General features: G+C 40.8%; 5 protein-coding genes across 7 annotated transcripts; 2 read left to right on the top strand and 3 right to left on the bottom strand.

Moving 5' to 3' along the window:
* The first annotated feature begins 63925 nt into the window (after positions 1-63925).
* On the top strand, positions 63926-106167 carry neurl1aa (neuralized E3 ubiquitin protein ligase 1Aa). The gene is made up of 6 exons (XM_063882754.1): positions 63926-64155; positions 76450-76700; positions 77214-77535; positions 92862-93590; positions 102668-102817; positions 103170-106167. The coding sequence occupies exons 1-6, from the start codon at positions 64122-64124 to the stop codon at positions 103409-103411; spliced, it is 1728 nt and encodes a 575-aa protein (XP_063738824.1). The 5' UTR covers positions 63926-64121; the 3' UTR covers positions 103412-106167.
* A 4785-nt stretch (positions 106168-110952) lies between these two features.
* On the bottom strand, positions 110953-214781 carry sh3pxd2aa (SH3 and PX domains 2Aa). The gene is made up of 14 exons (XM_063884133.1): positions 214125-214781; positions 202460-202540; positions 184495-184570; positions 181842-181918; positions 179392-179483; positions 164615-164640; positions 150209-150337; positions 135939-136052; positions 131417-131500; positions 125242-125359; positions 122554-122957; positions 121133-121182; positions 120367-120486; positions 110953-119933 (listed from the first exon to the last, which is right to left on the bottom strand). The coding sequence occupies exons 1-14, from the start codon at positions 214218-214220 to the stop codon at positions 117801-117803; spliced, it is 3600 nt and encodes a 1199-aa protein (XP_063740203.1). The 5' UTR covers positions 214221-214781; the 3' UTR covers positions 110953-117800.
* A 1214-nt stretch (positions 214782-215995) lies between these two features.
* Positions 215996-224432, bottom strand: stn1 (STN1 subunit of CST complex). Of its 2 annotated transcripts, XM_063883286.1 has the most exons (10): positions 224338-224432; positions 223751-223877; positions 223296-223391; positions 222915-222992; positions 221281-221454; positions 219985-220096; positions 218444-218594; positions 218103-218225; positions 217924-217996; positions 215996-216537 (listed from the first exon to the last, which is right to left on the bottom strand). In XM_063883286.1, exons 2-10 carry the CDS (start codon positions 223866-223868, stop codon positions 216380-216382), a joined length of 1083 nt encoding a protein of 360 aa, XP_063739356.1. In that variant the 5' UTR covers positions 223869-223877; positions 224338-224432; the 3' UTR covers positions 215996-216379. The 2 variants fall into 2 exon arrangements, with proteins under 2 accessions (XP_063739356.1, XP_063739355.1); XM_063883285.1 differs by lacking the exon at positions 224338-224432 and having other exon boundaries at positions 223751-223982.
* LOC134864365 (serine/threonine-protein kinase 10-like) lies at positions 224412-252760 on the top strand. Its single transcript, XM_063883284.1, is given in 19 exon segments — positions 224412-225195; positions 227034-227198; positions 229957-230005; positions 232136-232285; positions 234403-234475; positions 235337-235531; positions 236377-236458; positions 238309-238440; positions 239421-240128; positions 240595-240725; positions 240872-240995; positions 244841-245020; positions 247638-247767; positions 248399-248523; positions 249371-249562; positions 249652-249777; positions 249910-250023; positions 250855-250936; positions 250939-252760. Coding segments are annotated over 19 exon segments (2970 nt in total). The 5' UTR covers positions 224412-225045; the 3' UTR covers positions 251001-252760.
* On the bottom strand, positions 252586-272723 carry col17a1a (collagen, type XVII, alpha 1a). Of its 2 annotated transcripts, XM_063883282.1 has the most exons (52): positions 272606-272723; positions 269161-269249; positions 268827-268868; positions 266885-267733; positions 266713-266760; positions 266576-266629; positions 266388-266435; positions 266080-266244; positions 265690-265788; positions 265387-265452; positions 265219-265299; positions 264887-264937; positions 264497-264649; positions 264310-264390; positions 264162-264206; positions 263184-263306; positions 262797-263099; positions 262626-262676; positions 262517-262543; positions 262398-262424; positions 262246-262308; positions 262045-262149; positions 261905-261967; positions 261760-261795; positions 261612-261665; positions 261324-261395; positions 260716-260778; positions 260438-260509; positions 259899-259934; positions 259675-259791; positions 259433-259540; positions 259244-259333; positions 258892-258942; positions 258710-258772; positions 258536-258586; positions 258332-258358; positions 258192-258242; positions 257884-257964; positions 257736-257783; positions 257260-257397; positions 256939-257055; positions 256717-256848; positions 256533-256628; positions 255953-256078; positions 255794-255859; positions 255579-255701; positions 255347-255487; positions 255031-255192; positions 254754-254900; positions 253876-254025; positions 253710-253790; positions 252586-253161 (listed from the first exon to the last, which is right to left on the bottom strand). In XM_063883282.1, the coding sequence occupies exons 2-52, from the start codon at positions 269237-269239 to the stop codon at positions 253112-253114; spliced, it is 5172 nt and encodes a 1723-aa protein (XP_063739352.1). In that variant the 5' UTR covers positions 269240-269249; positions 272606-272723; the 3' UTR covers positions 252586-253111. The 2 variants fall into 2 exon arrangements, with proteins under 2 accessions (XP_063739352.1, XP_063739353.1); XM_063883283.1 differs by lacking the exon at positions 268827-268868.
* Between the last annotated feature and the right edge of the window lie 15635 nt (positions 272724-288358).

Below are 288358 nucleotides of genomic sequence, written 5' to 3'. Positions count from 1 at the left end.
AACAACAAATAAGAGACTTGGTATGGACCCCTTATTATCCATCTGCCCTACCATCATCTCATAAACATCAGATTTGAAAAAGAAAACAAGTTTACAAAAACAAAACAATTATTGTTGCAAGTTTTGCCATAACTATTCTCATTTTATTTTGTCCAACAGTTTCTGATTTTAAACTTTGTTTAAGAAAATTACGACAACACTCTCAGATGAAGGAGGCTCCTTCTGTGAGAGTGTGATTACAGACAGAGATTACTCTGTCACAGAATGGGAGCGTGTAGGGGTTGGTTTGGTGCTGGGCCATTGTCAGTCCTGACCTTATTAGTTCTACCTTTTCCCCATTAGCCCTGCAACTCTGACCTTCTGTGCACCTGCAGTTTATCCCCTTATTAGTTCTGCTTGTATTTAAGTAACTATAATGTAGTTTTTATTTAGTCGGGTTGTTTGTAATGTAAAGCTTGGTTTGCCTTGATACGTATGCACATCAATCTAAAGTGTTTATGTTAAATGTTAAATCCTGTTGCCTGTACACTCAATGACAATTGAGTCTTAATATGGACAGGGGAACGCTTATGACTGAGATTATGAATGTCTGAAAGTAGTTTAGATTTATATTTGTTGTTTATTTCTATTCAAAAACTGCCATCTCTGCAAAAGTAGGGGGAAATCAAGCAGCAATGGCAACTGTGTTACACCAGTGTAAACTTAACCACTTCTATAACTGTTGATGACTACTGTAGAGATATGTGTCAAAGGCCCTTTTTACCAGCCTTGGTCCAATTCAATTTGAATGAGATCAATACAGCTTTCACATAGGCTATCCTGTTGTGTGTGTTTTTTTCCACCTCTACTCTGTTCGGCACTAAGCAAGATAAGAAACTTCAAATTACATTCCTCGATTCTGTCCAAACCAAATTAGATTTCTGGGCTGTATTATACCGCTCATACCATGGGTCCCCTAATCCAATCACTGGAGTGCCAAGGCTCACTTCAGCCCCAGTCCAAGATAAAGTGCATACGATCAATTTATGTTTTACAAGAGGGAATTATGTATGAAACAATTGTGTAACGGTGTCTTTTTCTTGTTAGTGAGAAACACTCCAAAGTAACCCTGACCCAGGATGGGACTAAGTGTGCTCCCTATAATCTGTGACTCACGTCCAAACTGTTCTCTTATATCCAATAACACTCCTTTTAAAAGCAGCTGCTGCTCTGGATACTAGACGAGATGAAAAATCAATTTTTAATATTTTTTCGGGTTCGGCTCAAGCACACAGCTTGTCTACGAACTAAATAAGGTTAGTAGTGCGTATTTTTCTCCTCATTGGAAGAAGATCAATCTTCCTTTATAAAATGCATGTTCTTGTTCGGCTGCTTTGGCAAAACAAAAAGGGTTTCAACAGCTATTTCCTCTCATCAGGTGACCACACCAAGGATATGAGTGAACAGGAATTATCGCTGCTGAAAGTTGATTGAATTAATGTTGGAACACTGGATTAAAATCAATGACTGCACTGCAATGATCAGGTAGAATTTAATTCTATAAATTCCACCATAGCTAATGTTTCCAATTGATTAATCAAGCAGTGTTTGTGCTCTGGTGGTAGTTTTTTAAGCAGGAAAGATAAAAACTGTGGTGGAAACTTCTGATGCAATGAAGACAAAACTCAGAGAGACGCTGGAGAGCAGAAACTTGATGTCAAAACACTGTTGGGTGTATTCGAAGTTACGGCCGGAGAATTGACAAGACATTTACTATAGACACGAGTTGCCACAGCAGTTACCAAACCAATTCTGAAGGTCTCAGGGATAGGAAGAGGTTTTAACTAGTTCCGAATGGGTAATCAACATTCTTAGAGCAGCGGACTAAACAATGTAGGGCAATACGTCAAAACTTAACCTGACGTCCCAGTCACACACAAGGTGTCTAACGAAGCATCTTGCCAACCATATCTAAGAACAGGCGTGAGAGTGTACCCACTGTGGGAAAAAGACTCCGGAAGCTCGGGCTGCCGCTCCTTAATGAGGATAACAGCACCTGCAAGGCCGTTAGCCTATGCCAGAGGAGGACAGAGAGGAAGGACACAACTGGCTAATTTGAAAACAAGCAGTACACAAGGAGCTGTGAGGAGACCACTGGTCATTTGTGTGAAGAGGTCACAGGCCTGAGCAAAAGGTTACAAGCTTACACAAAATATTCCCTAACAGTAACTATGAATGTGGTTCAGTGATTCTGGGGACTGGTCAGAGGTAAAAGCAAATTGAAAAAAACAATACCAGAAGCTATTTTTTTTTTAAATGCCCTTGAACACAGCATTCATTGTTGAAGCGTAAAGTTTTACAATATTTTGCTTTAATGGCCAACATGGGACTATTGTCAATGGATTTAAGAGCTGAAATTGAAATGCAGAGGTTTATCAAGACAAGTGATAGCCGAAAACCAAGCAGAAGTTTGCACTGTCAGCGTAGAAAGCTGAATATGAAGACAGTGAGCAAAATCAAAGGGAAAGTTTGGCAGGAAGTTTGGGGCAAACGCAGACTTTTGAGAACTGGAGCGAAAGAAAAAAAATTACAAGACTGAAATGAAATTCCATACAAAGGAAATGGAAATGATAACTCTGTGTTACACTGGATTCAAAATAGAAAGTAAAGAAAGAACGCTTGGAGTTTTTTTTTCTTCACTTGAAAGCCACGAAGACGAGCACCAGCTCCGCTTTAGAGAGAGTAACCGGTGTTGTTTCTCTTCTGCTATTGTGCTTTAGTGTAACACGAGGACAGGAAGAGTATAATTCAATAATAATGGGCAATAAGAGTTGTCTTTTTGTTATATTAAGTCAGTGGCCTTTGACAATTGCACAGTACATTTCCCATTAGAGCCTGCAGGACGTAGTGCGTCATGAGAGATCAAGGTCCAGAATATCAGCTAGAATATCAACACAGACCTCTCCAACAACATTCTCAATCCTCAGCTGTTCCAATGCACTTGGAGTCTCATCAGGCTCACAAAATGCACTGCATACAATCAGAATTTGATGCATAGAGTTTGATTCCTAAAAGAATGATAACCCTGGGCAGTCTCCAGATGCCTGTACCAAAGATGTTAACGTGCCTTCTCCTTTTTAAAGTGCAACAGTCCTAATCACTGCTGTCTCTTCTTAAAACCATCATCGCAATGTGTATCTTGAAACTTTCTCCTCCTATGTTGGCTTGGTTTTCTACGGACCTTGGTATTTTCTTATGCGGGCCGAATGACCTCAAGCTACTCCTACCCCTCTGTTGTTGTTTTTTTTTATTTCGGGACCCCTTTTCCATCCAACTATCAGCCTTCAACCATTGGCTTTCTGTCCTTGAACCCTCCTACAAACACACACACACACAACTCCCTATACAGGACTTGGCAGCTGGACCCACAAGTGTCTTATACATGAAGTTACACTTATACAGTGGGGCAAAAAAGTATTTAGTCAGCCACCAATTGTGCAAGTTCTCCCATTTAAAAAGAGGAGAGATGCCTGTAATTTTTATCATAGGTATACATCAACTATGAGAGACAAAATGAGAAAATAAATCCAGGAAATCACATTGTAGGATTTTTAAAGAATTTATTTTCAAATGATTGTGGAAAATAAGTATTTGGTCAATAACAAAAGTTCATCTCAATACTTTGTTATATACCCTTTGTTGGCAATGACAGAGGTCAAACGTTTTCTGTAAGTCTTCACAAGGTTTTCACACACTGTTGCTGGTATTTTGGCCCATTCCTCCATGCAGATCTCCTCTAAAGCAGTGATGTTTTGGGGCTGTCGCTGGGCAACACGGACTTTCAACTCCCTCCAAAGATTTTCTATGGGGTTGAGATCTGGAGACTGGCTAGGCCACTCCAGGACCTTGAAATGCTTCTTACGAAGCCACTCCTTCGTTGCCCTGGCGGTGTGTTTGGGATCATTGTCATGCTGAAAGACCCAGCCACGCTTCATCTTCAGTGCCCTTGCTGATGGAAGGAGGTTTTCACTCAAAATCTCACGATACATGGCTCCATTCATTCTTTCCTTTACACGGATCAGTCGTCCTGGTCCCTTTGCAGAAAAACAGCCCCAAAGCATGATGTTTCCACCCCCATGCTTCACAGTAGGTATGGTGTTCTTTGGATGCAACTCTGCATTCTTTCTCCTCCAAACACGACGAGTTGAGTTTTTACCAAAAAGTTCTATTTTGGTTTCATCTGACCATATGACATTCTCCCAATCCTCTTCTGGATCATCCAAATGCCCTCTAGCAAACTTCAGACAGGCCTGGACATGTACTGGCTTAAGCAGGGGGACACGTCTGGAACTGCAGGATTTAAGTCCCTGGCGGCGTAGTGTGTTACTGATGGTAGCCTCTGTTACTTTGGTCCCAGCTCTCTGCAGGTCATTCACTAGTTCCCCCCGTGTGGTTCTGGGATTTTTGCTCACCGTTCTTGTGATCATTTTGACCCCACGGGGTGAGATCTTGCGTGGAGCCCCAGATCGAGGGAGATTAGCAGTGGTCTTGTATGTCTTCCATTTTCTAATAATTGCTCCCACAGTTGATTTCTTCACACCAAGCTGCTTACCTATTGCAGATTCAGTTTTCCCAGCCTGGTGCAGGTCTACAATTTTGTCTCTGGTCTCCTTTGACAGCTCTTTGGTCTTGGCCATAGTGGAGTTTGGAGTATGACTGTTTGAGGTTGTGGACAGGTGTATTTTATACTGATAACGAGTTCAAAAAGGTCCCATGCCATGCCATGCCGTTGTTGGAGGAGCACGCGACATAAGATTTTAATTGCCAATATATACGTTGTATATGCTGTGCATATGACCAATAAAGCCTTGAAACCTTGAAACCTTGAAACCTTGAATTAATACAGGTAACGAGTGGAGGACAGAGGAGCCTCTTAAAGAAGAAGTTACAGGTCTGTGAGAGCCAGAAATCTTGCTTGTTAGGTGACCAAATACTTATTTTACTGAGGAATTTACCAATTAATTCATTAAAAATCCTACAATGTGATTTCCTGGATTTTTTTTTCTCATTTTGTCTCTCATAGTTGAGGTATACCTATGATAAAAAATGACAGGCCTCTCTCATCTTTTTAAATGGGAGAACTTGCACAATTGGTGGCTGACTAAATACTTTTTTGCCCCACTGTACCTGATGCAGTCACTTGGCTGGCACTGTACACACCTTAACATTATACTTGTTTTACTGAATATTAACGATGCTCTAACATTTGCTTAGGCTAGTAAACCTGCATGCTACTATAGCCCACTTTACAAAATATTTCTGTTGCTTTGAACACTGCCTTTTTCAAATGGTTTCCACTCTTTTAGAGACATTGAGACGTCTTCCAGTGGAAAGGGAAGTAAATGGATGCACCGGCTGCTGTCATTACCACCTGGATTGCTGTTTTTCTTCCTCTCTGTGACATCAGTGTGTGTTTGCAGAAGCAATGTATCCAGCTGACAAAAACATGTTGAAATTGTGAGGAAAAATAAGCGAACTGAGGATAACCCGTCTGTGTTACAAACCAATAACAGCATATAGCCAGTAGTCATCCATGATAAATTGCCGTATTTAAATGAAGTTGCTTTCTCGCTCATTTTTTCTGCCTCATCAACAACACATGTATAAATGCTTTAAGTTCAGCAGCCTACATGTTACAATTTATGGAGCATGTCATTAGAGCATATGTCGGAAAGTGTCTTGAATTCTAATGGAATCTGTGTATGTGTGTGTGTGTGTGTGTGTGTGTGTGTGTGTGTGTGTGTGTGTGTGTGTGTGTGTGTGTGTGTGTGTGTGTGTGTGTGTGTGTGTGTGTGTGTGTGTGTGTGTGTAAAAATCATAAGAGCAGTTATAAATATTAATTCTCACTCGAGAGAAAAACATAAAATTAGAATAACAGTGACCAACAAGCTGAAAGACATTCTGAAAAGTATAATTCCTTTCTGCCAAACCTACCCAAGTTTCTTTTTATACTGACATACGTTTTGTCTGTCTGCATCCTTTATTACAAAGTTTCAGGACAATATATTTTTATTTTGACAGCCTTTTCTTAAGTTATACTGCTAATGCCAGATGGAGTTTCAGTCATGTGGGTGCACCATAAGATGTAAACAAAACCAGAAAGTACGTCTGCTTTCCTCATGTGATATGTCACATGGTTTCATTTTGAAATTGTCTCTATTTGTATGATGTATTTTTTTACTTTCGGTATTTTCACGCTATTTCAATATAAAATAAGGGTTCATCTTCTATCTTCTTCTTCTTGTTCTTCTTGTTCTTCTTGTTCTTCTTCTTCTTCTTCTTCTTCTTCTTCTTCTTCTTCTTCTTCTTCTTCTTCTTCCGGTGCATGCTGGGAGATTTCGGAGTGTGAGCGAAGGAAAAGAGCGACGCTATATAGCAAATTTTTTTCCGTTTTTACTTGTTTATGGGTGTTAGTTTAATATAGTTTATCGGTGATAGTTTACTTTGCTTAATTTTTGGGTCTTTTGGTGCTGTTTTTGGGGTGTTTTGCGGGCTTCTCCTGCCGGTGTCTCGCCGGCCGGCGTCTGACGCCATGGTGAATGGAGACTTTGCCAGACTCACTCGGAAGCACGGCATCAAAATATCGGCCGGCTTCCCATGCACTGTGGAGGATATCGGGCTGGCTGTGGGGGAGAAGGTCGGACACAGCAGCATTAAGTCCCTGGCGCGGATGAACAGTGCGGTCGTGATCTTTCTGGACCAGGTGGAGAAAGTGAACCGCGTTATCGAGACAGGCATCACGGTGAGTGAAATGTTTGTGCGGGTGCAGCCGCTGACGCTCCCTGCAACCAAAGTGGTTCTGTCCAACGTCCCTCCCTTCATAACTGATGAGTTCCTCAGTAGAGAGCTATCCAGACACGGGAAACTTGTTTCTCCGGTGAAGAAGATGCTGTCTGGGTGTAAGTCTCAGTTACTGAAGCACGTGGTGTCTCATCGCAGGCAAGTCTATATGATACTTAACAATCGGAACGCGGAGCTCAACCTCCGTTTTCACGTTAAAGTAGATGATTATGACTACGTGATTTTTGCAACCTCATCGGTTATGAAGTGTTTTGGTTGCGGGGAAGAGGGGCACACCGTGAGTGCCTGTCCGGGGCGCGGGGACTCGGCTCCGCCTGGTCCGGATGTCACTTCTGCCTCCGCGCCGGGGCCGGCTGCGGCCGGGCCGGTTGTAGTGGAGCAGCGGGCGGCTGCGGTTGCTGAAGGTGGGGTGTCTCCAGCGGCGGTGTCCGCTGGTGCGGCCGCCGTGGTGGTTGAGGGCTCCCCTCCGGAGGTGGCGGCTGCTGCTGAGGGAGGGGTGTCTCCAGCGACGGTGGCCGTTAACGCGGCTGCTGTGGTGGTGGGGGGCTCCCCTCCGGAGGCGGCGGCGGCTGCTGAGGGAGGGGTGTCTCCAGCGACGGTGGCCGTTGATGTGGCGGCTGTGGCGGTGGGGGGCTCCCCTCCGGAGGCGGCTGCTGACAGCGCCGCTGCGCCGGAGCAGCCGGCTGTTGCTGTGTCTGGCGGGGCATGCGGGGGTGTTGCACAGGGTGTGGGTGATGGTAAGGATGTTCACGAAAGGGAGGTTGTGGTTTTGTGTAGAGGTGAAGAAAATCAGGTGGTGGGAGAAAAAGAAAAAAAAATGGTGAAAAAAACACAAGAAAAAACTGAGGTAATCGAAAAAATGGTAGAGACGGGTGAAGTCTGCCAAACACAGGAGGAAAATATGGTGAAAACAGGAGAGGAGAGGAAAACATGGGGTGAGCAGGTGGAGATTGCTGAGATGGAGGATGAAGAGGTGGCAACAGCAATAGCAACAACAAAAAAGACTGCCAATAAACGCAGAAGCACGAGGAACAACGCACCTACTCTTAGAAAGAGCAGCAAAGTGGTGAGCGAGGGAAAGAAAGGAAGAGAGCAAGGGCAGACAGATGAGAGTGGGGATGAGTGTGTGTCAGACGGCAGTGACGTGATAGGGTTCAGTGACAGTCAAAAGGGAAAAATGTACACAGCGGAAATGATAAAAAACTATCTACTGCAGACAAAGAACCAGCATGGGGTAGTTGTGGAAGACTATTTCCCAGATTTGGTTGTTTTTTGTTCTTCGGCCAAGTTCCATCTTAGTCGAAAAGAGGAGTCTGCCTTCACAGAACAGGAAGCTTGGAGACTAAAGAAACTGGTGCATAAAGTACGAAGACAGATAAGCAGCAATGAAGTTAAAACCCCTTATGTGTGTGTTATTTAACTTATTTGTTTTTATTGTTGTATGCACTACCTCACTCACAATGGACACTTTTAGAGTGGGAAGCCTGAACGTCAATGGAGCCAGAGAGCTAAGAAAGAGGGCGTTAGTTTATCAAACAGCAAGTATAAAACATGTCGACGTGCTTTTTTTACAGGAGACGCACAGCGACGGTGGTAATGAGAATGAGTGGAAAAAAGAGTGGGAGGGGGAAGTCATTTTAAGCCACAGCACCTCTCTCAGTGGAGGGGTGGGCTTCCTTCTCTCCAAGTCTTTTAATCCTGTCTCACTGGAGGTCGAGCAGTTTATCAAGGGGAGGTTGCTTTTAATAAAAGCAAGGTTTGACCTTTTTACGGCTGTTTTTATAAATGTGTATGCTCCAACAAACGGTGCAGAGAGGAAGCTGTTTTTACAAAAAGTTAATGATGTTTTAAACGGCTGTGCCACGGAGGACTTTTTATTCTTGGGTGGGGATTTTAATTGTACGGAAAATGCATCTTTAGATCGCAACCATGCAGAGCCGCATCCAGCATCCCAGCATGCTCTGAGGCAGCTGGTCCACTCCCACGGCCTGGTGGATGTATGGAGAAGGATGCACACAGACGATAGGCAGTACACCTGGTCCCACATCCGAGAGAATAGGATTTCATCAGCCAGACTAGATCGCATTTATTGCTTTAAGCATCATTTTAACACTTTTAAAATGTGCAGTATACTCCCTGCTGGTTTTACAGATCACTCTTTGCTTCTATGTAATGTTTTTATTAGAAATGTTTTACCGAGAAGTGCTTATTGGCATTTTAATTCGGTTTTAACATTTGATAAACATTTTAAAGAGGCCCTCACTTATTTCTGGAGTGTTTTTAGACAGAGGAAGGGAGAGTTTAGCAGTCTTAGGCAGTGGTGGGACCATGGTAAGACTGAGATAAGAATGCTCTGTCAACAGCACACCCTCAATGTCACACAGGACAACATCAGATCTATGAAAGACCTGGAGAGTGATATAGTGGAACTAGAAACAATAAGCGAGTCCACAGGAGATCGAGGATATATTGAAATCCTCAAAGAGAAAAAGATGGCTCTAGCCAGCCTGCTGGACGTTAAAGTTCAGGGTGCACTGGTCAGGTCCCGGTTTTTAAACATAAACGAGATGGATGCCCCCACTAGTTTCTTCTTTGGCCTGGAGAAAAAGAATGGACAGAGGCGGGTAATCCACTCACTGCTGTCAGACACAGGGCAGGAATTAACAGAGCCAAGCCAGATCAGGAGGCGAGCTGTGAGTTTTTATTCCACCCTCTACACGAGTGAGTACAACGAGGACGAAACGCTGTCAGAGGAGTTTTGTGCAGAACTACCTCAGGTCTCTGAGGAGGCCAACTCACAGCTCGCAGGGCCGTTGACAACGCAGGAGTTGCAGGCCGCACTGCAAGGCATGCAGGGACGGCGGGCTCCTGGTATCGACGGCCTCTCGGTTGAGTTTTTTAAAGCCTATTGGGACATCTTGTCTCATGACCTGTTAGATGTGTTTAACGAGAGTCTGGCCTCTGGCTCTATGCCAATGTCCTGCAGCAGAGCGGTGATCACGCTGCTGCCAAAAAAAGGGAACTTGCAGGACATCAAAAACTGGCGCCCTGTGTCTTTGCTGTGTGTGGATTACAAGCTTCTGTCCAAGGCTTTGGCCACCAGGTTGGGGAGAGCTATTGAGCAGGTCATCCATCGGGACCAGACCTACTGTGTGCCCGGCAGGTCCATGGTGGACAATGTTCACCTGATTCGAGATGTTTTGGAGGTCTCCAGCTCATTGGGCATTGATACTGGTCTGATTTCTCTAGATCAGGAAAAGGCTTTTGACCGCGTTGAGCACAGCTTCCTCTGGAAAGTAATGGAGAAGTTTGGGTTCAGCGCTGGTTTCATAGCTAAGATCAAAGTCTTGTACAATAAGATTGAGAGTGTGCTGAAGTTCAACGGTGGGCTGTGTGCTCCTTTTAGAGTGTGTAGAGGGGTCCGGCAGGGCTGTGCTCTGTCTGGGATGCTCTATGCACTCTCCCTAGAACCCCTCCTCTGCAAAATACGCTCTAAATTACAAGGGCTGTTTTTACCTGGTTTTAATGGAAGCACGGTTTTATCTGCGTATGCGGACGACATTGTTGTTTTTATTAGTGACCAGAGGGATGCAGACATTTTAACCAATATTGTGACAGATTTTGGTTCAGCATCGGCAGCGAGGGTCAATTGGAAGAAGAGCGAGGCCCTCGCTGTCGGCGAGTGGCGTGGCGGTCTCCCAGTTCTCCCCCAGGGAATGACATGGAAAAGAGATGGCATAAAGTACCTGGGGGTGTTTGTAGGGAACACAAATATAGTCCAGAAGAACTGGGAGAACGTCACAGAAAAAATTGAGGAAAAACTGTCCAAATGGAAGTGGCTGCTACCGCAGATGTCTTTTAAAGGTAGAGTGTTGGTTTTAAACAACCTTGTGGCATCCCAACTGTGGCACCGCCTTACCTGTGTAGACCCTCCCTCAGGCCTACTGGCCCAAATACAAAAGAGATTGGTAGATTTCTTTTGGGATGGGCTACACTGGGTGCCACAGGGGGTGCTGTTTTTACCTAGAGAGGAGGGGGGACAGGGCCTTGTCCACCTGGCCAGCCGAACAGCCACCTTTAGAGTGCAGTTTCTGCAAAGGTATCTTACCGGCCCGGCTGATTTGGTGTGGAGAGATGCGAGCAGCTGTATTCTAAGACGCGTGAGTAACCTGGGGCTGGATGCTGCTCTGTTTTTAACTGATTTAACCATTTTAAAGTTAAGTGGGTTACCTCCCTTTTATCAAGGTGTTTTTAAGTCTTGGGCCCTTTTTAACCATAGAAGGTGTCCAAAGACTGACTCTCTGCACTGGTTGTTAAAAGAGCCTCTGATTCATGGAGCCAGGCTGGACGTTAGCTGCAGCGAGACACCAGGACTGGCGGTGGTGCTGCGCAGATCTGGGACCCTGAGCCTTCAGCAGGTGGTGGAAGCAGCGGGGCCGGAGCTGAGCGACGCCCGGGCCTTGGGCTCTCTGCTGGGTCTACACTCTGTCCGGGTGGCCCAGAGGATCCTGCAACTCTGGAGCCGGAGCCTCTGCGCTGAGGAGCAGAGAATGTTAAGGAGCTACGGACAGGGCAGAGCCAAACCAGACCCAACAGACCCTTTCCCGGAGATATACCTGAGCCCAGGGCTCGGAGAGCTGACGGGCCCCCTGCTCAAGGTTGCAAACCCAGAGAAAATGAGCATACACAAAGCTGACAAAAAGACTATATACACGAACATTGTAAAAACTATCAACAAAAATGGACTGAAGGACAGGGCCTCCACTGTGTGGAGCACTAGACTGGGTGCCGGAAACGGACCAGGCCCACAGTGGAGGATTCTGTACAAACCCCCCTTAAAGAAACGTACTGCCGACCTCCAGTGGAGAATTTTACACGGCGCTATCGCCTCCAACTCTTTTATCTCTGTCATCAATCCTGCTGTCAGTAACAACTGTCCATTTTGTGGTTTTAGAGAGACTGTTTTCCATGTTTTTACAGAGTGCCAGAGACTCACGGGTTTCTTCTCTCTTTTAACATTGGTTTTTAGTCTTTTTAGTATAGCTTTTACAGAGAGCGTGTTTATCATGGGAGCGCCATACAAAAAGACAAACAAAGAAAAGTGGCAGCTCCTAAACTACCTCTCTGGTGAGGCTAAAATGGCTATATACTTAAGTAGGAAGAACAGAGTGGAAAACAAAAAGGGACAAGAAGCAAAAGCGATCTGGCTGTGCAACATCAGAGCCAGACTCTGGCTAGAGCATCGTTTTTATAAAAACATCGGGGACTTGGAAGCTTTTAAACAACGGTGGTGTTATAAAGATATTGTATGTTCTGTGGTTAACGACGATTTGCACTTTACACAAGTTTTTAAGGCTTAGCTTTTTTATTTACCTATTCTAGGTAAATAGATTGTTGTTGTACTTGATGTAAACATGTAATAAAGTGTTTTTGTAAAAGTCAAAAAGTCTTCTTCTTCTTCTTCTTCTTCTTCTTCTTCTTCTTCTTCTTCTTCTTCTTCTTCTTCTTCTTCTTCTTCTTCTTCTTCTTCTTCTTCTTCTTCTTCTTCTTCTTCTTCTTCTTCTTCTTCTTCTTCTTCTTCTGTAAAATTCATGTTTTTGTTAAGTCTTTGCTGGATTCTTGTTTTTTGTTTTTTTTGTTAACGGAAAGTTCTGTAGTGTTTTGCCTTCTGTTAAGTTTCCCTACCTCCTGAGTTTGGGTCCGCCCTGCTTCACTAACCCTGACATGGTTGACAGCACAGTTGGCCAGTCCCATTGCCTTGAAGCGGGTTTGCGCAGACACTGGTAACTGCTGTCAATGTATTGATTGTCTCTTTTTTCTTTTTAAGAAAATACATTACACACAAATGAAAATGATTCTAGTCAATGGTTTACTTTACAAATATTTGGTTGCTGCTGTTATTGATCATTGTCCGACAACAAAGAAAGACTTACTATAAAAAATGCTGTTCTAACTGCCTTAGGCTTTAGAAGCCGCTGTGTGATTATAGCCCTACGCTCACCATGTCAAGTGACCTGAGTGTGTGAAAACAATAATACCCAGAACATTTGGTAATGAAAGCGGCTGGCAGGAATTTGATGCCAAGTGTGGATGATTGCTTGTTGCCCTGCTGAAATTTAAGTTGGCTATTTGCCCAGTAATGTTGTCATCCATTGATCATAGCTGTTAGGGCTTGTATTTCTTTTAAAGAAGACAGATATGTGGCGCAATGATGCCCTAAACCAATAAAATATGAATGGCGCTCATCTCCTTATACACAACAGAGATACAATATTTAGCACATGGTGATCTGTATCACAAGTATTCCTTTTTCTCTTGCATCTCTCATATCGAGATACTTGAAGAGCAATTAAGGCCCTTTTTCTCAAGAAGAGGAGAGACGGCTGGGACTGTGTTTAAGAAGCAGCAATACTCCAGATCAAAGCATGCCTGTCAGAGCCTCTTATAAACCATTTGTGCGCTCCAGCTAGTGTTGTGGTAATAAAAAGTAGGCCATTGGCAGAAATTCTACAGTAGCTGTGTACTTTTCTATGTGTTTCTACATAAGGGAAAATCAAGGAGCAGCACAGTTTCCCCTGCAGGATTTAAGGTACACACAAAATAAAGAAATGCTGGGCTTTGAAATTAAGAAAGTTAAACATGTCAAGGGTTGATTTACCGGATTACAAGAATACATCAACACATAAAAAGTCTGGATTGCTCAGAAGTCCAAACAAGTGTAAGGAAGGTGAACTTTGGCAAGGCAGGAGCAGGGTTAAAACACAATTGTGCACAAACTGTACTTAAAATACATGTTTGGGTTGGATTTGTTCTGCCTCCACCTCACAATAGAGGTCAATTGCAATGCACTGCGTTCGCACATTTAAAAAAAAAAAAAAGCTAACAATGTATCCTCATTACTCTTGATCATCTACAGAACATGCTGTCAGCAGTTTTATTAGGGACTCTTATTGTGGTGGAATGAAGTTCTTTTATACACAATCAGTAGACTGCCTTTTCCTTTTTCACTTTAATTTTCAGTATGACATTGTATTCAAGTTAACTGTGTTTGAGCAGTTGTTATTTTGGTCGAACGAATCCTTATGTCATAGTTTCCTTTGCAAAGCTATATTGGCACCTGACTGAAATAGTTAACACCACAAACAGTTTTCCTCAAAGCACCAAGTCCCAATGTTCTTAGCCTAATCAAAAACCTAAGCGTTGTTAGCAGTTAGCAGTTAGTGGTTTCTAGCTACACTTAGCCTGACAATTATCGTGACTTTTGGAGAAATAGGTTGAATTAGGAGTTTCATTTCTGTTCTTTCACAATTTTTTGGGCAGTTTCCTATCGCTACTTTGCTAGCTTTGGCTCCGAAAGATGACTACTGTTTTTAATCATTTTTCCAAAGCTATGTGTGTGCATTGATGCAACATTTTTAAACCAGGCTAGAAATATTGGAAAAAGATTCTGCTGTTCTATTGTTTTTAATGTAATTTGTTCACTGCTGTGAGCTCCACAAACAAAATTCCTTTCGCCTCAGAAATGTAAGTGACAAATGTTAAAAAATCAAGGCAAACAAAGCAACACTGCCTGCATTGCCACAAAAGAGTACTATGTGTGTACTTTTGTTTGCTTGTTGTTTTCATATCAGCCACACTGCTAAATGCATAGACTTAAGCAAGACCAAACACACAGGACAAACAAGCCTTTACGGCATGTAAATTATATATGTGTTCCCTGGAAACACATTTATTGCCAAGCAGATGGATAATATGAAATTGGACACGTGATTTTGTGCGAGAAATAACATACCAGGTAGGTGTTATTATAGTGCCGCAGATACATCATGTAACTGCAGCATGTGTGACCTTTACAATATACCATGAAGTGTCATATATGGGCTCAAACAGGAAGAGATAAACAGAAGCGACAGCCTTATATACAGCGCACCACTTACTCCAGAGCTTGTGGTTTATTCAACATGTCTCTCGGGTCTGCTTTTCTGTCAGCCTCGGCTTTCCTTTTGCAAGTTTTCGAGTTGTGCCCGGGGAGGGTGACAAAGAGAATGTATTGTAGTCAGAACTATTTGCGTGTGACATTTTGATAACTCTTTTTTGTCTTGCATGAAGAGGATTGTGCCATTTAATTTTGTTGCAAGATGCGGGCTATGAACTCTGTAAAAAAAGCTTTCCATGTTTTAAAAAAGCCCATTCTTTTTCATTTCCGACAGACAGAAACAATACCAAAGGAGAGAGATGATGGAGGTAGGGAGGAGGTTAAAAAAGCTCAAAGGCGAGTTAAACAAAAATCAGCAAAAGTCATCCATGATAAAACAAATACAAAAAGCTTTCCAAGGAAAGACAGATCAATTGATTAACATGAAGGTATGATGGGAAAAAAGAAACAGCAAGGGGTTGTGTCTTAAAAAGCAACAGAGAAAAAACTGTAAACATTGCTAAGTGCATACAGTGTCATAACGCATGAGCATCTGGGTTGTCATGAGAAATGGGCATTTCATGTTCTTCCTTTGGTCGCTGTGCGGTGGATCGTGGCTGTTGACCTCCCTTTCGGATCCTGTGTTCCCATCCATCACCTCCGAGAGACATATTAATGTGGCAGCGTGTTTTAGCTCATCCGTCTCTACATCAGATGGGGCCCACACAGACCTCAGGTATGGACGCGGTCTAGTCACTCAAACAATTGATGAATCGGACCTTGTCTGACTCTTAAAGGGAAAAAGGCTGAGTGGTATTTAAATGGTTAAATGAGGTAAAGTGTGCTTATTGGTTATTTGTTAGTAGTTGCTCCAAAATATTGATTTGAAAATGTGAATAAATGGAAAACCAATACATCCAGACAGTGTGTGAAGTTACTGTCATTTTGCCAGTGGTTAAATATAATTATATAATTATAATGGTGGTACTATTTCACATTGTGCTACTTTACACATTTACTTTATTACATTTTGAAGGCAAAGTTGTACTTTTTACTCCACAACATTTATTTTACAGATGAATAGTTACTTTAATACAAACTATAAATCAACTAAAACATTGACCTTTATTATTATCGGTTAAGCTAACCTGTAAAGAAAATACCCCCCAAATTTACCAAGTGAAAAATTGAAGTGATGAACACATAACTGCATCAACAATTATAATACACTAAATGTAAAATATTTAGGCCCATTCTCTATAATGAGTACTTTTACCTTTGGTACTAAAAGTATATTTTGATGCTCATAATGTTGTGCTTTTAATTAAGTAACATTTTGAATGCAAGACTTTTACTTTTAACTGAGTTTTTTCACACCTTAGAAATACGGTTGCTACTTTTAGGTAAAAAAAACCTGACTACTTCTTCCACCTCTGCTTTTTCCAGGGATTGAGTGAGTGTTTCTGATGTATTATAAACTTTTGCTCTGTAAGGCTTTAACTCTCATTCTGGACTGAGTTGTTGAGTCTGCAGGTACATGAACTTGAGTCGGGACTACAACACTTAGCAGTTATTGCGTCCACATTTTGAATTGTCCTTAATGCACTGAAATCGGGTGTTAGATTGGACGATCCAATTGTCCTTCTCTGCTAACATCGCTGCTACAACCCGCTCCCCATCAGATACTCTCTCTACAACATCAGAAGGATACGTCCAGTACTGACTCAGAAGGTGGCGCAGGTTCTGGTTCAGACTCTTGTCATCTTACGTCTTGACTGCTGCAACTCCTTCGTGGCTGGTCTACTTTCAAGGCCCATCCAACCTCTGCAGTTCTTCCAGAATGCAGCATCTCAACTGGTCTTCTATCTAGCAAGTACTGCCACACTACACAGCTCATTCGCCACCTTCATTGGTTCTGTTCAAACCCACTTCCAGACACTGGTACTGGCCTACCGTGCTGTCAATGTATTAAGCCTGTCCCACATACAGTTAAGCAGTAAACTCCAACCCCTGCTCTTCGCTCTGCATCGGCCAATCAGCTAGCTACTGTATCACTGCGAGTGGAACCAGGTACCCCTCAACAAAAACACACTTGTTTGCTAACCTGAAACGCGCCCCCCATTTATATCAGAACAGCAGAAAGTGTAAACATCTTCCATCATACTGAAAACCTACCTTTTTTGCCAGCACAAAAACATTTCACCATCACTTATTTGAAGCAAATGTACATGTATGTTTCATAGTGTTCTGAGTCTGGGTCTTCATGGTTTATGTATTTATTTTGTATGCTTTGGATAAATGTGTCAGCTAAATTAAATGGCTACATGAACCTATAGAGTAATCATTCTCGTTATGCATTCTCATTTTATGTTATGTGGCTAATCCTTTTGGTGGACTTTCAAATAGAAGTAACACACCATTCAAGAAGCCCAGTGTCAATGCATTTTACATAAAATCACCATATCAGACATACTAGTTCTGCGGTCACTTGTTCACAGTTATCAAATCTCTTTAACAAATCTTACAGTAGGACTTTGATGAGCAAAGTGCAGTTTCAAGGGACTCTGTCGGGTTGCTAGTATGATGAAAAACTTGGTTAGTGCACTGTCTGGCCTTTTCTCAATTTATAAAATATTTGGAGTGCCAGAAAGTATGTGCAGTCACAGGCAAAATAGGGATATAGTGACTCTTGACTTGTGTCTGTGTCTGGGTCAGAAGATGTGGATCAGAAAGTTTCTTCTTTTCATGCTTCACATATCAGTTGATTTTCTGAAGATGTGAGGATACTCTGAGCACAAGCACTGGCAAAGTGTCTCTAATGTGCAAATACAAATTAATGACAGCATTCGCCTGGTTAAATAATTTTGTTTTTGTTTGGGTTGTTTTCAAAATTTGAAATACCTGTATGGGCATCTGAACTGAATCTTGCTAAACCTCCTTGGTGTAATGTGTGACAGTTTCTGTACCATGCATCTTGCAGAGATTTTTTTTTTTTTTTTTAATGAATGTGTTTTAGCAGTATTTGTATCTGCGCATACAAACATTAATTGCTGGTTCCCAAACCCATTCTCAAAAACCCATATCTTAAAAAACATTCATAAATTGGAATACATGCATGGAAAAAAAAATAGATAAGTATTAAAAACATTTTAAAAGTGTGTATGTAAACAGACTCACTTTTGTATGCTGCCTTTGTCATCAAATTAATAGAAATGAATCTCTCTCTATTTCTTCACATATTACAATCATCTTTATTGCCAAAAACTAATCAGGAATGGAAATCAGGTCACAAACAGCATACTTGTTTTTTTTCTTCAAATCTGCCAAGCTATTTTTACAGCAATTTGTCAAACTATAAAATCTGCGTTATACACTCTGAGACAACATTTGTATCTTAATTACTCACTGCTAAGAAGTACAAAACACAATGAAAACAAGATAATGAAACCTAATTTATAACAAATAGTGCAATAAAAACTAAGCTTTATAGTAAGAATGCAGATTTAATGCTCAAGATTGAAGGCTCTATATTGCAGAAAATGGCACTTTCAGGTTTTAATTAAATGAACATGTTCCTGCCATACTATGTGCCTGTCACTATTTTTACCTTGATAACCCCCGTAACACATAGTAATATAATCTCAATGCACACTCTCTCACCTCCTTTAGTTTTCACCTTTACAGAATCATTACATTTGCAGTGATTCAACAATTACCGGCACAGAGCTGATTTAAAGAGTAAACTATTTATTTGCTTTTAGCCTAACATTGTTAAGTTTTTATTATTTGAAATCATTATTTCCATTATCATTATCACTATAATTATCATTCGGTCTCTTCCCAGCTGGAAGAGACCGAGGGGTAGACCTAGGACCAGGTGGAGGGATTATATCTCTTCGCTGGCTTGGGAGCACCTTGGAATCCCCCAGTCAGAGCTGGTTGATGTGGCCAGGAAAGAGAAGTTTTGCGGCTCTCTGGATGAATGGATGGATGGATGGATGGATGGATGGATGGATGGATGGATGGATGGATGGATGGATGGATGGATGGATGGATGGATGGATGGATGGATGGATGGATGGATGGATGGATGGATGGATGGATGGATGGATGGATGGATGGATGGATGGATGGATGGATGGATGGATGGATGGATGGATGGATGGATGGATGGATGGATGGATGGATGGATGGATGGATGGATGGATGGATGGATGGATGGATGGATGGATGGATGGATGGATGGATGGATGGATGGATGGATGGATGGATGGATGGATGGATGGATGGATGGATGGATGGATGGATGGATGGATGGATGGATGGATGGATGGATGGATGGATGGATGGATGGATGGATGGATGGATGGATGGATGGATGGATGGATGGATGGATGGATGGATGGATGGATGGATGGATGGATGGATGGATGGATGGATGGATGGATGGATGGATGGATGGATGGATGGATGGATGGATGGATGGATGGATGGATGGATGGATGGATGGATGGATGGATGGATGGATGGATGGATGGATGGATGGATGGATGGATGGATGGATGGATGGATGGATGGATGGATGGATGGATGGATGGATGGATGGATGGATGGATGGATGGATGGATGGATGGATGGATGGATGGATGGATGGATGGATGGATGGATGGATGGATGGATGGATGGATGGATGGATGGATGGATGGATGGATGGATGGATGGATGGATGGATGGATGGATGGATGGATGGATGGATGGATGGATGGATGGATGGATGGATGGATGGATGGATGGATGGATGGATGGATGGATGGATGGATGGATGGATGGATGGATGGATGGATGGATGGATGGATGGATGGATGGATGGATGGATGGATGGATGGATGGATGGATGGATGGATGGATGGATGGATGGATGGATGGATGGATGGATGGATGGATGGATGGATGGATGGATGGATGGATGGATGGATGGATGGATGGATGGATGGATGGATGGATGGATGGATGGATGGATGGATGGATGGATGGATGGATGGATGGATGGATGGATGGATGGATGGATGGATGGATGGATGGATGGATGGATGGATGGATGGATGGATGGATGGATGGATGGATGGATGGATGGATGGATGGATGGATGGATGGATGGATGGATGGATGGATGGATGGATGGATGGATGGATGGATGGATGGATGGATGGATGGATGGATGGATGGATGGATGGATGGATGGATGGATGGATGGATGGATGGATGGATGGATGGATGGATGGATGGATGGATGGATGGATGGATGGATGGATGGATGGATGGATGGATGGATGGATGGATGGATGGATGGATGGATGGATGGATGGATGGATGGATGGATGGATGGATGGATGGATGGATGGATGGATGGATGGATGGATGGATGGATGGATGGATGGATGGATGGATGGATGGATGGATGGATGGATGGATGGATGGATGGATGGATGGATGGATGGATGGATGGATGGATGGATGGATGGATGGATGGATGGATGGATGGATGGATGGATGGATGGATGGATGGATGGATGGATGGATGGATGGATGGATGGATGGATGGATGGATGGATGGATGGATGGATGGATGGATGGATGGATGGATGGATGGATGGATGGATGGATGGATGGATGGATGGATGGATGGATGGATGGATGGATGGATGGATGGATGGATGGATGGATGGATGGATGGATGGATGGATGGATGGATGGATGGATGGATGGATGGATGGATGGATGGATGGATGGATGGATGGATGGATGGATGGATGGATGGATGGATGGATGGATGGATGGATGGATGGATGGATGGATGGATGGATGGATGGATGGATGGATGGATGGATGGATGGATGGATGGATGGATGGATGGATGGATGGATGGATGGATGGATGGATGGATGGATGGATGGATGGATGGATGGATGGATGGATGGATGGATGGATGGATGGATGGATGGATGGATGGATGGATGGATGGATGGATGGATGGATGGATGGATGGATGGATGGATGGATGGATGGATGGATGGATGGATGGATGGATGGATGGATGGATGGATGGATGGATGGATGGATGGATGGATGGATGGATGGATGGATGGATGGATGGATGGATGGATGGATGGATGGATGGATGGATGGATGGATGGATGGATGGATGGATGGATGGATGGATGGATGGATGGATGGATGGATGGATGGATGGATGGATGGATGGATGGATGGATGGATGGATGGATGGATGGATGGATGGATGGATGGATGGATGGATGGATGGATGGATGGATGGATGGATGGATGGATGGATGGATGGATGGATGGATGGATGGATGGATGGATGGATGGATGGATGGATGGATGGATGGATGGATGGATGGATGGATGGATGGATGGATGGATGGATGGATGGATGGATGGATGGATGGATGGATGGATGGATGGATGGATGGATGGATGGATGGATGGATGGATGGATGGATGGATGGATGGATGGATGGATGGATGGATGGATGGATGGATGGATGGATGGATGGATGGATGGATGGATGGATGGATGGATGGATGGATGGATGGATGGATGGATGGATGGATGGATGGATGGATGGATGGATGGATGGATGGATGGATGGATGGATGGATGGATGGATGGATGGATGGATGGATGGATGGATGGATGGATGGATGGATGGATGGATGGATGGATGGATGGATGGATGGATGGATGGATGGATGGATGGATGGATGGATGGATGGATGGATGGATGGATGGATGGATGGATGGATGGATGGATGGATGGATGGATGGATGGATGGATGGATGGATGGATGGATGGATGGATGGATGGATGGATGGATGGATGGATGGATGGATGGATGGATGGATGGATGGATGGATGGATGGATGGATGGATGGATGGATGGATGGATGGATGGATGGATGGATGGATGGATGGATGGATGGATGGATGGATGGATGGATGGATGGATGGATGGATGGATGGATGGATGGATGGATGGATGGATGGATGGATGGATGGATGGATGGATGGATGGATGGATGGATGGATGGATGGATGGATGGATGGATGGATGGATGGATGGATGGATGGATGGATGGATGGATGGATGGATGGATGGATGGATGGATGGATGGATGGATGGATGGATGGATGGATGGATGGATGGATGGATGGATGGATGGATGGATGGATGGATGGATGGATGGATGGATGGATGGATGGATGGATGGATGGATGGATGGATGGATGGATGGATGGATGGATGGATGGATGGATGGATGGATGGATGGAAATCATTATTTCTTGGTCTTTGAGCTACTGTGGTAGTTGGGAGAGGTCCCTACCAGGTTGAGCAAGGGTTAGGGTTACGGTTGGGAAAACAAAATCCTTGAAGCTCATTGGGCCAACCCATGCATTGCCGAGGGGGAGACCTAGGACCAGGTGGAGGGATTATATCTCTTCGCTGGCTTGGGAGCACCTTGGAATCCCCCAGAGCTGGTTGATGTGGCCAGGGAAAGAGAAGTTTGGGGCTCTCTGCTGGAGCTGTTACCTCTGCGACCCTGACAGAAAAGCGGGAGAAGATGGATGGATGGATGGATGGATGGATGGATGGATGGATGGATGGATGGATGGATGGATGGATGCATGGATGGATGGATGCATGGATGGATGGATGGATGGATGGATGGATGGATGGATGGATGGATGGATGGATGGATGGATGGATGGATGGATGGATGGATGGATGGATGGATGGATGGATGGATGGATGGATGGATGGATGGATGGATGGATGGATGGATGGATGGATGGATGGATGGAAATCATTATTTCTTGGTCTTTGAGCTACTGTGGTAGTTGGGAGAGGTCCCTACCAGGTTGAGCAAGGGTTAGGGTTACGGTTGGGAAAACAAAATCCTGGAAGCTCATTGGGCCAACCCATGCATTGCCAAGTAAATGGGGGGTGTGGGTTTAGTCAGTTTGCATTTTAGTTGCTACGTGGTTGTGGTAGAATTGTCCAAAAGTCAGCTCCTATCATCTTTTGCTAACCACTATTCCTTGACCTCTGCATGAAGGTTACGGGGTTAAGGAATATTGGTTAGGAGAATTCGAAAGGGCTTAGGAAAAGACGACTCTACTTAAACTTAACCTTACAGTAACATGAAAAAATATGTAATCACATTACTGTTTCATTTCTCAAATGTTGGAATATCTAGCAGGATTATAATGAAACAATACATGTTAGAATATAGATTTTTTTAAAGGTGCAGATTTTTTTCTGTTCTTTGTAAGCTGTACTGTTCTGTAGACTAATACTTATGTGTGAATGTATGTACAATTTTGAGAGTCTTGTACTTTACTTGAGTATTTAAATGTTTTGCATCTTTTTACCTCTACTCCACTATGGTATACTTTTACTCCATTACATTTATTTAATATCTTTAGTTTTTTTGCAGGTTTGGATTAATGATGTCAAATATAATCAACACTAAATCAGACTTTATTTTTACCTGAAGTAATTTCACAAGCTACCCTGCAGTATACAAAGGAATTAAAACTAGCTGCACCTTTACCAGCTTTGATAACACTTTAATATATCAATAATAATAATAACAATAATAATCAAAACATACAATATATTATTAATCTGAAATGGGCTAATTTGCATAAGGAGATCTTTTACTTTTGGTACTTTAACTTTAGTTTGATGCTAATACTTTTGTACTTTCACTTGAGTAACCTTTGATTGCAGGACTTTTACTTGTAACTCAGTATTCCTACACTCTTTTATGTACTTGTACATTTAGTTAAGTAAAATGATTGCATCAGAGGCATTTTGGTTATTGCCCAATTTTCCTTTTTCTTTGTCTCTCTGGGTGACCGCTACATTTTCAAGAGGAGCCGCTCGACAGGTGTTCCGGTAGTTTGAAAAAAAATGTATCAACTTCCTTTCCCGTGTTTCACCACCCTCCCTTGCTTCCCCCTTTTCTCTGCTTCAGTGTCTATCTCTCTTATATTTCACTGCCTCCCTTTTATAAATGACTACCTCCACTTCACAGGAAATGACAACAATCCTGCAGCAGCATGAAGAGAGCTTCTCATGTGAAATCAGAATGCACGTCATGTACCAGCACATCAAAAGCACGCTGTGTTGGCATGCGCCACTCCGCCTCGCAGGACACATTAGGGTGCTTGTTTGTAAAGCTGTCCAGTGGTTGATTCATTTAAATGAAATGTAAAGTTAAACAGCAACATTTCCAAGCTCAAGATTAGAAATTATGTTGGTAATGGAATACAACAGTTTGAGCACATGTGGTTGTTTTGTCTGGGTCCATTACATAATAAACTGTGTCCATGCAGTGCCCCCTTGTGGTCACATGTGACAAAGTTTCCTTGTGACAAACATCAATTGAAGCCATGAGACATGTTTCGGTTTTAAGGGGGGGATCAAATCAGATCTTGCCTTGTAGACAGACATTCAATCCTGAGAATCCATTGCCTCCTTTATTGTATTTGAAATTAAGATGACATGATTTAAAGATTTATGCTTCTGAAAGTATAAAATGAAAAATACAAATCCCTGCACCAAGTCATAATTTTTAAATGAGTACCATAAAGTAAAGATGGCAGCAATATTGGACAAATTTAGCAGGGTATAAAAGTAAATCAATGCAGGTGGGGAAGTTGGGTGGGGAGGGCTAAGGACAGTCAAGCTCCAGCTAAGCATGAATCATACTGTAGGAAATGTTCTTTTATTCGAAGCCCAGGAGTCGATTTAAAAGAAACGAAGTGAAGCTCCTCTTATAAGTTTTAAGGAGTATTTAATAAAAGGATGCAGCAAAAGTTTCACAGCTGTGGCTCAATAGTCCGGTACACGCGTCCACAGGCCGCTGACTGAGTGGAGTTCATCAGTAGTTACTGTCTGGCGGTCCGGAACAACGGAGCTCGATTTCACAATACCAACATGTTTTATAGAACCACCCCTTTCCGGCCATCAAATAAACAACCTCAAAATAAGACGTGCTCCGGTCTCGTGCTGTCATTGGTTGGTAGCGGGGGCTGGATCCTGTTGGTCGCTTGTCATCACATGGGGTTCTCCGGATTATTCTATAGGCTGACGTCGTCGGGGGCGGGTCCTCTTATGACGTCACCGTCGCCATCTTGTTAGTGATGTCCTGAAGCTCTCACCTACGATATTCTATTATGCAATCCTTCTGAAGTTTATCAGTTATTAAACAGGCAATAGTATTATTGCAGCATCAGTGAGTGAGAGGTAGAGGTGGTGTGTTTAGTATGTAACTCCACGCGTCATTCTCCCTCTACTCTTATATACAATACAATATTAGCTACATGCTATCTGAGGCTAAAAACAACATCCGGTAATACTACTGGAATTGCACAAATATGATCCGTCCAGAAACAGTGAATTATCTTTTAATGTTCCGTTTCAATATATTGATTATTTATAACAATACCCTACAGGGCAGTTATTTTAAAGTTCTATGTGATACTGTAGTGCACAGTTTAGCAGTTGGATGCATTCAATGCCAAATCAAAAGCTTTCTTTCAACCACCGCCTCAGGCTCGAGGAAGTTAATTTTTTTTCCGATGCAGGTGAGATTTTCCCGAAGAGGCATAACATCAGAAGCCTCTCCACCTTTCCAAAAAGGTCAAATATCATCCGGTTTCTGCCTCGCTCAGGGCTAAAGGAGAGAAAACACCTGAATAAAGCATTGCAGGACTCCCAGGACTGCTTTAGTTCTTTCTTCAGTGCCACTGTCCACGCTTTGAGGAGAGAGTACGGTGTGTCTTTCATCTGCACAGCATGAACCTTCTGTCAGATCTGGTACTGCTGCTCCTCTATCTCACTCAGGCTCCCACATTCAAAAACACAGAAACACACAGAGAACTTCAGAGCCGAGGTGTCCCTTTGCTGCTCAGGTGTGTGAGTGTGTTGGCGGTGGAGAGTTTACCTTAAGCTGAAATTCCGATGAGAGTTGCTCATTTGGCCGATGGGAGAAGCTTGCTACTGCACTTTTCCTTTTGCAGTAACTGCTCGCTTTCTGGGTGATTCGAGATCTGTCAGATGCGGAGGAGGGGTCAATGCGGGGGAGGAATAACACAGGATAAGATGAGGTGTCTGGATGGCACCTTGTATAGTATTCGAGGGCAGGGGCAAAGCAACAAAGAAAAAAAACGTTTGCAACAGGGACCTCAGCAGAGACCATTTGCAAAATGTCACCAAACACAAGCCATGGCAAACCACAAATGTCAACAGAAAATTAACTATGGCAGGGTGACTCAGACTGAGTGCGGCCAAACGATAGAAGCAACAGCCGAGCATTTATCACTCTCCATGCCAGCAACACGTCCGATTAGCACTGTGGGTAAACTTGGCTAAGGTACACGTTCCCACAGCCACGGGAAGTGGCAGAAAGCACCGATTGTTGGTGAAAAAGAATGAAGAGGAACGGGAAAGACTGGGAAAGGAGATTGTGTGAGTGATTGCATGAGTTGGATTTATATCGGAAGATTAATTTCCTGTTGTTACAATGTCAATGTGTTAGGGCCTGTGTCCATCAGCAGAAAAGCGCGGGCTGAATATATACGACAACGTACCTCCACTGTTGTATGACAACGAGCATCACCCCCTTGAATTTTACCATCTGTTTATCCTACTATGTATTTGTGTGACATTGTTTTTTCCTAATTACAACCAAACTGAAGGTGCTTCATGCTCTCACACTTGGCATGAATGAGCTTTTCACAGCCCAGTCCGACAGCATTATAGTGACATGGGAGCACAATAAAAGTCCAAAACTCACCCACAGCAACAATCAGTGTCTATCTGGCCAATCCTCTCCAACAAACGGGCTTTTCACTCTTTGTTTTGATAATTTCTGCATTTTCATCCAGTTGCTAAAATGACGTCATTGGTTTTCTGAAAAGTTTAAATATTTCTAATCGGTGTTTTCACACTTGGTCCCTTTCAGCCCTCTCAAAGAACTCAGATCGATGACTCAGCATTTTTTGTCTATATGTGAACACTCCAACCGTACTCAGACCCCTTTAAAACGAACCGTACTGACTCAATGTGACCGCATTTGACAGGATGCGCTTTGCTTTTATTTGAAGCAATTGAAAAATAGGGCTGGTGCTCAGAGCAGTGCACTATGTGCACATGGGCCCTTAGGAAACATACACCACTGAATGTACTTTATTTATTTATTTATTTTTGGGTATTTGTCAACCTGGGTCTCATCTGGCAAAGGTAACAGCTATTAGAGCAAAACATGTTTCTCTTTGAGTTTGATCAAAAGTAACCCCTGAAAATCCTTATAGATGTGGTTTCAAGCATTTCCTTACTTATATTAGATACTTAACATTTATTAAAATACCCTGAAGTTTAAAATCTTTTCATGACAAAACAGATGTGCATAAAACAAATCCATTTTTGGGACAGCAATTGCAATCTTTGATATTTTGTTTTGTTTTGTTTTTTTGCTGAAACTACAACAAAGACCTTAAAGAGCTAAAAACGCTCTGTTGAACTAAGGGACATATAACCTTTCACTACAAGCAACCCCTTTTGCATTATAAATAAGAAAATGACATCCATTGGTAACAACCAAAATAATGATAGACACGGATGCAGGCTGGGTTAGTGAAGCAGCAACAAATGTGACACAATGGTTTGAGTCTTCAAAACAAAAAAGTAAAAGTACAAAGCATGTAGTTTTCAACAATCAAAGGAAAATTGCTAGACTATACAGTTCACAACAACAGCTAAAAGGATTTCCAGGGGCACACATTTCTGCATTAATTTTTTCAGCTTTCAGAAAAGATTATTTCTGTCCACCAATTTGACGCATCAAAGTCTGTTTACAGCGGTTAGGAGAATGGCATATCTGGTAAGTGTGTGAGCTTGTTGTGGCTCTGAACCTGAGCTGTGTAACGTCTGATATCCTCAGGTAATGTCCCTTATGGAAGAATACAAGTTTGAAAAAGAAAAACAATCTTGTTGTGTGTTAGAAAAAAATGACCTTACCAGACTTTCATAGTGCGTTCCTGATTAAGGCTAGTGGTTCAAGGCTGCATTAGCAGCTAAAATAATACACAAGAATCTCAAACTGTCATTTCTAGAGTTGCACTGTGGGAAATGTGAGAGGGAGGTTTGACAAGGAGGAATACAGTGGTATGCAAAAGTTTGGGCACCCCTTAGGAAAACCACTGCATCAGTTTGTCACTTGCTGAGCTTTTGAAGCAGCAACTTCATTTTAACATATGTTATACCTTATGGCAACAGAAACATCTCAGTAGTGAAATAACTTTTATTGGTCAAACAGAAACATGTTTATGTGCATTCAAACAAAAATAGGCATGTGCATAAATTTGGGCACCCCTAAGAAATAATTCCATTAATATTTAGTATTGCCTCCTTTTGCTGCAATAACGGCCTGTAGACGCCTCCTGTAGCCACAGACAAGTCCCTTAAGCCTGGCAGGTGGTATTTTGGCCCATTCTTCCACACAAAACGTCTCCAGTTCAGTCAGGTTTCTTGGCCTCCGTGCATGGACAGCCTTCTTCAAATAAATCCATACATTTTCAATGATGTTAAGGTCTGGGGACTGGGATGGCCATTCCAGAACATTGTACCTGTGCTTCTGCATGAATTCCTTGGTGGATTTTGATTGGTGCTTAGGATCATTGTCCTGCTGAAAAATCCAACCCCGGCGTAGCTTCAACTTTGTGACTGACTCTAGAACATTCTTGTCAAGAATCTCCTGGTACTGTAAGGAATTCATGTGGCCCTCAACTTTAACAAGTTTTCCAGTACCTGTGCTAGCCACACAGCCCCATAACATGATAGATCCTCCACCAAATTTTACAGTGGGCAACAAGTTCTTTTCATTGAATGCAGTGTGTTTTTTTCGCCATGCATACCTGTTCATGTTATGACCAAATAACTCAATCTTGGTCTCATCTGACCACAGTATTTTGTTCCAAAATGCTTCTGGCTTGTCCAGATGTGCTTTTGCATACCTCATGCGACTCTTCTTGTGATTAACACTCAGGAAAGGCTTTTTGCACATCACCCTTCCAATGAGCTCTTCCTGGTGCAAAGTACGCTGGATTGTGGAACGGTGAACAACTACACCATCAGCAGCCAGATGTTGTTGTAGTTCTCTGGAGGTGGTCTGTGGCTTCTCTGTGACCATTTTCACCATCCTTCGCCTGTGCCTTTCCCCTATTTTTGTCGGCCTACCACATCTTTCCTTCACACGGACTGTTCCTGTGGCCTTCCATTTCACAACTACGTTTCTGACTGTGGAGACAGACAGTTTAAACCTGTCAGATAATTTTTTGTACCCTTCTCCTAATTTATAATGTTGGATTATCTTAGCTTTCAGGTCAGTGGAGAGTTGTTTTGAGGTCCCCATCTTGCCACTCCCTAAGAAAGAACCTAGGCCAGGCACAGCCAGCTATTACCTATGTTAAATAGCCTTTTTCATGATTGGTTCCACCTGTCTTTGTAATTGAAGGTCTAATGAGCTAATCAAAGCAATTTTGTGCAGCAACCTGTCAGCTATAAATCCATACAGGTGTTGAAATGAATGCTATTTATAAGGGTGCCCAAACTTTTGCACATCCCATTTTTTGCATTTTATTTTATTATAATAAAACTATGTAATGCTACCCTAAGAATTTTGGTCTGGAAAACACTAAAACGTCTACATCTTTGTAGGAAAACAAATGTTGTTGCTGTGATCTTCTATTATAAAGGAAAAGCAAATTGTCATGAAATCTCAGAGGGGTGCCCAAACTTTTGCATACCACTGTATATTGTATCCTGTTATGCTGCATCAGTTTGAAACCTTTACTTAAAAGTGTCGATGGCAAGTGTTATAGTAGTGCAATGCTTAATTGGTGATGTAGTCTTTGAAAAATGTGGAAGACTTCATAATTCGTTCCACATCCTTCTGTAGTCCATGTTATACAAACTCAAAACAACACACATGGTGAATAAAGATAGGGGGTCTTAGAATAAAGGTTGTTGTACAAACTGAAAAGCCTTTGAGGGAAATGTGCAATTGTGAGCTGTATTTGCATAAGTGACTCAACCAGAAGTCATATTGGACTAGAAATATATGATAATAAAAACAGTGTCTAAACTTTGGACAGGCAAATTAAAGTTAATGTGGTCGAGCCTTGCCCATACATGGTCCCTAATAACCAACAAGGGGGTATTACACTGACGGCAAAAAGAGGTTGGATTGCATGGATGTCTATTCAAAAATTAACTTATTTCACACTTGATTTATTACCTTAGTAAGTATTCTCCTAATGAGTTTATGGTTTAAATCACTACTTTCAAGTCGTTTCCAATACAGCATTATGTTCATTCACTACAGGGACTCATTAAGTTAGAAAATAAATAATGATAAAGCAGCTTATGCTTTCGGGGAGGCTATCTTGTTCATTGATATCTGCTCCAGGTGTTCTAAATTTTTTTTCGTATCGTACCGTGAAAATTTAACCTTTTCCCAGTTGGTTTTCAGTTAATGAAAATTAATTTTGGTCCCCTTGTCTTTTCACCTCTTGCTGCAAAGAAACAAGATGTCCGTGGCCGAAAAACAAGTGAAGGCTCACTATTTGGCCAGATGACTAAGCCTTATATTTGCTACCTAGCTTATTTCGTCTTCTTCATCAGCCAGCATCCTTGGTGTCTGTTCACTGAGTTAAATCACCCCCATCCATCTTGATGTGTTGTTTATCTCTTGTCTTTTAAAATCGTATTAATGATTTATAAAGTGTTCACAACCTAATTAATAAAGGAATTACAAACTATTCGTAAACCTTTTATAAGGGTAGTCTTTTTGTAAAGTGGTTCCCCTCTTAGTATCAGTTCATTTGTGGGTTGCATTAACTTCTGCCCTCCTGTCTCTCTCCTGTCTCACCTTTAGCTCCATCACTGGCTGTTCTCATGGACTTCTTTTTGTCCCCCTTGGCACTGCACTCCCAAGACTTAATGTTTGCCGGTGTGCAGCTTCTGATGTCTTCCTGAAAGACTCGATGTGCTACTGGAGCTGAATTTGGAAACGCCAAAGAGCAAAGAGATGAAAAGATGCCCGGAGTTGATGTGCTTCACTTTTTGAGTTCTATGGCGTGCTTGAATGTATCCTGCTGGGGCTTTCTACCTTTCTGACTGCCCTCTCTCAAAGCAAAGTACCCTTTTTCTGTTCCAGTGTTCAGAAGTTCTTCATGTACAAAGTAACATTTCCCTTATTGATTTCAGGGTTTTTGTTTAGCAGAAAGCCCAGTGGTTCTTTCTTTTTATCTGGTACCGTTTAAGAGATTGTAAAAGCCAGGTAAAAGCATGCAGTTATATGAGTCTGTATGTATGCGCATATTATGTATGCCAATATACTGATGATGATTATAGTCGTACAGCCAAGATCTTTGAAATGTCTCTACTTTTAGCCACTTACTTGCAGAATAATATACAAAAAAAGCAGAACTCTGTTGGGAAGAACCACTGTGTATAGAGTAGTACAAAGTATTTTCGTGTATCCAGAGAAGGCTGTGTGAAGTGTGATGTGTCTTTAGTGTTGTCATGTCACCTGAGTCAGCATCAGTTGGGGCTGAACACTACAGGTTTGAGTAATAAAAATAATCTGGAGTTGGGGAGTTATAAAGAATTGCAGACCTCTGTAGCCCGCTGCTCATCTCTGCTGTAGGGTAGTGGCTTACTAGAATAGTAAACCTCTGTCTCCCAAAATGACTGTCGGGGGTTGGATACATGTACTTTGTGTAATCGCCAACTTTGGAAAAGAAGGGTAAAAAAATATATATTTCTTGTTCTCCTGCGTTTTTGATCTTCCTCTTTAAAACTGTGAGTCTTAAATCGGCTGATTAAGTTTGAATCTCTCTGAAGATGGCAATGGGTCTTCCTTCCTCTTTTGTCAACACTTTAAGCATCTTTAATGGGTTGTCAAAGATAAAAGAGTACAGTAATGCAAAACAGTGACCTGTGATATGAATACGGGGCCCTGTTTTGCATAACTGTACTAAGGGAATAGAGAATAATCAGTCAGTATTTTGTATCTCAAACCCCAATGGAACTAATGTGAGTTTTTTCGATTTTTCAGCCTCCTGGGAGTTAAGTAATGGAGTTCAAGATACAAACTGTCACTGTCAGAATGTTTAAATGTTAATTTAGCAGGAGGCATGAGCTAAATCACAGGCTTTTAGAGTCTGTTAGTACCCTCATGGAAAAAATAAAATCTCACACTCCTCTAATGCAGTCTATTGACTAGTCATGTGAAGACCTGCATTCCCTTTTCTCTTTCCCTGATGTCATAATAATAATGATTCCACAACAGTTTTGTCATTGATCTGACACTCCTTCTGCATTATATTTGTGGTCACACTCACCTTGCCATCACTCTCAGTTGGTATGTTAGGTGTTCTATATGTGATGGGATAGGACAGTAATTTAAAAACATACATTTAATTCAACCTCACTGATGTAAGTGGCATTTGTTTAAACAGGTTATATAGAGGAGCCTTAACTTTCAAAGCATTATAGGCCCAAATGAATCAGTGTGTACCTAAATGAATCAAAAACGGATGTGGGCTACATTTCAATCAGGTGGAAAAGAAACTCACATCATTTACGAATATATAAAAAAACATTTAAATTAAACCCATCCATTAAAAAGACTAACCAAAATACCACCAACATAGATTTACAGTACAATACCAGAGGTAAATATTTTTTTTGTAGAAAAATGTCCACGGCATTGTTAATAATAATGCATCAATTTAAATAATTTTCGCTCCCGGAGCTGGTTGGTAGTAGTTAGTTAATTCAAGTGGTTACTAATCAACGGGTCGGGCCCCTTCAAGTCTCAAAAAATAGGTAGAGAAGAAGAAAAGAAACAACACAAATTTTGACTTTTCAAAAACTTTTCCCAAATGTTTGATAATGTGTGAAATGTTAAATACTTTTACTCCTTTGGACATCAAAGGGTTGTTTAGAGAAAACCTTTGAGAAGATTGATGAGGGAAACATGTTTTTTGAAACAATCAAATTATGTTGCATTTAAAGAATGTGACTATAACTATATTACTATATGAAAGAATAACTTGCAGGATTTACAAAGTTGTGTTTATTGCAAAAGAAGTAGATTGTATTTACTTAGTTAACCTTCCAACCCTGATAAAAACAACACTCAAACAAAAATGTAAACAACATTGTATTCCTCATGCTACTCAGTGTGTTTTCCTAAATCAGATGAAAGCACACAGTTTTTTTTCTGTTATGTGTATTGTTGCTTTACACTAGGTGGCAGCTTTACACAATTCATGAACTACAACACAGATCTAATTTAACATGTTTGTTTAGGACATGTTTGATATATTTTTTGATATACTTGTTGCACATTACACAAATTGCCAAGCATAGCTCTCAGTTATGCCTAATATATTTTATTTTGTCCATCTCAAACTTATTAACCAGAGCATTCACGCTATATGTAATAAACCTTAATTGGATTAACAAAATAGGCTACACAACGCTATATCAAAATGCTGCAGGCTATGTTGAACTACTGACAGTGGTGTAAAGTAACTCAGTACATTTGCTCAAGCACTGTACCTAAGTACAACTTTGAGGTACTTGTACTTTATTTGTGTATTTCCAGTTTAGGTATGTTTACCCCACTAAAATGACGTAGTTCCTTTAATTACTTTGCAGATATTGATTGATGAAACAAAAAATATGATCAACACTTAAATAAGTCTTGAGTTACACCTGGATTGAATTCACAAATGACCCAGCAGTAAATGAAATAATTAAAATGTATTCCAGCTTTGCCAGATGTGATAAACACATTTCACTCAAACTGTACAACTTACATGTTTTTATTTTATATGTTTATTAGAAGCAGCATATAGTGTGAGTTTGGCATCCAGGTTCGGGCCTCATTACTTCACAAATGTGAGTGATCATTAAATAACTATCCCCCTAAACTGTGGACTGAGAGCCTGACACTGGTGATGTTATTCTGATAAGTAGAGGAGCTGGCGAAGCTGCCACGTGACCATTTCCCCTAAGCAAATTTCACATAACTGTATTAGGTTATTTGAAAGCATTAATATTTAGTTTAAATAAAACATATTAGGGCTCAACTTAATAGTATTGACTTCAACTGACCCAATACAGTTACGGTATATGAAATCTGTTGACATAATACATTTAATTAAAGTCAACATTTCAGTTTTTTCAGTGTACTTTCCCCCCCCCTGATTGCAAACCCTGTTTTTAATAAAGCAAAGTAACACACCAATCTCAGTTGTTTTCCGGGAACGCTTGCTGTAGAGGATTAATTGACAAAATGCAATGATGAAATGCCAAAAGCTCAATCCAGATTAATGACATCACTTTTACACACAAGTTGTAGTTCGTACTTAACCTAACCCTAACCCTCAACATCATATGATGACTGCACCATGAATCCACACCTGTGCAACTCTTCTGCTGCAGAACGTCATAAAAAAGACAGTTTAACATTCACCCCTGTCTACGGCTGCGGGAAAGTGTATATACAGTATGTCTGCTTCGGAGGAAACTGTCTCACCGGGATACAGGCAGCAATCATCATCATCATTATACATAGACTTCCATCAGAGCCGCTGGGAGCCGACAGCATCCTGTCATGGGCGGTAATGTGTCGTGAATACCAACGTTGCAGAGAAGACCAAAGCAAGGCTTTCACAGACTACCCAACTCCCAGAAAGGTCAGTTACCATAACAGCATTATTGCCACCTCAACGCACCATTTAGCTCCAATCTATGAATGAGGGTGTTTGAAAATTAGATGTAGAAGTAGATGTCCTGCTTAAGTATAAGTAGCAAAACTATGTTACAAGTTAAAATTTTAATTCTGCTAGTGACTCCCATTTTAAAAATGTAACAGTAATCTGATGATGCATATTTGAATGTACATTTAAGAGAATACAGTTACTTGTTTTGTTTCCTGATTATGTTATCCCATTATGTAATCCGTTACTCCCCAAGCCTGATTGTACAGATTGGCTTGGTTCTAGAATGATTCTCTCTCTCAACTCCCCCGCTCTCTGCATCAAAAGAATTGTAAGAGGACTATTAGGTCAAAGACACATTGTAACCAAGTGATGACTCATGGGACATTTTCCTGCACTGATCTAATTTTGCCTTGGATGTGGGTTTTTGGGGGGGGAGAATTTGCAGCTTATTACTAATGAGTTAGTTGATTGTGCTTGCAAGTTGTGAGATGCTGTCCAACTTTGTTAGCTAGATTACGTGAACATTTTAAATAATTATGACCCCCCCCCCCCCTTTTCTTTAGGTGTTGTTTATTATATTGTTTATTAACACATTTGTTTTCACAGAATTTTCTTTGCAGGTGAGCATTTCTTAATTTGTCTTCTTCATTGTGCATCCCGTGGGTCGGTGAGCTACTTCCGCTACTTTAGGAATGAGGCGTCGGTTCGATTTTATTAGACTTTCAGGGAGCACAAATTAAGCTGCCATCTAGAGCATGACTCGAAAAGCACGTTGTTTCTTTTTTCTTGCGTATCTCCCTTTCTGTGGGCTGAAACTGCTAAAAGAAATGGTTTACTTTAAATGTCATCTTGTTAATGAGCAAATTAATTAGCCACAATCTGACAATGTTATTTCCAATGCATATGTTGACCTAGGATTAAGTGGGATGAATGCTGAAAATACATTTATGCACGGAAAAGAAACAATAAACAATAAAGGCGGGTGTTTATGACTACCATGCCAAGTAACACCATCATGCAAGGGCTCTAATCAAAAGTTGAACGATAAAGTGTGCTTTGTACAGCCAAACTTATTCTCTCCCACTCAACAGCTCAAACCAGGACCTTCTGGGATCAGTTCCATGTGTAATAAGTATAGAAAAAAAATACCTTTAAACAACCCCCCCAACCACTGTTACATCTGGATTACAGAAGGGCGAATTAGATTGGGGGGAAAGTTTAGAAAGGAGCTGTCATTGGGATAATCACAATAAGCACACAGTTTGCCCTTTCACATCCTCTTCCTCTATCTCTACTGAGAGGCTATTTTCACATCACAGGAACAAAGCGAAGAACAAGTGAGTCAGACAAACGAGAGGCAAGGAGGTGCATGAGAAAAAAGAGGGACCGCAATTCAAGCCGGGTTTCCTTGACAACCACCCATAACATGTGCAACAGTTCCCATGGTGATGGTTTCTTGAGTGCGTTATCAGCGGGAGATGATGGCTGATTGGAATGAGGACCAGACGGCGTCACTGGCAGTAATGAAAGCATCGGGATATGTTGGTGCTGCTCTGCATCCACTTTATTAGGCCCAGAGCTTGGACAGTGGGCTGCGATTGTCTGGATATAGAACAGAGATCAACAGATCAATGCTTAAACCAGGAGATGATGAATGCACTCAGTCACATATGCAGTTTATGAACCCATACACACACGTCTCAAAGACACAGTATACAGACATCAATTTGCTCCCAGCTGGATAAATGCCCCTCTGTTAGCTCTACTGACTCAGCGTTGTGTCAATTTTCATTTCATTCTACGGTGCCCGAAAGGTGCGCTACGACAACGCTTCAGTGGGCCAAAACTTCCGTTTGGGGTCCATTTGGCAGAGTTAGTCAGTTTCCTAAGTAAGTGCTTGGTAAGTATATTTGAAATAACTAGGTCAGCTACGTTAGCTAGCTAGCTTACAGCAGATCCGCAATAGTATTGGAAGGAACTAGGTGATCACATACTTGAAATAAGCTAATAAAAACTACTTATTAGGTACATTTCCAGTGACAGTGACAGTCGCCAAATGTATTATCTCCGAAACAACAAGCGCTCCAGTCCCAGCTGTGTATGTCACTTTTTTGTATCCCCATTGTGTTTTGAGCCTCTAAATGCTAAGCCTGTGATGGCTAAGATGCTCTTAATTTGTTCATTTGTTTTGGAACATTTGTGTTTATATATTTGCACTGTCTTTTAAAGTGCAGCGCATCTCTTCTAATAGAAGTGTTTTGAGCTGTTGTAGTGTTTGTATCTGTCGGCCACTGTACTTTTCTAACATTTAAAAAGTATATTGAAGTACTGTGTGATATCTGAACTATAGTTATTCTTAATATACTCTTGTATGTATGCTGTAGTAAGATATGTGGGGGGGCTGATATTGTAAGAGAAAGTATGTACCAGAGATATTTCCAGGGTTTTAGTCCCTCTTGTGCACCTTAGGCCACAAAAACTGATGAAATACACAATATGGTGTGCTTTATTATCTGTAATAATTGCGAGATAATGGTTTCTTCTTGTGGAATATTTGTCCATTGTGATTGAGAATAGCAGAAAATCAAAACCTTAACAGAGATGATGGAAAGTGTCCAATAGGCTTTCTAAAAATATGAGTTCCCTCTCAAAGCTGCTTCAAAGGATAACACTTGGAAGTGTTCAGACCTCAGGAAAGCCGTATCTATTAGCGGAAAAATCATGCATGTAGTACACCAAAGCCACCAGGTAGGTTCAGAATCATCAAGAACAGAGACACGCTGGCCCTGCAGCTCATTGTGTTCTGTAAGGATAAAACTATTGATTTTGTCAATGGAGTATGATTGCTCTGTCGAGGGGATGGATTGAATATAACAGCTTCTGGTCCCTCACAGTATCTCACAGCAAGGCGAAGAAGAAAATTCTAAATATATCGTACTTTTAAGCTGATATTTATTTGCTTAAGGGGCTAAACTTATTAGCTTTATTCACCCCTACAACAGCAGTACATTTCTTATGCTGTGTCACAATTTGGATACTTTTCCAGTACACTGCATTTTATATACATGTTGCAGTGTGTGGATTTCAATCGTGTAGTGTTGTCTGAAATCACACACGGCTGCTGTGCTCTCACACGAAGTGCTGATGGCTGCTCTTAGCTAGCTAGCTACTGTATTGTTTGTGGTTGCAACTAATAAATGACAGCTCAATTAATCCTATAAAATTAACGATAGCACTAGTATATTTGTTATTGTTTTATACATTTAGAATCAAACAGACTTATTTGAAGTTGTAAAATGCTACAGTATTTTGACTGTTACATAGCAAAGATAACAGTTTTGAGGGTGAGAAGTGGTGGTGATGCGCAAGCATGCGATTGTGATGTAGTTGGTTTAAAACTACAAAATAAAATGGAAATACTAGATTGCTTATTGTTGAAGCAGCCCTTACAATGTTAATTTGCTTGTTAGCCAACAAAAATCCATCAGCACTGCACCACTCTATACACTGACTTGGAACAGTTCTAGAACACCACTGGAAAACATCCCAACTATGCTTTTTATGTATGAGCCAGTGTAATACTCTCTGATGCTTTAAATGCCACACTAAGCACAGCTGGTTATGTGACAGGGAGGTAGTAGGGCAGCATTTGAACAAGTGTATTCCTTAGGGATGCTGCAGCACCAAATGCACTCGAACATGGTGTTCAGTCACAACTGCCGACACAAATTCGGGAGCACAAGCAGCCGTATGTGCAAACACACAGACAAAGAAAACTGAGACACAAACAGATGTAGCTGAAAAACACATGTAGTGAGATTCTGTGTGCATTCACGCGTGTCTCCCTGGAAATACAGAGAGTGTGCTAGACAAAGACGGAGGCAGACAGGGGAAATGCAAATATACCTCCAAACAAGATGTAGAGCTATTCCTCATGGGTAAACAACAGTTTAGTTCCAGTCCATTTCTTCACATTTTTAGAGATAAATCCAAACTTGCTCAGAAAGCTCTGCCTGAGTGAAGTAATAAATGTGTAATATCTGCAGAAAGGAAATTCATTTAACCCTGGTACACTACAGGCTATAACATTGTTTATTTATGCACTGGTCATTTTGAAGAATTTGAGCTATTTTGCTTCCTTCTCTCCAACAATTGGAAAGAAAACATCAAAAATACATATTTCGGTGAAGATAATTTTGCTAAATGTTTGTATTTTTGTCCGTGGATTTCTCATCAATCCACCAGTAGATAATGCATTTTTAGCATTTCTAAACTTTAATACACAATTGCAACTGTCTTCAAACCCAATTTGCCTCGGATAATATAAGTATTATAATATCAAATATTAATATTAATAATATAACTGTAGCATAAAGTGATTCTGATTGATTCTGATTCAAACATAACTTCAATCATAAAAGTTGTATCATCAAAGAAAGATCTTGGTGTGAGTGAGCAGATGCATATGTTTCATGCTGATATCTATCAATTAAAATCTTTACCCTATTGAAACACTCCTCTCCTTTTAAGTTAATAGTATGATATTAGATATCCTCTAACAATTTATACTTCCAGGATAATTACTTCATTAAAATTGTTTCTCAAGGAACTTTAACAGCATGAGGGAGAAAACACATCCACTTTTAAAGCTTTGGAATGGCAGTTGTAATCCTCTCACAGCACCTACAGTATGACTGGACAGAGATTGTGTGTATGGAAAGTGTTTTATAAGATGGCATAGCTTGCTTCATTGAGTTGTGACACAGCCCATTTACACGGGGTAGGAGCGCAGTGTTAAAGAGTCGTACATCATCGCTTTTTCATCAGAGCAAACTGACCCCGGCTCAGGTCTTTCTGCTTAATGATACTACTGCGGGGTCACCACAAGGGCATGCTGTTACCTCACACACACTTTCAGACACACTCTTACACAAACATGTGACTCATTCACAAACTGTAGAGTACAAAACAACGAAAGTTATTGTCCAATCAAACCACAGTTCAATTCCAGTATGTTTTTTATTAATAAAGCCCAACACAACAAATTAAAAGGGCTGTAAAATGTGTGCTGCACACAACACCCTCAATCTTATAACTAGTGATATCAGATGTATCAGAGAGTAGTGAAAAAAGCCCGTACTTCCATTCAGCAAAGTTCAAATAAAGTATTTTATTGCCTTACCATGACTCCCAGTTTCAACATTAACCCCTTTCCAGAGCCTGTTTTGTTTTGTGCAAAAGGTCAAATAACATTGCCAACTAGTGGTTAACTCAGGTAGTCTCAGGTTGAAGATAAAAGACTACAATTCCCACAAGTCCAAGAATATTTATCAGTTTTGATTTACTATGCTATTTGCTGACCATTAAAGAGTCTCTCCACATATTTTAGAATGCCCATTTCCTTTAAAACTTTATGAAAAAAAAAAGTTTTCTTTCCAGGACATCTGGAATGTTCTTTCTTTTTTTTCAGCTCAGAGCTTTTTAGCCTCTTTTGTGTCAATGTTTTAAGAAATAAATGTCTAATAGAAAGCACCCAAGAACCTCCCATTATTCTGACCTGTGTGTGTTCAAACAGTCACCCAGTATGTATACTGCTCTGCTGGCCTTGTAGAGACTCCATAAAGTAGCCTATAATAGCAGCCCGTTTCCCAAAAAGGGAACCTAGTAAATTAAAACAGTTCAGTTGTCTAAACATATCCATTGCTTTACATTTTTAACTTCTATGATAATCCGGGACAAACAAGGTGCCTTGATATTTGAGAATGCACTTTAGCACTACTGACTTGTCGGACAGCACCATTCTCTGTTTGGAAACCTAACGGCAGCTTCAGAACAGAGCCGTTTTACAGCCTATCATGGGATTGCAGCTTCAGTCTGTGTTGTATGTTCAGTTAGTTCTGAAGCATCAAAGAGGAACCAGCTGAAATCTAGGCTTTCTTATATGTACAACTATAGAAGCTGTATTAGAGCTTTATTTGAGCACAATGTGTTCGACAGTCTGTCAGTATTTAGCAGGATGGTAGGATAAATGATGAGTTTAGTCTCTTAGTCATATGAACTTCAGACAAAGCGTAATCAAAACTCAATGTACTTATTTCTTTGCCGAGTGGTCATTAAATGTAATTATACCGTATTTTTTTGTAATTAGAGAACGTTGGACCATTTTTGATGCACTGCACAATGGAGTGGAGTCATAACTACAAAATGCATTTGTGATTAAACTATATATTACTGTATTCAGGAAATGTTCAGAAATCATTTACACACTAATTGCTGTAGCAGTGACCTCTCAGCTTTCTTTATGTGACAGTTGACCTCGCTTATGCAATGCGGAACAGCTCCCTGACAGCAGTATTCTCCAACATCTTTAATACTTGCTATTAAAAATAAGAAACACAAATACAGAGGGGTGATACGGGTCACTCCTTTTCATAACCAGACAGTTGCTTGTGCTCGATGAGATCACTAGGTTGGACAATGTGTCATGCTTATATAAGACAACGCAATGGCAAGGACCTATCCCAGGATTGTTATTAATGCATTCTGAAATTGCTCAAGACTGACTTTGTGACAATGATGTATTGTTCCGCTCTTATAAATAAAAAAACATGTAAAATCCGAGCATATGTTTTTTATAAAATGTTGCATTTTTACTCGTAGAGGTGTAAAACTGTGACAAATGTATATGTCCCCACTTTATAGTTTCTTGCTTCCACAATATTTGCTTTCCTGCCCTAACACTATGGTAACCAAGACAGATATATGGCACCTGGTTATACACAAGCCTTGTAAATGTTATTCATGCGAACAAATCTATTGACTTTTCCCCTATAAACATGCGAATATTGCCTGCTTGTACGCACAAGAACAAATGTGGGTTTTGAAGGTACTTTGTGTTCTCAGCAGCTTCACAGATTTTATAAGGGATAAGGAGGAATAATTAATTTCAGCTTGAATCAGGATCATGTGCCTTTTAAAAATGCACAGTGAGTTCTGTTATTTCTTGGTGAATCATGGAAACCTCAGAATAGAAGCAGGAAATGTTATGTTAAATACAAGTCAAGCATTAATAATATTCTTGAGAATGGTGTAAAACAACTGTCAGTTTTATCACAAATCCCCTCTCCTCAAATGATAAATGTTTGTGTCCCCTATATTGTCTTACCTTGGCAATATAATGACTTGTAGCTTCGCAAAGTGGTCACTAAAAATGTGTTTTCAAATTCTGTGCACTTCCCTTAAATCTATTATTCAATCATACCCCAAAATTTAGATCTTGACAAAATATCTCATAAAATTGAAAATATCTGTCTAATAGGCTGATTGGGATCTTTAGGGACATATTTTCAAAACTCTGGGCTTCTGGTGCAGTGGTAAGTTTTTGGGGGAATCGAGCCACAAATCTCTTGGTTTTCTTGTGAACAAGGTAGACCTGGGTAAATGATGACCCTTGACATTTTTTCCGTTAATAACCCTCTATGGGACTAATTAAGGAAATTAACTAAAAAAATTTAATGACCTTTGATTTTAAGTGTATTAAGGCCTAAAATAAATTTCCTATGCTCACTTTCCCAAATTGACCTTTGACCTTTATTTTGGGGTATCGTCATTTATAAATGACTTTGTCCCATTCGGGTATATATTTTTCCATGATTTCTTAATGTAAAAAACAATTGATTAAATAACAATGGCTTCATTATCCATGAACACATTTTATTGATAAAACACTTAAAAAATTTCATTTCAGAATGATTCTTGAACCATAATAATTAAAAAGATATATGCAAATTTGTCCCATTAGTTATGAAACTGAACCAGGCAGTTCTTTTTTGGTGTGAAGCACAGGTGAACGTCACATTTGCTGCACTTCACTCTTGTTTGCCCTGAGCAGTTGCCGTACTTGCACCTGCCTTGTTTTTCCGTATAGTATGGCCAGTGGGCAAGGCCATCTTTCCTGACCTCCTCTTGAGGGCATGATTCCCTCCTCTTAGCCATCTTTCGGGGAGTCTCCACTTGACTTGGCCGCCCCCGTTTGGCCCTTTCTGTGCCCTCTGAGCAGAGAACATCAGCAACGATTGACTTGAACTCCCTTAGACTGAGTTCCCCTCTTTGTGGCTGACCACTTGTCTCACGGTCTCGACGGTAGAGTAGCCATGAATTGACACAAATCATGTCCATGACATGAAAAAAGATTCGAAGGTACCACTTGCGTGACCTGATCTTCGTTCGATACAGTGCTATCAGCGAATCCATCAAATCAACGCCTCCCATATGTTTGTTGTAGAATGCAACAGAAGTGGGGCATGTCACGTTGATTGTTTCTTTATTCTTTTTGTCCCATCTTTCGACCTGAGAAACTGGGTGTGCACCTGTGAAAGTGCTGAGTAGAGTAACACTGCGGTTGTCCTGCCACCTGTTAGCAATTACCTGCACCCCTTCACACATAGCAACCTTCTCCTCAAAATAGCCCCTTCCCATTTTTTTCATTTCCTTGTCTGTTTTCAAGGGACATCCTTTCAACCGGTTTGTTCTGACTGTGCCAAGGCAGTGTATACCTCTCTTTGCCATTTCTACTTCAAGACCTATGCTAGTAAACCAGTTGTCGTGGTATAGCTTGAAGTTCTGGTATGGAGGTACTATGGATGCTACCCGCAGGACTATGTTGCTGCTTGCACCCAGGTCAGGCATTCCACTGACTGGTTGAATTTTTCCAACATGGAATTCAAAGTTGTATGCCATACCCTTGGAGTCACAAAGCACATACACCTTGTAACCCCATTTGTGGGGCTTTTTGGGGTTATAGTTTTTCAAATAACTCTTCCCTTTGAATGGGATTATTTGCTCATCAACACAGAGATGCTCTGTCAAAGGGATGCTTTTCATAGTCTCAACTGTAAAGTCAAGAAATGGTCTGACCTTGAAGAGCCGATCTTGGCCTAGATTATGAGGGCCCTCCATAGTGTTGTCATTGAAATGGAGGTTGGCTTTGATCTGTTCCCATCTTCTCATTGGCATCACCTCAGCAATTTTGTCAATGCGAGTGTGTGTCTGCCAGCACATGCGTTGTGCAGGTACACCATAAATGCCCATATGAAAGGCACAGCCAATGAACTGCTCCATCTCTTTCTCTGAACAATTCAGGGGTGCGTTCACATTGCTCTGTACAGAGTAGAGATTGGTCTGCTCTACAATGTGTTTGAAACACTCAGGGGAGAACATCTGCCTAAAATAATAGGTTGGGGAATGCACCCTTTCTGCTGTGGCCAGACGTATCTTCCAGGCAGGGACTGGGTAATGGGCACGGATCGCTGACTTCCACAACAACCTACGGCCTATCCCTGGTTGAAGATCCTCCTCACTGCCTGGCTCCTCATTCTCATCCTGTCCTTCATCACTACCATCTCTCTCATTGTCGCTGTCTTCCTGTTGCTCATTTCTGGGCTCCACTCTCACAACTACCTCGTCCTCATCACTGCTGGCACTGTCCTCACTGCCCTCAGGAATAGGCATAGCTGTCCCTCTCACTTTACCATAAAACTTGGAAACGTCCTAAGAAAGACGTATGAATAAATAGTTTGACCCTGCATCACAACAGTCGAATCTCCATCACAACAATAGAAACCATTAGGAACATTTCTTTCCCTTAATGGGACTTTGTCATTTATACATGACATGCACTTTTTTAACTGTTTTGAAGAAGGATTTGTAGATTTCCTTACATGAAATGACTAAAATAGTAAAACAACTGTTAGGCTATTTAGTAATATTTTTTTATTGGTGATTTATGTGTGTTTTATAGCTTAAAAATGGACTTACCATGATGCTACTTGTGCATGTGACCTAACATGTGCTCTTGTCTCCTGTACTTCCTTGTAACTTCCTTGTTGTCATGACATTATATAATCTTTGATTTTATTGGTTAGAAGGGATGTTAGGTGACACATTAAAGGTGCAATATGATTGGTTAGAGGCTTGTGTTATTTTTTAAAGCTGTTTTTTGAAGCGTCATTTATAAATGACGAAGTCCCATAGGTTAAGATATAATAAAAGATTGGTCAACAGCACAACGTCAATACTATATTAACACGTATCCAAAAACCACCCTTTAAAGGAAATCTATTTAGATCATTTCCAAGTTCAAAATTTCCTTGGGGGTTTTCTACTAGAACATGTTAACATGTTCCAGTTTGCAAAAAAGTCAGCCTTACGGAAGTCCTAATAGCTTGTGTATGAGTGCTGATTCAACGTTTTTATAAAAGTAAAGTTTTTTTTGTAGCACATTTACCAACCTTATAATCACAAAGCATCTACAAATCTTACTTTTTACAATATTGACGTGTACATTTCAACCAGCAATAACTTATTTTTGGCCATTTCAGTACAGCTGAAACAAGCTGTAAACACAACACCGACATACTATCACCTTTTAAATGAATAAGGAAATCAGTCCATTACGACAACCATCAGACATGGAGCAACCAAAGCATTCATTCTGTCAGGTTTCCTGCCTCCTCATTAAAGTCCAATATTTACTCTCTGTTTAGCTTTGTTTGGCTTTCCACAAGTCTTGGGGTAAATAGCTGGTTCTTATGGTCTGCCAAATGTTCCACTATGTTCAACAGCTAGTTGCTAATACCTTCAATCTGCTGCTGGGAAGTTAGTTTGCATTTAGTTTTACAAACTTATTTAGTTTTAGCCGCCTCTTACGAGAGTGATGTTTTGGGCCAGATGACCAAAACAAGTTTATTAGGTGTAGATGATCTTTGTCATTACAAACAACTTATACCACATAAAAGTAGTCATGTGATACATATTTAATTCAATTAAAAGGAAACATTTTTACTTTATTAACCAATATAAAAAGTGTTCATAATAGCCTTGTCATGATCCTTGTTTCGTATCTGTCATGTCCTCGTGTTGTGTTTTATTTTGAAATGTTTTCCCCTCTTGTGTCACTCGTTAAGCTTCACTTCCTGTCTGCGTTTCCCTCCTGTGCCTGATTGTGTCATTGTGTTCACCTGTTGCCCCTGTGTTTCTCCTCCCCCTTCCAGCTGTCTCTCGTCTTGTGATTACCCATGTGTATTTAGTCCCTGTTTCCCTTTTGTCTGTTGTTCGGTCTTCATCATTTCTTCCCTGATCTTCTCCATGATACCTGCCTGTTCCTGTCGCCCTTCATGTCTGGAGCTAAGTGTTTTTCATGTCCTGTGTTCCCCTTGCTTTGTGTTTTCATCAACAGCTTTTGAATAAAGCTCGCTTTTTGTTTTTGACCCTTACCTGCTTCCCCTGGATTTACTGCACTTGGGTCCTGTTTCCCCAACCCTGACAAGCCTCTTTACATCCAGAGTGATTTTGTTGCCTTCAAATCAACCTCAAACGAGACAAGACATTATTAATCGCAAATGCAGTAAAAGCTGAAGTAATAAAAGTTATATCAATATCCGTCTTCTGTCAAAATCTTTATTTTTTATTTAGTTTTAGATATTTGTGTTCCACCAGTGCCTTTATTGAAGTGACAAGGGGAAGAGCAGATAACACGCGGCAAATATTCCCAAGCTGGATATATCATGAATACATATATTACATTTATATCTTGTAGCATGTGTTCCTTAATTCATTTGTTGTAACTAAAAAAAAACTATGGGATGTGTTGCACAATCTATGACTTTTGTTAAGCGCTTTTACATTAGGATTTTTGGTTTTAGAAATATATTAATGTTAGAAGAGCAGTCCATTCAGGTTAAACAATGTTGACAAATGGTCATTTTCCCACTGATGCATCAAATGACGAGCAATAAAAAACGTTTTATGCATGCTGTTTTCAAGTCCATACCTCAAATCCAATCTTGGTACTCAGCTGAGATCAAATGAGTTAATCGGAAAGGCATTTTGTGGTACGCTGCTCTGCAGAGTGAATTGTGGTTGGAAAATGAGGTGACATGGAAAGGCCTGAACCTTGTCCTAACGTGACCTGATGTTAAAAAATTAAAGTGTTGTTTTTCTTTCCAACCAGACTACCAGACAAATAACTTTCTATATGGCATCCGATCAAAAGAAGCAAATCAACTGCACAAAATGTTTTGATTGCACAATTAAAAACGACAAGAAGTTGGACAGAATTGTGCAATTAAATTCTGGCAAAATGACAAGTTTTTCAGGATGTGATGCTCTGCTATGCTTTATGTTCATGAGAACATTGAGAACATTGTTACACAAATGTGATTATTTTGAGATTAAAAAGGGTGAATAGCACCTCTTTTATAATTCATTTTAATGTTTTTGCATGCTGGAGAACAGATTAAACGTGACTGTGCTGGAATAATTTAAAAAAGCAACAACGCAAGTGTAAAGGCAAGGTGATACATGCACAAATTTAAGCTAGTAACCATTGCCCAAGTAGAAATAAACTGGAATTATTGAATTAACATATTTGGGTGGTTAAGGAGGCTGTTATTCTGTTTCCATCTCTTCTATAAACTTCTATGGAGCTGCTGACTACACACAGTAGGGCTGTTTCATCTCATATCACACTATGGCAGCAGTAAAACACATCTGTCAATGTTCATAAAAGCATGTAATGTTCATATCTTTATGGGGGGGAAGTCGGCATATGGACAACAGTTAGAGCACTTGTGATTATAAAAGTGGCGTATTCATATCCTGGTTGACATACAAGTAGGAAAACCCTGAAGAGAAGTACAATTAAGGATGTAAAGCGACTATAGATCACTTGAAATGAATTAATTTTAAGTTTTAATGGTGTGTGAATCTGTTTTTGCTTGATGAGATATGGGAGTTCTATGTTCCGCTGATGACGACATAAAAAAATTAAGTACTCGTATGATCAGAGATTGACTTTACTCTTATGGCCGCCGTCACTCAAATACACTGCTTTCCAATCATTTTATATAGATGCAAAGAAAGGGACTCCCCCCGGCCTGCTGCGGCAGTGTTTATGATAGGATAATCCCTGTGTTGTGCTACGGCCCATGTGAGGAAGGGATTACATATTATTTGGGGAGTTTTTTATCCAGCCTTTGCCATCTGTCACCAGTAGAGAGGCCGAGGGACAGTTGCATGAGATTTATAGCGGAGTGGTAGGATGACAGTGGGTGTGAGTGAGGAAGAGGAAGTGAAGAGCTTGCATAGGCCCCAGCTGTCATCCGTTAGAGCAGAAAATCACCTGCTGGAATATTCAGAAAAGAGAAAAGTTGTGGCTTTGCGGTTACATCCAGCGATATGTAGAACTTTTCCCATGCCTGTGTTGGAAGAGGGTCTCTTGGTATGTAGATCTGTGTTAAGAGCTAATTCAGCACTGATGTCATAATCCAAAACCCTGTCCCTTACAATATGCTTTCAAATCGATGGATTGTGTGTCCCTTGGCCGGCCCTGCCCTGCCCTTTACTGCCTTTTATAGTCCAAATGTGTTCAGTTATATCCCTTTATTGTATTTGTGTTGTATTTTATAACCTAAAGTTAAAGATGCAGGACTGAGTCCTAAAAGGCTCAAAGTAATTGTCATTTTATCACTTCAGGTCTTGACGTCTTGCCTGAATAGAGATATGGTCAACACAAGATTAAGACATGTTTGCCTTTTGTTCTATGACATAAAATACATAAATACATACCGCTCTGGTGAATGTCTGAAGCTTCTTTGTGTATTAGAACTAGCACTTGCGACTAAGTGGTTAAACGATCGAGACTGATACAGTAAACTTTATCAAGCAGTAATACATTAGAAGCCTTAGCTTAATGTTGCTTTTCACTTCTTGCGACTGATTACGCATCAAAAGTCATAAAAAAGGATTTAATATGTGGACGTTGTAACAATAGTATTGTTATGTAGTGTTTGTTTCAACACGGACTTTTAGAGTGTGACACCTATGAACGGTAGCTGGACAGAGTTTGTTATAATATGCTTTAATCGTCCTTCTGTGTGGGTAGCGACAGGCAGAATGAAACAGACGTCTAGTTCCAAAACTTCCAAGTGCTCTACGAAGTTCACCACACCTTTAAGTTTGTTGGTGTGTAGTTTGATGCTACCCAGGTAGAAATACAGGAGTGTTTCCTCTCTTAGAACAGCTGTGCTGAGCTGTTGCACAACAACACTGGCTGATTGTCACGCTGTCCCTCAGCACTGGCACCACACACAGAGAGGAACCCTCAATGATTCAGGCACTTGACAGAAGCTCCGGGTGTAAGGCATCCCAGAATTTCAAAGAGTGCCCCTGCATTGCAGTATGACTAGTGGTAACAGTGGCCTTGCAGCTCTCACAGCATCTCTTCTGTAGACTTTAGTTCTGTTCTGGTAGCACACAACTAAGGTCGTGCCAGAACAGACCACACAACTAAGGTGTTTCAGAACAGACCAAAGCAATCTCATGATGTTAGCAAATGTGTTTCATATAGCTCACACAAGTAGACACATTTGACCAGTTTTCTCTTTTTCTACGTGATCACTTAACTCCAACAAATGAACCTTTCATTCGCTTTTATCTCATTCCCTTTATTTAACTGCCCCGTTAGCCCCAAGCCCCCAGGAAGTGCACCAGGGTGTTGAGTAGTGGCCAAACGTTGTTACTACACCTCCCGTCAGTCTGTGATCTTTTTGGTCTTTTTCCTCTTTTTCTTTGTCTACATTGTGAAAGAGTGATTTGTTTTAAATGTAAATCCAGAGTTATTTTCCATCTCCGTTTATTTGACTGAGCCGAGACTGGACTTGACGGAGCGGATAAATGCGGGGCTAAAGGAAAACACAAGCGTGCATGCTATAAAAGCACAATTGTCAGGAGATCCTTGGAAGTTCTCGGCATTTTTACATTCAATTGCAACCAAGCAATTTGTATAAGAATAAACGATGCACCGCCTCCAAAGCTGTATCCAGTTCTCTTAACACAACCATGAATTGAAAATAAAAATGATTTACTTTCAATAACTTTTTTTTATAATCTCTTTAGTTCGATTTTCTGTAGTTACAGAGTTTAAACACATTAAACCCACTGTTGAGTGTGTCTGCCAGCCCTTGACTTCTTCAGCCCCTCTAGCACCGCTGGCACAAGGATAAGCTCAAATTCTCAGAAATTGTTTGAAATGCTGCCATTTGCTCCTTGATTCAACTGTTTTGAAGGTGTAGCTGTGGTTGTGCAGTCCAGAGACTTACTAAGTTTAACAAGGAGTTAATAAAGAGCACTCGAGCTTGCCTTTCATATTCATATTTATCTGCCTTACTGGTTGTTTGACAGAAATGTAACATCAACTGTCAACTGTTAAACCTGTTATCCTTTTTGTGTTCTGCATTATATTTCCAATAATAAAATTGCTTCAACACACTAATTTTCCACTTTTAGTGGGCAGATAATATTAGAGCCAATCAGTTTCCAAAACCCTTTCCCTGACGCCAATGTCTAAAAAGCACTCTAATCTGATTTTGGCACTGTATAATTATTGTTATAATTTCAAAATGTTCCCTTTAAAAAAAATGAATAACGACACTCTATAAAACACTTTCTTAATAACTTATAATTTTAGAAATCCAAATAATAATGGCTGAATTTTCTTTCTTTTTTTGCAAGGATGCATGTATTTTATTTCTCAACTAAACTGAAAAAAAGTGATCATTAAATCTGCAAGAACAACACAAAAACGGAAAAGAAAATATTCTGCTGCAAAAAACACTTAGTCACTTCAAATCACATTATAATGCTTTAAAACTTGATTGATTTGCATTGTATAACTTTTTGATGTATTAGAACTCTGGCTTTATAAACACTGAAGAACAAAATAGTGATAGAGTGATATTTAAACTTAAAGTGATTACAGTGATCCAACTTGATTTATTTTGGAAAGATCTCCATGTAGCATCAGGGAAATAGAAAAAAGATATTCTCATGTGTCTTATAACTGTCTTCAAAACAGTCTGATAAATAGCGCGAGGCTGTTGGAGCTGAACAAACAGCATTTCCCTGGGATTTGGTTGTATTTTTATCTTTAAATAATCCAATGAAAAATAATTATAAACGTCACGGCCTCCTTCTGATCGGAATAAGAATTTATTGTATTACCCGATGGGTTGACACATTCAAGAAATATGCTTTGGTGTACAGCAGTGTATAATGCATCATGAAATTACACAGTAAGAGGAAGTATGTTGTAAATTAACAACAAATATAGAACTATTGTAAAATGTAAATGTAAAATCTAGGGTAAAAAGTGAAATAAAAATTGTTTTTTAAACAGTTGAAACTCTAGGTTCTGATACTCTGCAAGAATTATACATTTGCAAAAAGTGACATTCAATATGGATATGACAAAATACTTTGAAAAAAATCTGTGCAGTATACTTGAATTTTAAATTGTGAGAATGTCTAAAAGTTGCAGCATTGTGCATTTTTCCTTTTTTTCCTACCTCATTTGAACGCTGCCCTTTCCTTAGATATAAAAGTGTTCTGGATCAAAACTGTAAAATGTATTATCGTCTGGGTTTGGTGGTCTTAACATGACTTAATTTGCTTTTTAAGAAGTAACAATTGATTATGTGCTAATCTCTCTGTCAATCTGCAACACTCAACACTTGGAAACACTTATTAATTTGTGCTTCTGAGTGAAACACTGTGAGAGGAACACATAACATTGACATTATATGAGATTTATACAAGAATAGCACAATCTCTCCTTCATTGCCACACCGATGACAAAATGCAATGACATTGGTTCTCTGAAAATAACATGATAATACACTCTGGATAGCAGCATTGTCTTTTAGATGAATAAAGCTTGTTTGATTTGTGGTTGAAACGGCCATTTTTCAACTCTGCCCTGTAAAATCGTTCACTTACACCTTTTCTTTGCTGACTTAAAGTTAATGTTAAGCCTTCTTTATAAAACTTGAAACTTTTTTGTGTTACTATGTATCTTTGGTAACTAGTTATGGTTTTGGGTTAGGTTAAAATTAGCAGTTTCTGAGAGCAGTAGACCAGCAACCCCTGTGTTCTGGGAGACAAAATTACTCTTTTCATCAAAGCAGTCCGGTGGTCTGACAGCAAGCTTAAGATATGTTAAGAAGGATACACTTAAACAGATGTTCAGGTAGCCAAAATATTCAAAGATATAAAGGCAATCAATAAAATGTTTTTTTTCATTCATGCCTGTATTTTGATCAACCATGCTTAAGCATATCTTGCTCTCTGCTCCTCATGACTTCCTGATTCTGTACCCTGAAGCTACCAGATGTCAGCTGACTCCTCTTTCCTTTTAGTTTTTTGTTCGTTTTCTCAGGCTCAAAGCAAAGGATGAGACAGCTTTATTTGTTGTCTTGCTGGAAGAGAAACTGATACTCGTGTCCAAGCTGTTGGAACAAGAGGGAAAGATGCCCTCAAAACAAACTACTCATCTCAGTGATAGTCCCAAATGAGATGATGAACAGATGAGCCCCAGGTTATATTGTTTGGTGGCCTCTCCTGTGTCCAATTAAATAGGCCAACATTTCAGTGAGTACATTATAAAGCAGTGATCAGGTGATTTTTATTCTGAGGTGTGCTAGCTCTATGGGTCAATCACAACCCTTACCAGAGCTCTGTTTCTTTTGATTATTCTCGCTCAGCTCAGCAGTTCTTCAAGGATCTAAACACACCATAACAACCTGGAGAAGCTTCACCCAGGTTGTAAATGTGATAAAAGATAGGAAAGATAAAGTGAGGGCCGCAAAAATAGATAAAAGAAATCTATGGAAATTTGTTTCAGCGTCTCGAAGTATCCTTTTTGTCAAATGTGACATTAGCCAGTGGGTGTCAAGAAGGAAACAATGTGCTGATTTACAGAGGGCACAATTTGGAAACCACTAAACCAGCAGGCCCACTGATTGATGGCGCCAAAAAGCCATTCAAACGCATTCATATGTTTCCCCAAGCAGCAGCTGTCCCATATTTATCTAATGTAATGAACAATAAACACCCCATCAGGTTCTGAATTGATATTTAAAAGTCGCAGTGATCTGTTCTGAGGGGAATTACAACCACATGTACTTCTGGCTACAGGGAAATGCTTGACGGCAATGCTGACGAGTTGATTAGCCGCTCAGTTGCTGTATTTTGGTCCAGACTAAAATATCGAGTCCTGTTTTGACACTATTTAGACAAACATGGTCCCGGAAAGTCGAATCCCGCTAAAATGTCCATAAACATGCTCCCAAGAAGCCTCCATTTTTTGTTTTTTAAGGGAATTTTGATAACTGTGTAAGATCAGAAACTACTACATATGTATGGTAAATCAGTAACCACCAGGCAAGTCAACACCAGTGTCAAAAGTCACCAATAAAACTCACTCATTATCACACCTAATTTCGTTGACTGAATCTGTACAGGGCAGCTAATTGAATCATGTTGATATTTAGAAAAGTAAGGCTTACTATTAGCCTAAGCTAAGCTAACTGACAACTGGTAGCATAGCTATTTCTAAGCTAGGCTATCAGACCGCTGGCACTATTTCTTATTTAATGTGCAGACATGACAATGGTCTCCTCTCAACCTCAGGGTATATTTTACAAAATATGAAACTATTTATCTTACTTTAAGGAATGACATTGTGTCAGTCAGAGCTTTGTGTTGCTGCTATTTACAGCTAAAAAGTTAAGTGCTAAATGCTAAGATCTTAAACTAAGGCGGGTTAACATTATGCTTGCTAGATATGAAAGAAAAACGTCAAAAACATCTTCATTCTGAGCATGTTCAACCTTCTGAAAAATGATGGATCCAACAACATTCTCTATTTAACTGAGTTTCCCTCACTTATAAGCTTAGGGCTTTTAAGCGATCTTTTTTTAAAGTAGGAGGTCTTGGTTCAGACTAGAGAGCCTCAGCATTATTGTTTTATAATCCTTAAGGATATATATAGACAGAGGTCATAACTTTAATCTGTTACGCACAACATGATTAGTTGTCTAACTCTATACAATGATGTAATACTTATGACAATAGCAACAGTTTTGAAATCAATTTCACAAGAATAACACCACAGGTATGTTAAGGTCTTTAGACCTGTTTGATATGTAATACAGAGAATATAAAGTATAGACAGCAGGCAAGCCACCATGCAGACCTTATTAAATTACCAGCTCAATTGATAATCCAAATTCTTTCATATCCAGTGTTATCCCTGACTGAAGTCCATCACTCCTCACCAGCAAATATTGTGGGAGCGTGTCAGAAATAAAACTCTACTTGCAATTCCTGAGCAGTGAGGACAATGAGGTATTTCTTCGCAACAATCTAGCCCAGGGCCGAGCGGGTCTGGGAGATATTAAAGCGGAGTGACAGATCTAATTATCACCTCTCCACCTCTTCTGCTCCAACCCTGATAAAAAGTACGACATTACACCAGACTTCCTATGCCCTCAAACTAACTTTACCCTTTGCTAATAACTAAGAGTGTAGTTATTTTGAATACCTGCTGAGGGCATGTCTCAGAATAGACAGAAAAGGATTTGCAATGAGGCTGGATTAATAAGAGGAGCACCTTTCCCCCCATATTTCTTCCAATGTTCTAATTTTCTCTTCTTTTGATTACATAATGATACATTATTTTCCCATCTTGTCCTGTTTCTGGATGGTATGAGGTTTCACCGTTACTGATATTTGATATGGCTCTGTGATAAGCAAAAAGCTGTGCTGAATAGGAGGGTCTGTTTGCACACACGCGGCGAGCAGCACACTCAGACAATACCAACTGCAGAAGACCCACGATGCTGACCTTGCCGCCACTTGGCATCTGCTGCCAGATTCCCTTTCACTTCTATACAAATCACTTAGAAAGAGACAGCAGGCCCTATTCTACTGGCAGGGTGTTATGTTGCCCCTGTGGATCGTATAGAGCGGTGCAGTGATGTAATCTTATTGCAGGCCAACCCGGAAGTTAGCATCTCAAGGGGTCCCTGAACAATCTGTGGCAATCACGTTTTGTTTAACAGGATAAACTGCATGTTTTAACACCACTTTCATTGCAAGAAGTAAAAAGCAAAACTACCGTGAACTACCACACTGGCATGACTGTGGAACGCTTCACCACCGCTAAGCTAAAGGCTGCTAAGCTAAATGCGGCTAATCTTTACCCTGAAGACGTTTAGTAGTCTCATTGAGTCATTAAATTGTTAGCAACAGCTAAGTGGGGTATTTACTTACGTACAGTATTTTAGATTGTACAACAAAACTTAAAAGTCTCTTAAGCTTGTGTTTACCACAGATCTTATAGCTGCTACGCAAAAACACGTTCATAAAGAAAAAAGAGAACAGGAAATGCTAACTAAATGCAAACTAATTTCCAGGTTTTAGGACTCACTCTTGCACCCGTCTATACTTGTGCACATATCACACCTTGCTGTGCTGCTTCCCCACTAAAATTCTTTCTGTTAGGCTATCCCTCTGTATGATTTGTGAATGGACACTGTTTTTTATTGGAAAGTGGACTCTAATTGTGTTTGTGTGTGTCCTGGTGTGATTACATATGCACCCCAGTTACCTGTACATAATTCCTTTCAATCACTGGATGTCTTGGAAACCTTGGTCAGGTCTGGTGTACAGCTGCTGTCAAAGACTGGAGCATGTTGGGAAATGGGGTGATGAGGGTTGGTTAATCATCAACCACCACACAGATCTGAAGCCACACTAAATCTGATGGCTGTACTCCATTTTAAAACCATTAATAGTTGAATTTATTTGCAGACAGCCAATATGTCAAAGATGAGGTCACAGTTGTGGTGACAAACATTTTCCCCCTCTTTGCTGTGTCTATAAACGGAATAATGAGGCCTGTGGGTTTGTGGGGGCCATTTACTAATCCCAAAGATGCTGTATGCATTATTCAACTAATTTGGGCCGAAGCGTTAACAGAAATCTATTTGTACATACAACCATGAATGTAATAGTAGATGTTTTGTTCTTGATTGCTTGTATTGCATTTTAATCAATATTTAATAATAATAAAATTCAATTTTGGAGGTATAATCATAATGCTCATTCATAATGTCTTCCATTGTTTTATTCCTATCCTGGTATGATGTAATAAGATACACATGAAACAATCAACAACACAATGTATACTAATAAATAAACACTGTTGAGGTGCTTGAGTTACAACAACCGCTAACTGAGGCAAGAATCCAATCACGCCCCTAACCCCGCCTTGTCCTTGACAGAGGGTCTAAATACAGCTTCCCTCTCTCCGGTCGAATAAGAAACTTCCTGTACTGTCCCTGTAGTTGGTTGGGAATAGCACCAATTATCGGGTAAACGAAGTTGGAAGTGGTTGGGGACGGTTGTAGAAGATAGATTTGAATTAAGCCTTGAAGTCCGTCTCCAACCAACTCTCCTCCTGGTGAAGTAGTCTCTAACAAAGATGGAGGAAATTGCAATAAATGTCACCATTCAACAAGAAAATAATATTTGTTGTTTTCTGGCCGGGCTCTGTTCTAGACAACAACATTGCTTTCCAAAGCCATTACGATTTTATAAGAGTTCATTTCTGACCAGCCACCTATGGATTAAGGTTTGGTTACCGGGTAATTTTAAGCAAAGATTTTGTTGTTGAAACTTTAAAGAGGTTTATACTTAGGGTACATCTTGGCTTCCTTTGAAGCACCACAACCATTTGCAACCCTCTCTCCCACAAAAAATGTTTCTAATACGACAAACCTGCATTTCAAAATATGTTTCTAGCGTAACAAACAATATTTACTTCAGGATTTAAGTCGCAGCATTAACACTTGGTAAATAAAATGCAACAAATCTACTCTACTAATGTTTGTATTTAAAAAGATCATGGTTAGGACTAAAAAAAAGTAATTTAGTTACATAATAGAACTGATGGACGTCTTCCAGTAGAAAGACCTCAGCGCCCTCTGTGACTGGATCATGAGCTTCCTAACGGGCAGATCCCAGGCAGTGCGGATGGGGAACATCACATCCTCCACCTTGACCCTCAACACCGGAGCCCCTCAGGGTTGTGTGCTCAGCCCTCTCCTCTACTCCCTGTTCACGCACGACTGCGTGGCCACACACAGCTCCAACACCATCATCAAGTTTGCTGACGACACGACCGTCATCGGCCTGATCACAGACGGCGACGAGACGGCGTACAGAGAGGAGGTCAGAGCCCTGACATCTTGGTGCCAGGACAACAACCTCCATCTCAACGTCAGCAAAACAAAGGAGCTGATTGTGGACTACAGGAAGAGGCAGAGAGAGGCACACACACCCATCACCATCGACGGGACTCCTGTGGAGAGAGTCAGCAGCTTCAGGTTCCTCGGGGTAAACATCAGTGAGGACCTGACATGGACACATCACACCAGGGTCATATCCAAGACGGCTCGACAGCGGCTCTTCTTCCTCCGCAGGCTGCGGAAGTTCAACATGGACTCCAGGATACTCTGCAACTTCTACAGGTGCACCATCGACAGTATCCTGACTGGCTGCATCACCGCCTGGTATGGCAGTTGCACCGCCCTCAACCGTAAGACTCTACAGAGGGTGGTGAAAACTGCTCAGCACATCACCAGGACGGAGCTGCCATCCATGGAGGACCTCTACACCCAGCGGTGTAGGAAGAAGGCCGGTAGGATATTAAAGGACCCCAATCACCCCAGCAACAATCTGTTCTGTCTGCCGCCGTCTGGCAGACGGTACCGCAGCATCCGGACCAAGACTACCAGACTCAGAGACAGTTTTATACCACAGGCTATAAGACTGCTGAACTCCTGAGCTGTGTGAATGTCTACTCACATCTTTTTATAGTACACACATACATATATATATATATTATACACATCTGCCATACATATCTGTTCATAGTACACATATCTATATATTATACATATCTGCCATATACATCTGTTATACATAATATATGCATCTGCCCATACCTCCTCATTCAACAGTGTAAAGTGTTTAAATACTTTCAATGTATTCCACATATGTATATATTTCACATCCTCAAATCTTTATTGTTAATATTGTAAATATTCTTCTCTCTTTTTGCACTATTTTATTTATCTTATTTGCACCATGTATGTGGAGTTGTTGGAGGAGCACGCGACATAAGATGTTCATTGCCAACATATACGTTGTATCTGCTGTGCATATGACAAATAAAACCTTGAAACCTTGAAACCTTGAAACCTGTGTTTGTTTGACCGATCAATCAACCGCAACCCTATACATACAGTAAATGGACGTTGGATATGTTCTAGGTATAAAAGTATATGTGCTGTCATTAGCATATACATTATCATATCAACAACCTTTATTTTACATTTGCTTTTTATTATTATGGTTCAGCAGGACTAACCTAAACAGAGCTGTGCAGAATTGCATCTGTTGTATGCACAGTCCCCCCTGATAACAGCTGACCTGCAGCTGACTGTGAGCCTCACTGTATTATCTTGGTAAGTTATGTAATGAAATTTCATGTAGAGACACTAAGAGATGCACCTCAATCATGTTGCAGAGGGGACTTCGGGCCAAAAGAGGCTTTCTTATTGGAAGGTTAAGGTCAACAGTCTGCATTATAAAACAGGAAATAAAAGGTACTGTACAAAGAAAGGATTTTCAAGTGATGCATTCATGTGCAGCACCAACATCAAAACAGGCGAGGAAGTGCGCTTCACTTCCGGCCTTTCCTCTGCTGTGTGTCTTCAAGGTTACATGACATGCCTATGCTAACAACCCGGTCTGATGTTTCTTCCTGGAACGTGTCTGGCCCGTGTCCATTCACCGTTCTTCTCTTGTCCGTTGCGTGACAAAAAACTGTTATATCCCTGTGCTTTGATGTCATACCAAGGGGAGACCTGTAAGACTCAATTGAATGGTTGGTGTTACTCTAATCAGAGGTTTTTGTAAAATAAAAATCAGGAACAAAACATATTTCCTTGACTTATACCTTCTATGAGGAAAACTGATAATTCTTTCTCTACTTTATCAAAACGAAACGGAATTGTTATTTTACCATCAGGAAATAGTTTTCAACCTATTTAACCTTTATAAAGGGGTATATGCAATCCGGATGATCATTTCAATTTAAGTTTTTTGTGACGTTGTTGGTGTCTGGTCAAGACCAGAGTTGGGAGGGTTGATTTAAAAATGAATTCTGTTACATTTACTAATTACATGCTCACACACACTATTTTATGAAGCTTTACTATAGATTCACACTTAAAGTATCAACATACAGAACAGTACAGCTTACAATGAAAAATAAAATCTGATCCTTTCACAACAAACACAAAATAGTAACATTGTAATCCTGCTAGTAATTCCCCTTTGTTTGTTTTTAAATGTAACAATAATCAGATTTTAAAAAATGATGTAACAGTAAGGGAATATAGTAACCTTTTTTTGCATCCTGATTATGTAATCTTGTTACATGTTATCTGTTACTCCTCAATACTGGTCAGAACCAAAACATTGTGTAAATACATATGTACTGTATATATATTGATGAATGCAATCAGGATGTTGATTTCAGTGTGAGTTCTTTGTGATGTCTTGAAAGAGATCAGGCATCGGATTAAGTTGACTGGGCTTCTTCAAAACCCTGAATCCAGATTTTTTTTTTTTAATTGTCTGCAGAGGTGATACATGAAACCAAAATGTGGTTAGCCTTTTATTGTGCTACGAGCCCTTTCCACCGAATGTCTTCACCTCAAATGTGTGCACCATGTGTGTGTCTACACTGTTTCATTCAGCAAACCAAACCTTGAGGTTGTGGTCCTGATTTTATTTTGATCAACTTCCCGGGCGGGCAAAAGTGTTTGTTATGGTTCCATGGTCGTAATCATTGAAAGTGATGTGGAAATGTGGACATGTAAATATAATTACCTGCAGGATTTACTTGGTAATGCTCTAAACATAAACAAGAATGTACAGGATTATGCAGCCCTTGGTTTTTACTCATTACGCCTCTGTCTTGTTCACAAAATAATTTGTGATGAGTAAATGAATCATATCACTTAAATGTTTGTAAGGATGATTTAACAATTTGTCGTATTTACTCAAAAAAAGAATTGATGTGTAAATGCTGCCATATTTAATTTGTTATACATGCAATGGTGTTAAAGTGATAATAAAGGCTCTTTTTCCCCCAAGATTTCTTCTAAAATACACCTTTTAAGTACTAATATACATCACAGAAGGACGTGTTATCTCTGCACTACATTTATCTGACTTTTGAAGCGACTGCTTTTTAGATTAGGCTTGTATGTATAATATTGTCTAATGACTTTGGAAATGTGATGAATTACAATATCTTAGGTTGAAAAAGTACATAAAGAAGTTAAAATGAAAGTTAGCAAATCTTAAATTTTTTGTTTTTCACAAGCTAAAAATATAACAGGCCAGCTCTCACCTCAGTTGTTCACTGCAGAGAACAGGCCCATCAAATCCTCGAAGTGAGCGCTTACAGCTGACACGTGGTACTCATGAGTACACCGCATGCAGAGGGATGGGAGAATGTATTACTGGGAATATCAAATAACTAAATCAAAATGCCACAAAAAGAGGGATGTGCTGGTGACTCGCTACAGTCATTGCAGCGAGACGCAAAGAAAAAGTGCTTCAAGTATGTCTGTAAACCAAGAATAACAGGGAGATACAGAATATTCTTGGCACACACATTAAAGTATCCTCCATAAGATACTGTATACGAAGAGTTGGAAATACATATTATATAGGCAGCAAAAGATCAGTGTGTAGGGACTTGGCATTGGAACAGGTCACCAGTTCAATTCGCAGAAAGGACAAAGTACAGAGAGTAGACTGGTATTTTGAGAGCTACAAATTTGCCCCCTGGGCACTGACAAGTAAGGTATAGTACCAGACTCCCACACCACTCCTAGTACTAGGACGGATGCAAAGAATAGAAAAAGGGGGGCCTAGTATGCCCATTTTCCGGTTCATTGTGTATTTGGAGCCGTTACTGTGTAAGGTTTTTATTTTTATATTGTCTACAGCAACTCATCAACCTCTAGGCTTTAGTTTCCAGACTGGGCTCTGAAATCAGAGTCAAGTCTGCTCTGATTGGTTAGCTGGCCGGCTTTGCTGTGATTGGTCACCGGCTTAGAGATGTCCTGCCCATCACGTACAATGTGTTGGAGCACTGTCCAATAGAAGTGCATGGGTTACATAGTGATGTCATTATTTTAAACAAAGAGTCTACAGTAATTTAAGCATTTCAGGCAGGGGGGGAGTGTGTGGGAGAAAAACACCCTCTGGAAGGAACACAGGGATTTTAGCCTTTGCAGACCATTTACATGCACAAAACCTATATAACACACTACAGGAAATGGAAATCCCTGAAAAACATAAAATGGCCTTTTTAGAGATAACACAATTTATTATATAATAATAGCTAATAAATAAAAGTGATAATTTCTGATCTAGCAATGGAAAATTGTGAATTCTAAACATATTGCTTGTTATTGAGATTAAGTAAGTGGTGGTTGAATAGATTGATATCAAAAGATAAATGTTAAGAATTGTTCAACACTATAAGATTTCACCCACATGGATATGTATTGTAGAACATTTAAAAATATAGTACAGAAATGTTATTTGCTTGAAACTAGTCTCCATGTTGTAACTAGAGGGGAAAGTTGACAGAGACAATAGCAGTGTAGTGTTTATTATGGCTTTTTGGTGTTCAAATCCCAATAATGTTGTGGATCTACCACTCACTTAAAGGAGCCATAGAATGGAAAACTGTATTTCCCTTGGCATAGTTGAATAAGGAGAGCTCGTTACATTGAACTGACATACCGTGAACCTCAAACACCATTGTTTCCTCTTTCATGTGCAAATCATGAATATGCACATCACAGCAGTAAAACGGGTGAATTACAACAATCCCTGTGTGTGATGTCACACACGGTAGTCCAGCCCCAACATTTGCATACACCAGCTGCTGGAAACACTAACGCTAACACTTACCACTCCGTAACATTGCTCTCCAATCTCAGACCAACTGGCTGTTCTTCAAATTCATGGGTTTCCTCCTCCGATAAAGGCTCAAACATGTAAGGTTGGATGCCAATAGCCTCCATGGTTCATGTCTCACAGTTTCGCGAACTTCACTTACTTCTGTGGGCTCTGTGGCAGCCATGGATTGCTCCTTGTAAACTCAATCAGAGCAGAACTCGTCATAGTTCTTTAAATGAGCCCCTATAAGGCAACTCAGCTTGTTCCATTCTTGGACCAAATCATAGGGCTGCAAATGGGCCTCTAAAACCGCATCTGGACATTTGTTGGATCAACCAAAGTAATATACCTTCTTTGTAAACATCAGAGAACAATTTAAAATACCAGATAGATGCCTTCTGTGGCACATTTAAAAATTGGGTGAATAACACAAATATTTCAAAAGGATCTTGATACTACTTTAACCAAGTATACTTTTGTCCATTTCCAATAATTCTTATAGCTGCTCTTCACTATGACATGAGCCTGAAGCCTCAGGCCACAGTAAACACAGTGGTGTCTGAGATTGAGGGCTGTGAGGTCACCATGGATACGTGATGACAGCTCAAGTCAGAGGCCTGACTCCTGAGGGGTCACCCAGTCTGTCTGCCATGGGCCTGAGGCACATCAGGAAGTACGAGAGGTGAAAGAGTGAGTGCTGAGAGCAAAGAATGTGACCACTCGCTCTCCAATGCTTCTGGAGCCACGCTTAGCTTGTAGCTCCGTTATTTTTCAAACAACACATCCGCAGACTATTCACTACATGAAATTCAAATTAAGCTCATGGTAATATCTAAAGTGACCTACAATAACTGTATTTAACTATGAAGAAGCAAACTCAAACCAGCAAGTATCCTACAATTAGCATTCAATAGGCCAAACCATTGGAAGTGCTACTGCAATAATTTAAATATGTTTGACTTATGGAACTTTCTGCTGAGTCTATTTCCAGTTGGGAAGAGGCCTTCCTGTTTTAGATAAATTTGGGTTGTTTAATTTGAAAATGTGGGTTTCTTGACTGCTAGGTTTTTATCTACAAGACCACTAATTTCCCTGATTATGGTCTGAATGTGCCAGTTTTGATTACTGGTTATCACCATCAGTTTCAGAGTGATCCAGTTTCTATGCTCATTCATTCAGCGTGCATTTTTGAGTTGCGGACAAACTTACTGGCTCTACCGTTTCATATATTCATGTAATTGCTTGTTATGGCCTAAAAGGATTACATTTAATAAAGGCAGGCTTTGGGAGTAACAGAGTATGTGATTGCCTTGTCAGGAGACAAACAACAACAAAAGTAACTGTATCCCCTTACGGCTACAAAACAAAAGCACAGATTCCGATTACTGTTTTATTTATTTAAATTGGGATCATTAGCAGCATTGCTATTCTGTAATAATAATTTCATCTGGAATCCTAAAGCCTGTATAATGGCCATGTTTTTTTAAGTTGTTAAGTAGTTTGACAACTGATTGTTTTTACATAGTGTGGATTCATATAGGTACTGTATTGGACACATATTTTGTTTCTATGATTCATTTGTAAAATATTGTGTGTGAATGTATTAAACTGACATTGAGCTTTTTCTGTTTGTTCCAATTTTCTAGTGAAGTAAGCTTAATAAAAAGCAGGTTTTTCTTTTAAAAAAAAAATACTGAGCACTAGACACACTATTTATGCAAACGGTAGATTGTTGTCTTGTTTAATATTAAAACAAATATTTTAACCCACCATGCTATTTCTCTTCACTCGTAATTATTTGTCACGCATCAAATATTTAAGCAATCAATAAGCAACAGAAAGTACAAATTGGGTATCATATCAGTCGTATCATTTTTGAATGAAATTAAACTAAAGATAAATTAAATGTAATTATTAACATAAAAAGCAAGAATGTGCAATAAGATAATTAAATAAAATACAAATTTAAAAAATATCTTGTAATAAGAAGAAATGTCAGTAAAAATGTCCACCCCAAAAAATTAAATAATAAAATATTAAAACTATATTAATCCTTCAGACCCTGAATACAGGACGACACATCTTTGCTGTAGATTAATATGTTCTGCCTGGTCACCCCCACACCTCCATAAATAGCCCAGCAGTGGCAGCTTGTTGCGGCAGTGACAGCGTTAAACCCGCTCCGTCAGTCTCCACCTTCTATGTAAATGACAGTGTGAATGAGTGGGACCCGAGACGGAGAAAGCGCTCAGTGAATGGGGGGTGGGGGTGGGGGGGGGGGGGGGGGGGGGAGTTGCCTGCTGCCTGCTGCCTTCACGGATGTGGCCCTGCGCTCACAACAAGGAGGAGGTGCGGGTCTCTGTCTCCGGCGTTTGCATCTGTGTGGAGGAAAGGAGCGCAAGGAGACTGCTTTTGGACGCGAAAGTGCAATCATGTTACGAGCGCACAGAGAGCGTGCAACGCGAGCATCTCAATAATCCATATAGGCGATAAACCGACTCTACAGGAATAAAGCAATGGGTGGCCAGATAACGCGAAATGCCTTTTACGGTAAGAAATTAATATGTGTGTATATATTTTGAGTCTGTATTAAATTTGAACCTGTGTTGTTTCGTCCAGGTTTGGTCATTCGCTTGTAAAGAGTGTTTTATTCACGCTATCCTCACAGCACTGGCTGTTATCAGGTACCACAGAGCTGCTACAGCCTTTTCTTCGCTCACAGTTACGTCACTCCGGTAGCCTAATTAGAATAGAGGGCTCCAGACGCGCAGCTTTATGTCTTTATGTCTTTTATTAAGGATTAGAAGCACTACCATGATATTTTGCTATCTTTTTAATGGTCCACACTGAACACATTTAAACACTTTAGCCACATGAACACAACACACATAAACAAACAAAACCGATCATAACCCTAACCCTGACCTTCATTTAATTAATACATGGAAGCGAAAATCTACATTCACACAGACAAAGTTCAATTCCCATTGTTTTTAACGAAGTAACAAAAGTTAGACAAATGTTTTAGTATTCTGTTGAAAAATAATGTACATGACTCTTCTGTATCATATTTGTTTTCACTTTAGGTAACACAAATCTTCTTTCTGTTACATATCCAGTTCTATAATTGTACTGAGGGAAAACCCTTTCCCATAATATCTGGCTATGTTCACTTTTGATTAATGTCATCACCTCCCAGGTCTTTTACAAGGACATGCTATGTACGTCCCATATTAAACTGTTGTAAACTGTTTACATTGTATGGGCTCAGTAGCATGTCAGTTTCCGTGAGGGATGGAAAGAGTTCAGGGTTTACCTCTTCTGTGCGGTGCTGTGGTTTCCCCTCATTAATAAAAAGACACAGCTGGGATTTAGGGAATCAATATACTGATTTTCTTTTTGGATTATCCTATACCATGATATAAAGGTTGTGGCAGCATGATGAATTGTAGCTATTGGAAAACATAGTATTTGGTAGTTTGATTCAGTTTGGAAGTGGGGTAGTGTTTGATTTGTTCAATAATGACAAATGGTCTTCAGGGTTTTTTGTGGAACACATAACTTTTAATTTAGCTTATGATTTTAGCCAATGTGACTTACAATAAACCATAAAGATTAGAAACAGCAAGAAACAGGTACATTGATTCAAACCATCTAGCTTAAAATAGACTTAACCTTGTGCTATATCTTTTTATTGGCTAGGTGAAACAGGTGGGAAACAACATTCTCTAAATCTTTACATGTATTGGGGAGCTTCCAGGGACCTGGTGGCTTTAGTAAATAAACAGTAGAAGTAAAAAATAAAGCTTCTGTCGAGGTTCTTGGGCAAAATATAGACTAGCTTCAAAACTTGTGTGTATTGTTTGATGTTCCCTGTGGTGTAAAATAGCATTATCCGACATGATGTTTTATACACCGAAAGCAGAGGGGGCGGGTTAGGCTCAGGATAGGCCAAGCTACTATTATACTTGTTTAAAACACTATGAAATAAGTTTTATGCAACAATAGTGAAGAACAATAACGTATAGCACATGATCTTCAGGGGGGTGAATGTTGTGCTAATGAAATTTGATGCAACAAACAATAAATTACAGAAAAACGAGATACAACAAGTCGGTCTAATATACTAACGTAACATCTTTGCAACTAAGGTAACTTATCGATTATCGTTATATATCCACGCAAACAAAACCACTGAATTTGTGAATGTACACATGACCCTTAGGAATGGTAATGCAGGGCCAGCAACCAAAACTGTGCAAACATACATATATCATGCTAGCATTAGCCCAAGGAACACAGCACCTGACAGCAGTTCAGAAGTTAAGCATGCTTTGACAGATAGCCTTATATACTGTAGGCTTACTTTAGAGCTGCTGGACAACATTGGTGCAGCAATACTATAGGGACAGACAATTCAGGGAAAGCTCAACCTTCTGTATTCTTCTTTACCCACAGCTTTGCAGTAGATAAGCAATGCTAATACTTCTGAATTCATTGCTATTTTTATTTAACATGTGTTGATATGTATTGGTTGTCTCAATATAAATAAGTGAACCTGTGGGAATTAAGTACCTGTTCCTACAGCCTCTTCTGGTGTTGACCACCTGATCATTCTAATTAAAGCCCCAAGATTAATCCAATTAGTTAAAGAGGGTCAGACTAAGACAGCAGGAAGAGGAAGTTAGAGCCCCTTCTCCTTAGGAACAAGGTTTAACACATAATGGAAATTCAAACAATAATACCTAAAGAATTACTTGTTGGCTTAATATGCAAATATTGAGTTCCTGGATCTCTAAGAGCTAAATATTGATTTCAGCACAATAGTGGCATGATTTGTTATGCAGTGTAACTGCATTTTAGTGGTTTTCTTTTGCATAAAACCACTGAACTACAGATACTGTAACTACTACCATTTTGTCAATTTTCAGATACAAAATTGTATCTCAACGATATCTGGTACACCTATTTCTGAGACCGCAATCTGAGCTAGTTCTGTACCAGCGTACATGTGGTAGGTAATCCACTTTTCCAGAGCATCAACCTTTAAAATGGTTTCTCCCCTGCCTGTTTCAGTGTATACATAAACTTAAACTTTGAGCTGTTTCCTTGCCACCCAGTTCTGATGGTATGGGTTGTATCACAATCACCTTGTAAAACGAGAACGCCTCTACCATCACGTTTTATAGTTTGCCTTTGCAACTGATTGCCATTATCTAAATTTGGCGATGTTGTTATTCTGTGATTCCTCCCTTTTTTTACGTGCCAGACATCCATGACATAGCTGTTGCATTCCAATTCCTTTTATGTCCCAATGGTCTGGTTAATTAACGTTTTGAATAAGACCTTCTTCTTCCCCTGGTATGGCAAACCAAAAATGGCTGCTTTGAAAACAATCACTTACTTGCCCTATTTTCAGCTTAGCCTGTGTAGCGTATTCTTGTAAACATTTTCTGGACCATCTGTTGTCCCCGGTTTCACATGATAATGATATTGCCATGAACATAATCTGTACCTTTATTTTCCTTGAATATTTGGCTAGCAAGTTAATAGTATAAGTTATTATTGCAACATATTTTTAATCAAACCTCTGTGCTTAGTCTCGATTATGACAACATTTATTGGAAAAGTTATTTGACGCAGTTTAGGGATTAGGAAATTCATTATTAGCCTAAAGCAGTATGGTATTAGAATATATAGTTATACTTACTACATTCATAGTTGAATAAAACATAGCATGCCTGCTAAATATTTATGAGCGCATTTGTTTAAAGAGAGATTAGTTTCTTAGTGTTTTTAGTAATATACCGAGTCAAGTTATTATGAAACGGACAAAACTGACCTGATTTGTTCTTCCAGAGTGATATAACTGGTTATGAAGCAACCGTTTCAACAGTCAGCCATTCACAACTATGGCTAGTTATAAATAAACATAGAGCTGCTGCTCGCCCTTAAACCACCAAATAGAATGATCTGTTGGATAATCACTGCGGAATCACATTCAGTTGTGTTCACAAATGAATTGAACTGATTTTGATATTTAAGTACAATCGCTGCTGCTTCACAGAAACCACTGAATTGTTCTGATTCTTCTTTCTGGAACAGTGAAGAAAGCTAATTTAAGAAACTTATCATATTTAAACCGCTCAACTGATGTTTAACTTCAAAATTGTGCATTAATAAAATGCATCTGCGGAACCAAAGCTACTTAAAGTGAAATCTATTATCCAGAAAACTGTTATTATATACACAGTGTTTATATGTAGAAAGTTGTGACTTATTGAGGAATAGATATTTCTTCAAAGTCGCACCTCCACAGGTTGTTTTGTGTACGTGAGAAGCAGTATAGCGCATCCAAACACTGTTTTTCGAGTTGGTTGCATAATAGAGTCTGCCGAGTATGTGGGAGCTCCACTTCTCTACTCAAGATTGACTGAAAGTGGGCCAGTGTCTGAGGCTGCACAGGCTGATTGGATTGAGCGTCTGGCTCGCTTGATGTGAATTGGATTCACTATCCAAATGCAAAGCTCGACTAAGCTGAAGAGGTGCCACATAACAAAGTATCATTTCTTAAATTCCTAGAATCAGACACAACTGCAGTGTAGTCATGGGATATGGCCTCTGGTTAATGAATGCTATTCAACATTAAAAATACTTCCTTTTTTTAAATCCTCTATCTTTCACCTCAGTTATCACTGCTAGATTGGAGAGTCCTGAAACCCATAAATGACTTCCAATTTTACCAATCCAACATATTTTTTAACGTGTTTATTGTCAGAAGCCTGAAAATGGTCTGTGGTTAAAACAAGCATCATAACTGCTTGCTCTGCATCATAAAATACGTCAGTAAATACCCCACTCGTGTCTGAAGCTTCTATTTGTGACTAAATAAACTACTAAACGTCATCACGCTGAAACGAGTCCACCTTAACCTTAGCAGTGGTGATGCGCAGCCATGCGACCTTAATGTAGTTTGTTTATAGCCTAACATTAGATCTTAACTTAACAGTCGATTGCATTGCACATGTAATATGTGGAGATGATCCTGCTGAGCAAAACATGTTAAGTATCAGAAATGTTCATTAGCAACAGAACTTGTTTTCTGTAATATTCTAAAATCCAATGGGAAAATCCCCTAACTTTTTGCCGATTGACCCATTTGTGATGCTAACTTCCGGGGTCAGCCTTCAAAAAAATATCTCTGCAGCACTTTATCAAGCGGCACAGCCTAGCAGGGGAGGGACAGGCAAGCAAAGGAAGAACTAGTTGTTTTACCTGCTAGTCTCTGCAACCAATTTCACTGTGAGCAAAGCGCACCCTAACCCTAACCCTGCAAACTATTTAAAAGCAGCTTACTAGCGCAAAATGCTGCGCTTCCAGTTGAAATTATTTCAGCTTTGACATTGACTGCTGCTGACTAAATCAGATTAGAGATGTATGAGGCGGTTTAAGCTAGCGGGGGAGGTAACCAAAGAAAATGACTAGCGGTTTTCCCTGCAAGTCTCTGCACCCAACCTCTATGTGAGCCAACCCTAACCCTAAACCTTGCACCACGGACATTGTAAATGCAGCTTGTGAGTCCAAGAGCCAGGAAGACAGAGCATTACTCCAGCCAGAATAGTTGCTACAAACAAATGTCTCAGGGTCTCATACATGCATCCCTAACCTTCCTTTGACCAGCCAACCGTGCAACCACCCGTGTTTGTGTGTGTGCGTGTGTGTGTGTGTGTGTGTGTGTGTGTGTGTATGTCTGTAACAAGCCTTTTCATCCTCATCCTCATGACAGGTCACCTTCAAGGCAGCGCCCACATAATGACTTGCAGCCAGTACTGAATAGCATCCTGCCTGCTGTCAGTCAATACACACTGCATATCATTACGCCTCTCCACCATCCTGCTCTCTTTCACTGCCAAGGAAGCATCATTGGATTACATTGTGCTCCACTGTATGTGGCCTCGCCGTGTTATTCATTATTGATCACGGTTGTGTAATCCTGCTCGTGAAGAGAATGCGCTAACAGCCGGGAAACTAATGGTCCGTAGTGGGTGACGTCAGCCAGAATTCATCATCTGCGCTGTCTCACCTTACACTGCCGTTTCATTGCAATGTGAAATATTGATAGCACAGGGTATGAAACAAGAGACAGATGTGGATTTAACGTTGAAAAGACTTGATGCTTTTCACTGTTCATAACACTATATCAATCTAACGTAATGTAAGACCTGGAAGGACTTTCATTGAGAACCATCAAAAATATTTGTATATGAACGTTTAATGGAACATAGTGTATTAACCTTACTAAAGTTTTTGAAGTATAGTACAACCAAGACTTGAATCTTGGTGTTTCAGCCCAATTCCGGTCCCACCCAGACTTTATGTGTGAGAAGGTTTTTTGCAACCAGTCTCATCTTTAGCTCTTTACTCTGCCCTCTCCTCTCCTGCTCCCTTCTCTTCTCACTTATTCACTTTCCTCTTCCTGTCTCCACTTTTCTTTCTCCTTACTTCTCCCTCCCTAAGGGTATATGGATGGCTCAAATAGACATAGGACGTAGGACTTTCACCTATATTAGTGTGTTGTCTGACACCAAAACTCCACAAGTTAATATATGTTAAGTTATGTCACATAATCAACAGATAAAGATGTACATAAGATAAATACCCAAAAACATATAAGTTGTGTTGCCTAAACCTAAAAAGTTATATTGTGTTTCAATTCCCAATGGTAAACACTTTTAAAAAACTGTGACCATTAGGTTCCACATTTACTTTTGCAATGAAAGTGCAGTTTCCCCATTTTTCTCTGTCTGAAGCAATAGAATATGTAGTTTAAACAACTCATTACAGCCACTCAATGTGCTGTTAACCTTGAGAATGGGTGCATTTGACCATTTTAGGCAGAATGTCATCTGTGAGATTTTCAAAATTCGTCTCTAAACCCACTCCACTGCTAGACAACACCATTTCCATCATAAAGACAATATATAACATTTTAATGACTCCTCCAACTTAAGCAATAATAAGGAAATAGTCACAAAATAGCAGCAAATCTAGAGTAAATGTTTTTGAATTACAGGATCACCTGATGCTGCTTTTACCAGTGTCAAAACCCCCCACTATGAAACATCACCATGGGCACAAAATATCTACAGTACCCTTAACAAATAGATGTGCCATGAGGTTGCCTAGCAGCATGTCAAGCCCTTTGGTTACCACCAACATATAAACCTAATGAGTTCCAGGTACCGGTCACCAGGTAGAATAGAGGCTTCAGTTACTATCATTGCCACACTAGTAGTGTCCCTGTCATTGAGCCACACACTGCCTATAGGGTTTCACACACTTGGCCTGTGTCTGTATAGCATCTGTCACACATGTATAAATGCACATGCAAGGACCTCTGGAGACTATAAAGATAGGAAATGTAATCCCCTGTCAACTACAATGTAAAATGCTCCATATAGAAGCTTTGAGTAGATTAAGCCATCTTGCCCTAAGCTGCATTTTAATGTAGCTAAGCCTTAATGATAATGCAGGTGATGAATCGTCACTATAATTGTGTGATTCATTTCACAGTTGGTGTTGCATCAGGCTGGAATGCCATTTTGCTATGAGTCATTGGGACTGAATACATCATCCAGACACTGCTATGTAAACATCATTAAGATGTTGTTTCTCACCGCCCTCCAGGCTTGTTGGCGGCGTTGTAAATGAAACTGAGAGCTAAATAAAATAAAGAACTTAAGAGTAACATTTATTGAAATACATGCTTTTATCCTCATGAGATAGTAATGATTGCAATTATTCCAAGAGAACAAAATGAGGGTACTTACAAGTAATTAGTGTAATCAGCACAAGAGTCAACATGAAGATAATGCTGAATATGTTTTCGTAATGTGGTTTATTTTTTTGTTGATGGATGATACAGTTGATAAAGTACAGCAGTACATTCAAAATAATAAATAATGGCTACATATGTACACAGGGACAATAATTCAAATATTTAAGAAATGATTATTCATGTTTCACCCAACACTAGCCTGCAGGCTTGCTAATCCCAACATTGGTTTATATATTTCTCTGTGTGTGTGCGTGTGTGTGTGTGTGTGTGTGTGTGTGTGTGTGTGTGTGTGTGTGTGTGTGTGTGTGTGTGTGTGTGTGTGTGTGTGTGTGTGTTTGTGTGTGTGTGTGTGTGTGTGCACATGTGTGTGAGTTTTAGGCTGGGTTTTACCAAGCAAAAAGTATCAGGAGTGACAGTAACAATTAATGGTTATAAATGGTTGCAATCTGGGTTAAAGGGACCATATTATGCTAAGTTTAAGAGTTTATATTTGTATTTTGTACCTCCAGCGTGACATGTTTTCATGATTGGTAAACCGCTTAAAGATGTCCTGCTCCTTAGCCTATCACGTACAATGTGTTGAAGCGCTAGCCAATAGAAGTGCAAGCGGTAGGTAGTGATGACACCATTTACATGCACACAAACCTATAACACTATAATACATTCACGAAAGGTAAACCAGAAGCAGAATAGGGCCCCCTTTAGTGTTGTGCAAATGATGTCAATAAAGTTTACATTAGAGAAAATGATTATTTACACAGTGTGAATTCACTATAAGTTACCTGTATTTGAAAATACCTTTAAGTTCTCTTAAGTATCCTTGTCAAACTCACCAAACCCTGCAAATGTTAGACTGCCTCCAATCCCAAACCTCTTGGCACACATTTAAAAAATACCAAGAATGTAATATTTACAAATAATATTCAACCTAATTCCATATAATACAGCTTAACTCATGTGACTATTTCATTTGGATTTTACACTTGTTCCCCAGGACTAGGAAGTAATTTGCCAAGCAAATACTGAGCAAATATTTCAACAGTTTTTTTCCAGACAATAAAATCCTATTTGCATGATAAACCACTTAGGTTAGTGAGTGATGGCTTAACAACTGTAGATAGATGAAGTGCACACACACACACACACACACACACACACACACACACACACACACACACACACACACACACACACACACACACACACACACACACACACACTCACACACACACACACACACACACACACACACACACACACACACACACACACACACATACACGCACACACACACAGGTCACCTCTGACTAGTCAGCTATTTGAAATGGTAAGAGATTAGTGTTGCTGCTCCATAGTGATGTTCTAAGACACATGACAGGTATAAGCCGCACACAAGCCTGTATTGTTATAAGTTGGATAAAGAACTCTTGCTGAGACAGGTGTACGCAGCTTTTCACACTGTTTGTTAATAATAAGACGTCCTTGACCTTTGGCGAAATGGCTCCTGTGAGGCTGTTAAAATGGCTTTTTCTCCAGATAACACACGCATAAAGCTGGATGCACAAACACAAAGAGGTTTTTAAGAGGCAGCTGTCAGATTGATGTTAACAGGAGCCATTTTCAAGCTGTTTACATCAAGAGGAAGCATCTCGGGCTCCATGGACATGATGGTGTTCTAGGATGTGTATTTCTGAGGTAATTGAAGGACTAAGTGCAGGCAGCAGGCCTTGAAGCTGCTTTGGTGAATCCAATACCTTAAAACTACCACATGGGAAGAGTAAATACTGAATCTAAAACTGTTTAACTGCCGCTTGGCACAATTGTTCTTTTTCTACAAAATAAACATAAAGCAATTTTTCTTTCACAATCATCTAAGCGATGTTTAGACAGACAATAGCCCTTGGGTAAAACAATATGTGGGCTGTTATGGAAAAAATACTGCATGGTTTTTATCGCGGCCAATCAACACACAACTCCAAGATTTAATGTGACATGTGATTGGCCCGCTAGATCACCAGCTTCGACCCATACAGTCAGTGGTATGGTAATATCAAGCGCAGTGTAGCTGTTCAGTTAGCTGAGATGCCACTTTAACCTGAAAAGTATAATATATATGGGATAAAGCACTCTATCATTAATACATTGAAGAGTTTGAACATGTTGACTAAAGAAGCCAGAGATGATATGATAATATGACAACCAGTTTACCTCCTTTTTAAAGTTGTGTTGGTAAATGTGTTAGAATTTTTTTTTTTTATGCTTTTGGAAAAATGTCAACTTTGAAACTTTGATTTTAATCACTCAAGTTTATTTTCCTCCGCTTAGTAATATGCTTAAATTCAGAACGTCTGTACTGCAGTAAATCAGGTTGAAAGTGCAAAGAGTTAAAGGTTATTTTATATATTAATGTAAGTGTAATTTTGCCTCAAACAAATAAAACACTATATTCCTCAACCTGTTTATTTGGACAGCAGGAAGGTACAACTGTAGAGTTATTAAGGTGTTGTTGGTCAAGATATTTGGTGAAAGGGTGGAGGAAAAAAGAGAGCTATCAAAATGATACAAATATAGAAGGACGTTATCTATGCTGTGTAGATGGCTACCCTTGTTTTTGAATGGACTCCCAAAAAAGCTTAGTAACAAAAAATCCACAATCTAGGACTATAAATATCTTGTTGTGTCTGAGTAAACAAAAGGCATCTGTCGTTTCCTAGCTGATAGCCGCAGAGTGAAAGAGTGTGCTGATCAGGACCTTTAGATACGAGGGGTTGCTAAGAAACATGAATTCACACATAGCCTGTTTTCCTCTACAGCAGCTGCGCCTCTTTAGAGCCCAGTAATGCATTCAGCTCAATCTGCCCAGGACCATGTGCGAACACATTCAACAACCGCTCTCCTGTGGCTCTGCCTAAGACAAAAGGGCCTCAACGGTGCTCTTAGATCTGGGCCATAATAAACGGCACACGCGTACAGCAGGGTGAAAAACTGCCAGGGTCATTACTAGATAAACACAGATGAGAGGGAAAGGACAGAGACAAAGAAAGAAAGCGAATACAAAGCGTGCAGATTTTTAGAAAAAGGCTGCTGGGTCTTATCAGGACTACACAGGACATCTGCTGCTGTCGCTGTGTTGGCTTTCATCGGTTTGTTTGTCAAACAGTCCTCTGTGATTATGGCAATCCAAAGCGCCATAAACTGAGTAATAACTCTAATTTTACTTTGACATTTTCAATTATAGCCTCCATATTTTTTTTGAAGTGGTCACCTGATATTAGCCGAAATGCAATTTAAAAACGTACTTTCTAAAACAAAGGTTGTTTTTTTTAAAGTGTGGCTGAGTCAGTCTGGGAACTGGAGGGTAGCTGGTTCAAGTACGAGAACTATAGTAGCCCATTCAGTTTGGTAAGCGGAGGTTCGCCATTTCCAGTCCCAGAGGGGACCAGGTATGGATAGTGAACTCGTACTTTGAGAGGTGCCAGTTCGCCTTCTGGGATTTGCCAAGGTGCCCTTGATAAAGGCACCAGACCCCCACACTGCTCCAAAGGCATGTAATAAATAGAATATCTGCCCACTGCTTGCTTCGAGTTTGAGAAAGGATGGAATTAGTTAGAAGTAGAAATGCATCTTACATATTGATGGTCTATTTAGAGACAGTCTGTGGCCAAACATTTCGTGTTGAAATGTTTGGCCAACATAACTGGCCGAAGTTTGAGCGAAAAAAAGTAACAGATACATCAGGATAAACATCGGGTTTTGCTGATGTTTATGCTGATGTAAAAGTTCCTCTGATTTGAAGAGCTAGGGTTTATTTCTAGCCAGTAAATCGCAGGGAGGAATCAATCAAGGAAGAGACGGACATCCCAAGTTCTCCACTGACAGCAGATTGAATAGTCCATAATGCAACACAGCTGAGAAAAAATAAATGATTTGAGTTCGGAATTGGATTCTGTTTCTCAACCTGTATTCACAGTGGCTATCACTTGGTTGGAACACCCTGCTGGAAAAAAAAAACAGGTAAGAAATGTGGATCCTTTAAAGCCAGAGTAGACCATGAAAGTTGAGGGAAAGTGGGCAAAGCAAAAACATAAATTAAACTGCCTCACCACAAAATACTGGAATGCTCTCAAACAAATACTAAAACTTCTGGAAATCATTAAACATCCCAGAATGATGATTTATTGTATAAGAAATCAAAGGAGTGTCAGATGGTGGATGTTTTAGAGTTCTCTGTCACAGTCTCCAGCTCACTTATAGAATACTAATTCAGCAATTTTAATCTGGCAGTTACCAGCTTTCGGGAAAATCTGTGAAATTGCTCCAATGGATGTTATTTCCAGTAACCATTCAAGTGTTGTGGTCATATCCCTAAGTCACTCTGACCCAGACCCAGACACTTTGTACTCGATGCATCTAATTATAAAGTCAGTCGAGCTGTACCAAGCAGGATTCAATTATTTTGCTGTCTAGTATTGGTATCTTTAACTTAATTTCAATGTAGCTGAATATTCAATGATTTTGTTAATATGTATGAAAGGTTTAGGGTCAGGGTTAGTGTGTTTAATATGTGGAAATGTTATTATATCTAGCAGCCAGTGCATGCCTTCTTCTAAGATTTGAGTTTACTGGTGCTGAACCAAAACCGCTTCCAATCCACATGGACCATCACATCACATCCATTGGCTTTCTGAAGGGCTGTTGGTCTGAAAACAGTTCTTTATGTGATTGAAGAGCATAAGTTCATTTTTTTTTTTCGACTTGTGTTGCAATCTAAACCTGCATGGAGCTTTGGATTTCACCCTCCAGGTCCAAATGTGATAATGGCTGAGGTTAATCAGCCCATTGCTCACAAATAATCAGCAAAAATGTGAAATGCCATTTTCTGTGATATTGAGTTGTTTATCAAAACTTGACACACTATTATAGTGACTTCACTTAACCTTACTGCTCTTAATTAGGACATGTTTGTTCCACACTAGAGCTCAACTCTCTTTATTCCCCCACTTCAGACTCCCTCGGAGGCCCATTCCCATCCACGTCACACCGATGCCACCACAAACCCAAGAGGTGCCTGCCTATTCAGTATGGCAGCGCTGGTGGCCCCCTTCCCATCAGCCCTCTACTCTTTCATCCTAACGCCAAGGGATCCCAAATTGTCATGGACCTCGCCCAGAAGACAGTCAAGAGGCAGGCCAGTTTCTGCAATGCCATCACCTTCACCAACAGGCCCATAGTGCTGTATGAGCAAGTCCGCCTCAAGGTATTTACTGTCAGAATGGAGAACTTAAGCTCCTTAATGTCTGAGAGCATTTAAACTGTCAAACTAACGTGCTGCTTATTATTTTAGTTTAAGTTAAATATAATGTAGAAGTTGAATGTTGTAGTTGATTTACAGCCTCATTTTTTACGTTTCCTGTTTTATTTGAAAAGCTCCCCTGTGTCATGTCTGTTTTATTTCTTTTTCTAGTTTTCCTGCCTGTTTTTATTGTGTCTCCTGGCGTTATTACTTTCACCTGTTCCCAATTAGCCCTAGATTCATCTGACCACCTGCCCTTTATCCTGTCATTAGTTCTGCTTGCATTCCTGGTTTTCTGATTAGTCTTTGTCAGATTTTTTTTTTTGTGAAGTTCTGTTGCCTTGCCTGGATGTACGTATTTAATGTCAAACGTTTCCGTTGCCTGTTACCTTACTATTTGTATCATATTTCTAAGGAAATAACCTAATATTAGAAAAATTCAACCAATAAAACTGCATTTGGTTCTCTTCTTCCTAGATTACTAAAAAGCAATGTTGCTGGAGTGGGGCTCTACGTCTGGGTTTCACAGCCAAAGACCCCTCAAGGATAAATCCAGATAACCTGCCCAAATACGCCTGCCCTGACCTGGTGGCCCAGAGTGGCTTCTGGGCCAAGGCACTGCCTGAAGAATTTGCCAATGAGGGCAGTGTTATCGCCTTCTGGGTTGACAAGAAGGGAAGAGTTTTCTACCGCATTAATGAGTCCAGTCCCATGCTGTTCTTCAGTGGAGTCCGCACAGCTGAGCCTCTCTGGGCCGTCATTGATGTTTACGGCCTGACCCGCGGAGTGCAGTTGCTAGGTAAGATTGTTAAAAAAGCATAATGTGCAAAGCTGAATTACCAACCAGCCAAAGCAGGCAACTACCTTGGGGACCTATACCCCTTGGGTTCCCTTTCCCCGATTAGTATAAGACAATTTGATTGATGGATTAAAATACATTGAAATAAAATGGGTTTATATTAGTATAGGGGAAAGGGATAGGATAGGGCTGAGATCCTGATTAATTCTTAATCCTTGGCAGTCATCATAGATAACTTAGGCATCAACATGCAGGGCACCTAACGCTTTGTTGATGTTTCTGAGGCTGTGGTTGGATTACCATTCAGTGTGTGTTAAATAGAGTAGTAGCCAACAAGAAAGTATCTGGAAGTTTCATGAAGAAAATTGACCATAACACTTTTCATTTTCAAACAAATTTGTATCTTTTTTACTTATACTGTTCGTATTTCTGATCCAACTGGATCCAGGAATATGCATAACTAGATGATGTTAGGGTAACACATACCTTGCATCTTACTTGTTTTAAGAGCTTGTGAGTTTCCATAGAAGACAAGATAACCAAAGTCAGAGTTAGCATCCAATATGTAAACAATTTGCAAGGATGATGATGACGAGTGATATTCCCCTGGATGAATGCCCGGGCAGCGGGTCTTTCGGTCAGACTCAGAGACAAATGTTTGAAATTATTCATTTAAAAACATGTTTATTCGGAAAGTTTTAGGGAGGCTTGCCAAGCTTGCTTTGATATTTTTAGATTCGATTAACATTCACATTATTGTTGGGGTATTTCCGAAAATGTCTCTTGTGTTCCAATACATACACTGTTTCTAGAGTGCAGTCAACTCAACAGTACTTTGGGGCCTACTTAGAACCCAATCTCTGAAAGATTGAGAAACACAAGACTTCTTTAACAAGTACATTCAAGCCTGTGGGACTATACTTCTGTGTGATAGCAAAAGCTGCTATTCTTCTAATAAAATGTGAGAGGGGTCTGATGTAAAACGACCTGCCAGAGATTCTTGTGTGTACACAATTTCAATCATTTATCCTGCAATCTTTGAGACAATCGGTAGCAGTGGGGTCAGTCTATTATTTAACCTGAACAGAAGGGAAAAAGAGAACATGCACTTATTCTATACTTCACTACACCCTGCGTTATAGATTGGAAAAATATCAGCCAACTTCTGTTGGGTGTTATTGTTTGCTCTCAATGATCTCATCCTCCTGAGAAAGTAAATGTGTTGCTGCCGATATAAACTATACTATATGTGCACTCCAAGCTAAAGCAGTATACTCATAAATGCCTAGATGTGTTTGTATGGACAGAAACAGGTGGAGGATAAGAGTTCAGTGGACAATAAAAAAATGTATTGTGTAATAAGTGCACCACTCCACTAGTCCATATGGACAACACTGTGATAATCTTCAGTGCCTAATAATCTTCAGTGGTATCATCTGAAATCATCGTCTTTTTGTCCCCCCAACCGCTGCAACCAACAGTGCACTGCGCCTCAAATGCCTGCTTTGCAAATGATGAGTAAATGGTGGCCTAGAAAAGTACCTTTCTGTAAGTGTTCTGCTTACAACAACTTCACAATCAAACATTTTTTAAAGCCTTGTGTTTAACTTTACCAAATAATTGACATAACAAAAGGACATAGGGTGACGACTGCACGGTATTTTAATCATTTGTGCCGCATTCCACACATTTAGATGAGGTCCTGCATTTGATTGACAGTCGCCCTTCTAAGACTTGGCTTTTATCCAATGGCTGTTTAGAAAGCAAGATAGGGCTATCAAAATTATCTATGTCAGATGTCAATCAATCAAACAAATTCTGGAAATGTATTGACACAAGGGGTTAGCCGGTGGAGAGCGATTCCCAGGGTTTTTGATGCCATTTCAGTAATAGAGTTGATGAAAATCCAAAGTGACACTACATGTGAGACAGAAATTCGTGGCTTGCGAAGAAAAATGTCCATCTATGGATACATTCCTCCTGAAACCAAAAGATATTTACCAACATATAAGGTAACAGCAGCTGAAATGACGACGTTTACCACACTGTAAAGCACTCCCAATCATACAGGTCAGCAGTCGGTGGTAGTAAGCTAGCTCCGGTAATTTTTCCAGACTCAGAGATGGCAAAAAAATATCATGTGGACGATTGTTTGTTAGAAAAAAAATGAAACATAATTTAGTCCTTTACTTGCAAAGTGGATGAAAACTAATCAAACGATGGTAAAGCGCTGTTAGTCATATTTTAAATCTAGTGATTTCAATAGTAATATTTATTTTCAAGGATTTGAAGGACATTATAACAAAGTCCTACCTTTTAGCAGCTCAGTAACATGTCCCAAATTGTCCCACACAACTTTGTCCCACATGTGGCTTGTTGGCACCTGGTCACCCTAAAAAAACATTATGTGAGTTTTATTTCTTTGGGACAATCTTATACCAAACAGCAATTGTGATATTTCTTTTTTGTTTTGTTTTATGTCATCGTCACTTTTCTCCTTTAAGGCAGTTTTTGCTGGGGGTTTTTTCTGCAGATGACAAAACTGTTTTTTCTGTTTACTGTAAATAAGTCCTTTCTAGGTTACCCCCCTCCCCCTGTTTTTTGTGTACACTAAAGCCTTCCATGAAGCAATGGAAGAACAACAGCTATCTATATCTGACCAAAATTTGGCCCCTATGTTTACCCAAAAGCAGCATGGCATGGGGGGGGTGGCTTCTGTGCATTATCAAGGTATGCTGTGTGTAGCTTAACAAGCATACCACAAAGGCATAGCCTCAGGATAGTATTGCCCAGGCTTTGATGTGAAAGAATGTATACACATATTCCTTTTCCAGAGAGGTCCAATGCTGTCATCCCCTCTGCTGGTGTAAAAATAGACCAGGGGTCACATGTTCTAGAGATTTGATTGTAATGTGTACTGCATTGATTGATTTTTTCAGGAGGGTAGGGGTTGATGTTTAGTGTCTTAAATATGCGGGATATTCTATGTTTCTGTTTTTGCCTTTCCCTTGATGAGTGGGCGTCTATAACTTAAAGTCCTGTTGCCAAATTCAACAGTCCTTAAAAATGATTGATGGCAGATGTGAAAAGAATATATCAAATAATGGGATGTGCAGAAAATGGTTTGGATATCAAATAGCAGAAGTACAGCTTTCTTCCCTAAGGTTAGCTCTGATTGAAGCCATGTTTTAAAAGTCTGACCCCTTTGAAACTCTGCTTCAAGCACCATTTACATCAAAACAGTGGCTTTTCCTACTTAAGTCATTTCCACTGTCTTTTTACAGTCGTGCCATATACAGGGCTGCTTACAGAGGAGTGTTCATGTTCCTCAGGGGGCCAACTGACTGACATCTGCCCTCCGCAAACAGGGCCCTGTTCAGAGGGGTGGAACGCCTCCGAAGGTCAAGATAGAAATACATCATCCAGACCATAGACACGGCCCTTTGTGATGCTGAATGGCCAATTGTGTCTGCTCTGTGCATCACGTTTCTGTGCGCAACGCTCCATGAACCTTTCCCTATCCTTGGTTAATCCCTTGGGCTTACACATCTGAGGCCTTTTTCTTCGCTTTCTTTCCTTATTTCATCTGACACTTGAGAAGCTGTTGTTTTTCATCCAGTCTTAGATTATCAATTTATCTTGGGGGGCAACATATAGAGCATTAGAAGAGGGAAAACTGCAGCCTTTTCTTTATAACTTTCTTTTTCTTTTAAAACTAAATAGCCATCTTAAAATAAATCAGGCTTAAATCCTTTGTGACATTCTTTCTCGATTCTTTTATTTTCTTGTGCTTTCACCGCTATATTTTTGCCAAAGTGATGATCAAATTTCACCTGTAGGATCAATAGCATATATATTCTCCCTGTTTCAGCATTTGTCAGCAGTGAGAGAGATTAGTCCTTGTGCATCCTCGGCCAAACTATAATCCTCGCTACATAAAGATTGAATTACAATTCTAAGGCGGATTAAGTTTCTCAATCAAAGGCATTTTGTACAGCCTGTGTATGAAGGCTTTTCCTAAGGTACATTTGGGGGCCTCTGGCTGTATCTCTAGTGTCTTCGTTCATCAGGGATAGTACTGCAAACAACACTCACACAAAGACACATGCAAAGCTTCCATGTGTCATTCTATTGTCTTTATATCTCTTAAAATGTTCCTTCTTCCAGCTCATTTCATGTCATACATTTAAGTAATAACTCCTATGTATTTTCAGCTCACAGACAATATTTATTTGGGATATGTTTTTATTTTAGTTCTTATAACAACTGGGTGTTACTTGAATATGGTTTGACAAGTAGAAGGCAAGTCGTGTCACAGGAGCTCACAGCATGGTATTCTAAAGTTCAGTGTTTTCTTCCTGCTATTAAAGCCCACAGGAATTTAATTTTATTCTTCTTTGTCCTTCACCAAACACAAATTAATATTAAGCTTTCTAGTACCCATCCATTAAAAAGAAACAAGGATTTGAGAATGACTTAATTTAAAGGTGCCACAGAATGCATCTTTCTGGTATTTTAAATTGTTCTCTGATGTTGAAGAAGGTAAACAACTTTAGTTGATCCAAAAAATGTCCAGATGCGGTTTTACAGGCCCATTTGCAGCCCTATGATTTGGTCCTAGAATGAAACAAACTGAATTGCCTTATTTGGGGGCTGATTTAAATAATTATGACGAGCTCTGCTCTGATTGGCTGGTTTACAAGGAGCAATCCATGGCTGCCTCAGAGCCCACAGAAGTAAGTGAAGTTCGGGAAACTGCGAGAGATGAACCATGGAGGCTATTGGCATCCAACCTCACATGTTTGAGCCTTTATGGAGGAGGAAACCCATGAATTTGAAGAACAGCCAGCTGGTAAGAGATTGAAGAGCAACGTTACGGAGTGGTAAGTGTTAGGGTTAGTGTTTCCAGCAGCTGGTGTATGCAAATGTTGGGGCTGGACTACCGTGTGTGACGTCACACACAGGGATTGTTGTAATTCCCCGTTAACCGCTGTGATATGCATATTCATGAATTGCAGGTGAAGGAGGAAACAATGGTGTTTGAGGTTCGCGGTATGTCAGTTCAATGTACCGAGCTCTCCTTATTCAACTATGCCAAGGGAAATACAGTCTTCCATTCTGTGGCACCTTTAAGCCACTAAAATCAAGAGGCTGGATTTGATCCCTTTAATCCTCACAGTATAAAGACTTAGTCGTGCTGTACAACATGGTAGCAGGCTGCCAATCACAAGGAAGCCATATCCTGCTGTATTGTCTAGTGAGGTAATAAATCAATGGAGTAATAGGGTACTTTCCTAATATAACTCTACAAGCAGTCATGATCCATTGTTAATATGAAAATATAATATAAATCTTGTTATTCACGTGTTCAGTGCAACGTCTTGCATGTGGCATGTGCCTTTGTATCTTTAGATTTATCATCTGTTCAGCATCCTGAGGCTCTTCTGAGGTCAGCAAGAGTTAGAGAGCGAAGGATCTCCCGCGGGCGACATTTGAAAAGGCTTTGATGTAGAAAGATTGGAATAGTAGCTATATCATGTGATAATCCACCCCCAAAGGATGCCACAGGGACACATCATACATGACAGGAACAAGAAATGCAAGGATCATTTAGTGGTTTCACACCCCCATGAGCATGATGACAGCAATTTAAGAATTTCCCCTCCTACATTCCAACCTGCTAATGAAGCCGAACAGAAAGGTTATGTGGCATTGGCAGCGACTGCATAAATGACTGAAAATAGGCAAGTATACCTGAAGACATTCATGTTTAATGCCTCTACCATAAAAAAACAACTCTGCTCTGCTGAAGTGCCTGAGGTAGCAGGTGATTGACTGCACCAGGCCTTCAACGGGTAAATACAATATGGTGTCGGTTTGGCAGGATAATCTTTGGGGCAGACTGAAGCGGTCCCCATAGGCTTGAAATCCAACAAGCCAGAAAAGCTAGCTTAATATATACCGATGTCCTGGCCCCTAAGGTTATCTGTCACTCTCATATGTATACACACACACACACAGGCATGCAGCAAAACTTTACTTGACATCGGGAGAGAGGCTGAGTTACTGAGTAATTCCAGCTGTTGTGAAGCCAGCAGGACTCAGATTGTATGAGTCAGTCAGAGTAGAGCTTTAATCAAGAGGGGCCCTGTGTGGGACTTCCCTGAAGGACAAGAGAATAAAGTCTGATTGCAAAGCCTTGAGGCTACTAACACCTTTCAACCGGGCCGATTCAGAGAAACGCTTTGCCAATCTAGCTGTCAACCCAGCAGCAAAGCAGTTCATTTAGTGCATACAAAACATAGTGTCCTGGAAGGGAGGCTATCTCTTTAGTCCATAAGGAAAACTGTGTGTTGGAAACACGGGAGAGTTTCTTACATCTGCACTGTTATGAGTGATCCTCCTCAGGTGAGGGATTGAATTATACATTAGATCTTGACAGAGGAAAGAGGTCCCATTGCATTATTAGGAAGCACATTTTTTTGGCTGTCATTATACATGATTGGCGGGGCAGATTGTATGGGAGAACTTTTGTGAATTACAAATTTTATCAAATAAATAAATCTGAAAATATGGTGCATTTTTCTGGCAAGCATTACCTTACACTAAAAACTTTAAATATATCTCCATCCGTATTTATGACACCCCAATCTCCTCCTCCTCTCTTTTTATCTAACTGTTCACTGTTTGCAGGATGATTCGCCATTGATTGTATCAATGTGCCTTTGTTTATAGATGACTGATGTGGGCTAGGTGAAAAGAAAACTAATCCTGGAATCTGAAGGGCATCAGTGAGAGTAAAACAATGTGTGAAGGCTTGATGGATGAAGGCACAGCCATCCCCGACTGTTTGTTTACGTCTTTCACAAGACGTGTGAGAAGAGCTAGCTTATCTCTGACAGTGCGTCGGCCTCGCGAGGCGGGGTCGTCCTGTTTGAACCTTTCACAATGTGTCAGTGTTGGCGAGGCTAAAGTGAAAGATGCCATCTCTGATAGAAATGACATCAATCCCGTGTTCTCACGACAGCCGGTTGGTCAAAAGCAGCTTCTACTTGTGCTTTGTTGTTTCCCTTTACGGATTCTGCAGGTGCAGGAATAGCGATCAATCACTAATCTAATGCAGGACTTGTCAAGTAGCATTTAGTACTGAATGTGTTAAAGCCTGGAGCCAACAAATACAGTTAAAACATAGAAGAAAAACAAGTTTAAATTTGGTTATATACATGGAACTTCTTGCTGTGAGTGATTACAGTCATTTTATTAACCCTCTCAGACACTATTATGCATGACTAACTGATCAATCACAATCGGTAATAGAGCATTGTTGTATTAACGTATGATTGACATAAAGTTTGCACTAAGCCGGTTAATAAGGGTTAGCTTGTTGGTGTGAGGTTGGACTACAATGGGGTGAGAGCACAGTGGAGTGTGTGAGTAGATAGGCACAGCCTTCTTCAGTGGCATGATTTGTTTTGCTTTTCTCTTCCCACGTCAGTTGAAACTGTTTTCTTTAGCCCACAGCTACAGACTAATTAGCATGAAAAACGTACTGAATATCTAATGACAATTAGAAGAACTTAGCAAGGGACGGAAGATGAGAGACATTTTAAACTCAAACCTAATTAGGAAAGTCCCCAAGTGTTCAGAGAAACAAACACTTTTTAAATGTCACTAAATTCTACACTGGTAAAAAAATATAGTGGGTTTTCTAAGGACACAAAAGAAGATCACAAAGAATATTTGCAAGAAAACAACATTAATAACTTCTGAAATACTTTTTTTTTTGCACTTTCGCTCACTGGCTGTGCTTTGGCCCTCTCTCAGTACTATGCTCTGGCTCCACTCCGAGGACTCCACTAACATGAAGTCATCTGGAATGTCAGAAGCTTATTAGGAACGTTTGTTGTGTTATCTAGCTCCGAGAGGGAGAGGCAGTCCAGGGTTCCCATACTTTTGGGAGAAACCGATTACTTTCAGCGAAATGATGATTTGATTATTGTGCACACTTGACGGGCACTCATGTTTAACTTGGCACGACTCAGCCTCCCAGTTAATAGCAGTACTTGCAAATCCTGACACTTCACATAGACTCTCCAACAAAAACACACAAAGCAAGAAAGATGGTGTAAATCTTTCTTTTTTGAGGAAATGTGGCTCAGTGTTGTGAAGACCTCTAGGCATCAAGCAAAGCAGGATTGGTAACGTTGTGTTTCTTGGCTTATGTTTGTCTACATATAATTTATGATGGCTGTTGATCCGGGAACTGAAAAGGCCAAGAAGAATAAACTGCATTTGTATTGTTTGGCATTAAGAATTTTACTTCACTGTGTCTTGGCTGGATATTCAGTGAAGAATCATATCAGAAACTATAATTGTAATGATTCTATTTTGAACTGTACGAGTAGTGAGAAATTTAACAGATTTTCATTGGGGTAAACTAGAGATAACTTTAGGATTTGTGTTGAGTTTGCTGTTTTTTCCCTCTCCCAGGCTCAACTTGTTTTTAACTAACACAAGTGTGATGTTCAGTGAAGATCCTATGAAACATCCAGCCATTGAATAGTTGTTGCCCTTATTCAGGGACATGAATTCCATATGCACTGTTTCTGCTTTTACACATTTAGACTGAGACTAAATAAGTCACATGGTGTAAGTCTTTTCCTTTATGACTCAGTTCAGACAAGTGAGTTAATCGTCAGCAGGCCTGGTCACAAATATGATTCAAAGATAAGATAGACATTTCAGTCATGTGCTTCTATTTAAGAAGCACATTTCTATTCCTTTATTTTAACTTGGTTCATTTATTTGTTTCAGACAGAATTTCCATCCTATTGGCAAATATAATATTGTTCTCACTGAGTTAAGTACTAAATTCTAATAACATTACAACATCAAGTCAGATGGGGCACGAAACTTCGGCCAGCAGATGATAATAAAGGCTCAAAATGAACCCTGATTCTAGTCAAACTTGTACATTAGAACACTTTTGACTAGAGTCAACCAGTAACAGCTACTAGCTAAGCCACGCTCAGCTAGCCATCCACGTATGTGTTGTAAAATTGTAAGAACAAAATGTTGGCATGTCTGAGATTACATTTCAATTAATATTAAATGGGTTATAAAACTAAAACATTGAGCAAAATGACTCCATTAGTTGAGGGGAAATGTGAAGTAGGGTGATGGTCACTAGATCCACAGTAATTGTTGTTGAACCAGTTTCTATAATTATGAATAACAGCAAAGCTGTGGACATTGTTCTGTTGACAGTGTCAGCCTTCTTGATGCTTGTGCACAGGAATAAAACAGGGTGGCTTTAATGTAAGAACCTTATGATGGAGGTTATTAACATAGAGGTCCTGGCATGCTGATTGGCAGAGGAGGGGCAGCACATGCTGTGTTCTGCTGATGACCTAAGGGACAGGGCTTCTGTGACTTGACGGGCATTCAGCCTGGCTCTTTGTTAAGGGCCATGTGTCACCTTGGGGGACTGCTGCTCTTTCCTAAAGCCCCGGGTTCAAAGCTGCCGGGCCGGATCAGGGACTGGGGATTGGGCCAACGCCAGGGAATACAGAACATCCCAAACATCTAGCACAAAGACTCCTCTGACTATATCTCTCCTTTCCATTAATGCCCATTTCTCTGTCTTAGTAGTGTTCTGTCTCGGCCCTTCACTCACTTGGTTGGTCAGTTTGCATTTCATAATCCCTGGGTCAGTCACTGAGCAATACAGTAACTGTTTCTCTCTCCTGGTGCTGTCTCCCTGATTCCTTGCTCTATCTGTTTATAGCGGCATCCTTGTCAAGCTCTACCCTGTTGATCCACACAATTCCCTTTTCACCTTCTGTCCTCTTTTCCTCGTTTTTTGTGCCTACTTTTCCTTTCCTCTCCCTTTTTTATTTTCTCTTCCTAGTTCCAGCTCTCTCTTCACCTTTGCCGACAGATAAAACCCTCCAGAGACTATGGATAAAGATAAGCCCTGTGAGATAGATTGTGTGCGTGAGACAGAGTAAATCCTGCCCCCAACCCCCCTCTCCGACACTGGCTCAAACCCCTTGCACGTTCTGTCTGCTCGGGCTAGAAAAGCCACTAAGCCAGCCTCTGCCTCTATCCAGCTCCCCATGCACAGCATTAGCTAACCTGCTTTTCTGCTATTCCCTAATCAAAAACACTTACAGTGTGAGCCAATGCCTGTGTGGGCCAGAACAGTCCCTCCCCCCACCCCCACCTTGTCCATATATTTGCAATGGATTAGCCCAACAGGTGCTTAATTATTCTAATCAAAAGTGCTCCGAGGAGAGAAAAGGCTTTCCAAATGGGTTTCAATTTTTAAAACGTCCGTTAAAATAGCTGACCCATAAGTCTCACGCTCCCCTGCATGAATTAATTAATGGTTCAGCCCAACAGGTGCTACATTTAGTTTGAAATTCAATCAGTGAAGGAGTGAAGAATCAGGTGATGAATGCCCCCCCCCTCCCCTTCCTCAGCCTGCCCAAAGGCTCACAGTGTCAGCAGCTGCATCTTCCATGGCCCCATTACAATGTCCTCCTACATGAGAGAAGTACACACACACACACACACACACACACACACACACACACACACACACACACACACACACACACACACAGTGTAATGCAAAAATTCTGGCATGGGCCAATGGGAGTGAGCATCTGTTAGAGGTGGCTTGAAAGGGACCAATAGGACAAAGGGATTGTATCAGCTAAAAACGCAGGTGCACCACGATTAGCGGGCAGCAGCTGGTGAGGTCACAAACAGATCTGGACACACACACGAGTACACACACTCACAAGCTTTTTCAAATGCATGATAATGTCTGTCCTCCAGGCTGACAATAAGCATTAGGACCTCATAGTGCCTCCATCCCACAAGCCTTTGATGAATAAAGAAGCAAAAAGCACAAGCCAATATGGGTTTGAAATGACTACTCTTTGAAATGCGAGCAAAGAAAAGGGAAAGGGACAGGATGTAAAAAGGAACATAAACCCTCTGAGAGGCTTTTTCAAAATAGCTGATAAAAGACAGACACTTTTTAAAAAGGAATCAATTTACTGTGCGTTTCAGTTTGTGTTCGCACTTCCTGTATTTGAGTTAGAGTTGTGGTGACACACACACACACACACACACACACACACACACACACACACACACACACACACACACACACACACACACACACACACACACACACACACACACACACACACACACACACACACACACACACACACAGATGATTTGAGCTTGTTTGGAAGCCTCTCTCCAAATCCTTTCAACATAAATCCAGCGTTGTCACAGGCTGCCATCCCTCCCCTCTTGGCTTTACCTCTCCTCTCTGTTCTCCATCCCATCCCCTGTTATCCCCCCCCCGAGACATGTCATCATCCTCTGAGCAGCTCCGGTCCTCGCGCATTTTCCGGAGGTCTTGCAATTGTGTCTGTCCTATCGTAATCCAATTTAGGATGGAGCGATGGGCAGCAGAGAAATGGCTGGCTCTTGAAAACACTCCCACACACACCAATGTTATAATTTTATAACTCGGAGCGAGTTGGCCAGGCTCGGGTATCAAAATCGGTTTGTGCTTGAGCAGTTAGCATGCCTGCTCCTCTGTCTATGGCCAAAGGAAAAGCCTTCCCTCATCATCAAATAGCCCAAGCCAGATTGAGGTGTCTCTACTTCATTAAAGACCTCCCTTCAGCAAATGGCTTTCTGATCACAGAACTGGCATTAAATCAAGAAATGGACTACATGGAAGATTGAGCCGTTCTATTATAACTTTACAACCATAAGTTGAATGCTCTCATTTCCTCTTAGTTCTGGCATGGGTTTTCATGCAGTCCATCAGGGAATTGATAGCAGAGGAAATAGTAGATGAAATCCAAGCCGTCCCGCCATCTTCGGCTAGCCTCTGGGATGCACGGTTAACTGCTGCACACTTCTGAGCAGAGAGGTGGTTGATTAGCAGTCTTTGTGAGCTTCCCTCTGCACCAAAGGCACTGTCCTCTCCATTTGATGCCTCTCTAAAAAATCAATTAGCACAATTACAAGGCCTTAGTTCCATTAAACATTAATCACAAAGCGCCGTGCTCCGGGCGAGCAGCTAACATTAATTGACGGCTGACATGACTTTGAGGCAGTAGCAATACCATCTCTGATATTTCTCTGAGTGTACAAGGGCTCATCAGACAGCAGTCAGTGATGATGCAAAAAAGCAGACACTTCACTGCCATGGGATCAAACACTTAGGAGGTCGCTGTCATCTTCAGTTAAGTTGAACACATTTGCAGCTTGATGCTTGATGTCAGCCAATGTCTTTTTGTATTTAGATACCTATACTCATTGGGTACTGTAGAGTTTTGGTTTTAAGGTGTGGAGTTGGATCTTTGATTCTGGAATGATTCCTTTAGAGCTATATGGTACCATTGAAATGTGTATTTCATCCAAAATTGACCAAAAATGTATATGTTACAGAATGTTAGGCTCCTTGAATGGATGGTGAAATCCACCTGTAGTGTATATACTTTTCTCACTTTATGATTTGATGACTTTTCAAAGAAACATATTTATTGTGCAGTTGCTCATCCTTTATCTTACTTTGATATGAGTTAGTCATATATGCATTAAACATACTAATTTCTGTAAAAAATTAGCAACAACATCAAGTTAGAACTATATTAAGTAACAAACTACACCTCTCAAACTGTTACCATTTCTGCCATTATAATGTACTATCTTTTAGTTTGTGTCCCTTTCAGCTGGGAGTGTTTAACCAGTTTAACTTTGTTTCCATGTGTATCTTTAGGAAGAAAAAAAACAAAATCCTATGAATGTCAAATCAATCCATGTAGAACAATGGACTATAACGTTTTGGATGACCCCGAAAAACACATTAGACCGGGGGAAGTGTACTGTGAACTACGACAGGCCGGCTGCCTACACAACTACCTTTACTCACTGACAGCTAACATTCCCTGGGCTCCTGTGACTACAAGCACAATTCTTAAACAGAGGGCACTGCAATATACAAAAAGGGTCCTCACTAATTCTGTCAGAGACATGGGAGTGATTGCTGCTCATTACAGCTGCTCTATTGTAGCCTTACCCCCAACAGATGGTTTCTGTATTATAGGCCATACCTTCCAAGGCTGGAGATGGTCTTAAGTGTTTGAAGTCTTCATGAACAGCCCCATCATGGTGATACCTTACAATGAAAAATATATGTTCCTTCTATTTCAGGTAAAATGAAGATTTGACCCTCTTTCACTTCCTTGATTATGTCATTGTGTACTTCAGCATAGTTTATTTAACAGGTACCATGCACACCACAGCCATTGAGTTAGTTGAATATATAGCTCATTTACATCAGCGCAAGAGAATACAAATAGTACAATACATAGTCTACATTAGGTAAAACAAAAGTAAGAGAACTGTGAGTTAATCAGTCTGATACTGCATTGAGTTTGGATATTACATGTTCTCGTGTTGGCATAAAATCAAATTACTATATGATCTGCAAACATTTATGTGGACCTCTAAAATCAAGGTCAAATCATTTATTTATAAACTGAATAGGATTGGAATTTCCGAACAATTGTTTGGTGACTGATGAGCACTGTGAGTCTGAGTCTTGCTCTGTGTATGACCTTTGTCCTCATTTGACATAATTGGTATGACCTGACCTTTCGGCTGTGAGAGGGATAAATTAGTTTTTGGATGTCTATTGGGGGAAATAAATGACCTGCCTCTTATCTAAGCTGTCGTTAAACAAAAAGATACACTATGTCAATCTAAAGAGAAAATAACTTGAAAAGTTGTACAGATGCCTTTCCCTAAAATCAATGCTAAATGTATCCAATCACATGGGATATAGCATGAACCATACAGGCGCTGTTTCAACATTACGGACGAGAAGGGAGAGTTTTAATGTTTTAATAAAATATAACGTACTGTCTGAGTCAAAAACAGGCAGGCAACTGAATTTTATCCAACTTTGATACTGATCACAGAAAATAAGGGTCATTATGCACAAAATTTCTCAATTCAGCAACAGCACAACAATCACTAAAGAACAAAGGAACTAGGCTAATATAAATAGTGACTGACTAATGGGGGAGTGGGAGCAGGTGTGCATGAGGTCTGATGACTGCAGGGCTAACGAGGGACAGGTGAAACCAATCAGGGTGGGAAGACATACAAGACAGGGAGTAAAGGGTCTGAAACACCGCCGAGGTGAGTGCCAAAATGAAACAGGAAGCATTATTGCATGAAATGAAACAAACAGATCCTAGTTAAGTCACCCCCATACTCAGCCACCCCTTTAATACCATGCATACCAACCAGCCTGGTCATTGAAACTAAGAGATTTATCTTGATTCAGGTTCTCAAGTCCTGGTCAGATAGAGGGGCCTAAAGTTGACCAGGACTCCAGAGACTCTCCAGAGACACTGAGCGGCTGGTCGCTGTCTTTCATCCTTCCCCCAGCCCCCCTTTTTCGGTCTCAATTGCTCTCCTCCATCTCCTGCTTTGACTGAGGAGGGTCTCTTAGTATCTCCATGACCTCCTGTGTGTGTGTGTGGGGCGGGGGAGAGGTCATCATCTCTTTTTTCCCTCCCTCTTCATTCCTCTCGCTGTCAGTCCTTGTGTGCATTCATCACACAACTCACATTTAGAGGTGTTATTTTGAGCAACCGTGTCGAGGCGTAGGATGAGACTTTAGGCAACCTGGGGGTAGCTTTATCAGTCATTTGTGTGTGTTTATTTGTGTGCATGGGACTTCTCTCATGCTATTACAGGCTGATATTAATGGCTAGCTGTAGAATGAATAGCCGTACTATGGATTGCCAATAATGCAACCCACACCTTAACACCCTAGCACATCAATGCATGTGTTAATGTATTTTTTGCTAATTGACACCATGCAGCTTTTTCTGTCTCAAACTACTGTCGATGATTCAGCCCTCTGCAGATTTAGGAGCGACCAACATTTTTTATCTCTAAACACACATTCTGACAGTCTCATTTGCAGCAGCACTGGGTAATTACAAGTACCCTACATTGCAGACAACTCGTGCAACTGCAGTTAAATTGCTCTCTTTTTTATCATTATCTTGTTGTCAGACTAGCAGCACATTCAGCTCTTCTCAGAACTGTACGCTCACTATTGGGATTCAGCTGACTGCTAACTTCATCATTAGCCACAAGGCTCGGGCAAATTGCTAATCAAAGCTTTACACGGTAAGCAATATTAACTGCTGTTCTTGCTCAATCTCATTGCCATTGCCATTTCCTCTTCTCTTCTCTCTCTCCAGACAGTGAGATTGTTCCTCCTGACTGCCTACGCCCGCGCTCCTTCACCACGGTGCGCTCGTCCTCTCTCCGCCGTGAAGCAGACGACTCCCGTCTGTCCGTCAGCCTGTGTGACCTCAACCTGCAGCAGGAAGACGGACGCAACGCCCACAATCACTCCCATAGCCACACCCTCCACCTGGCTTCAGCCTCCACATCCTCCACCTGCCCCATACCACAGAACTCCCTCAACTCCCAGCAGTCCTCTCTGCTTCCATCGGCCCTGGAGAGCGACCTCCACTTTCACCAGCTGCGTGGCGCCCACATTAAGACACTGGACGAGCAGACGGTGGCGCGATCCGAGCACGCACGAGACGAACGCACACTCGTCTTCACCAACCGGCCCCTGCGCACCGGAGAAACTGTCTTCATCAAAGTCACCAAGTCCAGCCCAGCGCGTTCGGGGTCTTTGTCCTACGGCGTGACTTCCTGCGACCCGGCGGTGCTGCGGCCCAGCGACTTACCCTACAACCCAGAGGCTCTGGTTGACAGGAAGGAGTTCTGGGCGGTGTGTCGGGTGCCCACGCCTCTCCAAAGCAGTGACATCCTGGGCTTCTTGGTCAACCAGGAAGGGGAGGTCATCCTCAGCCACAATGGCACCAATGTGGGCATGCAGGTGTGTGTGGACAACTCCCGCCCACTCTGGATGTTCTTTGGTCTCCATGGGGCTGTGACTCAGCTGAGGATTCTGGGTAAGTAAGCACCACATGAAATCAAATTAGATACCAACAGGTCTTCCAAAGTACTTAAAACATTATATAGTTTTGGATTGTGAGGGACAGAAAGGAATGGTCAATATCGATACAGAAGTAGCTTAAATATCCAGACATTCAGTCCCTTATATAAATAAAGGACTGAATTACACACTTCCCACAATGCAACCAAAAGCTTGTGTTCACTAGACCCTCTCTGCCCGTTAAATGCCATGCATCAGTTAAACTCCCCTGGTGGCTTTCTAACTGTTAGTTTATTCTGTTTTTAAAGCCTTTCAGAAAAATGTGCCAAATATTGGATTTCAAACACACAAATATTGATCATGAGCTTTTACAAATCCAGCATCAGTCAGGCCATCTGTTGTTACCAAGCCCGAGGCTAACATAACCCTAAAGACATCATCATGGGTTATTCTCAGACTTTAGAAAGCTCCTCCAGAGTCACAGAGAACATTATACAATCCCCTTACAGGCTAGGTGGTATTTTTTCAGAAGAGAAAAGTGATCTTCTGATGTTAACATTTATAGATTGCCCATTTAAACCTTAACACACTAAGGCTGGTTAAAACGAACCTGACAGCCCATCTATTGCACAATGTTGTATACATCCATTATCAGGCTACTGCATTGCCCAACATAATACTCATTAGTTTACTTGAACCATAACATTCTTGTTATTTTTTGTTTTTTCTTATGCAGCATTGCATTTTGTTGGCAATGCTTTGTCCAACTATGAAAATACTTTAACCTTGAACATTCCTGCCTTTAATAGAACAACTTAATTCTGTTGTTGACTTTGAGACAGAGGTAAATCAAACTCAGCTCACCTCCCTAAATTAGAGGCAGGTGTATAAACAGACGAATAAATGACCTAAAAGTAGTAGAAGTAGTATTCATAGTAGCATTAAAGAGATGTTTACATTCTACTTATAATGCTCAATAGGGAATAAAGTTTACTTGAATGTTGCAAAGCAGCATACAAAGCTAACAGAGATAAAGTCAGTTGGAGCAGTCTTGTGATGACAAATGTCCGACACAAATTAAGTACAGTGAAACACTTGTAGCGTTAACGTCATTTGACATACTTCTGTCCTTAAATGAATAATGAGCCCCTTTTAATGTCTTCACCACATGTTTTATGGTGTGATTAATTCCTCTTCAAAGAGTGATTTATTGTGAATATAACCATCCATTCAGCCAAGAGATGTGTCCCAGGTCAGTAACTAACAGATAAGGGTATTGATCTTTATTTGGCTGGTGAACTGTGCTTAATTTGCTTCAATTAAATGTTTTTTTACTAAGTGCTGATTGTTTGAAAAGAAAGCAAATGAGGCCAACCATGTCTTCCTGTTTGGAAAATACAGCCACGGTCATGGACAGGACAAAGGGGTCAAGAGGTTGTTACTTTGTTTGTCTCAGTATTTACTGCAGGTGTCTTGAGACAGGAAGCATCTACGCACATTCAAAGAGAGAAGTAGATGCTCATGAGATGAAAAACAGGAAACAGAGGTGGAGAGGCTGCGGGAGGGAGGGCTGTGACCAGCACACAGCAGGGATAACAAGATGTATCTGCGGGGGGACACTTTGCCTGTCAGTGGTGGGCCGTGATGCTTCATTCACGCCCCGCCAAGCATATTGCCTTCCAACCAGGTGCAGACAGCTGTTGGTGATCTTGCTATGTTCTTGTGTGCCTTTCTAAATGTCAATTGTTGCGTTACATTACTGTCGTTAAGCTTGAATCCAAAACGATTTACATAATCTTCAATACTTTAGAAATGCCTACGGGAGCAATATGGGGTTAAGGACAATTTGACATGTTGATTACAAGGGCTGGTGATTGAACCACTGATTGGTAGATGCCCATTTACCCTTGAGCCACAGCCTCCCATTATTCCTGCATCTGCCTGAGAAAGTCTGAAGAATCCTTTTTTATTGGCTGTTTTGTATGCACTGTTTAATACATGCAAAATATTCTTGAAATCATTTTTCTTAACATTTTTCTTATATTCTGTGACAGTAAAAAAAAGGGTTGACAGTAACAAGGCAGCATCTTTGTCAGCTCTATAATGCAAACTGGCGTGCAACAGTGAATGCTGGCTTCTATTAATGCAGCTCTTAAGGCACACAACAGTTTCGGCCTTTTAAAGATGTCACAAGTGTTTGTCTGTGGAGGAAGAGGCATCTATAAATACATCCTGTGATTCTTCAGTGACAGCAGCGGAAAAGGAAGCGGAGGTTAAAATATGTTAGAGAGGAACAACCTAAGCTTTAACTAGACATGCCAGAGAGAGAGAAACACTCAAGAGAATGTAATACAACTTTTCTGTTCTTATAGGGCAACATTATGTGAAAGGATTTTTCTGCGTTCATTTTGGGCTAATGCTACGTTATGTTAGCTTGTCCCATTTAGCATCACCTGAGAGTAAAGTGACCATGCAGCCATGTCGTGGAAAATACATCAATCAAAACGTTTTTCAAAATAAAGTGAAAGGATTTTAAACCTGGCTCTTTGTATGTTAAACAAGTTCATTCACTACGGTCATTTTTGGCTAATGCTACGCTATGTTAGCTTGACCCATTTAGCATAAACTGAGAGTAAAGTGACCATGCAGCCACGCCTATAAACATGACAGTTAGCTTTAATGTACGCCTTAAATGTGCAACTCAGCAATTCAGCTGTTAATTGTTCCTATCTCTTTTTAAACCTAACCTTTTTTTCATTTGCAAAGCTAATGTCTCAATGACAACGTTATCACACAGAGAGATCGCCTAACTTACTGTTAAATTACATTTTGGCTTGGCAACCGTGCATAACAGACCACCTGGTTTTTCTCTGTACATTTCTAACAATCATTACTGAAACCAAAGAGCCTTGGCAGCACACCAACACCGGAATAGCAGAACAATGAAAGTGATCAGAGGCACATCTTCCTTATCAGAGCAACATCTTGGAATTCCCACTGAGGTGTGAATCATCTTTACTTTCCGGCTGCTTTGAATTAGGAAGCATCTCTTATCTTGCCTTTGCAGCTCTTGATCTATTGCTTTGTGTTGACTGAAGAGCAATTTAGCATTCAGTTGAGCTGAATTGGAGCCATGCCTCAGACTTGGAGTGAGGGATGTTAAACTTAAAGGCTCGCCTCTCCCAGTGGCTTCTGCTTTCAGGATGGCAAGATAAAGGGCTCATCACAGAGGCTTCTCACTTCAAACAAAGCATGAAGTGATGGAGCTTTGTAATAGGAACAGGCAAAGTGAACATCAGGTCAGCCAAGACTGCTGGGACAGGGTAATGATATCGATACTTCATTATTAATACCCACTTCATCATTGTGAATTAAAATGTCTGGCCTATTGCTTGAATCTATTTGAGGAAAAATATTCTGTAGGAATTGCAGACTGAGGAGGACAGGGCGGATAAACAACCTGTGTTACCCATAATGCCACTGTTGACAGGCTGGATATATTGTGTTTATGACTTAGGGGTAACATGACATACCATCTTTGAAGATAACTCTGAAGTATTCTTTTTAGCTGAATCAAAAATGTCAAACTCATTTTAGTTTTTATTTTGACAGGATTTAAGATTAGTCCAAATCTTTCTAAAAGGTCATTCCTCAGCCTCAGCTGTGGTGTGAGCAGAATGCTAACATTAGCAGACCTTAAGCTAGTGATGAAGGATGCCAAACACACAATATCATTGTTATAATCTGACAATCATACAAACAGGCAGATTCTGTGCTTTCGAAGCTCTCCATGCATGTGACCTACAATTTAACCCTGCAATACAGCAACTAATAGACTGTATGTCACACAGTATTGTTCTCCAATATTCAAATATGTGTTATTAGTGTGATTATAGCTGAAAACAGAGCAGCTGACAGTTGAACTTTGGGACAGGGATATTGAAGGGACCTTGTGCTCGTTGGATAGAAATAGGACACCCATCCAGTGACCCACTTCGCATGTATTATAGATTCTATTAAAATGTCAACCCGCTCATGCTGAAGTGAAACGTCGCACCACCCACATCCTTATACATTGCAGCTGCCACGCTCCTCTCTCCTCCTCTTCCCACCTTCTGCCATCTTAGCTGGTGTCTTCTCTTTCAAATGTTCCTGTTTTTACTCAGCATTATGGTCATGTGTGTACAATATGTCTTTGTCTATTATCACACATGCATCCCTGCAAAAAAAAAGTCCACTAATTCTTGTAAAGCGTACATGCTGAATAAACTAGCATGTATACACGCGTTCATACATATGAACAGAGCACACTCTCCTCTCTACACTGATCCAAGAGATAAACAACTCAGGGATGAATGGCCATGGCCTCCCTCCTAAACAGCCCTTTTGTCTCGGCAGATAGTATCTCTGCCGTAGACAGAATGAGACTTTTAACATGTTATGCAGCATGGTAAGCCATGAACTTAAACTACTGTAGTTCCCTCAGAGCCGCTTTCCTCTCATCCGATCTAAACACACACACACAAAGAGCCGAGCTAAATGCACATTTGAGCTCATAGCACTTCAGAGCAAGAGATCCTCTGCAATCAAATGGACAGCGAGCTGTTTTGAAAAGATTTGTGATTGGGGATAGTGTTTCACCAATTCAAATGTAAACTATTTTCTAGAGACATTTTGTCCCTCTTCTTTTATTGTTGCTGTAGAGTAGTGCAGTGATGACGTATCTTTGTTACAGGATTTTTCAAAATATTAACATATTTAGGATTTTTGAAGCGTAAATGCAATCGGCAGAAGTCGAAAGCTAGCATTAAGCTATCAAAGAACTATGTTGCATGAGGGTTGCATGACTTCATGTAAGGACTGCTAAGCTAACGGCAGCTAATGTTTAGCATGATGCTGTTAAGTACTTCCATTTAGTAAGTTGTTAGCAACCGCCGTTTTTATGACATATCTAAGACATTAAAACAAATCTACCACCACTATGATTCTTAAGCGTAAATACAATCACCACAAGTAAAATGATGCTAAGCTGAAGGCGGCTCATTTTCAGCAGTTTGATGCTGTTTAATAATCTCTTTAAGTCTCTTGTGAGCAGCTGCTCTTTTTATGACACATAGAAGCTTTCGGACATTCATCAGTGGGGCATTTACTGAAGAATTGATGTCCTATAAAAATGTTTTAACATCTCTTCAACTTGTTAACCACAGATCTTATTTGAGGCATCTAACCAAAAACACGTTAAAAAAAATGATGATAATTTTGAGACCAGAAGTTGTACAATGCTAACTCATGTCCAGGTTTCAGGAATCATTCCTGCACCACTTTATCAGATGCCTCGTTTATTAACAGGCCTGGAAGATGGCCATTTAACCCCTCCCCTCATGTCGTTTTTCAGAAACTACCAGAAAATGTGCCTCACCCCCCGATACCTGAATGTTGTCAAGTGTGATCCTCATACACGCTATGCCCCTAACCCGTGCCTTCCACAGTCCTGCTCCATCCTCAGCCACCTCCCTCATCACATACTCAGCATACCTCCCCAGCCTTCTCCATAGATATACTGGTGTGTGCTAAAGATGGATGGATGGTAGTTAGCTGAAGAGATGTGTCCAGAGAGGGGCAGACCGCCGCTCACAGCTGTTCACACAGGTCGCTTTAATCTAGAGGGGAACAGGCTGGATCAGGGCTGGGCACCACGGATCCTGCTTCAACTGACCACGTGCCATGGAGGATTAACAGGGAGGGACAGAGGGAGGGGGGAGGGATGATGGGCGTGGGGACGATTCAGAGGGAAAGCACTCATGCTCTAGGGCTGCAGGGTGATCAGGCTCGAGTAAGCCAATGATAGGTGAAACGTGGCGACTGCAGTAAAACCTTGTCGGGTCGGCATGTGCATTTACTGATCAACACTCTAAGCAGGATGGTTTAATCTGGAGCCTTCGTATTGTTAGAGTAAGGGTTACAAGTTGTATGAGTGATTGTTTGGTTGTTCTGTGGAGGTTGTGGGCTGTATCCAACCATTGTTATTATCCAAACCATTCTACAATCATGCCCCCTCGACTGGATTGCATAGTTTTGAAGGATACCGGGGTTTGAAGTGTTCTCTCTTTACCATTTTTCACTCCACTCTTTTAGACGCGTATGAGTGCAACACTATGAATGCATTCCCACCGGGACTTTAATGAAGTGTGTGTGTCCTGATATGAATGATTATCGTTTTTTTAATGAAAGCAGGTTTACCTCACGTTTTAGTGTAGCCATGAAGAACAGCTACAAGACGTTTTGATGGGAAAACATTTTTCTTCAATTTGCAACTTCGAAAGTAAAAAGAAGCAGAAGGAAAAGAACTAAAACTATTTAGTCGTCACAAAGCAGAGTCAGTGTATGTCCCTGAAATACAAAGTAACCAAACTAGATTTCAATTTGAGGCTCTTTGTGTTTGTAATGTATTTCATGTGAATTGGTACAATTTTGTAATTGGAAGGGGCTAAGTACAGAACGCTATCTTTCAGATCGTTTTTTTTTTATGTATTGCAATAAAAACATTTACCCTTGTTAGCATTAGCCTACTAGCTTTGGTGAGTACTGTGGTAATATACTATAACTGGCACATGCAATGACTAGAGCAACACTAAAAAAGACTGAAATTGTAATACAGAGTTGTTTTCCAGGTTTGCCAAAAAGTAGTTCAGGTTTACCCTCGAAAAAATTATATTTAAAATAAGGGAATTGTTTGGTCTTGAGAATAATAATTTTCCATGCTAAATTAAATTAAAAAATGAATGACAAATTTTGGCATTTGCTTGTAATGAAGTAGGAATGCATCGATGGTGTTTCCTTTCCTTCACATTATGTGCTTATACTTGTGGCCGGACTTGTATCTATACATGGACAATGGTGTAGGGCATCTCAAGCAACCTGCCTGGATAAGGGGTGCCCGGGGCGTACCCTGCTAAAAATGTGTTCACTACAGCTGCAGATAACATGTTACATCATCACTGAACATTGAACCGTACACGTTTCGAGGCGCCAGGAGCACCAGGGCAACCCCTGGTATGCAAACAAAAGATATTCTTGACTAATCCTCCCCCGACACCACCACCCTGCAAAATGCCACATCAAACCTGATAGTGTAGAGTCATGAGCAGCAGTGCTGTGATGACACACCAGCTGTGACCAAAACACGGCTACTGCTTATGGGACATTTTCCCTAAAATCCAATGACCCATTATTGACTGTGTCCTAGAAAGAATTGGGCCCCTGGGCATCAGTTTGATTGATCAGACTGCTGGTGCAGATGGCAGATGCAGACTGAGTGAAGCTGCCATAATGATGTTACTGGTCAGTGTTGACTGGGACTCTGCCACACCAGATGACTTTGATTTCATTCCTCTTTTCCCTCTGTCAGCTGTTCAGGAGAACATGAAGTGTTTCTCAGTGGAGAGATGCTTTGAGGAAAATAGCCATTCCTGAAATGGCATGGTTTAATATATAATGTGCAGACAGCAGCTGATTTCTGATGCAGTTGTATGTCTGCTATTTTTGGACAGCGAGCTTCAGGGAAGGTAATTAAAGTAATCTGCATTTACGCTGAGAAGCAGCAAAGCATTTGATGGGAATTCTTTGATGGTGATTAAACGCTCGCTCTGCAAGACAGCTAATTTGCATCTTAATTTGTTGGGTATTTTTGGTGTTAAAGCCCTACCTGTGATGGTTACCTATAAAATTGTTGTTTTTTAAATAACAGAGCACCCCATAGGATCAGTGACATTAGACACCACATGAAAACACTTACAGTAATCGTGTTTTCTAAAGCACCACATATTGCATATCTCAGATACTAACAGTGTGAGTGTAATTGACAGTTTTCAAGCTCCTATAAAACATTTGTTTTTTGTGACTTAAGTACAGAGAACCAACAAAGTTTAATAAGGCTGCTACGTTTGCAAGTAGATAGAACACATCCTAAAAACAACATTAGCATTCATATGTTGTTTTCACCTTACAAATTATAGGTCCAATATTAATTCTACTTGATTTACTTACTTTATTTTAATCTTCAACAACTAAGAGAAATATTGGCCTTCCAGGTGTTCAATGTTCAACTTCTCTTTATTAAGCTAGCTTTTAACTTTGCTATGAGTGAACCATACACCGGGGACATTAGAGCTTTTTTACTATCAAAATGCCTCTTGCATCTGGAAACAAAATAGAGAAGATTAATGTGTTTACAACCGAAACAATGACAAAAAAGAGGTGGAAGAAACTGTATAGAAAAGCAGGGTAATGATTCCCTGTGGATCCAACACTACGAGTGACCCCTTCCACATTACACACAGTCATTTGATCAATCGTTAATTTATAAATATTGAAATGCAGCTTCAAAGCCACATTCCGCATTTGTGTTGTCAATGACTTTGACTGCAGTCCCTGGTGTTGGTCTCCTAACAGCCTGAACAGTGTTTCTAGGCATCTCTGGCATTTCAACATGTGTTCCCTAAACTTGCTCTTGGAATTCCCATTTGTTTTCCTGAGTGGTGATGAATGTTTGCACACTATAAAAGGACTGGTCTCACCAAGTGGAGTGCTCTCTGTGTGACTATAAATGTAAAGACTGGATAATGAAAAAAAAAGAACCCTGCTCTTGTTCATTTTTTGCTGTTGTGTCTTGTGCCAATCATAGAGCCAAAGTTCTGTTGTCTACACAAATATAAAAATGGATATTCGAAAAGTATTCTGCAGTGTTTTTTGACAGAAGAGAACTAATATTCTTTTGGCTACGGCAGTCGTTAGATTGACAGGATTTGATATGACTGCACATAGTCCTTGATCAGAGCGTCCTGAGCAACGTTATTAGAAAAGAGCAGACGACTGAATTTCCATGTTGACAAATCAGAATCAAGTACTACACTAAGCCATGTAATAATATGTTATTTTTACCATGTCAATCCGCCTGTATTGTGATTACATTCAGATTATTATTACTTTCTAACCTTCTGTAATGTCAACATGTCAATATCATTGGTTCCTGAAGTAATTGGTGTTCTTATTAAAGCAAAGAACTAATCCCTTGCCTCTTTCTGCTCATACTAGGATCTACTCATGTCGGGGATCCTCGAGCCACATCGAATCCTAGCTCGCCCTCCTCATCTCCACACACCCCTAGCGCCCTGGGCAGTGGCAGCTCTGATCCGGTGCTGAGCGGAGGTCTCTGCTCGGCCGCTTACTGCAGCTCAGCAGGGGGTAGGTACACGAGCATAGGGAGATACTGTCTGCTCCAGAAGCTGAGAATCAATCACCCCACAGGGGACTTAATGGGAGTCATTATGGGATAGTGAGCAGATGTCTTTCTTCAGTAGTTAGGAACAATGGCCAATGCTTCATTCTCCCACTGCGGCTGCAGCGGCAGCTGGATGCAGAAGAATGTTTGGCACGTGTTCTTATGTCACATGTTATATAAATGGAATTTATGTATTTTTTACATGGTACACAGCTGTGTGAAATAGCAGTATGTCTTGTCAAGTTTCAATTTAGTTGGCTGCTTTACTTTTACCATTTCCCCTTTATATAATACTTTATTTCAATTTAACCACAGGAACAATCCCAAACTCACCAGTCAGCCTCCCCAAGTCACCGACGTTCCCAACAGGCCGTGGGCCATGGTCCGATGAGTGCTCCATCTGTTACGAGAACACGGTGGACACGGTTATCTACGCCTGTGGACACATGTGTCTGTGCTACAGCTGCGGCATCAAACTCAAGAAGATGTCCAACGCCTGCTGTCCCATCTGCAGGAGGCAGATCAAAGACATTATCAAGACCTACCGGAGCACGTAGGGAGACAGCGGAGACAGTTGGCCGGCCTCATGGAATTAAACAGCAAAATCAGGGGAAGAAATCTCTAAGTTCAGGGAAAAAGAACTCTGGTACTTAAATTTGGTATTTTCACACAATTGGTTTACTCCCATGACCTTTTCCGGAGTGGATACTACCTGGCTGGGAGAGTCTCTTGGAGGTTCCACTGAGAACTTGATAGAAGTGTTTGCCCTCTCCTTGGCTCTCTGAAGACTTCTACGGAGAGGGAAAAACTGAAACATTTCCGAAATGATTTCATTTGTTGAGCCATGTTGTGAGATTTAGGGACTGTCACCCATCTGCACCGAAGCAGACAAGTTACTTCGGGGCCGAATGTCTCGGTTATAGTTATCTTAGAGGTGTCTCTGACCGACAGGTAATCATCTCAGAATGTCACAACTTGTGTCTGTGTGTTACTGAGCATTGAAGGAGATTAGTAAGCCTGGCATCGTGATTATAAAGTGATGGATTTCTGTAATTGTCGTGGTGATTATCAGTAGGTGATGTGCTTAGAGATGCAAGGCAGTGCTGAGTATTTTAAGTAGGATTGTAACACCTATTGTACTCGTATAATCTAATGTACCTTTATGGTAGTGCTATTGCAAATGTCGGTGGTAGCTATGTTGTTGTGCTAGCTAGCTGCTTGCTCTGCCATGTGGTATGTTGCACTGAAATCAGCCTCTCAGAAATGCCCTGTTAAAGACGGAGAGGATAAAGACATTCAATCTACAAACCTAAGTCCAGGAGACTCAGCAGCTTTGAATCTATAAAAGGAAACAGGAAGTGGAAACAAGGTGGAAACATTTGGATTCTCCTCAGGGCCAGATATCTTTTTTAAGAAGATGTGGATCATTTCCCAAACTTCACCTATAACCATGCCTGATACACTGTGAGTGCTAATGACGAATTAACAGGTCCTTTAGAATAGTTCCCATTACAACACATGAAGTCAAAGGATTGTTGCCATGGTATCAGCAGCCACCACAGATACAACACAGCCTCCTGCCTTAAACCAGAGAAGGTTCATTTGTCAGCTGCGGATGTATCATATTCTGTGATTGCTGCCGTTTTACAAAACCCTTGACACGTTACCAAATAATGTGCGGCACAAACTGTCATAAAACTCAGAGGAAAATGAAAGCACACGCATTTAGAAATATTTTTGTAACATCCTTTCCAATACTTAATTTTAATGTTTAATAGTCTTTGTGACCGGCCTTTCACCAGCAGCATAGAACCTTTATAGAAATCAGTTCAGGGGCAGAGTTTCAAAAAAAGAAATTGCATATTTAAAAAATGTGTACGATTCCCAGAATTTCAGTAAAAATGTGTTGACACCCCAAAAATGTCACCTCTAAATACAGCATTTCAGCAGTAAGCCATAACTCATTACAGAACACCAGAGAAGCTATGAGGCTGTTTTAAAGACATTTCGTAGATAATCAACAAATGGGGCTCAAAACTTTGCTGCTATATGCCAGCTGTCCCTTCTGGACAAATGCTGACGGTGATATTACACACGTCCCGCCTCCCACCTTACAGTTTAATTACGCTACTGCTTGAAGTGTTAATTCACAATTGAATGTTAACTTATGTATTTAGAGAGATACATGATTTTTATTGGTGTGCTTGAATTGAAAAAAAAAACAAAGAAAAAAAGTTTTGTCTGTTTTTTTTTTAAAGGGTTATTTTGATTGATAATCATGATTTTAAGATTCTGTTTATCCTAGACATTTAGAATATAAACGTATTCTTGTTTTCTTATTGTGACAATTTATAGAGTTTCTTGTACCGTGCAGCAATAACAGAAATTGCAGTACACAATCAAACGCCCATTGCTATGGGGTGCAAGATCTAAAAACTCTTGGTTTTATTACAAATTATTTTTTGTAATTTACCTTCTTGTGTGTCAGCCCATGTTATACCCATTCTGTATTTATATCTCTTATTATTATATATTCTGAAAGCCATCAAAGATATGGCAAAGATAAATGTCACTTTATAAAGCTACTGATTGTAATCTAGTAAATGTTTAGCCCAGTGTTGCTCTCCCAGACTCAACCATGGCATGTTTTACTTCAAACTCAGACCAAATTAAATCATTCATATTTTAATACATTAAACAAATGGTGAAAAATCAGATTTAATTTTGGACTTTTAAAAAATGATATAAATTCTTTACACAACACAAATTCCAACTAAAAAACATTTGGGGAAGATTTTCATCGGTAAATAATTAAATACATGCCTTTCAATCAAAGGTGTTCTTATGTTATATATATTTTTGCATCCAGGATATGCCACATGCTCCTTGAATGTTATTGATCCTGTATTATACTATTTATTTGTCCATGTGTGGACTTATTCCTCCATATTGCTTTTCCTGTGTGTTTGCTTTCTTTACATTGCCACCACACCGAGATGACTCCTCAGTCAACGCACAGCAGCACATTCAGATTCTTTCTGTAGACCTTAGAACTTTCTGTCATGCATGAGAAATCTGTGTGAACAACGGGACCAACGGTAGACGAGCATCAGAGCAGGAACGCTTAGTATAGTGTTCATGTACACTGTGGCAGCAAATACTATATATATTGTAGACTGTACATGGCCATTGTTGTGACACAGCAAAACTGTATTTTCTTTCTTTTTCATTTGAAACAAGTGTTTGTTTGTGAACTCAGTTCAGTGTGAGTCGGATGATTGTGGTTAATAAACTTTCCAAATGTGTAATAAAACAGTTTGTTTCATAATTGAAAATAAACATTTACACGATGATATTAAATTATCTTCACGTGAAAGGGGAATGTTCTATTTTCACTTTAGACTAAATTAGTTAGCAAGCTAATTGCCTTCACAAACTCCTGAGAAAAATATCTAGCTCTTCATCTGCTAATTGTTTACAATGTTCATTAGCTTTATGCTAGCTGTTTCTGTTAGCAGCAAAGTGGCTATATCAGAGCTGCTCACTGGAAACGGCTGCCAGCTGCAGCTGGAATCATGATTTATGATGTTTAATCCTTTATTTAAACAGGCAGTCTCATTGAGATCGGAATCTCTTTTTTCAAGAGAGACTTGTGTACCAACAAAATAAACATACAGTTGAGCATTGACAGACGGACAGATAATTCAAGAAAAGCATTTACAAGTGTGATAGCAAATACTGTAGTACACGCCTTTAAGGCTCAAGTGAAATAAGAGAATGTAAATTCATAACTTTTGGAGCCTTTTATTTGGATGCAGGAATGTAACCCTCTTTATAAAAGTACAATGCAACCTTAATGGCTTAGCCATATTAAAATGTCCTGAAAGTACATGTAAACAGAGAGCAGAGGCAACTAGGCAGTCAGTAGAGCCTTATAAATAAAATTCATACCATTTTTTTTCCTTTAGTTTGAAAAGAAGTATCATGATATATGGTGTCACGAGCACAGGGAAGCAAACATCTAAAGATCATATCCCCAATATTAAGCCCTGTCAAGAAACGTGACTTGTGTCTATATACAAATTTAATTCTGACCTTCAGTTTGTTTTATGGGTGGTAAAGAATGCTAAAGCGCTGTGTAGAACAAAGGAAAACTGCAGAGTAAGTTGATCATTTCGTGAGTTTGTCACAATAAGCGATGGCCCTCACAACACAGTCATTTTACCCATTGTTAATACAAATATATTGATTAACTGAGAGTAGTTTGTAAGTCTTTACATCACCTATAGAGTGACAACATGGCTGATTAGTGGTCAAATGGTCAAGGTCCAGCTGGAATAATGCCTAATCAATTCACCTGTAAATAATGCTTAGGTTGTGCAAAGAGAAAGCCAGGGTCTATACAATCGCTGTGCCTTTTAGAATACCTTGAAGTGGTGAATAAGGTGGTTAGTGGTTGTAATATTTTGTCAGTGTCCGTTGGCTTTTTTCTGGGACTTTCGATCGTATCACAAGGCATCATAAACTTTTCTTATTTGTCAAGATTCTGTAAATGTTCCAACACTTTAAGGACTAATCACCATTAGTTTGCTTACATGGTTAATGTTTGCAAATTTAAATAAAATGTGTTTGTTCACTGCTGTTTCCATGATCAATAATGACCTGTCAATCTTGCCTGTTGAGGCAACTTAAACAAAATGTCGATAGACTGTGTAAAAGAACATACTCACCAAGACAGCACCCATGGTTTGTGGACTATAGTTTTGAAGCCTATCGTGGCAATTTAGCCGGCGCCATCTTGTTATTTTGGAGGCAAAATGACATGTATGTATATGTTTCACATCCTTAAATCTTTATTGTTGTTATTGTAAATATTCTTCTCTCTTTTTGAACTATTTTATTTATCTTATTTGCACCATGCATGTTGAGTTGTTGGAGGAGCATGGGATATAAGATTTTCATTGCCAACATATACGTTGTATATGCTGTGCATATGACCAATAAAACCTTGAAACCTTGAAACATTCACAAATTAAGTAAACTAGTAACATTAAAACTATTTGTGGGATTTCTCATAGGCTCTTATACAAACTGACTTATTTTTGCAAGCATTGGTGCTGCCCCCTATAGGCCATCAGAAAGAACACAAGTTGGGTCTACATGCTTCACTATACACCCAGAGGTTGCTCCTTGGAAACATTTTACAAATGCTCAGGACATTTTTTATTTATTCCACTGACTCATGAAAACCAAGAAAACTCCCTCTTTTGATGAAGATTAAGTGATGTAGTTTAAAGCTCTAGCAGACGTCAGTAAATGAACCTTGTTTGTGTCTTTATCTATTGTTTTCAAGGTTAAGAATGAACTGTCTTGATAAGTCTTGCAGTACAGAGCAAAGTGTTGCCTGTCAAGTGTTTGTATGTTATAACTCAACATATGACATTGTGTTTAGTGTAGCATGTTTTCTGCTACAATAAAACTGCTTCCACTTCACATTATGAACTTTGTTCTGAACTGGTGTAATACTGGAAGTTCTAAATGTAGTTTAATAATGTTTGTATGCTCTTGGCCTTTGACCCTGAGACCTAAAGGATCTGAAATGTGAGTTGGCCTGTAACAGATGTAGCCAGCAGCAGTGCCCTTTTGCGAATACAATGTTAAGTCATGTGGGGGCCCAGCCCAATGTTACATCATGTGCTGTAGCCTCTATCCCAGCCACAGCTGCTGGGGGGCTTCACGGTGACAGACAGGGGATTGGGATATCAGTGGAAATACCTGCACACTGCTGTGAGACATAAAATGTAGATGTGCTAAAATGACTGCACTATAAATTCATGAAGCACCTCTTCCAGATGTCTCTTCAGAGCTACTTGATATCCATCTGTCTGCAATACACCGACATCTCCTCACAAATGAACTGACTGAGGTTTTCGAATAAAATGAGTAATAATGTCATGAAAAGAATAATCCAGACAAGTGTGTGTAAGTCTTGTCATTGTTCAACTGAGCATTCATAACCCTGCCAAATATCTCCCTCCTTCAAGGTTCAAAACCAATGTTAGTAGTTATGATGAAAAAAAGAAGAAAAGAAAAGACCATTCATATTAGAATTTCATTACAAGACTCAATGTCAGTGTACTTATTGAGTTGGTAATGTGCATGTCTATTCATATGAAAATGTCTCCTCGCGTCTGCACTGATGCCGTCTGCAGGAAGGCTCCAAGCAAGAGAGGCTCAAGACAGCCATCTAGTGGAAAGACACTGCTACGTCTCCAGCCTGTTAGCACCACATGAAGGGTTCCATCACACTGAACAAAACTGAACGTTGACTTAGATTAAATGTATATGTCAACACATTTTTAAAATGTATTAGGTGAGTTGAAAGCATTATTATTAAATCGAACCTAATTTTTATTGTTTTTAACACACCTAATACAATTATGTGTAATTTGTTGACATAATATAATTAAAGTCAACGTTTCGGTGTTTTCAGTGTAGGACATTGAAATTGTTTTGATATATATTTAATAAAACATCTTAATAATAGCCCACATTTTAGCTTATTCTGGAGCCAAATATCCTCTTTATTGGTTGAAAATTGGCTTCTTGTACATTTGTGCCAGCTCAGCACTTGATTTTAAATGGTTTAAACATCTTAATGCTGCACTAATTAATCTTTTTATTAAATTTGCAATGCAGTATTATTTTGTGTCTTATGTCAAAGGTGCTTTATTCTATAAACAAAATGTATCATGACTGTCAAACAATCTGTTCCTAATTATTTCATATCATTGTTTCCTGCTTTAATAAGAGCTTTTTGAAAATACTAGTATATAACTTGTACATTATTGTGTACGCACGGACCACAGTCGTTAGTCCTTGTATGATAAATACGCAACATTGGTCATGGTATCAAACTGATACGGACTCCATATTCTGTTAGTGTTCAGAGACTTTTGATGTCAGCCTCTTGTAATAACCAAGCAATGTTAAATAAGAATTATTCAATGAGCATTCAAAGTTAACAAAACATTTCAGTATTTTGTCTTTAGCATTTAAAACAGCGTGTCATGTGAATCTCTGCCAATACAGTCTGTTAAATAAAGAACAATCCCAGCAGGACTTCCTGAACTGCATCCACATTGGTTGTCGTACCTAGTGGTTCCTAACTAGAACCGGACATGTTGAATTTCTCCTTAAACAGAAAATAATTTGTACTTGTATTCCTTGGATAACAGTTTCCTGGGATGTAACCCCAATGTGAGGAGTGCGGCTCGGAGTGAAGAACCTACCAAAAATTATTGCCTGATTACCATTCTCTAACTTTCACTGAATGTTTTAGCATTTTTTTAGGTAATAGTATTGGAAGCCAGCAAATTTACTGTCTTGATTTACTCTTGCCTCTTTATTCATGGTCATTTTACACCTAGTGAACATCAGCATTTAGCAGCGAAAGACTTAGATATCCGTGAAGACCAAAAATTAAGCTAGTGCTACCTGATAACACAAACAAACAACTGTCAACTGTTTGCTAACTATATGATCCTATATATCCATACAATCTTTAAATAGTAATAATATAGCAATGTTGACTCGTTGCTGATGCTTGAAATGCTCAACATTATCGATGAACCTCCTGAAAACCTGTAGCTTTGTGCTTTAAGAGGTGAATGGCTGTGGAGATTCTTTGGGGTGCAGGTGTGAGCGTGAGCTGAATTTCCTCTTACTTTGGACACAAATGATAAATCTCTCCACACACGTTTGGAAACAGGGGAGCAAAAATTCTTGTCTCTCCTCTTTAGAGGGAAACTGGGGCTCAGAGAGCTTGTTCGTCTTCATTCGTCCTCTGAACCGCCTCATACTTTTCTCTCATAACTCATACCTTTCTATATATAACCAGCTACATTGTTCTGCTCCTCCCACATCTAAACTCATTTAATCTGCCCCGAACAATAAGGCGAATAGAGATAAATGTTTCAATCTGTAACATTACTTTCACATCCTACCTAGCTATAGCAAGAAGGGGGTTTGCGGCTCTCTATCTGCAGTAAGTGGCAAGTGTGACTGGAAGTGTGAGATAAACGAAAAGGAGCCTGTCTAAAACAACAAAGATAATACATTTAATATTGTTTCTCTTTTGGGCAATGCGAGATACATTGTAAACATGTACAAGATACAAAAAAAAGGAACAAGACTTGTCAAAATGAAAGGGTAGATAAGAAAGTGTTTTGTTTTCAAAAGGAATGCACAGAATGTCTCCAATCAGAAAGGAATTTGGACAGTTTTTAGATTTCATTGTTTTTTTGTTACAGCGTAACGATGCCTTGAACAGATCCGTGTGTGGCCTTGTCACCATGCATGAGGACAGATGACTGCTCATTGGATGATTCATTCTTTAACAGTGGAATAAAGCTCCTCATGGCATGCCTTTTGAAAACAAGGAGCTTGAAAGAGTTAAACACAATTTGCATAACAACAATGGTAATAAAAAATAAAAAACAGAAATGAAAACAATAGCACCTCCTTTGGTCCAACTCGAGGCCTGTAGTTCTTATTGTGTTTGACATGCTGGTAACGGATTGTTTTAGTCATAGTTTAAAGATCAAGAGCGTGATGGTGTCGGGCTTCCAAGGTTTTGTTGTTGTTTGGCACACTGCTCTCCACAGCGGGGAGGTGACAGATTATATTCTATAAATTCAACATCCAGGCTAAAAACATTCTCCACCTTCTCATAAATCGACCTCAGTTGTAACTCAACATCAATCACTCGTGACAGCTCGGCTCCAACGCTTAAATATGGCTTGGGCCCCCACGCAGGATGGCAGCCGCCGCCGCCGCCGCGGTGTTGGCGATTAGGAGGAAGCTGTTAGCGTTGGAGTATCGTCTGACTGGGGAAGGTTAATTAAGACACACTGTTGTGCTAATTAGAAACAAGGATTCAAACAGAGACAAAGAAAAGTGGCACAGAGACACAGCTGCGCGCCTCATTCCTCGACACAGGCTCCTCTCCGTGGCTTTGGAGACGTCTCCCGCTGATGCCCGCCAGCTTGTCAAACAACTGCATTCTGTGAGGAAGTTTTCAGAACGACATAAATAATCAGCATACTCTGATGTAAGCGCCTGGGATTTTCTTTTTTACCCCAAACCCTGCAGCTTTACTTATTCTATCCTTTCTTCCCTCACACTAACTCAAAGAAAAACAACTAATTAATTAAAAAACATACAAAATCATCTCCCTAAATACCTCAAACACACTCCCACACACTTGCTTAAACTTTCTTATCAAACCTACTCCTCCTACTGTCAACCTTTTCGACTCGATCACTCTATTCCAGAGCTGGGTGACTTTCAAAGCCCTTTTTTCATTTATTTAGATTTTTAATTAAAGCTTCATTAGATGCAAATAAACACTTCGAATACACTTCCGCAACATTCAATTCTTCTCAACAAAAACACTGAAGAACAAGGCAAAAAAAATAAGAATCCACCATTTGAAGCCTTTTTTTTGTCTTATTCCAAAAAACTTTCTTCCAACACCGAGCTCAACTCGCACCCCTTCAGGGCTACATAAGATCTGAAGACTCTGACAGCAAAAAGTAGCTACGGTAAGACGTGGGATCACTTTTTAAAGTTATTCTGTGGATGGAGATTGAGACTGAGAGAAGCTTCTGTGCTGTGAACTTGCTCGTCTCTCGCTGACTTGCAGTTTCTCGCATAAGCAGCTTTGAGAACTTCAAGTGCTGCAATTACAACATCGTTTGGAGCAATGAGATCACAGCTAAGGTTCAGAAGCTGAGAGCTCATTACGTTGCGTTTTGTTGAAGGAGGGTATAAAATGGGTTCCCTGTCAGAAGGAACTATTCTTCATAGTTTTTGGAGTGGAAACTACCCATTAGCCTTCTCCTATTAAAGCAGAGCTTCTCACATCTTGTCTCCAGAATCCACTTTCTGATCCATCTCCCTGCATCCCGCTCTCACAAATCTCTTCCTTGACCTCCAAATACTCTTCTTCTAAGTGCACTTACAAACTATCCTTCTCATCATGCAAAAACACACACACACACACCCAACCCAAACCCTTCTGTATTTCTCAATCGTTCCAGCGGGAATGGACCGCTCAGCTGTGTCGAGAACGGACGGAGATGGAAATAAGTGGCGAGCGAAGAAAGAAAGAAGAAGGGGAGACAGGAGGAATACGCATAGTGTTTGGGATTACAGGGTTTAAGGTGATCCACGACTGGAGGTGCCGTCCATTTGTTAAAATAAAAATAGAGCAAGGGGCAAAACCAGAGTGCCGATGTAGCGAACCTCCGGGGATTTATCAAGAAACTGGTTTGTCATCATCATCTAGAGTGTGTTGGCATGTGCGTACATGCGGGATGCAGAAATATTACCGCTGCCAATCCCATTTTCCATTCTGCTGTGTGGGTGCACTGAGGTTTAAGAGAGGTGTAGCTGAACAATGCTGAGCTGGTAGACAAAAGAAGCCTGTAACCTAAAATAACAGTTAGCCGTTTCGGGAAATAAACGTATTTACTTTCTTGCGAAGAGTTTGATGAGAAGACTGAAACCACTCTTAAGCCAGGAGATAGTTAGCAAAGCTTACTAAAGTCATTCTTTTTTTTCAGGTCTAATAGTTTCCCGCCAAGTATTTATGCTAAGCTAAGCTAACTATGTCGTGTTTTAGCTTCTACATACATAGTTTAAGACATTTAAAAATACTCTGTTTTTATAATTGTCTGATATTTGTTTTAACAAAGCACTTAATTACCTTGTTTAAAAGGTATTCAAATCTTGCTTCTACTTGTTCTGGTGCATTGACATTCCAGTATATATGCATATATAAATGTGTGGAGCATAGAAAAATGCTTATTATTCCCTGAACTCTTATTTAATTATCAGTTTATGTTCAGTTTCCACATAAAACATGTATAAGAGGAGCTAAAAGTTCCACACTAGAGCCAATTAGCTTCCAGTTGTGATGTCACAAAGTCATGGTGGTACATACATACCTTTAACCCTACATTTAATTAAGTTCAGAATAGCATTCCCCTATTAGTAAAAAACTCACTTCTATTGTTTTACAAAGTGAAGCTTAAAAATACAACTGTGTTAACAAAGAGCTAAATATTTGTTTGAGTGGAGAGGGACCTACAGTATGTCTTAACAACACGAGTTGGCCTTATCTTCTCATATAACTCTCAGTAAGAAGCAGTCAGGGTGTTTCTGAGACTATTCCTTTAAGGTGGAGACAAACTACCCGGACAAAAGCATTTATGGACACAAGCCCCCCTAACAATAGAGGGAACAATGTGTATTGGCCTGTACACGCAGTAAGTCTTTAGCACAGTGACGCATTTACCTGTAACGCATGGATAAGGCCTGCCTGGGGCAAAGCACGGAGAAAAATAAAGGTTTTTCTATTTTTGGCGTACAATCCTGGAAGCTGATGGATTGAACTGAATTGGCCTGAAGGGGCGTTCATCTCCCTGCTCTCTTGTTTACCGCAGAGATGGATTCAAATGTCACCTTCCGTTGTGGTGATTGGTGAGGAAAAAAGTCTGACTTGGTTTGACAACGGGGGGGGGTGGGGGGGGGGGGGTGGTGGGGATGTCAAGAGAGGCTTCTGCGTAGGTGCTGAGAGGACACACTCCAGAGAACAAAAAAAAGAAGAAGAAAACAACAACAACACAAAAACAAGAAACTATCAAAATTCCATTCAGGCACGAACGTGACAGGCGCTGAGGCCCCTGATGATGGGCCCCTGACTCTCCATCCGCGAAGAAAGACCCCAGATGGCTGTAAAGTCAGTACAGAATGGGTCAGTGGGTTTCTGCCATGCCATTCACGAATCACTGTCCAGAGATTCTCATGCGAGTTATTATAAAAGTCCGTCAGGAGATAATGAGATGTCACATACGACGGCTTTGGTCCGATTACTTTTCCAACGTTATCACATCTGCTCTTCAAGATCCTCTTAAAACGATACACTTGTAATGACGGTAAAAGCTCACGACTGGCAGTATGACGGGGAATATATACTCCCAGCAGATGAAATGGCATTGTTGAAGGTTTTTTTCTACACCTGTAATTATCATCCTCTTGTTGAAGCATGATGTGTTTCTTATCTATTGCACACTTCCTCGCGGGTACATTTCAGAATTTGACAAATAGGGTAAAGAAAAAAAAAAAAACAGAAGAAAAAAAAGCATGAATAAAGATGCTACACAGCTAAATGTATGCTCGACACAAAACGATTCCCTTGCTTTTTTAGCCAAGTAAATTCAGCTCAATCAATAAAAGCAATATGCAATAATCATATGTGCTGGAGCAAAATTTACAAAGTGATTTAACACATTTACATAATGCCTTCGTCGTGTAGGAAAGGGGAACTGTTGCCTTCAGCAAATCCACTGATTAAATCTGAATTTTATTCTGTATCCTTAAATTTGTTCATGTACTTAAACAAATGCAATTGCTTCACAACTAAATGATGATATTCTGCATATTAATGCGAGTGAAGTCCAATTTCTGTAACAACAATGATCTTTGTAAACAATAAAGTAACACTTTGAGTAGGGGTATAAGGTGATTGTCAAACCGTAATTAGGTATAAAACTCTTCATAATAAATATGCAAACAATCAGGCATTATGTAAAGCACAATAAAGATGAAGGAAGTGCCCATTATTTGCTAAAGTTGCAGCATACAGCAGAGGGAAAAATATGTTTTTAATTCTCCCAAAAATAAATTATTGCCCAATACAAAAAAATGTGTTTCAAAAGTATTTTAGCTGCACCGAGATTTCAAAGTAAGGACAATAATGTGTACAGACTCACTGGCCAGCAGTGCATTTCGTGTTGCACTGAGGTAGGAAGGCTGGGTAAAAAGCAGGTTGTAGTACCACTGACCTACCACTAGAGGTCTCTAGTTATCCAATTATACTCAAACTCAGGCAGGTTGCTGTCTCATTTGAGGTGATGGAAAAAAGAATAGAAAGAAGATAAATAATTTAAAAATGTATTCAATAAATATTATGCTGAGTATTGACTGCATCTTCACATTAATGCACCATAAAAAACGGATTTAAAGTGCACTAATTCACAAAACAGAACCACTTCATTCCTCATTATTGTCACTGTGTGATCACAGAGTAACAAACAAATACAAACATGGTTTCGCTAAAATAGATAACTGCAATCTAGCAGGTACTGCACTTGGTTTAATATTGTGATACTGTCCAGCAGAAACATAATGAAAAGCTAGTGTTGTGCCTCATACAGAGAGCTCACACCGCTCATTAGAAAATGTATTTCAGCAGTCTTGAACATCAGCCATTTGAATGTTGAAAGTTGGATTTTAGCTCAGAATGTTGGTATTCAAATTTTACAATTCTGTTTGAGAGGAGAATTATTCCTAACTTCTTTAAATTGTCTTTCAATATATGGTATGAAACCCAACAAACGTTTTGAAGGTATTAAAATTTGAAACAACGTTACATACTATGTTGTTTTAATATCAAAACTTGCTTACTTCTAGTTTAAAACTTGTATCAAGTGCTTCCAGGTATTGATTTTTCCAAAAATTGTGTAAGGTGTTTTGTTGAATACACTGTATGACTTTTATCATATATAAATAACAAAATCACACAAATAGTCAATGCAATCTCTTTGGTTTGATCACATTTGGGATAAATGCTTTGCAAATATGTCCCTGGGATTCGATTATTTCACCACATTTCCAGTACTTATTACATCCCCGCAACAGCGGTATTATTACATGTACAGAAAAAAACTAAATATTTACAAAATCAAATGTTCCTGGAGCTAAAACCACTACTGTTAAGCAGAACTATGTAAACTAATTGGAATAATTTCTTGAAGTTATTTGCTACCCAGGTATGAGGTGGGTTCTTTTCTGGAGAGCAAATGATAATTTTCCAGAAAACTAAAACGTGTCTGTTATTTTCAAGTTTAACAGGTTTATTTATTAGATACAGCTGGGATTAAAAACATAAATACTAAAACAATTCTGGGGCTTGAGAATCTATTACCAAACTTTGCCAATTACTGAAACCTGAGCATCTCCTGCATGTGTTACAGGAGCTTTAACTTCCAATTCAAGGCTGTCGGTGGTAAACAGATGTCACAAGAAAGCAGAAATAGTTCTCTAAGAAAGACTTGCATCAACACAAGACATTATAACATAAATGATTAAAAAAAATATTGATAATGAGATTAAAACGTTTCAGTTTGCTTGTGGCTTTAAACTAATCAAATAATCTGGTGACTGAGTCTAAACCTCAGTTACTCTCTTAAATCTGTGTTGGACCAATCAGAGCACTCTAGATGGAAAGGTTGCACTTTGTTTGCACTCTATAGTGGAGTTCTTAACTGGTTATGGAAATTGTCTTGGTGGTGTTCATAGGCCTATGGCACTCTTAAAAGATTTGGTTGATTTATTGTTTTTCGCCATCCACCATTTAGGACCTCCATTCAGGTGATCAACAAAAGGCACTTATCGGCCATCAGAGTCAGTGATGGGCAGGAATAAGCATAACCATTACCCTGCTCAACTTCTGTATTACATGATGCAGACCTCTTTAAGAGGTTATCACTCCCATTCATACCATTTTATATCTCAAAGACATTACCTCTTTAGATTTCCTCACTAGAGGAGGACCAAACCGACATCCTGTCTCTTAGCCAAAATATTTTAAATCTTTACACTCCTCTTCGTAAACATTTTAGTAAACCAGCACTAAAAGTGTCCTTTTCAGATTAAAACATCTTTCTTTTTTTACACGCTGTCATAAATGTACATTGTTCAAGGACATATTGCTTACGGGTGATTACGGGTAACATTCTTAAGGAGCCACCAATGTCCTTGGAGTCATCAAAAAGGGTAAGGAGAGAGGAAAGGTTAAGGGACAGATGGGGGGGGGGTTTATTTTTTCCGCTCTAGGTAGTTGGAGGGGACCCACCCCTTGCGGGGAAGCAGGCTGTCCTGCACCTGGCAGTACCACCATCCGTTGGGGTTTCTTTCCAGCACCTCCAGACAGGTGCCCTCCGTGAAGCCCATTGTTTCCTCATCGCCCCGATAGTCCGCGATGGACACGTACACATCCCTGCCGAGGTTGTTGTGGATGAGCTGGCTCTTCTCAATGGGTTTGGGTCGCACGGTGGACACAGGGATGCCGTTGCGTTGGTTGACTCTGCTCAGGGCCTCCTGGACGTTGCTTGTGCTGAACGCGCTGCCCGAGGATCCCAGGCTGGAGCGCTCTGCGGGCCTAGTCTGACTTTCCACAACGACATGTGGCCGCACGGTGCTGAATGAGGCATTTCGGCGGACACCAAGCGTGGCAGAACCGGAGCCGTAGTGATCGCTTCGGTGGAGAGTGTCGTTTCGCCTCAGAGAACCCGTCATGTAGTGTCCATCCTTTGCTGGCTGTGTTGTGGTCACAAATACAGATTGAGGCCTCACTGCCACCTGGCGCACCCCGTTCCTCATCCGAACGCCACCATTCACTACGGCTGACGGCTTCGAGAAGCCACCGGGAGGCTTAGACGGAATTGGCGGAGTGTTCCTTCTCAAGCCTTGATGCTGTTGATGCTGGCTCAGACCCTGAATGTTGATGTTGTTGAGGGCCAGGACGTGCTGCTCGTTCTTCTCCAGGCTGTTGGACTTAATCCTGCCACTCCCGTGTCCTTCTATTTCCAACCCACCTGCATCACCCACTTGTCTGACAGGCTCCAGGTAGTATGAGGGAGCCCAACCCTCTTCGGACACCCAACGGATGTACCACCAACCGCTCTCCTGCTTCTCCAGAACCTCAACCTCCACCCCGGCTGGAAAGCTGATCTCTGAGTCCTGGACCTTCTTATAGACATCCAGGGAGCGGTAGAGAGTGGGGCCTTCCACGTCCGAGTCACCGCGACTCCCTTTGGAGTACACTGAAGAAAGATCTGAGGTGCTGCGCGAACACATGGAGTCCTCTGATGAGATGACAGAGCCTGTTTCAGATTCGTCACCGCGAGTAGGTTTGAGGCCATGAGCCCGATACTGACTTGTAGGCCTCAGCTGCCGCCTCAGAGAGCTGATGTCCATCCTCTCTGGACTCTGCGGCTCTGATTTGGCCAGGAGTGGTTTAGGTCTGACAGAAGGCTTAGGCCGGGTGGAGGGGCTCTGACCTATTCTTTGCTCCACATCGCGGCTAAAGGGAGCACCTTTCTTGGTACCTCTGCTCAATTCATCTGATGAAGAGTGGGGGCTGTTGTCCCGAGACCTCAGGCTGATGTCAATGTGTCTGCCCAGGGTCTGGCTTCTCCGGGTCATCTCTGGAGTCATGGTCTGCATGGGTCTACCTGCTAAAGGCGAGGATCCGGAGGGTTTACGGGGGACTGTGGAGGAATGATAGCTCCTTGGGGAACTCGGCTCACTGGAACCTTTGACTGAAGTCCTCTCCGCACCACTGCTTGGCCTGAAGCCATCATTCTCATAGATACACTCCTCTTTGGAGACCTCCTCCACAGACCTGAAGGAAGATCTTCGACGAGTGAACACAGGGGACGCCTTGCAGACTGGAGGAGAGGCCTTGCAGACTGGAGGAGAGGCCTTGCAGACTGGAGGAGAGGCCTTGCAGGAGGGAGGAGATGCCTTGCAGGAGGGAGGAGATGCCTTGCAGGAAGGAGGGGAGGCCTTGCAGGAAGGAGGGGAGCTGCGGTACTTGTCGCTAACCACGCTGCTGATCTTCACATCCAGGGTGCGATCATCCTTCAGGGAATCGGTGTCCGATTCACCTTCACATCCAACTGCAGGAATATCATATTCTGGCTCCTCATACACAGGCCTGCTCACCGGCTCTGAGACTTTTGCAGCAGAGCTAGCAGGAGGGGGGGCTTCCTCCGGTTCTTGTTTCTTGACAGGTGGAGCTGGGGGGGGGACTTTGGGCCGGGTCAGGGTGCTGGTCCGACGGCTGAGGTTGGGCTTCTTGCGCTTGTCAATATAGGAGCAGGGGGCCCAGCCCTCCATCTCTCCGATCTGCACATACCACCAGCCCCCGGGGTTCTTCTCTATCACCTACACAACAAGAGATGGAAGATAAAAGCTATGTAAAATAGAATAATAGAATCTGTCAGAAGTGTTTGATGTTTTTTAAGAGGCCCTTTTATGCTTTTTGGGCTCTCCCCTTTCCTGTAGTGTGTTTTATAGGTTTTTGTGCATGTAAATGGTCTGCAAAGGTAGAAAACCCCAGAGTTTCCTCCAGAGGGATTTTCTCTCCCACACAGAGAAAAATAAGAATAATTACATGTCACAGTAGAGGCACAAAATAAAAATATGAACTTAAAAAATGAGCATTAAAGGGCCACCCCTTATGTCTTTAACATCACGTTCAAAAAACTAATCTCAAGGTCGCATCTCCTTTGCTTTTCTGTGTATCTTTGGAGTTTTCAGAAACAACATTCAGTGAGCCCTAAATGTCTAATCTCAATGATGACTGTGTGGATCTTACATCAGCCTTTTGTCCTCCACGGAAACTGATGCCATCAGAGATGGAGGACTGGAAATCTGCTATGGTGTAATACTCTGCTTCCACAGCAGGGGGCGCTGGTGGCTTTGGTAACTGGAATCCCTGTGCAGAAAATGGGAAGAGGAGTGAGCAGCGTACATTATAAAACGCCATCATTATCTGACTATAGTTAAGAATGAGAAGGAATGAGATCATAATAAAGGATGCTAAATTATTTAGAGATATGCTCTATGGCTGCAAATGAAAATATTAAACACATTTAATAGTATGTATAGTGTTTAAGTGTGCAGTGGTAGATTGAGATGATCAAGGACATGCGGATATAATAATGTTGTGTTATTGCTGTGCTTTCATGGTTGCTATGCCAACCTGGGAGCTAGTGATATTTCTTCGTATGTTGTTATTGTTACTTACTGTATTTATTCTGCTTTCTATTAAGAACTCGTGTTTGTAAATGTGCTAGAACATTCTTATTTATTTATTTAGTTGGTAGGGACAGTGCTCATTGATTAACAGAGAAATTGCTGTAAATAAGCCAGAGTTAGCTGCTATGCTTATTTCCATCTGTTGTCCCTAGCCAGATCTTAAAAGGCACCCTAAGATATAAAAATACATAAACTGATAACTTCACTGTGATCAGGGGTAGTTATGTGATGCGTACATGTTTCTGTTGAATAAAATCATGTTAAAGAAAGCCCTTTTCAGTATTGCTAGGGAGCTGAGTTTGGGAGCTGGCCAAGTGTCTTACCAAGTTGGGTTCTCTTCGTGGGGGAGGTTTTTGTCTCAGATTTGGAGACCCTGATAAACAAAGAAATATCTCGTCAAAACTGATTTGCAATGCAGTTAACCAACATGCAGCATTTACAGGAATTATGGAAGTATATTTGAGCCTCATTCCTGTGCATGCAAAGATGAAATTGTTCGTTGTTTGTTGTTCAGCAGGTTAACCTCCACATTTTAACACCAATTGTATAATTTTGAAGCGTAAATGCAATTTCCGGAAGTAAAAGGTTATGGCAATAAAAGAACTAAATCACGGTCACATGACTTAACGTCACCACCGGCTTTACTACAGATGGCTAATGTTTGACGTGATGGCGTTTAGTAGTCTCGTTTAGCCACCTGTTAGCAACCGCCATTTTGATGACACATTGAAGCATTGGATATTCACAAGTGGAGTATCTCCTCATGTGTTTTATGTCGTAAAACAAAACGTAAAAATATCTCTTCAGCTTGTGTTACAACATTTATAAACGAGATTGCTGACTCCAAGACGAGGGGAATCGCAATTGCTGAAATGCTTATTCATTTCAGAGATTTAGGAGTCACTCCTGTACCGCTTCAGCCCACCTCACACAAAATAATTTAAATGGAGTAGGTCCACCAAGGAGATCAAGAAAGCATGAGGAAAGCTTCAGTTGTTTTGCTATAGTGTTATTGGTAACTAAGCAGGAGAGGTAGAACAATCAAAGAATGTAACGTAGCTTCACAGCTTCATGTTAATCCGTTATACCTTATGAACCTTTTTTTTTAATTCTGGTTGAACGTGTACATTGCAGCCAAGCTGTCTTGGTAGGTTGCTATATCACTTAGCTAGTTGTTTACCTTGAGGATGGACAGCTACACAGACTTAGCTTTATAATCACCCACGTACTTAAACTAAAACTTTAACTGTCACTCGTTAAAGTGGAATATTTATACTGCCTTTTTTTCACGATTTAAGTGGATTTAGCAAACATTATATTTTTTAGCGAAAAGGATTTTTGTTTGCTTTACCAATAATGTTTTTAGAAGTAAGATACGTTAGCTACAATTTCGAATATGCACATGCAAAACACATGCTCAGGAATGAGACACAAATGGAACGTCATAAGTAATATGAGCTTGAAAACAAAATCCACACAGTTCTTGGTGTGTGAGTAAAAGGAGAATCCACACACCAAACCCAATGTACCATGTTAAACACTCTCACAGATTAGTGTGACAATGCTATTAGATTACACCACCATCACCATGAGATACACCATCAGTGACGGAGCTTACCTATAGAGTCAAAGCCTACACAAAAGGAAAACGACACGTCTTAATGTCTCATACAGAGCTATAAATCATCCTTGGCTGCAATGCATTTTTTGCTCAATTGTCCTCTGACAAACTACAAATACTCACCAATTTCCACTCTATGCGGGGCCACTCTTGCAACAGCTGGGGACCCTTGCTCGTCCCTGGCTAGACTTTTTTTAAGTGCAGAACTTGCTGCTATTCCAAGACATGGGCTGTTGGTGTCCCGGCCAGCGCTCAGCCTCCTTCCTGTCTCCGCGTTGATCTCGGAGTTATATGGCATGGGCAGGCTGATCTCGCTCTTGGAGATGTGGCGCTCCGGTGTGGTGCTCCCCTCTCCCTCCGTCTGGATGTCTTTCTCGCTGACGGACTTCTTCTGCAGCAGGTTACTGATCTCCATGATGTTGCCGATGATCTCCACGGGGCCTGTCAGAGTTTTCTTGCGGGGGGAGAAGTCATCTTTCACCTTCTGCAAGTAGGAGGCAGGGGCCCAGCCTTCTTTCCCTAAGTATCTGTGGGTAGAAAGCAAAAAGACGGAGTGATTAAAGAGGACATATATTTTAATTTTGTTCCTCCATTGTGACATGTTTACTTGGTTTGATGTTCAAAAAGGTCTTTATTTTAAATAGCTTGAATCTGTTTAGCTTCTGCTTCTTGTTTCTGACCACTGTTTTTCTCAAACTGCCTTCAGATTCAAAGCAATACTTACTCACTAGATCACCACTTTTAAAAAAGCACCAATTATAGCTTGACTGCAAATAATACCTAGAATGAATAATCAACTACATTTCCATATTAACTGATATTTCAGAGTGTAATAAAATACACCAAATAAATCTCTGTGTTGAAAACAGAACACTGTTCTAATTCTAGTGACGCAGATGTAGCCAAGGGGCAAGTAAACAGCCTCAATAATATATGCAAAAGAGTATTTGCTTCCCCACATTGTAACAATCATTACTAAGCTAAATGAGTCATGTTAGAGTGCTTTGTGAAACAATAAGTCATGTTTCCAAAAACAACTCTGACTCATTTGCCTTTAGGTGGTTCATTCTCTGTTTAGAATGGATGTGATCATTCCTGCTCCCATGCTGCAAAACTCTAACTGTGACCACAAGGAGTCCCCATAGCAGAAAAAAGCCCCATGCTTGGACTTCTCTAAGCAAAAACATCCACATAGTATTATTTCCTGTTGCACAACATGCTGAAATGACTTGTTGTGCATTGCAATGAGGGCCAACGTACACTTTGTGTTTAAAGCTTCATATTACATTTCCTCAAAGTGTTTTAAATCTGTACAGCACCCTCTATTCTGCCATTTGAATTAGGAAAAACAACATGATATGCTGTTTCACATATTAGCAACAAACATCACGGAAGCACACATTAGCATCTTTAACAGGGGCTCTGTCTGTGTGTATGTTTGTGTGTATATAAGCATGCACACCGCATGTGTATGTCACATGCCACGAGGCAGCATTTGATTGTAATCAGCTGTGCAGTGGAGCTCCACTCTCTTTAGCCCCCGGGGATACGAGGAAACAAACAACGGGCAGGAAACACACACTGGCTTGGTAAACAACACACATATGCATAAACTGGCAGAGAGACGCACATATACACATTAGTTACCCAACACAGGACATGCAATTGACCTGTGGAGAGCGCCATGTGTGAATCTCAATGTCTTTATGCAAATAAGAGCTGCAGGAAACAGCAGCTTTCCTAACAGCACTAAGCAAAGAGGACTATAAACAATGCCAATATTCTCAAATGACTTGTTTACTTAGCAATTTGATTAAAGAGGACAATAATGCTAATTTTCAGGTTACATAATTGTATTTTGGGCCTCTACTGTGACATTTTTACATGCTTAATGTTCAAAAATGTCTTTATTTTTCTCATACTTCCTCTGTTGGCTGGCTCTGTTGGGATTGGTCAACCGCTTAGAGATGTGTTGGAGAGTCGTGCACCTTAGCCTATCACGTACAATGTGTTGAAGCGCTAGCCAATAGAAGCTTGATGTTACAAATTGACATCACTAGATTACGGAAATAAACAAAGGAGTCCAATGGAGGCGTTTCAGCCATGGGGGGAGTGTGTAGGAGAGAAACTCCCTCTGGAGGGAAGTTTGGGATTTTAGCTTTTGGAGACCATTAACATGCAAAAAAACCTATAACATACTAAAGGAAAGGGGAAACCCCACAAAGGATAAAAGGGCCTCTTTAAAATTAGGAAAAGCTGAGTCCCTTTCACCAGAATATTAGAACGCTCCCTGAATCATTTCGTAAAAAAATTATCGTAGGGGCCAAACTATGGAGTTGTAATGTCCAGGATTGATCAAGTGATGTCAAACCAAACAAAAACACTTTTGTCATACGCAGGAAATTGATCACCTTCTCACTAAAAAAGACTTGAATGTCCCTTCTTTAAATCATTAGGTAAGTGTGAAGTTGGGCTGCTGTACAGCTCACTTGGTAGAGTGGATGACCCTGGTTCAAGTCTCCGTTTTTCAACACTTTCACTTCAATTAAGGCACTGGTTGCTCCAAATGATTGATTGAAAAGTTGGAAGTCACTTATAGCTGAATCAAATTATTCGTTGGTTCTTTGTTGATTTTAATGAGATGGAGAAAAGAAAAGGCTAATTCACCTGCTCTATGGGCCCAATGGATGCAGAAGATCCAGGTCATTTTAATCTCAGCAGTCAATCCATTTTGGTTCCACTGAGCAACTTTCCTATCCAGTATCCAGTTCCATTTATATACCAATCATTTACTATTAAGGGTTTACTCACCTGATGTACCACCAGCCCTCTAGGTTCTTCTGGATGACCTCCACGGTGACCCCTTTCTCAAAGCTGACTTCATCCTTCCCTTGACTGGTGTGTGGCTGTATGGTCAAGTATTTCTCCTCTGGAAGGCACGAGGGGCGAAAGAAAGACAAAGAGTAGCCAAGTGAGTGAAATGTTATCATTAATCATCGAGTGGTTAGACCACCGTTTAGTTTACATCTTTCCAGAGGGACTTATGGTAAGGAAAATGGTCAGAGTGACCTACTTAAAATGACTATTTCCAACACAAACACAACACTGCTTTTCTTACACAATATTAACAAGGGGACCCCTCTGCTGGTTGAACCGCACTCTGTTATTTCCAACACAAGGCCTCAAGCTAGTTGGACCCTGATTTAGTGTTCATCTCACTCTAAAGGGAGATTCCTCTTATAGCAGCGGGCCTCCCTGGAGGAGATAAGATATTTGGACCAGGATCTCCCCACTCAGATCCCTGTCTGACCACTACTCCTCTCTCACACTCGGCTAGGCTTCACAGGACCCTATAGGGAAGGAACTTCTACAATGGGCTTAGTAAGGATTTATATACACCAAGGCAAAAGACAGGAGCAGAGGAGGACGAAAGATTGGCAAAGGAACAAGCTTTCCGAGCAATGGTAGACAAGTTCAGTGGGCAACAGAATGGTTTATTTCAATGGGTGATGAATTGGTATGGTATGTAGAGGAAGAATAACTTTCGTTGTTTGATGACTTATAGCCAGAATGACTAACATTTCCCTTAAAAACAATGTATAGACTCATACAAAAACCCTTCATCTCAATCCTCACCCACACTAAAGTGTGCAGTGGTGTCTGTATCTGCAAAGTCCCAACCCTTTGACTGGATTTTCTCTTTTTCTATGGCTGTAAGTAAAGTGGTTGTTTACCAATAGGAAGGTTGGGGGTTCAATCCCCAGCCCCAGTCAATGTATCCTTGGGCAAGATACGTAACCCAAAGTTGCTCCCAATGGGCAACAGTGTGTATGTATGTGAGTGTTAGTCCCCTGACCCCTTTGGGGGTTGCAAAGACTGAAAAAGCACTATATACATGCTGTCCATTTACCATTTACATTTTGCACTGTTTGGGAGAGGTTTCAGATGCGTCCAAAAGGAAGCTAAAAAAAATGGATTTCAAGGCAAAATGATAAGCGGAACATTTTGTTTCAAAACTTGGGTAAAACTAATGTGAGCTTTAACCGGTGGACAAGCATACTAACTCCAGCTACGATCAGGTGCTGTCGCTTCTGATGTCATTTGGCCTGGAAGAGGGGCCAATTTTTACAAACCCCAACCAAAACCTGACCAAGCAACAAATCCTATACATTCTGCCTTTACGTGCCAAAAAGCAAGGGATCTTGACATGCATTAGTAACACAGGAGAGAATGTGACCTTAGATGGCTGGAGGTAATAAAGGAATTGTGAGGGGGAGGGATGATATCCCCGAGGTACGTGTGCCTGATAATCTGAATGCATGCCTTCAATAGGAGGGGTACGTTTAGACCGCGGGATTCAAGTTCCTCTCCTGCCTGTCATGGCAGAGCAGCTGAGGTCAATAATGTGGAGCGGAGTGGAATGTCTGGCCCCGAACCTCAGCTCGCAAAGCATGTTGTGTATGTGTGTGTAAGGGGTTGGGGCGAGTGCTTGCAGATGGACATGGAATATAAGATGGGACGGCCTACAAAAGAACTTCTACCTAAATGTGTTTATTGTTATGTGTGTGTATTAATGTACTACTAACAAAGTCTTTGGCACTTCTGTGTGTTGTTTTTCTCTTGTAGTCACTTTTAATACCCTAAATGAGTAGAATGAAAGATGAAAGATTTAATTAAACGCATCTGTGTGTATGCAAGAACGTGCCTAAGTATCCATCTGTGTGCGTGTGTGTTGGCTCCAGCGTCACACTTCAGGGACGGAACAGTGAGTTGAGACAGCGGTCAGTGGGATTCTATAAATCAGATTAGGGACCTGCTGTAAATGATAGCACTCTGTGAAAGCACAAAGTGCGGAGGGTGGAGGGAAGCGGTTGAATTGAACCTTGGAGAACAGAACCCTCACCAAGGAGGTCACTCGGCCGTCAGTAGCCAATCAACACCCACGGAGAGGTCAAGACACCATGACCTGGCTTTGAGTCAGACTTGAGAGAAGCCAGAGAGAGATGTGCAGTAATTTAACTTGAATCGCGAGCGGGCCCTTATTTTATTTTCAAGATCTCAGGATCACGCCCCTGTCTTCTTTATGAAGCTTAACGTGAAAGGCAAAGAAGTCTGTGTCAGCAAACGCCACGGAGTATACGACTGCTCTCCTCCATTAGCAAATTACATCCTGCGGGGACATAAATCCTGCACGATCGCTCTTTGTTTTTGTCCTTTGCCAGTGCTCCTAAATCAAACTGTATCTCAAGTGTCTGCGCCGAGCTGTAAAACCTCACTCACACTTATCGCTAGCTCAGCAATGCATTATCAGGCAGGCACAGTAGTGTCTCCATTCACAAAGCACAAGAGTGAGAAATGGGGCTGAGAAGATAGTGGGATGGATAAGAACTAGAGAAAGGTGCCAAGATTGAAGTTTGGAATGGGTCAAATGGAAGTTCTGGATAAAATAAAAGACTTAACATATGTCAAGGGTTTTTTTTAATGTACAAACAGAATTCAATAAAAACTAAAGTTTAAAAAAGTAAAGTTTGAAACTCTTCAGGTTCTCTAAAGTCCTTCCTAACCCTATGTGTGCCTTTATCATCATGACACCCAATAATTCATAACAGTCACATAATAGTGTTTTAAATGTTCTATCTATGTTCTATCTGAGGCTAACAAACTGTTCTGAACCCCAGTACATTGGTACTTGTGGTGAACAGTTCTCAAGAACCAATCAAGCTTCATATTATTTTGACTGTTTGCTGGCCATGGACCGATGCTGAACAACCCAACCGACTAAACTCAACGTAAGACATTTGATGGAACTGGTAAATACATCACACCTAGGATATGTCAGGTCATGCTAACAGGGATAATGATCAGCTGTAAGCATTGCAAGTTAGCTGTGCCCTGTGGATGCCTGATGGGTCTGCAAGTTTGACAATCAACATCTGGGGCCCCGTCACATATGAGTATAAAATGTAGAAATGAAGGCCTTCAAACGCCAACTAAGCCTTAAGCTTTCATGGGGACGCTGGAATTCTTGGGCGTGTCTACTACCTCTATTTCAACCCTACAAAACAAATGGTAAGTGACTTACAAAGTAAGTGTTGGATTCAAGAACATGGTCTCCCAAGAGTTTCATGCCCTCATTCTCTGGTGGCGACAACTAGCCGGGTGACTCATCCTTGCTCTACAGAGTTTGAGGTCTGCGTGATTAAAACCAGTGCGCCGATTGGGCTTCTGTCCCACTTTCACACTTTCCACCGGCTCGTTGAGGCCAAGCCTTAATGGTCTGTTCGGGGAGACACGTCTAGTTAAAAGACATTCCTTAAGACCTGACTAACACTGTTCCCTTGTCCTGAGACACTTCATATGCTTTGATTCCACTGTATCAATGACTGGAAATGCTGACCCTTGCCTGTTTAGATTCCTGAATCAGCTGTGTACTGAATGTACAGCTATTAGCTTCCACAAAACCAATTAGGATCACAGAGTAGTGTAAAGTAACTAAGTACATTTACTCAAGTACTGTACCTACGTACAATGTTGAGGTACTTGTACTTGAGTATTTAAATGTGTTGCTTCATTGTACTTCTACTCCACTACAAATCAGAGGTATATATTGTACTTTTACTCCACTACATTTATTTAATACCTTTAGTTACTTAGCAGATTTGGATTAATAATGTGAAATATAATCAAACCCTTAAATAATAATCCAAAGATAAAATATATGTTATTCGGAATTGGACCAATCTGCATAGTGAGTATGTTTACTTTTGGTACTTTAAGTATATTTTGATGCTAATTCTTTTATACTTTTACTTGAGTAAATTATTATTTTTATTATTGTAGGACTGTTACTTGTACCAGAGTATTCCTACACTGTGGAACTTCTATTTTTACTTAAGTACAAGATCTGAGTACTTCTCTCACCTCTGAGATGACATGGGTGTGTGACCATGTGTGTACTTACCCTGCATCAACTGACTGAGGTTTTTGACCGTATGAATACTCCTGTATGTCAGTGTGCGTTTTTAGATGGAGCATGCTGTTTTATACACCAAGATAAGTCTCTCCTGTATAGTATGTTGCTAGAGTTGACGCATAAACAAAATTAGAACTAAAACGTGTCTGTTTGGAGCCCTGACTAAGCCTGGAGCCAGACAGGTGCCTAACTGTGGTACTGAGAAAAAAAGTTTCAACTAGAAAGCACCGACTCGCCCCCCAGGAGAGGTGATTTTTCAGACACAGACTCACTTTCAGCATTAAAGTAAAAATGACTCCACCGAACCACAGACTACTTGCCAAAAGAGGATGCCAGAACATTTTTATGTTTTTCTAAGAATCACAAGCAAAAGTCATTAACAGTGTTTTAAACCTAAGGGAGCTTGCTTTAATTAGCAGCAACACTGTTATACAATCATTTATGTTCACATGGCTCAGTGGCCGTTAAGGTTGTTGCGTTCGTGTTGTGGGAGCCCGATAGCCTTACTTATCCAAATCTGTTTAGTGCAGTCCAATTATTTTTGCGGCTCTGTGTGAGCTGAGGAAAGCTCCAAGTTTGATGGAGTGAGATTTTAGTGTCAGAGCTGACTCATGGCCACCCAACATGCAGCTCCCGCTAGATTTCTCAGTTGGCTTGCTAGTGAGGATGTAAATGAGGTTGTTTACCATGTGGCAGCGAAATATGTGAGAGTGCAGAGGAGAGGGGCCATGGAGGGGGTCAGCTGAATGTTTGTTTAAAGAGAAGGTGTGTAGGGGTGAGAGAACTTCAGTCACAGACAGGGGTAAGCCTGAAGGGAGATCATGCGATTGGTCGTGTGTGTGTGTAGGTGTCTCTCTCTCTCCACGGTTGATCTTGCATAGCACTCGACACATCAGGCTAAAATTATTTTTTGTCAACACTTCTGACTATATGCTAAGGACCCCTAATGGCTGCTGTTTTTCACAATTCCACCACACCAGGAGGGGCCGCAAGTCATTAACAACTGCTTCAGTGGCAAAAGGCGTTTTCACCAATCAGTGATGCTTAAAACAATTCAACATTTTGATATGTGCTGTAGGGCTTGGTAATATGAAAAAATACATTTTCATTTTTGCTCTTAAACTCCACACCGTTATGTTTGTTTGTGTAGTTGTGCTTTTTTTGAAACATGCTATATCAACGTGTGTTTTTTACCACCTTGATTATTCCATCCACCGGTATTGTGGTTGTGTTTTTTTGTTCCCTCTCCAGTTGTGTATGTCCAGAGTTCTCTGTCAGTTTGTTGTCAGTGTTCCTGTAGATGTTTCCTCTGGTGGGGTTCTGCTCCTCAATGTTTTCCATGTTTATTCCTTGCATTATCCCTAGTGTTCTTTAGTTGATTTGCTTCCACGTTTTTTTAGCGTCCCTAGTTTCGTTTTTTTTTCTGTTGTATTAATCACCCTCCTTACTTAGTCGTGTGTTTTTCCAGTTTTTGTTCCAGCTTTAATTTCAATACAGCTCGCCTTTAAATATTTATAAATGCCTCCTTTCTTGTACTGTGTTTGGGTCCTACCTTCCTTACCCACACAAATGTATGTTTTTATCAAGATTAAAAATGACTTATGTACTACTAAAAATATGCACAAATATAAGTAATACATTTCAGTTTTTGTAATCTTCGTCTCCTTATTATTGTAAAAAGGCCAGGAAGGACAAATGAGTGGGATTCAACTCTATGAAGTTTGAGAGTTAAGTCATTTTAATAACTTAGCTTATCATTGTACACTGTGATTTAATGATAAAAGAAGAGTAGTTTCAGTTTGGTCAGGTAATGACACGTGAATTTACACACTAAAGATAAATGTGTGTATGTTCAGTGAGCTGGTTTGTCACATTATGTATACAGACAGAATGACTCAGGGTCTCTTGTGGTTATGTGTGTTAGTTTATGGGTTTTTCATCTTTGTGGAATGTGTATGAGTTCACTGTCACTGTTTAATGTGTGTGTGAGTGTGTGTCTGTCTCCGCGTTCACCTCTGCTCTGCTGCCGGTTGACTATCCCCCCCAGGGTCCAGCGGCGGTCCAGCCTCTTCAGATGTGCCTTGCGTCTCTTAGTAACTGATGATGATTAAGGAGCAACCAAAAGGAAAACAAGGAAACATAAACTGGAGTTAGTGAGAGAAGCAAAGATTAGCAAAGTGAACAAAGGCAAAAAAAGCTGTTGTTAGCATTACAACCATCGTTTCTAAGGGACAATGGTACCCATGTCACAACATGGAGTCAACAGATCCTCTCTTGGAATGGTAAGCTGGGTATGTAAGTCGTTTAGTTAAGGATATGTTAAATTCAAAGTTAGCTGCCGGTGGATGATGCAATTGTTTACAGGCAATTTACTCTATATGTGCGGTCAGAACTCATAAATCCTGGAGGATTAATTTTGAGAGCCTACTCTTCCTAAACTGTTGGAGATGGAATATGGCTAGCCAATGCGAGTTATACTTTAATGTTACTTATGGATGGATGTTTACTGTGCATGTTTAGTATGTAGGTATATCAATTTGAGAAGATATGATGTTTTATTATTACTTTTTTAATGTTGTGCTATATAGGTTTTGGTGCATGTAAATGGTCTGCAAAAGCTAAAGTCCAAAAGTTCCCTCCAGAGGGGTTTTCTCTCACTCACACTCCCCCTGTTAAAAAAAATGGATTGGTGCATTTGTACTTACCAAACACACAAAAGGCCACCGACAATACATACTTTCAGTTTTTTGTTACTCTGTTCCCCCAATAATATATTTTTTTTTCAGACTGCGAAATGTTTAAATGGGGTAAAATCCAGTTTACAATCCCCCGAGTCCAACTTGGCATCTACAAATGACTTGCTTTAGGTTCTATTTGTAATGATATAGAGAACACAGAGTAAAGTTTGACTCCAAACCACCACAAATACAATATAAATAAGGAATTCCTTTTCAGCACCTGATCAAGCATGATGTTTTGTAAAGATCCATTTCTGTGTCCAATTCAACCTATATATCACAAAGCCATTTCTGCCTAATTGAGTCCACTAGGAAGTAAGACAAAGATGGTATTGTTAATCATTGATAAGGTCTACAAATAGTTTTCTGCTGCAGTGTGATGAACTTGTGACCCCTTTCACTCCTTATTACTTCAAAGTCTCAGTAATAACAAGATGAGTCATTTTCCTGTCTTCTATCAGACCACATAAAGAGCAAACACATTAAATGGATTACAGCACATCTCTCTTGGTACTCGGATTTCTTCTCCGCTTCCTGTCCTCTCTTCACCCTCTTGTCCCTCCATCTTTCCTTCTGCTCCACAGCTGTCCTCTCTTCCTTTGTGTGCCTATGCTACTTGTCATTTCCTCTATTCTTTTGATTCCTGTCTGCCTTCCACCCATCCCGCTGAGCACCACCCTACACCCGCTGACCTCCTAATTGAAATATCAGCTAAAGGGAAGGCACAAAGGGAAATGTTATTTCGAGGTAATTTCAGCGGGGCCGGCTGCGCCTGTCGGTTCCTCTCCAGCGAGCGGAGTTGTCAGTGGAATTAGGTTACAGACCACGCAGAGATAATGAGATATAAGGGACGACAGGAAGCGGGAAGGGGAGATCAGCAATAAGAAGTGACGATGTGTGCAAACACAAAGACACCGGGCCCTAATGGGAAAACGGGGGCCACTGACGGAGGACGGGGGGTGGAGGTGTGTGTGTAGTTATGAGCTCAGGCACTTCCCGAATAAATTAGCTTGAGTGCATTGGTTAGCGGAGACAGTACAAAAACCAGGGTGTGTATCACACAGGCTTAAAGGATAATTCTGCTTTATAATAACCTGGGTGTTATTTGGTATAATATGCCATGTTTCCTGACTAATAAGCAGATTGTCCCTACCAATTACATAGCTTTGAAGTGGCCCAATTTAGATGAGCACACACAGTTTTCTTGTCCATCCAGGGATTATTATCCACATCCAGTTTTACTAAGATTTTACTACTGCATACAGTCACATGCCTGCTCACGACTTATCCGGAGAAGTATTTTAAATATTCAGAATCTAGCAAAAATGCATGTTTGTGGAGTAGTGAGCATGCAAATAAATACATGAGACTTAAATGAACCTTAATTAAAGCAAGTGTTTTTCTTTATTCGTTCACCATGGGTTGTTATTAATCTAAGGAAACACAGGGGTAGCCTGGTCCTATCAGACTTTCTCACTACATTTCATTGGTACAGAGAGTCTGGGCACTCCCCATTGATAAGTGTTTTTTACTTGAAGGCGGGTACTCTGTTGAAGTTTGAAACTATTGGATCTGCTCAGTGCCACTCTTGATCTGCCATAACCAATCGCTAACGTTTGGTCGTGACGTATGACATGCGCGGCAGCATTGCCACAACGGACCTGAATGGCTTCGCTCGCATCTTCCTCCACCGCCATTGCTGAACTACAACTCAAACTTGCGCACGACTTCAACGTCATCGTTCTCAGCCTCTCCCTCTGATCGCTGATTGGACCGATAAAGATTGGCCGCAGAAAATCCAGGCCTAGTACTGAAGGGAAATTAAAATTGAGCGGAAGTACATAGGAGGGTAGAGCCAGGCTAACACAGGGGTGCAATTGATATAAAATAATAATGTATAACATGCTTTAACACATAAGTTGCCTGCTATACAAATAGTAGTCCACCCATTAAAAGGTTAAAACAAGCTCAGTAGAATCAGGGATAGACTTTTATATTCAACATATACGTATTAATACATGGCCGCTGCATTACCCAGAATGAAATTGGGCAACTGCAGTTTCCACAAATGAGGTGTGTAGTAGATACAGCTTATTTGGCTTCCAGCACTGAGCAGCCGGCTACAGGGGTCTTCTATTGTTCTTTCTAATTGTACAACTTTTCTTTTTTTTAAAGTCCCAAAAGTACGGTGACTCTAATCAGACAGGTCCGACGTCACATAGCAGTATTTGCATTCTTATTCCACCAACAATTGTAAACCGACTTTGATGTGTAAAATCAGCACTATTACTTGATGGTGGTTCATATTTGTATTTGTGCCTTTACTGTGACATGTTTACATGCTTCAATGTTCAAAAAGGTCTTTATTTATCTCATACTTCCTGTGCTACAGCATTTCTTTTCACCCTCTGTTTGGAACCAGAGCCCAATCTGTTCTGATTGGTTAGTTGGTCGGCTCTGTGATTGGTCAAGGACTTAGAGATGTACCACCCCTTAGTCTATCACGTACAATGTGTTGAAGCACTGGCCAATAGAAGCACACGTGTAACCTTGTGATGTCATTAAGGTATGGAACTTTAGGATTTTAGCCTTAGCAGACCATTTACATGCACTAATATATAATACACTACAGGAAAGGACAAACCCCAAGAGGCATAATAGGGCCGCTTTAAGGCTTTTTAGGGGCTTTATCAAGGGGAGCCTGTTTCTGTGAAACATAAAAAATAAGAAGATCCACCGCTGTTGTTTGAATGTGTTACCATGTCACTTTTCAAATAAGTGTTTTCTATTAAAAAAAATGATACCCAGAGCAGATATGACCCTAACTCAAGGACAGAAGTATCATGTGAAAGGATATATGAAATGGTGTGGTCAAATCACAATACTGTATTAAATCTAATACCCCTTGCAACCATAAAAACATCCAGTCTTCAGGCAGCCAAGACTCAATGTTGTTTCACCTCCAGGATTGTAAGAGATTCCACTGTTACAGGCACTGACAACATCCATTAAGTATGCGTGAGAAAGTGTGTGTGTGTGTGTGTGTGTGTGTGTGTGTGTGTGTGTGTGTGTGTGTGTGTGTGTGTGTGTGTGTGTGTGTGTGTGTGTGTGTTTGTGTGTGTGTGTGTGTGTGTGTGGAGAGAAAGATCCAAGAGAGGAATGAAAACTGCAAATTACAGCGAGTGTGGCAGCTGTGCAGGAGCTGTCATCATTCTAGCAGAGTGTGTGTTTGTGTGTCTTGAAGAATATGCACTGATCAATGAAGCATGGAGGCTTGCATGTCTCAACGACGGAGGGAAAATGTGTTGGATGATCCATGTTGCATGTATATCTTAGCATGCATGTGAGCAAATTTGTGTATTTGCACTTTATTTATGACAATTGGATCCCCCTTGGTCTTAAAGCAGGAAGGGGCTTATGACACAGTGATGAAAAGCTCCATCCCAGCAGTGAGACTAAACACTATGGGTCACAACAAAACAAGCCTCCTGCAAGAGTTGCAGCCTCCCGGGGGATTCGAAAGGAATTTTCTGTGGTGCCAAAATATTGCAAACCCTTTTGGCTGCAGTCTGGTACCGTTTCACCATGCAACTGTGGTCTCCAAGGCTCCTAATGTGTGAATGGAAGTGTGTTTTGAGTGTGGGCTGATTTCTATGACGTGTAAGCATAGAAAAGAAGCCCGCCAAAAAACATTATTAAGAAACCATTGCCTATTACACACGGATGATTCTTGGCCAGAATGATGAATGTCTTTCGGTGTTTTATGAATATAATAAAGCGTGTGTTTTTGCGCTAACCTTCTCCAGTCCTGGAAGTGCCCAGATCCAAATCGTCTCTGGTTACATTTTGGGAGTCCAGGTATGTGGCCGGCACCCAGCCCTGCTCCTCTGCTGTGCTGACAAACCACCAGCCTAGAGAGAGAGAAAAAAGAGAGATGGAAAAAGAGAGATGAACATATTAGTTTAGTATTGCTAACAATAGAAATGTGCAGTAATGAGTGCTTAAACCTGGAAATAGAAATGTGCAGTAATGAGTGCTTAAACCTGGAAATAGAAATGTGCAGTAATGAGTGCTTAAACCTGGAAATTAGTAATTATTTGACACCGGGTTCCCTTGAACGTTTTTTTTAAATGCATGAAATAAGGCCTGTGGTGAACACAAGCTAAAGAGATATTCACGTTTTGTTCTACCACATTAAATATGGTAAATACTCACTTCATGAATATTTTTGTGTCATTAAAACGGCGGTTAATAGCAAGTGACAAATATAGGACTCCTTCACATCAACACAACAAAAGTTAGCCGCCTTTAGCTTAGCGGTGTTTTCGTGAAGTAATGTGATGTAATTTGTTTATAGCCTAATGTTAGCTTTTTACTTCTGAAAGTAAAATCACAAAGTGGTGTTAATATGTGGAGATACAGTAATCCTGCAGAACAAAATGTGCAACCTGCAATTTTTAAAATCTGAAACTCCCATTTGCTTTGTATGAAGGGAAATGTTGTTATGCAAACTTCCGGATTGGCATCACTACTCTGTAATCATGGTATGAAGAACGGCTTTGAGCCTCGTTCCTACATGGTGTTGTTTACACCTCATTATTGCTCAGCAGATGAGCCAGCACTTATAGAGCAACATCAGCGTGTGTATGGGTGGTGAAACTGTACATCTAATATTCATACATACATCTAATACATTGGTCTTGTCTGTATGAGCATGATAGAGACATCTGATGTAAACTCATGATGGCTGGACGTTTCACCTACTTGGAAAGCTCTCATCATTACTAAACCAGACACCGAAGAGAAGAAAAATCCTGGAAAGAGGAAGATGCTGGAGCTCAAAGCTAATCATAGATCAACAGAAGTTGAAGGCTCTTGTTGCATGAAGAAGTAGCTTCATTTTTCCTATTCCTCTATATGGAAGGTGTATTACTGCTGCTGTTTTAGCTAGAGCCCCCTTGCATCCCTGAGCTAAGTGGCTCCAAGTTAAAAAAAAACTAGGTAAAAAAGTCTACAGCGACGACAACAGCAATTTGAGGTTGTAATAAGGCTTTCAGAGAAAGGCTACTATCAACATGGATCACAATAATAATGCTTATTTGGGCTAACCAAAGTGTTCAATAATTACCCAGTGGGGAAGAGGAATATTCACAACAATTCTATGGTTGTTTATCCAATAATTGTGGGGAAATTCTCCCGATGATATTCGACCAGCCGCGACACCATATCAGGCTAGGAGATTTGAAGTAGGGGAACAACCACCCATTCCTCAATTCCTAACCTCCCACACCCATCTTCAACCTGTGTCTTCATTTTGATACTTGTCATTTTGGCCTGCTTGGGTAGAAGTCACCAATAATGCATAGTCTTTAGGCACAGAAACGTGCTTACATGCATGGTTAACGTGTTAGCCTGTGATAAACATTGTGAAATGGTGACAGTTCAGTAAATGCGACAAAACGTCTTAGTAAAAATAGTCTGGTAAAAATAAAGACATTTGTAACGAAACTGAAGCTACGAAGGTTGACAAAAATAAACACACAGACACCAGTCCCCTGAGAAAAAGTCCTGTGATGTATAGCATTATCCCACTCTTGTGTATCCCAGGATTTAACTATTTATCATAGGAAGTTGTTCAACAATAATGCACAATAATATATTCAGTATGGCGCGGTATATATGTGTAATTCAGCTGTAGGAGTGACAGAATAAGACAGATCGGTGGAGAAAGACAGAAAAGTAGAGCAAGAGTGGCAACCATTTCTTTCTTTCTCCAAATGAGTCCAAAGATTATGTCATCACTGCTCCAATATATTTACAGCCACATGGCTCACTCTAAGGTGGCTGGGGAAGCCTGGGTGGATTAACCCATCACGCCCTTTTTGTATTACCCGGCAGGAAACCAATCAAATTAACACATAATAAATTAAGTGTGGAAGACGTGCCTGACAATGAGCTATATTATTTGTGTGTTCCTACTGCAAAAAGCAACACCATTATGAGCAAACACATACCATGGCCACAGGGAAACTGGAAGTTAATGTGCACAAAGAATTATCATTATTTGTAATTAACCGCATACGCTATAAATGGAAACACATACTAACAAGGATAACATCTAAATCACTATAAATTAAATTGTGAGATGGTGTGCATTTATTCAATTCTGTAACAACATTTTGATCCCTGTTAAAGAGGCCATAGCATTTTATTATTATTATAATCCAGCTGGAGAAATGCGGTTATCGGAACATAATGCTCTTCCCTCTACTTCAGCTTGTATGGGTGAATTAATTATAACTGTACACCTTTTCTGGATTACTTCTGTTTCACACAATTTAAAGCTGCTGACAATGATCACTTTGACTATATCCATTATCGGTTTTCTCTTTATTCAAATATTATTTAGAACTATAACATGTAACTAAACAGATACGCATGAACACATCATTGCATTCACAATTTTACTGTACATGATTATTGTTAAAGTACTTATTTGGAAAACTGTCAATGATTGGGGATACATTTATTGTAATGTAAGGTAATTCATTATTATTTTACAGGAAATCTGAATATATTAGGAAGAATTTAGGACCTAAGACAATAGCACTACAGGGATCTGAATGGTCCTCCTAGGACAGTAGGGCTGAAATCATGTATGCCGGACTATAACAACAAATTGGGCGAAACCTGCAAGCTAGTTCAGGCAGTCAACTCGAGCACCAATGACACATTCGCACATAACGCCCCTCGTCACACTTGCAACCAACCAAACATAGTCTCCTAATCTGGCGCTCTATTTAAGCTGTTGGATCCGCCTACCTCTGTCTCGCTAATGCTGCTGCTGCTACTACTGCTGTTTCCACGCTGCTAATGCGTTAACCTCTCTGCTGCTGCTGCTGCTGCGTTCATGTTAGCGATGCTCGGCCTGCCCCACCACCACCCCAGCTTCCTCCCCAGCTTCCACCTGCAGGCTCGGGGGGTTAGTTATCTAATCATCACTCAATGTTCTATGTTAATAGGTGGAGTGATGAGGCCCAAGCCTAGACGCCAAACTCAAACTATATACTGCATCTAATAAACATATTAGTGAAACACGTGAGTTGTCTGATTGAACTATAATAACATGCATTCGAATATTATCTGGTTGACACTTAACAGACCGCACAGGAGGAGCCTGCTTACCCCCCTGCATGCGACTTCAACCCTCCCTTTACCCATATAAGCACCGTGAGGACTGAGCCACCCGGACTCTGACAGCTTATGTGCAGCATAAAAACACCTTCATCCAACACACACACTAAACCATACTGAAATACTGTCTCCCCTGAACTCTCCCACAGCGGGTCATGTCTAGCGGTCAACACAAGAGTGAATTCAACCTGAGGGCTGATACACATGGGGTTATGCATAGTAGAAGCAGTGTAGCCTCTCCTGTTTGAGCTTCCAGACACTCAGCTTTCTGTGAATGTGTTGTAGAATGTTGCACTCGAGAGGTCAGCGTAGTTCAGTTTGGAGCAGTCAGAATCAATTTAGGACCCCAATTGGCCTAGTTTGAGGTTGTGGTTTCAAATTAAATTGTATTTGACACCGCTGTGCTAATTAAATGTTACGACACAGCTCCCAGGTTAGGAAGTACTGTGTTATACTGGATTTGGCACAGTGTAAGGACCTGTATACTAAGAGGGACTCAGGTATTTCCTATAAGGGAGTCTTCTGCTGTATGAAGCCTAGAGAAGCTGGCTTAACCAGTCAGTATAAGATACTAACTAAGAATTTCCTTTGTTCATTTTTTAACTGTTGGCTTCAGTGGGGAGTGTGTCTTTTGATTCCTTAAGGTTCTAATTTATTTGCTGTTTTCCTGCAGTGTGATAGTCTGCCTAGCAGTAAGAATATCTTGCTCCATGTGAAACCCATTAGGGCTTTCAAAGGCTGATTCATGGCAACTACTTAAAAAGCTAAAGAGGAATTGGAGCCACCTGTACGGAGGAGAGGAGTAGTTCCGCAAGAGTTCTTCATCTCCAAAGCCCACCTGACACACAGTGGAAAAACTGAAAAATAAATCTGTGGTGATAGAGGATTAGGGTGACTGTTGTCAACAGTGGTGGAACTTATCTTACTTTCAGTAAGAAGAGATTTATACTCCGATATGAGTGATTTTAGAATAATCCTCAAGGTGTGGAAGTAAAACATTCTAAATAAAAGGGGGCCTAAAGTGCAAATTTTCAGGTCTTACAATTGTATATTGAGCCTCTTCTGGGACATGTTTTCACGCTTTAATGTTCAAAAAGGTCTTTATATTTTCTCATACTCCCTTTTCACCCTCTGTCTTAAACCAGAGCCCAGTCTGCTCTGATTGGTTACTGGCCAGCTCTGTTCTGATTGCTCAACCACTTAGAAATGTCCCAGCCTTTAGTCTATCATGTTCAATGTGTTGGAGCGCTAGCCAATAGAACCGCAAGTGTTTTCTAGTGATGTAACTAGCTTACTAAAGTAAACAAAAGAGTCCAGTAGACATGCCACAGGCAGGGGGGAGTGTGTGGGAGAGAAACTCCCTCTGGAGGGAAATATGGGGTTTTAAAGACACTAGACTAGAGTTAAGGGAAAATCCCAAAAAGAATAATAGGGCCTCTTTAATGCAATCCGCCATTCACAAATCAGCAATGATGTGACTGGATTGGAGGTTTGCTGGATCACAAGTGCAGGAAATTAATCTCATGAATGGCCAGACAGAAAAAGAATAACTTTTTGGGAAATTGTACTTGGTTGAAGTAAAACAGAGCAACAAAGTGAATCATGCCAATTGGTTGTAGCCACACTGGCTTATATTTTTGGGTTCTCTATATTCTTCACATATGGTATACACAACAAAAACAAAAACATCCCAAAGCCCAGAAACAGTTAAGTAGCCCCTCTCTGTTACACACACACGAATAGCTCCAACTTCCATTCCAAGCACACGTGCGAGTACGAGGCAAGGTTTTGACGGGGCCAAATTCCCCTATAAATCCAGCTCTGGAGAAAGCGGGCACAGTAAAAGCAGGTAAACGAGGACCAGAAAGTGCTGGACCCCCTCAGAATTACACTCTGCTCTGACAGAGGTTAGAACAGACAAGAAAAAAACTAAATGGAGAAGCAGATATGGGTATAAGAGACTCAGAGAAGAAAGTAAAGAAGCAGTCAATTTTTATCGGTGAAAGCCAGTTGGTAGCATGGCTAACCTGGCCCCTGAGAGAAGTGGGCCGAACCTCATGTGTGTGAAACCTGTAGTCAGGTTACAGTTTTCACAGAAAATCTGTCCCGTAGGAGGAGATCTGGGCCAGCCAGATTGAGAAAAATTACTCAGAGTCAATTAAAGCAAAGCATAACTTGGCTCAGCATATGCGTGAATATGCGTTATATTGAGCGGGGAAGCTCAGTTGGGGAGTTCCGGGCTTATTCCTGGAAGGATGAATCTGCTTTTCAAACATACACTGGACTTTCTCCCCAAGAGACCACTGTTCATGAACAATGTAAAACCAAAAACTCATACATAACGTTTGTTACACAAGTCACATAACCAACATCTTAACTCAAACCATGATATTTTCCGAGATCTTACCAAGTAGTTTTGCTGCCTAAACCTGAACAAATACACTGCCCGGCCCAAAAAAAGGTCACACACTCTAATATTCGTTGGACCGCCTTTAGCTTTGATTACGGCACGCATTTGCTGTGGCATCGCTTCCACAAGCCTCTGCAATGTCACAACATTTATTTCTGTCTTGCATTAATTTCGCCAAGATCTTTTATTGATGACGGGAGATTCGGACCACTGCACAAAGTCTTCTCCAGCACATCCCAAAGATTCTCAATCGGGTTCAGGTCTGGACTCTGTGGTGGCCAATCCATGTGTGAAAATGATGTCTCATGCTCCCTGAACCACTCCTTCACAATTTGAGCCCGATGGATCCTGGCATTGTCATCTTGGAACATGCCCGTGCCATCAGGGAAGAAAAAATCCATTGATGGAATAACCTGGTCATTCAGTATGTTCAGGTAGTCAGCTGACCTCAGTCTTTGGGCACATAACGTTGCTGAACCTAGACCAGACCAACTTCAGTAACCCCAGATCATAGCACTGCCCCCACAGGCTTGTGACCTTTTTTTGGCCAGGCAGTGTATGTTTGCAAAATGTTGACCCTGCCTCAACATCATCCAATTGATTACATGCAAGATCACATTCTTAGCAGATTACTGTGAAAAGGAAAATCGACTGGTTACCCAAACTTTTCCTAATAGTTGGAACTAAAATACCTCTTCACACACAGCAGATTTACTCCTGAAGTCTGCCTTCTTGGATGTATTTCATCATCTTACTGTAAACCAAAGCCACATGCCAAAAACTTTGGTTGGATTCTTTTAACTCAATGATGTCATTGGTTGGTTTAATTTGGACTTTTCCTGTAGCACCAACATACAGTAAGGCCAAAGTCTCAGCATGTATGGCTACTCTTCATCTTACAGTAACATTATCCTGAACTTTGCCAAACATTTGTAATATCCCATGATTCTGGTCAGCTTCAAGAGAACATTAACATTGCTAATTCCAGTCTTTACTGACAACGATTACAGTACAGTACAGTTTGTGTATTGGGCATGGAAAAAGAATGAGTTGTTTAAATGTTAACTTTCAACACATGGATGAAAATCAAATGTGTTATGATATTTTTGCCTACTACAGAGTTCAGTCTGACTTCAGTTAAAGAGAAAGTGTACCCTTGAAGTAGATCAAGTGGAGATCAAAGTTCCTCTTGAATAGGAGACTTTTTCTCCGGGGCATGACAAATGTACATGTACATTTACATGGCCTGCAGTGGAAAAACAAGAGTCACACCGGTCGATCTAGTAGGTGGGGTAGGTGGGGTTGGTGGGGTGGGTGGGTTGCTTATGTAGCTATGGCAGCTGTGAAAATGAAGAACAGGACAAATAAAAGGTAATGAAATGAATACTGTACACCAGCAGAACGCAGGGGTGGACTGTTGTTTTAAAAGGTTGAAATCATCATACCTTGTTATTGGTGGCTGGGTTCACTCTGTGTGTGTGTATGTATGCGTGTGTGTGTGTGTGTGTGTGTGTGTGTGTGTGTGTGTGTGTGTGTGTGTGTGGGTGTGTGTGTGTGTGTGTGTGTGTGTGTGTGTGCGTGTGTGTGTGTGTGGGTGTGTGTCACACCGATGAGCAAAGCTATCCCTGTGAGCCCTCTCAACTTGAGCCAGAGCTGCACTGTGGGTATTCTATAGGATGAGAACATTGAGTGCTCATTTCCTGTCAGGTGACAGACTTTTTATTGCCCAGGTGGCTGATGAAGTGGCTCACTAAAGTACACCCTAAAATAGAGCAAATCTAAATCATGTTTGTTTTTTTCTACATAGATTTACATGCTCTTGTTTGTCTGACGTAACAGACCCAAGTGTTCTGGAGGATTTATGAGGCGCTCAGCAAGTAATGACTAATATTCAGAAAGGTTATGCAGCAACACCTGCTCCCTCCACTTACACACACATACACACACAGCACAAAATATAAATATGTAAGACAATATCAAGGCTGTAATTGGCGTCTCGTACAGCGTTGAGCTCTAATTGGGGTTTCTAGCTACACCGTGCCTTGGCAGGCAATAATTGGCGGCTCTCTCCCGCGGAGGGAGAGCGGAGGTCACGGTGAATACAGCCGTAACAGCAACTCAGCAGAGCGAGATTATCATTGACCGACACCAGCGGGGCCCCGTGGGAGAAGATGGGAGGAAGCAAAGATACATTAAGTGACGCAGGATGTGAAAAATAAGGACTAGAGAGAGAGCAAGATAATGAAGGGGGAGGAAGGAAATTTCAAAGAGTGCTATGGGTATAGTGAGAAAGAAAGAAGACAAAAGAGGGAGAGTCAGCAGATGTTTGGCTTGGGTATCAAAGCTGTTGTTTTCACCACCAATTCCCAGTCCAAAAACAACACAGCACACTTTCGTCATTCTGCAATCGTCACTAGGGTTCGTCAGATATAATACTGTCTGTTAGAAATGTGATGTTCAGTTGGGGGGGGGGGGGGGGAAAGCCCACAAGGTCACTGTTATCCTTGTTTCTTCCTCTTAGTGTCTTTAATTAGTAGCACATGCCCTTGAGAGCGGCAGGAGCAAGAACACAGATCTGCTTTTCAGGTCAACGTATTGAATTGCCGTCTTACCTTTCTGCCGAGTGAGCAGATGGGGAGAGTCAAAAAGAATATCGCTGAATTTGCAGCACAACAATTGTTGCTGTCGAAAAAGCAGCTGTGAAATCACTTGCAGTGTTATCTTTAACATAGGCAATGCTTTTCCAACCCTAACCCTAACCCTAAGCCTAACCCTTACCCTTGTCATCAACATTTTAAAAATATCCCTTTGATCCAATAGTTGACACACTGAGATGATAAGATCGTGGTGACTTTCCTGGGTCACGTTTCTAGAATTAGCTGCGATTACAGCTTTTTACCAAAAAGGTTTTCTGTTGGCACTTTCTCTTGCTCCCTTTTTAATATCACATATCTCATCAGCTCATCATCTCACCAACAGCCAAACGATAGGGTGAGTTAGTGGAAATCCATACATTTATCGGCCACAATGTCAATAGTGAAACAAATATTTTAGGCAAGGGTATTTATTGGGGATGCTGCTTTACAAGTTGAATGCCCACAAATGTGAACAGTTAACTATGGTATGTTCGAGTTATCCAGGAGACTTCTTAGTTTCCTCCATTTATCTTAAATTTCAACTTACAATGGGTAATAAACAATAAACCATCCACAACTATCTGAGGGGTTTGTATTGTCCAAAATATTTAACTGCCCTTAAACATGAACCATTTTTTACAACTACCTCTCAAACAAAGGCAGATTCTGTTTCAAAGGATTAGATTTTGGGGTGGAAAACCACTTAAGGACACTTCAAAGCACGTCTTAAGTTAAAAATAGGTTACATGAGGAGGCAACCAGTCCCTTCTTTGCCGTTTCTTACAAGAAAGTCAGTGCCAATTTCAAGGTTCTGGTCTTTATTGACACTGTAAGATGGAAGCATTACATCCCAGTTTGAAGCTCATGTTACCTGGTTGAAGTTTTCATAAAACGCCGGGGTCTTGTTACTGAGCAAGGTTTGTTACAAGTGAAGGGGGATAGCCATTGGCGGGCCTTTAATAACCAGTGTTGACTACACATCACGTTCAGTAGGGTCAAGCTAAACCCCTGCATTAGCCCTCCCTCTGTTAAATGTGTTTGCATCACCCTCATTAAAACAAAATACAGAACCCGTGTATGCAAAAAAGTCTTTGCTTGAAACATGATGTTTTGAACCCTAAAAGTTGCTCCCCTGAGCCTCTGCTAACTCCAGATTCTCTGAGCTCGGCTTCAAAAACGTTCTTACTGCCGTAGGGTCAACTCAGCTCAAACATGTTAGCAGCAGTGTGAGAATGCTATCTCTTGGCTAAAGACGTACCAATCTGATTGATGCTGGATGTCTGTTTTATAGCCTGAAAGCAATGCTAATGTTCACCTCAAGCCTTCTATGTGAACTCTGTCCAACACAGCTCTCTCTGATCCAGAACATCCTTTAAACTAGCCCTCAGAACACCTTGATTAAACAATTCAGGTACTTTTGACAGCCTAAGGCAAAGGGTATGTCATAAAAACTTCTATGCAAAACCTCCTCTTCAAACTCTGTTTTTCCACCGTTAATATCATTTATTATGCAGTTAAGTGTTTAGTATTTATTTTACAACGGTTTTATAGACTATGTTATTAATCTGTGTTTTCTTAATTGGGCTAGTGGTGTCATTCCGAAACAGTAATCAATAAAAATGAACTTAAAAACTAGAGATTTCAGTGCAAATGATCTAATTCAATGTGAGGTTCTGATACTAAATTTGAGTTTGAAACTTTCTCCTTATGAAGCTGGTCTGCACAACAGCCTGGAGATAGACCAAGCAGAGCACAAAAACCATTAGAAAAGCATTATGGGTTGGACTGAGTGATGCCCTGGGCACTGGCAAAGGTGTTGTCGTAAATGTTGCCAAAACATCTGGCTTTCATTCTCCCTCAAACAGCATTAGAACCTCCTAACAAGCAATATCAAATCACTCAGATATGTATTTTATGTTTTCAAGTAGACCATAGCTATTTCTGACTTTAGACCACAAAAAAGCATTATTGTTATCCTTTTCCAAAAAAGAGAATTAATATTCCAGCAGATCACACGCTTCGTAACATGTCCAGGTAAGTATAGAGAAAGGTAAACCAATCAATCTCATCTTTTTAAATCGACTGTGACATGAATTTCCCTGAAACTTGGCAGCAAGGAGGACCAAGATATTTGAGCAAGTGGCTTCTCTGTCTGGTGATGTGGCTTGGGCGGTACAATAACCCAAAGGATCCTGTTTGCAGTTTAGTGTTAAGGTCCTCCTGGTATATCCATTAGTCTTGGCTGATGAAACATGGAAAAAAAGGCTGTTTTTTCTCTACATAGAGTATATCTGTCACTGTGGCCACAGAGTGGAAGGACACAACATGCCAAAGCACCAAAATGTAATGTGCATACTGTACATTCTTTAGATAACTAAAGTAGAGTTCTTGATCAAGAAAAAAAAAACATCCTACATAAATAATGTCCTATCCGAAAAAAAGGGACCTGTACCATAAAGGACCCATAGGAAAAGGTCTCTACCAAATCCATCATTTTAACCAAAAGGTGTTCAGAAATAGACATTATTATAGGGATTACAATGTCCGTTTGTCTATTGGTCCACGACTATGGCCAAGAATGAAATAACCCAACTCCCTAGTGTATTGCAATGTACAGTAATTTGATATTTGTATCCATGGTCACAAGAGAGACGATGAATCCTAAAGACACTGGTATTGTAATGATTTTCCTCTGAGGGAAATGTCTCAACAACTTCAGACTTGTTTGCCTTGAATTTTGAATGTCCACCTATGAAGTGAAATTACTAGTTTATGACTAACAAACTTTTATGTCTTCTAAAGTTGCAAAAATAATGACAGCCTAATCTGCCATAGTTGTACTTTGTTTCAACCCACTACTCTGAGATGGTGAATATTGTACCAACCGAGTACCAGCATGTTATTTGCGCATATTTGTGCATTCTACAAATGATTGACCGCCATGTTCAACATCTGGTATTCCAATACGGACTTCAGAATTAAAGCACTATCTGAAACAGGTCTGTGGCCTTATTTCTCTCCTTAGTTAATCTCATAAGATGTTGATTTGTTCCCTACTGGGACTTTCGTCTCTCTAGATAATCTATGGTTCCCATGTCCGAGAAGGAACCAGAGAAATCAGGAACGTGGCCCAGACTTGGGCCTCTACCCTCTCAGGGACCATTCTGGCCTGTCCACCCCCAACCTCTTGGTGCTTCATAAATCTCACTCTACTAGATAGCAGATCCTAAATTGCAAGACACTTGTGCCAAGATATGTTGACCCAGAAGTCAACCTCGAGGGACATGGCCACCCACGCACACTTATCCACATACACACCAACCCCTGCCTCACATATAGCTCATAATTTACCCAGTTTTCACTATGATAATGCATGTTCTTGACACTGTAGCTAAAACCAAACAGCTGGGTCTAGACTACAAAGGTCAATAACTTCTCACAGGGACAAAACAACAACATCCGACTATGGAGTCGAACACATAATGATATAGGGTCAAGCCTGCAGACACTTAAAAACTGCTTGAAATACTCTGTGCTGGAATGAGAAACAGCATATTAATCTATGATACCATCTGTGCTCAATGTGTGGTGGACAAAAATCTGCATTTTTAAGAAGAAAGCAGGTAAAATATGGATTTCAGCCTTGCTCTGAGAAGACTACACCACATCACGGTACCCTGTTCACACATAAACACTGAGATATACCAAAAATAAGCTCTAATTTACAGAAATTCAGTGTCTCGACATAAAAAACGTCAAAGGAGGTAAGCACATGCAGAACAGGAGGCAGCAGTAAAGCCTTGGAGGCGGGAAGGGGGTTATGGGATATTATACCAGCTCTCAGATGTGTTTGTCTTGGCACAGCCTGCGAGTGATGTCATCATCATCACCATGGCCGTTGCTCCACTTCGTAGGCCCAGTAAATGACGACAGCTCTACATATCAACGTCTTTGGTAAAAGTTCCTCTGAGTTCATAAGTTGCTCATATTGCTGTAAGTGCTTTGAATTATGTTAAATGTTAACATTGAAAGTGGAGTTCTCTCCGATGGGTCTGGTGAGCAGATGCTGTCAGGCCAGATTTTCCGAAAAGGGATCACAGAGGGGAACGGCTGTGCAGCAAAGGCACAATTATGAATATGCATCAAACAAAGCATTCAATAATGAATCACTCCAAAGAGTTTCTGGTATTCAAAGTTGCATGAGAAAAATTAATTTCCCCTTGAGTTAAGAGTTGACAGGGACACTTGACATTTGAAAACCTCAAATAACAAATCTGAAAAGAGAGCAGGAAATGAAGACATCCACGTCCTTGGATTCAATCTTGAGAAGACATCGACTTCCTCTGTCCAAAAGCCACATCACAAAAGAAACAGTTTCCCATGCAATTCCTTTATTCTGTCAAAACTTAATTTAACAATTATTTCATTTCTCCTGGCAGGGGAAAAATTAGAATAGCACCGAGTGAAATGTGACTCATACAAAGAGACGGCGAAATGACAGAAAGGCTCATCAAGGCACGTAATCAGTTAAAGATGTGCAAGACGATATATCTGAAAGCAAATGAATAGACACACATAATCAGTGTAAAGATAAGAGAGGGGATAAAGACAGGGCCAAGCTTTCTGCTGAGCTATCTTGAGTTGTGCAAGCTGCTGGCTGTCAGTAGATGCTTGTATGGAAAATCAAATTCAGCTCTGGGATTGCTACACAGAGGATTCGACAGTGAGGAGGAAAGGTAAATAGTGAAGGCCTGCTTTTTTTGTGATGCAAATACTAGCAGTGTTCACTTGATTTGCAGTGTCACTGTAGCTCACTTTGTGCATACTGGAAGTTACTGTATCTACATTATTGTCAGATTACATATTTTGGCCCCGGTTCATTACATTTCATTACATCTCACTTGTTAGACGCTTTTATCCAAAGCGACTTACATACATTCAATACTGTGGGCAATACCTACAGGAGCAATTTGGGGTTAAGTGTCTTTCCCCTGGACACAACAACATGCTGACTGCAGTGGGGATGGAACCATGCAGCGCTCCCCTGATCCGAAGATCAGAGCACTAACCCACCGCGCCACAGCTTCCCGGTTCATCCAATTAAAGATTTCTACTTCCATCATCTTATCATCAGCTGAAAAAAGAAATAAAAGGCCTTCCCCCCTTTGATTGGTCCAGCCATCCAAAACTTCTTTAGTAGTTGATTAGTAATTGTGTATGCCTTTTGATGCTAGATGCTTTATTTTCAAGTAACTGGATAAGCTATTCTCTGATAAACACAACATCTTAATTTGTGCGTTTGCATTTTTGAAAGCTCAATTAAATCAACTAAATTAACTCATTCATTGTAATTAGAACTTGTTTAGTTGAAAATGGTCCTATACATAACTTCATAATGTACTTGAGATTGAAGTTTCAAACAGCAAAAGGCAACCCTAACCAAACAGAACCTCCAGGTGGTGCCAAGGCCCAGCTGGGAGATGGGGAGATGGGGACAAGAGGAGACAGACTGAGGGAGAGCAGGGGAGCGGGAGGGAGGCTGCAATGAGGGGAATCGTGCGGACAAAGAGGTTAGAGGAGGAGGGAGTAAAATCAGGAGAAAGTGCTGAGTGAGCATGTCTCTCTGTGTATGTGCAGAATATGTTTATGCTTCTAATGTGTACTCAAACAGGGGGCGATACAAACAGGAAGAAACAAACCAAATGTTCTAACATGTCACATTAAACAAAGCTACGTTTTTCTTCCGACTTCTCATGTTCTGTTATGGATGGTTGTCAGAGTTCAATGAAGCATGCTTGGCACAAAAGCAAAACAAAAGTCCACTCACCACTTTCGCTCTTCTCAATCACGTCCACCGTCTCGCCGGCCTTGAGGCTGATCTCGGAGTTTTCCTGCCTCTCGTAGTTGGCCACGGCCACGTACTGCTCCAGCACCATGGGCTCCGAGCTGTCAATCCCTGAGGGGAAGAAACAAGCTGTCAGCCACCTGCCAGCCGTGGCACCTCGAGATCGTCCACCGCAACCAACTACACTGCTGCCCCCGTGCACCCGGTACGCCGCCATCGGCCAACCACCGCTGCCTGCCGCTGTTCCTCCCTGACCAATCAGAACGCGACCTTAAGACTTGGCTGCATAGTCCCAAACGTCTGGCCATATAGGTGAGTCGACCCCCGGCCCACAGCAAAGGACAGAGGAGCATTGGAAGGAGTCAAAACAAAAGGAGGGAACGGGATGAAAATATGTGCGGGGGCTGCATCTCACACCTAAAGTAGATCCATGACCAAACTTAAAAGATCCAAAAAAAAGTGAAAAGAGAAAGAACAACTAGAGGAGCTGCTAAAGTTAGGAGGGGAAGACTGGGGAGCAAATGAGTGGAAGAATGGTGAAGTTTCCCTGTGGAAAATCAACAGTGCGGTTGAGAGGAAAGGCCTCCCCTCCACTGCCTTTGGGAGGCAGCCGTTGGCCGGCGGGTCGGGAGGGGGGGCGAACACACCAATCATGGTAGTCGGCACTGCTGGCCTTAAATAGAAACATATGAGGGGACGAGAGAGAAGGGGAGAGAGAGGAACAGGGAAGGAGGCTGGGTCCATGTTTATGTGAAACAAAAGAAGAAAGCATTTAAGTTGGGGTTAGGCCACTCGGTTTTCTCTCTCCCCTTCTCTCTGATGTTTAACCGCTTCATTACCAGCCGTGATTTATTTTACTGAGTTCACGTGGTGCTGATCTGATCTGAGCCTGACTTGAAGACTTTATCATTGGCTTGTTTGGCCACAGAGAGACGACCCACGCAGATTACGCTTCACATCCTGTTGTGTTCTGGGTATCAATGATGTGATCATGGACAGAAGATTTATACATACTGACAAATAAATTAATCTTGTTTAATCATAAGTCAGTCAAAAAATTTGCTCAGCGGGTTAATCCATTTTATGATTCCCGTAACCCTAGCGTGAGTAAGTCAAATTAGTGTCCAACAGCTGATCATAAAACATAATCAAATGAATCCACTTACACCCCAAATAAAAAAACTTCAGAATGTTGTCATTTATTGATTTACTTACTGCAACCATAAACTTTGGATGCCAATTGTTTATTTAATAAGTCATTCTTTAAACATTAGCACATGAGATTTGAAATACCATTGTCAACAAGCAACTTCACAAGTTCGCTTGAATATGGCCTCTTCACAACTGGACAAATGCAGGAGTTCGCATGGCTCTATTGAATATTGGACATTGACCCATAGAATAGACAAATAAAGCAGTCTGTAACACCTCATGTGATCTCGCACTACACAAACCATATTCCTTTCTAAAAAAAAATGTCCATGAGTCAGAAGTGCCCCACCACGTCAATGTATGTCATCGATTTTTTTCAAATACTTTTTTATGTCTCCAGGACAGAATTACCAAGATTGGACCACAGTTGTACCAAGATCAATTAAATGTCTTTAAATTAAATGTATTAAAAAACAAAAAAACTGGATTTAAGTTACTTTTTTGAAAGGAATTTCTCATATGTGAGGGAAGAATATCGAATAAGCATTTAATCTAAAAGGGAAAACTACATACAGTATGCCTTCAAACGCATCTAAAGCTCAGTGATTAACATGATGAATCTCATTTGTTTAATTAGAAACAGAATGTGCTGTAAATATTTACTAGAGAAAAACACCATCGGGCTTCAGACCACAAAACCTGAGGTTGCCAGGTATAGAACCATCATTCCTGCACTATAGGTAGAAGTGTTTGGTAGACGGATAAACTACTGTTTATTAAGTTGTTATGAACTTTATGTAGACCCAGGCTACCTGTTTTTCCTTTGCCTCCTATCTTTAACCCATTCCTTCCACCAGAAAATCTCATTTATTCTCAGAAAGAAAGCTAATCATGTTGAACTCTGTCCACTTTAACTTCGGCTTTTTAAAAACTTCTCCTGCAATGCACTATTATCCTAAAGAAAATAATCCCTGGCTTGCTAGAAGGATGCTAAAATCTATCCGACATAAAAAGACACATGTTGGCAAAGAGATATGGAAGATTCTTCACCTAATGTTAAAAAGATAAAGAGAAAAGGGCCTGTCAGCACCAGCAATTACACAAAACAGAACTCACGCACAGTCTTTGATAAGCAAAACACAAACGCTGGCTAATTACTGCGACTGAGAATAAAAAAAACGAAGCATTCTTTGTCAGCAAATTTCTCCATATTCCCATTTACGACTGCATCTGAGACGAGGAATTCTCTGCTGCTGCATCGTTGTCGTTTTGTCATTGGGATTGGACCTTGAACATGAATTGTACGTGGTAGGCTGTGCAAATCCTGCAGATTAGATGCCAGTGTCCTTAAAAATCTAAAGGAAACATAAAGTCCAAGTGAGTGCTATATCTTGACAGAGGACTTGTAATAGTTTTATGAGACTGAAACAGGTTGCAATGCATGTATTTAGGCAGCATGGGAGAATAGCTAAAGCTTTTGTGCAGTGCTTAAAACACAATTAAGCATCCCTACATGTTGTTACACAAATAAACAGGCAGGGAAGGCTCATAACTTCAGCTCCCCACTGGCTCAGGCTGGGCATTCATCTCTGTCTTTCTTTAGCGTTCTCCCCGGAGGCGGAATAAAGAAAAGGAACATGTTGCAGAGAACGTAAGCAGCCTATGTACAGGGAGCAATCAAAGTCAGCCTGAGGTAATAAAGCAGCACAGATCCAGCTATTTAAACACTTTACACTGTTGTAATGGCAACCACACCTTGTGGAGAAATAGCATGAATCCTAAAGACCTGTTACGTACTGCTTTTCCATATTCCAATACTTTTATGGCACAAGATTTCTTGCTGAGATCAGGGTAGTTGTTTCCTCCAAGTTCCTGAAATATGGTCTTTATTTTGTTTGACTGAGTCTGTTCAAAAGGGATTTATCTTTGTTATTCCTAAATAGTACTGACACGTTGATGGAAGAAGGAAACAACATATTTGTGTCTGTCTTTAGCTAAGCCTCAATTACAGTTAAGCGTCTCGAAGAACATTGGTTAAATGTTCACCAGATGGGCGAGTAAGTGATCGTATTTTTGTCGTTTATCGGAGAGAGAAAAAAGGTTATTCCCTAGGACGATTTGCAATAGGTACGATTCTTTGCTCTCGACTCATCATTCCGATACTGTACAACCACAGTTGAATGAGGTCACAGGCAGGGATCTACAGCCATGATGCAGACAAATGTAAAGAACCAGACTTGACACCTCATTTCAGTCCAAGGCGCTTTGCCACATGCAGAACTAAAGTTCAAGTTCTGGCCCCCTGGCACCGTGCCCAGCTGTTGTTGGCCAAGCAGCTCTGCAGGATGGATGGATAGACTGCAGAGAGAGGCTTAATGCAAGCAGACGGGTGGAAGGAGAGGCTGTGGACAGCGCATGCAAAGCAGATGTCGAGAGTAAAGTGTGAAATGAAATAAACTAAAAAAAAAAGGAAAAGGGGATGAAGCTGCCGCTCTCAGTGGTGCATGCATATTTAACATGTTGACATAGACACATAAGGCTACCTGAGGCCTCTTTCCTCGGGCTGTCTGTAAAGCCGTACATCCATACTGCAGACGGAGAGAAGGAAGGAGAGAAGCAGAGAGAGATTATTCAGTTTGACAGCATGCAGAAGCCACAGTATGGTGAAGCACACCTTCATAGCATCTACTGAAAACAAAATATACGGATAGATTGGATCCAAGGTCTATTCATCAAAGTCCTGGCTCTGTATTTTCTTCATGCTGAAGACAATAAAGTGCATCTGAGGGCAAGAGACTAGACAATGTTTTGGTAACAACTCTCCAACCCTTCCTCCTTCAGACGCTCGCTCCACCCTCCCCAACATCGCCTTTCCTCCACCTCTTCATATCTTTCTCTGTTTCTTCCATCCCTCTATCTGGACCTCCTGGAATGTCTGGGACGGGCGTCAGCTACTTCTTAAGTCATTCCGGACACTACAGCCCCCCTTCTCCAAAAAAACATCTCAGCCCCCAACCAGGAAATTAAACGCCATGCATAAGAGAAGACAGGGAGAAAATTTGGAGTGCAACAGGTAAAGCTGTCTCAAGGAAGCCGCGATCGAAAGAATTATTTGAGATCCAAATAATATTTTATTGTTCAAAAAAAAAGGTCACAATATGAAAGAACTGGAACAGGTTCAGGGCAGGGCAGGTCACTGAAAACAAAAGAAACCCTAACTCTAAAGGAATGTCCTCTACAACATTACGAGATATATCCATTATCATGTACAGCAGACATTCATTTGGACCTAAAGAGGACATATTATGCTTCAGGTTCATATTTGTATTTTGAGCCACTGTGACATGTTTACACGATTAGATGTTAAAAAAGGTCTTTATTTTTCTCATACTGCCTGTGCTGCAGCACCTCTTTTCACCCTCTGTCTGAAACCAGAGCCAAGTCTGCTCTGATTGGTTAGCTGGCCTGCTCTGTTGTGAGTCAACTGCTAAGAGATGTCCTGCCCCGTAGCCTATCACATACAATGTGTTGGAGTGCTAGCCAATAGAAGCGCAAGTGTTACATAGTGATGTCACTTGAGGGAACTTTGAGATTCAGCCTATGCAGAGCATTCACATGCACACAAACCTATATAACACACTAAAGAAAAGGGAAAACTCCTAAAAGCAGAATAGTGCCTCTTTAATATCATCTTTTTTCATAGCACTTCACTTAGTTGGATGTAACCAATCTTGTTTCAAGAGATTTTCATTGGAAAATATTAGTTGTTACGTGTGGAAAACAGCAAACATATTTCAACCTTCAGGCATTTTACCATAGGAGAAAAAGGAGCTGACCTTACATGTTCTTAGATCATCATCAAGAGCATGTGGACTTTTCTAGTGAAAACAAGCAGAATGGGAGGTTCTCTTTCAAACAAACTTTAAACTGGATGCTCCAGAGGCAGGCTGGCTAAACACACCATAACTGAAATGATTAGCATTAAACAAGTACTCCTAGTTTAATCACTCTAGGATCCATGAAAAACATTGAAACCCCTGGAAATTGCTTAACATTTAACAATGTGAAAACAGGGCGGGTTTCTAAATAATCAACTCGTCTTTTGAAGAGACCAAGTTTGATACTCCATGATCCTGGCGAGCGCTGCCCCTGTTGCGAGGCCGACAGCGCCTCTCCGTTGGCTCACGTGAGATAATAAAAGCTAAATCCCCTCTCGCTACCCACCAGAGCCTCAGGAGATTTGCTGGATTGATGTTGGCCCCTGAGGGAGCCATACAGGCTGGTCCAGGGTCAGCCAGGGTCAAACCCTGCTCTCTAACGCCCTACCGTGATTATTACCCACCAGGCCACTCTCAGTGTAGCGCTCAACATCTGATTGATATTAACTCAACACTGGGCCCTCCATACCAACCCCCTCCATACAACTAGACACACATACAGATGAATAATTCCTTTCAGGTTTGGGTGATGACGCCATAAAGCAGGAGAATCAGCAGTGTTTTCTCTGTTCTTTTCCTGCTGTGGGTAATTTTCCTAGAATTCTGACCCCAAACGTCTCCATTACCTCGCAATTGAGGGCCTAGGGACGGTGAAAAATGGCCTCTCTAAAGTCATTCCTCTAGGTTTGGATTGGAGGGGCTTATTAACCATCTATCTTGTTTTTTCAGTTCAGCGGATTCGTAGATTGTATTTTGAAAGAAAAGTTCCTGTTGCTGAGATCATCGCACACATCCAAAAACTACAGTCCATTAACAAGCTAAGACCAGCAGCCTGAGGACATTAAGGATATCTCTCTGTTCAAACTGTTCCGCATAATTACGAAACTTTATGGTATTTCTGCATCTTTGGAGATCAAACAAACTAGCTGATGCTGAAACTTTAAAGATACACTCCCTGGTTTTGTTGAAGTGCTTCCAAACACACTGTTGATGTTTCCCTGACTTTGAACTTGTATAATCTCTAAAGCCTGGTAAACTGCTTGGTTCCCTTGTATTAATATTCCAAGGCTTAAAATCACAAAATCATATTCTAAATAATTCATTTGTACCCAATCTTCTCTCCTGTGGACAGCAGCGATATGCCTTAAAGTCAGGTCAATTTAAGGGACATCAAAAAAGCCACAATTACAAATTCCTATACAAAGCAACACCTGTAATGATCCCCAGCGCAAAAAAAAAGGTATTAATTTTAAATAATACAAATAAAAACACATGAGTACTTTAAGGGGAATGCTTTGAGAAACAACAATTAACAAGGGTCTACAGAAATGTATTAGCCATGCTACTAAATCAGCAGGTAGATTATATCAGTGGGTAAGTCGGCCAAAGAAATTAGCAAGAAGCTGCAGAAACATGACCCTATGGTCCTCCAGAGGGTGTAAAATGTCCAGTTTTAGAAATCAGAATGAGAATCAGAAACAGGTTCATTGCCATGTAGGTTAACACAAATGAGGAATTTGTCTTGGTGTAAAGACGATATCTCTTGGTCAAAATTCTTCAATACAAACAACAAAGGATGCGTTTCATGTCAAATTTGTTATACTCCTGAATATTCAGTATCAGTCGAGCTATAATCACTTATTGTTTAGTATGTTGGCATTCAAAGCCATAGTAACGGAACTCGTTATGTAGAAAGGTATTCATAAACTTCATAAAAGTATTGACAGACATTAAATATTGACCTGATGATGGCACTACATGAAAACCACAGAAAGTTCAATCCTCTGGGGACCATGAATTTCTGCACACAGACAGACAAACTGATATTGCCTTTGCTAAAGCTGCATTGCAAATGTGCATAAATAAATTCCCTTACTAACACCTGGACTACAAAACTTTGAAAACATCTAAGTAGTAAAAGACAGAGAAAATATTTGGCTTTGGGCTGCCATGAGACTCTGTAATCAGGCGGGTGTTTTTACAAGGTGTGAGAGATAGAGACAAGAGAGTGAAAGGCAAGGTTAAAAGTGGGGAAAGGTGAAGATGGAGAAACAAATGATGTCACTGAAACTCCAAATTACACATGCACATTTAAGACAGTTAGCATCAACACTATGTAGTCACTTTGTACCCCTGAGTCTTCCGTACAAAAACAAAAAAAGGGGAAATTCATTCTAAGAAAACAGCCAAACTGAAACTGCAGCCTCAAGATGGCGCTAGCTGGTTAGCATACCCAAAGTAAAATGTATCCAGTACCCTCAAACAGTCAGGGTCTTGAATAATAAACTCTTATCAGCTGACAACTAGACAAAGGCGACCAATAAAAAATTACAGCTAACCAGTATTGATGGACCCCTGTGAAAAGAGCAGCGACCGAAAGTGACACCGACGCTAACAATGTCAAACCGCAGGCAGAAGCTAACTAGTATTGATACAGCGTTTAGCTAGAAGAGGGGAGAACAACAGAGAGTTCATCCCTGTCTGTGACACTAACGTTTGCGGTGACAAATGACATTTGTTTGCAAACAGAGTGGCCAAAGAGCAATGGTTGAAGAGCCCTGATTTAACCTTGACACAATGCTGGCAAAATGTAGCCATTAGCAATGAAATTAAAATTTTGAGATAGGTGTTTATTAACTAAATGTGTCCCTTTGTTTCTTAGGGTTTCTCCTAAATTCACCACATTTTAGTATTACGCAATTGACTGGGTTACTGTCATGATGAATTCTACATTATTAGTCAATCGTTTTTAACCTATTAACTTCCAGCGTCTTGCAAATTGTATGGAATTTTACAATACACATTTTAGGGTGATGTTTTTTTGTCACATACAGAAATCTCCACTTCGGTAGCATTTAAATACAGAAAACTTTCTAGTTTAATTTCTATCTACATTGAAGGATTTTACAGAGGCATTGTTGATATATCACTCATAGTCTGATTTATATCACATTTTATTCTTAAAACATGGTGAAAAATGTTCTTTTATTAAAGCTGTCGACAGAGTGAGACAAAAAGATATCCAAACTTCCCTCACCTAAATCCTTTGACTCTATGATATGATGCGAACAAACGAAAAACAAACATTTTCTCTATCCAATTTTCTGATTTATGTTGCGGGAATGTGTGCTAATTACAACATATTTAATAGGATTAAGCCTTATTTATAAAAAAAACAAAAGTATGTATCTTTATGCGAGACTGGTGATCTATATTGTACCCTATTCACCTTTCCCCTTTAGATTTAATAGAGCGGCCACAGATACCGTCACCCCCTCATGAAGAAGTCTCACTCCTCTGCCATAGAGAGATTACTTTGCTTCATGGCTATAAAGATTGGAAAGACAATAGCAATTTTTTCAGCCTAAATCAATACTCACGTTACATTAGGATGATGTGATAAGAGTGGACTGACATTATTATTACTACAATTAAATGCTCAATTGGATGGTAAATGTGTAAAAGTCAACACAGGATGGTTTTATTCTCATGGCTTGTTATATAGAGGCAGGTAATGGAGGGTGTAAGTGTCAAATAAATGTGTCTATGGATAGAGGAGCTCCTGATGCTAAAAACAAGATGCTGATTAGCATGGACAGCTTCACAGATGTGTAAAAACACACACGGAAGATTCTAATTAAATAAGACACCCCAAATGCATAGCAAATACAAGACAAATGTAGCTTCAAAAAGCTAGAGAGAATGCGGTGAGCAGAGGGCAACCCATAGTCATATATTTGGCGTCTTCTTGGAAATATTTATAAAAGAACTTGTGTTTTTATCCCGAAATAAAACCTCATTTATCCTACTACTTGAAACACCAGAAAAACAAAAGATTGTTTTCCTTACAACAATAGGAGCAATAATTACAGGGAATTGTTTCAAAGATGATAACCTCATAGATTTAAAAAGGAAGGATCTTGTAAAAGTAATTGTTACCCCTTCTTCTGTTTTGTGGATTGTCATTTTATGTATTTTATTTTCTTGACTATGCTGTGGAATATTTTCTTAAAATGGAAATGAAGAAATAAAATAAGAAACCACGGTGCCCCTGTCCACTTACTGCACTTGGAAAAACACACACACATTAAGACACAGCCCACCTCCATGTAAATACGTCAATCTGAAACCTTATCCATTGTGCCACGTAAACAAACTAGCGCCTGTCTGACAGTCACTCACCCCCCCCTCCTCCGAGCCCTCTCAATGTGGCCCTCACATGGAGGAGTACAAGCTCCATCTGCATACTGTTTGGGGGAGTCCAAACTGTGACCCTGAAACTCCCTATCCTTCCATGACCCTATGTCAGGCAAAACAAGTTGTCTCACATCTATGTTCCCTCACTCACTGAGGATTAAGAGTTAGCTTTATTTTAAGAGGCTGCAAAGACTAACTATTGTTTTGAATTATCATATGGAAGTGCCCTTTCAAAAAAAGGTGTTACTCTAACGTTTCACAGCGATTTGGATATTACAAATTGTGGATTTTTAATCCATTTTGCAGCCCTAGTCACATCGTCTTGAAATGAAATCACAGTTGCCTGATGTGAATCTTGATATTACACAATATTGAGACAACAAGCCAGTTTACATGTGCTGTTCCAGACTTCCTCTGTTTCCTCAGAAATTGCTTCGGGGCAGTGGAAATGATGCATTAGTTTTTCCAACAGCAACAACTGAATGTGTTTGGATTTAATAGAAAAACAGCAGGGCCGATGTTGAAAGCAGCAAAAGTCATCTTGGCCAAACTGACAGAATAATAAAACAGCTCAAAAGAAATTTAAAGTTCCGACAGATCTTTTCAGACGCCATGTGCCATTAAGCATAAAGCTGGAGGCTGGAGGTGATTAACCTAGCTTAGCATGAAGACAAGGTATATCACCGCTTTCACCAACTGGAAGATGCTTGATCTCATACTTGGCATGAATGAGCTTCACAGCTCAGTCTGAAAGCCATAAAGCGAGGATGACGATTCACGTTTGTCAATAAAACCACAACACTATACAACACAGCAGCATCATCCAGTGTCTACCCAACCAATCTGCTTAAACAAATTAGCTTTAAGGTCTTTGTTATGATAGTTTCCATCTGAAAGACACGGCCAAACCAAGCTTTTCATATAATTTCTACAGTGACTCGACAAGTGCTTTTCTGAAAAATGAAACAAACTTTAACTTTCTTAAAAAGCTGTTCTGTTTCTTTTCAGCTTTAGATGTGGTGGTCGTTTATCTGTTCCCCACTGCAATTAGCAGTGTGTTGAACCATTTCTTAAAATAGACCTTTTGAAACCAAAGCATGAACCACAGTGGCAAGTGAAAAGAAGAAGACTCTAATGGGTATGATTATATAGAAACAAATGAACAGATGCTACCACAGCTAGTGGATTCTCTGTGAATAGCGGAAGCTGAAAGGGTTGTAATGGTTACTAAATACTTTGAGCAGGAAGCGTTCAAAAGCATCTGAGGTTTACAGCACAAAAGAAACACCAAAAATACATACACTTATCTTTCCTTTAGGATAAACATACGGTATAATGTACTTTATGCAACAGTGAAACTTCTACATATATTTAAAACCTAAAAATGACGTTTGGTTTATGTAGATAGGTTCCATAATAATGTTGATAATAACATCATTTTAGGCTTGGTCCTTGTTTTGTGTTGTTTCCTGCTTTATTTTGAAATGTTTTGCCTTCTTGTGTCATGTTTAGCTTCACTTCCTGTCTGCGTTTCCCTCCTGTGCCGGATTGTGTCATTGTGTTCACCTGTTGCCCGTGTTTCTCCTCCCCTCTCCAGCTGAATCTTTTCTTTTGATTACCCATGTGTATTTAGTCTCTGTTGCCCTTTTGTCTCGGGTTCGGTTGTCGTCGTCAAGTCCATGTTCTGTGCCTTTACCCATCTATGTTACCTGCCTGTTCCTGTCCGACCTTCCTGTATCCCTGTAGTTTAGTATTTTTGCTAACAGCTTTTTAATAAAGCATGCTTTAAGTTCAAATCCCCATACCCGCCTCCCCTTTGTTTTACTGCACTTGGGTCCGGTTTCCCCAACCCTGACAGAACAACCGAACCAGAATGGACCGAGCAGTGTTTTCCACTCACCAAGAGTTGTATGATTGATCTTACATACACTCTTGAGTGCATTTTTGGGTATTGGATGGGAGCCTCCTCTTTCAGGGCCAAGGAGGCTGCCCTAATAGAGGCACATTTGGAGGTGGCCAACAAGCCTTGGCTAAAAAGCTTGTTGCCAAAATGGCTGAGACTTTTTCATGTAGCCCAAAGGGACATCCTCCGGCCACCAATCCCTTCTTGGGATCCCGCCTGGCCTTTGGTGGTCAACGGGGCCTACAGCAGTCTGCTAAGGGGCACAGGGTCCGGCTACCAGCCCGTGCTCCTGCTTTAAAGCCTCCTGCAGCCAAGCCTCCTACAGACAAGCCTCCTGCAGCCAAGCCTTCTGCAGCCACGCTTCCGGCTCAAGTTTTGGCCCTAGTAGCCGCGTTCCCGGCTGAAGGTCCGGCCCTAGCAGCCATGTTTCCAGGCCCAGCCCTGGCCGCCATGCTTCCAGCTGCAGTCCGGCCCACTCCAGCTACTCCTGTCCTGTCCTCGGCCTGGCCCACTCCATCCCCTCCTGTCCTGTCGGTGGCCCAGCCGACTCCAGTCCCACCTGCCCTGTCGGGGGTCCTGCCGACCCAAGTCCCTGTCCCGTCAGGGGTCCCTACTTCTCATGTCCCTGTACCGTAGGGGGTCCCGCCGACTCAAGCTCATGTCCCATCGGGGGTCCCGCCGACTTGTGTTGTTATCTCCTCTGTGGCCCTGCCGCCTCCTGCTCCAGGTGCTCCTCACTTTCCACCGGAGCGGTCCCACCGGCCTCCTGCCCGTCCTCCAGAGGGTTCCCAGAGCGGCCTGCGCCGGCCTCCAGCCCATCCTATAGCCCGTCGTCCAGAAGTGTCTCTCCGGCCCCCAGAGTTCCCTCGCCACAGTCTACGCCCCTGCCTCCGCCCATGTCTCCACCCCTGTCTCAGGCCTCCGGAGTTCCCTCGCCGTGATCTACGCCCATGTCTCCAGCCTCCGGAGTTCCCTCGCCGTGGTCTACGCCCCTGTCTACGCCCCTGTCTTTGGCCTCCGGAGTTCCCTCGCTGTAGTCTACGCCCCTGTCTTCGACCCCCATGTTTCCCCTGCCACAGGCCCTGTCCATGTTCTGCCTCGTCTTCTGCCTTGCCCCCCGGGCCGTCCGCCCGAATCCCACCTCCGGACCCCCTCCACCCACCCTTTTGGCCTTGGTCACGCGTCCCTCCTCCAGACCCCTCCACCCACCCTGTTGGACTTTTTGGGACTTTGTTGGGACGTCTGGAATCCGCCCCTTGGGGGGGGGGTTCTGTCATGATCCTTGTTTTGATTGTTGTTTCCTGCTTTATTTTGGAATGTTTTGCCTTCTTGTGTCATGTTTAGCTTCACTTCCTCTCTACGTTTCCCTCCTGTGTCTGATTGCGTCATTGTGTTCCCCTGTTGCCCCTGTGTTTCTCCTCCCCTCTCCAGCTGTATCTTTTCTTGTGATTACCCTTGTATATTTAGTCTCTGTTACCCTTTTGTCTCGGGTTCGGTTGTCATAGTTTCCAATCTGGTCAAGTCCATGTTCTGTGCCTTTACCCGTCTGTTACCTGCCTATTCCTGTCCGTCCTTCATGTGTCAAGTATTTTTGATGTCCTGTATTCCCCTAGTTTAGTATTTTTGCTAACAGCTTTTTAATAAAGCGCGCTTTAAGTTCAAACCCCCATACCTGCCTCCCCTTTGAATTTACTGCACTTGGGTCCTGTTTCCCCAACCCTGACAAGGCTCTTTACAATAATCAAACTAAAAATGGTGACACCTCTTCTCAATATAAATGTTCCTACAGCTTCCATCCATAGAAATATTGCAGATAATATGTAACTGTTCAAAGATTTCAAAATAGACAGCCTGTTGCAACGCTGACTGGCTTAATGTAACTTTAGGTTGTAACAGAGATCACTGGGTAAGTGGGGTGGCATCCAACTGGGAAATATCGCAAACATCAGTGTTGACGGACACAAAGGGTTGGAAAACCACAGGAAGGGAAGGAAAAAATAAAACACAGGCTACCTTATCAGCAGTAATTAACATCCAAGACATCAAATCACTTTGAGGAATGTTGACGTAATTGAACTGGTAGTGCACTCCCTCTGAAGCTACAGCTCTTTGTGGTTGGGGCACACAGTGACTTTTATTCAAAAAATTAACCTACCTATGGAGAGACCAAAAACTTTTCAGAATCAGAAATCAGAAACTGGTTCATTGCTATGTATGTTTATACATACAAGGAATTTGCTTTTGATGTAGGGTTAGGGTTGAAAAGAGGCCACATCATATGTTAGTTTTGCATTGCTTTACCCCGACAATCTTGTAGGGCACAGGTAGCAAGAGAATCATATTTTCCATTCAACCACAAGCTATTTCCTCTATTTTCTCTTCAATAGTTCACAAGAGGTATGACTGATATTTCCTACCAAGCCATAAGCACACAGGGTTTCAAGATGTATACATTAGTGACTCACATGTTACTTTTGTTAAGCAGCTATTCTGTAGCTAATACCTTTTCAGAGCCATTCATTTGCTAAGATGGCTAATGACTTGATGAAAATCAATTTAGTGGCTAGTGCTGTTGATTCACATGTTGGTGACCATGTTCATAGTTGGATGTCTGTAAATGTTATCCTACTGAATGGCAATTATGGCACCAAATGGAAGTATTTCAGCTTTGTTTACCTACTAAGACCCAGGGACTTAGACCACAGGATAAGTCCAAAGCCCCTTACAGGCACATACCTTCAAATGTATCCCTGTTTCAATCATGTGTTCTTATTCAATTATTAGGAATACTAAACATTGGTCAGATTAAGACTTCAGCTGAAGTGGTAAACAATCCCTCAAATGTCCAAACTGCCACTAAATATGGTCTTTCTTAACAAAAATAACTCTATTTTGACATCCCCAGGCAGTTCTGAAACCCCACCCTGGATTGTGAATCTACAGGCAGAAGGAGGGGGCTTGACAGCTCTTTGAACCCACCCCAAAACACAGTCGATAGCAAGTCAGCGTCCTGCAGCGGGACGAGTAAACACACCACACACTGACATCACATGGATAACAGACAGGACGCAGAGAGAGTCATACGTCATGCAGAATCACAACCCTCTCAGATCTTAAGGAGAGGCTCTATAAGAGCAACAAGTTGAAAGACAGAATGATCTTTTGGAATGGATAGTGAAAGAAAAACAGGTGACTTACCCGACTTGCGCTTGGAGCCATAGTCCCTGAAGGAAAAGCAACACAAGAGGGACATAGTTAGTGACAGCAGATGCCGGTCAAGCGACCACAAAAAAGCGTGAGTTTAACGCATGTGGATTTTGACACTCCTGAAGAGGCAATAGCTGGGAACTGCAGTCGCAAAGGGAAAAAAAACACATTCATGCAATCGGCTTTAGCCCGCTAACTAACGCGTGTGTTTGAAGGAGAGAGACAGAGAGTGAAGGATGGAGGGAGAGGGAGGAATGACTTTGGCCAGCTGCCCGTGCTCCCCGCAACAGACACAAATTCGTCATGTGACTCCAAAGCGGCACCACCATCCTCTTCCTATACTCCCTCCCTCCCTCACCCTGTCAGAGAAGGCGACTTCTCCCCGCATTTGGAAGAAGGAGGATCAGTTTAAGATGCCTTGCTTAATAGATTTTAACGAGATTATGCCACAAGGTTAGGCTATAGATGGGGGGGGCAGTAGTGTGTGTGAGGTTTACTGAAGTCTGCTGCAGCCCTTGTCAACAGTGACTTTCTGGACTCTGGCAGCATGACAATTGAGTTAAAAAAGACAGCGAAGGAGAGATCAGGTAGAGACAGTGATCTATTTATAGAAACGCAGACCTGACATTCTGTCCATCGTCACTCCTTATTATCCCTCCCTTTCCTTTCCTCCCTTGTGCTGCTCAGGACTAATGTGTTCTTTTTCCTCATCTAACCTCAACTCTTGCCATGTCATGGTTCTGCAGTACGACGTTTGCGGTTGAAAATCAGACAAAAAACGAAAGCATGCTGCTGTAGTGAAAAGCCGAATGCCACTTATCGTCGTTTAAAAATAACCACAATATAGGCAGTGATATCAACCTCCAGACAGAAAATAAGAGATGTAAGGTGAAGTGGTTTGTGGATGACTAATAGAAAACATGACTCTCATTTCAAGAGGAGTTCCAGCCCTGCAGCTGGGGTCTGCCGGTACATCCATGATAACAGAGGGATGTGCGGCAGTAATACAGTAGGTGTATGTACGCATAATGGTGCGGATGTTAAGCTAGTTAGCATTTACCCAAGAAGATGGCCTATCAAGATAATTACGTTGAAAAGGATACAATTATACGGACAGGACATTTTATTCAACATATTGTCCACAGTGAGGGAACCTTTTGCTTTAAGCTAAAAATGTCTTTGTGTCATTACGTACATTTTCTTAGCACGTATAATTATAATTACATTTTATAATTTATTGTTCCTATTTATTCATCAGCTAATTTCATTAAACAGATGCACCTTGTTCAGAATTCAAACTCATATTTTTATAGGTAAATCACAAAATAAGAAACCATAAAAAGTTAAAATAAATACAAATGGTTAAATAAAGTAAATACGAAAATAAAGTAAAACTAAAATAAACTAAAAACTAAAATCCAAGCAGTTATATATTTCAGTTAAATTAAAGCTGTTAAAAAAGCAATGACTCATACATGTGGTATTCATAGTATTTAAATCTTTCTTTTAGACAGGAATCATTCTTCTCTTCTCTTATGCTCTTTCGAAGGGTGAAAATTTTTTTTGTGCTACTATATTATCATTGCATTTGTGGTATAAAATGCTATCCAAACGACAATAACATGGCATTATATCACCCAGCAAAAAATCATGGCCAATATGGGATTGATAATGGATGTTCCTTCAAGGTTCACCATCAACTACCAGCTAAGCACAATGCTGGTTGGAACAGTTGACCTGGCAGGCCCCTGTGAAGCAGCCCATTTCACTAATAAGGGAGTTCTCATCTTGTCAGGTAAGATGCAGAGCAAATAGGCCCAGAATATTATAATACAATACCAAGAGGACAGCACAACCAGCCGTCAAGGTAGTGCCCTCTTACTGCTGAAGGTTAATGAAAACCTGCTCTTGGTTCTCGCTACGACTCCAAGAACTCTGTCCGTGTATATACACACAGATACACGAGTAAGAAGTAAGTAGAAGGGTAGTCATGACACATGAGTATCAAGGTCATATCTGATTTCAATTACACCAGCTCGAAATTGTTGAGTGCCACTATGCTTGTCCTGACTCGCTCTTCCTCCATCCCTTCATCCAGAATCCTGTGATCTGATGTATCTGTGTCTTTGTGACCGGCCACAGCAGATGAATAAAGCCTTTATACGGACATCTCCACCACCATTACTGTGTGCTTCTTTGTCACCAAAGTGGGGCACAGAGAGACTTGAGCCCCCCCCTACCCTCATCTCAGTAATCTCAAGCCACACATGACGGTTAATAGATTTAAGTCAATAGCAAAAAGCTGCTGAGTGTCTTAATGGAAAGAATTCCGAGGACAGACGAAGCCTCAGAGTCGGCTGGGTATTCGCCAGGATGTTTGCCCTTTTTCGCTCTAGGCTTGCAGCAGTGGCATTAAAGATGCCGATACATCCTCTGATTGGGCGCAGGGAATGTTTTACATACAGGGAATGTAAATAGCGTGTGTTCACATTTCCATTTGCCCAGTACTCTTCTCTTAGCCACGCTCGATCTTTAGCTAGTTACAATCAACGCATCGTCATTATTTGCGTAAGCTAAAATTAGGTACTACATTTCATTCCATGTAAGAAGATAAGATAGTTATTTTGGGAATTAGAGGCCTAATTTTGGAACATTCCTCAAACATAGAAGCTTGCACGGACAGGAAAATTCCTGTTTATTTCCTCTATTCCTGGTTATTCATTTGCCTCCATTAAATAAGAGCATAAACTTGTACTGGAGCACTATTTGTAGGATTTAACTGTGAAGCAGGAATTCAGGTCACCAGGGTCAAGAGGCCAGTAGTAATAGCCTTAAGAAAAAAACAGCACTGCACTGTGCAGCTTAATAAACCCCAAGTCCTGACACACAAATACATGTTCACTCTATTTAAAGAAATGGTTCACATCTGGTTTGAATTAAGAAACAAGCTTGCACAAAGTATATACATGACAGTTAACCTATAAGAAAAAAAGTGACTAAATTTGTAAAAGGATGGCCCCTCCATCAGCCTTACTGCAAAGGTAGTTTTTATATGCATGCTGCAATCCTGCTGGGCTAATTGAACGAAATTAAAAGTTAACGGTGAATGATCTACGCAGGGTGACAACACAATAGGTGTAAGTGTGGGACCTGGACATGGCTGGTTGTAACTTATCAAGAAGGTGAGGACAGGGGCCAATGAATGTTTTTTTTGTTTTTTTGGTGGGGAACAGCAGCAGCATGAAAAGTACTTTGCTATAGCAAACTCCCAGGGAGTCTGTTAAGCTACACATGCTGTGCATGGTTTGAAAGGCAAACACGTCCTCCGAGCTCAATAAACAAGTCCAAACAAGTCCCAATCAAAAGAAAGGCAGGGGTGTGCACAGGTTCCGCTCCAACTCTAGATGTCTACCAATCATTTTAAAGTAAACTGGAGCTGCGCTGTTCAATTCTCTGGGGTTAAATGTTCTTGATAAATGATCACATGCAGTCCCAGAAGACACAGATGTTGACTCCCTTTGTTAATCCTGACACGTAGAGTGACTGCTGATTGGATTGATAGCATGTGCTTTTAATGTCGGTGTAAGAGAGCAGGTCAAAGTAAAGCTTTGTGTCACGTGTGGGTGTTTGTGGGCAGTAAGCATTCACAAAGGGCTTTAGAACAACATGCCTGCATGACATCCAAGCATTAGCCCACGGAAACAGCTCAGGAGGCAAATAACAATCAACACATTAGCCATGCTAGCAAGCTAATCAGAATCAAGATTAACCTAGTTTTAATCAAGAGGATTATTTCTGCGAAACAGTAAAAGACCTGCTAACATTTAAAACTGCAATGGGACATGCCAGTGGTAGTGCTACTGGGTTTATTTTTAGGTTTGGTTTGGAGGCATCTGCAAGGCATTAGGGCAGGGGAGGGGGAAACATAACCATACAGAGTGGGAGGATGAGGAAGGAGAGCAGAAACCCTGGGTCCAGACTCTATCCAGTGACCCGTGTCCCTGAGGCTGAAATCAAACTCTTCCCTTGAGTGCTGAGCAACCAGCTCCGGCTGCCAGCTCTTTTTCCCGATGTCTCTTCGAGGTTTGCAGAGGAGGAAGCGAGGGGTGAAAGGGCATGTGAAGAATACGTACTGCAGTGGTGCAGAAAAAGGTGTTTTATGCAGCAAGGTGGACTCTTTTTTGCAAGTAGGCGAAGATTTACCAAAACTGTCCAGTTTGTGAGTTTGAAAAACATAATAGAATGTCACAGTCTTCAAAAGAAATGACCATGATTCCATCAATACCATCCAAATGAGAACTGGTTTAATGAGCTCCAGAATCTGCACTGATGCGGCAAACACTAATACACCTGTTTCGTTGTGTTTCAGATTTTTTAATTTTTTTTATGTACAGACAGATCGTCTAAAACAAACAGATGTTGATGTTGACAACTCCGTGTGCAATTAAAAGCGGCTGTTACATCGACAGCAGACATTTTTTAGTGACACTCAGTATTCACTTAGTGACTGAATGGCATCTATTTAGTCTGTGTGAATAAATCTGTCAGACACAGTAAAGGAAGGTATGTATATCCTGAACAAAAACATGAACAGATGGGCCAGTTGCAAAACAGTGGAACACACATGCTCACATTCGTTTCGTCACACTTTTCATCACATACTGACATTTGGTCACGCATTCACTGACCACGGCTCTGTGAAGAAGGAGCACTTCATGTAAGTCTTATCAGTTCCAGAGCTCCGAGGTCCCCACATTGATTTCAAGCCAAAACAGATGTGTGGGAGTATGGAGAGGCAGGCCATACAGTATGTCAGGCAAGTCAGTGGTCAGCTGACTACACACTAGTTAGTCATTGATTTTAACCTCATGAGACAGTATGTAAACAGCAAAGATTGGAATCTAAGTTTTATAGACAGTTATTATTTGTTTTCATACTGTGTAACCTCACCTATTTCTATTCAACCCTAACCCTACAAAATGATGTGTGTTTTAGTACATGGTAATGGTCTTCAAAGGCTAGAATCCGAAAGTTCCCTACAGAGGGAGTTTCTCTCCCACACACTCCCCCCCTGCCTGAAATGCCTCCATTGGACTCTTTTGTTTACTTCCGTAACATAGTGACCTCACTCTTCTATAATAGCCTTCTATTGGCTAGCGCTCCAACACATTGTACGTGATAGGCTAAGGAGCAGGACATTTCCAACACATCTCTAAGTGATTGAACAGTCACAACAGAGCCAGCCAGCTAACCAACCAGAGCAGACTGAGCTCTGGTTTCAGACAGAGGGTGAAAAGAGGTGCCGCATCACAAGCACTATGAAAGAAATAAAGACATTTTGAACATTAAAGCATGTCCCAGTCGAGGCATAAATTAAACTGAACATAATAGGGTTCCTTTGAGGGCTTGGCAATATGTCCATAGTATACCAACACAAATGGTACCAACACACCATAGTGATAAGAGACTAGATACCATGTTACATATTGGATATCGGCACAATGAGTGTCTTTCCTTGCTTTTAAAAGCTGCATTTCAGTGACGTGATGTCATTTTCAAATTAGCATTATTCGTCTTTACCCACTCAGTCATTATAACCACATTGCTTATGATTATTTTTCAAATAAACTTCATTAGTATTTTTCAAAAAACAAAACGCAAAAATGTCCTGTAAAGAGTATTAGACCATGGTTTGGCTTAAAATACATATTTTTTTAGGTATTGACATGCATTTTAAAAAGTCATTGAGATATTGAACCGTCCATTCACTACTACCACCTCCTTACGCACACTTTAGTTGACTATGATTATAAAAAAAAATTGTCAGTTGAAAACAGACGTAATCAAGAAAAATACATTTTCCTAGAAGACGTTTCTAGGGAAATTTATTGACATAGTAGATTTGTATGGAAATGTGCTTTTTAGGAGACCATGGCTCAGCAGTGAGGAGTGCCACTGAATTAGGATTATGTTGGTTGAATGAAATGAGGTTGTTAGCTGTGTTAAGCCTCTTAAAGAAAATCACAAGCTTTGATAAAGTTCTAGCTAGACAGAGAAATAAGTGCTTGAACTTGCCATTTGTTTATAGACATACAGTTTAAACCATGCCACTTGCATCCTAAAATAACTTGGATCTGCTTGAAGAGGAGGGAAAATAATAATGTGTTACGTTATACTTTCAACTCCCGCAGGATTACTACGATTCTTTTTGGGCAATTATAAACTCCAACTACATTTCGATGCATTAGCTTAATATAAATAAATAAAAAGAAGAGTTGGGTCCATTAGGGCAATGGATGTAGAAGGTTGGCAGATAAAGGTCTAATCAATATGTTTGCAAGTATTAGCATAACGGCTACAAGTTAATTGCTCTCAATGGCCTCCTGCTAGGCTACCCTGCGAGACCAGTAAACAAACATTTCTCTAGATTTTCGTCTTAGCCTCTCATTCTCTCTTCTTCGTCTGGTCCCTGAACTCCACACCACAATCCATCCTTTAGCATCACAAGATCCAGACTTCAGCCCTAACCCTCCCCTATAAGCCCCTCAAGAGCCCCAAATTACTCTCCGCCATGCAGTGTCTTTAGCCCTCATGGCCATGGGTAAAGCTTGAAGGGGGTTTTAGCACAACAGATGGGGTTCAAGGAATCAATTAACCTCAAAACCCTTCTTTGCAAAAACTGCAGACAAACCTGTAGTACCCACATTATCACATACAGGTTGCACTTATACAAAATACTTGGTGGATAAAGAACTTTTAACTACATACGATTATCCTACCCATGTAAGAAGCATCCCAGCCCTGATTCATTTGAAACAAAGTGCACAGCATGTAAACGATCTGCAAAGGCTAAAATCCCAAAGTTCCCTGCAGAGGGAGTTTCTCTATCACACACTCCCCCCTACCTGAAACACCTCCATTGGACTCCTTTGTTTACTTCCGTAACATAGTGACATCACTAAGTAACACTTATACGCGCTTCTATTAGCTAGCACTCCAACACATTGTACGTGATGGGCTAAGGGGTTGGACATCTCTAAGCTATTGACCAATCACAACAGAGCCGGCCAGCTAACCAATCAGAGCAGACTTCGCTCTGGTTTCAGACAGAGGGTGAAAGAGGTGCTGCAGCACAGGAAGTATGAAAAAATAAAGAAAATGAATGCATGGAAGCATGTCTCAGTAGAAGCACAAAATACTAAAGTGAACCTGAAAATGAACATGTCATGTCCTCTTGAAATATAAGTCTTCTGTTATTATCAGTGAGAAAGCTGGACAACTTTCCAATTCCCCAATACCTCACCCTAACTCAGCCATACAAACACATTATCACCCACTTATTCCTAATCAGCCCAAAACATGTCTTCACCCTGTCACCAGGGACAGCCCTGCTAATTAGGCAATCCCATAAAGAGCCCAAAATCTGACCAATAACACAAGTGCATGATTTTATCCCAGCAATAATCTGATAATCTTGCAGCATCTCTCTCCTCCAGGCACAAGCCAAGGTCGATCCCTATTGTTATTCATGGGGAGGGTTGTGAGGGGGCATGATGAATGATGATAACATCTCCCCTGTCTCACACTACGCTAGCCTATAGGGGCAGTGTCCAATATTTTCACTATGTCTGAAATGCCGTATGTGCATATTAATTGGGGAATTTGTCCCCGTTATGCTCTGCAGAAGACAGATAAAGCCATTAAGGATGATAGTTATATGATTGCTAAACCACAGGCCCAGACAGATAAAACAAATCACAGCCCACGTCCCCATGCAAATTGACTCGATATAAATTCAACATGCTGGGGGAAAAAATGATAAGTCAGGGAGGGGGAAAACAAGTCTAGCATTGGGGAGAAATTCCATCCAGTGGAAATAGAGCTCATACAGGAAAAGCGGGGGCCAAAATAGACATAAATACAGAAAGAGGGACAGAAAAGACTAACGCTTGAGAATCTGGTCAGACACTGGATACATTTATAGAGAAAGGGAAGCCCTGGGGAGTTTTGAGAGCATAGGGTAGACCAGGGACTGATCTGGAAACAGCAGCTGAGGGCACCAAGAACTCCTTCTGTGACTGTTTGTATTGTGAAGCACACCACCATGTGGAGAGCTACCAGCAGGGTTGGGAGGGTTACTTTAAAAAAATGCTTTCAGTTACAATTACTACTAACTAATCTTGGTCTCAGTCAACACGATAAAGAACAAAACAGCATTGCATTATATTGCAGCCTCATAGTTAATAAAAGGAATGCAAGGTTTATTAGGCTGCTAAAGCTGCACAATTAAGACAAAAACAAACCGAGTAATTCTCAAAGCACCTTACTGAACTGCCAGACAAACAGCCTCGGTTTTCAGGTATTATTTACACATATTTTTAATTAGGTAATAAGCCAACATTTTACTTCAAATTTGCTCCTTTCTATGCTAATTAGACTCACTGCACAAGGAGCTCAATTCACACATATCAGTGCCAATAATACGCAGGTTATTGGTAAATATTAGTCTACAGAGACGTAGTAACGAAGGCGCACTTATGAGGGGGTCACACCCAGACTTTCCAGTGATCATGGCATATTAAAGCCCAAATACGATTCGGAGTCTTCCCTTTGCTTTCCAAACTCCTATCCTAGCAAACACTGGATAGAGTGGTTTAGATACATTAATGAGAACTTAACTTTGAGATGACATAGTATGCTCTTTTTCAGGTTCATTAGTAAATAACGTACCATGTGTTGAAGCACTAGCCAATACAAGCATAAATGTTACAAAGTGATGTCATTATATAATGGAAGTAAACAAAGGAGTCCAATGGAGGAATTTCAGGCAGAGATTTTAGCCTTAGAAAAAGTACATAGTCCATTTCGTCACCACTTACATCCACCACAAGACTCTCTCTGGTGGCCCAAACCCAAAGATAGTGAACCACTGTCCGGGAGGGTGAAACTCAAGAAGAGCCTGCTGTGAGGAAAAGCTACACTTGGCAGTCCCCATGTGTATGAAAGTGCCTAAAATGTCTACATCAGTGAAAATGTGCACGGTTCAACACGTAAAATGTCAGAAAGCTCTAATAACGTCTGTTCTTTTGATATCAGGAGAGAATTGTTCCTGTTTTTGTTCTGCAAATCCTTTCAACGCATGAAAAGCAAACAAAAACAGAGATGCATCTCAGGGTCTATTGAAAATACATTGAACATCAAGGGTGCTGGGCTTCAAAAGGGAGCAGCTGATTGCACATGAGTGACATCAGTTCACAGTATGATGCTCCACTGAGCTGCAGTACCTGTTCCCTCAGACAGGGGGCACATGTACAGGGGAGAGAGGAAACTGTGTCTGATTGTGGGATCCATTCAAGGTCTTTGTGCTTTCTGAGCTTTGATTGATGGGATTGATTCCCGCTCTGCGCTGCAAGACACGTGACTTCTTCTAATCACATCATAGTCAGAAAATTCAATCTTACACAGTGGAGGAGGAGAGGTGCTGGCTACTGTCAAAGCATGACTCATTTAATCAGATTTAATGCAGACATAAATAGAAATATGACGTCACAGCTTGGTATAAAAATGTTTACCTAAATGTCAATATATTGCATTCACTGCCTTTTAGATAGTCTTTTGTAGGTAATATTGGGATGCTTGGTGCACCTTTGCTTCCCCATGTATCATTATCTCTCGAAGGACCAACCCAGTCCGCTAAATCTCCTTCCCTTGTCTTCCAGAAGTGATGAATTGGACACATTTCATCACTCTTGGTTCTACAGCTGTCCTGGCCCCGCTCTTTTCATCACACTCATGCACAGTCTGGCCCTTCCTAGAGCTATGACTATAGCAAGCCGGACCCCACCTTGACAACACCCTGTGAGTAAGTGAGTGAGCACAAGTGAGTCAGACACCGCATCGGATGGGTGGGTGGCTAGGTGAATGAGTGCATCCATGTAAGATGACGACAAGAGAGAAAATAGAGCGGATGGGAGCTCCACTGAAATAACCTGAGAACAACAAAAGAGGCAGAACAAAACAAGCAGGAGCAATTTAGTCCTGGAATAATCGCCTGGCCATGAACACAAACATTTTGAAATATAATTGCGTGAAGTGTACAACTGCTCCGTTTCAGAGCGGTCGATAATGCTCACACATACATTTACACACAGAACCTCCCAAAGGCCACACGCTCGGCTGACCACTCCTCACCGCTATGACACACGTAAAGTGTTTCACCCTGCAGATGCCGGTGCGGCGCTGTGCGGTCTCCAGTGAGTGCTATTGATCCTGGTAGTTAGGGGAATGGAGCAGCTTATCCATTAAAGCTTGGCTAGTCTGTCGCCTGTCTTCTGCTTGCAGCAGACGGAGTGCAACAGACAGATGGCTGCGAGGAGAGAGATAGAGGTGGGAGACTGGGAGGGAAGAAGATGGAGGGGTGTAAGTTCTTTATTTAGCACCTTTCAAGTGTAGAGCGTCATACAGTGCTTCACTTAAGGCAATACAGGTGGGACTTGAGACAGGTGTCCACAAACCTGAGGTCCAAAATGAGATTGAAAAGTAAGATGTCCTTTAGTTTGAGGAACAATCAACAAACACCAATTAGAGACCTTTCTGCTGACACAAGGCCGCAGTAGAGCTGGTGAGTATTTCAGGATAGTTTTGCTAACACAGATGAAGCACAAGTCAGGTAAGACGAAATAAAATAATGAAAAATCATCTCCAACATGTCAATGTCCATTGATGGGTCCAAGCTGACACCTAGATTTCATTGGGAAGATGCCATATTGTAACATATTACAGGTCCCTTTGTTAAATGAAGCCGATTTTTGGTGCTCTATGAATTCTGTAAAAATAAAGAAATGAACAAACCCAAATTTCAGGGCATTAACGCAATATTGTGTGCAATTATTTGGAGTTAGCATGGATGGCTAACGTCACAACACTATAAACGATGGATGGCAGAAATGGTCAAAGCAAAAGTTGAAAACAACAACAACAAGACAAAGTGCATTGCACATGGGAAGATAATAAGCTGCAATTGGGTGCACATTTAATCGGACCAAGTTTTTAAGTAAATCCCAGGTTTGATCTAAAAGACAGTTAAGTATTTGAAGTTTGCTCGTAGCAATGTGTTACTACAACCAGTAGAGCCAGGGACAGCTAGTTGGTCATTAAATTGGAATGATACCTAGCCCTAACGTAGAAATAGGAAGATAATCCTATGATTTGCTTCCTGTGGTCAACAATATTAAAACGGTATATTAAACAACTGAAGTTTAGTTCTGCATAAAGTCAGATCAAACTGAGATGTAAGGTAAGAAGTGAATACCAGATTATTTGGATATAATAGATGAGCGTAGAGGACACACACTCACACAAACCATGATGGATTCCTATTATTCTCCAGCATCCTTCTCAGGGTTTTAAACCACTTTTCTTTCTCCACAGCACTCAAGGACACACATGTGTTCTTGCACACAAACACATTACTAACACACACTCTCCAATCCCCGCTTTAGAGCAATGGTAATTCCCATTCCTGAGCACACTCCCCCGTGATTCATTATCATTTAGCAGATGGGTTATGGGTAGGGAGTGGAAGAAACCCATCAAATGTAGCCGGTCAGATCATGACGTCTTACCAACCATTAACGGAGAAGGTTTTTTTTTACAGAGAGCTGTTAGTCCTGAGTAATTTCTTCTTCAGTAAGACAGAGACAAAGCCTGAAGGTGTACAAAAAATCCAGGGGAGGTTCTGGCTCCATTTAATCTGAAGATTTCTCGGGCAGAGGTTACCAGCAACAACTGAGATGGTCCCATCAGAGAGGTAGGAGGAGAAACAGAGATGCCACTCACTGCCTGAGTCTTTTTATTAGAATATTGTGGTAAACAGAAAGATGCACTAAGGTCCAACAACAGCAAACCAGATAATTATCTTGCATCATACATCAACTGATGGAAGAAACCCCTTTTTCTAGAGGATCAAACATAACCCGAAAACAACATGTTAACGCAAATTCCAGCGCCGATTAGTGCGCACACCCTGGGAAATCAGGGAGCGAGGGAACAGTAAGCTTGTGGATGGCGAGCAAAAACAAGCCTCAAACGGATAAAGTAATGTTCAGATTCAGAGCCCAACCAGATGTTCTCTCCACGAGACCCAAGATATATTTAATGTCACTTTACTAAGTTACAACCGAGGTAAGTTGAGTCCTAAACACCCCCTGGCCAGTTATACAGCTACCGTACACAGTAAGGCCCCCTTCACGCTGCCACGCAGGATCATTTATAAGGCAGACACCCGGACAACTCCATAAGCAACAAACTCTCAACAGCAAAAGCTAAAAGGTTGGTTACAGCTTGCAGCCCGAGTAACTTTATTTAAATTAAAGAGGCCCTATTATCTAGTTCAAAGTTGCATTTTTAATCCATCAGATTTTACTGTTGCTAAATCAAGTGCTGATCCCTGGTATATCATTAGATAGTCATGCTAGAAATATACAGTATAAGAATATTTATCTATCTATTACTAATTATCTGAATGCCAAGCTGATATAGTAACTCATGCTCCTCTGACTTGTGGAGTTCCTCAAGTGTCAATCCTTAGACACTTTATTTTTTCTATAAATGCTCTCTTTAGGACAAGGAAATTGTCATATTTGCTCCCAATGTTTAACTGTTATATCTTACAGTGGCCATCGGATTATTGTTCGATAATACATACTTTTCTAAAAACAAAATGTCCCAATATACAAATTACAGTTACATAAATCCAACATATTAGCAGACATAAATATTAGTAGGTTATTTATCATCAACGATACTGTTACCCAAGAATTCTTGTGCAATCACGACTAATATTTTAATACTTTATGTTCATCATAAATAGTGGTGTTAATACTTAGTTAAATCAACACTATATTGTAGGCCAAGTTTAAAATACAACTGTTATACATTCATTTTGGGGTATTTTGGTGAGCATTATCTGTCGGATTTACTGTGTTTTACCTAAATTCCTTTAGTCAATCGCCTCAAATGTAAAAATGTTCACAATTTGTCTGTGCACTACTGTGTGTGAGATAAATGGGGGTGGAATGTATACACATGTAAAGTATGACCTCATCTGCCACGACTCCTCACAACAAGACGTGTTTATTTATGCAACGAAATAGATAGAGAGAGTGAGTGACAAGAGAGTTGGAGAAGGAAAGAGAATGATGCATATGGAGAACAAGAATAAAAGGATAGGAAGAGATAAAGGGTATGAGTCAAAAGAGAGACAGAAAGACAGTAAGAGAGAAATGAGAACACCGGCATGATGGAGAGCTGTATGGACAGCGAGGAAACGAAAGATGTTGATCAAAAAATAACTGCGTTGGAGTTTGTTTGAATTTATGAGGCCATGTTGGATACCAAGAATTAGAGGAGGAAGGGCGATAGGCAGAGATACCCTTTAACACTTTGCTATAAAAACACTGGCAGGCAGAGGTAACTAAATCCTGCCTGCCTTGCTCCTTTCCTCTATACGAAGAGGAACAAATCAGAATAGGACAAAACGACAAACTGACAGAAGAGGAGGAGAGGAGAAAATACTGAGAAAGGTAATTAAAATCAAAAAGACATAGCCTTGGTCTATCCAGAGTGGCAGTGCCTCGGGTACAGCCGTCTCTATGCATACAGTAACACATTATAAATTAATGGTGCGATACTTCTAAGAGGTTTGGAGAGGCGAGTGTGTTGTCTAATTAAAAACTACCCAAAGGGGCTATCTCCTGCTATGAAACAAGTCATTCTCTTTCTCCCAAAATTCACATCCATCAAATCCTCTCCATCTCTGTAACCCCCCCCCCCCACCCGGTTTTAACGAGAAAGAGCTGATTTGGGAATAGACTAGAAAGTGGGAACAGGCGGAAAGTTAATGAGCTTAGCAGCGCTTAAATAATGCTGAATTTCTGGGCCGATGCTCGAAACAATGTGATGCAAAAGATACTAAGACCCATATCATGAAACAGTGTGTGTGCTTGGTCAACTAGCATCGGAGCTATTGAGAGCAACCAAAGCAGTGATTTCGTGAACAAGTTTAGATACTGTATGTTTGTCATGATCTTGTTTTTGTGTTTCCTTCTTTGAAACATTTTCTGTCCTCGTGTCTTGTTTCACTTTCTGTCTTTGCAAACATTTTACAACAGCCCAAAGCATTTAGATTAGGAGAAACACGGTGAACTTTTAAAAAGGATGCAATTATGAAAACACAAATGTACCAAAACAGATGCAAATGAAGAAACATTTAACCAACTAGACAACACATGTGCAGAATTTAGAAAACATTCACCAACTTGACGAAACTTGGCCAACTTTATAATCCCCGCACATCAAAAAGCGCTCCGGTCCCAGCTGTGAGCATCATATTTAGTGTTGCAGTTTCTATTGTGTTTTGATCTTCATGCAGTATTTCGTTTAGGCAGTGCTTTTAATAAATGTGTCGCATGTGTTTTGAAGTTGATGGAGATGTTTCTTTATTTTGTTTTTTTTGTTCTTATATTTGCATGGTTTTGGCAAGTGCAGCACGTTTCTCCCAATGTACGTGTTTTGGGCCGTTTTAGCGCATTTGCACCCGTCATCCATTGTAATTATGTTTTAGCCGTAAAAGTCTATTCAGGTGAGTTTAGCACATCAATAATGATGGCGTAGCTACACATATCCGATGGTGGATTAGTCTATACATGAAGTGTGTGTACATGTGTACTGTGTCTTTGTATATGCACAGTGCAGTCCATGACACTCACTCCACAGGGGGGTGGACGTCCTCGCTTTTTGTCTCAAAGAAGCGCAGGACCTCCTCACTCTGAGAGATCTGAGGGGGGAGTCGCACTAGCGCCTAAAGAGAGAGACAGAGAGAGGAACAAGGGGTTAAAAATGTTTTTTTTATTAACAATTTATGAAATGTTGTAACCAACAGAACACTAATTATGCAGTTCTTACTTTACCTTATGGAAACTGAATAATATTACATAAACAAAAACCCAAGTTAATTTTGTTCAAGTGAGAGAAATACATAGCAGGAAAATAAAAGATTATTCTGGCAAAATCGTTCTTACTTTTTATAGCCAGTTGAAGCGGAATGACAGAAAGCATAGCTTATAAAGAAATAGCCCTCCCATGAGTTATCCAAGAACAGATTAAGAAGTCATAGGACAGAAATGTTCTCTTTTGCATCTCAGAGCCTCCATAGATTTTTGCTTTTTTAGGAAAATAATTGTGTCTTGATGAGCAGGAGTACGTATAGTTCCACAAATGGTAATAAGCCATTCTCCCACTGCTGTATGTTCATTAATAAAGGCACACTGCAGTCAAAGAGAGGATCAGATGTCTGACTTACCATCTATATTTAATGATGCGGCCAGCATCAGCTCATGTACAGAACAGAGGTGCTGGACCATAAAGATATGTGACAACCTATGTACAGACTTTGCTTTCCAATCAGCACAGTCTGAGCTGCCTTCATATTTCATTCATCAAAACCTATATATATATAGAGAAGAGAAAGGGCCTTGTGGTCTTGACTGAAGAGGCCGTATCTCTCTGTGCACTGGACTCAGCATTCTGCAATCTCCACAGAGCAGATCCTTGGAGAACACGGAGTAATTACTCTTGTTTGCCTCATAAACAGGATGCAGGAAGTAAACAGTACGGCACACTGGGTGAAAAACACAGTCTCGCTATAGCAACTGTAGAAATAAGAGTGCTTCAGGTTATTTGGGTAATGAGGAGGCCTTTGTGTGTGCTGAGCTAAGGATCAGGTTCATTTCAGATGTGTGTGATTGCCTTTCGGTTTTTAACTTTTTTTTGGGTTCCAATTACTGAGCCAATTCTGGGGCTAACCTTTTCCTCATGCAGGGCAACAATACTGCCTCCTAATTGTGTGTATAGAAACAATCTAACGTTTGATTTTATGCACCTTCTTCCTACCTCTAGAGGAAGGAAGGAAGGAAGGAAGGAAGGAAGGAAGGAAGGAAGGAAGGAAGGAAGGAAGGAAGGAAGGAAGGAAGGAAGGAAGGAAGGAAGGAAGGAAGGAAGGAAGGAAGGAAGGAAGGGAGGAAGGAAGGAAGGAAGGAAGGTAGGTGGGAGGGCATATTTGAATGAAGGATCTGAATCCGGCATAAATTTTTTAAAAAGTAACACAAGGGAGAACAGGAAGTGATACTCCGAGTCTCTCTTGAACTAATGAATGACAAAATGCTGCCATTTCAATGTTTTTTTTGTCCTTTGGGAAGGGGGCATTAATTTGGAGGAAAACTTTCTTTCCTAAGTGTGGCAAGCGGCTGGAAATGGGCGTTAGTGAGCGTGACTTAATAATGGAAGTGCTAAAAGTCTGTCATGTAGTGCACTGACGGATAAGTTTGATGCACAACTAGGTCGCCCCGCTTCTCTGACTTTGGCACACATGAAAACAAACAACCCCCTTTAACTCTAGGAGGAAAATATCATAACATTTCCCCACCGAGCCGGGGCTCTCGTACCCTCCGAGAGCTGAAGTGTAAGAGCACATTACTGATGCTGTGTCTCAAATCGGATACTTCCCTAAACACACTGCCATGTCCTGCATGTAATGCACTCGATTTATTTGTGTGATGTTGTAACAAATCAGCAGTGATGATCCAATTAGCCAGCTAGATAGCTTGCTAGCTAAAATTGTTCGCCATACCAAATCAAGCCTATAAAAATATGAGTGTCTTTTTTTTACATCAGTATAGTAGTATGCTACTTAAAGAAGACATATTGTACCAATTTTCAGGTTCATATTTGTATGTTGTGCTTCTATTATGACATGTTTCCATGCTTTCAAGTTCAAAAAGGTCTTTAATTTTCTCATACTGCCAGTGATGCAGCACATCTTTTCACCATCTGTCTGAAACCAGAGCCTAGCCAGCTCTGATTGGTTAGCTGCATAAGTCTGTTGTGATTGGTCAACTGCTTAAAGATGTGTCCCGTTATGGACTTATATCAGCAATTGTTAGTACAGAGGCATGTGATATGAGACACATCACCGCAGATTTCTCAGATTATCTCAGACACCAAACTATTCAGTGTGAGGAAAAGGTTTCCACGTCCTCGTTGGGGTCTAATGTGCTAGGTTTAGAGCATGTGAAAGGATCTTTGACCCCTCACAGGCTAGAGGAAATTCCCCAGAGTCAGATGGGGAACTGAAGGATGTTTACAGTAAAGGTCTCTTTACCCTGCAGTAGTCGTCGATGAAACGCAGCCGCTTCATGGCCACGTCTCGCACATGACTCCTCCGGAACAGGATTTTGCCTGGAGGGGAGGAAAAGGAGAAACAAATCAGGAGGAGTTGGAGGAAATGGTGATGATAGATGAAAAGGTAGAGGAAGTAACAGACAGAAAAGACGGAAAAGGGATAGAAAAATCTGACAGGGTTAACAGGACTTGAGATACCCCTGAAATCATTCCGCTTATCACACAGCTACTTACTAAAGTCAATAATTTGACACAACATATTGATTTAAACATGATTTTATTGAAACAAATGACTGTATTGCTCCAGCTAAGAAAAAGTCATACGATGAACTGTAACTTAAAATGACAGCAATGCTGATCAGTTTTTTGTAAATGTCCAAGTCTTTAAAACCTGTAGTGTTTATTACCTGTCTGTATTCTGCTGTTCCCATTAGTGTTAACTCGCAGTCTGTCTTCTGCTGATTTGAGTATTTTAACTTCTGTCCTTCCATTGTTTTCTTTTTCTCTTTTTCACCCAACAAAGCAAACGTTTCCTACTCTTCACAAATATTAAAATGATTGGTATTCAATGGTGTTTTTTGACTGATGGAAACTAATATGCCTTTGGCCACAGCTGATATCACATTTCTGCAGATTGACTGCACATAATCCCTTGATTAGAGCGTTCTCAGCAACAGTCTGCTATCAAAAAAAGAACAGGCCACTGAATGTCCAGATTGATCAATTCCAAAGAGGTGTTATACTCACACATACATCCCTATAAATACACCAGCTGTGAGCTGCTGTCATTGGTTGTAGTATCCTAGCCGATCAGCAGATGTCAGTAATCTACGCTTGTGATTCAAAAGCAGCCTCAGCCCCTGACTCAAGGCCCCAGCTGTCCTCCTATGGATTCCATGACCTCTGCCTGTGACCTGGCTTTCAAAATAACAAATAGGATTGAACACACATGGGTCATGCTGCATTCATCCCACGCAGGGGGAGCATCGAAGACACACCACCACTACCCTACCCTCTACATTCTTTTTCACAAGCGCAAAATGTGTGTTTCGTTACATAATCAGCTGATATGGATCGCCTATTTAAGGAGCTCTACTTATGCAATATGTGTTTTTTTAACCAACATCACAGTTTTCTGAAAAGTGGAAACATTAACTCTTGGTTACCAATTTTGGAGGGAAACGTTTACTAAGGTTTTGGTGCTTAGCAACCATAGTTTTTAAGACACATAGAAGCTTCAGACATTTACCAGTGGCGTGTTTACGGACATATTTTACGACATGACAGATTGGGAAAATCTCTTCAGCTTGCACAGATCTTTTTTTTTTTCTTTAGGCATCTGACCACAGACTCTTTAAAACTCATTTCTGGTTTTACAAATGATTACAATCTATTCTGAGATGGCACATTGCTGTGTCTGTTGCTGAGGTTCTGCCTGATCCACCTATCTTCTTTTGGCGGCACCCAAAAGATATACATCCACCTGGATCCATCTTCATTTTGTTTTTATATGAAGACACATTATTTTTTCTAACATTTGGCACCTACTGCACGTCATATTCTGTAAAAACTGAAAAGCCTCCTGAGACAAATGTATATTTTGTGATATTGGATTTTATTAATAACATTTAATTGATTGATTTACCCATGTCATTCAACACTAACCGTAAGAACATCAACCACCCCGGCCCTTTGGGTTGGTAGCAAAAATAGTGCCGAGGTTTAATACCCAGCCCCTACATCAAACGAAAATCTCTGTAAGGCAACATTTTCATTTCAGTTGAAAGCCTAGAAATAGAAAAATAGTCCTGCAGTTTATTGAATCCCCCAAGTGTCATACATTCAGGGGAGAGGAGTTTATCTCAAGCAAACGCAGACATTCAATAATGTTTGCATCTGTTTTCATAGACAAGAGGTAGGTGGTTTCCAAATTAGTTTTGTTTGTGAGTGTATGTCAGAAAGAGAGGGAAAGAGGAGGAGGGCTAGAGGGGAGATGGAAGAGCTTTTACAGTAGATGCTGCAACCAGCCGTGGGGCTTGAACAGAGCATTAACGAAAATAAACCGCAGTAAACAGACATATTACTACCAAATAAATCTGCAGAAATGCGCATTGCAAACACACAGGTGTACACACACTCATACACACACAGGACATGATTGTGATTAGCAGAATCACTGTCAGCCCTTCTGCCCCCGACACTGCACCTCCACAAACACCACCATCGATCACTGCCACTCTGTAGGTCGCCATGAGCCTGAATGTCAGCCGGCGACTTACAGCAGCAGAGACAAGCATGTGTGGAAGGATTCCAATCAATGCTAGGACACTCACACATACGAACCAACACACACACAATGTATGTCAGAAAGAGACGAAATTCAAATTGATCGGGGAAAAAAATCACACTGGCAAATATGTCTTCATGCAAACACAGCTGGAATTTGAAAGTCACAGAAAGTGGCGAGTCAGCATTAACAGAGCATACATGCCTAAACATATGCAGTACAGGTAGGCATCAGTAAACCAGCTCTTATTGACAGCCCCCCCCCCCCCGTCTCTGCGACTGCCAGCCATAAATTATTAATAAGGGAGCCTGTTCAGATAACTGGGAGCTCCGGAGCAAACTGTTACCTGGGAGAAATGGGATGATCCTCTTCTTTGGGTCTTTCTGCCCTCCCTCAATTGGGAACTTGTCAAGTATCTGCATCTAGGGAAACAAAGAAAGGGGAGAACAACTTTAATCACATGTCTTCAGGGGTTTTTTTGGTACATGTGCTCTCTTTCTGAGAGTGAGATGACAAGATCGATATCAATCTCATGTCTCAATTGTTAGAATTGGAGCCAAGAGGCAATCAGCTCAAAGCATTGCAGCTGGTTTCAAGAGAGTGGTGCAGGAATGAGCCTTTAACAGGGAAATGAGTTAGCTTTTTAGCACTTCTCCTCTTTGTCTGTGATTCGTCTTGACTTTTTCTGGGATTTTTAGGACTAAATATATGTCAGTAAATACCCCTTATTGTGGATGTTGGAAGCTTTTTCCATCTTAAAAGCAGCTGTTACGGCCCCGGCCGTGGCGCAACTGGCTGGGGCACCTGCACCATATGCCGGTGACCCGGGTTCGTTTCCCGACCCGTGGTCCTTTCCGGATCTCACCCCGACTCTCTTTCCCACTTTCCTGTCACTCTCCACTGTCCTATCCGATTAAAGGCAAAAAGCCCCCAAAAAATATTTATATATACTTATTTATTTTTAAAGCAGCTGTTACTAAAAACTGACTAATTAGTACTTCTTATCGTCATCACACCAAACACGAGTCCGCCTTTAAATTAGAGGTGGTGACGTGAAGTAATGCAACCGTCACGTAGTTTTCTGAACATCAACAGCTAGCTTAGCACTCCCCTCAAAACGTGTAAACAAAACTTGTGATACCTCCAAAGTGGCAAGCTAGCCAGCTTATGGTAATAAAAAGGGGACGGCAGCTTTCCCATCAATGGTTGAACACGTTAGCAAGAGATCAATGTAAAATGTACTAACATGTCATTAGCTAGCATAACAAAATGTGTTACTGCCCTACAATGCCCAGTCAACTTTTTTTCATGACATTTGTTAAAATTCCTGCATGAAAATGCAGTTGCAATTACAGTTTACAAGATATTAAAGACTTAAACATGTCAGCAAATTCCCTACTCATAAATATCTTATCCTGTGTTATCCACAGATCCTATTTGTGTCGCAAAATACTTCAGATAATGCTTCTAGGGGGTGTTATATTTATGACACACTATCACTTAATCATCACAGAGAGGACCCGGCAGGATTGAAAACAGACCTGCTGAGGTCCCACTGAGGATGGAGGTTATAGATGGTCCCATTTGTATACACACTGTTTTAAAGCTCAGAAGTATGCGTACCAAGAATGAATATGCTATTTCATCCATACACAATAGGGTGTGCAAAGCATCAATAAGTGGTTTTAGAAGAAGTTACATTCTGTAACTGTTTCTTGGTGAACAATGGCTGAGAGCAGCAACTTCCCTGGCTGTCTTTACAGTGATGTTGCCTAGCAACCAGCAAAGATATGCATGCAAAAAACTGTTTGTCAAAAAAATACTTACGGCATCAAACACGTCAACACACAACCTGTCATTGTTACATTACAAACAGGCAGTAGACTCCTTTAGCGTTTCCAGTCGTGAAAATCTTTTTTCATATCTGTTACTTCAGTCTTTCTCTGGAACTCATCAAAGTGTGGTGGCTTTTAGAAGAGCATGTTAACTGTATGTGTTGCATTTTTATAAATTATAATAGGTGACCATATCCCTTTTTATTTCATGTATTATATATTAATTTAAACTTGCATCACATACTGTAGCATCGTACTGGATATGGGGGAAACATTGTTGTGTTTGACCAAATGTCATGTTATCCTCACAGCCATCAGAACTGGAATCAATAAATACTGTGACTAATTTAGAGGGATTTTTCTTTGGAATTAACAGCTGGTACTGAGAACAAAATTCAGATCCAAGTGGGTCTTAGTGTTTTTTTGTCCAGCGGTAACAGGGCTTTATTAGAACTCTAAAGCATGCTTCCTGAATGCAAAAATCATATTAGACATTGTGGTTTAACAAGCAGCCATGGTTTGTAAGTATGCTCTGAACATCAATGGCTAGCTTAGCACTGACTTTCCAATTGGAGACAAACTTGGTGATTCCTCATTGCAAACTCAACAGTCGCTAGCTAGCTATACACCTTTGTGACAAACCATTATTTTGCCTGTTTACTGTCTACAACAGCTGAATCACAGACAATAGATTGATGTCTAGATTTTATATTACACTCAGAAAGAAAACAATATGCTTGGCATTCTGTTAAATCCGACGGTTCATTTATGGTAACAAAGACTATTATAGGCAAATAAACAATAGTAAACTATTGAATCAGGTGACATCCTTTTGGGGATGACATTTTTCATATCAACCTAATCCCCACATGAGCGCATTACAAACATTGTCAAAATCAAAGCCTGTCAAAGTGTCTTTGGTCGCGAGGAGCAGCGGGGGCTCTGTGAGCAGTTGGGGATCGCTGGAGTCAAACATGCTCCAATTTATTCATAAAGCACAGTGACACGAACATGGTGGAGAGGAGAAGTGCTGACACTGGAGCTGGAGGTGCAGGCCCAAAGAAAAGAAAGAGAACAAAGGAGGATGGAAGGGAAGAGCGAAATGGAGAGAAGGTAATAGTTGAGACAGAAAGAGGAAGAGAAGCAGAGGAGGTCAGCGGGTGTAGATGAGTGTCTCAGCCCTATTGTGTTTACCCAGTTTCACCCTTCAAATAAATCATTCAAGAGGGGGATTAAAGACAAAGTAAAAGCAAAGCAGGGGGTTAGCAAACGCACTGTACGGCAATGCAGCATACTGTTTATTACATATATGCGCAGGGGGGTGGAAGTACTGAAAGGGATATATTTCAAGAGAAGAGAAGAGGAGAGAAAAAGAGAAGAGAAGAGAAGAGAAGAGAAGAGAAGAGAAGAGAAGAGAAAGAAGAGAAGAGAAGAGAAGAGAAGAGAAGAGAAGAGAAGAGAAGAGAAGAGAAGAGAAGAGAAGAGAAGAGAAGAGAAGAGAAGAGAAGAGAAGAGAAAGAGTATTGTCTCTGGGTCTGGTGGCAGAGGACTGTCTGTGAAATACCCTGGGGAACTAAGTGAGCTAAGAGCCCGGTGAAGCTTCAAGACATCTAACATGGAGACGTCTAGTCACACACACACACACACACTTGAAGAGAGATGCCTCACAGGTCATGATCCAGATTCATGGTTGGTCTCTTAGCCTCCCCAACCCCCCTACTCCCAGTCTTCATAGGAATATTTTTCTTAAACTGCCAGGTTCCTGCATCTATACCATAACTTCCACTGCTGCGACAGCACAAAACTTGCAGCACACCCAGATGCTTGAATCCCCAACCCAACCCCCCGCCATGCGGCCTGGGACAACAAAAAGAAATCGTGCTGAATTTACAACCCACTCTGAAAGACACAGAGGGCCGGACGGATGATGGAACAGCAGCCAAACATTTAGTAGAGAAGCAGGTGCTGAATTTGCAGCAATATGTGACTCCACCTTCTTTTTCTCCACGTTCTTGACAAAAGTGAATGATGGGGAGGATTGGAGGTTAGCGAAAAGTCAAGGGGTAAGTAAGTATTTTAGGGTGTGTGTACAGGCAGGCTTTCACAGTACTTTAGCTGTAAATATATAAGCCTCCTGCTTGAGTTTGCTTTATGGTATTCACTTTCTTTGGTTCATTTCTCTTTATTTAATTCAGGAGGTGAACCTATGTTTTCATAAAATAGTGTCTGTGAGCTTAACTGTATGAATTAAACTAAAACAGAGCATTTTCTGTTAACTTAGATTTTATTTCTGCTTTTTTAAATTAAAGTAAGTGCTCATGTGTTTCATCGTTGTTGTAAAGACTACATGTTTTACAGTTAACCAGTAACTGTAAGGGAATGCATATTTAAGGTTACCCACTCAATCCTGTTAACAGGTGCAACTACTGCAAAGGATAGAAGTACCCTGAAGCACCTCTTTGACATGTCAACTGACTATATTTGATTAGCGTTCTTTGTCCCAGCAAGCCCACCCCTCCCCCCCACAATCTTGGATCAAGGTCAACTAATTATTTTAAAGGTTCTCCGGTTGGTTCGAGCCGGCCTAAAATTAACACTTTTCCTGACACATCCAGACAGATTCTTGGCAAGAAGAAACGTGCTCCCATCACGCTAGGAATTGTGGGATAAGAGAGAGAAAAATGGTGAGAACATGTGGGACAGTGGGAGTAAGGTGACACCCTGTAGTTGTCCAGCACTTCTGTCTTGCTACCTTAACTTGTAATATGACACAGTTGTTATCAGTCCAGGTAGTAATATTCCATTCCCATGATGTTGAAAGCGAAAGAACATAAATAAAATAAATAATAATAAAAAAACACTCATGCCAAACCGTTGCTCCACTTCCCAGACTTCCCTTCACACTGTCTCCTTGGTAACCAGCACAGAGAGTGTGAAGAAGAGTTGTGAAGGGACGTGATTGGATGAAGCCTCGCAGCTCTGGACCACTAGTGTAAATGTTGGGAGTCAGGTAAAAAAAAAATAAGGGGAAAAAAAGCAAGAGGTTCTTTTATCTCTTGTCAGTGTGAGTATAGATTACTATGACGTAATGTTTGCTCTACTGTCCATTTCATGCTTTAGCTTTTCTGCAAAGCTCCTACATCATGGATTGATTCTGTTGTTGATTTTGGATATTTACTTTTAATTCAAGCTGATCCAAATGCTGGACTATATTGCTCTGCATAAGTGTGTTATCTTAATAGTTGATAAAGGGAAGAAAAAACCTGCTCTTTGTGTGCATAACTGACAACTCAAAATAGTTCTCATTAGATAGTCTTTTGACATTTAGTATTCAATAGTCTGATCCTCCTCGATGGTTTTGGGTCTAGAAATGTTGAATACTATCCAAAATCGGATCATGAAAATCCTAACCAATCTTAACATGCATGAATTTAACCCAATCAGGACAGAGTAATAATGGCTAAGAATGAGACATTTATAGCTCTTCAAGTATTGATAACATTGATAGAAATATCCATGTCCAAAATGTTCCACTTACTGACATTGATTGAGGTTCATGGAAAAGAAAAAGGTTGGCATTGAGATGCTGGTCCAAGAGACTGTTTGCTTTACAATCGACTATCGATCTGACAAAGATTTAACCTCTGAGGGCAATGGACAATATTTCAGGAATTCCAGTGTAGCCAGCAGAAATCCAGCCCAAGACTTCATCTTCTGTGGGCTGGTTATTGTTTAGAGTCCAAATTGCACCTTGAGACACGACAATGGAGTTGGAGGATGAGGACGATGCCTTCAACCAGCCTGTTTTCACAATCAGCCAGTTTATAAGTTAATAAGAAGCCAAATCATCTTAAGACGATAGTCAAGGAGTTCCGACGTTGCATTTCAGCCAATGCGTTAACAACTATTGCTCTCCAAAAGGACTGTTTCCCTCCAAACAACCAGAGCCCGCTCAATTGTGATAAGTCAATACTACTGGGAATACAAACAGAATGGTTCTGATACCAAATTCTAAGATAACAATTGACGAAAAACAACAACTACCCATCCACCAAACCTTTCTAGGTCAAACTACTTCCTAAGAGGTCAAGCCAAAAACTTCCATTCAACATAATACATTCTGTAGAGTTTCCTATTAAACATCCACTTCAAGAACCATGCTTCATTCAAACTGAAATATACAGAGTAGTCGCTAAATACTTTTTTCTTAGTTCCAGTTACACAAACTTGTACAGCCTGAGGAACAACAGGGTCACGGTTGGACTCTGTTTAGAATGGGACCAACTGCAGCTCCTTCATATCATGTACATGTGCTAAGAATAGAGCCTCCATATAAGGAACTGGGCGAGTCAGTTGGCATTGGGACGCTGCCATACTGTTATTGTGTGGTAGATTGATGCCGGACTTCCTGTCAACGATCATGTGACTATGAGGGTTTGCTCCTTGTTTTGCAGTTGTGGAACAGAATGGAGTGGAAATAAGCAAACACGCGCTTTAAACCTCTGGAACAACTCATGACCGGCACAACAAGACCGCCATGTGATCTTCGCGCCGTTTTTTTAATGGCAATGTGGTGAAAGGAAGCAAGGCCACAAACATAGCAAGCTTGTTCTCACTGGTCTCCCAGCATGACTTGATGGGGTCATTGCTCTCGCTGCTCCACTGGAAGCAAGCACCAGTAATGATAAACCGTCTCATATCCTGTCTCCAGGATGTGAACATGCTCAGACTTTTAGTTTCGCCCTTTGCCTCTCTGACCCCTTTTTTTTACTCGAGGAACACAAGCTCTGGAAGGAAAACGGAGTGCATCTATAGAACCAGTTTTATGCCTTTTTTTTCTAAGGCTAAAATCCTATAGACAGCAGGATAGAACCTAATGGAACACATGAATCAAGTCTCAACGTGCATTAGCACCCAGCAGTATTCGGTTTCAGAGAGGCAGATGTCTGAGATGGGCTCGAGGGGGGGAAGGCGTTCCTTTCCAGCCACAATCACTCGCAGTTGTGCCGCTAAATATAAACTGGCACTGGATCTGGACAAATCACTGTCTTTATATTTGGATGAAACGCGATATCTTGAATGCTTTCTATGCAGTTGAAGCATGCGTGGGAGTTGGATTTGTCTAAACTCTGTTCCTGGAGTTGTCACCACAGTGGGATGTTACACCCCGTGAGGCTCCCCTCAGTTTCAATAAGAGAACAGGTGCAGGGATGCGGTCCGCTCAGTCTGTCCACTGTCGCTCATTAGTCACTTCTCGGGCTGCAGAGTCTGCGGTGGCCTTTGGAACAATGCTTTTTCACAGGGAAACACCTTTCATCGAATAGAATCCCATTTTTCTTCTGGGGCTGAACCGGATTCCAAGCTGATCTTAACATGTGGTGACATATGTAACTGCATGAGTGATATGAAGGTTATGAACCAATGGTTTTGCATTAATAACACACTTTCAATATTGTAGTGGTGGAGGATGGGTTGGTTTGAATATTTTAAGTAATGCAATAAAGATATTTTAATTGTGGCTTGTATTTTTCACTTACTGGATTATTTATTTAATCTATAAAATGTCAAAAAGGCCTTACTTTATCGCACCTGTTTTAATATACTTCTAACTCTAACTCAAGGGCAGGGTTGAAAAAATATAAGGAATAAACTTTGCTTGCTGGAGAATAATATGAAAGACAGAGTTCTAAAACCTCTCGAACAATTCACATGTCTTTCTCAATCTCCCAGGTTCAGCAGGGGTGGGGGTGTTGAAGTTCAGAACACTACTCACACACACAATCATTAAAAATACATACATCAAAGAGATAAAACAGCATTAGCTGTGAGAAAACCTTGAAGACAGAATAGGTCCAGTGGGCAAATAAGGAAAGAGGAGAATGAAAAACGAGCAGGCACTTGCTTTAAGCCTCACATACAGTAATTCACAGGCATTGGCACACAGATGAATATTTATATTTAGCTCATAATAAATTGCAGTTATGAAAGGATGGGAAACAGGAACCATGCCAACCGAGATTACATTTATACAAAGAACCAATCATTTAATCCTACTGGCTTGGCACCTCATTCCAAAGTGTTTAACCTCCCTTCATAGTTAATAGAAGTGCTGGCTAACAAGTGGTATTTCCAGGTCATTTATTTCCACAGCTGCCAGCAGCAACCGAACAACAGCCTCACTTTCCAGAGCAGCCGCAACCTCGATCTGAGGAAAGGAACAGTGTCATCTTACACTCGGACGGTTTCACTTTGGCTTACGTTAAGTAGGCCAGCCAACTTACAGTTCACTGCAGGGAAAGAGGAAGGGCTCTCACCTGTGCCAGTGATCAGCGATAATGGAGTATTACAGGACCTCAAGAGTTTCCATACTGTAAACCTGGCCAAACCACAGGCTCTCCAAGAAGGGGAGAATCAGATGGCATTGCCATACCACGGCCCACATATAAAAGGGTGTGGAAGGGGAAAAGTTTTGGACCTTTGGAATTTGGAACATAACCATAAGTGGGATGAGAGAAGTAAAGAAAGAAAGACGCAAAATGCTGGAAACTACGTGGGAGGAACCTGTGTTAGCTTTTCCTTGTCATTTCAAGTTTTTAATGGATATTAATTAATAAAAACACAGCAAATTGATTTCATTGGCGGTTTATTTCAGAACCTATTGGTAGGGCTGCACAGGTCTGGGCATATTTGCAATTTGTGCTCTTTCTGTGACAACACAAATGGTCTTCATATACTGTCTACGCTGCAGCACCTCTTTTCACCCTTTGTCTGAAACCAGATCCCATTCTGAACTGATTGGTTAGCTGGCGGGCTCTGTTGTGATTTGTCACCCACTTAGAGCTATGCATAATTGTCCCGCACCTTAGCCTACCACATACAATATGTTGGAGCGTCTTTTAAGAAACTTTAGGAAACAAGAATGGAATTGGAGTTGTGAGTTAATGTCTACAAACAGATTGCTTATATCTGCATTTGTTAGCGGATATGGGTTTTTAGGTACTAATAAAAAGAAAAATCATCATAATCGTACAATAGCCCATGGGTTTCAAAAACACAGTTTGGAATTACCTTCCCGAAAACTGAAGATTCATCAATTATTTGAGGTTTTTTTACTTTTTTTTTGGCAATGCAGTCACTCCTTTTATTATTTTTTTTGTGTGAACAAAATTCATTTGACACGGGTTATCCTCTAACGGCTACATTTCTAACTTAAATGGTACTGTATCATGTTGAAGGGATTCATTCAAAAGTACTTTATTTAATTTAAAGCTCCTTCAGTGACTATAGTATATAATGTAATCCGTCTGAGATGGAAGGCCCCCTGGTGGGGAAATTGGATCATGTATTAATAGGAGAGCCTTGGTAATCAGGAGAAAAACCTTTATTGCATCACATATACACCATCGCATACACACTTAAAAATAAAACATGCAAAACCGCCTGCAAGCAGAAACCTAGCCAGTAAGCTATTGCACTTGACCCCTGGAACGTGCAGGTCGTGGAGTATTAGCCAGGGAAAACCCCCTTAGATAGACCAAGAGGGGGGTTGGACGGGGTGAGAGAAAAGCTTCTGAGAAGAGACAGAGACGGATGGAAGAGAGAAGAGAGATATGCGAGAAGCGGGGGGAGATAGAGTGAGAAATGGTAGGAATGAGATATGAATGCTGGGGAAGACGTGACGAGTCGGGTGTTTGGAGAGAGGCAAACACCAATAAGTAAGAGACCGATGGGGACAGGCTCCAGAAGGTTAAGATAGACACCTGGGTTACACTTTGAATTCGAGTGGGAACTCTCACCTCGTATCTCTGCGTGTCTCTATCTCAGTTTCACAGTTTATTTTAGGTGGCATTGAAAGCCTGCATGTTTGGTCCTGCCTACTGTTTACCCATTCACTGTTCATTAACCTGCAGAAAGAGGGGCAAGGCAGGACATTAGCTGAACTGGAACTGGCCGATACTGCAGATAAGCAGGGGCAGTCTACGGATTCCGCACTATAAGCAAAAACATTTGTGTTTACCCATTTGGAATGCTGGACGAGTAGGGTTAAGGCATCAGGTGAACATAGGTGCCTTGGTTAACATAGGAACACAATGCTTGAGTAGCTCCTATATATGGGCTTTGTTTGGTATTTCCATTGACTTTTATTTGATTACAAACAATTTCATTTAGCTAATGCTTTTATCCAAAATGACAGACAATAAGCCATTCAACCATTGAGATACAAACTCAAAAAAGCAAGAATGCTGCAGGTACATTGGCTGTCAATGAGCCAAATCATTGTAATAGCTACTGCATTGGCTTCAAATAAGCCAAAAATGCCTAAGTTGCTGCATACAGAGGTAAAGCTTATTTATTTATTTATTTTTGTACGGTGGAAACAGGTGGGTTTTCTTTTTGGGACAGAAAATGTGTAGACCTTCTGCTGTATTGATATCAATGGTGAGCTTGTTCCACCATTTTTGAGCCAGGACATTCAACAAGTTTGTTTTGTTAGAGGGTTACCAGGGTTCCACTCCCAGTGAGGGGGCAGCCATACGATTGGTCGACGCAGAGTGGAGTGCACATTTCCCCTCTGTGGGATGAATAAAGGTATTCGGATTTTGATTCTGGCATGCTGGAGTGAATGGTTTAACCATGTCCTTAATGTAGGAAGGACCAGAGTCATTCACAGCACAGTGGGCCAGTACCAGTGTCTTGACTTACAGTAATGGCAAGTAGTCAGAAAAAGGTCAATAAAGAAGCACTTCATAAAAACCTTTAATAGACTATCATGTATTTCCACTGAAGGAAGATGTTTATTTTACCTTAGTTCTAAAGCCACTTTTGCCAGATTTATAGTACGTAATGCATTATTTGGGTAGAAAAAGACATTCCTAGTAGTATTAGTGCGAGCTATTTGTCCCTTACTCTCAGTTTTTCCATGTCCAAACTGAAAACGTTTGGGTAGTCTGTAGAAATGTTACCAATAGTAGGGATATGGATATGAAATGATATTACAAGAGGGACCCTGTTTGGTTTGTTTTCTAGAGGAAGCACATATACACGGGCATCTCAATACCCATTCCTGCCAGATTTAAGAGACTTGGTAGTAATCCGCCAAGAAGCGTAGCAAAACCCCCAATTTTTTTAAAAATGTGTCTTCATCCATTCAACCCCAACCTTCATGTTCGTAATTTGCAACATACCTTTTGTTAGTTTCCTGAAAATTCCACCTTCAAGGTCCCAATATGATTCAAACTAAGTCTTTGATGGTTTACCAGCATCTGAAACACACCTTGAAATGACTATTAATGTTTGAATATATGTAAGCGCTAGCCTGGGTCCAAAACTTCACCTGGCTGATTTGCCAAACAGCTTACTTTAACTACTGCCTTATCAAGCATTGTCAGTTGTGTGCTGTAGGCTGCATGTCTTGGCAATATCACCAACAACATTGTAGTTTGTTTTTTACTTTTGCTACGCCTCGCTCTTAAAACCCCGCTACAACAAGTGTATTGGCGTGGCTACGCATCAGTGCTACTCCAAATCCCATAAGGGTTGAGGCAGATACAAAGGTCTCTAGTGAAAATCGAATCACCCCACAGAAGGAGTGAGAGGAAGGCAATGTCAGATTGAAGATGGGAATGGAGTATACCAATTGACCATTCTGTTTGATATCAGCCAATGGAAGAGCTATGACTGACATGTGAAAATGGTTTTATGGATTCATCAAAAAAGCAGGATGGATTTTAGTCCACGGCAGTCAATATGACATATATTTTATTAACTAAATTCCACTATAGAAAAAGAGAGGAATAATGTCAGAAGGGCATCTAAAATAGTTCTCTTTCTGGTTTGCTGCTACCTACATATCTCATGATAACAAAGAGCTTTGTGAATAACTTTATAGTACTTCATATTCCTTTCATCACATGTCCCTGATAACATTTGTCCTTCAGGCATTCAAGCTGATCTGCTGCATATCCAGATGCACAGAAAACACAACCCCGGCCCTCTGAAGGAGATGCACAGTAGGAGTATAGAATGAGAACTTTGTGATTTATCAAATAGTGAACAAAGGCAGCTAGCAATGTACAAAAAACCCTTGAACAGCCTCTCTGTTTGAGGCCCGGTGTGAGGCAGGGGAGAGCTGCCAAACATCCAGGAGCACAAGGGCTTAAAGTTTTCATCAACTCTCCTCCCCGTGCTATTCGAGTGGGGGAGACCTTGAGCTAAACAGAAACATGAAGGCCGGCAGAGAGAAGAGATGGAAAGAAAACAAGACAGAGACGAAAAGAGAGTAACAGAGGAAGTCTGTCAGCTGCCACACACTTCTCCAGATAACAGGAAGAAGCAAATGGGGAATATACTTTCTCTGTTCATTATACTGTATCTTATCAAATGAGTCCATTACCATAGGATGAGGCAGTCATAGATACATCGATGTACAACACACAAAAAATGGCAGAAAAGGTATTAAAACAAGAATAACTGACATTTATTTGTGAATTGCTATATGCAGAGGCTGTTAGCCACTTGGGGGGGGGGGGGGGGGGGGGGGGGGCAGAGGAACAACACTTTCCCTCTTTACAACATGTTAAGATATGGTGTCAATGTAGCAAAGGCCAAAGCTTCTAACTCACTGTTTTGCATTGCATTCTTACTGTTATGTTGGCTATTTAATTCTGCGTTATTAAATCCTTATGTATACGAGGCTTCCTGATTGACAATATAACAGTCAAATCTGTTTTGATATGTCAATGTCTGATTAACATCTGGTCATGAGATTCGTTGTCAAAAATCATCTGGTAATAGTTTGAGTTATGGCCTTTATCTTAGCATTGTTGACTACATTTCAGGAAAAATGCCCCACTCCAGCCACAAACATCAATCTCCCCATTGTTTTCTGCATAGCAATGTTGAATCGTAAAACGTCTAATATACTAAGGTGTGAATCAAAAATAGTTCAGAGGTGAATCACTAGACTTTTATTTGTATATGAAAACAGCTACCTGCTGCTGGAAAACCAGGTTGATACAGGTTTAATTTATAGGATAAAAATATGAATATAATATATATAACACCAATCCAAGCAAAAGGCTCAATAGAGCTGGAAGGAACGGCAGAGTTGGGTGATTATGTAATCAGAATCAGAATACATTTATTCGTCCCAGGGGGGAAATTTTCATTTGTACAGCAGAAAGAGCCAAAGATAGGTTAATATTAGACCCAAGATACAAAAAAATATATACAACAATCACACAATTTACAAAATACACAAAAATAGACCTCAGAAACCATTCTGAGTATAGCAGCCAGCACAACAAGGGTGTGTTAAAGTCCTACTTATATCAAGTTAAGCAGGCATGTGATCCATTGTTTATAAAGAAATATTGATTGGTACTTTTTATGTTTTTCTTATGATAGTTCTGACCTCACAAAATAGGCTGATAGTTAGTTTGGTAGCTCAATAACTTTTCAAAAACACATTATTTAAATACTGTTGCACATATCATGGTTAACACGTTTTCGTTTTTTGGGGGAGTAGATCCAGATGTAGACAGCTTCCTGAATCAAACATTTTGTACAATTCATTTGACTTATCACAGAACTGTGCACTTACTAGTTTTCTTAGCAACTAGGTTCGACAAGAACTTTTATCTTGCTCTCAGATGAACTAGCCTGAAGCATTGTGTTGAGGTTTTCAGAACAGTTCTAATAAGAAACTGTGATCTCAGAAAGTTTTTACTTTTCTGGTGCATAACATCATCTGTGAACCTTCCATTCTTCTCCATTTTTCTGTGTGATTCCCTGAATGTATCCGAGTCACCTCACCGTCACACTGACATGATTTCTGAACCGTGGTAATGTCCCAGAAACGGCTGAACTGTGCTTATTCATCCTAAATTTAGCACACTCTCCTGATCCCTTCGCCATGGCGGTGGGAAACACTGCATACTTTCCCTCTCTCAAATCCCAATCCAGCAAGGACCCAGCCGGGGCCGTCCTGTCAAGTAACTGATTGTAACTCACATAACAGCTCCTGTGTTTGGTAGGTGTCCTTCATTTGCCTCTCAGTAGGGCCTAAAAAATATGTTTCCAGCTCTTCTCTCTCTTGCACAGATACTAATAAATGAAGTAAAAATGTTCTTTATCCCCGACCTGAAACAATGGGATATCATTGAGTTGAGTTACAGTATGTCCATAGAACACCTCAAGGACAAAGAGGCTGAGCTAGTGGCCTGACTATTCAGCAATTTATCTTAGAAGATGGCATACCGATAATGCCTTGTGGTCTAGACATATGTTTCATCAAACAACCCACTTAAGGGTTTGCGATTCCAAATTCAGTGACCTTCTTTTTAAGCACAACCACAGCTACTGTATAATTTTCTGCACTGAATGTGAGAGGCTGTGTGCCGGCAGCCTGCTGCTAGCATCTGTACAGCTTTTTCAAAAAGGACTGGAAGTCAACCTTGAGACTGACTATCTGAGCAAACATGACTAATATTGCTCTTTAAAAGTAAACCGAACACTGACAAAGGAGATGTTAAGAGGTGTAACATCAGAATTTTCTCAGAACAAATATTCAGTTGCTGTGGGGAGACTCTTGCGAGGGCGCACTTGGAAGAAGAAAAGACAAGGTTTGTGAGCGCGCGTGCGGACAGAATACAAACCAAAGGCCCTCGTAAAAAGCTTGATTCAGAGCGTGTCCTTCTTCATATAGCAAGCCATGCCGCAGCTTTATATATAACTACTTCGCTCAAGGCTCGAAGACACTAAGGGCACATCACCCACTCCTCAGAGGTTTTCTTACACACGCTTAATCCTCATTTGGATTAAGTTACCCTGAAAAAATCCACAATATCTTTGAATTCTTCCATCTGCATCATCAGTGTCGTCATTATCTACAGTATCAATCTGAGTCATCAGGGCAACTAGTGTTGCTGTCATTCTCGTTACCATCATCGCTTTCAAATCTTCCATAACTGTCCTCCTCTGCCTCATTATCACCACAATCATTATCATCCTACTCTATCTCCTCATTGTGATTCTCCTCCCTACGGCTGACCCGTTCCTCTCCCTGTCCCGGTTTCCTCCCTTCTGACAACTGACTTTGGCGGCCTACTTCTGACAGAAGGACAAATAGTTCGACTCGCTAGTCAGGTCTGGCTGAGAGAAAACAACATTGGTGCACAGCAGAGCAGCCAAAAAGAGCCATGAGCTGTTCTTCAGTGGGTAAACAGAAAAACGAAGGCTAAGGATGAGGACATGGATGCTAGCCAAGGAATTCCGTATTTTGCAGGGTATTCAGGTGACTAGACATGGTATAATGTAGCAGGTATGAGTGTACAACGGATTTCCTTTCATAAACTATGACTAAATATGATCAGCACCAACCTTTTTCTCAATGACTAAGGTGGCGTGATTTTCATCATGTTAAATACTTACCATGAAGGGAGATAGAAACTTTACCATCATCATGAGTCAATTACTTCCTTTAGTTAAAACTGAAAACCACAGGGCTTGGGAGAATAAAACAAGAGGATATAGTGGCTGAATTTATTTTAAATGCTTAACAAAATCTAATGGCTACCACAGACTAAAATATCAGCAGTTTTCATTGAATAAAACTGTTCTAAAATAGTTACGGTTTTCTTTGAAGAAACAAGCATCTGTCTGTCTTGACTGGCTTTTGTCTTCCTTTTTCCCTGAGTGTAATTGAGGTACAGACATTGTTCCATTGGCTGACGGCTGGTCATGAAAAAATAACTGATAACTGAAAATAATCTGTTCCTGCAGGACAGCTTTAGCCAACCAAATAAAAAACTACGGGAAAGAGGATGGCAAAGGATGGCAGACAGAAATGGCCCTTTCTCCTCAAAGGCATGTAAAGTTTGTGAAATGTACAAAAGGTCTCCCAAGAGCAGTTCTGGCTACATTTTGCATTAATATATTCATTCATTAACTGTGAACTACACATTTCACACTGAAAGAAACAAAATAGCACTGAAAAAGTATTTTAACCTTAACACATTCTCTACATCTGTTGTTTCACACTGGCAGAGGCATTTTAGAATGTGACTGGTTTCATCCAAATTAATTATTTTCCAGTAGGTGTTGACAGAAGGCAAACTTGCAAAGCTTTTTTAGGGTGGTAAAGACAGATGCCTCTTGTACACATGCACTGCAACTCTGAAGTTATCTATTTACTACCTAGAGAAGATGTATGTGAGAGCGCATATCTCTTAATCATTCGGACTAGACAACGGACATAAACCTGCCAGCTCCCTAATACAAAGTCTGCGTGATTTCCAATCAGGGCCAATGTGTAAATATATTACAATTGTCCGGGGTATTCACTGCAAGAAATGTAGATGACGTACTTATCACGTCTGGATGTGATATGGGAGGAAATCAAACATCTGGTGGTAAAGAAGAAGGCTCATTTACAGGAATTCGGCAAAAACGTATGTATGTCTGTTAGACTTGGTTGACATTAACAAAACAGCTACATGGCCGCGGTGCAATCCACTTTGGGTACTGCCCGCTCATCCCGGGTATCACCGCTCACTTATACCAAACTGGGTATTTCCAGTAAGTTAGAAGGCTTCTGACATGGTAATATGTCTTGTTGTCTGTTACATGAGGAAGTGTGTCTTAACAGCAGCTTCATGTATTTTACACAAAACATAAAGAGTTATTTCTGGGGACAAAAGCTAAACAAAGTCAGTCAATGCAACATCTGCGGCCCTTCTCATTCTTGAAGCCAGCCCAGAACCAGCGCCAATGTGTTTCCAGGAAGACAGCCTGTTCTGGTTATTACTAGGAAACAGTCTTGAAATCCCCAGTGATCTTTGCCAAAGCTTTGGTTAAAGCGCTCTCCAACGATTTCAGGGCTGCCATCCATGTTTCTCTCCCTTAGCATCAGCAGGCTGCTGGGAGCAGCAGGGTCTCTGCACCGGATAAATGTTTGGACAGGAGAGGCTCCAGGTTGCTTGGAAAACAATAGGATCAAACAAGACCATCAAAGGCATGTAGCAAGTTCAAAGGCTGGTGGGCAGAAATTTATTTTGGGCCCATATACCAACAGAGAAGCCACGGAAGTTTTATTCATGAGTGTTGCAGTGCGAAGGGAAACATCAAGGAACCAGTCAAAGTAAATGTGAGCACTGCAGTGCTGGTGGTGATATCATGCGAGAGCCTTTGCTTAAAAGGGACATCTGGTAAATCCCATAAATATGAAGTAGAGAAGAACCAAACTCTTCCAAACCTTGGCCTTGTGAGAGCGGTTTTATTGGACAACTCTGTAAAGGCCAAGTTGGTTGACCTTTGCCCGCACCTTCTGACAAAGCTAACAAATTCAATCTTGCCAATGCTGACTGGGAGGGATTTGGTGCCAAGCCATCCATGAACCATTAAGGTTCATTTGTTTCCTCCCAGGCAATTTGAAAGGCTGAATATCCAGAGGAAGACACACTATGCTCATATATTTCCTTGACTTTTCCAGAATGGAGGAACATTAAGTGATACTTTGCTTGCTTTTTTGTGTTTATTATTCCACCTCTGTCTTTTCTTCCACATTGGGAGTAATCAGTTGCAGGGGGAGCTCATTTTCTCCTCACACTGCCCCACTGGTTATCAATGGGACCTTTCAGAAAGGACCTTCCTCCACTGATTGAAACATCATTTCCTGCTGGACTAGCACACTAGGGCTATTGAGATGTGCCCCCTGTAACTCTCTCACTGCGGCCTTTTCATATTTAGTGACCTGGAGACCTCAGTTCCAATATGCATATGGTATCAGCTTGCAGTAGCCCCAGGGTGCAAGGGGCATGAACACACACAAACATTCACTGAGTATGGAATAGTCAATCTGAGAGATACAAGGCAGGGTTTTTACGGCAAATTCTGCTCAGTTCCAAAATAAATAGAGACATGGAAAGAAAAGCTTAAACTTGAGAGTTAACCATCAGAGCAAAGTCAGGAAAACAGGAAAAAACTTCTCCATATCCGACTGTTTTTAAACACAATATAAAGCATGGAACATTAAATTGACTTCCATGTGGATTACTTGCTTGTACTATAAAAAAGGCCTGTCAGCTCCCTGACGTTTTGAGGGTAAGGCAGAGATTAGATGAGAGAGGAAGAAGAGGGTCAAAAGAAGGAGGGGCAGTGGTGTAGAGAAAGCATAGAGAGGGATGCTGCGCATTGCTGCATCTCTACGAGGCTGAGGGATACAAACCATGTCTCCCCTGCTCCCCGACCAATTACTAACACACACATTGATTCATTGAGGCGACGAGGTGTAGAGAACACGGGCATAGACACAGCGGCAGTGAACAGTCGAGAGGATTACACATTAATCTATACAAAACACTGCTGCAGGTTCACCGGGTTGACATGTTCAAAATACATCAGTATCAATAGAATTTGGTTCTACAAACACGCCCCGCATGGATAAGGCAGGACAGTAAATGAGGGATGGAAGATTACCTGTAGGTCAAAGAATTTGCTGTATCTTCTGTACACGATGTGGGAGGTGTTGTCAGAGTAGGTGACATTGATGAGATATACCTGCCAAGAGAAGAAACACAGATAACGTTAAAAATGTGACTGCAACTCCGTTCTTTTCATTTTTACAGTATACTTTAGTCCAGCCATCAGTGAAAAACCCAAAGATATATAACTACAATGACACAAAGCAACAAATATGACATATTTTGCTCGATGAATGTCAAAAGAGGAATTGATTTGTAATAGTTTTTATGACAAATGACTATTCAATTACTGAATCTTCATCCAATGGACTGATTGTAGCGGTATCCATGTGTTTTTGTAGCATCAACAAACTCACAAGCATCGTGTTCATACAGCCAAATACAAATTCCCCCAGACATGAGCGTTCAATGACATGCTCGTAAATGTGTCACCGGTTGTTTCTCCGGGATAGATGGTGACATCATCCCTCCTTTGTCAGCACACTGACCTGTTGGCCTTTAGCCTTCACTGCAGCAACGTTTTAGCCCTGAGAGGCCTGATAAGATTGAGACAGAGTCCATTTATCTGTCAAGAGGAGATAAGTGATGCCGCCATCATTTCTAATCTAATGAAACATAGATAGCCAAGGTAACAGATCTGGAGGCCGGTCATTTTTCATCAGTGATGTTGACAGAATGTAGGACCTCACATATTCTGATGTGCTCAGAAAAGGGCTCTGGGTGTCAAATTATTCAAATAGTTAAAGTTATGTTTTTTGGGATTGTGTATAGAGGTTTGTGTGCATGTAAATGGTCTGCAAAGGCTAAAAATTACCTTGAAAGGACTCCTTTGTTTTCTTCCGTAACAAAGTGACATCGATGTGTAACACCCGCACTTCTATAGGCTAGCGCTTCAACACACTGTACGTGATATGCTAAGGAGCGGGACATCTCTAAGCCAGCCAGTTAACCAATCACCCACCAATTTATTATGAGAAAAATAAAGCAAATATGTCACAGCAGAAGCGCAAAATACAAATATGAACCTGAAAATGAGAAACAGATGTACTTTACTGAGTTACTAGCTTATGGCACACCTCCTGAATCTGATCTAAAGCTTGTATGTTCGAATACTCTCTCCAACTTCTGGATGTAAACTGAGGCGGACAATATATAAGAAATCCTTCAAAAAATAATCTCCTACAACATCAACCCAAATAAATTGAGTCATTGACGCCGTTATAGGTTCTTTGCTTATGTCTATGAGTGTTTTGTTAAATGGCGTTGGGATATCAGCCAGACGATTCATGACTTAAAGACCACTTTGCAACCTCAAATATTCAAGCATTCAAAGACATGCTGTTGTCTTCCTGGGGAGGAACGACTCAACATACCATAGAAGTGAATGGACTTGTATGAGTGTATACAAATACTAGCCATTGAGATAAATGTTTTGCATTCGATTCTATGTGTACTTAATAATAAAATATCCAATCACCATAACAGTGAAGGGTGTGTGTATTGGGAATTAATTCATGACTTTTGTTTTGAACATAAAAGGAAAAACCTCAATACTGACATAGTTTGACCTTTTTATTCTATTTTTGTTGCTAGATTATCCTGTACAAAATGCATTTGTGGTGTTTCCGCAAATGTTGTTCCTATGGAGAACTTCAAAGCTTAATGAATCTAGCATGAACGTACAGTTAAAACAGCAATTAAGAAATGATTTGCAATAAAACAAGATGTTGTCACTCAGTCGAAGCATTCCAGCTAAGTGGCTCAAACATAGTGCATCAAGCTGCCATGAAACCAGATACGATAGACTTTGCGTCGAGTAGCATTCAGATTATATAAAGTGAATGCATTTCCCCTGATCAGGCATTCCTGCAGCTTATTTCAGCAGGCTTCATCTTTCTGACTGATCTTACGCTGACACTCCCACCCTCTGTACTTGCCAAGAGCTTCAAGAGCAAAGCCAAGATGAATGAGGTCGAGTGAAAGACCCTGACGTTGACGTAGGAAGGGCAGCAGCTTGAAACAAAAGAGGTTTCACAACAAAGCCGAGGGTTAAAAGGCCTTGTTGCTGCTGGAAGGGGCTCAGCTGCTGCTGGCAAAGAGCCACCCCAGTATGTTCACTGTCATGCAAACACAGCTACTGGCATCCAGAAGCTGTGACTGTCACGCTACACTGACAAACTTGTTCTTAGCACGGTAGTGTGTCACTACAGCGATTAGCTTTGGCATTTATTACAATGAAAATGAGCTCCCTGGGGTTCTGCCAGGTTACAAAAATCACAACAGTCAAGAACTGGCTTAATGCCACAATCAGTGATGTTTTCAAGTGTCTTTGGGACTTTTGTAGTAGAACAAGGACTTGTGAGTAAAGCAAAGAGCTATATTTAGTGCTCATTAACAAAGCATCTCAAAGAAAGGGGAAACAAAATTCAGATATAACTGAAAAGGAACACAAAGAAAAGTGAGTTAGCTGGTGGCGGAAGTGTCCTCATGTCACCGTAGCTTTTAACATTTGATGTAAAGGCCTGACCAAACTTCCCCAAAAATACCGTTATGCTGTTTTGCATACTATTTCATTTAAATTCCTCAGAGAGATACGCCTCAGAAGGAATGGAAGGGCTGCCCTAGCACTTGTCAAAGCTTGTTTGTGTGTGTGGAAGTGTATAAGTGTGTTATATATGCGAAACTGAGCATGTAATAAAGACCGACAGAAAGGATGTAAATCACACATTTCATCAAACAACAATACTATCTGTGTTTCAACCTGCTTTGAAATGTTTTATGTTCCCAAAATAAAGATGTATGTAAAAGCTTATCATACAAATGTATGTTATACTTTTTTATCGATGATAATCAATTCTGATCATTTATTTAGAAAAATAGCTCTGCAGGTGCAGCATAGCTTGGCCCAACATATTGTAAATTAATGATTTAAAAGCAATGGTACAACTTTTCAGAGCCACTCTACTTAAAATATATTGTTGGCATTTCTGTACTGCAATGTCTTGTCCGTTATTAGCCTATAGAGATACCCTTACAGAACATCTCTTATAACCAAACACTAGCTTTAATAAGGTATGAAAAGGCAATTCTACTATGTGTTATACTGTTGCTTTTGTGCGACCTATACAGACACCTCCCGTCTTGCCTCTGGGCCACTTTATTCATCTCAGAGGCAATCCCTGCTGAGCTGAGGTAGGAGATTGGAGCCAGACTGGAAGATGTGGACTGAAAAGATCCAAACCCCAGGAGCAGATGGGTGTGTGATGTCAACCACAGTGGAAAACACAACCAAGAATCATCCATAGTCTGCCAATGCCAAAAATATCAGGCTTAAACCAAATGACCCCCCAGTCCTCAATATAGACTCTATTCACTCGACACTCCCAGTAAATTATAACAGTGAGGGCTGCTGCCCCTCACAATGAATGAAGAGACATCTAGCAGTAAACATATTCAGATTATTCCATTTTGCATATTACACGGTAGCTGCGTCTTCTTCAGCTTTCTTTCAGTAACAGTACATACTTATGCAACAACTAAAATAAGCTAAAATGCTGACTCAGAACTTAAGCACATTCAGCCGTGAGAGCTAAGTGCAGCCAAAATGTCCTAAATGGAGCATGTGTTAAAGGGGCCCTATAATTTCCTTTCCAGTACTGAGTTATATAAGTTTTGGCGCATGTAAATGGTCTCAAAAGGCTAAAATCACAAACTCCCCTCCAGAGGGAGTTTCTCTCTCACACCCCCCCTGCCTGAAATTGGAGGGGGCAGGACATTTACAAAACATTTCTAAGTGGGTGACAAATGCAAACAGAGCCGGCCAAGTAACCAATCAGAGCAGACTCTTTTTGAACATTAAAGCATAGAAACATTACACAGTAGAGGCACAAAATACTGATATGAACCTGAACATAAGCATACTGCAGTATGTCCTCTTTAACCAAAAAATAAAACATAATTAACATTTTAGGAATAAAGCATTCAACAATATAATGTACCTGTCCACTACATTCAGTCATTTGAAGTATTATTATATAAATATAATTAATATTATAAACAGTACTTGTCAAAATATAGCGTTTCATAGGAAAGAACATATTTGTATCATGATACAAATATAGTGTTATTTATTAACTCTTTAAACATTGTAATGCACAGATGAGGAATTATTGTTTTTGACTTTCCATTATGAAACACTTATATTATAAGGAATAAACCATTTATAAAATATCTTTAAACTGCTGAATTAGGTCAAATGGAAGATGAGACACGTTCACATATTTTGAAGAATGAAAACAAAAACAGGTCTCCAATGTATCTACCATGCTTCTGTGGATTGGAGTGGAATATTTAAACCAGATAATATCTGGATAAGAAAGTCCTGCTTAATCGTGTGATTGCTGCAAGACATACTTGCACATCAGGCATGTCTAGACCAATGAGGCATTGCTGCAATTCCAACATGAAGTCGGAAATGTGGGACGCGGGGGAACAACGCAAGCTCACATAGAGAAGCATGATCCTCATGAGTGCTTGATTTCTAACACTCAGCTGTTATTAACCACACCTTAATTTAGAAACAGGAAGGCGTCCGACACTCAGGGATTAGGAAACAATGAGGAGGACCATAACTCCCTGTAGATTACTGTAAAGGGCATGAGTAAATTAGATCACATGTGCTGCTGAAAAAACTCCTGTCATCAAGAGGAATTTGACAACTTGCTAAAAACAAGTCTTTCTGATCATAAACTAGTCAAGTTATCCTAACACAGCATGTCAATATTCCATTTCTGACTTCTCAACTTCTTTTCAAAGGAGTCTAAAAATTGCTTCATAAGCAGGGAAAATACAAAACTAAACAACTCAAAGAAAGCTTTGGGGGCTTGAATGTCCCAGATAGCAAGAAAAAGACCGTGTTCCTTTGTGATTCCCACGGAGGGAGCAAGACGTGAAAACAAAAGTTTTATTTCAGCTCAGAAGCAGCGACAGAAACATGGAATTGTTACGACAGAACAAATTGGACCTCTGATTATTTCATCATGTTCTTCTGAGATGGCTATGAATATTCATGTTGAGCTTACTGTTTTCCCCTTCTGTTGATGAATCATTTCCCTAATAATATGATGTTCAATGGCCGTAAGAGGTAGTGTAGAAAGTATAATGGAGAAAATTACTTACAGTTTCGGAGGAAAGCCAGGACCTAGTCCGACAGTTCTCAAGTGAAGAAGGCAAAGAGTGAGTGCTTGGTGGGCAGAGAATGTGGGCCTCGCCACTAAATACACTGAACCCCGCCTAAACTACTATATTTAAAGTGAACTATAAAACAGACACATCATACTTTCAGACCATAAAAGTACACTCGTTTTAACTACGAAAAGTCAGGTTGGAAAAATCTTCTTAACTTTTTCCACATGGAACCACAATCTAAAAATACTCACATGTCTAACACAGCCACCAACAAATGAGTAAAAAAGACTACAAATGCTTCTAAGCTGTTTCTCAGTAAAGCCAACAACATGGTCACAAGAGTGAAATAAATAGTAGGACAATTCTATTCATAAGCTCTGGCAGGGGGTCTATGGAAACACCCTAAAGACAGAGTTTCTGTATCAGCTGCCAAAACTGTGCCCTTTATTAACCACACACCAGGCCGACGCCTCCAGTCCACTTTCCTTAAATGCGCTCACTTCCATTTGGAAATGGAATAACGCCTCATGTGCCTTTGTGGTGGCTGAAGGAAGTGCCGGTCAGAAGGTGCACAGGAAAAGTGTCTTATCAGCAGGCACCTCATGCGCACCTTCCGTGGCTTCTTGATACCATCACAACATGTTCCCAAAAGAACAATCCTAAAGTGACTTTGTATCAGACCACAACAAAGCCAGATGAGGAAAGTGTAGGTTTGGCTATAAGTACTATGTGACTCTCAAAAGCAACATGAGATAACTAAAGCCTTCCAAAGAGACAGACCCCAGCTGTCCCCAAATAAGATTGCATATTGGACTGGTGTAGAAATGAGTCCTAAAACCCGTAAATTAGTCAGCAACCCCTTTTGGAGCAAATATATATTCATATGTTGTTCTACAACATCAGTAAATACGCCAGTTGTGAATATCCGAGGTGTCTGTGTCTTAAAAACGGAAGTTGTTAACAAGTGACTAAAAGTGACTAAGACTTGCATCACGCAAGTTAGCTGTCGTTTATAGCCTAACGTTGAGTTTTAACTTCTAGCAATTGCCTTTTTGCATCGAAAAATTATAAAAGTGGACTGAACAAAACACGTAAGTATCATCAACGTGTGTTTGCAAACTACCTTGTATTCTTCAATATTCCAAAATCCAATGGAACGATCCCATTGCCTTTTGTCAAGGGAACCCTTGCAATTCTAACATCCGGGACGATCTACAAACAATACTTCATCACTGCACTATTCTATAACCTGTGCCACAAAGATAAATAGCATCAGAAGAGTTACTGTGGTTACAAGTTGAGACTTTATAACAGGGATATTACAGGCAGATGGCAGAGTATATATTAGACCTGTTTTTAGGCCTGTTGGCACAAGTCCAAGTGAAGTCTCAAGTAACTTGAGACGAGTCAGTTCAAGCGTCAAGTCAATCAATGGAAGTCTCAGGTCCTAAAACAAGACAAAGTTATGATTCTTCATAGACAGGCTGCAGGTCTATCATGTCTGTGAAATGAAACAGATTGTAAACATTTTATTTTTAAAACCAGTCTGTCTATAGTGAGCCCCTTGAAGTATTGGTGTGAATCACTGTAACTTCTGCTGTACTTTCTGGTAAATATATTATTAAACAGATCTACATTTTCTAATAAATCTTCATTTTGAGTGCTTTTGTAAAGAAATGATATCTTGTCATGCTAATCAGACCACTCCAATTTTAATAACGTTTATCCAATTTCCCTGATTATCTTTTAATCTGGTAAAAAACAGCTGCGAGTAAGAAAAGTCCATCTTGTTGTGTCCTAGCAGTTCCGCCTTCTCAAAAAACACACATCAGACAACAGTAAAATGGCCCGACCAGTTGAGAACAATCATTTTAAGTCCTTTGGCCATAAACACAAAACCAGAACCGGCGCACATGTGGTGCCAACACATGCTCCGTCTTTCCACAGACATTTCTGGGTGACGTAATCCTAAATCAAGCTGTTGAGTATAACACCAGGAGCTGGAGGCCACATTCTAGCGCCACGCCATGTGCTTTTACCCTGAAAACAGACAGAAGAGTGTGGGAGACGTCTTGCTGTCATGCTTTTAAAGGGTTCTACTACAGGAGACAAATAAAATGTTCCACAATCACAAACAACATCTGGTACTGAACACATGAAAACAACCCCCAGCATGTGTGTGAGGTCCCGGTAATAACAGTGCAAGAACATCCGCATCTTCTGTCAACCACTCGTGCCGGTGCTCGTGGCACAGATATACCCGCCTGTCAGTATCAGTGTCAGGGCTCTGCAAACTGAGCATCAAGATCATTGACTTTACAAACAGACGTCAGCAAAGCCCCTGACTCACCCTCTTCTCTTTCTTACTCACACAAAACCCCTTGAGCACTTCCAGCCAGTTGTCCCCCAAAAAAACTGCCCTCATAAACCTCTCCGACCATCCCAGTTAGGGGTGAGCATTTGAAAACTGGGACCCTTTTCACCGAGATATCAGTCTGTGTTTGATGGGCCAATAAATATTTGAGTGGGAAACAGCTCGCTGAAGACAGGTTTTATCGTTCCAAATAACAACACCGTCTTCCAGGTTGGGCATTTGCGCGACACAGGAGTCTCTAGAAAAGGAAATGTTATGGGACTGGGACTTGTAGGCTGAAACAGAAGCTAAGCGTTAACATGGCCGTGCCTAACCTCGCCTTTTCTGTTCTCACGTCTTCCAGCAAACACGAACACACTAACAGGAAGAGGATGCATGTTGGTGTGTTCGCATCTCAGCGGTCCAGCTCTCCCCACGGTCCAACGAACACTTCCCTTTCACAAAGCCCTGATTTTCAACCCCCTCTCTTCTCCCAAGATAAGCATTTCCAGCTGGTTTCACAAACATTACAAATGACATTCAATGGGTGCCACAGATTGTGTCTTTCTCTCTCATTTCTCTCCCTCCCTCTTTCCCTCATTTTTCTTCTCACCGTGACTGTTCCTTGTCTCCTGAGACAGCGGAGCTACGGAAACTAGGCCAAGGCTGGCCCACTGAGACAAAAAAAAAAAAAAACTACAGCTCTGAGAAGCTCCAGTTACACTTTAACTCTACTATAGACACTATCCAACAATCATATTACAGTTGGATTGATTTGGGAGGCTCAAGTTACACTACTAAACTACTCTGTGGAAGCTGTAGCTGGACATTAAGAGTCCAAGTTGCATCCAACACATATTATTATACATATCATCAACAGAAGAACATTAATTCACTGTCTCTAAGCACTGGTAGTGTCACATTAACCTGCCGGGCAAACATATTGAGGCTATAATGTGTGGGTTTTGAAAGAATAGTTTGACATCTTGCCAAGAGAGATGAGAAGAAAACCAATATTAAGCTACAGCTAGGACACACCTAGCTTAGCTTAGCATAAAAGTTGGAAACAGCTGCATTAAGCATGCACTTCATATATTGTTTGTTTATTTGTCCAAAATGCTAAGTATAAAAACGTACAAGTTTTGGTTTTATGCAAGGCTATCTGATGGATAACTTCTTGGCCAGATGCAGTGACTGGATGATAGCAGTAGCTTCCTCTTTACCATATGAGACATTACCCTTAGGTTAGCTCAGATGTGTATGTTTAATTAGCATTAAAAGTGGAGGCATGCGTATCAGTCTTCTTTAATAAGGGGAATATGAATATTTCCCAACATTTAAAATGATTGATGCTGCCTGTTATTACCCACAACATTGCAACATGAGTTTAAAACCTGCAACAGCATGTGTCATTCCTGAAACATTGGCCTGGATACTCTGTATTATCTCCTTAAGACACTTATAGACAGATTGTTTCTGTAAAGACATTCCTCATATTATACATTTTAATTATATGTAGGCCTATTTTGCAAATGCTTCTTTCCGAAGTGACTAAGTGGATCATATAAGATCTTATAATAAAAATTGTTTTTCATGTTCTTTTATTTCAGCACTTTTGAAATAAAAGAACATTTTCTCAAGACCAAAGCCAATAAGAGGCTGTAATACCAAACTACATGTTTAGCTTGTTGTCATGTGAAAACACAGATTTGTTCGGGAATAGGCACTTAGAACATTCCTAGTCCAGGCATATACCGGTATTTTAAATAACATGGATTTTCTTTGTTCATTTTCCAAATAATCCTGTCCACACAAGCAAAGTTTATAAAAATCTCCACTAAAGGCTGTTAAGGCTAGCGAGCAAGTCTGGCCCCACACAAACGGGGATTTTGTCCAAAACTTGCGACACAAAAACATTGTTGTAAATCTTTAACCTGGAAGGAGTTTAACAAGAGGTGCAGTTTTTTTTTTTTTTTTTTTTTTTTTTTAAACGTCATTCTTGTGATATTGCCTAAAGCATAATGTGAATAGATACTTTATTTACTTATTTTTTACATCACCAGCTAATGTTAAACCCCCTTCAACATCTTGTTTTAAGACCATTATTAACCCAGCTGATATCATCCTTGTAAGGGGCGTGAATACGTTTTTGTTTAATAAAATAAACGCAAATTATCGCAAATAATTGGCACACGGCAAACCTTGGGGCAGGTAGTCCTCCAGTATGGGAGTACTGGTGGTTTCAAGAGCTCCAGGCAAACTATAATTAAGCTGCCATGTGGAGTCTGCTGCGTGCACTGTACTTGATGGGTACTTGAAGGTGACAGTGTACATGCACAATACCCAGTGAATGGGAAGGAGTGTAGGGGTTGTCAGTTGGGGCCCAAAGCTAGTTTCTTGCCCCGGGGCTCTGTACAGTGATGCTTCTACGCTGTCAAGAGTTGAGGTATCACTGTACCGGGGCCACCCGAGGTGACAATCATATACGGGCAGCTTTTGCTATTATCGACTTTTGCAGATGCTGTTATGTTCTGGGTGGGAACATTCATATCATATTTCCAAGTCTTGTAAAGAAGGTGCATTTTGTCTAAAAAAAGGAGACATGTGGGGAGAGCCCTGTGAATTCCTACTTTTCCAAGGAGAATAAGCGTGCTAATTGTGTCCATATCGTTAGGCCCAAAGGTCTGCAGGACTGTAATTGCATATGAGCAAGTCATTTATTATGTCTTGTTTATGAGCTCAAAACGGGATCTAACTAGGGCCATGGAGAGCAGAGCCCAAACACCGACTCTCACTTATAACAAGTGAGGTATTGATGAAGAAGGCCACAGGAGGGAAGGATCAGGACAAGAATAATAGTCAATGAAATGTGGAGAATTAAGTGTCCTACATCTTTAAAATAAAGGATTGATCTGACAAGCTTAGAATAACAAATATGTAAAAGATTAGTTTGACATATTTCAAAGATATGCCACTTAATGCACATTGTGTTTGATATTAGTTTCTCAACTGCTGTTTCAAAGGTCAAGTTTGATTTTAAATCTTAATTTTTAGGACACATGGACAAGAAGCCCCTTGAGTGCGAAACAAATTATATTTGAACATCTTCAATATTTCTAGGCAAATTCCATCTACTACCAGGTAATTCAAGTCTTTATGACAAGATCATTTCAGGATACGGAAAGGCTCATCTTGAATTTTGACATGAAAGATAACATTTATGGAAATATTAGCCTTATATAACTTTCTAAACTGTTCATTGACAGTTTTGAAGCCTGGAATTGCTGAACACTGAGAAGGTATATCAAATTGTCAGTGAAAATAATATGAATAATATGAAATATTGGTTTTTGGAGCGTGTGAAATGTTCAAATATAAGTGTTGAATGTTTTGTCTGAATAAAGTAAATGTTGCTATATTATAGTACTACTGAACTTCTGTAGAAGTAGCAATAGTTACATTAGTGTTGATTGAATAACTTGATAAAGTAAAGCAAATAATATATCAAGAAAATTACATCTAAATGCATGACAATTAACCTAAGAACATTCAAAGATAGTTAGCCACATATCATGATATAGATACCATATCAATATTGCCCAACCCTACTTCTACCTTACAACAGAAGTACAGGTAAGGTGGCAGTACCTGAATGTAATCATATGGTGTAACTAATGAAGTATGTAACCCTAAAAAAGAACTGAAAGTACACTAGTGTTGACTACAAACATCTCTGAATGGTCTAAATAATAGTCAGAAGTCATGATAATCTTGACATATTGAAGCTAATACCCTGCATTAGGTTACAGTGCTAAAGGTGCCCAGGCTGCTTGTTTGACAGTCCACAGTTATGACAGCTCACTTGTGATAATGAACCATGTCTGTTGAAATATTGAGGGGGGTTAGCTACAGTAATAACGGTTTGTTTATTATTTATAAGCAGGTATCTTGCTGAACAAGAGCTAGCTTAGCGGTGGTCTCCACGAAGCTGCTAGCCACATTAATGGACTAAATGCTGCGTTTAGGTGTCACGCTGTGGCTGGGGACAGGCCAGAGACACCGCTGACACCTCTGAATGGGACAAGGTGGGAATATGGTGATATGCAAGCAGGCAACTCACGTAGTGTTTAGACGGATTGCGCCTCTTCTCCACGTCCACGACTTTCACGTCCAGCACAGTCCGAAACTGCATCTTGACCCTGCAAAGGCTATGCATTAAAAGCGACAGACAGGCAGCTGCTGCGGGCTCCGGATAAGCTATCTTGTATCACGGGAGAGAAATCACCACATTCATCGCTGTGTCACTTAAAGAATCAGCGGTCCATGAAGAGAGCAGCTCCTTGGCGGTGCAGACTGACGCAACGACCATAAATCTGATCAGAAACTTGTCAATAGTACACGTGAGCTTGTGCTGGCCGCTGGCGGTGAAACACAGCCGAATATCCGAGCTCAGAGCGGGGTTCACGGTGCTTCAACAGCACAGGTTGGCCGGTGGCGGACGGAGCGCTGGTTAAGGCGGTCACCTTAAAAATAGAAAAAAGTGATGCGAGTTCCTTTGTGTCTGCTGCGATGCCTACTGGTGGGGCATCTGTATACCTGGAGGTTAACGGGGGTGTCTGAATGCGAACGGAGCCGGCAGATCCAGCGCCTAGCCTCCTCCTGCCTTCCAGCAGGCGCAGTGAATTTAGGGAACGGAGTGGGATGGGCTTCACACACGTCCTCAGGGCGACTTAGAATGAAGCACCCAATAAAAAAGATTTGCCTGTGCCTTCTTCGACAAGAGACGCATTGTGACAAAGGCTATTAATAATGATGTGTTTGTAACCAGCGGAGATATTCAGCCTATCAGTTCACTAATCTTCCCCCGGGGCCCCCAGAACTTTTCCTTCCCGCTTCAGAGCATATTAAAAAAAGTAACCCGAATTTTGAAATTGTAATGTTCCTACTTCTCCTGGTGTGATAATGAAGCTGGGCTCACTTTGTTCACACTCTCCGGGTTCTGAGTCACGAGCAGCTTTCTGGCCGGAGACACGAGCAGCTGGAGATATGGATACAGATGTTTCTCAGGCGACCAATCAGAAGCAGCCTGCTCTACATGAAAGAGCCAATTAACGACCGAACACTGCCCCCCTGTGCAAACGGCAACACAGGCATGGTGCTAAAGCTTGGACTTCCTACTCCTTTTTTAGTTCACTAAATTTGACACATAAAATGAATTAAGCCCCTTAACAGGTTTTCATGGCATGAAGACCAGATCAGCATCATCTTTTAAGACGCTCTGTTGTTATTTTAATGACTTTACTGTAAGCACTAGCCTAAGGCTTGAACTCCAACAGGGCATCTGCCCCAGGGGATGTAAAAGCTCCAAGCCTACTTTGTGAAAAACCCTTTGTTGTGAAGTAATTTAATATGCGTATGGGAGGATGTAAGAATGCATTAGATTATCAAGGGGTCAATGTGAGAACAACAACAAATGTGTAGTTATTTAATGTAAACATATAAAGGGCTTTCTTGCTAATCAAACACTTTAAATTGAATTGACACTCAATCGACTTTACACATGATATGTAGTTTACTCATCATGATTCTGATTTTGTACATGGACTCGGAGACTACACGTGTTTAGCTGAAAGCCTGCATAACGGAGTTTCAAAGACTTGGGAATTTTCGAGACTGGGAAAGTCTAATGAAAATGTAATTTAGTTGTATTTTTAGTCCAACTTTCGGAAGTTTGATTCTCAGACGCATTTTATTTACGTCATTATCACCACATTAAGAAACAACAAATGTGTGCATGTTGCATTTTGACTGCATGATGTGCTTGTAACTGCTTTTTTTGTAAATAATGATGACCTAGATGGTAATAACAGCCAATTATCAGTATTATTATTTAACATTACTTTTGTTACTGGTTTATCCTATTTTCTGCCTTGCAAAGAGTCCAAAGAGCTTTTTTTTGGCCCTGAGGTGCCTTGCAGTTCAATACAGACATTTGCAGCCACTTTGTTATTTATTTAGGACATTTCTACTATCATTATTAATTACAATACTGAATTGCAAAATCATGTATCATCATGGTTCAAAATGTAAAATATATATAAAATGTAATCAAAATTATATTGCCATCCCAAAATAGTTGAAAAACGTGTATTCACTTATGTTAAACCATAGCACACTACTAAGTAGTAGCCATTTAAAAGACACATATACAGAGTATGGAGTTCAGCTACTTTTGGGAAAGATGTTCTTGATAACAGTAATGATGAACAAAGGAATACAAATGACATGATTTACTTCAATTGGATGCTCGCATTCTGGAGCAATAGGCATTACTACACATAGTAAATATATATATACGGTCATACTGTGCTTAAGTTAAAACACAGTGTAATGGCTGTCGCTGGTGCTGACGACGTCACTGCTGCTCTCCAGTGATTTGAGGACCAGCTCCAGTGCCGCTCTGCTCACGTTGAGGCTGTAACGCTGCCTGACTGCAGACAGGATGTGCAGGATGTGGCAACCCTTCTCTGCATCTATGGAGGAGGACGCAACTGTCAACACACTGGCATGTGGCCATGGAAACCAAGGTTACAGTATATGGAGACTTCAGACTTAGTCATAAAAAAAGGGAATTTTGCTATTTGGCATTTATGTTGGACTACAACAATATGTACATTTTACTAGGAGACTCACACAAAGGTAGCCTTTCTATAGTGAACATAAAGCCATTAATAAAGTATTGCAGCAATGAAGTATTTTGTTGGCAAGCCATCTTAAGGGCTTCCTCGACAAAAAGTGATTTTTCAATTGGAATTTGGAATATTGCAGAAAATAAGATCCGCGGCAGACACATTTATGATACCTACATGTTTTGTTCAGCAGGATAATCTCCACATCCTGACATTACTTTAACAGTTGGAGCATAAATGTAATTGGCAGAAGTAAAAAGCTAAAATTGGGCTACAAATAAACTGAATGCTCAGTATAATGAGGCAAAGTCGTCTTTTTAAGTCACTTCTTAGCAAGCGCCGCTTCTAAAAGCTTCAGACATTCACCACTCGGGTGTTGACTAACATATTCTATGTCATAAAACAAAGTGTGAACATTCTGTCAGTTTGTATTTACCATAGACCATATTTCAGGCATCTTACCAAAAACTAATTCTTCAAAGAAACATAGAGATTGTGATGAGGGAACCCGGAAAGGTTGAAATGCTGACTCATTTACAGGTTAAGGACTCATTCCTACACCACTCAATTGAAGAAGAGAGGAGTAAGTATGTTCTTTGTTGCACTGACTTGTTATTTGACTTTCAGATAAATATGCTTTAAAAAAGGTATTTAACAAACTTTCCATTATTGATGTCTTTAAAGAAGCCCTATTGTACTTTTTTGGGGTTTTCCATTTCCTGTGGTGTGTTATATAGGTTTTTGTGCATGTAAATGGTCTGCAAAGGCTAAAATCACAAAGTAGTAAAGTTTCTGTCCCACACACTCCCCCCGTCTGAAGCACCTCCATCGTACTCCTTTGTTTACTTCCGTAATAAAGACATCACTATGTAACAGTGGCGCTTCCATTGGTTAGCTCTCCAATACATTGTAAGCGATAGGCTAAGCGGCTGACCAATCACAATATAACCGGGCAGCTAACCAATCAGAGCAGACTGGGCTCTGGTGTCAGACAGAGGGTGAAAAGAGGTGCTACAGCACATGCAGTATGTGAAAAATAAAGACCTTTTTGAACCTTAAAGCATGGAAACATGTCTCTCAAGAGGAACAAAATACAAATATGAACTTAAATTATTAACATAATATGTCCTCTATTAATTATTGCTTTACACAAAACATTGCCATAAAGGTGAATTTCAACATTTCAATCAGAATGTTGATACTTAAGTGATATAAAGTAAGAGTACGTACACTTCTCTCTCTTGCAGTCCTCCTTGATGATATCTTTGACGGCTATGACCAGATCTTTGTCCTGTGCAGTCACCTGGAGATGGACAACAGCATCGAACACATACGTCCGTAATGAATCCTCACTATACCAGCCTGCTGAAGTGTGAAGATTAATTGAAGTTCTCTCTGATGTTCCTTACATGATAAAGCTCATCCTGGGATTTGACCTTGCGGTAAACAATACCCTCGTCCTGAAGAATTTTCAGGGCTTCCTTCAGGAGCTGCCGGAGCTGCTGGCATGCAGATGGACCCGCCACAGGCTCCTTCATAGCAACAGAGAAGCATGGTTATACAGCAGTGCCAAATTGAAGTTACATTTGAAATGGCATTTACTATGTTTTTAAAGGATTCACTTTATTTATTTATATTATTTTTCTCCTAAGAAGGACACTTCAAATACAGTCTGACGTTTGATTTTCCTTTCATCCAACCTCCACACATCTTCAAAAAGAAACTGATCCAATATTATTATCAGCCGTACCTGGTCTGCTGATGCAGTTTGAGGCAGTCTGAGGATCAGAGGCTGCAGGAGGTCCTGAACATCATACGGTCTGAACCTGCTCACCGACTTCTGCTTAAAGAAATCCTTGATGATATTGGTCGCCTTGCCGAGGGAACTGACAGCTGATTCACTGAACAACAGAGAGAGAATATGGCTACTTAAATGTAGATTTACAGATAACAGATAGTTCTTGAGTCAAATCATACTCTGACAACTAGTTACAATTATCTTCTTTTTTTAGAAAAGTATTTGATTCCTTTTTGTTTTCTAATAAATGAAACACGAGAAAAAGCACAAATGAAATGTCACAACAATAGATTGCACTAAGGTAGTGACATTTAATTGGTGCTTTGCATGTTTTACTACAATTTGTATTACAAACAAAGATAGTGAACATTTAAATTTTAAATTAAATCATTTATTAAAAATAAATATTTAGTTTAAGTCCACAAATCTCTCAACATCTGCAAATTGCTAGTCTGATAATGAATAGCTATTTTTCCAACTTTATTCATTAAACCTGAACACTATTTTCGTGTTAGGCGATACCTCTTCAGAAGTATTTCAATTTGCTCAGTAGCACTGAAGTATCTGTTCCGCCAACACAAAAGCCGTTGCTTTGAGTAATCCAAACTTGAGATAATTCTCAACGATTGAAGAAAAATGTGTATATTTTTGTTCTTTGACTTACAACACACTGAACCACTGCATCCGTTTCATCTCATTACTTTATTGACACTTTTCAGTGGTAAGGTATGTTTGAATGTTGTGCATAATTAACATCTAAGAAACACTCCAATGTTTCGCAATAATAGATGGATTGCTCATATGATCAGAATGTCTCATTACAAAATGCATGAGGAGAGATGTTTTGCTTTTTTTTTTAGTAGGATATAAACCAAACTAATTTGGGATATATCTGGAGATCCACAACACCTTTTTCAAAATTGTATTTTAACACATATTTTGCTTTTAACAAATATGATGCTTCCAACTATTTTATACATTGCACTAGCCCAGGAACAGCAGAAGAAGAGAGACAGGAAGCAAACCCTTACAGATACAGGGTATAGGCTCTGGAAATGTTTAAAGACTGTTTACCGGAAAAGAAACTGTGATCAGACTTGGACAGTTAAAGAAAACCTCACTCTGTGCTGCCTGTCAGTTGTTGCAGTTCCAGACATATTTAGGCAGTGGAAAAGAAAACTTTTTCTTAGCATAAGCAACTCCATCATTTTAAAAATATATTTTAGTCAATTTGTTGGATTATTTAGTGTGTAGCCATGTAATGGGCCGATATCATACCCTCCGCTTCTTCTGCAATGATTTAGAAGCACCATAAAAGCGGCCACGACTGTGTCTCTTGCTGAACCGAAAACTAATTCTCATTAATTGTGAATGGAAACCTGGTAATAGTCATTCCCTCTGACATTTTTCTAGAAATGTGGTCAAATGTGGACCCCTGGCACGAGTGATATAATCTGCAGTGGTGGAGCGATATAAGGGATGGATGATTGTACCCGGTTGCTTTAGGTTGCAGCTGAAATGGTCTGTCATAACACTGCCTGTAGAGCTGAGGAACCTCCATCATCCACGCTATCTGGACCGCCATCAATGGGTCGTTCACTTTATCTGGGAACACACACAGAGAGATACACACGTGATGAATAGGCAGAGGATATAGATGGTGTGTACTCTCACAATAAAGAATGTGCACTGTGTGTGTTAGAGAGACACATGAAAGGCATCATTAAACGAGACCGCAGTGATAGGATAAGGAAAGTCCTTGCTAGGCACTTTCAGAGTGTGTGGGGCAAGGAACTGTGAGAATGTTCATGTTTGAGGATGTGTAGTTTCTGATGAAACAACAGTTAAATGTTGGTATTTAAGGCCATTGGTTGTCTTTTTCTTATCATAAACAAAATTTAAATTAATTCCGGGGTGGAAAATCGATTTTGTGACAGTTGCTCCATTTTAATAGGAAATAAATAAAAGATGCATTGAAATTAAAAATCCATCCATCCATCTTCTCCCGCTATTCCATCAGGGTTGCGGAGGTAACAGCTCCAGCAGAGAGCCCCAAACTTCTCTTTCCCTGGCCACATCAACCAGCTCTGACTGGGGGATTCCAAGGTGCTCCCAAGCCAGCGAAGAGATATAATCCCTCCACCTGGTCCTAGGTCTACCCCTCAGTCTCTGTCCAGTTGGACGTGCCTGGAACACCTCCCTAGGGAGGCGCCCAGGTGGCATCCTTACTAGGTGCCCGAACCACCTCAACTGGCTCCTTTCAACGCAAATTAAAAATATAGAATGATAATATTTATTACATAGGAAATAAAAGTTAGAATGTGCAATCAAATAATAAAATAGGACACTTATATAACCATTAAAAGTAAGTAAGACTGTGGAATCCAATAAATATATTTATACAAATATAAAAAGTTTAAGAAAAAATGTCCAAAAGTGAAATTTTAAAAACCTGGAACAAAATATTAGTATTATATAGGAAATCCAAGATATTAAAGTAAGAATGTGAAATAAAAAATATATATATATATAAACATAAAGAAGTTAAAGCAAAATGTCAAATAAAAGACCATAGAATACAAATATTTATATCATAGGTATTTAAAGTAAGAGTGTGGAATAAAAAAATAAAGATACTAGAAACATAAGAGTTAAATGTCCAATACAAATATCATTTTAAAACAAATGAATACAAATATTTATTTAAACATAATAAGTTATAATAAGAGTAACATCGCTAGTGAGTACATTCCGATAACAAATTGCAGATGGGAGTCATGTACGCTTACAGAAGGTGGAGGCCATGATTTCTCTCTGTTGTCTGGATGTCTTCACCGGCCCCCTGACTCGGAGCAGGTCTCCGATCTCCAGGCGGCAGCGGATCTGCTGGGCCTGCCTGAGCTTCTTCAGTTCAGTCACTGGGTTAAAGCCTCCCTGAGCCCCATCACTGGGGTTTCCCCCTGCTGGAGATGAGAGGAAATTAATATAGGATATTACACAGTGGTTTGTGGCAATAAATAGGAGTACTATTTAAAGGTATAGTTAAAATGTAGTTACAGTCAGGGATGTAAAAGAAGTAATTTCAATGAATAAAAAAAGAAAAATCAGCTTTGCAAATGTTGAGTCTTTTTATAATCCTACTACTGCTTTTTTCCATGGATGTGTACTTGTTTTATTCGATCCAATAAACACGTTCTTGCCTCTTTATTTAATATTTTAGTCTCCTACCTTTATTTTTTGCCTTTTTTCCTGAACGGTTCCCTTTGCTCTGACTGAGTAAATTTCCCCAACGTGGGACAAATAAAGGATATCTGATCCTGATTCAACACATTTTAAGACCTTAAAGATACACACATTCAGTTAAGACCACACAATTAAAAATGTAGAGGTGAGGGGTCAGACATACGGCCCGAGGGCCCCAATCGGCATGGCATAGAGGTCTAATCCAGCACACTGGATTCTATGTCTACTTGGAATTGTGCTCTCCTAATAATAGTAGCAGGCTCTATGTTGGAAACACTATTATACACCCCACATGATTATGTTCAGGCTGGAGCAAAACAGTGTGTTTATAAAGGGACCATTTCCTACTTCTTCAGTTAAACCGAAGCCAGTGTGCTTGCTGTGTTTACTGTTCCCTTTACTGCTCAGAATATTAAATTTGACTTCAATATGAGACTACTCATGGCAAACAATTCAGGAACTTGTAAATTCGGCTGAGAAGAGATTAATAAATTGGGGACAGGTTTGAGGAAACAGCTGTCTATTTTCAGTCGTAGCCGAGACATATCCAACTGTAACTGATCTGCTTTGTAAATGTATTTAATGAGAACATTTTCCAAATGTACCTATTGATAATAAAAGAAGGGGTAACATTTGAAGTCTTGGATAATTATAGGTTTTTAAGCAATGATTTTAGTGGTCAAGCCCACTTGTGCTCAATGGCTGTGACCCATAAACTATAAAGGTTTTGACAGCCCTGCTCTAAAGAGTACCTTTAAGACAACGTGTACACAGTTAACCACATTTAGTAATACTGACAATAGTTAAGCAATATCTAAAGTGTTACTTTTATATTGTCTTTTAAATGGAAGATTTGTCCTATGTTTAATACACCCTCTGATGTAACAACTGTAGGCAAAACCAAAAACACAAAGTAAAAAAAGGTATACTGGCTACAGAAAATAATGTGTGTGTCATTTGCTACATGGAGGTACATCTGCAATTAACTCTCATGGAGAGTTAAGCAGCATGGTCAAAAAAGAGTCAACATTTACGGATATTAAATGGAAATTGATACACAAATCCTTTCCTTTTAGAAGTCATTGTGTAGTAATTTGGAAACTTTTGTGTACTTCTGCTCCATTAGAAGTGTTATGCAAAGCAAAACAAGCAATACTGAGATTCAGAAATAAAAACTCACATTTAGAAGGATTTTCCTCTTCTTTGAACACGTCATTTTTCCAGCAGAGGCAGTTTATCACGCCGGTACCATCATCCACTGTGAACAGAAGAGTTAAGCATGCCAAATTGTGTTCATTTGTCGGCCTTTGTGCCACAGAAGAGTGTGTGTCAGTCTGTGAGACGTAAATAAAGAATAAAGACAACTCATCTCAACATTTAATCCAAAATATGCAACAACATCATTGTATTGCTAATACTGATTATAGCGGACCACAACATTTAAGAATTTCCTGAAATACTTAATACAGGATTTATGTCAATGATAAAAGTCCTCACATAATGTATAGTGTTTAATAATATCAGTGAATATTTTTTGTTGGGGATATAACAACAAGATTACCTCCATAACAGAAGAAGTCTTCTCTTTCTCTCTGGTAAACCACTGTCCCAAGCACATCAACCTTGTAGATTGGATGGGAGTTGTAGAAATAAATACCTGTGGGACACGGGTGCATACAGGATCAAAATAATAATACAAGCATCAATAAGTCAGTCATTGAGAGAAAAAGTCTCAATCATTTCCGTATAAATATCCTAAACAGTACTCAAATGTGTTAGAACTCATTGACTGTAAAATCAGATAAAACAAAACAGGATCTTGGCTGAACATATGGAGTGATAGTTAGCTTACTTGCTAAAAACATATTTACAGCAACTTACGTTAGTTTGTAAGTTGCTAAGTATGGGGCACACATATTAAGAGCTGTAATGTTTTGTGTCAAAGTCATAATGTATAAACAGACCATGGAGTCAGGACACATTGGGTTTCTATAAGCTTGTATTAGCTGTTGTTACCTGGAACCTGTGTGGACTCTGTCATCTGCAGGATGTCTCTGACATACAGCCTGGCAAAGGCAGAAAAGATCGGGTCCAAGCCCCACAACATCGATGGGGGCTCTTCCGCGGGATCCATTGTAGGTGCCTGCATTTCATTATGAAAAGAAAACAGGTTATTTACCTGTTCTTTGGAATCGGCAAAGAATGTAAGCTAGCTACTGCATGTTTCCTGCATGGGTCTTGAGAGGAACCAAAATATTGGTCACGTGACACTCAGTTTAATAATGTTAAATACATGTTTTTTATTTGCGGTGGTTCAGCAATATGAACGTATGATACGTTATGGAGTTTTCAATTACATAATAGCAATAAAACAAGTTCAAAAGTTTTGTATAAGTATTTACTGTCTTTATGGTGCCTTCTTGTTTCGCAAAGGTGTATGGGACATGTAGTTTCAGGCACACAAAGGAACGCGACTGTTTTTAGAGGCGATGGAGGCACAGTGACACAGAAACATTTCAACACACATGTAATAAACAGCATATTGATAATGTGTCTGGATGAAAATCTACAACAGTATCAACGTGGTTGGTTTGAGGACCCACCACATTAGTTGTGTTTAGTCTCCCATGCAGACGATGGCAGCAGAAGACAGAAATTACCGCGCTAACTGTCAAACACGAGGAGCACGAAGAGAAAGAACCGCAGACGCGCGCACACGGGAACGCGCCCAGACACTAAATCCGCTAGATTACTAAACCCGTCTCACACCAAGGAAAATATTTATGTTTTTACCGTTTTAGCTCATGTTAATGTACGGACCAACTCTACCCGCGGTTCGCCTTAAGGAAACTAAACTATTCTGTGGAATACAACTATTTGGGAGGACGCCTTATTTGTTTGTTTTTTCTTTTTGTTGAAACAGAGCCCCACAGGGTTGTCGGGCCAGTGGGTTGTTAGGAGTTGGAACAACGGAGAGCTTCCCTTAATACTTTGCATTAAAATAAAGTATTGTTTAGGGGGATATTGGAGGATAATACACGTCAACGTTACCCGTTAGCTATTCATTTAGCGGTTAACAATGACCCAAAGAGAAAGGGCTATTCTCTGGACTGGCCAAAACAGTGTCAAAGGCTAGGCTAGCTTTTGGTTCTAACTGTTATTAAAGCTACTCAGTGTTGAACAAGCGGATATTTATACCTGATGGGACACTTATACTACTCCAAAGACGAAACTGTCCGAGGACACTGACACTAGTGTGGCGTTTTAATGTTCCTTTGTCATATTCCTAATTGAATGACCAAGGATTCAACATGTCATTTTTTAATTTCCGTAAAATATTTAAATTGGGATTAGAGAAGAAGAAGAAACAGTATGAACACGTGCGCAGGGATGAAAATCCAGAGGAAGTATGGGACATTATCGGCGAATTGGGAGATGGAGCCTTTGGAAAAGTGTTTAAGGTATGGAATAAGAGATGCTTTATGTAGAGAGAACCCTTTCCTCTATTTGCTGTACTGTGTTAGACTTGTGTTTTCACGAAATGAGACGACGCTTGAGTCTCCTTACTCAATAATCCTCTTTTTAAAGCCTAATACAAGAACCAGCAGTGGCGACTCGGTGTATTTCCTTGACCCGACCACCCACCATTTTTAAAAAAGGACACCAGCACTGTGGCAAAGTGTCAAATATGACTCTTCACTGATCTCCTATTTACTGGAAGTATGTACATGTGACAGATATTCACATTTGATCAAATCCTTTAAGTGCTGGAAACTGTCTTTTTTACTAACCTATCACAATGGCAAGCAAAGCTGATTAACACTATCTTTATTATGTATACACACAGAACAGCTGGCACCAGCACTTTTCTGATGCTCATGGATGTTTTTTTTTTTAGCTTTATCAGCTGTATTTAGAAGCTCCAACAAGGCAGCCAAATATTTAAACCCCCTTTTTACATTTTTCAGAATGTCAGAGCCACTCCCTTGTCAGTTTTGTCCTAGTGCCATTGTGTGCGTTTACCCTAATGCATAGCTGGACCTTCATTTGCATGAGTGGCAGTACATCTTATCACACAGGACGGCTCTATCAAGCCTAATACCAGGAAGTCTGTGGCAAATGAATGCAGTTCTGTTTTGTTCTTTGCTGCCAAATGTTATTTTTGGACTTGAAATAGTTTCCCAAGATTTCAAGCCGGTGTTACTTGGTATCATACACATGCACAATGATTTGGTCTCAGGGCATTCCAACAGCGAGGCTCACGTGAACTAGACTTATTATTTAAGAAAGCAAACAGTACCAAAACGGCTCCTTTATCATTGTTATTCCATGAAAGCGGTTCATGCTTATCCTACTGGCATTCCAGAGTCCAGTGGAAGGAGATCTAGAAATATTCAATTACAGTGTTATGTATGAATGGGATTTTGGCCATTCTAGTTGTCATATTCTACTGCACTGATGGCTCACTGGGATAGTCCACACTGGTGTATGTATGGCTGACAGCGGAACACAGGCAGGTCATCAGGAAGTAGCTGCATCCCATATTGCAGTGGCAACTTCATTGAGCACATCCTGCCTGCAGAGAACCCAAAATGAACAGGAGGAATTTCCCCTTTAACAAGACAAATCTGTCTAATACCTACAGCCAAAAAGAAGTGTCTTCAAAGAGGACATAGTATGTACATTCTCAGGTTCATAATGGTTTTTAGTGCCTCTACTGTGACGTGTTTAAACATGATTTTTATTTCATTTTACTCACCCTCTGTCTGAAACCAGAGCCCAGTCTGCTCTGATTGGTTGGTCAACCTCATAGAGATGGGTTGAAATGTCCCGCCCCTTAGCCTATCATGTAAAATGTGTTGGAGTGCTATCCAATATCCGCACGAATGTCACATAGTGATGTCATTATGCTAGGAAGTAAACAAAGGACTCCACGACTTCAGGCAGAGGGGGAGTGTGTGGGAGAGAAGCTCCCTCTGCAGGGTACTTGGGGATTTTAGCCTTTGAAGACCATTTACATGCACTAAAACCTATATAACACACTACAGGAAAGGGAAAACCCCTTAAAGCATAATGGGACCTCTTTAATCTTGTTTTTACATCCTCTTAATGGTTATGGGCAGTGTTTGTTGCAATAAGGAGCTCAAACCGGTGTGAAGTCAAATTATATGAACAAAATCTAGCCTAATGAGACTTAAACATAGAGTGTGCAGGAAATGAAAATGACACATTTTCGGACTCGGATAACTGCATGACTCATCCGTCCATGCATTGCTCTGATAACATTCTCATCCAACAGGCTCAGAACAAACAGACGGGAATTCTTGCCGCAGCCAAAGTTATCGACACAAAAACGGAGGAGGAGTTGGAGGACTACATGGTGGAGATCGACATCCTGGCCTCCTGCGACCACCCAAACATCGTCAAACTGCTCGATGCTTTCTATTTTGATGGCAAACTCTGGGTAGGTATAGAGAGGTAAAATGTCCTCAGTGGTTCCCCTGAATTACCACCGAAGGAAGGGAATGTGATGACCTAATGCTACATTTTGATTTAGCAAAGCTCCCTTCTAAGATACAAGAGTCTAGTTTCGATGTTATGTTGAGTATCCAATAAATCTATAAGCCCTGATGCTTAGGGTGCGCTAAACTCGTACAAAATCGAGTGCTAAATACTGTTTTATTAAGTTTCTTCTGTACATTTTGTTATAATAATGCAGCATGGACGTAGACCGGGCCCACTCAATTATACCAATGCCTTTTACATTGCATAATGGTACTGTTATCACAAGCTGTACATTAAATGCAACTTCCTTACTGTAGTATCCTTGTGAAATAGCCAGAAGGCCAAAGTGCACATGAGCAACAAAACAAGGAGCCTCACAGCTGTTAATCATCATACCAGTTCCTAACCCGTCCACTTTTGATATGAGCTATATCCGGCCTTAATAAATGTCTCTATCCCTTGCAACACAGTACTTATATTCTGTGTCACCCGATGGAGTATCAGTGTTGGCCTCCGGTGACTGTTGGCTGGTCATGCAGTTATAGTGCCCTTAACTGTGGCTATGTAGATATTCATTACACAGAATCTAAACACAAGTGTTTTTATGAATAGATAAACTGTGTGGGTGAGGAACAAAGTGACTGAGGTGGATTACAGGAGCTTTAAAAAAAAAGAAGCATGCATTAAATATATATTAAAGATATATATATATATATATTTTTAAACACATTGTAAATGCTCGTCTGAGTCCATAGGGTGGTTCAGGCAAAGTCCTAAACTTGGAAATGAGTAAGCAATTTAGTACTTCCTGACTCTTATCTGTTAAGGTATGTGGTTAATAGAAGCTAACATTTTATTTTTATTTACTTTGACTTAAAAATGTAATTAAATACCCCACTGGTGAGGCTTTAACGTTTCTAAAAATTGGTTGCTAACAAGCGGCTAATTGAGAATACGAAGCGTCGTCATGCCAAGCATTAGCCACCTTTTAGCTTAACGATGTTCATGTAATGAGAAGCCACTATCATGTAGTTCTTCTGCAGCATTACGCTAGCTACTTCTGGTGCTTGCATTCCCGCTTCTACTGTAAGTGGCGTGAATACGTGGAATGTCCTGCTGATAGAGTGTGTTAGTATCATAAAGGTGTTAGCTACTAATCAGATTTTCTGAAATATTCCAAAATTCAACGGAATATTGCTTTTTGTCAAGGGAACCCATGATAGGCTAACTTCTTGGTCATCTTCACTTCACTTTATACATAAGCATCTAAAAAGAGAGTCAGGTCATTATCACCGAAGTATTAAATGTCAGTGCATTTTGTTGAGCGCTCAACCCCTTTCCTCCCCATTGTCCTCCGAACAATGGTCCCAGCCCGTTAGAGGCTGTCTGTTGATTTTTATCTGGGCCTGTGTGGCACCTGTTTGTGCAAAGAGGAGAGTGTCCAGGACATTCCCTCCTGGAGATGAAAGGCTTTATTCCACATTATCCCACAACATTGGGAGTTGCGTTCACTGAATTGCGTCACCTATTGACCCTTATTTCCCTTTTGTTACAATATCAACAAACCAGGTTGTGATGCAGCTAATATTTCCTCCCCTCAGCCTTTAAATCATTCAGAGCTAGATTATATTCACTCTCACATCCTCCCGCTGTGTGCCACATGAATTGATTTAAAAGCATGTGGGTGCACACTTCTCCATGTATTTGTGTGTGTCAAATAAACAAGTGGGAGAGGAAGCCACGGCCCTGGCCCCTGGTTCCTCTTCGCCTGCTGCCACTTTGAGAAACCACTGTGAGTGTCATTGTACAACAGCGGAGCCATTAAAACAACAGCACGCCTACTGAGGAACACTAGAGCGGTGTGCCTGTTGAATAGCCCAGACTGTGTTCTGAGACTCCAGCCATTGTAAGGGCTTTGTGTTTGGAAGTAGAGCAGTCTTGAAAAGCTCAGCTCAAAGAATGGAATGCCATTGAACATCTGTGTAACGTGAGGAGTATTTATTATTAGGAATGATTTATCAATTTAAATGATCCCAGAAAAATAAGCTAGGGACTTAAGCAACGTCTCAACCATAAGCACTTTCTCAATGGTTGCAAAACTGCAGGATTGCGGCTTTACTTCCTGTTCATAAAATCTGATGTTTGTACGAAATGTTCCCAATGTATGGAGTGAGTCAGCATCATTCTGTACAGCCTCAAGCTTTATGAAGTGCCCCAGATGCTTTAATCATACTCACCCCCAGCCTGAAGTCCATAGAAACTTTAATCCTATTTACGGAATAAGCATGAGGTCCGGCAATATAGTTAGCCACCTAGCAGCTGGGTGAAACCTCCTTTCACAATGTGGCCCCAACTGGGCCAATCCTCTTACAGCAACAGCCGTACTGAAAGCTCCTAAATGCCTTTAAGGGCTCAGAGCGCTTCATCCTCGCAAGCTGGGTGGATGTTCATATAGAGTTGCCTTGTGAAGTGAGCAGTAAGGCTATAAGACACGGTGTAAAGGATTCTTCTCTGACTTTGAGAACCTTCCAGACTCTACATCCGACAGGTCACCGGGTGCAACCACAGCATTAATGCCTCATAAATGGCCTCCACGTACTTCTGTTTGAACTTTTTATTGCATTGGTCAATCTCAAAATAAAGAACAATAAACACTTTGATGTGTGCGTATTGTTGAAAACACATTGACTCTGTTGCTTATTCCCTTTTTTTGACAGATCCTCATTGAGTTCTGTGGAGGAGGGGCGGTGGATGCAGTCATGCTAGGTGAGTCAGCATTTGCGCTTTGCATACAGGTTGTCAAAAAAGGAAACTGGAAAAAAATCTATTTAAAGAGACGTTCCCGATTCTGGGAAGTGGGGTTGTAAGAATAGCTTATCCACAGTCAGCGTATAAACTACAGTGTGGAGATACCAACAGGAGTAGCATCAGGAAGCTAAGCTATGTAGTATTAGCCCTCAAAGGGAAAGGCCCTCATCCAAAGAGGAATTTCAGTTTCACTATGCGCTATATTTAGAATATTTTTACCATACTGTCAGACAGCCTGTTCTCTCTTCAAAGCTACCAAACCCCATCTCCTAAATCAGTCATTTTACCTCACAGAACATGGGTTGCTACGGATGCTTCAGATTGATTAATTAGTTTGTATTATTGCCTGACTTTTTATTTTATTAGGCTATGTTCATTGCAGCCCGCTTAAGGGGGTACGTACTGAAACATGGGCGGTTGGAAGTGCAAAGGTGGTACCACTTTGTCGACAGCCAGACTGTGTTGGGTGCCATCCAGCGGGGGAGCTACGGGTTTCAAAGCTTCTTTGCTAATCGCGTTGGTGAGATCCAGGAGACCGGGCCTGTGGGTGACTGGTGGTGGATTCCCGGTCAGTACAACGTGGCCGATCTAGTCACGAGAGGGTGTTCCCCTAAGCAGCTTGACGGTGATTCCCTGTAGCAGAGAGGTCCTGAATTCCTTACCAGGTCGGTGAAGGAGTGGCCCATGAAGTCTGCTGCAGCGGTGGCCTCAGGTACTAGGGAGGTCGCGAGTAAGCTCCAGAGGAAAGCTTTCTCAGCCATCATTACGAGGGCCCAGGCAAGGAAGTTGCCTACTCCAGGCAGTCCTAGCGGTGTCGGTGCCAGAGCTCAGGTTCAGGAGGAGTGTGTGGACGTTGTGACACCAAACTCGTTGCTGTTGGGTCGGGTGGGGCCCATAGGTGACACCTTGGGTTTTGAATTCCATACCTATCCATTCAGTTGTTTACGAGCAGTCCAGGTGGAGGTGGACAAGTTTTGGAAGCCTTGGAGCCAGTTGGCAGGACCTCACCTGTTCGTTCGGCAGAAGTGGCATGCCCCGGCCAGGAATGTCTCCGTTGGAGACCTGGTCTGGGTTGCGGACCAAAACGCCCTTCGGGGGCGGTTCAGGCTGGGTCGAGTCGAAGAGGCGTGTCCAGATGAGAAGGGTGTTGTCCGGAACGTCAAAGTGAGGACTTGTCATAGTCTTCCCATCGGCTTGTCTCAGGCAAGGGATGATAAAGAGCCGTGTCCTTCCGCCGTCCTGCGCAGGGACGTTAGGAGGCTGGTGGTGTTGCTGCCAGTGGAGGAGCAGGAGGGGGCTTCCCTTGCTCCCCCAAGTACCTAAGGGATGCTGAAACTGTAGACATTTGTATGTGTGTACTCAGACCAAAACTGTTTCTGTGATCATTTACATGCTGTTTCTTTAAAGTTTCACCTCAGGGATTTTGCGTGTTCTGTGCATTATTTTTGTGTGCTAATAATAGTATTGTGGCCTACTTGGTCAATGACAAGTAGCCCAAGTGGGAGGTGTGGAGTTTTCACGAAGTTTTCCAAGTATGGGCAGATGTAGACCGGATGTGGTCCCATCTGCTCATGCGTTAACTTGCCAGTTGGTAGGATCAGTTTTGACTGGGGAAGCTGAGCTGTTGTTTACCTAGCATGTGTAATGTATGTTCGAGTGCTTGGTGAAATAAATGTGTAAAAGACAGATCGGATTCCCGTGCTTGAGTAGGACACTGTTTCACCAGTAGAAAACCCCCTTTTGCGGTGGGAAGTATTAGATTAAAGTAGTTCATTTAATAAAACTACGGCTTCTGTGTTATTATTTTATTACCCTCAGAAGAGACTCAGAGCCAACTAGAGGAACAAAACACGAGCTGCTGATTTGATGACGTTTTATCCTGTTGTGTTGTCAGGGCAAATCAGAACACATTAATTAACACTAAAGATGTTATGTGGTCGAATGCATCCCAGGGATCGGATTACAATGCTTTTTGGTGGTTGTTTGCTCTTAGAGCTGTCCGCCTGTGATTGCATGTGAATGCCAGGTGAACACAGGTTGTAGAGAACTCCACGGTCAAAATGTCTAAGCCTGTGTGATCCCTTGCAGAGCTGGAGAGACCCCTGACAGAGCCGCAGATCCGGGTAGTGTGTAGGCAGACTCTGGAGGCCCTCGTCTATCTCCACGACAACAAAATCATCCACAGAGACCTGAAGGCCGGCAACATCCTCCTCACACTGGACGGGGACGTCAAGCTGGGTGAGGACAAAGTGAAAAAGTACAACAGACAGGGTACAGGGTATAGGGTGGTGCAGTGATGATGTATTTTTGTAAGTCAACCCGGAAGTTAGAAACGCGAGGGCTCCATCGACTAAAAGCAATGGGATTTTACCTTTTGATTTCAGAATGTAGCAAGAACTAAGACCTGTGAAAAACACACATTTTTGATATTCACTGACTTGTTTAGCTGTATTGCACTGCTTTTATAATAAGTAAATAGCTAACGTTATGAAGGAACAACATCACGCTCGAATGGCTGCAGTGTGCATCACTACGGCTAAGCTAAAGGTGGCTAATGTTTACCGTGTCAACCAAACATCTTATTTCAGGCATAGATAATAATGTAACATGTTTCTAAAAGAAATTGAGTTCAAGATGAGGGAACGGGTATTGCTACTATGCTAACTCATTTCCCAGATTTACGACTCATTCCTGCACCCCCCTACTGTCCTAATTTAGAAGTCCATTTCTTCTGGTTCACATATGTATCATTTTCCCTGTTCCAGGGGGAAACATTAATGCGTTCACAGTCTAGCAATGCACTTTTGGCCGTAGTCCCCATGTGTTTATCCTGCGTTTTCTAAAGATTTAACAGCTGAAAACTGAACAGGAATGCACTGTGCAGCGATGCCATCCATTTAGAGCTGCTTTCACACATGCAGGCCAAACACATGGTGAGGTTCAGTTATCTGGGGGCTTTCACACACCGGTGTGTGGGTGAGGAGAACTGTGTCAAACCGCGGTGTCATGTGGTATCGTATGGATTAGAAATTGGCCACTCTGACACTAGCCTCAGACTCTTTTTATGAACATTACACACTCACATTGACCCTCCTAATGTTAGAACACTCTGTATATAAAACAGTGAATGAATGAATGTGGTGACGTTTTGTATTACATCCAAAATAATCGGAGGAAATGATTTGTGTCGGCTTTTATTTTAAATTTCTCCTATATTTTTTCGTTCTGGCCAGTATTCCTGGTAAAAAAAGTAATAAATTGTTTTAGAAATACTTATTCTACAGAACTGAAACAGCAGATCCGATGACCCTTAACCCATCTCCCATAATGCAACTCAGTAGTGTCTTATCGTTAAAGTAATAATGTACAATCAAAATAAATATGTATATATATATTCATCTGTATATATTCATGTAAGACTGTGCAATAAAAATAGGAAGATAGGTATAATTATAAGATATACAAATATAGAATAAACATTTTTATACAAACATAAGAAGCTCAAGTAATAATTTACAATAAAAAGTTAAAACAAAATTAAGATATTCATAATTGCATAAGCACTTTAAGTAAATGTCCAATAAAAGACACAAAAAAGCTACTAAATGATAGAAAATTAAGTAAAAATGTAATAAATTGTTTCAAAAATAGTTTTTATACAGAATTGAAACAGCAGATCAGATGACCCTTAACCCATCTCCCATAATGCAACTCTGTAGTATCTTTCCTTAGAGGTTTAAAGATATTTATGTACATCTATATATCCATTGGTTCTTCAGTAAAGGACACATACTGTATCTGAACGGACTGAGGAATGTGTAGCTGTGAAGAGCAATGGGACGTTCCGTGTTCATCCAGAAGATAAGATAAAACAAACATACAACTTATTTCCCTGGCTCAGTAGAAATCTAAACTTGATGAGTCAAATCAGTGGAATGCCTTTAAACCAAAAATGACAGTCTAACTGTCATTATCAAAATGTAAATAAGTGACTCTTGTGCACAACAGCCATTGTTTGGACCTGCTGCTCTGTGTGTAAACAAACACTTACTTTACTTAGGCGGTGTGAGTCAATGCGGAACACTGAAATAACACACAATGAGCATTTTGTCCGTTGACAAAGCACACACAGAGGTGTCCGTTCACGCATGAGCTGTTGCCCACACACGGCACAGATAAGGCATGATGTCAGCATGCAAATGTAGCCAGAATGTTCCATCAGCAAAAGGTCTCTCTGGCAGTGTTGGGCTTGTGCTGCACATAGAGACAGTTATTTTTATTTGATTTGCATTTGAAAAAGACACATGACAGTGGTTTTCCTTTGGGTCATTTCTGGTGTGTCACATGTCTTCCAGCTGACTTTGGCGTGTCTGCCAAAAACACCAAAACCCTGCAGAGGAGAGACTCATTCATTGGGACGCCTTACTGGTGAGTGGAGGATAGCACAAAGCATGGATTCATGGTCAATAAAAGCCTGTCAATTTATTTGATTCAATAAAAAATCATATTAATTATAAGTTTCGCCCTTCTTGTACAACACGGAATAGACGTCCATATTCCATCTTAGCCATGCGTTGATGAAAATGTACTGTGACGATGGTTCTTATCATAATAATTGTGTTTCACAATTCTACCCGGATAATCAATAAAACATGCTCAACATTTTTTAATTGGTATTTAATGGCATATAGTACCATACGAAGAAATCTATAACGACGATTCCTTTGTTTTTGAACCAGGATCTATTTATAATGTTCTACTGTGATGGCTAGCTATTTACAAGTCACTCATGACGATATTTATTTGTGAAATATTTATTTTTATAAAGGAACTGTATCACAATTTAATTATTGTGAGGGTTTTTGTTGTAATCGACAATAAAAATCCTATATATATAATTCAATATAACAATTGAGGGGATATCATTGCCTAATTGTGTTTATGGGAATACTCCCGTGTAGTTAAATACAACTATTCTCTTAATCTGATTACTTGGTGTTTATTTACAAACATAGTCAGCAAAAGTTGGAGAGTATTTATAGTTTCTATATCATTTCACTGGAAAACGTTTGTTCATTTCGCACTAAAGTTCTTTATTTCATTCTTGTATCTGTTGTTTCTTTTTTTTTCACTTGAGTGAGCTAAAACACGCTTTATCATGTAATTATTTATGGACTGGGTAACCACAAACCCTGCTGTGTCGTGATATAAATAGTTATCCAGAAATGAGTAAAGCTACATCCCGATTTTGGCTATTTCATTTTTTTGATTCCCCTTCTTTCCTCCCAGGATGGCTCCGGAGGTGGTGATGTGCGAGACGTCCAAGGACCGTCCGTACGACTACAAGGCAGACATCTGGTCCCTCGGGGTCACCCTGATCGAGCTGGCACAGATCGAGCCACCTAATCACGAGATGAACCCCATGAGAGTGCTGCTGAAAATAGCCAAGGCCGATCCTCCAACGCTGATGCAGCCGTCCCGCTGGTGAGTCTCAGCGGGGGGGTCAGAGGATCCTGGCATCAGAACCAGACTACTCTATTTACCCCAGGGGGACATGGGTTTTGTGACAGTTGCTCTGTTTGAGTGAAAAAGTAACATTGAAAAATGTATATAAACCTAATAAGTTAAAGTAATAATGTATAATGAAATAATATACAGTATATACTGTATATGTATTTATGTTAACAAAGGAAGTAATACAAATATGAAGATATGTTTAATTTTAAGAAATACAAAAACAGAATGAAAATATGTATACAAACATAAGGAGGTAATTAGTTTCAATAAAAAGTTCAAATAAAATGAAGACATTGACAATTACATAAGCAGCTTAAGTAAATGTTCAATAAAAGATACTAATAGTTTAATAAACATAAGTTAAATTAAAATATAAAGATATTAATATAATTATAAAAAGTTAAAGTAAAATGTACAATTAAATATAATACAAATATTAGTCATTTATATAATCATAAGAAAATAAAGTAACATTATTTCAATTCAATTCAAAGATAATATAAAACATTGAGTACAGTTAGTATACAAAACTAAGAGATGAATGTGTATAAAGATAATTATATTAAATTGAAAATACGCTCATTATTCTAAAATAAATCATGTGTGTATAACAACATGTACAGTGGTTATTAGGATTCGTATGGAGTAGCTCTCTGATTTGAATAGCACTAGTTTTGCCAAGTGTATAACTTCTGAGTGTCCGTTTTTACAACACTTACGATGAACGCGTCTTTCACATAGAAGAGCAATAACGTTTTTGAACTGAACGTCAAATATCTAAGCGTATATGTCTCCCACCTCCTCCCTTGAAGGTCCCCAGAGTTCAGTGACTTCTTAAAGCGGTGTCTGGACAAGCATGTGGACAACAGATGGACTCCGACACAGCTGCTGCAGGTTCGTACCTCTTTCACTCTCTGCTCTCTGAAAGCCAGTGATAATCCTCAGAGCGTAAGCAGCAGACATCTTTGAACCTGCTCGCAGTCACGTCAGGTAGTGAACCCGGCCAGACCCTCAGTACGTCAGCAGGGCAGGCTTTACTTCTTGCATAAGGTCTAAGTCAGAGCTACTTGTTTATGGAGAAGCAGTAAGAACACATTGACACCCAAACACAGGAAACACAGATAAAGTAACGGATCGTGAGAAGGCTCAATGGGCTTGAAAATACTAAATAGCGCTCTGTCACCGATGAAGATTTTGATTTGGAAGAAGCTGAATTCTGAGGCCAGCGATACAATATGTGCAGCAGATTCTAACCCGAAGAAGGTGAGGTGGTAAAAAGATGCAGCGTGTGCTTTGTCTTTTATTACAGATCAATTCCTTTACTGTGGGGAGAAAATTCTAAAAGGTATAGTTAAAAAAGGAGTGTGCAGGGGGGGAAATTGAAATAATCTCACAGTTTTATAAGACTGTGTTTTTTTAAGTACTTTATTGTGTCTTTTTTTGTCAGAATGGTCATACTGTGAGCAGTTTATACCTTGATGTCTCTGGGATTAGTCGTTTGTGGGGTTTCAAGTCTTTGCTGACAACTAATTAAGCTTATTGCAACAGGTCACAACATATGCTTTGCACTTGCCAGCACCGTGCACGATGTTGTTCCTTCATAACGTTAGCTATTTGTTCAATAGAAAAGTAGTGTAATAAAGTATTTATGTTAGAAATGTATAATATGGGTCCCCAGTACAGACAGTAGAAACTGCCGCATGCTAACTTGCATATGTTGGGTATTTGCACAAAGATTCAAGATTTTACTGTCATGTGCACAGTAGCTATAGTGTAGATATGGTAATGAAAAACTAAAGTCCCAGGCTCCTCCAACAATGCCACATGAATATACAGTAAATAGAACATAAAACAAATAGAAATAGTGAAAGAAATAACAGAACAGAAACAAAATAGTGCAAGAGAATGTTGCAAAATGTGCAAGTTACTAAAAATAGTGCAAGATGAAGTCTACAGTATATACATGTAAATAGAGTATGATATATACAAGAGCTAAATATATAACTACATTTCAAGGACAAACAGGTGAATGCTTATGGAGGCCCTTTACCGAGCTCAATTAGCATAAGTTGCGTTAATCGGCTAGTTGATAAAAAATGGCTTGGCTGATTTGGACAATTTGGTTTTTTTCAGTATCAAAAATGGCAATTTTAGTTGTGGCAATATTTGTTTCTTAGGTTTGCTGATTTTGATTAGCATGAGTAGTGTGGCGACCATTTGATAAAGAGAGCACAGGATAAAAATGTTACCTCTACTGTGAACCTTTTTTCTTTTAATAAATAAGCAATCTGTCCAATCCAAATGTTCAATAGTCCTCTAAAAGTTCAGAATCGACCCAAAGTTAATCAAAGTCAGTCCTCCAGGAGTACAATTAATGCCACTTTCTGGTTAAAACTGACATTTTGGATCCAGAATAGGCATTCAGCATCCTCCGTAACCCCCAAAACCACTCCAAAATGGTCCAAATCTATTTTTGAACTATTGTCAACATACATGTGGGCTATAATGCTAAGTAATGCTGATTAACACAACTTATGCTAATTGCACAAATTGCCCAACATATGCAAGTTAGCATCCGGCAGTTTCTATGTGCTCGAGACACGTTCTATACATTTCTAACATAAAACTTTGTGGTGATCAACATTTCCAGGCTCACAACAGGACCCTATGAGCAAACAGTCTCCTACCACAGATGAATTCCTGTAAGCTTCTGATCGTGCTGTTTGTGTTTGTCCTCCGCACAGCATCCATTCGTGTCCAGCGTGAAGGACAGCCGGCCTGTGAGGGAGCTCATCGCTGAAGCCAAGGCTGAGGTCACTGAGGAGATCGAGGACCACAAAGAGGAAGAGGAGGAGGAAGACCCAGAAGCACACCTGGTGGGTGGATGTTTACTTAACGTGTGCAAAAGGGATTAGAGCTGTTGAGGGAAAAAATGCTGTTTGCTGTATAGCAGTGTGCTAAAAGAAATCTGAAGTTTTAAGCAGAGCATAATCAATTAGCACATTTAACCGCTAACTGCTATGGATTGGCTTTGTGCAGCAGACTTCTGACATTATGCGAGAGATTAAATGGTAAATTAAGCCACTATTTGGATAACTTAAAAATTATTTGAGTCAATTTATGCAAACTCCCATTTAGTTTAGTGCATTCTCACTCATACAGGTGTTAGAAAGACTGTAAGAATTTAGGAGAACAGGTTGGAAGTCAAAACATGCTTGTATAAATTCTTCCTCGATACAAAAATTGAAAGTCATCTTCAAAATAAAAAGTAAAATAGATTAAAGTTTGAAGACTGAGCATTAATATTAACCTGATAGAACAAAACAATTTACATGAATAAATATATGTTTAAATAACGATAGTGTAAGTCTTTATTAAAGTGATGTATAAAATAATACAACGATTTATTTTCATTTGGTTTTACTCGCATTTGTATTTTCATAATCATCCATTTAGTAAATAATTGTCATATTGTTCTTCACATTAATGTTAATCAGTTAATTGTCTGCCTTGTTGACCCGGTGATCTTAACGTTTCAGTATTTTATTTATCTTGATTAGAACTTCAGCTAACAGTTAGTTTTATATGATTAAACTGGAAATCATTTTTTTGACTTTTCCCAAGCCCAACAATTCTCCATCTCTAAAACAAAGCAAAGGAAATCTCCATTTTTGCTTGAAAAAGTCTCAAAATGTTGACGATCTGTCATTCAAGCAGTTTGCTGATTATTTTTTATTAATGAATCGACTCGTTTCAGCTCTAATGACTCTAGTGATTGCTCATTACATCACTGCACCCTCATTGTGTTCTAGCTTTGGCCTTAACTCTCTAACTGTGAGCTGTACCCGTCTTTCAGGGCCACAAACGCGGCCCCTCGGATGTGAGCGTGGCCAGCTCGGAGGATGAGAAGATCCCCCTCTCTCCCTCCAGCTTGGAATCCGTCCCTGAGAAGGTTGAGCCAGGTGTGCCCTTACCCAGGCCTACTGAGCTCCCTGTGGACAACAATGTGGTGGACACAAGCTTAGTGGAGGAGCCCGCGACCCCTGCGGCTGAGGAGCCCATGGAGGTGACTCCTAACACTCCAGCTGAAGATGGAGAAGAGAAAGCCGTGGAGGAGGATGATACCTCCCCAGAACCAGAGGCACCTGCGAAGGAAATGCAGCAGCTGGAGATCGCCGTTGAGGACGAAAAGGAAGTGGACACTGCCGAGGTTCCTCCGAGTTCAGAGGTCACGGAAGCTCCTCAGGAGGAAAACATGGAGGAACCAATCACACCAGCAGAGGAGGAGGAGGAGGACGAGGAGGAGCGCTACAAAAACCTCAAAGTGACATTGACACTACCAGAGCAAGATAAAGTGGTCCCAAAAGAGCAGAATGGAGAGAAGCCCTCAGAAAAGGAGACCGCAGAAGACGAAAAGATGGTTCCAGACCGAGCTAAGGACGACAGGGAGAGGGATTCAGACTCTGGGTCCGGATCAGCCGCTGATAACAGCAGTGTGGACCTCAACCTCTCCATTTCAAGCTTCCTGTCCAAAACTAAAGAGCCTGGATCCGTCTCCGTACAGGTAACTCCCGCTGGATTACAGGCTGCCATACTTTAACTTTGCAATTTAGCAATCATTTATTATTATTACCAATACACCACCATAAATATTCTAGAACAATGTACACATTTGTACTTTATTTGTATATATTTTATTCTTTATTATTTTATTGCAAAAACTCCATATTTTTATAGAAATAGTTTTATTTTAATATATAAAATTGTATCTTTTTATTGGACATTATTTAACTTCTTATGTTTAATTATAGATTTTCATTTTCGTCGATCTCTTTTTTCTTCTATTTTTCTATTTTTATGGCAGATTCTTACTTTTACATTTTTATTATGTGTATAGAAATATTGTTGATTCGATTATATATTTTCTTTATCCTTTTTATTGGGCATTAAAAAAAAATTCAGGGATGAATAAACTATACTGATTCTAATTCATTCTTCTATATACAAACTTTTAATTTCTTTATTCCTAGGACAACAAGCGTCATAAGAAGACGCTGAAAAAGACTCGCAAATTCCTTGTGGACGGAGTGGAAGTCAGCGTTACTACATCAAGGATCATCACTGAGAACGATACGAAGAACGAGGAGATGAGATTCCTCAGGTATTCCTCGTTTCCAAACAAATATCCTGTAATTCTGCCCGGGAACTTTAGTGTAAAACCTGACGGTGTGCAGTGAAGTTCTTCCTCACCACTGTGCCCTGCGAAGAGAATTAACACCCTTTCTGTCTCTTCCTCCACCTGTCCAGGCGCCAGGAGCTGAGGGAGCTGCGCCTCCTGCAGAAGGAGGAGCAGAGGGCCCAGCAGCAGCTCAGCAACAAGCTGCAGCAGCAGAAAGAGCAGATCTACCGCCGCTTCGAGCAGGAGACCACGGTGAGGCACACACCAATCATTCCCAAAGTGTCAGGACCCTCTTTGAGCTGACGCATTTCCGCTTCATGCACACAGAGCATCTTCATAGGATTGAACAGGGCCCCGCCTTAATAATAATATAATAATAATAAAGATTTATTCTTCAGCGCTACGCTTGGACAGCGAGTGATATTTTAAACTCGGCGTACTCCGGACTTAATTCACTTTGCAGGACGAGCATATTACCTCGGTCTTGTCGAAAAACACACCCTGCAGGTCTTTATAGCTCAACTTTCCATTCAAAAGTGACTTTTCTTTCTCCATTTGTAGTGTGTTTCTGCTGTGATCCACAGCGTTACCATGGTTTCCTGATATTTTTTCCATCTACGGAGCGGGCCGAGGGTCACAGAACCCTATAAAATAAAAGCAAACATCTGGACAATAAAATGCAAAAGAATGATAGTAATAAAACCTTCAGAATTATGATAAAGGGTAAAAATATTAAAAGACCAACCTCAAAGGAAATGTTGCTATTAAAACAAATAATAATGTTAAAACCCTTTTATGACCTATACCATAACTACAACAATACAAAGGTAGGTCAATTATAAAGACTAAAAGACCATTTGAAGGCAGGTGTCTCTTATCAAAAATGATACGTCCATGGTGTAACCCCAGCCCTTAAATTAAATCAACCTTAACTTAGATCTTTGAAGACCTGAGCAGTGACCTCATAGGGTCTTAGATAGGTCCCCACAAAGACAGACCTTCAAGAGCACACTCGAACTCTTATAACTTAATCTGAAGTATTTTGTTTACTGCCAAGCAGGTTTACACACACAAGCATTTGAACTCTTTATATAATAGTGCATCCATTAATACACTAGAAAATTAGTTATAAAAAGAAGCAAATATATAACTATTTTAATACTATTAAAAAATGTATCTGAGAAACAGAAATGTGTACAGTTATCCAGAATGAGCTGTGCAGTCAAAAAGGATCTTATACGATATGATTCTGTTACTCTGTTATGTATTCATTACTAAGCCCATTGATATTTCCTTTCAAGAGGAAGTACTTTTCTGTGGCATAGATTGTGTTTCAGGTATTTGCCAAAAGCAGGAAGTGTCATGTGTTTGTTCTGCGGTGACATTTGTTCCGCCAGTGGCTCTTGCTGGCTGCTTGTCTCTTTATGGAAACTTGTGTGCTTGAAAGCATCTCGTTTTATTGCATTCCCTTTAGGAACAACTGCCAGTTTCAGGACTGGCCAATGACCTCAGTTTACCCTGGCAATGAATGTAGCTGTCATTTAGTTTTTTTATTTATGGCCTAAAGAATGTTGAGGAAGAGTTGAAAAACGTGCCTTCAGAACAAAACATGGTATATCCTTTATTTAACCAGGTAAGTCTCATTGAGAGTAACATCTCTTTTCCAAGAGAGACCTGGCCAAGAAAAGCAGCAGCAACAACAGTGTTACAACAAACAATACAGGCAGACGAATACAACACAAAAGAAGTGGTAAAAACCAGTCAGAACAGAAATAAAGCAAAGGATGTAATAGGAAATATGTGAATGATGGGTAAATTACTACTTACTTATTCACTCACTCACTCACTCACTCACTCACTCACTCACTCACTCACTCACTCACTCACTTACTTATTTACTCACTCACTCACTCACTCACTCACTTACTTATTTACTCACTCACTCACTCACTCACTCACTCACTTATTTACTCACTCACTCACTCACTCACTCACTCACTCACTCACTCACTCACTCACTTACTTATTCACTCACTCACTCACTCACTCACTCACTCACTTACTTATTTACTCACTCACTCACTCACTCACTCACTTACTTATTTATTTACTCACTCACTCACTCACTCACTCACTCACTCACTTATTTACTCACTCACTCACTCACTCACTCACTCACTCACTCACTCACTCACTCACTCACTCACTCACTTACTTACTTACTTTGGCGTAAGTAAAAGAACAAATATTCCGTTTTCAGTCACGTTCATTTTATGTTAAGATGGCTCAGAGCTTTTCCCTTCATGCTGACGTTCACAAAACTGATCTGGAAGTTGCATTCTGTGCAACAGGACACTGTAATCTCAAGATTTGGAGGCACTAGAAGCAGAAGAAAAACATGTGTATAAAAATAATCCACTCACTGGTTGTTAAATGGAAGTTTTCCACAAACATAAACTCATCCAGATGTAGGAAACAGACAATTACTTCCTCCAACTGCACAGAGATCTACATGTTGTGGTCCTTACTGGTTTTGGAGCCAGTATGAGTTCGCCTGAATGCAGACAGTCTGTGAATGACATACCGTGCTGTGTGAAGGATTACTTTATAATGCAGGGTTTAATGGGCGTTTGGGCTGTTTGCTGCCTTCTATAGAGTGCTGCAGGACTTAAAACCCAGCGACGAATCAGCATTAATCCAACAGAAAATCCAATGGCTTGTCAAGTGAACCAATGCAAAGGGCAATGCTCATGTCAAGGTTACTAAGTAAAAAGGTAACCACACGTTGTTAAATCTAATAATTTCACATCCACCATTAAAAACTAATATAATAAATATGAATGAGCAGCAGCATTATCAAAGTAGGTGAGGTAACACCCAGTAATAAAAGCAGTATAGTATTATGTTAGAGCCAGTGACCTCTATAGTAAAGGGAGTAAAAAAACTACAATTCCCATGGCCTTGTTTAAGAGAATCATATATGGGTTTCCTGTGTGGAAAACACCATCAACACCCAGTTTACAACCATTAAAAGACATTAAGTACAACACGAGTCAAAGAAAGGCGATCTTTGTTTTTTGTTTTAAGTTGTTTGACTTTTGTAAAGGCCTAATTTTCTTCGTTGAATGTTTCTAGAAAGGTGTTAATACTTTGATCAACCACAAGCCGCACAACATCAAGCCAGCATCAGAGGCCAGAGAAGTCCTCATACTGTGACTGGAACTAATACATACAAAGCTAAGCTGTAGAAATGTGTCTTTTAAAGCCGTCTAAGTGGCTTAAGGACACAAAGGGGCCTTGACATTATATAAAAAGTATATTGCATACTTGAAAGCGTACATAGCAAATTGTATGGCCTCTCAGATTTGATACACTAATAGAACAGGATGATCTTCTTTTACCTTGGCGTGACATTTGACCCTGCCTTGAAGTTTGACAGGCAGGTCGATGCAGCAGTTAAAGCCAGCTTTTTCCAGCTGCCAAAATCAAGCCGTTTCTCTCTTCCAATGATCCTTACTACAACTCCCTCTACACTGGGATCTGTCAGTCATCCCTGTCCTGCCTGCAACTGGTCCACAACGCCGCAGCCAGGCTCCTCACAGGGACCGTATTACCCCCATTCTGGGCTTTAGAATTGATTTTAAACTTGTCCTGTTTGTGTATAAAGCCCTCAATGAGCAGGGGCCCCTCCTATGTTGCAGACCTCTAATCCCGTATTCTAGCTCCATGCTCCTCAGGTCAGCTAACCTGGGGCTCCTGGTTGTCCCAACTCAGGGGCGACTGTGCCTTTTCTATTGCAGCCCCAAGACTGTGGAACTGCATCCCCCTCCCTCAGATCGGCCCCCTCCATTGACTGCTTTAATTCCAGGCTTAAAACAGACTTTTATTCTCTAGCGTTTGACTCCTTATCTGCCTTATAGTGCCTATGTACTTTACGTCGGTGTTTATTTTATTTATTTACTTGTATAGTCTATGAAGGGTTGTGTTGGCTACCTGCTCTGTTCTGTACAGCTCTTTGGGTCAGCGTGGGTTGTTTTTAAATAGATGTGATTGATTGATCGAGTCCTCTCCCTGACATGCCCCTGTGTGTCCTGCAGAGTAAGAAGCGTCAGTACGACCAGGAGGTGGAGAACCTGGAGCGGCAGCAGAAGCAGACCATCGAGCGGCTGGAGCAGGAGCACACCAACCGCCTCCGGGACGAGGCCAAGCGCATCAAAGCCGAGCAGGACAAGGAACTGTCCAAGTACCAGAACATGCTGAAGAACCGAAAGAAAGAGGTCAGTGTGTGAGCCCCCCCCCCTCACCTCTGTCGCCCACATGTTAAGAGTTGGAATAGCTTGGAGCATTCTTTTTATAGTTGTTTTAATACTTTGACACACACAAGCTTCTGATCTGTCCTATAAGTGTTTACATACCCAGCTGCTAAATCAGTCGGTGCTGCCACCTCTCATTACACATGTTAGGAATTGGGACTTTCTCAAAGGCATGCGATAAACGCTATCATGAAACGTATTAAAGAGGATATTATCCAAACCCCGCCTGAGGAGGTAATGAGGGATCAGATTACTGTGGATTTTGAACTTTGACACACACTCTCACACACTCAGCTCGCTCCCTCGGTCTTCTGTTGAACAGACGTCTGACTGTGTGAGGGTATCATCCAAGGTTTTTTCACTTAGTGTTTGATGCAGTTTCAGGGCTTTTTCAAACCTTCCACCTACCTGGATTTGCAGTGTGTGTGCACTATCTAGCAGGTTTTTGTACTGCTATCCTCAGGCAGTAGCCCTTGTTGTGATTCAGTCCTTTTGTGTGTTCATGTGTCATAGGATACCTCCTCAGATATGGCGCTTTAGTTGTGTCTCTTGGACTCATCACTCCCCATACTCACTATATTTTTTTACCTTAGGCTAGGTAAGTTTATTTATAAAGCATGAATGGCAGGGTTTGTTCTAGAAAAATAAAGTATGAGGGCGCTACCTTCACTTCCGGTCAAAATTATGGCCCCGTCCAAGTGGAAAATAATAGTCTCTACATGTCTCAAAGCTGCTGAGTCATATATTTCACCTCAAACAACAAATAAATCCAGAGTTACGGTTTCTTTTCTTCCTCTACAGGAAAAAGGAGAGTAAAAGAAACTAATTCTGAAATCTCAGTTTCAGTGTCAGCCCGCTGCCTGCCACTCCTATTTATTCGGAGCTCCGTAAAAACAAAGCTGTCTATATCATCTGACGGCTTTCTGGCAACACTTTTACAATGTACAGGGAAAATCTACATTTTGGTACAAGGGCGCACACCGAAAATAAACCCTGAATGATAAAAAAAACAGTGTTCATAAAAGAGGAAACGCATAGTTGATAAAAGACGTTGTGAATCCAGATGATGCTGCAAGAAGTGTTATAATGAAACATGGAGCCGACATCACAGGAAGTTTGTTCCAGATCTGCGGAGCTTAAAGACCTAAATTCTGCTTCTGTGTGTCTGGTTCCGACCCGGGGATCGATGAGTGAACCCATGCCAGATGATCTGAGAGCTCTGGTCGGCTCGTAACAGAGCAGCATGTTAGACATGTATACAATTTAGCGCTTTATAAGATAGAAGTAACATTTTAAAGTGAACTCTTTGAGTTATCGGAAGTCAGCGCAGCTTTCTGTTGCGTGCCAACAGCAAGCCTAAAGTGGTTCCAGGCCTCCGTCAAAGCTTCAGTTTGGTAACACAAAGACCATTTTTGTCCCTGCTGGAATAACGCTTGCATTGAAATTGTAAATCAACATTTAAATGCTTTGTAGCTCTGATGTTTTGCCTGTCCATCCAGTGTGTGAAAGCCATTTCTGCCCCCTGCTGATAAGAACTAGGTAACACACATATTATTAGTATTATACTATGTTACCAATACAGTACCAATAACTCCAGAGCGTTGTCAAGGCAACATTAATTGAAAAAAGATAGATATAATTATATGCATCATAAAAAGAGCCATGCTCTGAGAATTTATATTTAAGGAGATATATAAAAAATAGGCTAATTTAATCAGAATAACCCCTTTATTCATATTCATAGGGCTATGTGCATCATAACTGAATCACAGAATGGACTTGTGCCATATATTAAATTGTAAGAGGTGCAATATTATTAAATATTATTCTGAATAAAAGAGTGTGGTGTTGCATAGATGTCCCGGCCTACAAACTATTCTACAGACTAAATAAAATATCTTGTGTGGTACAGATATTCACACCGTGATCATTTTAAATATATATTTCAATGATAAGGAGAAAAAATAATCCAAAATGATCAATCCCTTCTGCATTTTGGAACATATGTATTAGGATATCAGTAAAAAAATCCTAATGACTTCTTTCCAAATTTTGCCGCCCTGATTTATATTCGTATTTTAAACACAAAAGGTTGGAACATTATAAAATATGACAGAATTTATTTTTTAAATATTTTGGATCCACCAAAGCCTTATTCAGTAACAGAGTTGAAAGGCGGGACAGAGGGGATGAGTATTCATTTGAGTACCTCAATAGAAGCTTTAAATAAAAGAAAACAGCCTTACTTTAAGTAGACATTCAGAAGCGTTTCTGAAAGTACTTGCTGCGCATCACTAAGCACTCGATCGGCGTGTGAAATGTCAGCTTCCTTTGTTTAAGCCGAGCCAAGTTAGTCATATTAATGTGACAAATTGTAGCTGCCATGTTTGTCTTGAGTTCAGCCTTGGCAGAGAGCCTGAAGGCCAGCCTCACTCCTCAGGCTGAGCGTTCTCATTGATCGTAGTGGATGGGGGGGGTTAAGGAGGGCTCTGATCGCACCTTCCTCAGTTTCCTTGTGTGTTGCCGACCCGGTGGATTATCACCTGGACCTGTGTGGGTAATCTCTGTCTTTTTTTTCCAGGAACAAGAGTTCCTTCAGAAGCAGCAGCAGGATCTGGACAGCGCTCTGAAGAAGATCATCCAGCAGCACAAGCACGAGCTCGCCACCATCGAGAGGGACTGCCTCAACCACAAGCAGCAGCTCCTCCGAGGTAACGGCAACACTCGTTGTGTCGTCAGGGGTCGCTGTGTTCAGGCGGGGGCAGCCCTCCACCCAAGAGTCTTTGTTTGTCGACCTGTAGTCGTCAGTTCAAGCGATCAGTCGACAGTTCCTCGCATGTTTATGATACACAGTACTATGATTATTAATAATGTATGTTTCCTTGGCTCCACAAAATGATTTTAAGATGATCTACAAAATAAACAAATAATGATTTAAAAAAAACTGAAATTAAACATTTTAGTTTTATTTTTTTAAATGTATATAACAATAAATAAAAACAGAAACACTGTAGCCTGTGAGCAGTGAGCAGTTAGCACTTGTGAGGTCTTAATCCCATCCTCAATATTCCAGGAGCTCCACAAACAACACTTCTCAGAAATCTAAGGTGAGGCTCTAACTTTAGTCAGAGAAAGTTTAATCTTCACAGGAAATAAGAATAGAAATGTAATTAGTAATGTTTGTTGATCAAGCATTCGGCCCGCTGTCATGTGTGTTCTGCTCCTTCCTGTTATTCTCCACAGCAGACAGTCTAGTCATACAAAATGGGGTTAAAATGCATGATGTCTCAAAGATATTCCCCTCCCATAAGTCTGTGAATGCTTCTTGTGTGTCTGCTACAGCTCGTGAGGCGGCCATGTGGGAGCTGGAGGAGCGCCACCTGCAGGAGAAGCACCAGCTGTTCAAGCAGCAGCTCAAAGACCAATACTTCATGCAGAGGCACCAGCTGCTGAAGAGACATGAGAAGGTACCTTATTCACCCTTTTTCAGGGTCTGTTCGGAGCCAAAGTGAAACAGTTGTTTGTGTTGTTCAACTCTTAAACCAACACTCTGCCCGGCCGGTTCCAAGAACAAAGAGCCGCACACACAAGGCTAGAGTAGAGAGCTAGAGTGTTACCACACACACATAAATAATGTCACATTACATTACTTAGGCATTCCTTTGATACATCATGTCTGATTCAGACTTTAAATTACAGACAATTTTCCATAATTGTGGTACCAACAATACTTGCTCATTTCAGATATTCATGGTGAGTTATTGCCATGCCATGTCTGCGCGGTTCATGTTTTGTGATGTGGAGTTTTATATAATGCATTCTAACTTTTAAACATTTAGTTTTTTGCTCTTAATTTCATATTGATTAGACAGAATGGCTTTGGAGGCTAGGCTAACATCATCCATGTATGACAAGAGGATTTTTACATTATACAATCCCTTATATACATCAATACATGGCCCAATTTGATTGTTTAACACTGAAATACATACACCTTAACGGGGAAATATGCTAATTAACCACTGGTTAATCAGTTTGACAGTCAGTCCCTACTTCCAATCAGCAGCAACGTAAATGGTGACACCATGACGTGGCTCCTCTCAGGCTCTGGTCAGTAGAAAAGCAAACTGATTCTTAATGGTTCACACATTGAACCAAACAAACCCCAGCATGGAACTACAATAATAATAATAATACATTTTATTTTAGGCGCCTTTCATGACACCCAAGGTCACCATATAATTTGTTAAATATTCTTAGAGGTAAATAACTGTGTGTGTGTGTGTGTGTGTGTGTGTGATTTTCCCTGTACAGGAGATGGAGCAGATGCAGCGCTACAACCAGCGTCTGATCGAGGAGATGAAGAACAAGCAGACGCAGGAGAGGACCCGGCTGCCCAAGATCCAGCGCAGTGAGGCCAAGACGCGTATGGCCATGTTCAAGAAGAGCCTCCGGATCACCGGCGCCGCCATCACCCCCGAGCAGGAGAGGGAGAAGGTCAAACAGGTGAGCAGCAGATGAAATTGACCTTTTGTATTGTATACAACGGAAAAGAATATTAGCCTTTGAAGTCCAAATGTGTCTCTGTCTCCCAGTTTGCAGCGCAGGAAGAGAAGAGGCAGAAGAACGAGAGGCTCCACCAGCAGCAGAAGCATGAGAACCAGATGAGAGACCTGCAGCTGCAGTGTGACGCCAACATCCGGGAGCTGCAGCAGATGCAGGTAGAGATTCAAGGAGTACTCTCACTTCACACTTGTATTACTCTGTATTCATTTTTTATCCACAATTCACATGCAGTATTGCTTCAGTCTAGAATCCCGTTGTTTTATACACTTCCTGCCTGTGTGTTTCAGAACGAGAAGTGCCACCTGCTCATCGAACATGAGACCCAGAAGCTGAAGGAACTGGACGAGGAGCACAGCATGGAGCTGAAGGAGTGGAGGGAGAAACTAAGACCCAGGAAGAAGGTAGAGTATCTGTTCCCTCAAACTGCAGTGTCCTCGCACAAAACGTTACTCCTTTACTAATATACACTGACATAGACAGAATATATTGCTATCTTTGGATTACTTTGAAGTACACTACAGTCAGCGTATAACCTACAGTACATGGCAGTTTGAAGAGAAAGACATGGAAGCTAAGCTATGTCAACAGCAAAACATATCATAGACCTCCTAAAATGTCAATCTGTTCAACTGAACGCTATATTTAGAATACATTTAGCTGTCAGAGCCTTTCTGCTCTCTCCAAACCAATAGTATGAAAGATAAATATTTTTCATCTAGTCATCTGGCTGTCACAATTGCCGTTTGTCCAATTTGTAGCTTTTATTCACATGACTGGTGTGAAAACCTGGAGGGCCCAATACAGTTCCCACACTGCGGCTTACACTGGGAACTTGTCAGATGTCCATCTTTAAGAACACAAGCGTGTTCAGATCACCTCTCAAAGCAGAAAAACTAAGATATTTAAGTCTCTGGCACCTGTGTGTATATTGACACCACCAGCTAAAGTACAATCCTTTCAAACTGTTAAGTCCCTGATGGAGAAGCACTTCAAAGACAGAGCGTCTGCTATCTCAATAGGCCTGAATATGCTAAGATTTTAGCGCATACAAAAGTGCAGACGGTTATTTGAACTTTCACCTACTGCGATTAGCCTTCCTCCCACCTTCTGTCTTTTCAGTACTGATCAGACAGGTAGCATACATTTATTTCTGCCACTGCCTGGTTAACCAAATTATTCTAATAAACCCACAATTGAGGGATGGGTGAATAACCGTTTTGGTTTCCCTGTAGGCCCTGGAGGAGGAGTTTGCCAGGAAGCTGCAGGAACAGGAAGTGTTCTTCAAGATGAGCGGAGAGTCCGAGTGCCTTAACCCTCCTCCCAGAGCCGCATCTCCAAGTTCTACCCCATCCCCTCAGTCCACTCCACGGGTTTCTAGATGAAACCTCTGCACACGTGCACAGACACACACATGGACGTAATGAGCACACACACAGACCGACAGTAAAGAGCCCGTGCTGCCTTGCCTTCATCCTCTGAAACAGTTTGAGGATGTCAGAAGACTTTCTTCCAGAGTCTGCAGCTCTGTTTTCTCATATTTTCACACTATTAGACTTATTCCAAAGGGGAAATATGAAGGAGATTTTCAGATTCAGTGTTTCGATCCTCACCTCAAAGTGAAGTAGCTCTCTGCCCGACTTTCCTTTCGTGACTGAACTGTTTTTATAATAAATAATCCAGTGCCTGAGGAATGTCATCTGTTTGGCTTTTAAATCCAAGCAATTTCTAATAAATATCTGCTGCTCTTTTTCTCACATGTAGACATTTGCTCTCAGTAAGGAGAGCATTTTTATACCACTTATTTAACATTTCATATGGCTAAATACTAAATAGCAACCTTATCATTTAATATTGATCATAAAATAGATGTATTTCTGCTACAGGAGACGCATTTAGGTCTCTTAAAGCGATATATTATTATGTAACATGTCTCTTTTAGGCTGATTTTGAGGTTAAACTGATGCACAACTTCAAAATAAGCTTTAGGAATCTCTCCAGCAGAAATGATTCCTTCTTTATAGGGTTTTTTTCCCAGAATGCCTTCCTGTCTCGAGCTTGAGAGTTTTTAGCGTCCGGCAGAAAGTACAGTAGAGATGGTGTTTACATACACAAAGGGCCACTGTTAGGAAACCACTGTGGGGCAGAAACAAAGACTGCCGAACAAGCATTTACGTACCTGTTTGTTGCTTTGTTTTTTTTAGGTAACACCACTTTATTGTTGTCAAGCAGAAATTGGAGCAGAATTCAGGGACTTTTCATTGATGTCGATTCGGAAAATTCGACATTTGTAAGAGTTTCCAACGCCTGCCTTACAGAATCCAACATATTTCGGTTCAGACAAACGATGATGATGCATCCTGTGTTTTCTCTCTGGTTTGCTTCATAAGCCTCATCATAATGTTTTTGCTGCCCAGCATATCCTTGATATGGAATTATTTTGATTAAAATACTCTTTTCAATGTCGTGCTAGCTAATAGCCTTATTCTTTAAAGCAGCTGTATAGATATACTGTATACCTGATGTGATCGCCTTTAAAGATTTTAGTAAGGCTTATGGTGTAATGTGCAGCTCTGAAGCACATTTTAGAATTATTGCATCTGTACTCAAAGAAACAAACGGTGCGCTTAGCATTTCTCTTATTGTTATTGAGGCAGATGTAATATGAATGTGATATTCGATGCAGTTGTTAAAACAAACAAAAATGGACCTGACTGGTTTAGGTCATCCTGACTTCTGATTGGGTCATTCTATCATCTCATTTCTTTGTGATTGGCTATTGGGAGTTAAGGTATTTAATAACTGATCTATTATGTACAAAAATTGCATCGAAGTGCTGTGCACCTTTTTACGAATCTTTCTCAGTAGCAATGGATATGAAACTGCAACCCCCACAATGCAGCATCTGTACTATTCACTCAGAAGAGGTTTGCAGACTACCCACAACATCATTACAGAATAATCAGTTCTTGGTCTGTTGTCTGTTTTATTCTTCAACAAAAAAAAAATCTGAATGTTGACTGAAACAATGTTATCCATATCAAAAGTGTTATGCATTTAAAAAAAAATAAATGTATAGTTTTTAGAATACTTGTGTAATGTAGATTTTCATTTTGCTGTAAATAAACGTTTTCCTCTGTACCACAGTTGTCCGGTCTTTCCAGCTATGAATACGTATGTAATTATCTGACAGTGAAAATCTTCTGTAAACAATTGCACATAAAAAAAATGTGGGAAAAAAAAAAATGGAATATGAAAAGATGATAGAAAGACAACTACATGAAATCCCACAAAGTAAAAAGATATATCCCCTCAAAACAGTGAATCAAACAAGCTCATTCAAAGATATACAGTCTTTGATTTCACACAACACAGTAGACACACAAATACTATCAAAACAATTACAAGAACAATTGTATGTGTCCGTACATTCACCATCTTTATACACACCAGATTCCACATTAAACTTTCACAAACTCAGTACGTGGACAGTTACATTCTAACGTTCCTCTTCCTTCTTTTAACAGCCGGTGCGTATTCTCCTGTAAAACAAAAGTTTTATCAAAGTGTTGCTTGATGTGAAGTGCTTTAAACATTTGGCTCCCACTCCAAGCAAGTCGCATCAAACATTCAAAAATATCCTTAGAAAGTATCTGAAGCAGGGCTCCGTCCTTCAAATAAACGAATCTAAAACCTGTTAATGTGAATCCTGCTAGCTTTGTTTTTCACACACATATTCAAGGATGTAATCTTGAATAACTTGTTGTCTGGAAATAAAGTCAACATGTCAGGTGTTAAAAATGATATAGGTACTTAATTATTTGCTAAAATCTTGTTAACTAGCTATATCGTCAATGGGTTTATTCATCTTAAAGGATGTTATGTTGCATTTCTTGTTTCTGCGAAGTGAAGCCATTATAGAAATAGTTCAAAATCATGATTAGCACTTCTTTATTTGCTTAGTGGTGATCGAACAGCTGCTATGATTACTTGGTTGAACACAGCTACAGACAGCAGCACACCTTGAAGGACACATAACATTAGCGGGGTGCCTGAATGAACTCAAACCATAGGCTACTAGCAGACCTACCTCTGTCTCCTTTTGGCCCCGGGAACCCAATGTCCCCTTTCTGTCCTGGTCTCCCAGGCGGTCCTACAATGGATCCATTTTCTGTGGAGGAAATATTTCATTACAATACCTATATCTTTAAGCCACTATCTAGTTGTTAGAAAACTGTAGGTAGATGATTCTTTACTTTTGATGTATTCCACTAAATCAATAAGATTTTCTTGGGACCCAAACAACTGGCTGAGTCCCGGTGGACCTGGAGGTCCCGGTGCTCCTCGCGGACCTTGGATGCCATGATCATTGTGGTTTTGTTTTAAGTCACGTAGCAGACCCTGAGCTGGAAAATAAGAGGCAAAGTAAGGAATCATGTCAACGCCTACCTTTACTACTCGTGTTTCATTGTAGTTATTTTAGATTTTTAACATCGTATATTTAATCACAGTTAAACGGTTGAACATCGATGTCATTATATTGTTTATTGTTTTTCCTGTTCTATTTTGTATTACACTCTCCTTGTGTCTTGTCTGGTTCTACTTTTTGTCTTGTGTTTCTGGCCTTTGTAATTGCTTGCGCCGCCTTCTTTCTACCTGTGTGTTATAACCCTGCTGCCCTTGTGTTTTTGCCTGGCCTTGCTAGCTGTGTTTGGTCATTGTAAGTAGTTCTATGTGTCTGTCTCTCACAGCCTTCTCTGTCAGTTCGTCGTTGCTGTTTCTTGGTGTGCTTCTGCTGTGTTTCCTGTTTGTGTTTGTTCCCCGAGTGATTCCTTTTTTCTCATGTTGTGTTTGTTGCTTTTGCTTTGTATTAGAGGAATCCCTTAGTTTCATGTATTTACAGGATTTTTACCAGCTTTACTTCTTCTTAATCACACTTTTAATTATATATACCGACTTCCCCTTACGTTCTGTGTTTGGCTACTAATATTTTCCATAAATCCTGTGTGAGCCGTGTGGACAGCGGCAACTTGGCAATTGTCTTGCTAGATTCAGTGTCCATTTGTGTACCTCTCAGTAAAATTATTTCTAAAAAGCTTTGTAAAAATAGTACAACAAGCTCATAACGACTTACATTTGATGTATTCCACAACATCCATGATATTTTCACGGGAGCTAACCAATTGGCTTTGTCCAGGCATTCCAGGAAGTCCAGGAGGTCCTGGAGGTCCTTGAACAAAACGTTCAGAGTTTCCCCCAACATCACGGAGCAGACCGTGGGCTGCGTTTAGGGGACAGCAAAGTTCAGCATTGCTCAGGTAACCATTAAAATGGTATTATATTGAAAGCAAGGTTCAGGTAGTGAACATTCTGTGACAAGGTTTACACCAAACTTCCTCTAAATCACTTACATTTGATGTAATCAGTTACTTTGACAGCGACGCTGGAGTAGTCTCCAGTATCCAGGATGCTGTCCTTTGTGCCAGGTTCCCCTGGCTCTCCCCTGTGTCCTGGGGGTCCAGGAGGGCCTGGTGCACCAGGAAGGCCGAACATAGTTCCTCTCATACTATCATCTGTAGACAATACAATATAACAGGATCGCATAAGGACCAATGACTCAGCAAACATTGGGTCACAATATGTGACTTTGATGTAGACTGCTTTATCAAGTGACATTTTTTAAATTCATCACATGTATGTTTTGAGTAAGTATTCTTTTAATCTCACCGTTGATGTATTGTTGTTTTTCTGCTGTGGGAGGTTCTCTGTTTGCATACTCAGCAAAGGAAACCAGTCCATGGAGACCACGAGGGGGGCCCTCTGGTCCAGGGGGACCAGGGGGGCCTGGTAAACCTCTAAAGTCCACACCTTTAGGATAATGGAGCAGATGTGGAGGCAGACAAAATGTGAATAACTCAAATCCCCCTTAAATAGGTTAAACTAATGTTGTTAGACTCACTCTGCAAGTAGTCACGTATGTCTGAATTGATGTAGTTGCTAGATCCTGGTGGTCCAGGTGGACCTTCTCTACCAGGGATACCAGGGACACCCGGGGCTCCTGGATGCCCTTGAGGACCGACAACTGATTGAAGTTGGAAAAGGAAAATGAACATAAATTGGTTGAAGAGAGCTACTAAATCGAATGACTGTCTGGGTTCTTATTGGGTTTCTAACCTTGGAATGAGTCTCCAGGTAGCCCAGGGGGTCCAGGGGGTCCGGGGACACCTAACACCTGCCTCTCTGGATACAGATAGGAGCCACATTTAATCAGAGTCATGCTCTTTCATCATAACACCTTTTAATTGTAAACCTGCAGTCCCATTTAACCCTCACCATTCAGTAGGGTGAGTACACGTTCAGCCACCTCCTGGGTGTTGATTCTGTAGCTGCCATGGCCCGGAGCTCCAGGGGGTCCCGGTGGACCAGGAGTACCAGCACCATATCTCCTCACTTCCTCTCCTGGACACAGATAACATTTTGGCAAATATTCTAAAGGCTATGCTTTTGAAGAGCTTGAGGATTGTTGTTCCAAACTTGTATTCTTTCTAATATCCAGCAGGGAGAGAGAAATATTGTCAATTGATGTATCATTTCAGTAAGCGCTAACATAAAGTTTAAGGTCTCAATCTATAGTTTTCAGTCTTTTTTAGTAGAGCATGTTCATTTGTCAATTACGGTCCCAGATTAGAATAGACGATAAAAATGGTATGCACTAGATCAGTACGACCTTACGGTTGATAGGTTGCTAATATTCTTCCTGTTTATGTTTAATAACCAATTAATTGTCCCTGTGACAACGTCCACTTCATATGCAGTCTGTCAAACTAACAAACCTCATGCATGCCATTTAAATATTAATAACTGCAATCTGCAATAAATGTGGGGATTCAAACCACCCTCAAATGACACTTACTTTGTAATACGGCGATGACATCATTGACAGAGATGGAGCCAGGAGGACCTGGAGGACCAGGAGGGCCAGGATCCCTGTCATATCCTCTACCTTGGCCTAGATAGGAGAACCATGTAACATACGTTTTCAGTACTGTTAACTGCATAATACTGTACAGGTCACATTTTCATGTTATTGGTCATACTCTGCATGTAGGCGATAACTCTGTTTGCCACGTCATCCACCAGTCCGTCCCCTGCAGGACTCGAAGGCCATGAAGCACCAGGTGGCCCAGGAGGCCCAGGAGGTCCTGCCAGGTACTGTCTGACGCCATCACCTGCACGTCAACACAATGTTTCACATATAGATCAATGGAATTTGTTCTCTATTTTATACAGTCTTAGTGTAAAATTAATAAATAGCATACTCTGAATGTACTGTGCAATGTACTGGCCCACATCAGGTGATCCAGATCCAGTTCCATCTCTTCCAGGAGGACCTGGTGGTCCAGGTGGCCCTGGGGCACCAGAACTGAAGGAGCTACCTGAAATCACAACATTATCAATCAGATAAAATGTCACATGAAAAAAGAAGAAAGAATGTATTATCGTTGACGTGGTTTGATAAGTCGAAGTTGCTTTCGAAGAACTTAAATGCAGCTCATCCTAGATAACTTAGTTTGGATGAGTCCAACATCCATTTTCAAAATGATAAGTTAATGCAATTATTTTACAAGAAGACAACTTACTCTGAAGGTACTCTGCAAGGTACGTGCCTACATCCATGTGTCCACTTCCGTCTCTTCCAGGTGGACCGGATGGACCGGGTGGTCCAGGTGGTCCAGGTTGGCCTGGTGGGCCTGAGGCGGCAGGACTATAGGAGCCACCTGGGATGACAATACCAATCCCCAATAAAATGTCAAGTAGAAAATAGAAATTACATTTAAAAAACCTCAAACCCAGGTCGAATGATGCATGATGTGTTAAACATATAGGTAATGGTATAGATCAATATATTTGACTTTGTCAGCTATCACTGTAAGACCCCTGGTGGATAAACATCTTAATAATGAATACAAATAAATGGCTTTTGGAGCATGTTTGACTGACTGATAGTTTGTCATTCATAGTTACTGTTACTCGAAACCCTCCAGACTTTCTGAGAACACAACATTGGTGAAAATGATTATAAATTCATTTTATATGATGTATGAAATGGTCTTACCAACGGAGACTCCAGGGATACCTGGGGCACCGGGGATTCCTGGATCACCTGAAAGGATCACAGTATGGACAAGAATGTTCTACTGTGTCTTGTAGTATCAAAAAAAAAGATTTGATGAACATCACTCAAAAGATTTGGCTTAGTGTACCTTTAGCTCCTGGGATCCCCTCTGGCCCCTCTGGGCCTGGTTGACCCTCGGGTCCCCTAGGTCCAGGCTGACCTGGGAAACCTGAAAAGAAAACCAAAACACTATTTTAACATCAAGGTTAAACAGCTTGGAGGTTAATTGTTGACTTTTGGAATATTTCCATAACAGTTGAACTCCACCAAAATGTAGCTGATAAGGCTGGAAAAGTGGATCCTTTTGCACTAATGATAGCTTTCCAACTATTTTGCGGACCATTACTTGGTCATCTTCTTTTTAACAAGCCTAGGATCAAAAAGTTGTTCACATACCATGACCTGGTTTCCCTGGACTCCCTGGGAGTCCTGATTGACCTGGTTCTCCTGAAACAATCACCAGTACATTAAGATATGTTTGTTTTAAAATCTGTACTTTATAAACACTATGTATACAATCTTTTCAAATGTCTCACCTTGGAACCCTTCTGGTCCTCGAACACCTAGGGTGAGAAACGATAAGATAAAAGAACATTACTGTGAACCATAACCTCTGACCTACGTCAATCTCGATATAGTTTTGATCATTTTCATATGTCTGAATCCATCTTACATGCAGTCCTATCGACATGTTTGTAAGAGACTTCTGTTTTCAGAAGCATCTCATTTGCTCAACATACCTGCTGCACCCTGTGGGCCCGGGGGTCCTGGTGGTCCAGCAAAAAAGGTTTCTAAGACAAACAAGAGAAGAACACATCAAACAGGCTAAGCTAGTAAAGAAGGGGCTGAACATGACACATGTCCAGGTGTCTAAGGATATATGACGCATCTGAATTTAGATTTGTTTCACCAACCTGAGGTAGGAACAAAACTCCCTGGTTCTCCTTTTTCTCCTGGAGATCCAGGAAGACCAACTCCTAGGAAGACAGCAGCATTTTTTTTTCATGTTGACACTGTTTAAACCATGCTTTATGTTGATGATGTAGTTATGTACAGTATTTGTTTGTCTGCGTAATGAAAGACTATTTTTTTTTACCTGGCTCTCCTGCAGGACCTCTGCGTCCGGGAGGACCCTCTTTACCCTCACCTAAACAAGAGTTGCATTATTTGAATCATCATTAATTTCAACCAAGCACCAATCCCGATTATTTCTAAGGCCCTTATATCTTACAAAAAGCCTTTCACTTGGCCCCAGCCGTGGCGCAACTGGCTGGGGCACCTGCACCGTACGCCGGCGACCCGGGTTCGATTCCCGACCCGTGGTCCTTTCCAGATCCCACCCCGACTCTCTCTCCCACTTTCCTGTCACTCTCCACTGTCCTATCCGATTAAAGGCAAAAAGCCCCCAAAAAATATCTTAAGGAAAAAAAAAAAAGCCTTTCACTTACCAGAAGGACCTTGAGGACCAGTTGCTCCAGCAGGCCCTGGAGGTCCTGGTGGACCAGGAGGGCCAGGCAGGTTAGTAGCTGAAGAAAGTTCTGTTAGAAACAAAAACAACGATGGTGAAGGTGTCCATATTACTGCCAATCCCTAAATAGTGCCAAAGCAAAGAATTAAAGACGTAATAAGGTACTCACTGTCGGTTCCGAGGGATTCTGAACTTGTGACAGACCCAGGCTCGCCAGGTTTTCCTTGCTCTCCCTTATCTCCCTTTTCTCCTTGATCTCCTTGATCTCCCTTAGGTCCTAAATTATGATATCAATGTACCGTCACAAAATAAACTGTTAAATATGTTTTATGTGTCTCACATCCATCTGTCAGATGTGACCAATCCAAAAAGTATTGATTCTTAACATGGGCAAAGAGAATTTGAATTTACCGGGTCGTCCTGGGAGACCGGCGGGGCCGATGGGACCAGACAGACCATGGGTTCCAGCAGAACCTGGAGGCCCGGCAGGCCCTGGTGGTCCGGGGATGGCAACAGCATTAGAGCCAGCTAGAAACAAAATGCAAGAGACCAGTTATAATTTAACTGTTTTTGTGTTTTCCTAAAGTTTAAATCTAATGTGTAATTAGTAAGTATTGCTTTGCCGCTGTTCTTACCTGAAGCAATGAATTTACCAGGTGCTCCTGGGTCACCTGAAAGACAGAGTTATATTCCATCACATGATGAAACTTCCTATTATAGATACAGTATTTCAAAAGTTGGATGTTTGATGAGGTTCTTAGTTCCAGGAGTGTTGGCGAGGAAATGTTGCAGACATTTATTTTTCATGCTTGTGGTGAATAAAATGATGGCACTGTCAACCGGTCAATCAGTTGCTCTACTACTGTGGTCCAGACTTGAATAATATTGAAATATTCGATTGAATGATTTCCCCATCAACGTCAACTGAACTCCTGTATTTCACATCTTTTACATTTTTATTACAGGGCTATCAAATTCACTGAAAACGAGAAGCCTTACTTAAAATGTTGTTCTGCTGTAGGTTGACTGGTGTTTGTCTGTGTCTGTGTGGGTGTGGGTGTTCAAGTGTGTGCATGCGTGCCCGAGCATGTGCTAGTTTAAATCTTGTCTTGCCTCTCACAGCAATATTCCTTCAACTCTCAGTTGAATTGAACATAAAAATGTGTTGTTGTACCTCTGGGACCAACATCTCCAGGAAGTCCAGGTGATCCTCTAGCACCAGGAAGTCCATTTGAGCCTGATTCACCTGCATACACGGAGATCTTGATAACATTACTATATCTACCTCAACAACAAGCGTAAATATTATTTGAGTTTTTTCTGGCAGCCATGACAGAATGTCATAGTGGTTGGTAAATACAGAATAAACTCAGCTGGTGAGATTAAATGCTGTTATCAATATATTACTCTCCAATTTTGTCATCTCATTAATGTATAAACCCCTCTTCTCACCTCCACTTCCTTTAGATCCCTTTGGTCCAGCAGGGCCTTGTGATCCAGGTTGTCCTGGTTCCCCTTTAACCATAAATGTAAAATCATCAAATACAGGATGTTAGTTTTACTTACAGTTAAAGGTAAGCCTACTTTATGTAATTATTAATATGTATTACTTCTTCCAATGTTTAACTTTTTGTAACTTAACTTAAAAACTGTGACCTCTCCGACTATCTAGAGTCTATGGACTGTATTTAGGGTTGTTAATGTTAATGCACACTCTCAAAGGTGTTCCAAAAATGTGTTAGCAAAATACGGCCTTCAATAGATAACATTAAGCGAATGCATCCAGAATACCAGGGTTCAGCTGGCTAACCTAAACTAAGGTTAGCTAATAAGCTCTAACTTAGCTTCCCTAGATGTATCTGGTGTAGACTGAATTTGCAATTTTAGCTTATAAAGTAGAAAAGCTAGCTAGTTTCATGGAATCCAAATTAAACTAAGAACATAACTTACATTAACATTATTTTGAACAGTACATATGATTTTACCTTCAAAAAGTAGAACCTGCTGTAATGGCGTCTTTATTCATGGTTTTTGCATCATGTGAATACTCTGTAACACACCTGATATTCCACGTGCTCCTCTCTCTCCTGGGTCCCCTTTGATTCCTGAAATACCTGGTGCTCCTCGATCACCTGCATAAAAAACAGTAAGTGTCAAAGGCGTTCTAAAAAAGTTGGTCTGAACTAAACTATTACATTTAACATTGGTTAATAAAGCAGTGACATTGTCTGTCTTTCTCATACAAAAACACAATCACTTCATCATCTTATTATATTTGAGTCTTTTGTTACACATCATTTTTTTGGGGGGGGTTTATGGAAATGACAACAAGTGAAACTAAAAAGTACCAGGCACTCCTGGTGCTCCTACTTCACCCTGGAAACCTTTTGGACCTGGAGCACCTGCACACACATGATTACAGATTTAACACATGACTGCCACTCAATAAGATTTTACAGATAGAATAAAATGTCCATGTGCAACTGGAGTTTTTACCTGGAATTCCATGGGAACCCTGCTCTCCTGTGGAACCTAAATCAAACAAAGAAATTCATAGTGGCTTTAAAATCTCATTTTTATTGTGATGCAATAACATTGCTATTGTCTTTAAATGTTATCCCTCTATGACCTTTGACCTTACCTTTCGGCCCCACAGGACCAGGAGCACCAGCAAGACCAGGACGTCCTGCCTCGCCTTGAGATCCTGCCAAAAGAAGGTCTTATTGTCAAAGATTGAACACAAAGAGTAACTTTACATAATTCAACAAAAACATTACCTACCTCTGTCTCCTTTCTCTCCAAAACCTGGTGGTCCAGCTTCTCCACGGGAGCCCACTTGTCCATCACGGCCCCTCTGGCCTTGTGGACCCTCAGAGCCTGGTTCACCTGGTTACAAATCAGGAGAGATTCAGCCCATGTGTTCTCATCGCCAGTGTTTTTCGTTCTCAAAGAACCAATTAAACGATCTTAAATGGCCGCTACCTGAACTTCCCTTTGGTCCCCTTGGTCCATCCAGTCCTGGGTGCCCTATCTGCCCAGGAGGGCCTAAAGAAACAATACAAATGAGTGGCAATGATCAAGCAGTGAGAGTTGTCACAAGGAAAAAGCTACAACACATTTGTTTTCAGTCTCACCTGGCAGGCCAGGAAAGCCACCGTCACCTGCAAAAGCCGGAATTATAGCCATTATACAGCTTAATGAATATCCCCTTTTGCTGAAGTTAGGAATTCATGACCTTTTCTCAGTCGCTTACCTTTTTGTCCAAGCATCCCTGTGTCACCTGTGAAGAAACAGCCCGCCTTTATGAAGGAACTCAACAAAATATCAATTTCCGAATAACTCAATAATTTGTGCAAACATGCCTTTAACTCCTGGGTCTCCTCTCTCCCCTTTTAGTGAGTATGCAAGTGAATCTGAAAATAGAAAAGAATGTGGATAAATCAAATACACAGTACATGAACAAGAAGTTGTTTCACTGACAAATGGATTGATTTATTGTGAATATCACCAATAAGAGTGTTATATTTCTGTACCTCTCAGAGCATCAGAGCGGAGTTCAGCCCTGACCAGATGCTGCACGGTTCTCTGCAGGGTGGCGCTGTCCTGCCCTGGTCCACTCCCAGCGTCTACTCTAGGTCCAGCTGCTCCCAGGTTGATCCCATTGTCAGAGCGGGTCAAGGTAGACCCAGCAGAACTCCTTTCGATGTACGCCGAGTCCAGCGGGTCGATGATGTTGATTCCAGAGGAGGCCGACAAACGGCTGGACCTGGCCGATGCCGTGCCAGTGATGGATTCCAGAGCATCGACACGGTTCTTCAGGCGTTTCACTTCTTCGCCTGTGAAGCCAGAGAGATGATTATTGATATGTAAATGGGTTTGACTTACACTCATGGAAGTCATGCCAAGAATGCACGTCCTACCCAAAGCGATGAGTCCAAAGAGGAGGCCGAGGAGGAGGAGCAGGCTGAGCAGGAGGCCAAGCAGCCACTTCCACCAACTGCAGCAGGAGCAGAAGCTGAAGAACGAGTCACTGTCACTGATCTCTGAGAAACAAACAAACAGATTCATGTTTTCTATCCTCTTTGTATTATTTCTCGAATACAGGACCCTTTAGTACAGCTCCGGAAAAAATTAAGAGACCACTCCAAGTTTTTCTTAAATCTTTATCTCTAGAAGTATAGCAACCATTCCAGTGTTTGTTGAATTTTAACACAGAGAACAATTGTCAGTAGTTTATAGAATACAATAAAATAAAAAACATTTAACTCAAAGACATACCTATAAATAATAAAACAAGAGAAAATGATAATGCTGAAGTGGTCTCTTCATTTTTTCCAGGAATTTATGTACGGATTATTTACCAGTATATTTCAAAGCTTATACTGTAAGACTTTTATTGTATATTGTACTGACATTAAAGGATTTCTGCTTTCTTTGCGAGAGTTAGATGAGATTATCGATAACACTCTTAGCTTAAATGTAAAGCTAAAGCCAGGACCCGATTAGCAACACATTAGCCAAGACATAGTCGTCTTTACACTTTCAGTTTTTTGCACATAAAAAGATAAAACATTTTAATTATTGAGTTTTTTGGGGTTCTAGTTAGCTTTGGACAGAGTCAGGCTAGATGTTCCCCCATTTGTTTCCAGTTAGGCTCAGCAAAGCTACCTCTCTCCTGGCTGTAGCTTCATACTTAGCTCTATCTTCTCATCAACTCGTATTTTCTATAATGAAAATCTATTTTCCACATATCTTAACATTCAACCTCTATCATGTTTGACCCTTAAAAAATATTCTAAAGTAATCTTTAATTTGCAATTCTGTTTTTTTGCTTGGGGTGGTGGAGGATTTGACTGACAGATTACTGTTAGGATGAAAGGGGGAACTTTTTACAGTACCTGCGTAGGTGGCTTTGTCTTTTGTGGCCACTTTTAGGGTTGCAGCTTTAAAAAGAAAGCAAATGAAAGACATTGGAATCAATTACATGCCGGGCAACAAATATAATGTATGGGATGAATCATAAAGCCAGTAGGAATTGATGTCTACATTTAGCATCTGTTCGTTCCTCCATTGTGCTGGATGATAACTTCTGTTTCTCTCTCTGTAGGGAGTCCCCGGAGAAGAAAGCTACAAGACAGTTACAACAGTACATTGTCAGTGATCATACAGAGGAACAATGCTCAACAAGTGTATATCTTAGGTGATTTTTTAATATATCAGTACTTAGTATTACCAGAAGTAGTAGCAGGCATGAACTGCTTCCCTGTGTCTTTGGTCATGACCAGCCGCTCGGTCTCCTTCTTCACAGGAGCATTCTCCTTCTCTATCAGCACAAACTTAAAGTCTTTGCCTGGGCTCTCATCGTGTAGGGGACTGCTGGGTCTCCCTGTGATTAACAAAAACACAACCATAAAAACTCATATGATGGCCTATTGAGCGCAGGCATTTTGAATGACATGTGCTTCAGAAACACACAAACTGTTATAGTCAGTTTCTGATACCAAAAGATTGTATTTAGTATACTGTGAAGGACTTTAACTTATATGTTATGGGGTTGTTTGGTACTCTGTTTCATAAATGACAAAGCAATATTTGTTAACACCTTTTAGCATCTATCCCTCACCTGTGGTTGTGCCGATTCCGCTACCAGAGACATTTTTCTGGACACCATAAACTGTGAGGAGACAAACACGCATGGTAGAAAGTAAAACATGCTTGCTCAAACATGATATAATATTAAAGCATATAGCATTTTTGTTGATGAAACAAACATTATGTTATTAAAAGATTTAATATTGACGTGACTATTTTAGTGTTTTTTTGTAGATTAGGGCATGGGGTGATTCTGACATTTTGGGTCCCTGGGCCTGTGTGTGGTAGGTCATTTACCTAATCCATCCATGGCAGAACAATATTATCTGGTTATGAACAACTAGAAGGAAATCATTACTTTACCCGTTTGTGTGTTGGCTCCGGTGGCAGAGAGGGCCATGGGGCTGGTACTGGCCAGGTTATTCTGAAGACCATACATAGGAACTGAGATAGATGGAGAAGCAACATTGTTACGTACTGTCAGTGCCTAGCTAAGGATGTGAAACCACAGTAGGCTTTTAGGAGAATTACTAGTGCTGCCAGCAGAGAGTCCACCGTTCATCGATGGGGAGCTGAGTGTCAGGTTGTTCTGAACTCCTGCATGGACAGAAAACACCACATAACCCATTTATCACAGTTGGCAAAGCTTAAAGCATAATGTATGACTAATTCCCGTAAACTATCATCTCAGATCACATCTATTTATGATATTATTCATGTAATTTACAAAACAAGTAGAAACATGCAACCGTCAATTAATAATGAATGGTGAGATGCAAAAGTGGTACATCTAGCACCAGGTTGCTGATGCGTTTGGTTGTTTGTGAGACTGACCTGATGAGTAAAGGTTGGAGGTAGCCGACATGTTGTTGGAGCTAGTGTTGTAACCGTAGCCACTGCTCACACCTCCGGACCAAATGCTGCCATAGTGCTCTGGTAGGAACAATTTAAAAAAGGAATGCAGAACATGTACTAAAAAATAATATTAAAAAAAGATAACTTGTATTAGAATTGTTAAAGATCTAGTGTGAATGATAAAGAGGGATGTATTGGCAGAAATGAATCACCTAACTGACCTTATTATTCTAAACTGAGAAGGAGCCCTTTCTATCTACATGGCAAACAGGTCCTCCTTAGAAGTATGGTATTCATTTGGTTGCATATTGCAGCCTGACCACTAGATGGCACTAGATCCTACACAATAGACCTTCAAAGATAACAAACCTGGCATCTGATTGGCTGAAGCTGTGGCGGTGCTGTCAGACATGGTCCTAGTTTCAACGCTGGCCTTCTTGGGGATAGGCAGCGTGTTGTTGGGGGATCTGGTGGGGCTGGTGCTGGTGGAGCGGTTTCCTCTCAGCAGGCGCTTCACGTCATCCAGCTCCGTCCCTGTACAGGAGAGATGACAATGAGCCTCAAAGAGACAACCACCCTGTGCCTAGTATCAATTTACTTGAAATTCAAGCAAACTTATATTTTTTTAGTACATTGTTGTGTCATGGATATGCATGACGTTAAATAGTCATACTCACAACTTGCTGGAGGAGAAGCACTCTGAAGTCTTGCTCTGATCTCACTCTCTAGAAAACGAGAAAAGCTGAAGATCTAAAATCTTTGGCGCTTTAATGTAACTTAATATTTTCTAAATTGGAGGATTCAATTGTATTAATGTGTATTTATGCATGTTTTATAAACTACTGTTTCAGAGCAGCCAGTGTACCTCTGCTATTAGTTCTCCCTCTGGTGGCAGAGCTAGAAGTAGAACTTGAAATACCTGAAAGAAAAACATAAAAAGTGAATAACAATTTGATTACATGTTCACATTCCATAGTTTCCTGAGATTCAAGTGAACCTTACCATACTCCTTCCTTTTGTACTCTGGAGAGGAGTTTGTGCTTGAACTTTCTGAAACACAATGACAAAAAATAGACGTTCTGTGGTTCCCTTTGTTTCAACAGCAAACAATGTGAAAACAACCCAACAGTTCAGGAAAGCGGCATGAATTCATGACCCTTGACCTTTGACTAACCGTAAAAGACATCTGAGACCGCTGCTGCCATGGTGCTCGTGCTCTTCTTCTCTTTTGGAACAGGTGAATAAGTGACTGCTGAAGACGATCCTCTCTTTGCCTCCCCAGACCCTCCTGAACTGTAACTGCTCTTCGTCATTGTTGAAACTGTCACGGCTCCTAGACCCCCGTCTCTTTTTCCATCTCTGCCCCCACTCACAAAACCAGAAGACATGCCAGAGGATCCCTTCCCAGTGGCCCTGAACCCCACCGCCCCAGCAGTTCCCTTTGTTGCTGCCCCTGAGCCCCCTGAGATTGCTGAATTTCCAACCCCTGAGGATACAGCAGAGGAGGCACCTAGAGTAGTGACGCTGATGCCACCTGCGGACTTGCTGTTTCCGTATCCACCGGAGCTGGCAGCATTGGAGCTGATGGATGTGGTCAGGCCTGAGCTGCTTGTTCCGCCAGAGCCATATCCACTGGAGCTGGCAGCATTTGAGCTGCTGGATGTGATGAACCCTGAGCTGCTTGTTCCGCCTGAGCCATATCCACCGGAGTTGCCTGCGCTGGAGCTGCTGGATGTGGTCAGGGCTGAACTGCTTGTTTCTCCAGAACCATATCCACCGATGCTGGCCGTATTGGAGCTGCTGGATGTGATGAACCCTGAGTTGCTTGTCCCGCTGGAGCCGTATCCACCTGAGCTGGTGGCGTTGGAGCTGCTGGATGTGGTCCGGCCTGAGCTGCTTGTTCCACTAGAGATGTATCCACCTGAGCCAGCGGCGTTGGAGCTGCTGGATGTGATCAGGATTCCCCCAGAGCTTCCTGACACAGCTTTCTCACCTGACCCTCCTGTGTTCATAGAGAGATCATCTAGAGGAGAAGACAGGAAATCAAAAGAGAGGACGAGATTTGCCAACTCATCATGAATAGTAAATTCATCCCAGCTCTAAAAGGTTAGATCTTATCAAATGCATCATCGAGCACTCATAAGGTCTGCAGGGGCTAAGGATGGTTAATTTATTATTTGCCTCAATCCAGTTTAAAATACAAGACTGCACATGAAAAGCCCATATTTGAGAAACAACTTGAATACCTATTCCAACTTTTTTTTGGTGGAATCATAAAAGAACATTCCTAAAGTAAGCCTCTGCTTGCCTGGCATGACTGAACATGCCCTATTACTCTCATTACATCCTTCCACTCTTAGTGTGAATGACACGCACAGTATATCATCATTTCTGCTGCTGCTGCCACAGGTAATGACATTTCATGTGTAATCAAAATAAAAAGCTGTGTGCTTGGAGCGTGGCGACCTTTAGCGCTCTCTCAAGGCATTGGCCACAAGTAGGCAGCAAAACAATCTGTAAACATAGCACTCATTATGATCAACCTTTGTTGCTTGAAGCAAGAAATTGGTTATTAACACATCCTGCTGATTCAACTGAAACATTAATTTTAATTTTGGCTACCAAATGTAATAAATGTATCTACTTTTAGCTCAGATTTAGTTTCCATTAACTAAAAACAAATATATCGGGCTCTTTAGCAGCTAAAGGATAAGCTACATCTCCACAAGCTAGCTGATAACTTTGTCTAGCCCTACTCAGAAAGTATCATAGATATGTTTGTCTTTAGTTTCCACATGATTAAAGTCACCTGCTGCATCGAGAAAACAAAGCCAAAAAGAGCAGTGAAACTGATCTGTAACAGCTGGATAACTAAAAGAAAATAAGGTTAAAGCAGTCAAAATCCTAATAAATCTAATTGGGATGTAATACTTTACCCCTTTCACATTTGTGAAAGTCATTTGGGTCAATTCGTAATAGGAAAAAGTGTTGAGTGCAGCTAACACTTTACAATCTATCATTGATTACAATGTATAATCAATTCAGTGTATAATTTAAGAGGTAACTATGTGTATAAATCATGATGTATGCTAGGTGCGAAGAATGGCCCAGCTTACTTTGCGATGTCAGTCGAGTAGTTGTCACTGACTTTGTGACCACTGTAAAGAAAATATAAATGGTTAATCACAAATAAGTATTATGTTTTGAATGTAGCATTCAAAGTGTTCACTGTGAACAGTTTACATTGGCACTAATTCCTTTCTATCCAAAATGCAGAGACACATACCTCATTGAGAGTAATTATTTTTCCTCCATTTGTAATAACATACAATAAGACATTCTACAGCTTATTTAAGCCTGTGTTAGGTAAATGATACATTTGTTGAAAATACAAAACAAAGAAAGTGTATGCAGCACAAAAGGTAAAGGCCTACACCTCTCAGATCTTACCTCTGCTACTTCCTCCAACACCTCCGCCACCCCCACCTCCACCAGAGCCGACAGACGTGGATGTTATTAGATTGTCCATCCAACGCTATCTGTTGCAAGAATGACAACAACAACAAAAGACTGATTATACAAAGTTTTTTGACCAAGTGTTATGCTGAGCTTAATAGACCATGAGCGTGAAAAGGTGGTTTTACATGATATTGAACCATACCCTGAGGCAGTATATGCACACACAGTCCTTCCCTAAGTCATATCATCTCATTGAATGCGGTCATATTTCTTTCCTTTGTATCAATGTCCCCTGTGGAAACGTCTCTTTAGAACCCAACATTGATTTAAAGGGTTCACCTGGAGCTGTATAGAAAGGGCGTAGGTCGGTGCTCATGAATGTGGCTTTCCTTTGAACAGAAAGGATTTACTACAGAACCATAGATAAAATGGTGTGAGATTTCAGTTGTAGCTGCAGGAAATGGAACTAAATCTTTGATCAGCTGTCATGCATATGGACTGAAATTATTACTGAATACATCTTCAAAGCATGTACTGTCATTGCAGAGGCACACACTGACATGCAATTATATTTGAGTCAAAAAACAAACATCAAAAGTCAGAAATAAATATATAAAACGCTGCTTCAGAATTAAACAAAGCATTTACTCAAGTATAGTCAGATAACAGCTTAAAAGTGGAATCATTTGATAATAAAATGTTCTAACAGGTTTTTGTTGAATACTTATTTATCTCAGGGTTCCCCATGCTTATGTATGGCTGGGGGTAGGGTGCATTGCAGTGTGCTACAGTGTAATTACTCAAACTGCCACGAGAGGAAACCGTATTTCCTCAAGATCTCGACATTTTACACATGGTGGCTTTACATTTCTGCTGAAAGATTACAATGGTCAAGAAAAGAAAGTCATGAAACAGCAAAAATGATTCAATCTGTACGCACAGAAGGCTGTATTCATTGAGATACATTTTTCATATAACATAATCACAAAAGAAGAACTTGTTTTCAACAGCAACAACAAGTACAGTTTTTCAGTTCATTACATTCAGGGGTTTTGCTGCTGCAGCCTTACTGGTCTGGTATGACCAACACATGATGGTGGCTGATGTGAGCTAAAGAAGCGGTTAGAAAATATTCCATTGAATAAATCTCTTCTTCACTTTACAATAGATGTTAGCCTTCATAGGGATCCCATCATTGTTCATTTGGCCACACTGTTTAGAAAAATGGCAAAATGCAGTGCATTTATAACAGTCAAAAATGTGCATTTGGAACTATGAACTGGAGCTAACAAACTAGCTACCAGTAGTAATTGTCAATTCCAATGAATTTCTGTGTGCAATGTTACAGTACTATGGCAAAATGAACATTAAAAGTAGATAGATAGTGTATGCAGTGTACTACTACATGAAGTGGTGTAAAGGAACTACTGTAATTTTGAGTTAAAGTACTATTTACATTTTTTTACTGCTTTGTACTTTTACTCCACCTCATTTATTTAATACCTTTAGTTACTTTGCAGATTTGATGAATTGTGTGAAATATACTCAAGTCTTTAGTTACACCTGGAGTAAATTCACAAGCTGCCCTGCAGCATACACATTCATTAAAAAATAGCTGCACCCTTACCAGCTTTATTAAACACTTTAATGCATCAAAATATATATCATATATTATTCTGAAATGGGCTGATCTGCATAATGAGTACTTTTACTTTCAGTACATTAAGTATGTTTTGATGCCAATACCTCTCTACTTTCACTTTTGAGTGCAGGACTTGAGTATTCCAACATTGTGTTCTACTTTTACTTAAGTACAAGATCTGAGTGTCTTTTCCATCTCTGACAACATGGAAGCATACTAACAGAAGGATCAGTATTAAGACACACCGATATTCAGTACGTATTCAAGACACAACTTTCAATATCGTGGCATTTTATTATTTTTTAATCTACTTTTTTAACTCATGTCTGAACACTTTTACAGGTATGTATATAGATTTTTACAAATCATATTCCCAGTATTTATTTACATAAATTGCTGTGTTACCCAGCATTTGCAACAACGGTTAAACAGGATTCAACCCTCGTTGACATTATTCAATTCAGGGCTTTATTGTGCACATGAAAATAAAGCCTTGAATTGAATAACGTCAGCAATACTGAACATAAAGGCATGTCTGTTTGTGAGCTGATCTAATATTGCTTTGGAGTTTTGAGAGTTGTTTTGCTATTATTAAGACCTTGTGTTTTCTTATTTTTTATAGATACTGTTTTAAAATTACTATCTTTAATTAGTTTAGATCCCAAACACTCAGACATGTCATAAAGCTAAAACATAGGCCTTTTGATAACTATAGAATGTTCCCTTGTGAAATGTCGCATTTCCTATGATAGCAATATTTTGCCTGAGGTAACTTGTCTTAATGGAAATAATAGCTTAATCTGACAGGGGAATCTGGGGTATTCAGCTGTAAAGAGTGAAGCCCCCCAGCAATTCTGTACATAACACCCACAAACCCACTGACACAGCATGCACCCACATGAAGCCACTGCAGACATGAAACAGTAACAAATATCCGTCAGATATTAGCCCACATTAAACATTTCACAGGAAATATTTGCATTGCACTATTCGCACAGTTTGCATTGATTTCTAAACCACGTTACAGGCAACTGTAGAACAAACATCACATCTGGACTGAGGAGACAGTAGTTTGAAAAGATGAACAGATTTAATATTTACTGCAAAAGTATTAATTGCATTTCATGCTGCTGACACTGCGGTCTACACACATTTTACCCATAACCCAGTTGCATTCCCCGAGTAAGTTATGTTTTTTTATCCTCATATTGTGTGTATAAAAGTTGCTCTTAATCTGAAAAGTCATAAGCCATTTTGTCAAAGTTAAATTATTTGACACTGTACAATCTTTATATCTATTATGCAAGGTACATTTATGCAAGCAATGTGTTTTAGTACTATATTATAGTTATTACTGTTGGTAACATCTATCATTACTATGATTTATGTTATTAATGGCAGCAACACCCATTGTTAATAACTGCAGGTCTGCTGCAAATCTTACTACTTATTCACTCATTTTTGTTGCTACCTTTTATTAAATCAAATATTATGATATTACTTTATTATATTACTTTAAACTCCACTTTAACTATTAGCCTTGTATTTTAAACCTGTCTTACTGCATTTTATCTTCTCACAAATTGGATTTTTCTTGCTTTTTAATGAAGGTCTTTTTTGTGCACTATGTCTTAGTGCCTTTACTGTTTTTTGTAAAGCACTTTGAATTGACTTGTTGTTCTAGACATACCTTGCCTTTACAAAAACAATGATAACAGCTATAGCTATTGCATTTTAAGTGATTTTACCAAACACTTCTAGCTTTGATAAAGAGCCATAGTGAGCATTGCTTACCTTTAGATCATTTGTTTCAGAAATATCCTCCCTCCTCCTTTCTTTATGTCCCCCTGCAGAAAAACACTTATCAGTCGTATGTTCTTTACCACATCACAGTGTATCGTGCAGTGCCAGGGACTTTGCATGTGCCTCAAGAGTTTATGTATTAGCTTTGTCTGACTCATAGCTTCAGCCGACAAGTTCCAACAGAGTGAAAGGGGCTGTTACACACACTGACTGACAGGAGTGAAAAAAATAGCCCTGGGCTGATCTTACAGTACATCACTGGTAGAAAAATGAGTGAACAATGTGTTGCCCTAGTCCATTACTAATTTCTTTTGTTTTTAAATTACAACTTGTGCGAGGATCAAATTAGGTGCTTGGTGAGTCATTCACATAAAATGAGTGTGACCTTGAAGGTACTGAATATCATTTGAAAGCAAACGTGTAGCAGGTTCAAATAACTTTCCTCTACCTGTGTTTATACCATTCCTTACTGTGTATCTAAATGTCAGCATTAATAGGCAGCAGAGTTGAGCCAACTATCTGTCAAAATAAATGGATCCAGGTATCATTTCTTAAAGCAGGGTGATTTGTGTTGTCATGTTGGGAATGTGATGACTTTGTTTGCATGCTTTTAGCTTTACAGTGGCAGTGAGGCCTGACTCGCGCACTGAGCATGGCAAAACGTCCAAAAAAACTGCTTTATATTCATTATCATTGGAGCTGAGAAATGCATTCTTAACACGGTCACAGGTACACAACTTCAAATAGCTGAAATAGAATTGTCTAATTGTTTTCATATAAAAACAAACACAGTGGTTGGAGAGAAAAACACAGCGAAGACCTTGTCTTAACCAACCCAACGGACACTAGCTAATTAGAGGCGGGTTTAGGCGGTCATGTCGTACCAATAGCAGAAGAGTGTGTTTTTTTGGAGAACCAGGCCTTTGAGCAATGGCTGTTAGTTTTCAGAGTAACAGTCTTAAGGAAATGGCATTCAGATTTCAATGGGAAATTGTTTGGACCCTAACCCTAAACCTTTGTTTATTATCCTTTAACCATGAGCAGGATCTTTGCCGTAAGCTGCATTCACAAGAGAAAGCGGCTCTGCGCTAATTTTGCTGTTGTGTTTCTACAGTATGTAGAGAGCAGGTACGCCCACTACTAATTACAAATACTTTAATAAAGAACAGCTATCTCTAATTTGTCCTTGAGCTAATTCACACTTGTGCGAATTAGTGCCATAATATATTATCTAATAATGATCAGCACAGTGTTTTAATGTTTATTGGACTGACCCATACGTATTCTATATTGTTCAACATTTATTCTGGAGCCTGAATCTTGAGCAAATCAAAGTCAACTTTATTGGGGTGTTAAATCCAGGTCCAATAGGGGCATGGGGGAGAGTTGGGAGGGAGGGGAGAGTTCAGCCTCCTGACTGGTGCCTGGTGAAAAAAAGCAGTTTTTTAGTCGGGTGGAGTTCAAGCTCAGGCTGTGGAACCTTCTCCCTGAAGTGGGTCAACATCGGTTTTATATTAAGCGTTACCAAAGGACAAAAAAAAAACACGACCCACCTCTTTCATGTAAGAGAGGAGCAGCTTAAGCAACATCAAACTAAAGCTGGAAACATTTTTCTGATCGTGTGATGGAGTCGGATATTGGATGTAATCTGATGCTTGGACAAGTCTGAAACCATCTTGAATAACACTAATAAAGTCATGAGTGAGTCATGTTTTTCCACCATCAGACTGCTTTAAAAATGCATAGTTCGGGGATAAAATGAATGAGTGACACATTTGTCAGGGCATGTGTCAGTGCTTGCAAAAAAGGTACATATACTTGCTCCAGGGTAAAAAAAATAATAGCTCAAACTTTAAAATATAATCAAAGGTGTATATATTGTATTGTTGACATCTAATGGGCCATCAGCATTAGCAGGATTTATCAATGCTTCTAACAGAAGTACACGTTACAAACACTTCAGATCACTTTATGAGAATTTGACAACGCCAACTTTATATAGGTTGGTAATAACAGGGTGCGATTTGACAAAAAAACAGAGGGGGGGATGTTTTTTTTAAATGTATTCATAGACAAGAACATTGGACTTTTAACTTGCATAACTAGGGAGAAAAAAACGCAAAAAGTAGACAGGCCCTTTTTTCGGGTCCGTGGATTAGTCCCCATCACAACATGGCAAAACTTTTAATAACCCATACATGGATTTCTATTCAACGTCACAAAAACATGCGTACGCACTAACAGGCAGAAAGCACCATAGAACAGCATCAATGCTCTCCATGAAAAGACCCTCCAATTAACTTAAATCAAACACTCAAAATAATTCACTAAATAGCACAACGTGCTGTCAACACTCAGGGACAGGTCTGGAAAACTAGACAAAGTAAACAGTCGGCTCTGGTGACAAATTTGTGGTGGCTTTTTCGTTTTTCCTATCGGGGCATTGTCTGCAGCATTTCGGCCCTCTTCTATCCACAATTCTGCAAATGGGTCCTGTAAAGTAAGATGATATGCTGCTCTGAACGCGTTTCATGTTTGGTTCAGCGCTGTTTTTCCTGCGAAGTTCCCGCACAAAAATGTTACAATGTTTTTGTGTTCGATGACGTTCAGAAATATGCACCGTCTGCCAGAAGGCTGCTGAATAGCCTACTCTGATGTAAAGACACTGAAGATCGTTAGATTTCAAGAGTTTAAGTAGGCTAGCAGTTAAGTTGCATTCATTGCTATCAAGGGGGGGAAATCCTTGTCCCCACCGGAGATAAAAATAATTTAGCAGAGGTAGGGATAGGAAAACCAGAGGGGGGGAAATCCTCACCATCCCCCCCTACAAATCGCACCCTGGGTAATAAATACAAAGTAGTCTAAGTTTCACATATTTTGTATTAATGAATCATTTCTTTTTCTTCTTCTTCTTCTTCTTCTTCTTCTTCTTCTTCTTCTTCTTCTTCTTCTTCTTCTTCTTCTTCTTCTTCTTCTTCTTCTTCTTCTTCTTCTTCTTCTTCTTCTTCTTCTTCTTCTTCTTCTTCTTCTTCTGGTGCATGCTGGGAGATTTTGGAGTGTGAGCGGAAGAAAAGAGCGACGCTTTATACGTTACATTTTTCCGTTTGTGCTTGTTTATGGGTGTTAGTTTATAGTTTATCGGTGATAGTTTACTTTGCTTAACTTTTGGGTCTTTTGGTGGTGGGTTTGGGGTGTTTTGCGGGCTTCTCCTGCCGGTGTCTCGCCGGCCGGCGTCTGACGCCATGGTAAATGGAGACTTTGCCAAACTCACGCGGAAGCACGGCATTAAAATATCGGCCGGCTTCCCATGCACGGTGGAGGATATCGGGCTGGCTGTGGGGGAGAAGGTCGGACACAGCAGCATTAAGTCCCTGGCGCAGATGAACAGTGCAGTCGTGATCTTTCTGGACCAGGTGGAGAAAGTGAACCGCGTTATCGAGACGGGCATCACGGTGAGTGAAATGTTTGTGCGGGTGCAGCCGCTGACGCTCCCTGCAACCAAAGTGGTTCTATCCAACGTCCCTCCCTTCATAACTGATGAGTTCCTCAGTAGAGAGCTATCCAGACACGGGAAACTTGTTTCTCCGCACGTGGTGTCTCATCGCAGACAGGTCTATATATATATATATATATATATATATATATATATATATATATATATTTTTTTTGTTTATTTGAAAAGGGACAGTGCACATTAATTAACATTCTCAATGTAAACATACACTAAAAACGTAAATGTGCCGGAGTTAGCCAAAGCTAATTTTCGTCCGTAGTCCCCCGGCAGGTCAACACATCATCAACTTACACATTACAAAAGAGTAAAGACAGAATAAATACAAATGGCCTAGAATGAATTAAGACAGCTATTAATGAGTGCAGTTTTGATTGTTTTTAATCCATCTCTTAAGTGTTGTTTTAAATAACTGATAGCTGGTGCTGTCTCTGATTTTGTGTGGAAGGCAGTTCCAATAATTTGAGGCCCGAACTGAGAAGACTGTTTGGCTAAATTTACTATGTCTGTACTGCACAACACAGTCTCCCCTGGTGGCTGCCCTAGTTGCCCTGCCACTGCTGCTCTTCTGTTGAACAAATTCATCCAGTGGAGGAGGTGCAAGCCCATGTAATATTTTAAAAATAAGACAGGCATCTAGGTAATGTAAAAAACTGTCAAAGCTAAATAAATTATATTTTGTAATGATATGACAGTGGTGGTAACTGATAGGTTTTTGATCTAGTGTTTTTAAAGTTTGCTTATAGAGGGTTTCTATTGGTTTAAGAGTTGTCATGTTTGCTTGGGACCAGCTTGTGTAGCAGTATGATATGTGAGAAAAGATCATGGCATGTATAAAAAGTTTAGCTGCCTCTGTTGTTAAGTATGGCCTTATATGTCTAAAATTAGCCAGATTATATCTGATGGTATTAGCCACCTTTTTAACATGCTTTTTAAAAGTTAAGTTAGAATCTAGGATGATGCCAAGGTATTTAAAATCAGACACAACCATGAGCTTTTCTCCTTTAATATAGACATCAGCCTGTGGTGCACTTGAGGATCTCTTAGAAAAGAACATACAGACTGTTTTATTAATGTTAAGATGTAGATATGACCTTTCTAGCCAGTCAGAAACATGTACCAGTGTTTCAGTTAGTTTTGCTGCAGCCTGTTGCTTGTTTTTGGAATGCACATAAAGAACGGTATCATCTGCATACATCTGTATATTAACAGAGGGACAAACTGAAGGTAAGTCGTTAATGTACAAGCTAAACAAGATAGGGCCCAGTACTGACCCCTGGGGTACACCAATATTACAGTCCAGATATGATGAATAAGAATTACCTATATGTACACTCTGTTTCCTGTTAATAAGATAGGACTCCATCCATTTCATGGCCTCAGCTGAGAAGTTAAAATAAGATAATTTAGATAAAAGTGTCTGGTGATTCACGGTGTCAAAAGCCTTCTTAAGGTCCAGAAACACTGCACCTACTATACCACCCTCATCTAATTTTGACTTGATGTTTTCAAGGAGGAAACAGTTAGCTGTATCTGTAGAGTGGTTTGTACGAAATCCAAATTGCATTGGGTGTAAAGGACTGTGGCCCAAGTTTAGATGATTTTTCAACTGTTCTGCCACCCATTTTTCTGATACCTTGGAGATTACTGATAGTATACTAATGGGTCTATAATTTGACACCATGGTTTTATCACCAGACTTATAGATTGGAGATACCACTGCTGTTTTCCATGAACTTGGAAAAGTGCTTTGCCTAATTGACAGGTTGATCAGATGAGCAATGGGGCAAGCAAGTGTATCCCTGTGTGATTTTAAAAATGTGGTATCCCAACCATATGAATCCCTTGCTTTTGAGTTCCTCAAGGAGGTTATAATTTTGATAACCTCTGATTCAGATATTTCCTTTATTTTAAAAATAGGTTTAGTATCATCAATGGGGATAGATGGCACAGTTTCAGTTAGGATACCTTGAGCCAACTCCCTGACTGATTTTATAAAGAAATCGTTAAAAGTAATTGCAATCATATCATTATCTTGGGTCAATATTCCATTGATTTTAAGTTCAGGTAAAGTTGTTCTTTGTTCTTTATTCCTACCAATTAGTTTATTAAGATTTTCCCAAATAAGTTTCCCATTTCCCTGTGCTTCATTAATGATTCTAATAAAAAAATCTGCCTTAGCCTTTCTTAGATTCCTTAATACTTTATTTCGGAGAGTTGTGAAGGTAAGCCGGTCACTACTATGCCCTGATTTTAGAGCCCTCTTTAAAGCAGAATCTCTATCTTTCATTTGTTGCCAGAGAGTGTCATTTAGCCATGGTAGGGTGGTCTTTTGTCCATGTTTCTGTTTCACCTTCCTTGTGAAGTTTGCTCTTATTTCGTTAATGGTAGAGAAAAAAGTACTGCAGCTAACTTCAGTGTCTCTGTTGGTTAGAAGATCAGACCAGTCAATTTGATTTATAGCATTCTCCAAGTTCACTATTTCGTTTTTAGGAATTTTCTCATAAAATTGATTTCTTATGGTAGAATTTCCAAGTCGTTTTCTGGTTAGTTTCCTTACCAGCAATGTGATATTATGATCAGACAGACCAGTCAACATGTTATGCGATGTAGTTACTCTCTCCGGTCTGTTTGTAAATATCAGATCGATTTGTGTCTGAGAGGAGTTGGTTATTCTTGTCGGACCTTGTATCAGTTGGGAGAGATTGAATTTATTAGTTATATCTTTTAAGTTTTTACGCTCAGTTTTTTTGTTCCAGTTTATATTAAAGTCACCCATTAGTATTAACTCCTTTTTAACATCACATTGCTTAAGAATATTATGAAGATGCTCATAGAATATGCTATTGGATGATGGTGGTCGATATAGACAAATGACAATGAAAGACATCTGAGGAGATAGTGACATGTTCAACCCAATACACTCCATATCTATTTCCTGTGACCATTCAATGAGGTTACATGTAATTGTGTTTTTAACATATACTAGCAATCCCCCACCCTTGCCTTTGTTTCTATCCCTCCTGAACACGTTATACCCAGAAATATCATAAGCAGCCTCGGGGGAGTGTTTGTTAAGCCATGTTTCAGAAAGACCAAGAAAGTCCAAGTTAGAGTGAGAAAGTAAGTGTTCTAGCTGGTTACTTTTAGAGACAATGCTTCGTATATTTAAATGTCCGCCGAGTAATCCTTTAGGTTTGGATTGTGGATCCCAGATCAGTTTTGCGTGATTGAGAGTTTGAAAAAAGTTCGTTCTTCGATGTTTACGAATCGCCGGGTTTAGTCCCCAGTGTTGCCGATTGAGAGGGGTCTGTTTGACGGGGTTCACAGATTGATTTGGCCTATTCTCTTGTGAGGGTGGAGCAGTCAAAGTTGGTAACTCACCGCTACCAGGTGTTTGTGGACAGGAGCGTTCTCCATACTGCGCCCGATGGAGATCCTCGACAGCTGCGGTCGTTGTAGTATCCAAAGCAGGGATAGTATACCCCACGTCGGCATCAGAGGAAAGTGCCGCATCAAGAGCGCCATTCCCCAGCCAGGACGAAGCAACCAGGCCACTCCATTCACCGCCGCCACTCCCCCGCCGCAACAGGTATCCCCCGTGGGCACTTCCATACGCCGACGGAGGCATCGTTAGAGCAGGGTGAAGATCCAAGGCACCCGGTGAGGGCAGTAGATCGCCAGCGGAGGCCGGATGAGGCCCTGGGTTTAGTTAGATATCACCAGCTAGCAGGAGGATTGCCATCAGGTAGATGATCTTTCTGTCCGGTTGTTTTAAGTTCTCAGCTCCTCGGGTATTTGTCCAGGTTGGTGGTTGGGTAGCACGGCCATTGTTTAGAATTTTGGCATAGGTTACATATTGGCTCCATGGGTTGAGATTAAAGCCGCGACGAACGTCGCGTTCAGAGCCAGGTTGTTGTTGGCATGAATGGCAACTTCGCACGGACAGTAGCAGTATTGCAAACACATAGTTTAAAACAAATAGTCTTTCAAGTATGTCGGCCAGTCTATGCTTTTTATGTGTGTTTTTTGAACACAATCCATTTTTTTGTAGGAAGGTAAATTTGGCAATATTGTTTGCGTACGCTCCGGCATGACCTGCCAGCCTGCCATTACGCACCGCCATCTTTAATCGCCAGAGAATGGGCGTAGACTATGGGGAGACGTTAATGATACTTAACAATCGGAACGTGGAGCTCAACCTCCGTTTTTACGTTAAAGTAGATAATTATGACTACGTGATTTTTGCAATCTCGTCAGTTATGAAGTGTTTTGGTTGCGGGGGAGAGGGTGCGGCCGCTGTGGTGGTGGGGGGCTCCCCTCCAGGGCTGGACTGGGACCAAAAAATGGCCCTGGCATTTTTGGCCATGGCGGCCCACAATGATTATTTATACGATATTCTGAGGCACACGACATACCAGAGGATATATGTGCACATTGTGTTTCAAAAAGTAAAAATAAAGCGCAGTAGCCTACATGGAAGAGCTGTTAAGAGTTTAACATCTTAAAAAACTGTATACGCTCTTTTACTTACAGAGACTTTCATCTTGGGAGAGATGGCTACAGTGCCACAATTCCCATCTTGAAGTGAAAGTGGTTGTCAAAGAAACACTGCTAGAAATGTCTTTTCAGTATTTAATAATAATATAAAAGAAATATACTGTTTATACAAATACAAATAAGACAATTAGGCCTACAATAAGACCATGCATCCATGTAAAAAAAAAAGCTCCTCAAAGTGGCACCATATGCTGAGACAAAAGGCTGCTAGACCTTGGTGCTAATGAAAGGAAAAGACACATGTGAACTCCACATCAGGGAAAGGCAAACCCAAACCTTCACTCCAAATATGCTAAATGTGAATAATGCCTGTGAGCCACACCAATGAAAGGCACATCCCTGGAACATCCCTGAGGGACAGGGCAGCTGGTTGAGAAAATGTTGAATGGCCCTCCAATAATCCTGAGAGAGGAGGAGAGGAGAGAGCAAAGCAATAATCACATTCCAGATTGCTGGCAGACAGGCAACTCCTCAGTCTGTTTTTGATGTAGCGGAGGGTTGAAAATGACCGCTCACAGGACACCTGAGTTATTGACAGGGTCAGCAAAAACTTGTATGCCAACCCAAGTAGGGGGTATGCGTGAGTCAGCATATTAAATCTGAGAAGGATTTTGTAGCAGCACAGGGGGCACTCTTTGCAAGAGACACAGGTTTTGCTTATTATGTCCATCTCTTCTTGATCATCTGATTCCTCTTCAACTGCTCTAGTTGTGTAGTCATCCAAGGGCGATTGTACCAGCCTGTCCCATTGCTGTGCCAAGTTTCTCAGTTCAATTTGTAGATTGGTAACAGTTGCCCTGCTGTCATATACAACTAGGCACTTGCTGAGTTCTTCAAGTGCAGATTCAGGGAGCGCACTGCCACTGGTCTGGATAAGTGGGACGTTTTTGGGATGTAGGAGGGATAAATCTGCATACAGGGTGCCATGGGTGAGGAATCTTTGGTGCATGGCCTCAACAGCTGTATCAAGAATCTGGTGGTGAACATTGACCTCATAGGCCTTTTCTGAATCCCTCAGGCTTTCATCCTGGGCCATCTCTCCTGGTAAGACTTTCTTCCTCCTCACCCTTTTTTGAGGCAGTGCAGCCGCTTTTCATTTGCCCAATGGACAAAACAGTGAGCTGCATCTTTGACTGCCAGGAAATCTCTTGCTATCTTTTTCAGTGAATCTTGTGTTGTGGTGACCATCCTATGTGCTGAGAGGATGTCCATTCCTCTGGTCTGTAGGTATTTTGATAGTGGTGAGGTGAACTCAAATATCCGGAGGAATAACTGAGCTGTTAGGACAGTTTAATATCGGAGTAAGCCATCTCGGTATCCTCTGGCTTTGGTTTGTGCATTTGATGCAAGTGTATCCAGCTTCATTATGGCAGAGAGTGTGGACACCACTTCAACAAAGAGGCCACCAGGTCTGCCATAGTTTCCGAAAACTTTCTTCAGGGCATGATGTTTAGCCCACCATCTCGTCTCTCCAATTGTTGAAATGCGTTTGTGCCTCTTGTCCTGGCTCTCGGTCTCCCACTCACTCACCCTTGTATATGATTCCCTGATGAATACAGCAATGTTGTTCAGCAGGTCAAATAGTGATTGTCAAGTTATCGGGGATTCTTAACTTCTGCCCAAACTTGAAAAAGGCCTTGGCCATCAACAGGGTAAAATGGACACAACTCAGACGTTTTCTTCGTTCTTCTTTCATTTATTTTACTAAAGTCATCAGTTCGAATACGTCTTTTATAGATAGGTTGAAAACCTTTACAAGAAAACAAACCACAAGATACAGCATTTTCATAAAACTGCCTCTCATTACATTCACTGTTTCACCAAACAAACATTTCTCCCATATTTGCACTAGTGCGTCATTACAAGCTAACATTAGCACACCACAGTCAGATATAAATGACACTAACTAAAGCACTTAAACTCACTTTAACAATCGAAAATTAACATTCAAAAGATCTACAGATAAAACATCAAAACATGATCCTACCAGTAGCATCCCTGGAAATGGCCAGTTAGTTAAGCTCCCATCCTTCAGCAGTCAACATGTGCCTTGCAAACACTCACACACCACCTGTGCTACAATGACTCCGCTTTTCCTGGCATGAGAACTACTTCCGGTTTCAAAATAAAAGTTTATTTTCTTTTCAAAACAAAAGTCTCTTTCTAAGTTCGATCTAACAGCACAGTGATCCACTTTCAATAACACTATGGGTGGTATCGGACAACACGAGGTTCAGGACATGTGCATAGCACCACACATGCTGATGGGTGGGGTATTTGGATGCCATTAATGCAGAGAAACCTCTGTATCGCCCCTGCATATTAGAGGCTCCATCTGTGGAGTTGCAGATGCACAGGCCTATGTCTAATTTCAGACGTTCAAGGACTTCAGTTAACAGAGTCACAAATGACTGTCCTGTAGTTGTGCTGCATTGTACGACTGCAACCAGCTTTTCATGGACTGCATCCGTGACAAACCTCAAAATCACAGAACACTGCTCTTTCCCTGTAATATCTTGAGTTGTGTCTAGCTGCACAGAAAACATCCCTGCTTTCTTAATGTCTGCAGAGATTCTCTCTTGAATTAAATGTTTGATAGCATCGATTACTGCATTCACAGTTGTTTTGGACAGGAGGCTGATCAGAGAGCCTCTGCCTTGTGTGCCCGAAGCATGGATCTGCTTGCTTCTTTCAATTACACTGCTGAGGTGCTCTTTTAAGCAAACATCATATTTCCCCAACAATATAATTAGTTCTAGGAAATTGCCATGGTCGAGACTGTCGATGTCCAAGGTGTATGCAGCTTCATTGTGCTCCTGTCTGTAGCTTAAGCCTCTCTTCCCTATCACTTTCACAACCTCCACTACACGTTCCAACACCTGCCGTCTCTTCTTAACCTGCTCACGGTGTCCTGTCAATTGTCTTCCCTCAAGGAGGTGACCAATGCTTGCTCTGGAGCAGTTTAAAAAGTATGCCTCAGCACATTTTCTGTGTGTCATGCCTCTCTCATGCTCCTCTATACTTTGGTGCACATGCCTCCAGTCTGTCATTCCTCTAATGAAAGTACTTGGATCATTGGGTTTGCTAAAAGCAAGGCAAAGAAAACAAAATAAAGCATGACGTTGACCACAATAAGTCAGCCATTTCCATGCCATGTCGTCCGTTCTAGTGAAGAGCCTCTGGACGACAGGATTTGTGGCATCCTGTTGTGGGTGAAACTTAAAGAATTTCTGCCTCTTTGTGGAATGAGGGTGGCTAAAATAGTCTACATCTGCCTGATCTCCCTGTGACTCCTCCACTCCTATTTCAACAGTCTGGCTTGACTAAACACAGAGAAAGAGAGAGAGGCAGGAATGTTAATTTCACTAGTGTTATTTCTCTGGTTACCAATGATTTATCATCCATTTCGGGAAAGCAATGTTTCACTAATATTACATGATAATAATAACTGTAAGCTATAACACCTGCAAACTATAACTTACAAAAATAACACTGTAAGTTGGACACCGAGTCTATAGCATTATTTGAAAACAAAGGCTATTAAAACACACACACACACATACACACACACACACTAGGGTGACCACCTCCAAACCAGCAACGATTGTGCGCAAAACTCTATAGGCTACTATTATTATGCATGTTTTAAGTCTGACTGAATAAAATGAGTCCTGTAATTATTTCCTATGTTGAGCATTTACATGCGTTTAGCCTACAATCTCCCCAGATACTATTAGGTGAAGATACACACACATCCCAAAATATTTTCATTGTTATGGGCTATTGTTAGAAATATTCGTTTATTCGAAGCCCAGGAGTCGGTTTAAAAGAAAGAAAGCAAATCTCCTTTAAAAGTTATAAAAGGAGTGTTTAATAAAAGGTTTCAAGGTTTCAAGGTTTTATTTGTCATATGCACAGCAGATACAGCGTATATGTTGTCAATGAAAATCTTATGTCGCGTGCTCCTCCAACAACTCAACATACATGGTGCAAAAGATAAATAAAATAGTGCAAAAAGAGAGAAGAATATTTACAATAACAACAATAAAGATTTGAGGATGTGAAATATATACATATGTGGAATACATTGAGAGTATTTAAATACTTTACACTGTTGAATGAGGAGGTATGGACAGATGCATATATTAGGTATAACAGATGTATATGGCAGATATGTATAATATATAGATATGTGTACTATAAACAGATATGTATGGCAGATGTGTATAATATATATATATATATATATATATATATGTGTGTACTATAAAAAGATGTGAGTAGACATTCACAGAGCTCAGGAGTTCAGTAGTCTTATAGCCTGTGGTATAAAACTGTCTCTGAGTCTGGTGGTCTTGGTTCGGATGCTGTGGTACCGTCTGCCAGATGGCAGCAGACAGAACAGATTGTTGCTGGGGTGATTGGGGTCCTTTAATATCCTACCGGCCTTCTTCCTACACCGCTGGGTGTAGAGGTCCTCCATGGATGGCAGCTCCGTCCTGGTGATGTGCTGAGCAGTTTTCACCACCCTCTGTAGAGTCTTACGGTTGAGGGCGGTGCAACTGCCATACCAGGCGGTGATGCAGCCAGTCAGGATACTCTCGATGGTGCACCTGTAGAAGTTGCAGAGTATCCTGGAGTCCATGTTGAACTTCCGCAGCCTGCGGAGGAAGAAGAGCCGCTGTCGAGCCGTCTTGGATATGACCCTGGTGTGATGTGTCCATGTCAGGTCCTCACTGATGTTTACCCCGAGGAACCTGAAGCTGCTGACTCTCTCCACAGGAGTCCCGTCGATGGTGATAGGTGTGTGTGTCTCTCGCTGCCTCTTCCTGTAGTCCACAATCAGCTCCTTTGTTTTGCTGACGTTGAGATGGAGGTTGTTGTCCTGGCACCAAGATGTCAGGGCTCTGACCTCCTCTCTGTACGCCGTCTCGTCGTCGTCTGTGATCAGGCCGATGACGGTCGTGTCGTCAGCAAACTTGATGATGGTGTTGGAGCTGTGTGTGGCCACGCAGTCGTGCGTGAACAGGGAGTAGAGGAGAGGGCTGAGCACACAACCCTGAGGGGCTCCGGTGTTGAGGGTCAAGGTGGAGGATGTGATGTTCCCCATCCGCACTGCCTGGGATCTGCCCGTCAGGAAGCTCATGATCCAGTCACAGAGGGCGCTGTTGAGCCCAAGGTCCCTGAGCTTAATGATGAGCTTGGAGGGCACAATGGTGTTGAATGCTGAACTGTAGTCAATGAACAGCATTCTCACATAAGTGTTCCTCTGGTCCAGGTGGGAGAGGGCAGTGTGGAGGGTGAGGGAGATGGCATCATCCGTGGACCTGTTTGCTCTGTAGGCAAACTGCAGGGGGTCCAGTGAGTCAGGGAGGGAGGAGGTGATAAAAGTTTTGACTAACCGCTCAAAGCACTTCATGATGATGGAGGTGAGTGCAACTGGGCGGTAGTCATTGAGGCAGATGGGTTTTGTCTTTTTGGGGACAGGGACAATGATGGACTCTTTAAAACATGTGGGGACTACAGACTGGAGCAGTGACCTATTGAAAATGTCTGTGAACACATCTGCCAGCTGAACTGCACACACCTTGAGAGCACGGCCAGGGATGCCATCAGGTCCAGGAGCCCTGTGTGCGTTGATCCTTTTCAGAGATCTACACACATCTGCACTGGTTAAAACCAGTGAGCAGGGATCCTGGGCCTTTTGTGCCTCCACAGCCGGGGGCTTCTCAAAGCATGCATAAAATGTGTTCAGTTCATCTGGGAGAGATGCAGATACTTCCTCAGCACCACTCGTTGTCCTTTTGTAGTCTGTTATTGTTTTTAGTCCAGACCACATATTTCTGGCGTTGGAGCCCTTGTAGTTCGACTCCACCTTGTCCCTGTATTGTCTTTTCGCACTGCTAATAGCTCTCCGGAGTGCATACCTGGAATTCCTGTACTCATCCAAATCACCGCCGCTGTGCGCGATGGCCCGTGCTTTAAGTTTAGCTCGGACCTCGCCGTTTATCCAGGGCTTCTCATTTGGGAATGTCCGTACAGTAATCCGCGGCACGACGTCATCGATGCATTTGCCGATGTAGCAAATGACCGCGTCAGTGTGTGTGTTTATATCGTCCTCCTCAAACACACACCACTCCGTGATGCCAAAACAGTGGCGGAGAGCAGAGTCAGACTGCTCGGACCAACGCTGCACTGTCCTTGTCACAGGTCGGTCCCTCTTCAGTCTCTGCCGGTAAACGGGGAGCAGAAGAAGAGATATGTGGTCTGACTTGCCGAAGGGGGGGGCGGGGGAGGGCTTTATATCCATGCCGGAAAGGAGTGTAAACATGGTCCAGTGTATTTCCACCGCGCGTGGGGCAGCTGACGTGCTGATAGTATTTCGGCAGGACTTTCTTCATGTTGGCTCTGTTAAAATCCCCGGCCACAATAAATGCGGCCTCTGGCCGAGAAGTCTCTGTCCTGTCGATAATCCCATACAGCTCCTCCAGCGCTGTGTTGTTGTCAGCGTGCGGCGGAACATACACTGCTGTTAGAACAACAGATGTGAACTCCCTCGGCAGATAAAAAGGCCGGCATCCGATCATGATGTGCTCTAGGCTGGGAGAACAGTCCGAAGAAATGATCTCCACATCTGAGCACCAGTTGTTGTTAATCATGAAGCAGACACCTCCTCCCTTGCTCTTCCCTGAGTTTATTGTCCGGTCCTGGCGATGAATGGAGAATCCGTGTGGAGCAATGGCGGCGTCCGGTATCGTGGGGTCGAGCCAAGTCTCCGTGAAAACCAAAACATTACAGGTCTTAATGTCCCGTTGAAATGCCACCCTGCTACGGAGTTCATCCAGCTTATTATCCAGGGATTGGACATTTGCCAGAAGTAAACTCGGTAGAGGAGTTCTGTTTTCACGTTTCCTCAGCCTGACCAGGACCCCGGCCCGGGAACCTCGTGGTCTCTTCCTCCTGCGCTCCACAGGTAGAGCTCCAGCAGGTAAACACGGAGACTCTCCATTGTTTGCAGGTCGTCGTGGATTATTGCTGTCCACCAGCGACCTGATGTGTAAAAGTTGTTCTCTATCATATTGGATGATAGGGCTCGCTTGGGCGGTTTGCATGTTCCAAAAAAAAAAAAGTTAAAAACAACCAACAAAGTAAAACAATAAAAACACTAAGATGTGGAGTTGTTGAGGCGCTCGAGACACGGCAGCCATCCTCGGCGCCATCTTGCAGTAGTAGGTTTTACAAAGGTTTCACAGCTGTGGCCCTAAAGCTCAATACACACTTGAACAGGCCCAAAACATGAATAGAATTCACGAGGTGTTCACTTTCCGAGGGGTCCGAGCAAAAAGAGACCGCTCCCTGTGTTGCATTGCTCTTTGTCCAGAGGTCGCCTCTTCCTATTGGTCGCTTCAAGTCGTACCAGTATTTTCCGGTCAGTTCGGTGTATACGTGGCATAGGGTCATCTCCCTCCTTTTGGTATTACAGCGGCAATAAGGAGAATTAATCATTGTGTGTTTTATGTATAACACCACAAGTGATTCCCCTATTCACCCTGTATTTACATTCCGCTCGTTTAGGAAAACAACGCTCAAACCCGCAGCTTTCCTCCGTCCGGCCTCAAGCGTCATCAATGTTGTATACATCCGGTTGCGAATTGACCATTTCAAAATAAGAT

This window comes from Eleginops maclovinus, chromosome 5, assembly GCF_036324505.1.
Source record: "Eleginops maclovinus isolate JMC-PN-2008 ecotype Puerto Natales chromosome 5, JC_Emac_rtc_rv5, whole genome shotgun sequence".
Taxonomy (NCBI): domain Eukaryota; kingdom Metazoa; phylum Chordata; class Actinopteri; order Perciformes; family Eleginopidae; genus Eleginops; species Eleginops maclovinus.
Note: the sequence above shows the minus strand (reverse complement) of the source record. Positions and strands in the feature narration are given on the sequence as shown.

What these genes read in the sequence shown, in the direction of transcription:
- neurl1aa (XM_063882754.1), top strand. Translation starts at nt 64,122, where the DNA reads ATGGGTGGCCAGATAACGCGAAATGCCTTTTACG. An exon ending in GACTCAGCTGAGGATTCTGG is followed by an intron (nt 93,591 to 102,667) that starts GTAAGTAAGCAC and finishes TGCTCATACTAG; the next exon opens with GATCTACTCATGTCGGGGAT. An exon ending in TTACTGCAGCTCAGCAGGGG is followed by an intron (nt 102,818 to 103,169) that starts GTAGGTACACGA and finishes ATTTAACCACAG; the next exon opens with GAACAATCCCAAACTCACCA.
- sh3pxd2aa (XM_063884133.1), bottom strand. Translation starts at nt 214,220, where the DNA reads ATGCATAGCCTTTGCAGGGTCAAGATGCAGTTTCGGACTGTGCTGGAC. An exon ending in TCATCGACGACTACTGCAGG is followed by an intron (nt 179,484 to 181,841) that starts GTAAAGAGACCT and finishes CTCTCTCTTTAG; the next exon opens with GCGCTAGTGCGACTCCCCCC. An exon ending in CACGAAGAGAACCCAACTTG is followed by an intron (nt 120,487 to 121,132) that starts GTAAGACACTTG and finishes TTTTCTGCACAG; the next exon opens with GGATTCCAGTTACCAAAGCC.
- stn1 (XM_063883285.1), bottom strand. Translation starts at nt 223,883, where the DNA reads ATGCAGGCACCTACAATGGATCCCGCGGAAGAGCCCCCATCGATGTTG. An exon ending in AGAGTCCACACAGGTTCCAG is followed by an intron (nt 223,392 to 223,750) that starts GTAACAACAGCT and finishes CGTGTCCCACAG; the next exon opens with GTATTTATTTCTACAACTCC. An exon ending in CCCAGGATGAGCTTTATCAT is followed by an intron (nt 217,997 to 218,102) that starts GTAAGGAACATC and finishes GTCCATCTCCAG; the next exon opens with GTGACTGCACAGGACAAAGA.
- col17a1a (XM_063883282.1), bottom strand. Translation starts at nt 269,239, where the DNA reads ATGGACAATCTAATAACATCCACGTCTGTCGGCTCTGGTGGAGGTGGG. An exon ending in CCGCTCTGATGCTCTGAGAG is followed by an intron (nt 262,677 to 262,796) that starts GTACAGAAATAT and finishes TTCTATTTTCAG; the next exon opens with ATTCACTTGCATACTCACTA. An exon ending in TGGAGATGTTGGTCCCAGAG is followed by an intron (nt 259,935 to 260,437) that starts GTACAACAACAC and finishes TCTGTCTTTCAG; the next exon opens with GTGACCCAGGAGCACCTGGT.